The following is a 288,249-nucleotide window of genomic DNA, read 5'->3' as shown; positions in this document are numbered from 1 at the left end:
ATGCTACAAAAAATGTTTATTTACTATCATGTAGAATTTATATTAAAAAAGAGACATAAGAAGATACTTCTGTGCCGCTGTATTGGTGCTGCATCCAGTTGGCATCAGGTTATCAGTAGTGTCCCCCAGGAATCAGTGCTGGGCCCAGTTCTATTTAATATCTTTATTGATGATCTGAGGGGATTGAGTCTACCATTAGGAAATTTGTGGGTGACACCAAGTTAGGTCATTGTGTTGTTCTGCTGGAGGGTGAAGGGCTCTGTAGGGGGACCTGGACAAGCTGGATAGATGGGCTGAGACCAACAGCATGAGGTTCCACCAAATGTCTGTAGGAGGGGGTAGTCAGGTGTGGGTTGGGCTCTTCTCCCAGGTAACCTGTGACAGGATGAGATGATCTTAAGCTGTGCCTGGGGAGGCATAGGTTGGACATTTGAAAAAAATAATTCACAGAAAGGGTTTCTAGATGTTAGAATGGGCTGCCCAGGGAGGTGGTGGAGTGACCATCCCTGGAGCTGTTTAAGAAAGGCCTGGATGTGACACACAGTGCCATGGTCTGGTTGACAAGGTGGTGTTCATTCACAGGGAGGACTTGAAGATATCAGAGGTCTTTTCCATCCTAACTGATTCTGTAATTCTGTGAATTAAGACAGTTCTCTTGGTAAGATTTTTACCAGTGTATATATACTGTGCCTTGAGTACCTCTCCAGGTCTCCAAGAATTCAGTGCACTTGCAGTTCAGCCTACAAAGGAGTTAATCAAGAGTCCTGGACATGATGAAATAGAAAAAGTGAAAAGAAGTGACAAAAAACGCCCTGACTTGCAAAGCAGATAATAGGATTAAAAACAGATGCATAATGTAACTGTTTTGGACCCTTTTAGGTTCAATGAATCTGCTGAAGCTGCCAGTGTTTCTGTGCTGACTACAGAGGAAGACCAGATGATGAGTTGAAGCAAAGTTACTAACATTTGAATGGCTAAAATTAGGGTGAGTTAAATGCCACCTACACACTTATGAAGGAAATGTGAGACAAGCTCATGAAGCCACAGTCACTCCAGAGATGGTAAGGTCTTGATGAAAGAAGGGAGAAGCAAGAAAGAACACTTGGGCGATTTATTCAACCACCCTGTCCCAGACAGCCCTGCTGTGAATGATGGGATGATTCATTCAGTCAGTCCCAATGCCAAGGAAAACAGCTCTATGCAATCTGAAATGAAAATGGGCTGTCATAAAGTTGAGGAACAGCACATTTCTCCAGGGTGGATAATATCCATGCAAAACTACAGAGGCAGAAAGGAGACTTTAAGATATTTTATAGATTATTCATCATTGTTTCTTTCAGAAGTGAGTTGGATGGCTGCCCTTCAAGTGCTGAAGCAAGAACAATCATGTAGTGTGAATATTTGAAAAAAAATATATCCCAGTAATGGACATACAGTCCCACTGGATTTTGCTGAGATCTGAGTGCAGACTATTTATTTAATCACACCAGCAGAGGAAAACACAAGTCTACCAAATAATGTAGCAAAAGAGCATTCTTGACACAATGAACAGGACTGGGCTGTCACTGAGGGAAGAAACCTGAGTGCACAGCTTAGGGGAGAACACACTGGGTAGTGACTGTATGAGATATAAAGAGATGAAGAGGAGAGGCACAGATTGCTGGGGAATGTTGCAACAGCACTGGGCTGCCAGTGGATTTTTATATCAGTATGCCTGTATTATACCACTATACCAAATTTTTTGGTTTATCAATATACCAAGACTCATATGAATACCAGAAGATATAGATATATAGATAGATTAGATATAAATAGATATAGATATATATCAGCAGTAGCACAGAGAATCCCACCTCAGTTCAAAAGTTAAGGTAATCAGCTTAATTGTCTTTGGCATATTATTGTTCCTTCTAAATATAGAAGCAGGAATTAAACTTTGTCAAAAGAAAAGGCTTCCCAGGGGAAGCAACCCTTCCAGAGTTCGAGGAGCATTTGGACAATGCTCTCTGACACGTGGTGTGATTCTTGGGTTTGTCCTGTGCAGGGTCAGGGGTTGGACTTGACAGTCCTGGTGGATCTCTCCCAGCTCAGCATATTCTGTGATTCTGTCATCTATGAAGAGCAGGTGCATTGAACATATGCTGCTCAAATGGACTTACTGCCAGGTCCATGTTTGTGTACAAAATAAACACATACTTGTGTGAGAGCCTGAATTTTACTGCAGAAACTGCTGCAATAAGATTAACTCAATTAGTGGCTATGCAGACTGTTACAATCTATGCTGAGTTAAAACACATGTGTCTAGGTGACCCTGGGTCCAAACACCTGCAAATCTCTTTCCATTTTATTCAGTGTATTTATTGTGGTTTTATCCTATTTATTTTGATTGGGTGTCATTTGTTTTTGCACAGAACCTCATGTATTTTAGAAACAGAAATAATATATACAGAAATGTTTCATTATTGTTATTACTATTACTACTACTACCAGCATCTGTAGGTTTAGGAATTGGTTTGGAAAATTTCCCTAGATGTTAAGCAGAGTTTTTATTGGTGAGCAATGAGCAGGAGAAATGGGACGGAACAAAACTGACGTGACAGGAGGAACTGCAGAGTGAAGGGAGAAATCCATCCAAGGAATAGATCTCACACCACCTGAATCTGCAACAGACCTCTCTAGAGGAGAGCACCATGATGAAGGACGGTGTGATTTAGCTCTGAGTACTACCTTAAATTTCTACTGTCACCAGCCAATCAAAGTCTCATTAACAATATTAAGGAGGAGGGTGAAATAAGGGCGTATATGTCAGATTTGGAGGCTGTTCCTGAAGCTTCCACACATGATTTCTGTTCTGCTGAAATATTATTTCCTCTCACCACATTTGAGATGGTTGTTTCACTTGGAGCCCAGGGCTGTCGGAGAGAAGGCCTTTTTCTAGCAGTGAGATCAGAAAGAGATTTAGCTTGAAAATATGATTGTCACTTAATAATACAGATAAAAACCTTCACATAAAACTCAGTTTATGGGATGAAAGCACTGTGAAATGAGAAAAGTGTGACTAAATATGAAGGAAATGGTGAGGATTATTTAGAGACATAGCTAACAAGGTGTCTTTCAACGAGCTTTTGAGACCTGCTCTGGAGATTAAAATTGGATATTCAGTATTCACTTTAGCCTAACCAGAAATTCAGACACTTTTCTCGATCCTGGGTGGGCAGTTTTCTGTAGTGGGGGTTTGTCAGATTGGTTATTTTTTTCTTAGTCAGCTGGTTTCCCTCTGCCCCTTGGCTTCTGAAATTTTATGATTACTGTGCAATCAAATCACAGGTGTGGGCCAGGAAGGGGCTCACGAATGTACCTCATTTTGCATATGTCATTAATTTGAATGTCATATGTGCATCACATTTAGACCCTTTGCTTAGTGATAGCTGCTGGTTGTTGATTTACTGAAGCTTTGAGCCTTCTGCTGTGGTGGTGTTGCACCATGTCCTTTTCTGACCAGATTACACAGTAATGCTTTTATTAGTTCTGACTTCAAAACCTATTTCTGCCTTTATGAAAACAATTTGTTCTTTTAAATGATTTTTCCTTTGAGATAAAGCAAATCTCTGTTAACATCCTCTCATTTAGTTTGCATGGAAATCCACTTAAAAACTCCCCAAATCTCTGTCAAGAAAGTATCTAAAACAGTACAAGTAATTATTTCCTTCTTACACCCTAATTCCTTCTCTTCTTACCAGAAATGCTCTAAAAAAATGTAATACATTCTAACAAAAACTGAAATTTGAGTGTTCTTTTCAAGTAGAGAAATGGATAATGCAAGAAACAGAGAAAAATAGGTTGAATTTAGTTGGATTTCTCCATATCTTTTTAATCAGCATTTATTTATACTTGGAAAACCACTTCCCTTTTGAATGCCTCCCTAACATTAAGTCCAGAAACTTTCATCAACATTTTACAAGCATGACTGAAGCTAAACAGCATATTTATATTGGATGGCATGAACCCAGTTGTAACTTCAAGGAGATAAGTATTGCAGCTGAATGTGTTGATGCAAAACTGTGGTGAAAGGAGAAATAATTTGATATTCTACACAGAGATATATCAAATATGTGACCAGGTTAGTGTTTTAATTCAGAGCTGGATGTTCCCAAAGAGTTTTGGGGACTGTTTGGTATTTTGAACATCTGCCATGAAATGTCTGGCTTCAATGTGGAGAGGAAGATTTTATACAAAGTTATTCCTCTGCAAACCTTGAGTGATTTGGGCTATGAGTTTCAAATAAGAGCAAATATGCAGGGTCAGGATTAAATGTTTATCTAGTCCCGTGTCCTGTGTCTGACGTGTCAGCCAGTGGCCATGCTGGGGGAGGACACGGTATGAACAGGCAAAGGATCTAGTGACACTTTGCAATTATGGTCCTCCAGCTTCCAGGGATATCTCCCAGCTCCAGGACTTTCTTTGCCAGAAATCGTAACCTTGTGGTTTTGGGAACATTACAGAAACAAGTCCAAAATTTATAATGATTGAATCCAGCTTTTTTTCTTTTTTTCTTTTTTTTTTTTTTTTTTCCATTTTTTTCTTTTTTTTTCTTTTTTTTTTATACATTTCACAATCCCTCAAACTATTGGAAATATGCACACAATTTTTTCATACTTGATCATGGAAAGCATAGATCTTTCTCTCCTGTGACTTATGATATGTCACAGGAATGCACTCCCTTGCAAATCTCTGTAATTTCAGGTTTTTAGCAGAAGCTGAAGTACTTCAAATTTATATATGTATATATATATAAAAAGAATGTGTTGTTTGGAACAGTGCCTACCTTACTGCAAGAAGGAATTATTAGAAATCTCACAGGAAAAATTTTTCTTGTGAAATTTTTTTCCTTCATTTTTAATAAGAGTCAGGTACTTTGTTGTACTTTTCTTAGGTAGATCATACTTAAAGGAAAATTCTAATAAGAATTTCAGATTAGATTAAATTAAGATAAGAAGAAATAATAAAGGGGTCAAGCTTTATACCTAAAGGTATTACTCTACTGTTATTTATGTAATAATAGATTATGTACATGTATATTTATTTATTTATAACGACTGTGGACATGAGGCCACTATGATGGAAGGATGTAGGTAGTATTCATGCATATATCAGACATAGTTGTGTTTTTTCCTCATGTTGACAAGCAAATTATTGCAGGACCTGGCTTTCCAAGCGGATGGGAGTCAAAATTCCTGCTATGGCCCTGACTTTTACAGTCTGGAAGCCAAATCCCCAGAGCCCCCTGACCTCCCTCCAGATGCAGAGCGTAACTCTCAGCCAGATAAACATGCATTACTAGAAGGTTTTTGCTTTTATATCTAGGTATAATTTTGCATTTTATATTAATAGATATACAGGAATGACCACAGAAAGAAATTTGCCATGGCTATTCCTCTGGATTTTAGAAGTGGTGGCACATCATATTGATAATATTGATAGAGATCACAGTTGGAAAGCTTTCCTGTATCATTTGTGGACTTTATTGTTGACTAGATTGCTACTGATAAGTGGAGACATTTCTCATTTCCAGTGGTCACAGAAATAAGTTTTGTTCTAATTTCATTTCACCTACCTATCTGCAGCCACCTTGCCAGAGCACTGCCCAAGTCCTAGATACTGTAGCTTACTTTTTTATTGTCATCATTCTGATTTTGTGACTTTTAAAGCTTTTTCTATGTGAAAACTTCTCATAAGCAGTTTACACTTTTAAAAAAATGAACTCTTCCTGTATTTTTCAAGGTGAAATGAAAAGTTTTAACAATCAAAATTCACGTGTCTGAATATCACAACATTATGAATGTTCTTATTGATCAATTCACTGTAATTTTATTCTCCCTTTTGTATCATGACAATACAACAGTTCAGTGTTTCTTCCCCAGTCAAAGAAATTGATGATGCATCATTCTATATCATTATCCTTTCTCTCGTGTGCTAATGATTACATATATTACCTTGATTATTTCTTATTTCTGCTCAGTGTGAATTTATTGCTTTACCACATGTATTGTTTTGTGTTGCCTTCATGTTCATCGTGAGAAACACACATGTTGTCAAAAAAACAAAGGGAGAATATGGCACCTCAAGAACATTGAGATAATGCAATATTTACACTAGAAATTTTGAAAGCAGATCATCAATTTTGATCCCTGGCAGAGCAGTACTGCTCTGAAGATTTGCGTGTGCAGAGCCAGTTTCTAAAAGTTTTATGTAAGGATCCACAATTGGGGGTGCAATGGCAAGGCCAGCTGATTTGCTGCCCTGGGGGAGAGGGCACACGTGTGATTTATCACCAACAGGTCTAAGGTGGCTGCCTGCTGGTCTGGACAAACATCAGTCACCTCTGGGAGGATGGGGCCCAGTGGGAGGAGAAATGACCTGATCCCCATCCAGCCCTCTGTGGCTGTGTCTGGAAGATGATGGAGGCAGCCTTCCAACAGAGGCCTTGAGTCCTACTGCACTCACCATCAGGGTACTGTGTTCCTACTGACCCTCTTCTGTTATTCCCTGTTCCATGCTTCCAGAAAGGCATTCAGCAATGTCAAAGTCAGTATTGCCAGATAATGGACTTCCTTCTGCCTAAAAAGCACCGCCCCTGAGCTCCAGCCACACAAACTCTGGAACAGTAGCCATTTATTTCCACTTCCTGGGGACATTGGACTTCATCTTTTTGTTCTCCTATGCTTGGGTCATTTTGTTAGTGTCTTTGATGGGTTTTTATTGACTGTGATCTGTATTCCATGTATCCAAGAAATGCCCAGTAATAGTCCTAATAAGATAATGGCCTTACAGGTGCAGAATGTTTTGGCATGACAGCACACAAACCTTTCACAAAAAAAACAAACAAAAGAAACAAAGAAACAAAACAAAGAAACAAAGAAAGGGGGACACTGACTCACATCCACATTCCCCTGAAGAAAAACGTCTTCTGGACACTGTCTAAGCATCTTCTAGTGAAGGCATGGATTAAAACCAAAACCTGGTCTAGCACACGGCAGAGAAGAGTAGGTACAACGCCCAGAGCCCTGATCATGCACCACTAAAGAATTTATGGGCTTTTCTGACAGGCAGTAGCAACTCAGACTCCTGTGGTTCCTGACAGTGTTATTAAAAAGAGCTGTAGGTGAAGATCAGAAATAATTTATTTATGTAATAACCAGCCCTACGGGAAGGCTTGGGTGTGCAAGGGCAGCAAGGCCATTATTTGAATTTGTGCTGTTTAAGAAAGTCATTTCACAGCTAACCTTGGAAAACAGCACAGACCTTGTCGCCACTTCGTTTTCTCTTAGCATAGAAGTGGGTGGCTGTATTTGTTGTGGAAAGCTTGTAAAAGTAAACAGTGCAATTATTTTAATCTCTTAATATGTTTGGAATTAGAGCTCATGGCTGTTCAAAACACTCTGGTCACTGGGGTTTGCATAACACATATGCCATAGAGTCAGCAAATGGCTACCATATGAGTAACAAATACAGAATGATAAAATAAATTCAAAAGAAGACCTTTCCAACCCTGGATACCCAGGAGATAAGGAAAGCAAAAGTGACAGCTGTCTTCAGCAAGAGAAAATCTATTCAAATATTGTTTTTCAAAGGATTCCTCTAAGTAAGGAAGATTTATTTTACCATGGGCATGCCAGAAATGCCATGATGTTAGCAAAAATATTAGAAGAGTTATCTGAGACCCAAAACTCCACCATACCACGAGTCAGTTATTAAAAAGCAAATAAATGGATACTTCAGTCCTCAGGCACACAAAGTAAAATAGTAGTTCCGCATTTTCTCCTTTTGTCTAGGATATATTAATTTTCTGTATTATTCAACAAAATAGATTGGATCCAGATCATGACAATGGTATGCACATTGCAGATCCCCTTGCAGATTACTGGGAGTACTTCTGGATTAAAAATCATTCCTGGGGAGTTAAGTATGGTAATTTTACTAGCTGTGATTAGAAAAGAGCAATACTTCATAAAGTAAAGTAACCCCCTGGTGCTTTTTATTAAAATTACATTTATCCTGACACATATTATTCAATTTGTTTATTAGATGGATATAGCAAAGATACTGGAGTAGGAGAGCCTTTCTCCTCAATGTCTTAGGTCAGAGCCAGGATTCATCCAGTTTAGTGGGAGGATTCAGTAAAACATTAGTGAGAAGAAAGGCACGTAGTAAGGTTAACATGATAAATACGGCATCTCCTTGTGTGCAGACATAAAGTGAAATTTACATTTTTTTAAGATAATGTTTCTCCATGTGAGTAAACTTCCTAAAACACAGTTCATGTGCCCTGTGTCTTTGACCACAGGCATGGGGTTGGACCCCATTTCTGGTCTCTGGATATGTTATCTAAAAGCTCTGATATTACTCCCTAGTCTGCTCTTGGTCCTTTGGTCAGTCATCTTGCACAGACACAAGTACTTCAGAGATGTTTTTCAGGATCAACATACTTACTTATTAAATTCCACTGAAACTTCCTCTTCTTTTCTAGAAACCAGATTTATATTTAATATAACAGCAATAAAAAATAAAAAAAATCCCAGACAGATTTCTCAGGTTCACCACAAAAAATTTTAACACCTAAAAATGGAAGAAAGTTAACACAAAAGATCCAGTCACAACTTTTGTGTAAAAAATAATTTCCCAGAAAGTACCCCAAGAATTTTCAAAAGCCATCAGGACTTTCCTCCTATTGATCATAATTATTGTGTTTAGAAAGCACAAAGTATAAACTGAACATCACATCAAGCACTGAGCAAGTAGCCTCCAAGGAAAGCTAAAGGCAGATCACCTTCTATAAATTCACAACACAGCATGAGAGTACAAATTCCAGAAAGAAGTTGTTGAAATACAGCATTAAACTCCTTTATAAATCATTTTTAGTACAGGTAATTAAGCAGAGGCAAAAGCCATAGCAATTTGGATTAGATTTGGAATGATATTTTACAATCTGTTGTGTAATTCCTTAGTCTACATGAAAAATTTCTGCTTGAAATTTATATTCCAAGTGAGAATATTATAGTCCATAAGTGAAAAATAGCATGAATAACTTGATGAATGGAAGCAAAAATATGATTGTTCTCCCTGAAGTTTAGGATGAAGTTTGACAGAGTAAATGTGAACAAAAATATCTTTTCTTTTTTTTTTTTAAATCTAACACAGCAAGAAGCATGAACTGCAAATGGCTGAAAAATATTATATTGCATATGATACTGGTTTAAAATGGTGCTTGATTAATTCAGCAGCACACAGCCTCGGTCTCTTTAAACAAGATAGACTTAGTAAATCATTCTGAAGGAGAGAGAAGCTGAGATTCAAAGAAAGCAGGAACTAAGCTAATGAAAATATTACTGCAAGAAAGCATTCTCAAAATAAGTGCTCATTTAATTTAAATTTAAGTAATCATACTATTAGAGATTATCAGACATCTGTGGTTTTTATACTCTGCTTCTGTGATATAAAGTTAGCTAGGCAAGTCTGTGGGATCTCGTTTGGGATGAGAAAACAGAAATATGAAGAGGAAAGATTTTTATAATAATTGTTTAGGACATGGCCATTGGCTGTTCTGAAGGATTTAAATATAATATGACAACGTCAAATTACAAAGGTAGAATTCATCACTATCAGACCTAGAGAGTATAAAAACCTGTGTTTTACCAATTAATTAAAATGGAAAGAATTATGAGATTAAGGAGAAAGCAATAAAACTGTTTGAAGACTATGAAGCCTGACAAACCTGAAGATTTGTCAAGTGTGTCTTGAATTTAATCTAACAAAGTTACTCTAATTTTAACTATTTTCAGCCTAATGTTTTTAAACTGAATCTAGAATACTGTTTTGCATTAATGACATTTATATTAATCTGGAAAAAACTCCAATGGCATTCCCATCTGGAATACCCCATGTGAGCGAGCCATGCTGTGCTGATCTGTTTGCATTCTGTCTGGGTAAGAGCTGTCTGTGAAAGGAGGACACTTCTGCATGTGAACAACTGCAGGCAGCAGGAGTTGGGATGCACCTAACAAGCACATTTGCAGCTGAAGCTAAAAATGGTGTAAGGCTTTAGAAATTCATCCACTAAAAAATATTAAAGAGTAGAGTTCAACCTTAGTAGCTGAACTCCAGTTTATGGTGTAGCTGCACTTCTGTCATGGGACCTGGGTTGGTGATGGTGTCTTTCTAAAGATGGGGTCATGTGGGGCCAATAGGGAAAGGAGGAGCCCAAACCTGCTGGGGACTTGATGCAAATTCTGAAACCAACAGACAAAGTCAACAGCAAATCTTCCTGTGGTTTCAGTGGCCCCCAGATGTATATTTGAACTTCTGCAGGCCTAGCAGGACCAAACCAAAGCTCTTGAGTTTCAGCTATGATTCATCTGGCAAAAGCTGCTGTTAAGTCTACTCAGTAACTAAAATGAGGCATTGCTAAAATCTCCTTGGCAAGTAACTACTACACTGGAGCTGCCTTTCAAAAACATCCACAACTGCAGTTTGTTAGGATGGGTTCTTACTGCTGGTCACTGGGAGACGAAAAGAGGGGAAGTCTGACTGGGGTTGAATACTGGAGAAAGCAATTTTAGTCTTAAGAAGACAAGGAGGTAAATTTAGAAGTTCAGTTGCTTCTGAAATGTACATGTATATGTGTACATACATTCAGTTATATATATAGCATGGGTATATAAATACATGTACATATAGATAGCATGTGTATATATGCACATATAAATCTACATCTACATATCTAAGATTAAAAAAACATTTTTCCAACTTGTGACAAATTCCTTTTCTCTGAACACAAACCATTAAGCACTCTTCAAGTGTGCCAAATGCTGCTTTGAATAAAAAGGGAACCACTGACATTGTTTCCAGCTCGCCAAAATAAACCCACTCCGGCTGCTGAGAGGGAGACCAATGGGACATATGTGTGTGATAACCTCATTCCAGAGGAAATACAACCATGCTACTAAGGTGTAATTTGAATAATAAAAAAGATTCATTAACTGTAAATCAAAACACATTTTATGCCTGGAAGGTGATTTTGAGCTTTCTTCGTCTTCTTCCTGCTCCCTTGGTCTACCCTTCTTTACACTATAATCAATTAGGAATGAGCTTGGATCAAAACTAGGGCACCAAGAAGCTCTGAACACTAAAGAAAATTTGAAATTGTGTATATCTGCATTGAGTGGATGATTACACACTTCTGGCAGAATTTTAGTAAACCCATGTAAGGTGTGCTTTCATCAAACTTTCTCATGAATGGAATGACTTTTGCCTGTAACTCGATTAGTAGTAGTTTTCTATGTGATTTCCTGCCCCCTCCTACTTGCAAAGCAATGTGCCATGTCCTTAATCTCCTGCATAATGGTTTATGCTACAACAGTTAATGCATATTTGCAGCTATCCAGAATGCCATGGTCAGCAATCATAACTGGGCTGGAAAGCAACAATGCATTAAGCTGTGATAAATTAATCACTTGGAAACTTGTGAACATGTCCTGAGGAACTTATGGTTGCCCCTTAGCAGAATATTTGTTCCACTCTATCATTTTAATGGCTTTAGCCTCTCAGCACTACTGTGACAAAAGCAAATTCTCTTTTCATTCTTTCTTTTTTTTTTCCTAAAAAAGAGATTTAAGGCTCAGAGAGGAATGGTCATATAGAATGCATATGTCTGAAAAGGAAATTAAGGCTTAATCTTTTCAATCTTATGTGGATTCATTAATTGCTGGACAATTCTTCCTCTTAGCTTTTTCAGCCACAAGTTTTTAGGCATTTGGTAGGATGAGGAGGGCGAGGAGTCATATTAACATTAGGAATAAAGAAGACCAGATTCAGATAAAATAAGAATTGGCTGAAATCCTTCCTCAAACCTCAAACCCCTTCTGAGGTTTCAAAAAGTTTAGTACACTCCTTTTATTTCCTTCATCTGCTTCAATGGCACTTCCTGATACTGGAGTGGGGAACAGAACAGTGAAAATACCATTGAAAAGTTGAGGTTTGAGTGCGTTTTGCCAAGTGTACACTCCCTCAGTGCTTTTGTTGAGGATGTTGTTCAAGATTATTTTTATTAGGCTTCTAAAAACAGAAAAAACAATACCAGCACAGTACACTCAGATATCACAGATATCTGAGCATCAGGCCTGAAGAATGCTGTGGTATGTGGCCGAGACACAGCTCCCTGGGCTCCAGATTAGCTATCAAGCCCTTTGGATGCACCCTGGCATTGCTTCAGGAAGGCTCTAGGGAGCCCATGAATGTGAGTGACATCACCTACTTAAAACCTTTCCTGGTGGCTGTCAAACATATGGAAAAACTGTGGGGTAGAAAGGAGGTACAGATTCATTACCAATGAAATCTTTTTATTTTACTGATGTTCTTTCAAACATAATTTGTGACAGTCACAGAAAGACCAGAACGACTTCTGAGATGTCTGAATTAATCACATTGGTTAATTTAATCAAATTGGTTAATCACATTGTGTTGGTAACACATTTGTCAAATTATTGGAAAAATATTTTTGAAGAGCCCATACAAGCATGCACATCTGCATTGTCATCATCAATCTCTCTGAAATCCAGAAATCAGAGAATCATAAACATCCCCTTGCAATGTCCAAGTGAAATTGCGTTTTATGGCCACAGCACCTGACACCCCAGAAACCTCCTAAACTGTCATGGCAATTTTTTTTCAGGCTTTTGCAATAAATTGTACTCCTTTTATTGCTTTGAGCTTTTAAAAACGTCATGCATGTGTTCAAGGTATTCCAGAGTCACCATGTTTTAGGGGTTTTAGTTGTGTTTTTTAACCTATCCAGTCCACCTCTTAGTATCCATCTATACATGATAATCACAAGTGAGAGTTTGTGATTGAAAGATCCTGGCAATTTTTGGTCTAGATAAAATGAGTTACTGCTATCAGATGACCATCTAGAAACCTCAGCAATTCAATTAGCACTAATTGAAATGGTAATTGATAATGTCAGCTCAATGGCCCCAAAACAAATGAGCCTTAAATCTGAACTGCTTCCTTATCTCCAGTACTTAGATTTATATCCTGGAAATGCTTATTGACACAGAAATGCATTTGTTGGCAAATTCATTGGAAAAATTACTGGAAGCGTATCAAATGAAACTGGAAGAAATGTAAAACTGGAAGAAGGACCTATGAATGTATGATAAGGTGTAACTGCCCTGATAGGAAGGAAAGTGAAATGTCCAAATACTGTTATTTAAAAATACGATTCATTTTTCCTAACTTTCAGTGTTTATAACACAAGTTTTGTAGCTAAGGTTTTAAATCCAGGATCTAGTAACTGGCACCTAGAGACATTTCTGTGGACTCATGAAATCCTGTCTGATGCCCAGCTGCTGCCCCAGAAGGTCACAGATTTTCTGGGAGTCCTTTGCCATTTTTCCCAGCTCCAAATGCATTTTTGGGATGCTAAAGAGCACTTCAAATGGCAGTGGATACCAAAGTTGAAGCAAATGAATCATGCCAGTGGTACCTACACTCTCTTTAGAGGAGATCTTTAATTCAAGGAACCAGTCTCAGTCTCTGGCTGTGATGGTGAGAGGCTGCCCACACTCAGATCACCAGAGTTGTTTGAGATACTTTAGGACTGGCCTAGCACAGGTCTCCCATAACTCACAACCCTCAGCAAATACCCCAGACAGCCCAGGGCTCCTCAAATGGCACAGGATACCAACGTGTGGACAGTTGAAATGAGCCTGTATATCTCTGAATCTGGAGCTATATCTCACATTTAATGTTAGGGGAAGCTAATCCTGTCAGTTATGTCCCTACATAGGAGCATCTTCTGGATGTATTCTGTGGTTCAATACCAGGAATCCATGCAAAAGAGAAGGCATCGGTTTTCTGTTCTGGGGACACAGCACTCCCACTCAGCTTTAAAACTGAGGGTGTGGAAAGGAGAGTGCAACTAATACATGGGGATCTCAGCAATTTAAGGTTTTAACCTTAACCTCTAACCTTGTTTTAGAGGGTTATTTAAGCAGTAACCTGGCTGGATTATTGACATAAATCTGTCTTTGAAATATCCATCCTGAGCTTTTATGGTAAGCTTATACACTCAGAACAAATAAGTAAGGAACAGAGAACAGAAGGTCAAATCTCTAACTGAAGGAAATTCAGCAAGAGAAATTCACCTGGCTATGCATAAGTCCTTGTAATGGAAAATTGTGTAGCAGAAAAACCATTTCCACTGTTACTGAAGGGATGTATGTCCACATGACACCTGGTGAGCTCCAGAGGGAACCCTGAGGACAAATGAGTTTCCTAAACTTGTAATTTATGGAGGCTGTGGTCCAGAAAGACACTTAAGACATTTACATCTGAGTATCTTTCATCATTGCTGTTAAAGGGAATAGGCCTGCAATCTTGCAAGAGTTTAAATATTCTAGTTTGTCAGAAAACTACTTTGTCTGGATGATCTATTAAACTGCTCTACCCAGCTGGAAAACACTCTGCACTTTCATGTCCTATATTATTCCACCACTCTGTTTATTTTGTCCATTAATGAAAATGCTTTCAGAGTGGATTAGATATAATCAAAATATTATGATCTCCGCACCTTCAAGGTTTGGCAGAACATAAAACACAGGCCAGTGCAGCTGACCAGCCAAGGAACAGATTATCTGTGAGAGATAGAGAGTGTCATGTTGCTGTTGCAAAACAATCCCCTGCATGTGTGAGTGGCTGGAGGGAATGCATTAGAGAAATAAACTTGTGAAGAAAATAGGATATATTTGTAAACACAGAATGCTCATATAAGAGTTGCATAACCTAACAACTGCCTATGAATACCACTTGAAAAACTACTAATATGCACAAAATAAACTTTAAAATGAGGGTTTAATGATAAGATGACAACACATTTCCTAAATTACTCAAACTTCAGAGAATATCAAAGGTTACCAAAGGTGACAATCTATGAATGAACAAGAATGTGTGTTAAAATTTTTGGAAATGGTAGTGACTTCAGAGATAAAATTTATTTTTACCCAATGCTCCCATGAGCAATGAGCAGTTCCATATTTCCCACATAACAACGGATAGGATTCTTCTAGTGGATGTAAAGCTTACAGAGTGTAATGTTTGTATTATGGATCATTATAATGATCAAATAATCATAACACACTGAAGGCATCTGAATACGAGCAATGCCATATAAAAATAAATGAGAACAGAGTGCATATTCATATAGTTACTTCTCCAGAGGCAAATAGGGGATCACATAACTTAATGAATGATGATGACAAGACAAAGCACTGCAGTAAACTCAGTCCTGCTGTAAATAGACACAAGCCCATTGACAACTCAATCAGTTCTTGTCCAAAGCCATATTTAGGATGGAAGGTTTCCATCCCCACAGTGCATTCATTACATCGCTCTCACACTAAAGCAGCTCCATTGCTTTCACTAAATGGAGCATGTCATTTTCTTAAATAAGGGCCTGGCCATAAAGGACCCCAAACATACATAGAATATTGTGCAAGAAAAGCAGCTTCCTATTCTGATCTGTGCCTTTGATTTTACAAGTCCTATTTCTATCAGCAAACACATTTACAGCACGTTCATTTTAATTCCCCAGAACACTGCATTTATATGACAGAACAGAGTCCTGATGTGCCTCCACAGTGAAGCTGATGTAAAACACTTGATCTTAGCTCTTGACCAAGTACAGCAGGTAGATTACAGGCTTAGACAGCAAAAGAGAAAATGTGAAGTTCTTGCTATCAATTCAAGTTCTTTGGGATTTAGCTTTACCTGGGATTTCTCTCCTGGAGCTGTGACACAGAGTCCAGTCTCTCTTCAAGTTTGTAGAAAAGCCAGGGCTCAGCTACCAGAGTTCCTACAACAGCTCAGGGTTGCAAGAAAAACTGACCACAGACTTCATTGACACACTGCTGGGTTCTCATTCCCCAGCTATCAACATCAGGTTTCTCTTTTGCATACTCAAGTTCCTGCCTGGAACATTTGCCTGGATTTCCTCCCTACAAAATGCCTGAGCACAAACAAAAATTTGCTACTACACCGAAGTTTCTGGGAGATTGGCACATTTTCTGTGCTCAGTATAAATTGAGAATATAACATTTTCTGATGGGTCAAAATAAGGTTAAGTGTTTTGTTTAGCTATAAAGACATTTTGCCATGACTACATAGTTTTCATTATAGATATGATTACCTCAGCATCATGGTTTATCACTAATTGTCAGATCATGATATGGTTGTTATTTCCTGCTGGTGATTAGGAATTTTGAAAGTATGTCTATCTCTTTTTTTGTGTCCAAAGAAGTTTCATCAACCTCAGAAGCACTTGTGTCAGATATATGGGGAAGAAATCCATTCAGTCTGGGTATCAGAAAGAGAGAATGTTGAGCAGATTTATAGAATTGATTGAATGTTTTCAGCAGATGTCACAAGCCACAGTGGGTTCCTCCAACAGATGTAAGTTTACTCCTGAGAAACAAGAGTTGCCTATTCCTATACAGGTGTGCATTAAATTGATGTGGAAGTAACTGAGATTTCTCCATGCATTGTAGAAAGGACTGGATTAGAAGTATGATCCATCTCTGCTCTGATCTCACAGCATCTAGAAATACCAATATGAGTAGTAATGAGTGCAAATTCAAATGACTTGCTAAAACCAGTCCAGATTGAATAAAACTTAACCTTACTTTTATGTGCATTTTTACCCAGTCTCTTCTGGGATGGAATTGCTGTGTTTGCTTCATGGGTGCATAAGAAAGGCATTCAGAGAAGTGGGCATACCTTGAATGATGGATTGCATGATGAAGTGTATGCAAAATAATCCAGTCTTTGTTACTGTTATTCCTGCATATTAACTAAAGCATGGAACCAGGGTTAGGAGATGAGTATATAGCAGAAAAAACAAAAAATAAAAAGACAATATTTATGCATTTAAATGAGGGAAAGGGTGGAAATTTATGGTTAATAAAGACTGTGTCATTCCTTGTTCTCCAATTCAGAGTAAATAAAACAACTCTATTTTCTTTCCAACAAATCAATCAAACCACTCCATCAGTACCATGACATCCTATTGTTTCTTATAGCTTCCAGAATGAATGTGAAGTTATGTGTGTTTTACTTGGCAGAATTGAATCTTCCCCTCAAATCCCACCAGCCAGAGACCTGAGACTAAGACTTATCTTTCTCTGTCAGAACCCCCTGTAAATCATTGTTTTTCATTTGAAGGATCTCTCTGGATCCTTTCCTGCACTTCTCACTCCAGGTATCCCCAGGGATGTTGTGTGTTTTTGGGACACAAGGAAGTGCTGTCTGTTTTCAGCTCCTTTGCTCTCCCCATCCAGAAGCCACTAGGATTTTTGAAGAAAAGTTGGAATACTTCCTGCAACATCCTTCTCCTTCTATCTTTTGACTACATGGGAATGTGAAGGCATTCACCAAGACCAAGGGCAGCTCCTGGGTAAGGAAGCAGCAGCTGAGGCTTCTCACTGTTTCCCCACACACTTTGCTGGGTTTACAAAGTCAGATCCATGGTTTTGTGGCTCCACCATATCTGACCTGACCTTGAATACAGGCTGTTAAAGCCCTGTGAGGAAGGAGAGGGGCTGCTGACCCTGTGGATGTACTTGAAGACTTGACACCTCCTCGACCATGATGCTGCCTACTTGTCTTTAAAAATGTCCCTCTCAGAATGCCCCAGAATGGACACTGGATGGCAACAGCTCAAATTTTCCCCAGAGGGGAGAAGTGAGCATCATTCCTGCATAGCTCAGTGGCTGTGGATCAGCACATTGAACTTTTCTGGATCTTTTAACGTATCTACACTGATGTTAAGGAGAAACTGAATTTTTTCTCTAAGTCATGCCCAGACAACTTAAAATGGCACTTAATAGACTCTGCCATCTATTGTGCTAACCATGCTCAAAAATCAAGGAATGCAGAATCCCCTTTACCCCTGATCTTACACAGTTAGAGCAGAAGTGCAGGATCTGTAACTGAACAGCTTATCAGAAGTGATCTGCTTAGTAATAACTTCTGACTGTGTTGAACTTCTGTGCCATTGGAAATTCTTACTTCCATTCTCATAGGTGATTTAAATATATCCTTGTGAAACAAAATAGTGTAATTCATTGCTGTAATTATTAATTTATAAATATTATCATTCAAAAAACAAATACAATTATCACATGAACAGGAAACAAAGACCAGCCTGGATCCATAAAGTCTTCAAATTTCTACATTTCTGTGCTTTAATCAACATTTATGCAAAAAAAAAAAAAAAATAGATCTACCTAATGGTTACACACTTAACAGTCTGTCCTTATTAAAACATTTATTTTCATCCAGTTCAGTAGCAAATAAATCTTAAACCCATCAACATTGCTCTTATGCACTGTGGTCATGCTCCTGACTTCTCTGCTCAGCTTCATCCATGTGTAGAAAGAAATAATAAAAAAAGGCACTTGTTAATGTAATTAGTCTGTCACTGATGAATGTTACAATAAAATAATAGGGGTTAAGGAAAAGAACTCTGCAGTAATGTTGGTTAAGAGTTTATGAGATGGCAGAAGAATTGGTGAGATAGTTCTGGCAGAGAAACACTTGGGGTGTTGTGGACTCTCTTTAAAATTTGGTTTAGCAGCAGCAGATGCAGTTGCTGCACTTGAATGGGTCTTCCAGTGACACAGAATATTTGGTGTCACAATACATTTATTTCAACTACATTTATTGCATCCAAACATTTCTCATTGGAAAAATGAGATTGCTGGAAGTTTTCTGTATGCTCATTTCTTCTTCCAATTTCTGATTTGCTTGAGGCAAATGATTTTCTGAGAACCTTGTATGTGATTAAAGATGCAATAATTCTTCCCAGAAAAAGCAGTAATACCATCCAGCAGTATCACATTCCCACTTCTTAATTAAGGTTCTATGCTTTTGTTATTGACAGTAACCAACATGCACATACTTCTGCATAATTGTACCACAGGTTCATTAGGATCCATGCACATATATGTGTTTGCCATTTGGAACTCACCTCCATCCAAGCCCGACAGATCACGTCAATGAAAATACAACTAGTCTTACAATATGTAATCTTGTAAGCTATGGGTAAAAGCAACCGAAAATTTTAGGGAAATTGGTCTGTTATGGAGATCATAATTTTTCCACACAATGGAACACAAATGTTCCTAATATAAGTTTGGGAAATGTAACAACTGAAGTACAAATTGTTATATTTGTATAGGTTGAAATCTTGCTCCTGGTATTTCTCAATATGAATTGCAGTTAGTTTGCACAATGTAACCTTGGATGTCACATTGGGATTTACCATGACTTTTCAACAGAAAAATTTTTGCAATCAACAACAAAACCCAAAAGTGTGAAGTTTAATGGCTATGGCCATAGAGTTCATCAGAGACTTTAAGAGATGCCTAATTTAAAATGTCCTCTGCAGCTGCAGCAGTCAGGGCACATCTTTAGCAAAAGGCTCTAGAGACTTAAGACTAGATAGATTTTGCCTCAATTTAAGCATTTCAATGAGACATTTAAGAAAGGGTCATCATTGACTCTTTGGCAGAGTAAATGAGGACAGATAAATACCTGCAGAAGGAGAATGGGTTGTTAAGTAGATTGAAAAAAAACCTGGCATGTACATGTAGCTTAAACACCCTCTGAGATGCACAACTTCCTCTTGTCTGCTGACTGGCACCTGAAGTGGAGAGGAAGGGTCTCCAGGGTACTATTACTTCCTAAGCATCCTCCCCAGTGTAAATATTTCAGTGACTGTGTTAATTCCAAGTTCTGGTTATGCTCTTTGGCAAGCAGCAGTTTGGATCCCGCTCCCTCTTTGGTCTGGAAAACTACAACTCATTTCTCTGAAAAGTGACCTAATCACCCATAACTGAGACTGCAGTCACTATTTACTCCTTCTGCTGAGAATATATCACGGTGCAGACACTAATGCAGAAAGAAGAAAAAGAAAAAAACCCAAACCCCACAAAGATGACTGGCTTTAGCTGAGGTACAGCAGCATTAACCTGCACTGGGCTGAGGCAACGCCTTGAAGATAAATCCAGAAGTTTCAAGAATCTCACTGCCAGCCAACTGCTGATGTTTCACACCCATTTCCTTCATGGGTCTGCCACTTAAATACCCAGTTAGGACTGGATATTCACACAGTGCAGGAATCATTGGGAAAAATAATCACCTAGGTCCTGATGTCCCAAAGACAATGATAAAAAAAAGAGATGTAAAATATTTTTGGACATAACTCTTAGGTGTATGATAGTTCAGTGTGATGGATTCATCTGAATTTAGCTGGTGAGTTGGGAAGATAAAATCCACAAATTAATCTTGTGCTCTTATATTATTCTCTTGTTCTAAGAAAAAAAATCTTAACAAGCTGAATTTTCTAGAGTTCTTTTATTATTCAAATTACAGCAACAATTATAAAAAGAAGGGAAAAACATGACAGATAAATTTCAGCACTACTACATGAGGTCCTATTTCCAAATTACAAAGAAATGTTCATTCAGAGTAGGATTACGAAATGTAACTTATTATAAACTTCCTGGAAAAAAATGGTACAGAAGAGAATTCCATTTAAGGACTTTCCAGGATATGCCAGCTGCAATTAGCTATCTGCACTGAACAGCTAAGGAATGCTAGAGTAAAGCCTTTAAGTATGATCCCAATGCAATTCAATTTTCTGATATTTATTAAATGTTGCCCTGTTACTGAAATCAGAATTTTTAAGTTAACATATCTTTTTAAATTTCAAAGCCTTTTTTGATGAAGCTGATTCTGAATAATGTTTCTGCTCCTAAGACATCTCTTGTTTAGGGCAGTGATTTTAAAGAGCAGGAAACTGAAACACTTTCAAAGCAATCAGAACACTTTCACAGATTCCCCAGGGTTTCTTAGAAATGTCTTGACTTGAATGTGCTACTCTGAGTGCTGGTAATTCATGGATCTAAAGAGAAGGCTGTAAGGTAGTAGCTAATATTAGCCAAGAAAGCTCTGTAGTATCCTTATGTTTGAACCATGAGAGTCCCAAGAGAGTTCAAAACATCTGCCTAGAACTCTAACAAGGTTAACTCTACTCAGTGCTCACTCAGCTTTTGTACAATAAATCATGACATAATGGTAAATTAAGTATTCCACTTCCCTAGCTTTATGTGCAAATCACCGAGTTCAGCTATAAAACTATCATCTATTTCCAGATACTTAACATTTATTTTTCCTTCCATAATCAAGAATTACAATCATAATAAATAAAGCTCAATTTACTCTGCTGTTAATCCATGGCATTCCAGTGATGTGAAACACAAGCAAGCAAGGTTTTATTGTTGGATACAAATGTCCAACATCCCTTTAAACATCTCTGTGTACATGCACTTCCTGTGGGTTGGATAAACCCATCTAGTAAAACTGCTGCTGTAATGAGACTGAAGTGTAAAACTCAACAGAAAACATATTTTATTGAAGTGAAATGGAATTCATGTCTGATTATGCTGTCTTTCTAAAAAATCATCACCATGATACGCTCTGGGGAATCCCTGGAAGGCTTTCCAGTCTATATGAAAATAAGCTATTGAAGGAAGAATAATAAACAGTTAATTAACTGGTCCTTTTGTACAGCAGCTACTGGATACTGAAATAATATAGAATTCTCACAAGCCATATTGTAGGCTTTACTGGTTTGGGAGGTTTTTTGTTGGGTTTTTTTTTGTGGGGGTTTTATTGTTATTGTTTGGGGTTCTGGTTTGGTTTTTTTTCTTTAAGGTGAACATTGTGAAATTTTTAAAAGCAAATTCAGTAAAAGTGAAGTACAGATGCTTTATAGGCAGCTCATTGCCCAAAGTGTTTTATTCATGCTTGGTTCACAGAATTACCCAGTAACTGTTTCCCATCAATATCTTTTAGATGAGTAGGAAATAATTAAGTGGATTTCAGAAGAGTATTCATAGTAGTTTTGGGGATTTTGTTAAGTTTTTTAAGCCACCATTCATGTGAAAATTTCTCTAGGACAGTTTTTGAAGACAAAAGGTAAAAAAGAAGGTTTTCATTTCTTATGAACAGTGCTAGAATCAGGGGTGTATTCTTTTCAAACCATGCTGAGATTCAGATTGGGCTTGTCAAGTTTCAGCACTAAAATTTATGTATGCAGCCTCAGTCAGCAGGGCAGGCTCATTCCACAGTGCAGGAAAATAAATTGAGATCTCCACTGGGACATTTGTCTTGTGCATTCTCAAAACCTGTCTTCAGACAGATCAAATAATCTCTTAGCAGTGCCTGTATCTTTGGACTGAAGCTTTAGTGGTTAATTTAGTCCAAAAATCTATTTTAAGCCTCAAAAGTACTGCCAAAATGAATCCCACCCTGAATGAGAAAAGTAAGATTTCTAGGCATCTTTGTGCATTTCTCTTTGGAAGTTTCAACATTTTATGTATCAATTACATATTCCTGAAGGCTTTTTGGACTTCAGACACAAAGACATTAATGTGATCACCTCTGGGTGTAACACTTGGATGTGTGCTCCCATCTTTTGGGACATAATTCTGAAAATCAAAACCCATGCACAGATATGAGATGCACTTACCTTAAACATCTCACTTAAGCCAAAATTAAATGTGGCTTCATGCTTAGACTCATAGAACAAAAGAATTTGAAATTTTGTAAAATTGGACCTCTGGAGACCTTCTTGCCTACCCCCCTGCTCAGATCAGGGATAAACAGAGCAGCTTGTGCAAGATTGTGTCCAGTCCAATTTTAAGAATTTCAATGGGTGAAGACCCTATAGCATCTCTGGGAAACATTAAATACCTGTAGTTTTGTTTTGCATGTTCTCTAATTTAATTATTTTAATGCAATTTGGTGGGAATAACTACTTCTTTGGTAATTATATTCAGAGAGATGGCTGCAGCTACTGCAGATGTACCAAAATTAATTTTAAACTCTCTGCTTTGGGTTTTGGTAGTAATGAACTAGCAACTTAAAGAATGGGATTGGAATGAAATAATTTTACTTTTTTTTGATTTTTTCAATCCTGAACTCTTTTCCTGTGATACAGAAGCAAGGTTTATCAATCTAGTAGGTAATAGAAAAGTATTAGAAATACTTTCACTCTTACAGAATTCAGTCACTAGAGGAAAAGCTGCAGAAATTGTGAGGGGTATTGTGTTTTGAGAACTAAATCTTGCATGGGTTGCTTTTTTGTAGTCATGGGGTTTTTTGAGAAAAGCACACTACATTGGTGAACTGACTGCTATTTAGAAGACAAGCTGTCCTAAGAAGAGTAAAAATGACATATGGAAAACAAAAAGCAAAAAAGAAAATATATTAAAAACAATATGAGAGAGAATAAACATTATTCATTTAACGGTGTGACAACAGGCATTCACTTGTGATGTAGCAAAGCTGAGATGCCTTTATAGTAAGAGGAGAGAATAAGATACTTCTAAAGATCAGTTCAATATAAAACAAATACCTGGAAGAGTTTAGCCAAATTACATTGCAATTTCTCCCCAGTGACTGCAAATAGAGCCCGGAGTGACCAGCTCAGCTATTGACACCTAGGAATATAAATGCTTAGAGCTAGGTGAGACAAATCCCACCCCAATAGTCTGCAAAAGGATGTCTTTTCCAATCCTCTTTTTCTGTCTCTCTTTCTGGGGTAAGATGGAATTTCTGGGAAATCTGGACTGTCATAAGAAAGGAAGTTACAACTAGAGCAGAAGCTTTTGAGTGTATAAAGAGCCTATGAATGTTTAGGCCTCAAAACACCCTTAACAGGATCAACAAAAATGGATTGCTTTTGTTTCCTAGGAGTAAAAGGATCCTAGTAAAAGGCTAATTATTTTCACGCATACCTGGAACCAAATTGTTGGTTGAATCTTCTCAAATATCCGTATTGTTTTTCAGAGGGAAATGACTAGCCAACCATGCTGCACTGCAGACTGTATCCTCTATGAGTAGCTCAATGGAACAGAGGGAAGCTGTTTGAGGAGGTAAAGTCCACACTGTGTTACCACTGTGCAGAGACAGCATGAGCAGAGGAAATGCCTAAGGAACCTCTATCCCAGCCTCACTGCACAGAGACAATAACAGGGCAACGAGCCCAGTGCTATCCTCAATTATACAGAGTAACTAAAACTAGCCTAGTTCAATAATGATAGGCTTCCCAGGTCTCCTTCAGGAGGGAAAGGCTTATCTAGAGAACAGAAGAGAGTTAAGTTTTACTTGACTGCTGGAGGATTCTGTTTTACCCTGTTAAGTCATTCTGAGAATAGAGTGCTTCCATAAATTTAGCCTTCCTGAAGAGATGTAGGGTCCTACACTGAGGACTGGAATGTATTTCCCTTTTTCCAGATCAATTAAGTGTTATGAATCAAGGAAAAAAAGTAAAGTTGCATTCAGAAAAGGGTACATATTGTGCTGCTACAACTTCCCAGCAAAGAGTTAGGTGAGTAATAAAGCTGTAATCCAGTGATGCTGAGACAGGGCAAAGCACTGGCTTCTTCTCTTTCAATGAGGTTATTTCATAAGGTAGATTGAGTTTATTAAGAATAGAAAGTAACTTTTTATTTTGCTCTTTAACTTTGTAAGTTCTCATGTTAGTCTTAAAAATTCTGTTCTTCCAAACCTGCTTGCTGAGAGCTGCACAATACCAATATACACTGTGTTAACAAGCCATCTGACCTCTTTAAGTATGTGCCTATGTAGGCTAATAATATTAAAGAAAGGGATTCAAATACAAATGATAGACTGTTTTATATCTATAGAGAGAGAGAATCCACTCATTAGGGATGTGGAATATGGGGAAAGACACACAGCTGTGTTGGTCTGGATTAGAAAACAGCTTCCAATTGCTTTTGTCTTTGATGCTGTGGAATTTATTTGCTTTGTTTCTTGTAAAGTCACAGGAGAGCTGGTAGGGAAGAAATATAAATCTGTTTGAACCCCCAGAAATACCAGGTGTACAGGATTAAAGTAAAACCTTTAAATAGTTCATATCAAGCACTCTATGAAGCATATAACTCTGATCTATTCTTCCCTGGGTAAAAATTCAGTGAAAGGAAAAAAAAAAAATGATGCAGTGTGTAAGTACAGAAGGTTTACAATTTTCCCTTCTGTATTCAACATTTAAATTGGATGGACATGGGCCAGTGGCTGGAAGAGTAGATGTTACATGGGACAAGTTAATATGCATTGGCACAGAACTTTGTATTCAGGCTTGCTTGCATAGCTCCTGCTGCTGTTATTGAAAGCTCTGGATATCCATTATAAGAGTCATGTACTTTAGCAATCCATACTGTGCAGAGTTTTACTGAAACAAAATTATTGCTTTCTTCTAGTAATGTTTTTTCTAAATGCCCTTTTCTTACCATAGCAAAGTTATTTGAAAAATGTGATTTGTTCTGCACCTTCAAATCAAAGAAACAGAGTGATATATAAACACACTTCTTTTTTCTTCTCCTCCATTTCATTAAAACTATTGTGTTTAAATGGCTTAAAATCATTGCCCCAACTGGCTGCTTAATGTGCCATTTCCATATTTTATATCAATTACTGAAATGGAAAGATTCTGTGCTTTTTCTGACCACAAGCTGAATACTAGCTTACCACCACGAAGGTTTGTTTGTTTATGCTTTGCTATTATGAAATTGAAAAGATTCTCCTTTTCATGAATTGGAATACCAATGGTTGGATCCATTCTCCTTTTTCCTTCTTTGCCATCTTCCTATGTAAGCATCCTCCTGCTCCAGTATCACCTTGTGGTTCTGCAGTTTGATTCTGATCATCTGGCTGAGTTTATCTGTGCATGGCAATCCTCCAGTCACAATGATAAAGTTACAGTGATCATGGTTAGATATGTATGCAGGAAACATGTAACCAAAAGAAACACTTTATCTCTCTTTCCTTCTTTGGAATAAAAATAGGAATGATTTCTGGTTTTGGAAAGTAAAAATTCTGATTTGAAGACTGCATTTGGGGTAGGAGTTGGCCACAAATTTGTTATGGCTCAACTTCTATATATGAGTGAGGGATCTAGCAGGGATCTAAAGTCCATGTAGTCAATACAGTCAAGAGGGCTGAAGAGGGAAGAATGTCACCTCTGTTTTTACTTTTGTTAACTGTCTTCACTGATATTTTTCATGCAACTTTTCTCCCTTTCTCTTTCATCTGCTACCCCTACATCTTGCCAAGTAGTGATGCACTGCAGAGAGAGTTTTGCAGCAGTCTGTATGTGCCCACACACGAAGATGGCAACACCCCCTTAGCTACTGCTGCCACTTCTCTCTCTCACTTGTTTTCCTGCTACATCGTCTCTCCGAGTGCCCCTCTGCAAACCTGAGGCAATGCTGCAGAGAGGAGCTGAACTGAGGGGCCAGAGCTGGGAGAAGATCAGGACCTCAAGGTGCTACAGTGCTGACCTGCAAGACCCACAAGTGCGACCTGGAGGGATGCAGCTCTGGACCACACTGCAGCAGCCGCTGTACAAACAGAAGTAGCTCACCCCCATTCAAAATAAATTTATTTTGCTCATGCTATCTGTCAGGAGCAGTCCTGACTCATGCCATATTTGAATCATGTCAAGGCATTTCTGAGAGAGGGAATTGACATAAATCAAATGTTTATCAAGGATGTGAAAAATGAAACACTATTTGTAGCTACAGAACAGAGCTTGAACTGGTTCAGTTTCCACCACAGACACTCCTTGACAGACCAAGGCAGCAATGCACACTTCAACACACAGCCAAATTGGTCTTAAAAATGGCAAATCCTTTTTCTATTTTTTTTTATTATTATTTTTTTGGGGTGGATGAAATCAATTGGTTCAATTAAAAATTCATTCAGCGAATGTAGGGGTTTTTTTCTTACTTCCTGTCTACTGTCAAGTTGGGAAAATGGGAGGAAAAGGATAAGCACACTGGTTTTTCAAAGAAGTCAAGCTTAAAAGAACTTTTGGGGAGAATAAAAGGGCAAAAGAAAATACAACCATAGCTTCAGAAAGAATCAGATGAAATATTTTTCATCCTTTCTTGTGACTGTAACTATTAGCTACAGCAGTATTCATTGATTTAATTGTTCCTATTTTACATTCATGGAAACTGTTGTATTGGTCTGAAAAAGCCAACAGAAACAATTTTATTAGTTAAAGGTTACCATTAATATGTCTTCTGGGAAATTATTTTCTTGAGTTCTCATGGTTGTCTGTGGTAATGTGGCAAAATGTCTGGTGCATGTGGGAAACCAGGTATTAAGACTCTAGTTGTGTCAAAATTCCAAACAAAATTAACTGCTTCACTTAATCCCATAGGCATTTCATTTACAAAATAGTTAATTTTTTCAATGGCTTTACCTTTTGTGTGCAAAATATATTCTTCAAATATGGATAGTAGCACCTACACCAAGCGCCAGTTTAACCTGATATTATTGGGAAATATGAAATTTCCTTCCCATCTGTTTCATTGGAAGCTCCTGCAAATTCTACTCCCTGAGAGAATTTTGTCTGGGAATTGTGGCTTGGTTTATGCTAATTTAGGTTCTTGTTAGTGCTCCATGGGGCCGAATCACTGTCGTTTCTGATAAGTCTCCCTGTTATTTGTGGTGGATATGTATATAATCTAGTTTCACCTGGGGTAAAGATTACATTATTTATTGCTGTTTCTAAAGTATTCTGGGTGCTCAGAGCTAAGTCATGCAAAAACAAAACATGAGAACTGAAATCTTGAAATCCTTCCAATGTGTGTCTGCCTCGCAGAGAGAGATGAGACAGAAAAAGGGAAAATCTCATTGTTCAACTTGCTGGGTTTTTTTCCCTACAATTCCATAATATTCTGTTTATTTTAGAATGATGCTTAACTCTGTAACCACAACACATAGTCAGTGCTACATGGATGTACTTGCATTGCTATAATTTTAATTTCAGAAAGCTTAGAGATGCATATTGACAGTTATATACTGATTAACAAAAATCGTGACAAGAAAAATTGAGGTAAACACTTTTCTATCCTTCCTTGATAATTTTAAATGTTTTTTTTTTTTTTACTAGCATGATCTGATCTCATACACAGAGTAAGGAACATCAAAGTCCAGAAATCATCTAATTTTCTTTCATTCAGCCTTACAACCTGATTTGGATGAGATAAAATTAACAATAGGTAAGCATCCAATACGTTGAACACTGCTCTCCTCTTCCTGGTGTTTGGCTTGTGTGACGTGGCAACTCTACTTTTCCTTCAGGGCTTGTTTGATTGTGTCTCCTCAGGTTTCCAGAAGCCTGCTTGCAAAAATCACAAGAACTTTTTGTACTTTCTGCATCCATTTTATTAATTATACAAGTCACAGACGTGAAATGGCATAAGTAGGAAGCATCAGTTTTGTGTACTTAACAGCAAATGAGGGGAATTTGCAGGAACAGAAGAAACCTAAGAGTGTCCCAGTCTATTCTCCACCATGCTGATGATACATCCAAGCATATTTTTCATACATATTTACTTGCACTATTTTCTTTACTTTGGTTAGGACTTGGGCAAAACAAATTAACAGTGGGAGTGAAAGGGAAAACTAGAGCCAAGTCTCAAAATCAGTTTTTGTTGTTCAGAAAAAACTTGAACTCAAACCCTTTTTATGGACTTGTTGAGCTTCCTGCTTTTCATGTGAGATCTTCATAATTCACATATCGTGGTTTTCCATTCCTAGGAAAATCTCATACATTTGTGCAAACCATACTAATGGCAATACTATTCTGCAAGTCCATATGTTATGTGTTGAGGGGGTTTTGTTTTCCCTTTTTCAAACTTCTACATGCTTGTTGTTCTGGATGGAAGAATTGGAGAGTGGTTGGAATATTCACCCACTGTAGCAGTCATTCTTCACTTTCACATATATTCCCTACAAACAAAAAGGTTATGACATAAATCTATGTGTGTAAAAAAAGAAGGAACTCTAATGGTCACTTTCTCTTGCCTATGTGCATGCTGACAGTCACACCAAACAGCTCCCTTGGCAGCTGCTGTCACCCAACTTGTGCACATCCATTCCCATGTCAGAGTCATTGGGGCACAGGGACTCCCACTGCCCTGCTTGTCAAAAGCCAAGCAATCTGCAGCCAGTCACAATAGTGCAAGAAACACCTGCTTTTCTTTTGCTAAAACTAAGAAAACCCTAACTCCTGACTGATCTGGGAGAGCACAAGGCAGTCCCTCACTACACTGGAGCACACTGGTGCAGGTGGAATACATGAATATGAGCCCTGGCATAGACCAATCATGTATATCTTGTCTAATTTTCTAAGAAAACCACATTTGCTCCAACAACATTTGCATACCCTTGTGGTGTGTGTGGGTGCTAACACAACAATGATTCAGAATTGAAGGCATGAATCAGTTTATCAGTACAGATACATCTTTAGTCTCCCCATTTGTAGCACCAGAATCATGAAGGAAACTCCCCAATGCATTGACGACACCTTCACAGAATGGCAGATCACAGAATCACAGGATGGTTGAGGTTGGAACGGACTTCTGGAATTCATCTTCTCCAGCCCCCCCTGTTCAAGCAGGGCCACCCAGTTGCCCAGGACAGTTTCTGGTAATATCTCCAAGGATGGATATTCTACAACATCCCTGGGCAACCTATTTCAGTGCTTGGTTATCCTTACAATAAATATAAATGTTTCCTGATGTTCAAATCCAGTGTTTCATTTTGTGCCCATAGTCTCTGGCCCTTTCACTGGGCATCACTGAAAACAGCCTGGATCTGTCCCCTTTGTATCCTCCCTTCAATTATTTACACACATCAGTAGGATCCCCCTGAGCCTTCTCTTCTCAAAGCTAAACAGTCCCAGCCCTCTCAGCCTTTCCTCATAAGCGAGGTGCTCCTTGCTCCATATAATTGAAATGAAAATCACAAAGAACTGGAATTCACTAAGCATATGTCATGAGATTTTTCTGGCTTAAGAACATTGCTACATTTGTAGAACAGCCAAACACCAAAGGATAGTAGTTTTTAATTAGTCCAATTCATTTTCTCAGTAGTTTGAGTGTATGAACAAGATGAAAATCATCTTTTAAAAGGTTCAGACAAGGACTCTGTCTCATTGTATGATGTCTGTCTCATTTCAACAGAAACCTCTCCTAGAACTTCCCCCTGGCTACATCTTGTTGCTCTAGTCATTATTTTTTATAATCTAGTATTTCAATACAGGAGGGAAACACAGTGATTTTTATCCTTTGTTATTAAAACACACATGGGATCTGTATTGGATGCAGACAGCCTGGTCTTTATTGCTCATTCTGGTTTGTGCCATTAGAAGAAACCCTTCGCTGGCTGGTGTTTCACTGCGTCAGTTTGGGCTTTGTTTATTTTTCCCTTCTCACAGTAATGACTACTGAATATTTAGAGTGGAAAACTATAAAGCAGTTGCAGACCTTCTTTACAAAAGGAGATCACTGCAGAAAAAAGGTCAGCAGTGGGACATGCTGAGACTGCTCTCCCACTCTCAGCATATAAAAGAATGGTCTTCTCTTAGATAGTCCCCATTCTGCTGCAACAGACATACTTCGTATCAGGGTTTTCTTATCAGAGAAATATCTTGTCTTGATAAATCTGTTTTGCTTAGGAGCTTTGGAAGGCTGAAGGAAAGGTGGGTGTGATCTTAGATTGCTTGTTGTAACATTTATGTGCCAAATCAAGATGCAGGTGTGTGTGTGGGAGTAGCTTGTTGCCACTGCTTGTGTAAGCTGTGGGAGGGAGAGGAGATCAATAAATCAATCTCCCTCATGTCTGTGGTCTTTTGTAGGGCTAGAAAATCTAGCCAGATGCAGCTGTAATGCATCCCAGGTACCTCCTGGTTTGAGCGCTGGAATTCGAGTCAGACGGCGGTTAAACGGTAAAATAAAGCTTTTCTCCACAAGCAGACATTTAATTTTGTCCCAGAGGGCAGCTTGGCAAAATGCTATTAATGAGGGAGTGTAGCAACATGGAGAGGTTCCTGGCACAGCTTCTGAATACTGGCTGGTGTTACACAGTTGTAACTGGAGCTGTTTGTAAATGTTGCGGTACAGCTCTGCTCTGCTCCTCAGCTAAATCTGAAATCTTCTGGTCACAACATTTGTTGAACATCTTCCACCAAACGCAGTGTGTTGACTTCTTGCCATCTGCTGCATCCAGCGGCTGACAGAGCTCCAGTCATGGACGCCTTTGCCAGGGAATCGATCCAGGACCTTGGGTTGCTGGAAGTGCTGTGCCCTGGGGTCTGCAGCAAGGGGCCAGGGGGAGCACCAGGAAAGAGGGACTCCAGGGACTCTGGGGATGTTCAGGGATAACTACAGACAGTGAGCAAAGGCATCAGGATAAGGGAGTAACAGCATCAGGATAAGAGAAAGCCCAGAGTTGACTACAAGGCTTGTGGATTTTTCCCTCTGGATTGCTGGGGGTGGTTGTAGGTAAAATAGCAGCTAGACAGGGGATTGCACCCTTTTCAAGTTGGGAGAGGAACTTGTGTTTTGTGTGCATGTAAATTTTTGCATTTTTTAGCAGGATTCCATTCAGAATTGAGGACTCTCCTGTCATTCAGTCACTACTAAACATCTTTCAACTGCCTTTGGTTCAAAGCTGTCAAATGTAGCACTAGTTTGCATTGCAGCTATCACTGCAGCCCAATTTCCCAACAGGATCAGACTTGCTGGGGGTTAGCAAAAGCAGAAAAGGGCAGAAAATTCACTGATTCCATTCAGCCTGTAACCTGAGTGAGCTTTTCTGTAACTGCTACAATAAATTAATTTTCTTGCAGTTAGAAAGAGGGCAAAATTGTGAAGAAAAAGACAGACAACAAAATATACAATGCCATAAATGCACAGCTTGATAGAAAAGACATACCAGGTACATCTCTACTCCAGGACATTTAGATTCCTAATTATTTGAATTCTCTGCGTGTTCCCACTCTGGCTGCCATCTCTGGGCACTGCACACTTCAGGAATCTTGTCAGATGGGTCTAGGAAGAAACACTGTTTTTTCAAATGTAATTCTCTGCATTGTATAAAGGAGTGAACCTCTCCCAGTCATATCCATGTTTTAATTCCTGTATTAGTTACAGCATAAATATTACTTGGATATTGTTCATATGTTGAAGATTTCACATGTTGGATAATTTGCCACATCTGTCATCAAACTTTTGCAATGATGAATTATTTATACAGTTGAAATGTGAATTTCTAGTCTTAATTTGCTTCTGGTGTTAGATCTCACAGATGTGATTTCTGCTCTGTGAAATTCATACTGTCTGAGGTGTCTCCCTCCACAGCACCTTGCGATACCAGATCTCAAAGCAGCAAAATACCAAAGGAAAAGGGCTCTTTTACTGTTTGTGGTACATGTACCTTGCAGGCTGATTTTTTCCTCCTATCTTCATTCAGCAGTCTGAAACCCTTCCAGCCACAGCTGTCCATGAACAACAGCTCTCATCAGCCTTGTACCTTCCCTGCCTTCCACTGCAAGACAGAGGCAAAAGAAGCAAGTGTGAAAATTAACCCTCTTTCTCCTCACCTTGTCTGCAGAGGGAGCCTGGTGAACTCAGGAGGCCAGGAAGCTTTCAGAAAGCTGATGTGATCCAAGTGTGATGGATCCCTTTTTACGTGACACAGGCTGTTCAGAGGACAACTAGTACTTAGATACCACAGGGATTGGCACTCTCAAATGAAAATATAGGGAATAAGTCCAGCATGCCTAAAACCCTTGCTTTCTGGTTGTCAGCTGTGACATTTTAAAGTGCCAGCATTGTAAGCGCACTAGGGAGGGTCGTGGGAACCCTGAAATTTCTGGCTGCAGCATAACTGAGTGATCCATCGATAATTTGCCATTATTAAGGTTAATTTAACTTTCCATCTCGGATCTGTCCAGGCCCATACAGCACTCGGAGGTCCTTGGTTCAGCTGAGCAGCAGCATCACAGGGTGAGCCCACAGCACTGTGAGGGCTGACCACAACCACTGAGGGATGTGTGCCCACTCGTGGTGGATAAATGAGAGGGAAGTGTTGGCAGTGGTGGGCTGAGGGGCCAGATGTGCGCCTACAGCCCTGAGGAACCCAAGACAAGGACGGAAGGAAGGGGACCCGCCGTGATCCACAAAACCAGGCGGTGACCTCATCGTGTTCATAGTGGAAAGCAAATGAGAAAGGAGAAAAACAAGGCAGCAGCCTTGTTATGAGTACAGTTTTTAGTGTCGTACATGGACAATAACAGAGGTGGCGAGGGACTCTCTGCTGGCATTTTGTGGAAGGGTTTGGTAGTGTCTCAGTGTCTCTTTTTGTATCTCTTAGAACATAAAAAAATGTTGACTCTGACTCTCTTCTGAAGAATCTCTGTAAGATCAGCCTTCAGTGAAGCACTGAGTACATGACAATGCCCAGGGATGGCCAGGGCTGGGTGGAGTTCAGAAAATAGTGGGCAGCTGAAAGAAAATGCCTGATTCCACAGCCTTGGAGAAGTAAGCCAAAAACTTGATGGAGCCAGACCATAGCTAGAGCAAATCTGCCTATTGTCACCACCTGCAACTAATTTAAATTCTGAGGGCCTGCTGTGGACTCAAGGCAACCCATCAGCAATAGCTATGTTTGACCAAGGCACAGAAAATATGTCCATTTGTTGTACATGCTTTTCACTTTTTTAAGCTAAAAGCAGCATCCAGAGAGGAATCAGTCTGAATCCATGGACTGCAAAGCAGACTGGACCAGAGATCTCACAGAGGTCTCTACAAATGCAGCTGGATTTCCTTATCACTGGACCAGAACCTGAAGAAACCTATAAGCAGATGAGTAAATATGTACACAGGAGCCAGACATCTGGGTTTTGTTCCAATCCAAGGTAAAATGTCCTACAATTTTAGGTGAGCATCCTGATTACTGCACTATTGCACTCACAAGGGGATAAAATCCCTCTCCCTTCCTCAAGTTCCTGAATTATTTTTTTTTTGTGTCTAGCACTTAACAAAGTACTTGCTTTCAGCATCTCCAAATTTATTACTATTTCTTGAATGAACAAAGTCCGATTTACAAACTGCATTAGTTCCCCAAACCCACATACTGAGTGAATAACTAATTTTTAGTGTGAGAGAGAGCAGAGCTGTTCTGCTTTCAAACAAATTGTGGTGACACAGGCAATTCTCCTTGGATCCACCTAATTCACTGGTTTGTGGATCATCTGTAGATCAGAAAAGCTTTTTCTACGTAGCCCAGAATTTTGGTTGGGGGAGTACTGTAGTTGCTGCTTTACTCTTTTCTAGTTGCTATTTTATTGATGCAATTTTCTTTTCAGTTCTCTGTTGTTATATTTAGTTAATACTCCTGAACTTTTAATCAGAGAGTACTTGGCATAATGGACTGTTATTTCAAATATACAGATAATTCCTATTACAATGAGATCCTCAGCATTTTCATATTAGTAGTAATCAAAAAAAGTCTAATTATGGTGAAAATAAAACAACCAAGGCTTTCCCAAGTGAAAAGACAGTAAGTTTGATTCTGTGCTTACAGATGCTTTCCCAGCTGCAGATGGGAGACTGGAATCATTGTCAAAGCCCAGTGGCAGAATTGCTCTGCAAATGCACTTTGCTGGACAGGAAAATCATGGAATTGTTTAGGCTGGAACAGAGCTCTAAGGTCATTGGGTCCAACTGTTAACCCAAAACTACTGAGTGTGCCTCTAAACCAGTCCCCAAGTGCCATGACTACACATCTTTTAAATAACTCCAGGGATGATGAGTCAACCACTTCTCTGGGAAGCCTGTTCCAGTGTTTGACAACCCTTTAGGTGAAGAAATTTTTCCTAATATCCAATCATATAAAATCGTACAAAGTACTCTATAAGTACTTTATGGCTGTGGTGGTGGCTACTATGGGAAAAAGAAAGATTTCTAGCTGAGAGATGAATAGCATGATCGATGTAAGCTGTTTTTCTTATGCATTCTCCATGCTCTGAGAAAGAGCAGTATAATATTAGGAGCCCTGCTTGGACTGGTACTGGGCTGCATTTTTTTGTTTATGGTCTGCTCTCTGAGATTTACAGCGTGCTCCAGGCCGGAGCTTGGCAGGCTGTAAACGCCCGAGTCAAGGCAGGGAATGAATTTTTACCTCTGAGTCACCAGGACAGGGAGGGTGACCACAAAGCCCTGTGTCCATCCAGCCACAATGCTGAGTCAGGAGTCAGCTCGTGGCACAGGCTTTACACACCCCCAGAGTGCTGAGTCTCAGCAAAAAGCTGAAAGAAGGGGACCCAAGTGAAACCACAGGAGGAGGCTCCTCCAGCCAGCACAAACCCTCTGAGTGACACAGACGAGGGCAGAAATCACTGGTAGGATTAGAGATGCATTACTTTACTTCAAGCACTTACTGTGGGGGAAAATGCATGCCAGGGGAGTAGTAAGCACAAACACATAAAACGTGCTCCAGTTTGCTTTGTAAAATTAATCTCTGAACACAAACATACCAGAGCTATTACAAATTGTAAACCCTGTAGTGTGCAGGGCTTTTCCAGCCTGTTTACAGACTTCCTTTTTTTGGCAAGTGCAGAGAGATGTGAAAACACAGAGTTTAAATCATGAAATGAGCCACACAAACTGTGTGAGAGACTGGCTGGTGTAGATTTCAGCTCCATGGAGAGCAGCCTGTGAGCATGACAGCAGTGCTTGAAGGGGTATTGAGCAAATACTGTTTCTTTCCTCCTTGTCAGCTCGTGATTTGCTCCCAGTCTTTTGCCATATCTTTACCTGTTGTCTCTGAATAATAAATAAATTAATAAATAAATATCCTACTTTTAACCTGGACCTGTTCCTTCCTCTCATTCATAATCCATTCACTCAAGTAGATGCATGATAAAATGAGTGGGTGAAGCATGGACAAAAGCAAGCAGTGCCAAGAAAAAGGGAGCAAGTACTGGGAGAAGTCATGGGGTTAGCAGAGGAAAACTGTAACAGAACACCAGTCTAGATGGTTCTGTCTTTCAGTCACTCCAAAGGCTGTTCATTGCATTGGTAAGAGGTACTGGGATTTCTGGTAGGAGGCCAGTATTCCTTTGTGTTCAGTTTGTGCTGCACAAACTTACTCTGAAAAGCTGGTTCGTTCCCTGATCTGTCAGAACTGCAGACTATAATCAGTCCTGCCTTTTTGGATGCTGCAACAGTAGTTTAGGATACCACTGCCTCTTTCTGTTTTTTATGAACTCTCTCATCAAGCTGGCTATCCTTCCCACATCAGTAAATGCCACACAAACATCGCTTACACTGCTTATTACAACCCTCAAAGCCACTCGGCCCGTTTTGCTCCTACCTGATCTTTTACCTTATCTCACTTAGAGAAATGATGAGCACTAGGTCATGGGCAGTCACAGGCAGCTCAAGGTATTTGCTAGACAGCTTCAGTGTATTTGCTAGATCTACCAAAGGACTTCTGAATATGCCTCAAAATCAGGACAAAATTGCAGGACCTTACCTGGCCTAGATGAAAAATATAGTCCAGACACCGGGGTTGAGAGATGTCCATATGCACAACATAAATCCAAGAGCTCATAAAATATTTTAGCCATCTCTTTAGAAGTGATGTTTTACACTTGGAAATCATGAACACTGCATAACTGGGGTAACACTGCATCATTAGCTTCATTCCTGTAGGATGTGTGGTGTCCATCTAATGTAGGTGTGGACTATGAAAAGAAGAAACTTCAGGAAACAGGACCCAGCCATAGACCAAGACACTCAATTTTGATGTCTGACTAGGTTTTGGACACTTCCCTCTCACCACTAGTGATGTAGTACACATTGACCAAGGAGCTGTGCAGCTCTCATAATGTGCATACCTTTTTGGTGAGCACTATTGCATCACTAAGCTTTTAGGATCTTCGATGGTCAGCTGGCTACTCACAGGAAGCTGATGTTATCTGTGGTGCTCCAGGGATCCTGCCTGTTCAGCTACTGTCCCTTCAGGAGGTTGCCAGGTGTCCCTTAGGGGCCCATGTCTTTTTGCTCCTGTCTTGAACAACATCTAGCACTTCATGTGATAAAACACACAGACTTAGGCAGATGGATCACGTCCCAAGTATCTGTTTCATTCTAAAAGGGGTTACAGAATGAGTGAAGCAAATCAGTAGGGTGAAATGGCCCCGTGTAAAACTCCAATGAAATCTAGGGGTTGCACATTAATGCTCATGGGCAGTCTGTTGTAGGTGTGGGGACCACAAACAGCACACAGTCCATGCCTTTAGGAGTTCACAACCCAGCACTGTCATGTGTAAATCAAATAAATGGTTCTGCCTGGATGTTGCAAGACCAGGAGGACCTGCTTGTGGTTAACAGAATTCTTACAGTAACACTGGGAAGCTTACATTGGAGCATACATTGGTGCCTAGCTGAATGTTTCCAAATAAGAGCTAAGAGGAGCTGCCTCTTTGCTGCCAACACCAGGATCAAGTCCACATTAATTTTTATGTATTTTGTGTGTACATTGGCTCAAGGCCATGGTTATACCTGAGGTGTAGATAAAATTCACTGGCTACATCTGTTCTGGAGGTGCAAGGGCCCTCAGAGTTAGCTGAATACTCTGCTAACATGATGTGGAATTAAGGATGACCCTGTAAAGCACATGGGGGCAGAATGTACTGTAAGACATGATGTATGGTGTAAACATGTGGTACAGCTGGTCCCTGTGTCAACAAATATACTTTTTTCCAGAAAAAGTTGGGAGATAACAGCTACATAAGCAATTCTATGGGAAAGACGACAGAGCAATGAAAACGAATTCAGTCATTCCTGTACATACTTGGAACCACAGCTCTCCTTACCTGAAAGTTTTGCATACATCTGCAGCGTTATTTTCACATATGTTTCATGGGAACCTGATTTTCTTGCAAAATGTGCAGTTGAATTCTTAGCTCTAATGAGACCTCTGGGTTCACTTTTCTGCTTGGTCTCCAGGGATTCACAGCAATACCTGTTACCTTGCTAGTGCATTTGCTACTGCAGATGACTTGGCAATGGCACCCTAAATCTTACCTGGGGAGTCTGTGACACTGTTCATAAAGAAGCTAAAATTCTTTGTGTTCAGAAAGGAACATCTGGTCATAGCTTGGTTAGGATATTTGGATGAGAAAAGGGGGTCCTATCTATGAATCCTGTCAGCATGATGTATTTTTACATCTTGAGTAATTAGGTATTAAAAAAATCCCATGGAATAATTTCAAACTAATGATTCAATTTTCACCCTTCAAGTTCTTAGAAGACCTTGGCTTACTCCAGCCCAAATCTTTTTCTCAGCCTTTCTGGACAGACACAATATATTCTGGAGGCAAGAAAGGGCTATAGACTATCATCCTTCCTTAGTCCATCTATGTGCAATATAATCAATTTGTATATGATAGGTCTTATTCCTAGCAAGCTGGGCTTGCTGCACGCTTTGCATGGCTACTGGAAATGGTTCATTTCTCTATCATTTTCAAAAGTACACTTACAGCACCAAAGCATTGAGGAGGATCTTCTCCAGATGTTTTATTTCTCATCAGCAGTTTTGGGACTCTCCAGTACTGCCCTACCAAGGCTGGAGCAGAATCATATGAGGGAAAATTTCGATTTGCAACCTGGTCCTTATGTCTCCCAAAACTTGAGGGAGAAGGAACATGTTTGCCACCTAACTACTCAATGAGGAAGAAAGCAGCCACCAGTATGTGTAAGGCATTCAGAAATAGCTTTCTAAACAGCTAAGTTTTCTGTGACAGCTGTATTGCCCATGATAACATGGACCAGCACACCATTATTCTAGGCCACCAAACATTTCCAAATCTTAACCAGAGATCAACATAGCCCAGGCAGAAGTCTTTAAAAATGTGAGCTGGAGACATGGTATGATGATTAGCCCAGCTAATTTTTATGACAAATACACAGTATGGACAAAGACACAGTTATGAAAGTAGAAAAAATTTGAGCTGCTCTCATTTACACACACATGTTCAACATGGACATCATTTAAAGTACATTTTCCATGGTCTCTGTGTTTTCCTGAAGAACAGGCATGTCATCTAGAAATTTTATGAGCCAAGCTCTTTACATGCAAACAATTTATGAAAAAGCTGTGAGATTGTATCAGAGCTTGTCTATAGCTAGTATTAAGCTGGATTAATAAACATCCTCAGGCAGCATTTTTAAAAGTATTTAGATTTGCATTAAGACCATTTAAGAACTCATTACTTGTAAACTAAATCCTTAATGTTACTAAACTGCAAGTCTTTGCAACCTTTTTCTGTACAGAGGCACAAAGAAGAACATTTAATTTGTATTCCTCTGCATATTGTAAAGAAACCCAGCCCAATGTTACTACAGCAATAATAAAAAGGTTTTATGCCACAACCCACATGATTGCATCTCCTTAATATCCCAGAACAGAATCACAGCTGAAATGCAGGGCAGTTTGAGTAACTCGGTTCTGTTGTTCCAGCTCATTTCAGTATTTTCGTACAATGGTCTCTAAAACAGTGGGGAAAATACGTGTTTCACAGTGCACCTGCTGGGACAATGTGTGACTCACTGGCTGAGTGGTCTGTGGAAGTCAGCTATCATATAGCTACAGTATTAGCAGCAGGCCCTATTACTGTCATCCCCCATCAAGAACATGAGTAATGTGGAAAGAGACACACAAAGAGAATAAATATACACTTTTCTCCACTTACTGTAAAAGTTGCCATTTTCAGCATCAGCAACAGCCAGAATATCTCCAAAGTAATTAATCCCTTTTGTGAGGCACCTTCTGTAACATCAATAACTAGAATTTATTTACCTTATAAAAATTACCTCAGTGCTATAGAAGCATCATTCATGCTGCTATGCTTATGACAGTGTTTCCAGTAAAAGCTTCACTTTTCAAACATACAGGATTCAGCTGTGCAAATCTGGGAGTTGAAATGAAAGTCCACGCATGGAACAGCCGCTACAGTGGGACCTCATATGGAGAAATGTACACAGAGTGTATATTGTGTGGAGCTGGTAGCCTTTACATTACAGAAATAATCAACATGGGCAAAAAGGCAGGAGGAGAGAGATTGCTTCCACCCTGCTGGCTCTGCCCAACGTGGGAGGCACATAGAGGGAATGGGAGCCAATGCTCTCCTCCTTCCCTCAGATCCCAAAAGCCTTCAGGGTATATCCCACCCTCTTATCTCCCAGCCTGGATGCATTCTAGTTCACATGTAAAAGCAAGCAGGAGAGAATATTTTTGCCTGTGGGTTGCCCAAGCCCCACCACCTTGCTCTGGAGCAGTGGTCACCCAGGCAGAGGAGCTGCTCATGACACAGCTGCTCAGAGATCACAATTTACAGAGCAGAAGATTAAGGCAAACCAAAACTGATTATTTTAAAATACTCCTCCACAAAGACTGTTGTCCTTTTTCCATCACAGCTGACTAGTGGGATCTTTGGTCGAAGAAACTGTTCTGTGTGGCCCCATGACCCCTCTAAGTACATCTTCATTAGTGTTTTAGTTCACATCAGAAGTGTGAATTTGAAGCTAGATGCCTATTGTCCCTAAATATTGTGCTTTTGGTTTGCTTAGAGAAGCAGTCCCAAGGCACACAAACTGTTTCTTTTCACTGAGTCACAACTGTTTTCCTAAAGCAGAAGATAAGGTCTGGGAATGCTCTAATGCCAAGGGACTTTCTAGCAGATTACAACTAGTTTGAAGTTTTATCCTACAGATCCCCCCATCTTGCGCTGGATTTCTGGTAAGGAAGACAGTGTTGATACTTGAAGGTTACAGCTCTGATTTCCTGGAGGATTTTGTTTTGCTGGATTTCTTTTCCTCTCTCTCTGTCTTTTCCTTTTATTTTTTTTTCCTGCTAAAGAAAATATATCACCATTCCATGAAAATCTAAACTTTTCAGCTGAAAAAAGACAAAAAGACACAAAAGAGATATATTTTGATTGACAGTGTTGAAAAACATCATGTTGAACTGTACTAAATACCTGTCAAACACCAGCTTTTTCAATGCTATTCTCCCAAAAGGAGCTGCTTTTGCTTGGTTTAGCAGATGATCAATGTTTTAGCTGCCTGGGAAAAAATTAATTTGGACTTTTTCTATACTTCACATATTCCTTCCCTAAATCAGGGAAAAATGTCTTCTCCCATGGCTTAAGTTACAATAGCAGGAGTGTTATTTCTTGATATGCATCTCTTAGCACATGTTCATGTAAAATTCAACTCATAATGATATCATTTTGCTTAGAGTCAGTAGCTGGTGAAAGGATAAACCTACTGGAGAGCACTGCAGGTGCCCAAAGAGGCAAATATGGTTCCCTTAGGGAACCAACCAGCAGTTTGAGAATTGCTGTGCCTGCTGGTGTAAATATGGAAACCATCAGAGAGTTAGGGATACATCAAAGGTCTGACAAAACTTTATTTGACTAAAGAGAAGTATAATCAAACGCTGACAATCTGCACTTATGTGGTTATTGTTGGCCATTTAATGACATGTTAACTAAGCACAGCTGACTAAAACATCACTAATTGGTCTAACATATATAGCCTGCCTCTCATACAGTATAATATAACATCTAAGGGTACATGTGTTTCATATCTATCTTCAGAAGCTGTGTGTAAAGGTTGCAGCACTGTAGAGGCCTAAAGTTTGTGAAGGTTGTCACATAAGTGAACAAAGCATGATACAGGACCTGCTATGTGAAATTTTCAAATAGAAATTACTTTTACTCAATTATTATACATACTCGAAATCAACTGAAAAAGTTTCAGGTTTGACCCCTGTGATTTACACTGCCACAATCTGGCCAGACAGGCTAGCTAGTTCCACAAGGGATTAGAAGCAGCAGCTAAAGTCTTCTGAAACTGGGAAAATTAAATAATAGTAATCTCCAGCCAACAGAGACAAAAATGACTGAAAGGATTGTGCTACCTAATGCAAGATACACTTGAGATTGCTCAAGCCTTTTCAAGACCAGAGTGGATTTCAGCCCGGTGGCTCAGGGAAGATCCTAGCCAAATGCAGATCCTTCCCTCCATGTACAGGAGACTCCAGACTGCACTATGTGATGAGACAAATAACAGCATTTTACAGGTGAAAAAATGAAGGCCAAAGTACTCCCTGTCTTTCTGCTGCTGAGTCTGTCACACAGGAAAGACACAGAGCAGTGCTCTCATCTCCAATTAGGTCTTTCTGTTTAAGCCCCCTAAGATATTGGAAATTACTCTCTTAATGAAACTCCACCACTAAGGAGAAAATCAACATGACTGTAGTAGTGTGAACTTGTGTTCATCTTAACATCTGCTGCCTTAGAATAAATAAATTTTATAATTAATAGTATTTACCCCATAGGACAGCAATGCCAAAGCTGATCAAACATAACAAACCCAGTAAGCCTCTGACATTGCATCATGCCAAATGTGTCAAATAATAGCCATTTCTCCTATGAAAGGAATAGCTTTTTATTTTTAAGTTTGTTTTTTTTTATCCTGAGGATGAAAAGCAATGGGGACGCTCCTAAAAAGACTGAGTTTCTTGTCTCACTTGTCATTGCCACATATTTGCTAGAACAAACCTTCCCACTTGGCTCCCTCCCTGCAAGGCTGGGCGGAGCACGTGGGAGTGAACCGTGTTCGACATTTAGTGTGGCCAAGCAGGGCCCGAGGAGCAGCCTTTCACTAGCTGGGGGAGAAAATGTGTTTTTTGGAGTTAGCTCACCCACTGTTACCATATGTAGAAGAGAAATGAAGGGGTGCTGACTAACACTGTGGGGAAGCTTGGAAAATCCTCTGAAAACTGAAACAGGAGACTATCTTAGGCATTTCCTTCACCTCTGTCTTTTAGGTGCTTTCTCTTCCCATCTGCTCAGCCTACAATTGCTTCTGTGTTCTTTCTGCCTTCTACATTGCTAATTTTGGGCTCCTGCTGGAAATTGCCTTGAAACTAGAAAGGTGTTTGTTTTGAACTAGACAAAACATTGGAAATATATGACTCTGGAGTAACAGGAAAAGACATAACTATTGCAATTCAGAGTTTTACTATTTCTAGCTTCTATTTTTTTCCATAAGTTAAAAATGCATTAAGAAACATTTAGAGACATCTTTAAAAGTGTACAATTTTATGCCTTTCTTCTCATAGAAAACAAAGAGAAATCACCACTGACGTTAATGGAACAAATATAGAAATACTATTATCTTATGCAAGGACGTTTTAAATTTCCACTTTTTGGCATAGAGAGAGAAAAAAAATAGAAATGGCCACAGACACAGTATTGTTACTATGATTATAGTTGTAAGTTATAAATTATAGTTGCTAGGCATTCTTCTTAATTTCTGTACTTCTGGTTGTCTTTTAGATAACCTGCCAGTGTTACCAGGGCAACTCCTGAGGGAACAGATCTGCAAAAGCAATGAAATGGAGAGATTATGCCTCGTAGAAAGGGAGGAATAACAAAAGACAGAAATCTTTCATAAAAAATCACAATAAAATGGATATTAGCATCCCCTTCGCCACTTCTATGTCTCTTATTTTTGTCCCTTAAAAACTTACTATTCCCCAACATGCTTTCTTCCCCCTCCTCCCATGGCTACTTTATAACAGCAGAACAACAACTCTTCTCTTCTTCAGGGTAAAAATGTCCTTTATACTGTGTGAAGGAAACTGCTACTCCTCACAGCTGAATTTTCAGTGACATTTTTAATCTGTAAAGTATTGGTACCTAATGTTTACAGTGAAGGTGTGCCATGGGCAATTTTACAACTTATTTACTATTCTTCTGAGCTAAATGTATAAGGCTTTTAGATATGTAGCAAAAAAACATACAAAATGCCAGTTTGTTTCAAAGAACTGCATTTATTCTAATTACATGCTGAATTACAAAGTAGAGTTTAGCTCCCCACACTGTTTGCCAGGAAGTCTGTGAGGACCCCAGCACTCATCTTCCACTAAAGCAACATCAGTCTCCTCACTCTGAGGCCCTTAGGTTGGATGGAGAGATTTGTTCATTTTGGAAAGAGCACGATGCCAAAGCCCCCAGAGCTGGGTCCAGAGGCACCTGGACCCAACCTGCTGGCCCCAGCCCTGCTGAGCATCAGAGCTGCTTGGAGAGGATGGTAAAGTACCAGTGCTGCTGTACCAGGCTGGTGTACACAGTGCCATACCATGGGCTGCAGGTGAACAGATTTTCCTGGGAGGATGGCTCAGCATGTGTCCCTTAATTCTTGGCAGATTTTACCAGTTTGGTCCAACCACAAACACCTAGGAATCATTGTTTAAAAGCCCATTGAGATCTCATGATTTATCTTTTGCTCTACTGTTTTGAACATGATGTTGGCATGTATTACTAATTAGCTGATCACGTGGAAATAAATACTTGGTTTATGCTCCTGGGATGTGCAGGGAAATTATCTTAACCGTTTGTCTAAGATTTTATTTCTCATTTGTTTGCACAGCTTCTAGCACAACACTGTAATCACAGCATTGATTGTAAAAGTAAATCTAACAGAAGACAAAAGCTGTGAATCCTTGGAAATACAGGGACATATTAAATAATATTCCATTTTATAGGTGAAAGTATTCACTTTAGAGAGGTGAATTCTTTTCTCCTTTATTTTTCACCTTTTGGAAAACTGCTTTGTCCATAATCACACTGTGTCTTTCTCAAACATCTGGCAAGTGTCTTTTAGGGATGGCCTAAAATTGTAGAACAGAGAAAATACAAATAGCATAATTATGGCTTTATTTTGGTCAGCTCATGAAATTGAAGGATTAACTGTATGGGCCAGCTGTTAGTCAGGGAGGTGGCTCAAGGTCAGAAGGTTATTCTCTTGACTCCAAAGAAGGTCTCTGTACTAGAAAGAAGAAAGCTTCAGACAGTAGCAAATTGATGTTTTAGCTTAATCTCTTAAGAAAAGAGTTTATGGGATCACTTATGTATACCTACACGTTTTGTCTTATCCCCTTCCTCACAATACCTCTTGAATCCATTTGTCAAATTCAGTGCATTTTGACAAAGATCTGAAGTTCTCCAAGATATTTTGTGCCTTCATGTGTTGAAGCAGTTGACTAAAGGGGGAGACAGTATTTGTTTTCCAGTGAGTGAAAGACTTTATTGGAGGCTTAGATTTGCCAGATAGGGCGAGACATAATGAAGATGCCCATTAAAGGGAGAATTTCTGTCAAAGTTCACCCTATTGACTCCAGCTGTGAAAGATCCATCAATAAGAAAACAGGTTTATTTAGTTATAAATTTTACTGTAGAGGAGATGCAGTAGTACAGATAAGAAGTTCATGTGAAATACACAGTAGTGTGTATACAGAGCTGGGTGTAGTTTGCTGTGATCTGGCTCATCCTGTCCTTTGAGCTGACAGAGGCAGCCTCAGAGCAAGAGTGTGCTAACCATCTTAATGAAGAGATCTGTTTGACCTGATGTCTGCCTTCCAGCAAGGTCTTTATTATCTCAAACACAGAATGATATTCTTGTGTTTGATCTACATGGGAAAAGAAGGTAAATGCTCAGAAAACAATTCCAATAAACACTGTGATCAAAGCTCTCTCCATTTCAGTTCAGTGGGGTGCTTTAACCACAGCTTGCTTAGTGGCTTACATTGAGCAGAGGCTTCATCCTGCAGTAGAAAAAAGGCTGATGCTTAAATCAAGAATTATGTGAAAATGGACATTTAGGGGTTTTTCCTCTGTTGAAAATTCTGGTGTCCAACAGGGGGAGAGTTTTAATTGAAAAACTGCTTGCTGTCCTTTTTTACTTCTCTCTCTTATGAAGTGTCTCCATAATAATCTCTTTTCTTGTTTGTTGCTTTGCTCACTCCCCTTTCCCTTCCCCTGCTTTCTCCAATGCTCTGATCTTCCTGGAACTAACTCTCCTTAGAGGCAACTGCAGTCAGCAGCTAACATAGCTTATCTCCTCTTTCCTGTTTCTTCTGGAGACATTCCCATTCTACCATCACATTCCACTTCTTGTGTCTGAAGCAGCCTTGTGGGTCATTCTCATCAGGCAAGCCCTGCACATCTATTCCACAGTGCGTTTGCAGGGATGCTCTGCTCCAGGACCTACAGGGACACAAGGACAGGGCAGGACTCAGACTAACCCCAGAACTGCATGGCCTCATGTACTGTGGTGAAATGTGTGCAGGGAGCAGGGAATGAGACCAGAGGACACAGGAAACTCCCCTTCTCTCTGGGAAGAGAGTTGAAGGAGCAGCAGGAGCCACTAGATTTGGCTCAAAACTAGAACTGAGAGTCCTGGATCACTTCCTGCCTCCCCAGCAGCCAAAGTTTTACTCTGATCAATTTTCTTTGTAAGAACATGTTTTTACCTGTCTCACCAACACAGCTTTGATATGTACTGCACATATATTTTGTAATAGCATAAAACAGTTTAGAAAAAAAGAATTTAACTAGAGCTGTCAAATTCAGAGACTTTGATCTTTGAACAAGACATTCAGAGTCAGATGCCATAAGTTAAGTATCTAAAATAAATATGTGGCTAGAAGTAGAGAGGAACTTAAAGTGCTGTTGAAATCTGAAAATTAAACACAAAACCCAATCAGAACCAATGCCTGTCACTCTGTCAGAAAAAGAAAAAATAGAAAAAAAACCAAAAAACCTGGCAAACCCAAACAACCAATAACCCACCACCTAATTTAAACAGATCAACAGACTACAACCTTAAAATATATATTTACATTTATCACTGCAATCAAATATAAGGAAGGCCATTAAAGTAGTAATAAATAGTATGTAGGTTCACAGAAAAATGGCATTCATTTACCCCTGCTGATCTTGCTATCTGTGATTGTGAAGAAGATAATAGATTTTAAGCTTTACCTTACTTACCAGGCATGCAGAAAAGTCCAGGTGTTAATGGAAGAAAATGTGGAAGTGAGTGAATTCTTTCATCTGCTCTCCACACCCTTGAGGCAGTTTTTACTTAAGTAAAACCCTTCCTAAATCCCCCTTTAGCTCAGGAAGGGGGATTGCTTGAGACTGTCCCTGAGGGGCTAGTTCCATGCTTATCTGAATGACAGATTCCTGGACAATGGGATACATGAATATCCACACTCCCTCTGTCCAAGAGAATAAAAAGGTAGGAGAGCTGGCAGAATACAGCAATATCTTTTTCATGGGATTATCTCAAAGTTTGCTATCAAAACTATCTTCTTTTCTTTTGAGGGTTTATTGAGGGTTTTGCTGTTGCTCCTTTTCATTATGGATGGGATTAAGAAGATTTTCTGTCAGTGTCGAAAAAGAATAGATTTGCAGAGACTCTGAAACCCACCAAACTTGAAGGTGCCACACATAAGGAGAGGCAGAGTTTCCTAAACCCAGGCTGGTATGCTTGGATCAGCATTCCTGCAAGACAAATGTCTATCCCTGTGTTTTCAAGGGGCACACAGAGAAAAATAAAAATTCTTGACATGGCTTTCAAAGGATTGAAAGAACAGAAGTAGAAAATCATGTTCTCTGTGTGGAGGTGAGATATCTCTCACTCATTTCAGCTATCTCAGGGCTAGGCATCAGGTTTAAGCCAGCCATGCCAGTACTCTGTAGTTTATGAAGAGGCAGGCACCTATAAAGAACAATTAATCTTCTCAAAGAACAGATGTATGAGGGATGAGGAGGAAGTCTGTCTTTCATCAGAGACTACTGGGGGAGCCCAGATGATGAGCTAAGGCCAGATGCCTAACCTTTAGACAGCTGATGATAAAGGAGATGAATCTGTGACTTTATCAGAAGATGAGAGGTGATTGTACTGCTGTGTGACCTGACAAACAAACTGGTTTCTGAAGAATATGTGCTATCAATTTTTTTTAAAATCAAGCTGTAGTCTCTCCTGATAAGAAAAACACATCAATATTTGATACTTAATTCACTGGACAGCCTTTGCATGAGTTTCTCCACTAGTTTTGGACAATTACTTTTCTGACAGCAGAACTGGAACATGTCTAGCCACAATTCCTTACAAAAGAGGAGAGAAGAGAGGATCATGAAAGAGACAAGCTTGCTATTAAAGTATATTACACTCAATAACTGCTCCTTTAAGGATGAGGGTGTTAAGCTGCTGCTCTGATGTGTCAGCTTTTTAAAGTATAGCAGGAATGGAAATAAAGAATCACAGGATATGCTGAGTTGGAAGGGACCCATCAGGATCACTGAGTCTAACTCCTTGCCCTGCATGGGACATCCCATGAATCCCACAAGGAGCCTGAGAGCATTGTCCAAACACATCTTGAGCTCTGTCAGGCTCAGTGCTGTGACCACTTCCCTGGGGAGCCTGTTCCAGTGCCCAGCCACCCTCTGGGTGAAAGAACCTTTACCTGATATCCAACCTAAACCTCCCCTGATTCAGCTTCAGACCACTCCCTCGGGTCCTGTCTCTGGTCATGGGAGTGGAGAAAATGGGGTTCACCAGCACTTCATGCAGTCATGGGAATGGATTATTGAGATCGAGGCTCTTGCTGACCTTAGAACAATACTAATGGCACAAAACAACATACCAAGCACTAGGGGGCTTTCTTCCATAACCCTCATACTGTTTCATAGCTAGATCTAAGAATCGTAAAATCACAGAATCAATGACTTGGATTGGAAGGGACCATAAAAATCTTATAATCCAACGCCTCTGCTGTGGGCAGGGACATATTTCACTAGACAATGTTGCTCAAAGCCCTACTTCCAGGGATGAGGCAACAACAGCTTCTTTGGACAACCTGTTCCAGTGCCTCATCACTCTCACAATAAAGAATTTCTTTCTAGTATTTTATATAAACTTACACTCTTTCAGTTTGGAGCAATTCCCCCTTGTTCTTTCACTACAGACTCTAAATAGTCTCTCCCCATCTTTCTTGCAGGCTTCCTTCAGGTGCTGGAAGGTTGCAATAGGCTCACCTTCTCTTTTCCAGACTGAACAATCCCAATTGTTTTAGCTTTTCCTCACAGGAGATGTTCTCCATCCCTCTACTCATCTTGGTGTCTCCCTCTGGGTTTGCTCCAACAGGTCAATGCTGTTCCTATGCTGAGCATTCTGGAGCTGGATGCTTAAGAAGAATGACACAGGCATCTTGAACTACCTAAAAACCCATTTTCTTGTTCATATAGTCTAAAGATTCTCATATGCAGGCCATTCACACACTAAACCACCCAATTTTCACACCTCAGTGCTTTTTCCCTATACAGAATATCATCTTGTAGAACCCTTGTTCTCAGGAGAAGGTTCTGAGCTTTGCACCAACAAGAAGTAGAAGATGAGTGCTTGAAGCCTTCAGTCAAGTATAACATTTCTCTGGATACAACCCTATGCTCCTGTTTCTATCAGGTAGTTGTAAATAACCTACCTGCCACACAATGACATTCAATGTACTTCCTTCTCCCCAAATTTTCTGTTGGAAAACTGCTTTCTGCTGTAGTAAGACACTTCTGTTTCCATTCCAAGGGATCAGGAAGTACTTTTGCATTTAACCTGCAGACAATGAAACTTTTCACTGGGCCAACCTCTTTCCCTATAAATCTTGTCAGTAAAAGAGAGGAACTCACTTGTCAGTATCTAAGCCTTCTACAGCTACTTATGGGTAAATCTGGGCAGGTGTGGTGCAGTTTTGGGTTTCCTCCTGTAGGCCTGCAGCCATATGATTCTTTGCAGAAGACAGACAGAAAATTTATAGCTATGCAATTATTGAATAAGCTGCAATGAGTCCTGGGGAAGCCTGTATGTAAAGGAATCCCTGCAGAAAAAGATTATTTCATCTTGTTTTTATGTTAGTCTTCTGCATTGATAATCAAAGCAATTATATCTACAAAAATATCCTGGCTATTCATTTACTTAGGAATGTTTTAATTTTCCTGCCATCAGTGGAGAATGTCAAAACTGTATTAAATCTGTTGATTTTCATTCATCTGCTTGACAAAGTAAATTCAGTTTTTACAGAATATTTCCCATCAAACTTAAATTAGCCCCCGTGTAAATAACTGAAACAGATACAATCAGCTGTCATAATGAATATATTTAACCCTATTCTTTCTCCACCTGGGGCAGCAAAAGCTGTTCAGTTCAAAAGACCAGGGATGTGACTATATAAGACAATAAATCTATTTCTAACACTTTGATACATGATCAAAAATTCTGCAATCATATGAAGTAAAGCACTGATATAGTTCATGGTTTTGTTTTAATCACTGTGCTGGTCACTTTGCTAATTTAAGCTTGTTCCAAAAAATGTGACTGGCTAATTTAATTCCAGGAGTTCAGCTAGTAGCCCTGCTCCTGCTGCTGGCATCCAAATGGAATTAGCTTCTATATGATTGTATGTGCCTACCTGACCTCAATCATCCTGAAACTCCTCGTGTCACCTACCTGGACTGGACTGGAAGAGCCAGCCAGACTGACATCACTGTGGCAGCTCTGCACAGAGGGGCAGTGAATTTAGTCAAAGAATTTTAATGGACCATTTTGGCTTTTTCTTATAGATGCAGAACATGCAAGGGAAAAAAAATGTTGGTTTGAGGTTTTTTTTCATGAATGTGTATTTCAGAATATGTCTCTCAGAAATTTTGCTTTTAACATTCTATAACTGGGGGGGGAAAAGGCTTTTACAATAAATAACTTCTAGACTAGTAAAACAGATGGGGAAAAATTAGCATTGTAATCACATTACACACTTCGGATATTTTCAGAACATTTCACTTTCACAATTTGCATTCGTTTACTGGTATTAAAAGTTGGAGATTTGCTCTTTTCATCCTTATCTGTGAAAGGGCCTCCTTCATTTGTTTGTTTATCTTTTTTGAAAAGTCTAAATCTTACAGTTTGAGAAAAACAGCTTCTCCCTCAGCATAACACTCCCTATCGACTTTAAAAGCCTGTCAAACATCTTTCTGTAGATCTGATTTATTGAAGCCATGCCAAAGGTGGACGGCACAACTCCGTGCTTACTTGACCAATTCAAAGGGGGTGTTTATGGGCAGACACTGTGGCCTAGAGGATGTTATCTCTTTCCCACCCCCTGCCAGGATGGAATCTGACACTTCTCACTTCGTTGATGTTTTCTTCTCCCTTGCCCCTGGCTGTGGCTAAGTGATTGTTTATGGCAGATACTTTAAATCATTATCACCTCCTGGGCCTTTGAGCACAGCTACATAATCTGCTGTTGCATCAAGGAAACTCTTCTTTCAGTACAAAACAAGGCCAAATGTTTATCTGGTGAGATGACAGTCAAAGTGTCTCCTCTAATATTTAAAAACAAACAGCAGTGCCCCTGCTCTGTCGCAATGAGCATCTGCTGGCTGAAGCTGAGCAGGATTCCTGACACTCTGCAGTATGTGACAAAGGAGTCCTTGGATGCTTGTTTTTAAAACATTAATAAATACTCAGGAAACTTGGAGGGTGGTAGAATGTATCAATAAGCTCCCCAAAATATGGTTTGCTTATGGCACTGCCTTAGCACTTAGAGCCCTGGTTTGCAGTGGTGGTGCCATCACACCAAGGAGAGATTTGCTGTACCCAGCAGTGACTGCAGCAGACAGCTGGCAGAGCAGAAGGAGGTGCTGGGAGCACCAGGAAGGCCATGACCTCTCTGCCCGACTTGGGAAACCAAAGCCTGTTGTTGCTCCCCGGGGGAAGACAGGAGAATGAGGGCTGTAATTAGTGATTACCAGACAACCATGTCCTGGGCTGCATCGAATGATGCTATTCACCCCCCTCTACTCTGTTCTTGTGAGATCTCACCTGGAACACTGTGTCCAGTGCTGAGACCCCCAGTACAAAACAGGCATGGAACTGCTGGAGTGAGTTCAAAGGAGGCCACAAAGATGCTCTGAGGGCTGGAACACGTCTCCTGGGAAAACAGGCTGAGAGAATTGCAGTGGTCCAGCCTGGAGAATGGAAAGAACTTATAGCATTTTGCAGTACCTAGAGGGGCTACAAGAGAGCTGGAGAAGGACTTTTTACAAGGTCATGTAGTGATAGGACAAGGGGTAATTATTTTAAACTGAAAGAGGGTAGGTTTAGATAGATATAACACAGAAATTCATCATTGTAAGCGTGTTAGGACACTGGCAAGGTTGCCCAAAGTGACTGCCTCATCCCTGGAAGTGTTCAAAGCCAGGCTGGATGGGGCTTTGAGCACCCTGGTCTAGTGGAAGGTGTTCCTGCCTATGGCAAAGGGATCAGAACAACATGGTCTGTTAGATCCCTTCCAACCCAAATGATTCTGTGAGTAATTTTATTAAAACAGCCTCTCCCTGAATTCCAGTGACTACAGTTATGACCTTACCAGCACCCTGGGAAAAAGTGCTCCTTCAGAGTGGTTTCCACAAACATACCCTGGCTCTTGCCTCCTTGATTGTGCCTCTCATCCTCTTAGTTCTCCTCCTCAAGGCAGCAACATTCAGCTTTTTAAGGGGTTAAAGACCTTTGACAGGCCCAGTTAACTGCCATAGCAAAGCTCACAGCTCTCTAAGGGTTTCTAGGAGTTTTCAAGTAGTTTCTTGGCAGAGGGGAGTTCAAAGGAAGCAATGGAAGGATCCCTGTCAGTCGGCTGGTAATAATTATATAGCTCCTCTTACACATTGAGGCCAGGGGTATTTTCTGGGAAGTTTCTATTTGAAAAGGACTTTGAAAACAAAAGTCTCACCTACTGGAAGGACTCAAGTGGGTGCTGAATATTTTCTGAATGGAAATTGGCCCAAATTTCCAAGTCTTAGGAATCTTAGGTCACTTGTTACTAAGTGAATGAGAAAAACACTGTCAAATATTACTGCATAAAACCCTAAAATGAGAGTTTGCTTTAGAATCCACATGGAATTTTGTATTGGAATTGAAGTTTAATGATTTACTTGATAAGGAGCTGGTATTACAGTAGAAGTTGATGGATAGGCGTAAATTCTGGTCAAAATTATGTTCCTCAAGGCTTTTGCACTGACCATAGCTTTTTGGAGCCTTTTTTTAAGGAAGTGGACGGAGAGAGAGGGGAGGAATAGGGGACAGTGATTAGGAAAGAAATAAGCAGTTTTCATGGATATTCCCATTCTTCAAAGGGGAGCTTGCTGTCCAAAAACATTAACATCAACAGAAGTGTAATGGGTTTACATTTCTGGTTAACCATACAACACAGCTGTTACCTCACTTCACTGTTCAATATATTGCAGGTTTAGTGCATGAAATCACTCTGACATGCAAACTAATCCAAAACATGGTAGCAGGAATAAATACAGCTAAATAAAGAAGTCCTGGTTGTGGCTTTGAAAGATTCCTACTGTTGCACTGCATTGAAAACGTCCAGAGTTGTCAGCACAGGCAAGGCTGACTCTCAGCATGGGTGCCTAGGAAATGTTTTAAACAGCTAAAGGATCTGCAGTTACAGTTTGAGCCAGAGACACAGTAGTTGTTTTGTCCTTTCTATTATATTACCCCTTTCACAGTAATTGCCTGACAAAGGCAGTGGTGGGGAACAGCATAGTAGCATTTTTGTTGACTTTGCCTCTGTGAGCATGAATTAAAGGAAAATCTCTCTGTGCATAGGAGCAGTTAAAAGGTAGCTTTTGTTTTCTAGCTTGGGATATCAAGGACCAGACATGGACTATAATGACCTAATGAGATTTACATTTTCAACACTGAAAGAGAGCTTGAGTCTGGCCTTTTCCTTATTCTTTTGGCTTTGCATTTAATAACCATATTGAATATATTACCTTTGCACTCATGTCTTTCAGTCAAAGTATTCCTGATGTTGTAGTTACATCTCCAAAACCTAACTCAGCAAGCTAAGCCTGAAAGTACATTCAATCACCCAGATCCAAAACTTTGTAAATTGGACCTGAGCAATCACATTTTTTCCTTTCAGCTGACCGATTTATTCCTGGATAGATTTCATTCTCCTTGCTGAGCCTGAACTTCCTAAGCATTACTCTCTGCATTTATTTCTCATGCTTTATAAATAAACTGTTCTTTACCTTATTGCAGTCTCTGATACAACCTCACATCAGTCTTCTTCTTGCCCTATTTTTACCTGTATTTTTTCTTTTTGTTTAATCTGATCATTATTTACCAAGCTTTGCCTTCTCCTTCTGCTGCCTCAAAATCTTACACAGTCCATTCCTTTTCGTCTTGCTTTACTTACCTCTCCCTTTCATGACCTTAGGATACAAATTACTTCCTTCAAAATGGATCACTCATACTTACTCTTTTACCTCAGCAATTCCAGACTGGATAGTCAGTTTGGAGTTATTTGTCTAATATCCCCCTTTTGAAGTTCTAATGCCAGTTTGAACTGCAATGTGTACTAATTTCTCCTAGTATCGCTTCTGCTCACTTTTCTCCAAAGTTGTTAGAAGCTTCGCTTCTCCATGTTCACATTCTTGAAGTCATTTCAGTTTGTCTTCTCCTTGCCTCCCACGCTTTCAGACTTCCAGGGGTTTTTTTTATCATCTTCTTGTCCAATATTGTCAAACTTCTCTCTCTTCAAACTTTTGTTCTGTGGTTAATCAGCCACACATTTCTGCTATACCTTGCTTCAATTAATGTAGGCTTTAGCTTATCAGATTTTTTATGAAGGTGTAAATACTGTATTTGTCCATAACTTGCTTACAATGTCTCCTGGGGAATCAAAATATTTTTTCACTATTAGTGTTTCAGTCACTGTCAGGTTCTTGTCCAATTAATTTTTTAATTCCAATGTCTGAACAAAAAGCTTTAGAGAATGGCTTGATAGTAATTTTTTAACGCTTTTCTTACCCCTATGATTTTTTCTCTGGGTATTAAAAGTATATGAAAAAGGCCAATTCCACACTGAGGAGAGGTGATGGTACTGTACTTTGATGTATGAGCCACTGTTATGTGGGACTTGAAACATCCTGAGTCAAATATTAAATCCTTGAAACAGAGCAAGATATTTAGAACATTATTTTTTACCACCAACTCCAGCTGGAGAACTTTCTTAAATAAACTCCTCAGTCTATGATTCTTTAATGTTGATATCGCCTATGAAACCTCGTCCACTCTTCAAAATACTGCAGTGCTCAAATGGCAAGCAATAAGGATCTGGAAATCCAAGCTATTAGATTAAAGAGTTATTTATTTTCCTCAGTTCAATATTCCTCAGTATGACAGAGAGAATTTTCACTGTAAATTATATTTCAGATTACCCTGACCAATGAATTATAGGGAACCACTTGCTCTAGGGATGTCAAAATTAATTTATGCAAAAGGATTATGATTTTCATAACTTTCTTTTCTAAATCTGGCCATATTTTTGAAGTGACCAGAACACACTGCATATAGTGATTGATTTTTGAAACTCACACAGCTAATTCCATCTACTGTGACCAAGAAACAACCTGACTTTGGTGGCATTTTTTTTTTTTGTACATACCCTGATCTATGTAAATCTAGAACCAGAGGAAGAATACTGAATGGCATTATTGGAATTTTTATTGTGCTCTTGGAGATCTAGAAGAGATTTATTTGTATGTTTGGTTTGGTTTATTTCCCTTCTTAAGTAACATTATTTAACTGTAATAAGGGGGAAAGGGGGCAGGGGGAGGACAAATAGAAGAAATAAATAAACTCACATTTGAAGATTATGAACACAAAGATATTATGAATATAAATTCTGTTTCCAGCATGAAATAATCTACACACAAACCATGAAACCCTATAATTAACAAGAAGGATTTACAGAAATGTATCCTCATTGGAATTTGGACTCTAATATGGCCAATAGTTGAGTGCTTTTATTTCATGAAGAAGGGAGTTCTGCTGTAGTCAAACTCTTATTTGAAATATGAACTCTTGTGAGTAGAAGGAAAGGGTTATCCTTTCAATTCTACCTTCTAGCTTGATGAGTATTTCTTTTCCGCTGACTGTAGTCACAGCTACTTGTTAAAAGACTTTAATACACAGTGCAACGGAACGGAACATCAGTGCTGCATCTCTGGGGAACACCATTCATACTGTCTTAGATCATAACCCAAAATGAGCTGTTGATCTCACCAGTTCTCATTTGTTTGCAGTATAAAACCACCACATGGTTTTGCACAAGAATTCCCTGTCCAGGGAAAGCTGTGGCTTTTGAAGGGTGTAGCAGGTTTAGTATATAACTGAACACAGGGAATACACAAATGGCAGTGTTGTTTAATCACTGAACTAATTTACACATGGAAGAAATATGTTACTTGTGTTTTCTACCACCAGATACCTTCCTGGCTTGATTATTTTTTCATTCTCTTTAAATTCTGTGATCCTTTCTAATGAAGGGTTTCTTATTTCCAATCAGCATTGTGGACACAGTCTAGTCAGAGTATCTATGAGTTCATTGTCTAGATGTTTGCATCATTTAGTAATAAACACAGCTGACACTGTTTTAGCTGATCAAGTCAAATTAAACCTTCCTTTCTCAGCAAACAAACCTGACCTGAAAGACAATAACACCTTGGTCTATTGCATGGCCTCTCATTATTTTCTGAAATCAATGTTAAATGAATAGGATGTTGAAAAAGGTTGCTTTGGCTTTTGTGCACGTGAAACTTGATTCTGCCCTGCACTGTTGCATGGTAATTAACTCTTCACTATTGGAAGTCAACACACAATTACATTTTCTATGTCAGTGTTCAAATTTTGAGGAGGAAGTATTCAATTAGCATTGTCAAATAAAAATGTAGACATTTTCTATAGAGAAGGAACTTTTTGTTGATTTAGAGTCAAGGGGTGTCAAAGGCACAGCAGGAAATTGCCATTAGCCAATCTGGACTTTCTCAACATGCAGCTCTACATCCCATAATCATCAGCTTCTGAAGGAGAGCAATTTAGGTAGCAAGTCAATCACATCTGTAACTTTGGCCAACCCATCTATGGCATGCATCCACAGATGGGATGAAGATTGCTTACACATTCCAGCTCCTGGACCTACTGCTTGACTCTTCTTTATCAGATGTGCCAAACACCATTGGGAGGCTGTTGTTATTTTGGAGGCAAGAGATTACTGGCTTATCTTTAAAGTTAAACCAGCTGCTTCATTTTGTACAGCCTATACTGAAAATATTCAAGGTTGCATTTGGTAATTCATATTTATTGCCATATTCAGGAGATGAAATTGTTGAAAATTTGGATTAATATTCAAATGGAAGACTGAGTCATATGGAATGTTTTTAAGCAAATTTAGAAAGATGTGCTGAGTATGAGCCCACAATTTATTTCCAAAAACAGTCGGTATTGGAGCCATGTGTCATATTTATCCCATTTTTTCCACCACACAACTGATGCTCTGTGCTATGCACGCAATGATTGTGAAGCCATAAACTCTGACTGACATTGTGCAGCAGCTGTACCATGGGGGAGGAATGGACTTCCAAATGTCCTGCTCACTCAGATGTATGGAAATTTAGCTCACAGATGTCTACCTCATAGAAAAACCTTACAGAACTTAATGGAATGAAAATTTTAGATTATGGTGATGAGGGTAGACTGTGCCCTTATTTATTAGAAACTGCAACTATTATAGTTTTCACTAAAAAATGGTTAGACTCAACATTAAAAGGTGCAATAAAGACTCGCTTGGTTTCTCTTGGAGATTCAGGTTAGTTGCAAACTCAAGGATTAGAATTAAACAAATTAATTAGTTAAACACAGGCTGATATAAAGTATCTTCCCATTCTCACTTTTTTCTTTCATTTTCCTCTGTATGTATGTGAAATGATTCAGCTCAGATATAATTTCTATAACTTTTAAATTGAATTGAATGATTGGAGTAAATAGTACAAATAGTAAATACTTTGGTTAAAAATGTACCTTACATGGAGGGGGAACTTTGCTGAAAGTGAGTAGGTAAGTATGGGTAACAAGAAATATCATGAGGTAAATGTTAACTTAAAACAGCAGCCTTTGTGTATTTATTGCCTAAAGAAGGCACATCAAGAGATAAAGCTAAACATTTCTCCAGGCTGTATGCTCCATGCAATCAAATGTCTTAGAGGGGCTCACAGCAAGACTTGCCAAATAAATGTGCTGATCTTAACCTGACTTGCTGTTTTTTTCACATGAATTTGCCTTTACATTGGTTAGAATAACTGCTGAATCCAGAGCCAGGCTAATTTTGGCAAGAAATTCCAGAAATGCTGAAAGGACTAATATATACAGTGATAGAATCATAACTCAGCTGACAGATGGAACCAATTCTGTTATGCTGGTCTGTACTTGTCCATTACCAAATCATCCCTGGCTCAAAAAAAGTAATTCAAATCAGGGAATACTTTTCAATTTGCACATAACAAAAGACCATGTGTTCTTACCTTGAATAGCCATGAAAATTGAGTTTAAATGTTTGGAAGTTGCTGTCGAGTTTTAAGTTAGGTTCAGCCTTCTCCTGGCGATGCAGTTGCAAATCCATGATGACAGAATAACTGATGGTATGTCACACCACTGATGAGATAATGTCATTACTGATCTACATTTTAATAACACAGCAAACACCATGATTACTTCTCTACTGGTGACCTAATCTCCCACTTCTGAAAGAATAATAAATATCTTGCCTTAGAGGAAAAAACACACACAAAAATAAACCATTTTAAAGAAAGTTGAAGCCATAGTCTCCCAAATTTTATGTTATGCAACCTTTTGTTATGGTATGGGCAGTCATCAGTTTTCCTAACTGATAGAAATATAGCTATGTTTGCAGTACAGCAGAAAACTGGTTATTTGATTTTTATAACCTTAAGAGAAGATTTTACTAAATATTAAGTGGGTGTAACCTCCTTTGCAGATGAGATCAGAATACTAATAGAGATGTATTAGTATACTTAAAAAGACCCAAAATTGAAAAGTCTGTACTGTGGGAAAATACAGTCGTTCAGGAGAAATCTTATTCTAAACTTGAAGAAAAACCAGAAAAGTCTGAAATTTCTCCTGGAAAACAAAATTCCTAAAAATTTTACCAATGATTCTGGCATTGGAGGTTTAGCTGCTACCCTGACTCTCAGGAAGACCCTGATAGTGCTGAAGGACATAAGATTTGGTAGCATGGGGAAGAAAGATTTCCCAGTGTCTGCATAAGAAACACAGAATATTAAGACAGCCAGAGGGCTCTCCCACAATCACAGATTTGTGACAGACCCGGAAAGTTCTCCATCTATCTGCACAGCAAGATAGTTACAGAGTATAAGGTCTTGTGAACCCAAGAAATGCCTGAGCAAGTAGTCTCAGGACCATGAAAATATTCTACTGGTAAATTATCAGGCAAGTGGGATACATTTGTGATCACATTTGAGGTCATCCATCCTTCTCATCCAAGTCCCCTATTTACCACAGGGAAAAATATATAGAGATAGTTAGATTAATATTACATAAACAAAGATTCATATAAATTTGTATGATCTTCTGGAAAGAAAAAGTCTCTGCAGGAATCCAGATGGAAAATTTCTACTTCAAGTTTTCTTTTTCAGACCTTTCCTCTTCTTTTCTTTCCTTGATTCTTCTCAGCTGAGAACAAACCTTTAGAACTGAAGATATGAATTGTTACTTTTTCTCTCTGTTGATAAAAAGAAGTAAAATTTGTTGACTGTAGTATCACGTGGAACGTATATGAAAGCAGACATGAGAAAAATAATTCAAAGGCTTCTTGCTTGCTCAGGTGCTATTAAGTAGGGCTTGAGAATTAGAATGTGGCAGTGCTTTTCATGCTGATTTTTACAGTGTGTGTGTAAAGGATGATAAATGTTTTTCTGGCTATTTGCAGTAATGAGTTGGAGATCTCTACACGTGATAAAGTTCACTTCTCTATCGTGTGAGTAAGTAGTGCCATAAATTTTTTAATTTTTTTTTTTTTTTAATTTATAAAAATTAGAATTTTCATCAGGGACAAGTAAGTATCCAGAGAGTGCAATTATCACTACAACTGACTGAATGCTTTATCTATATTGTTTGTGGATTAGGAAACTGAATTAACTACTGGCTTGCTCTGATCTAGTCTGGATTTTCTTCTCCTGGAGAAAAGGAAACATTTTTTTTTTCTGAAAACCACTGTACAAGCAAAAATATTTTTCAGGTCACTTTAGAGCTTTGTCCTATTATTAACAGAATTATGAAGAAAAGGTAATACATATAGGACAAGGAGCCAAAGTTAGAAGACCAGAGGTAAAGCTTTGGTGGAGATGGTAACAGATCTGTCATTCTTGGCTCTGCTGGGTGATTTCATTACTGAGAAATTAACACCTCCTGAAGTTTAGCCTGAAAATACATGTAAAAAAAACCCCTAAATATACTGCGGCCTCAGTGTGAGTTTTGGCATTATGAGTTCTGTTACTGAATAATTTTTTAAAATAATATATTTTATTTTTTATTAGATCTTCAGAATTTCAGACCATGAGACATTCCACTCAAACCAATGGAAAATATGTCACCAGCTGGCTCTTTGTATTTGTTATACCCCAGTTAAAAATGCTATTCTCTTCAATGACACAATGCCACAAAACATGAAAGAGTTTCCTTCCCCAGATTCTTGGTGCAAGCTGCAAGAATATAATTAGATCTTGTTCATGTAAGCTCGAAGATGAAAAATTTTGTGTTCAGAGCTTTGTTGTTTTTAAGAGAGGTACAAGTCATGAAGTGTGTCCTTCAGAACTTGAAAATTGTCTAGAAAATGGTTAAGAATACCAGTCAAACCTCCTAGTTGTTCAAATGTCTCCATTTGTCTCATCATTACCCTGTTTGTATGATTCTGCTTATAGGCTTGTTAAAACTGATTCAGGTGAAGACTACTTCCACAAGTAGTCGGAATTCCTGCCTGAATCTGATCACTCCAAAATTGCTTGAGAAGAATTAGCAGTCAGGAATAACACATCTAATTTTTTTGCTGGCATTATGCAAGATGAGTGGCAAGATATTTGCAAGATATCAAGAAGGGTGGAGTGACAGGGTGGGAATAAATAAAAAAGAATGAACCTTTCATGACGCTTCCCTGTAAGATTAAAATACAGAATATTTGTTGTACTAGGCTATTAGCAAAATTAATTGTATGATTTTACTGATCCCTTAGGAAGAGTTTATTACCATCACTCTTTAATAGAGATACCAGTGATGGATGAAAAAGTTAGTGATGGATAAAAAGATAAAATTACTCTTCTTTTATGTGAACTTAGTGTTTTGTCACATTGGTTGTTGGAAATGATGGTTTATATGTTAGTTATAGCAATAGTTCTGATTCAGATTTTCATAAGCAATTAAACCTGAGATATGGTGAATCAAAACCACTTCAGTTTAGATTCACAAAGGGCTAGATGTGACCTTATCATGAAGAAAAAATTCAATAGCATTCAGTTTCATATACCCTCTTTTCCCTCCAAGGCTGAGTCCTCCCATCCTTCCATAGAGTCAGTGTATTTGTAGGTGTGGTAAAATTCTTAAGAGTGGGACCATATTCAGTTTTATTTCAAATTAGGAAGTGTTAATTGTGAACCTGAAAAATAATCTTTGTATACCAGTAAGATTCCATGACATATTTCCATAATAAACCTGAAGACAGCAGCAGGTTGTCCTGCTGCTTTTCAGCTTATCCTCTCTGATAGCACCTGTACAGAACACAACAGTTTTAAATTCTAATTCAGTCCATGCTTTGCTGATGAAGGAAGCTGGAAGAAAGAGAAAGGATTTGGCAAATGTGAATTTTCTTGTGGATTTCAGGGTCCAACCCATAAGGGATTTTCTTCAGTAAATCCAAGGGACAGCTGCCTATAGAAACCCTGATCTGACTCAGGAGCTCTTCTGACATTACTGGTATGCGCTGACAGCTCTCTGGCTGTGATCCATTTTACTCAAACCTTCTTTCCCTGAATGTGCATCCAACACCAGGACTTGCTCCATTCAGCCTTTGCTAAATATATTAAAATTGTTAAATTCTGTTCACCAAAGGCACTCTGGGAAGGGCTCAGGTCGGGGAGAGCTCGTTGGGAGTCAGTTGAATGTCGGTTGAGTGCCCGTTGTCAGCGAGGCCGTGATTGGTTGGGGAGGTGTGAGAGCCATAGGAACAGAGAGCTGATTGGATGCAGGGACACGTGACCAACCACACTGCAGCTGCAGCAGCCAATGAGTGCTTTTCTTGGGGAGGTTTCAGTGAAGTTCTGTTAAGGTTCGGTTAAGTTCTGTTTGGTTTCAAGTATAGAAAAGACCTGGTTTGCTACAGTAAATCTTGGGATGTATGAGGAGGTCTGTGTGCCTTTGTTCCCCATTGCTATGCTTGCTCCATTCAGTCTGCAGCAGTTCCACAGTAAAGATGTTGTTAAATTGGTCACACCTCTTGACAACACTTCCACGTTAACGTTTTTATATGTTCAAATATATTTGTCAGCTTCCTAAGGAGTGCAATGTCCATAACAAAGGGGACAAGACATTCATGAAAAAAATGAGAGACCTTGAACTGCAGTGGCATGAACATCTCTGGTGCAATACCAGTGTCATGGCATGGGCCCAAAAAACACACTAGTATTGATACCAACAGGCTTAGGAAACACACAGAGCATGGTGAGGCATTCCCAAAGAAGGAAAACTGACAGTGCAAAGGAGAATTAATACCAACCAGGTGGACCTCCTTAGTTACTTCATTAGGGCTGCCTCCTGTTTTCAAGGCCTAAAAGAACAGCTTGGCAACAGAAAAACATCCAGATTGTTTACCTAAGCTTGCTCTTACTGATCATTGCTTTCAATTTCCATCTTAGTGTTACTGCATACTACCCAACAGTTAAAATCGGCACCTGAGTTACACAATAGTGTTTCAGTGGCAACACTGAATGTGTGTGTTCCAGCCTTCCCCTCCCTCAGCATGCCCCTCACACACACAGCATGTTTGCACTTGCATCAAAACTCACATCCAGACCCGCAGTTTAACCACCTGCAATAATTCTGGCCCTGGCAAATCTAGCCCTGGATGGATTGTACAGCAAGAAGCCATGGAGGCCGTGCTTCTCCCCAACTTGAAGCATTGCTCCAGAGGCCACACAGCTGTGTAGCCAGGCTGTAAGGCTCAGTGACACACTGATAGAGTGCCTGCCACCGAGAGCACATGTCCTTGTGGAGGGGCTGATGAGCACTGGAGCTGGGGCAAGGGAAAGGGAAGTCTCTGCACCTGGGGGCAGAGGAGAGGGAAAAACAGTGGGTGGGTGTGTTTGGGGGGAGGCGAGCATGGAGGGCCTTCTCCTCCGTCCACAAGCAAGGCCAAAGGGGCTGTGGTGGGGGCAGTGCCTGCCCAGCAAAGAAGGCAAAAGGCAGTGACCTCAGTGAACACCGTTCCCTTTCAGTGGAACAGCAAGTTCTGCTGTTGGCAGTGATCCTCCTTTGGGAGGTTCCCGCTTGTTCTCTCCACAGGGAACTACTTGTTCCTGTCCCCACAGCAGGCTTCTCTCTCTGACATAGGCCACAGCAGCTTTCTTTTCCATGCTCTGAATGAGGAGGACTTTCATAATCACAGTGGGAGGGCTGAGTAATTAATATTTTATCTATTTTGACCATCATAACTTCTGGTTGAATTCAAGAGGCAAAATATATAGTCCTGCTTTAAAGTGCTACAGAAGTGGAATACCAAGACCTGACTGCTGCACACAATCACTGTTTGAGTCACTTAATAATTTTTTCAGGTAGCTGCACTGGATGGACATTCTTTAAGAAATGGTGGGTTAAATAAAAAGGACACATTTCAGGCAATTTGAGAAACTTTTCTCCTTTTATTTTTTCTTCACACACATATATATGTATATATTACTGAAAGGCAACTGTTGCCCTGAAAACTCAGCTTCTGAGCTTGCTGGCATGGTTTTCTGAAGACTTTCCCAGGACAGTAACTGTAAACATAGAGATGTGTACATTCTTTCTGATACACATCTTTTAATGGACATCTTTCAAGGCCAGTGAGGTTGGGAAGGTGTTATCCTGACTATCCAGTCCCTGGCCATGGTCAGAAACCTTTAAGTCCTGGGAGAAGAAATAAACTCTCTCTTCCTTTCAGCACACCTCGAGCTGTGTTTGTGTGACCTATTCATCTCCAGCAGCAACAGGGCAACCATACCAGGGAGGTTCAATTGCCTAAACTAACTGTAACTGGAACATCATTTTATACTAACAATCCTAAAAGACCTCTTGAGGCAATGCTAATGAACACAATTCCTACTATGAAAACTTGGACTACCTGTTCTCCTATGGTAAAGTGAGGTAAAACTATTATCTACTCTGAGGTAAAAATATTATCTATTTCCATATACTGAGATAAACTACATTTTTACAAAAGCATTAAAAATACAGGTTACTAAATAAATACAATAATTCCCTAACAGGCTATGTTTTTCAGTCTTTGAGGTGTGCCAAGCGACCTCTGTCGGGTTCAGTGTCTTCCATGAGGACGTGTAGGTGGAGCCAGTTCCTGCCTTGTAGACATAAGCAACATCATAACAGCATCATTGTAACCGGAAAGTGAAGGGCAAGGCAACTCAGAGATGTGTGTCTGTACAAGGAATCCATGGGCTGCAGCATCTTCCTTCCGCAGGCGCAGGAAAGCAGCTTCAGGATTGCCAGTGACAAATGCAGCAACTGTGCAGTGTTCACGTGGCTGCCATTGGGTGTGAGCCTCCCCAGCACAGCTCTGTGCAATGAACTGCTCTCAGTGGCTGGAGAGCAGCATCCAGAGGCGAAATCGCAGCTGACCATAAGCTTGCATCGCCTCTCTGTGGGCAGCTGGATTTCGGGCCAGGAGATCAAAGAGGTTGAGTGGCTCAACCCCTTGCAGTGCTGGTGGCAAGCTGATCTCTGCAGGAAGCCTCTCATTGCCAAGCACAAAGTGCTCCAGGCGTTTCAACTGCAGGCAGCGGTGCAGGTATGCCATGATGTCCCACAGCCGCCGCGCAAATTCCCTCCTGCTCCACCGGGACAGCAGTACAGTGGTCAGCACGTGCATGACCACTGTCTTCCAGGTAGAGCTGGAAAAACCTGTGCCCCTCAGGATGCAGGTGAAGACCTGCAGGCATTTCAGGTGCAAATTCTCACATGGCACCTGCCTGGCAATGTGACGGAAGAATTTCGCCTCTGCCACAGCGTATGTCTCAGGCCACGCTGTGCTTGCGATGAAGTTGGCCTCAGCAGGCTGGCTGCTCACAGAGATGCTGGAGCTGCCTTTCTGGGCCTCTGTGGGCTGGCTGACCACAAAGATGTCAGAGTCCCCTTGGCGCACCCCAAAGAGCATCTCCACCTTCAGGCTCTTCTTGCCTTTGCTCAGCCGGAATTGGCAGGACCGGCTGCAGGGCTGAAACACCAAGTGCCAGGAGTATGACTGAGGCACATGCAGCCACGAGGACCTCACCAACTGGTGGAACCAGCGGGAGGTTTTCTCCACATCCAGGTAGGAGCCGGTGCAGAGTGTCTCTAGGAGGCTGCGCTTCCGCTTCCGGCACAGCTCCTCCTGCGAGTGGTGCACGAAGCACAACAGCTGCTTGCCCAGCTGCTCCCTCTTGCACGTGCACACCAGCTCCACACGGACGCTGAAGGTCCTTGCTGCCACCTGCCCTGCGCTGTTAAGCTCCGGGTGGAAGGCATGCCCTGGCGGGGGATTCAGCGGGATCAGAACCCGGTACACCCCATCCCACTCACGGGGACTCCAACCCTCAAAGGCACTGCCCACCCCAATGGCTTCTTGAGGCACTGGGTAGAAAGTATTGCTCACGCTGTCCACAAAGACACGCGTGAAGCTTTCCATCAGCTCAGCCGTCACTGAGCGACCTCTCTCCAGGTCCTCCACCGGCCACTCTATGTGATCCACTAAAAGGATGCCTTGCTTATTCCCAGCATCTTGGCCGTCTTCTCTTTCTTCAGTTCCACCCCTGCCACTTTCTTCTTTGCCACCATCACTGCCTTCTTTTTCACTGGCAGCCACACTACCTTGTTCATCTTCTTTTCTGTCCTTGTTCTTGTTCCCCTCCACATTTACACCACCCTGTTCTTCATCCTTGCTTCGATCATCGTCATCTTCTTTTTCAATTTCCTTATTTTCTTCCTCACTTGCAGGAAAACCACTTTTGTCAACTTCCTTCCCACAATCAATTCCACTGCTATCCTCCTGCCCAGTCCAATCACTACTTCTCTGTTCACTGGCATCACTGCTTTCCTGCACTTGCACATCCGTGTATTCTTCCTTTCCATCAACATTGTCTTCACCTTCATTTACATCTCTCTTGCCTGCCTTCATATTTCCACCATTGTTTTTTTCTTCATTTCCATCTCCTTCTTCTTCCTTTCCAGCATCCTTGTCTTGTTCCACCTGCACATCCTTGTTTGATCCTTCATTTGCTTCATCTAGGCCTTCTGTATTTCCAGCAACATTGCCAGGTTCTTCTTCATTTCCTTCAGCAGTATTGTCTCCTGGCACATTCTCATCACTCCATTCTTCATCTTTCTTTAAGTCACGGCCATTGTCACTCTTAACATCACTGTCTTCCTTCCCCTTCACCTCATCATTGCCTTCAATGGCATCATCGTCGTCTCCCTCATTGGAAGCCACAGGACTGCCTTCTCTGTCATTTCCACTGCCGCCGTCGTCTGCCTCCACAGTCACGTCAATGTTTTCCTCGCCTTCCCTTGAATCAACACTGTCTCCTTCCTGTTCTTTCCCTCTCTCATCTCTCAAGGTCTTGCAGGAGCTCTGGTCCTTGCCACTGCTGCTGGCTTCACGGCTCCTTCTCCTGCAGCTAAACCACAGGCCCAAGAGGAGCAGGACTCCAGCAAGCACCCAGAATGGCCACTGCTGCAGAGCACCAACGAGCACGGCTCCCCAGCCCTCGTCCTGCTGCTCCGGGAGCCCCTGCTCCAGCTCCTGCAGCAGCCGAGCCATCTCGCGGTCCAGCAGCTCCTGACGCTCCTGCATTCGCCGGTGCGTGGCCTCATCCAGCCCATCCCCAGCCGGCTGCGGGTACTGGATCAGGCTTTGCACGAGCACGAAGAGCAATGGTAATAAAGCCATGGTCTGCAGGAGGACACACAGAAGCTGTTCAGTGGGACCAGAATGGAGACAGACAGTGGGGAGCAGGAGCCGCAGGGATGTGGCGGCAGGAAGGAGAGGGCCCCGGCAGCTGGCAGGTGGCACGGCCTGCATCGCTGTCCCCACAAGCGCCGTGCCCCGAGCAAGGCGCTCCCGCCAGGGGCTGGGCCCTGGATGCAGGGACAGAACTCGTGCCCCGGGTGCCAGCGCTTCTGCCCCAGTCCAGCCCTCCTCCAGCCCTGTCCCCACTGCGTGTGCACTCACCGCTTGCCCAGGCTCTACTGGGGCAGCGGGGCTCGCTGGGGCCTTTTATAGCTGTCCCCATTGTGACACGGCCCCTGTGCTGTCACAGAACCCAGAGCGCATCACAGGCCAGCCCCACCCGCCGTCCCCAGCCCGGCTCAGGGAACTCATCATGGCCCTGGGCACCCAAAGCCCCAACAGACACCAAGTGCAGACCCATCCTCAGGAACTTTGTGTTGTAAATGAGGCTTGGACGTTTTGGTGAAAATAAAAGTCAACTCATTTATTAAACAAAAGAGAAACGGCAACGAAGGCAGGACCCCAGGATAAGCCCAAGCCCCACTCAGCAAATTGGACAAACAGCCATACAAGTACACCAGGTGCTCCCTCGGGCACTGAATTCTGCAGGAAGGCCCCAAGTGAAGTCTCATGGCCACCTTTGTAGACCCCCTCTGTCCAGGATTGGTCCGTTTATGATCCCCTCTCTGATTGGCCCATTTCCAGAACTCTCATTGGTCCTCAATGGGGTGCACTCCACACCAATCATTTCTCCAGGCTGTCGAATGATTGGTCACCTCTTCCACCAATGGTTATCTGCGATACAGATGTCACTCCTTGAGGTCCTTCTGGAATGTTCTCTTGGTTTGCTGAGTCCTCCATACTGCTGAACAATACCCTGTTCAGCCCTGGGCCGCCCTGAGTCACCCCTGGTTCCATATGACCGCACACACACCAACCACCGGACTTTACCCATTTCCCGTATAGAACCACAAAGACCTGAACTTCCTAACAACAAATACTAACCATTATTTAAAAACATATATTAAATAACAATTAACTTATAACCTAACAATGAATTAACAATTAACACTTAATCAATTTGTTACAACTGTTGATCTACTTATAACACTGGGAACCCCTGAGCTTCCCTTTACAAAGCAGGCACAAGTCCCCTCCTACACAACCCTTGTCAAATATAAATTTGGGTGGCATGACTCATGGACGTTCTCAGTATACAGGTATAAGCTTTTATTTATTATTCAAGGGGGAACTTTTTTACTATTAATATTGATATTTATTACTGTAGTGGTGCATCACCCCTCCCCTGCTTCTTTCCAGGCTGCAGTGTGATCTGAGAAATACCTGTTAGGCCTTGGCCTTGATACATCACCTGGGATCAGCTCTTTCTTTTTTTTGGGCAATCTCAAGCACACTCATTCGTGACAACTACTTTGGGGGCAGTATGTCATATTAGCTAACATTTATTTACTGATTTAGTGAGAAATAAAGAAATCCATATTGCTTGAATGATGCACAGGAAGTTGTGACATCATCCAGTCTTAAAGCTACACTTCTTTTACACCAGCACAGTCCTCCCTCTCAGATCTTTTGTGAAAACTAAGATGTCAGGGTTTCTCTCCTGAATTAGGAACATTTCTGACTGACATAAGATCACATATGACCAACTTATGGTTTGCACAGCAGCATAAAAACCTTCAGGCCCATACAAACTACTTCTTGCACTAGAGATGGCTGATCAATAGCCTGGCTGAAGAATGGGCTTCTGTAGTCATGAAATACAAATTTAAAATGGAAAAGGAAAAGTCCTTAAAACATAGAACTTCTGAAGCTTAGCCCATTCCACTCTAACGTGCCCTCCCCCAACACATAAAGATGTGTTCCTCCTGGCACTTGTTGCAACTGGCTACTCTCTAGCATGACAGCCATCCTGAGAGAAAATCTATTTTGTATGGGGTGTAGACATGTCTGCATTTAGATACCATCCTCAGTACAAACCTCCTCCCTTGCTTTTTTTCTGATTGGCCCTTGCTACTGGGCATGATGGAGCAGTTTATTGGGAAGAATTTTTCTGATGCTGATCACAGCACAGCGGAAGATTTTCGCTCCCTTCAGCTTCTCAAATTCTTCTTGAATGATTTCTTTATCAGTTTTGAGGGCTGATGGAGCACAGAATGTCTGAGTAATTGCCTTTCTCTTCTCCACTCATGACACGAGAGCTGGAGGCACTCAGAAAACATGATTTTCTGAACCATCTTATAAAATAACAATCAATGCCTTATAAATACTGCTGTCTAGATGAGGTCACTATTGAACAGCTTCACATCCCAAGTGGTACCTCGCAGGGAGGGAAGCAGAGGAAGACAGGATCACAACAGCCACAGATCAGTTATTCACAGGCATCACCAGGAGGAAACAGGAGAGAGCCATGAATTTCACATGCGACTGTGTTTCAGCAACCCATATTACCCTGCTCCTTTTAAGTCTCTTCTGATGACAAGCTTCCAGTCCCATCACAGTGCTCACCTGAGGCACCTGAGCAACTAGGATGAAGAATAGGAGGGAAGATTTCTTCTGACCTCCAGTCACTTGAGCATCAAGCAGACAAGAAAACTTCTGCCTTATTCTAAGGGAGGTGGCTTATAGACTCACCTGTAGCTGAAGCTATTCTGAAAGCCCACATTACTAGACCCAGAGTGATAAAGAGACTATGAATTCGTTGACCCTGGGGAAAAGGCAGCTTTAAATGTACTCTGCTACTCCCACACTCTCTCCTTAGAACTTCAGGCTGAAATGCCTAGGATCAACTAAAGAAAAAAGCAATTTCTTTCATGCCCTGGTCAACCATTTCCCAGTCTCTTGTCCCTCCCAATGCACCAGCCAGTGAAACACAGAAAAAGCATGGTAGACTTCCTGTAGAAATACTGGCAAAATCCTCCTAGACTACATTATTTGAAGGACCTGAGGTCACCTCACTGACTGTGAATCCCTTTGACTGCTCCACTTAGCCTACCACCTCAGCTCAGCTCAGCTCAGCTCAGCTCAGCTTAGGTCAGCTCAGCAACCACCCAGCTTCCTTCAGCTGCATAAGCCCATGACCTGCAAACAGAAAGGCATGAGTCTTATGAAAGGACAGACAAGGAAAATGAAGTGTGGGGATTAGTCCACACTCTGAGGAACAGGCAACACTAACCAAACACTCTGGCAATAACTTGTCTAGGAGCAGTGTACCTTCAAAACCCACCTCAGGGGTTTGGGACTTGTGCTGACTTGCACAAAGGAACCCGTTCCACCCTGCAGCAGTGGGTTTCTTCTTTCCAGCCTGGATGGAGACATGTTCAGCATTTTGCAAGCATGTCCAGGTGTTCAGAATAGAACATGATGATCATATTTAGCTCCTTAAGGCATGCAGCTCTTCCTTTCTCAAAGTATGCATTGTGAAATTATAGGCTATCCCTACCTTTCCAAACAAATTACCCTCATTATATTCCACTTGCATTCAAAATTTTGCCACTCCTACATTTCAGACTTTGCCTCCCTCAAAAGGATGCACAAATGGTTAGAGTAGTTGCAAGCACCTGCACCTGCAATTTTCAACTAACTGCACCTTCAGAAAGGTTTCTGACAACATTCTCTGAACATGAGCACAGCACACTGAGGCAAGACAGATGACTTTGCACTATCTTATAGCCCAGGTCTCTGTGGCTGGAGACACAGCCCTTGAGAAAAAAAATGAGAAAAAAAATAAATTCAGGGTATGTATTTTTACCAAATGAAAATGAGCTGTCTGTTGTAAGCTCTCATTCCATTTAAGAGCACAGTTGCATATACCTGAAAAACAGGTTTGTAAAGGAAAGACTTCCAGACACTACTTTATAAGAATTGATAAGAGGCACCACTGTGTTGAAGGCACACATAACAGCCCAATTAAGGATGGGTTTCTTTCATTGTAGTCACATGCAATTTAAAACCATCTCCTTACTTGCTTTCTTTGGTAAGATTCATTGTGAATTTTTCCTTCTAGTAAAATGTAAATCATTGTTTTATATTTATGTTTCTCATGAATTTGCAGTCACTTTGTAGCCATTGTTACTCTCAAATTAGATTCCTTAACCATTGAAAAGATGAAGGACAGCATGGTCTGGGCTGAAGACAGTGATGTCAAAAATCAAAAAGCATGGGTTGTTTTCACCATCCACATCTATTACTATTTTGGCAAATGAATTTTATTGTGTTTTGACTATTACCTATAGATTTTATTGGTTAGCATATTAATATTTTTTTTCTTTGATTCTGCCAAGAAACCCACTCATTCTAATTCTTAATGACAACACCTTTCCTCTTTATTTATGTCTTATAAGTTGTAAGCAGAAAACAAATTGTCGGTGAAAAATCTTACCTTACTATTCTCTATTTTCCCTCTTTCTCTCTTCCTCAGCATGACTGAAACAGTTTATTTAGTTCAGTAGTCCTGGAAACAAAGATAAAAATTGTCTTAACAATTCTGATAGCCATCAGTTGTTCAGCAGACAACATAAGACTGTTTTATCTCCTAATTACTCAGGAAAGTACAAGTTGCACTTCCAGGGCTTTCCTGAAGTGCAGTGAATTTCTATTTTAGTTGTACATGCATTTTTTTGCTTCTAGAGAAACAAGAAGATAGTAGAAAAGTCTTCCATGGGAACCACTATGCAGCTTCCTGACCAACAGGTTTTGAAGTCTGTGATCCTGAAATCTGACTTCATTAAGAGTAAATACAAACAGCTACAGAGCTGCAATGAAGACAGTGAAGGTCTCCTTGAGTCCGTGCATTGTAATATAGATGATGGTAATGGGAGAGCTAAAATAAAGTGCTTGTAAATCCACAATATAAAATCAACATATGAAAGGAAGACCTGAAAGATTTAAATCTGTAGGAACAAAACCTGATGGCAACTTTGTTTCATCACTCTTAAAACCTATAGTAAAATTTTAAAAATTGTTCTCATGAGGTAATATGAAGGTGAAGGTTTAAATGTGTGAAGAGAATGGAGGAGGTGTTAGGGATGGTATGAGTTTTCTGGATTAAGTGATTTGGCTCCTAAGAAGCTGTGCTGAGTGATGAGGAATGGAGAAGGAAAAATGGGGAATTCCATTCTAGCCAATAAAACATTAAGGAGAAGCATTACATGCACGGCTCGTTCTCTTGCAGCTTGATTCCTCCCTGCTGAATGCAAGGGCAATAAATACTTCAGGGTTTTCATGACAGAATGCACTGAAAATTTTTGTTTCAGAAACTGATCTATTCTTTTATCAGTGATGTTGTTTGCTGCATGTAAACAGTTGCCAGGAAGGGTAAGGTGATAAGAAAAGGTTTAATTTACTGATAAAAAATTGCATGGTTAAGGCTTAAAGAAATTCAAGTCTGAGACATTATTTTGAAATAATGGCAGCATGTTTCCTTCTTCATAGTCTGAGAAGAGCCACCTTGTTGCTGTGCTTACATATTTTCAGCTTTTGGGATAGAAACCTGCTCTTTTAGAATGGATCTAAAACAGCCTGTTTGTATGAGTAAAAGTTCTCTAAAAGGAGATCTAGGGAACTTCCAGGCCATACTGGAGATGGGAATGAAACAAAGCTGAAGTACAGTAGGGAAAAATAACGTATTAGCTGAATTCTTTGTGCTCAGATCTTTCTGAACAAATATCTGTGCATCCAGAAGCTGCCAAATCAACCATTTGGTGTTGACTTCTTCCTTCCTCCTTACATGGATAAAATGTTGAACAATGAGGATGAGGGAGGCTGGGAAATGGCAGATGTAATAGTGAGTTCCTGTCAAGCTTCCTATCCCTTTCAAAATTCTGGCATAATAGTGTCTGAAGGCCTCTGTGTCACCGTGGAGGACATGATCTCAAGAATGGACCAGCTGGAGACAAGGTGGTAAAATAATAGAAGGACAGGCTCATTTTGATAACCTGAAAATAAAGAGCTTCAATAGCAAAAACAACAAACATACAATCTGGACAGAGTAGAAGGTGCACCAAAAGGGTGAGGGGCAGGGTGGAACAACAACTTATATAGACTAGGGTTGGGATGGAGTCTGAGGGTAAAGGCCCAATGGGGGAAGATAGTTAGGAATATGTAAAATACTGCAGCAAATACAAGCCAATAACAGTAGGGGAAACAGAGAACTCTCCAGTAACATGTAAATACAATGGAACAGAGGACAGTGTGGGTACTGTCTTTCTCTCCATGATAAAGAAGAGTTTTCTCACAGCCTTCTGCCTGGGTTTTCAATGACCCCAACACCTCTGATTGTTGAGATCTTCCAAATGGCTTTCTTGCCTTTATGGCACTCAAAGTTATGAAGGATGAGTATCCACATTGTCACAATGTCCCTTTCTCAGTGACTCTTCCTGCCGAGCAGTGTGACTCAGCCAGCCTGAACTTTTTCTCTGCATTTACACCCAAGAAACACAATGACAGCAGAGCAGATGCAGCCTTTATCTGCCTCTGTCTTTTTGAGATTTGACCTGTGAGTCATAAGAGGTGATCTTCACTTTCCAGTCTCCCCCTCTTCCTGAAGGATTCCTGCTCAGATTTGATTGATCAATGAATGCATTTTCCAGATATGCTTTTTTGCTTTTATTTCCCCTCTCCCCTCTCCTTCCTCATTTCTGAAATGAAGCAAAGAGGGGGAAGAAATGAATTGTAAAAGAAGCACAAAAGCAGAGATTTGCTGAATGCTACAGCAAACTGAAGGAGCCTTCAGGTAAGAATGGAGCAATAGGGCAACAAAATATCGTATGGTTTGAGGACATGATGTGACAAGCATTCATATGACTTTGAATTATACATGTTCAAATACTTCTCTGTCTTCAACTACCATTCTTCTGTTCTTCTGGGACCTCTCTCTGTATCATTTAGCTCACAATGAAAGATGCCTTGTTCCTTTAGGCATACAGGGGCTTCTCAGATATCCTTCAGCCTGTGTTTAGAAGGAGGGGAGGACACACGTTTGCAGCCTGTCCTGGCAGGTCTGTGACTGCCCTCACAGCTGCTCAGTTTCCTCTTCCTCTCATGTGGTTTTTATACCTCTGTGACCAGTCCAGCTTTCCTCAGCTCACCAGTCTTCCTGAACACATGCCCATTGGCTCCTTGACTTCCAGTGCATTCCAGGAAATGGTTTGGTTTTAGAATATTTATTTTCTTGCAAAAGTTTTAGGCTACCATACTACTTCTCTGAAAATCCAGACAAGTGAGAGGATTGGGAATAGGGCCTAAAGAATACAAGACCAGTGTGGTGCCTGAGATCTTTCCTGTTTGTTAGATATTTCTTAACCAGGAGACATGGAACCTCTTCCTTTTCCTCTTTCCAAATCCTCTGTTGAGGCTGAAGGAAATCTCTCTGAAACACAGGGTTGCACACAGTGTGAGAGTCTCAAAATTCCATGACTAATGAAGATGCAGGGGATGGGAATTCCTTTCTAATCACAATGTGAAATCCTCAGCAGCTTTTAAAAAACATTCTTTGAGCTAGGCTGATTAGTACTTCTCTATTGTTCAGAAATGTCTGAGAAGCAGACTGTATCTAAATATTTTAAAATGTGTTACTCTTTCAAACTGTAGGGAGTATCCAAAATGTGTTTTGTATATGTGTAACTACAAATAACACCAAATATGAGATGCATCATGTGGGTGTCTCTACACTGGGTTAGTCACATAAAACATTAATTTATTAATGTTTCATTTTTGCTGAAGTTTTTCTTTTACATACCTTTATAGAGCCCGTAATTATCAGATACAATATTTATTATTTTAAAAATTAGATTTACAGAAATCTCCTGACATACATACATTATGCATAAATCAATTTTGAATACACATCTTAAGACAAGTTTTGTCCAGTTGTAGCTAATGTGGTGTAATTATGACAATTCTGTGTCTCGAGGAAGGAAAACCCCCATAATTTATTCGAAACGATGAAATTTTATTCCTTTTTCTGAGCAGTATATGTCATTAGCAAAATTAAAATATGCATTGGAAGTGCCTACCTCAGGGATATTTTGCTGTGTTCCTCTCCTGTCCCTGAATATTGAAAGTGAGCTGGAGTACTTTTAAGGTTTATACAGAAACAAAGCACAGCTGTAAAGACTTTTTAAATGGGTGAAATTTGCAGCCACTTGAGTAAGATGCATCTCTTCTTTCAGTGGAAGAGAAAAGAAAGCTGAACGTTGTCTTGATTAGAAGAACATGAATAGGGAAAATCTGTGGAAAGTCAATAATGATTGTTGTCTCCTCTCCTGTGACTTAAATACCTTTAAGAGAAGTTTATCTGTATCCAGTAAAACACGGAGTGTTACAGTACTGCATCAAAACAGAGAAGAAATCCTGAGAACAGCACGTATTTCTGCACCAACAGCCATGTATTGTTTGAACCTTTGGCACAGGGAGGTTCCTCTCCCATCCAGGGAATGTGGAAAAAGCATCACCTAGAATTTTTCATTCACACAGAAAGCAAGAAGGTCTCTTCTTCCTTTGGGTATCTCTCCAAAAGTCTTCTGTTGCATCACCTTTTCCTATTGCAGAATCCTCATAGTGGGGCTGTGTGCAGAATGGAATTCAGTCTGCCTCATATGTCAGCCATTGTACTAGCCTTTTTTTTTCTTTCTTTCATGCTCATCTTTCTGTGGTTTTGACTCTGACATAAATATTTTTAGGCTTTTGGATTTCTTTTCGCCGTAAGCGATTGTTTTTAATCAGTATAAGCTCCTGGGAAGTCATTGGTCCAGGAACCAAAATGTACTTTTCCCTATGCATGATAGCAGAAGAGGAACATGGGAATCTGTTCCCACTTCTCAACTAGGAGTCATTTCCTTTGCTCTCTGTACTAATGCTTCTCAGACCAAGGCCAAGAAAGCTGTGTAGATTTTATATCTGCACTGTTGACCCCCATAAGAGAAGTGAATATGGACAAAGATATTCTGTGTTTTATCCTAATGAAAAAGGAATTGAAACAAAACTGGTGACTATTTTCAGAGTAGCTACACTTTAAAATCACAGAATCGCAGAATAGTTGGGGCTGGAAGAGACGTTACAGATCACCTAGTTTCAATCCTCCTGACACAGACAGGGATACTTTCCACTGGGTCAGGTTGCTCAAAACCCCATGCAACCTGACCTTGAGCACTTCAGGGATAGGGCTTCCACAGCTTGTCTGGGCAACCTGTGCCAGTGCTAAGCTGTGCTCACAGGGAATACTTCTTCCTTATATCTGTCTAAATCTACCCTCTTTCAGTTTAAAGCCACCCCCACATTGTCCTATCTCTACCTGTCCTTGGAAAAAGTCCTTCTCCAGCTTTCTTGTAGGCCCCCTTTATGCTCTGGAAGGCTACAATAAGATCACTTTGAAGCCTTCTTTTCTCTGGGGTGACCAATCCTCTCAGCCTTTCCTCATCTTTGTGGCCTCTGGACTCTAAGAGAGGTTTTGTCCTTCCTGTGCAGAACCCCATCACTTTCATGCTGCTGGTTCACTGCTGAGCAGGAGAATGAAGCCTTCATATGTCAGCCAATATATTTTAAACCAAATGTTTCCAAGTCCCAGCTGCCATCCCCATGTTCCATACCCACACTGTTTATACCATACTGCCCCAGGCGTGGCTGTCCCATCACTGATCTGTTGGTAGCAGCATTTTGTAATTACTCTGTTCAGAGTACCAGCCACAGACATTTACAGACAGGTGTATAAATACTGGAATAGGGGAAAGTGGGAGGAGAGTATATTGTGGACAGTCCTTGCTTTGGGGGAAAGAGGTGATAGGATGGGAATGGAAAACCAGAGGTCATCCACGTGCTGCTGAGGCCTGTCACAGGGCCAATACTCTGGGCTTTTCTGAAAGGGTCTCATGGACAGTACTAGCACAGCAAATTAAAACTGGGATCCTTTCCCTAAAACTTTTCATCCCTCAAATACATCCTCTTCCAACACATTCTTCATTACCTCTGTAATATTCCAAGAGAGATAGGATTCATATTGATCACAGCTGTCTGTTTCTTCAAGCATCCAGAAGCCACACGTTCATCTCCAAAACAACCATCTTCCATGACATTATCATGGGAATTTTCAGTGTATTTATACTGATCTGACTAAAGATGATAAGCTCTTCGTCTTCCTGCATGAAGGCCCTAAGTTTCTAGTGATGTTCTTGCAGCTTGGGTACACAATAGCCACTGTGATGGCAGATCTTGAAAATCTCAGAGATCTGATCTGAAAGGCAGACCTGAATTTTGTCAAATTGACAAAATTGATTGAACCATTTAGGCATTTGGAGAAATATCCCTATGACAAAACTGCGCACCCTGTGTTGTCTAAAGCACTCCAGTGCACATGGGTAAGTAGATGTTTGAACCCATCCTTACTTGTATCTCTTGCTGCAGTTACCTCCAGAGGTCATTTCATCTGTTAATTTACAAAAGGAATAGATTTTAATGCTTCAAATACTGGTTTGTGGTGCTTTCTTCTCATCTCTCTGAGAAGTGTGATCATTTTGCTGTAGATAATGTGAATGGTACAGTACAGTACGTGTTAATGTGTAAAACTGTGTAGCTCCACCTGACCTAGATCCCAAGAATCCCTCCCCCTGCATGTGGCAAGTGCTCCTCATGCTAATGAGGAAAGCATGCTCTTTGGAGAGGAAATACATCATGCTTCACATCTTAAAGTACTCAAGATGGTTTTTTGACATGCCAGAGATAAGTAGCATGAGGCACAGATACATCCAATACTTGATGAGGTGCCATACTATTTGATGAGATACCATAATATACACAAATCCATTATCACACAGCTGTCTTCCTCTACACATGCTGAGACTATCAATAATCACACTTGTTTTGGATTTCTGGGTAATATCCCGAGTTGAATTCAAATACAAGTATAATTGGGCACTAAAACTTTTTTCCTGCATTACAAAGCAGAGCTAATTCAAAAATGTGTTGGATTCACTGAGAATTTTGAAGCATGTACTTGCTGCAACTGGATTTTTTTTTAAGTTTCATACCCTTTTTCTTCTCCATTTCTCCATCTTTGACTTAGGAAAGTACAGACTAAGAAGGTAATAATTTATTTTTCTTATATTTATGAGAAAATTGAAAAAAAAAAAAACCACATAAATTGAGTATTACTTTTTTTTTTTTTTTTAAGGAAGTCTGGCCTTGGTCAACTGCCTTTGAAAAACAAACCAACAGAAGCTTGATTAGACTCAAAGGTCATGCTAGATCAAGAATAACAGTTAAAGAATTTAAAAAAATGTAACCAGCCAAGAATATTATAACCATTCTAATGAAGTCATAGACTTCAAAAGAAAATAAATTATTGACTGGCAGATTGAGTACTTGGAGACTTGCAGCCGTCAAAGGAAAGAAGAAAATGTGTTCTTTGCAATATTTTTAATTCATAGATTACTCCAGTAGTTTAGAAATAGGGCCTGTAATAGGACCAGTAATCCTTAGCCAGTGTCTAGCTGGTTATGTTTTCCACATTGCCAATGAATCACAAAGCAAACACTTCAACAGCACTGCAAATTCCTATGGGGCTTTTACTCATGTTATTATTTTTGCAAGGTCTGACTCCTGATCTACCTGTGTGTAGAAAACCCTTATTCATGCCAATGAACAAAGGTGTAAGAAGAATGCTGTATTTCAGCTAATTTCTGTATTGAGTAAAACAGAACAAAATCTGTTATAAGTGGTATGAAATAATCACTGTAAGAAAATGTCTCCATCTGGATCTATATACTACATTCAAAGAACTACTCATAATTACCTGGAAATTGACATTATTTTCAAGACAAATGGATAATATTGCAAAACCTTTTCATGGGCTGAGAGCAAAAATAATAAACCAGCCTAAGTACTAAACTGCTCTGGGTTGTAGGCATGACCAGAGAGAGTAAAAGTATGAAATAACACAGTCCATCCCAAGTCCCTGCTTTGACATGTCGACAGGACTCAGAATCAGATCATTACATGCCCCCTTGCACAAGTGTATTGCAATCCTATTTTACTGTGTGAGCCTCTCTTTCCTGCAGTACAGCTGCATCCATCAGAGCACAGGATGGGCAGTATTCCATGAGTGAGACTGCTGAGATTCCGTTCCATTTGTTACCCCTCAGTATAAAACTATGCCTTATTTACTCCACACTATCTGAAGTTTCCAGAGGAGTCTTGTTTGTTGTTGTCCCTCTGACTCTTACTGCAACAGTATTTGTGCACATCTTCAACAAGAACAAACTCCTCCTTAGCTCCCAGTTTGGGGTAAAAAAGTGTTATACACATTTGGCAGAAAAATAAGAGATTTAGCCACTTTCTTTGTTTCATATAAGGAGCAAACTCCAAGAGCTCAAAATCCAGCTGTCTCAGATTGCACTCTAGTGCCCTAATTCAAGTAATCTCATCTGTTCTTGGTGGTTTAAACCCCTATTCCTTGTGGTCTCTGCAATGAATGTAAGAGTACCAAGACTAGCAAATATCATTGCAGGACAGTGCTAAGTTTGCCACTCCCTGCTCAGCAGGGAGCTGCCTGTGAGCACAGTGGAACTCAGTGGGTTCATGTAGCAAAACCCAACTGCAGGGCTAAAATCCCTGGGATTTAATGGCTCTTTCCCAGTGTCACTGTGAAAGACTCAGAGTGGCTATGCTGAATTGTGCAGTGGTAGAGGAAAGAAGAAATTCTGCTTTGTGGCTCTGTGTTCTGGGCAATTATTGAACAGTAGTCTGGAGAAAGGACAGCAGTGAAACGATAGAATGGATTCTGTGATTCAACACTGGGACAGTGACAAAATAGGTGAAAGTGTCACTGGGGTGCCAGGTACTGCCTTTCACAGCCAAAAGACTCTGCTTCCATTAGCCAGTCCTACATGAAAGGAAGCATATATATGGAGAAAGGGGTTTACCACTTCTGGTATTTGCTGATTCCTAGCACTGGGATACAGCAGCTGCCCAGCCTTTTCCCCTACTGCTGCTCCATCCTCACAGTGCTCTAATTGCTCCATTTCCACTACAACTTTCATTCACAGGGGAGAGTGGGGAGGCCTTTTCTTCTTGCAGGCAATGCAGATTTTCTACTGGGAAATATGATAACTTTCCTGCAGCGTTGTTATGAAGAACTCTGCAATGTCTGACATCCCCCAGTATTGCTATAATTTGGCCTTGACAGGCTTGAGAAGTGGGCTGATATGAAATATGTGAAGTTTGCATTTGTTTGCCAGTAAGTCTCTGACCTGCCTGTTACATTTCAAGTGTCTGCCATCCAAATCCTTCAGTCATGATGTGTTTGAAATTCAGTGGTAAGCCTTCCTAATAATGCAAAATGACATCTATTATTTTTGAAGACTGGATTTTCAAGGAAAAAAATAATTTTGGACTACTACTTGGACTGAGAAGAAACAAGTTATTCCAGGTGGAATAATTAAAGCAGAGAGGGAAATGGAATTGAAAGAGGTCTCAGAGAAATATTTGTGTAGCTTTAGGGATAGGAATTGCATTAAACTCTGACTAAAACATACATTTCATTGCAGCTTCAACTCCAGCTGGGAGTGCAGCTATGTATGTAACACAGGGTGAATGGATAGTTGTATGGTAAAAACAAAGTATCAGGATTGTTTTTCAATCATATTGATCACAGCTGTCTGTGAACAGAAATAAGGCACTGAAATAAGCTGTTTGATCTGTTTCTCTCTCCCTTTGAATAACTACTTGTAAAATTACTGTAGTACTTGCACACCTCTTGGAGGTGATGGATTTCATGGAGGACTATTTTAGGTGGCGTACAAGGTGTCGAAACATTATTTGAGACACTGAAAAGAGTCTTCCCTGTTTTCCTTTAGCATAATTCTCAATCATTTAGCTAAAAATGTTTCAGATGGTGAAAAGTTTTAGCCAGTATAATTGGTATAATCAAAATTGTTTAAATGTATTGTTTTGACCATGGGTAGGCTTTTGGGTTTGGTTTTTTTTAATGGTTATTAGTTAATTTGGTTGGTTTTATAGACATCCAAATTTTTAAAAAAAATCTAAATATAACTTACCAAAAGTCTTCCTGGGTTATCTGCAAAACCCATAGAAGACTGTCATCCTCCAGATGGTCATTCTGAATCTCTAAATTAGATTTTCCTTTGAAACTGGCTTTCAAAAGAGGATTTGCTAACTATTCAGTGACTAGAGGATAATTAAATATTGGATGCAGCTCACTAGGTTTCAGTGCCTAATAGGAACACCTTCACCTGAACTAGTCATTTAGGCTGGGTGGGGAGAAATATTACAGAGTATAAATTATGCATTTCTCACAAAAGACACACATTTGTCCATGCAGCCAGAAACAGAATTTATAGAGTGGCTATTAAGTAAGTCTTTCATTGAAGAAGTCTCAAGGTATATTCCTAATGTTTAAATACCTCTTTATTCCTTGTCCTCTACCAGTCCTGCTATGAAACAAATGACCTAATTATCCTTAGCATTTAAATGAAAATACCTTGATTTTCCACACATCTTGAAATAAAGATTATTATCCTCAAAACATAAGTATATGATTTGGTCTGTCTCTTACTCTGAAGTGACAAAACTTTTGTTGAACCAACTTCTCGTGTTCAGGATTTGATTTTTGGGTAGTCATGCCAAACCCAAAAAGGCCAGAACTTGGGGCAATCTGCCCAATTTAGAAGAGGAACACAAGGCTTGGCTCTTTTCATGCCAGATGCAAAGCTTATCCTCCACATTGTTGGCAGTTCTACTCTAGGCCTCTCTTTTTCCTCTATCTCTCACATTCCTTGTCTCCCTTTCCTCACCTCTGAAAAAGTTTTGCCAGGTTTGATTTCCCTTCCTTCGCCATCAGAAGAGAAACACTGTTTACAATCTGAAATCTGTTAAAAAACAGATTTTTTTTTTTCAGGTCAGTCTGCTTATAAGTATCCTTAGCATCAGCAGAGCAATGTAATAGTTTTGTTTAAGTGGCCAGAAGCCTCTGTTTAAAAAGGGAAAAATATGCATTGCAGCAAACATTAAATGAAAAAAAACCCAAGCCCCCAGAAATACTTAGGAAATGGAAATTAAGCTAGTCTTTCAAAACAACTAAAAAAAAAAGTTTCATTTCATTTTCTGGCTTCATTCAGTTTTCAGTTTCTATGTGTTCCAATTGTTTTTTTTAAAAGAAATGTATTATTGAATTCTTTTTGCTGTAGATACTGCTTTGTGGTAAACAGAATTTGACCCCTCTTTTTCCATTACTTTTGTCAGGCTAAAGAAACTTATTCCAATGCTTTCTGATTTTTGTTTAAGAAGTTCACTCACATCTTCCAATTTCCTTTCTTTCAAAACATCAAATAATGAAAAATGTCTCCTCTGAATGTTGTTTTCACCTTAATTTTTAATCCTTTTAAATATTACTCTCTCTGTTCTCATTAAAAGAGTAGCACTATCTTGGTTTATGAATAGGGAGACTGTCACAGGAAAAATGGTTCCTCCACAGATGATTTTCCTGACCAAGTGTTACAAAAGGTTTTTATGAGACTCTAGTTGATAACAGAAAAAGGACTCCAGTGCAGTCCTTTTGTGAATATCTTAAAGGAGAAAAGCCCTTTCTTCATTTATCATGAAGGTTTTCTCCTTGTGCTTGGCCATTCTTCATCTTTAGTCTTGCTGCTCACTGCCTGTTCCATGACCTTCTTATCACCTTTTCTCCTTCAGATTTCTTGATCTCCAGAAGCAAGGTGCTTCTAGAGCCTGTGTTAGGTAAATCAGTTGCTTGCTCACTCCAGGCCACTGCTATCTTTACAGGCACCTGAACATTAATAGTAGTACAGAGAGCAAAACTGATGCACTTAAAATCATAATCCTAGAATCATTAAGGTTGGAAAATATCTCTGTGACAGAGTAGAGCTCTCAACCCAGCACCACCCTGTTCACCACTAAACAGAGTCCCCAAGTGTCACATCCATGTACTTTTCTTTCACACATCCAGGGATGGCACTTCCACCACTGCCCTGGGCAGCTTATTCCAACACCTGACCACCCTCTCAGTGAATATTATTTTTCCTAATATGTAATGTAAACCTTCATGTGTACCAGGCTCTCAAACCAGAGGAAAGCCCAGGTGATTTTCAGACAAATGACCTCTGCTTTGTTTCTTGCACTAGAGCCTGTGATAGATAGGTTGTGTCATTGTCTGCACAACACAGAGCAGCTAGGTCAGGATGTTTCTGCTCTTTCTTATCTCTTCTGGGTGTTGATTATGTGCCCAGTCTTGTATAATGCTTAAGAACATATTGTTCTCTTGCAGAAGGTCATTGCATACATATTGGATATACAATGCAGTTCTAGACCTCAAAACAGCTCTTTCAAAGTGATTTCTTTCACTTGCTAGTAAAAAAGGTCAAAAAAACACTGCATTTTTCACTCTGAAGCAAATCAAAAGCAGAGTTGGATGCTCAGGAATTTGTTCTGCCAGAGATGATGTTATGCTTACAGCACAGGGGTTATTAAATATACCAGTATGCTCTTACAGAAATAAGGCACTAAGGCTTCAGCATCAGTGTCAGATACTAAGGGTGAGGCATACCTGAATCAGAGCCCTGTCATGACTTTTTAGACCCATCTAATAAATATCCAGGAACCTCAAGTTTTGTAATCAATTTCTCAATTCCTAACTATTGTCAACTACATTTTAGAAATTAATTAAATACCTCCTGTGTGAAAGACATTTTGTGAATAAGGGTAAGTGAAGATGGTGAAAGGCCTGGAAGGGAAGCCATACAAGGAGCAGCTGAGGTCACTTGGCTTGTTCTGGAGAAGAGGATGCTGAGGGGAGACTTCATGATGGTCTGTAACTTCCTCATGTGGGGAAGCAGAGAGGCACTCATCTCTTTTCTCTGGTGACCACTGACAGGACCTAAGGGAATGTATGGGAGTTGTGTCAGGGGAGGTTTAGGTGGGATGTCAGGAGCAAGTTCTTCACCCAGAGAGTGGTTGGGCACCAGAACAGGTTCCCCAGGGAAGTGTTCACAGCAGCAAGCCTGATAGAGTTCACTAAGTGTTTGGAAAATGCTCTCAGGCACAGGGTGTGATTGGTGTGCAGGGCCAGGAGTTGGACTTGATGATCCTTTTGGGTCCCTTCTAACTCCAGATATTCTGTGACTTTATGGTTCCTCAGGACTGTCTGTTTTCTCCATCACCTTTCAAGTGACTTGCGATGGCCTTCATATCCTGACACTGTCTTGATGAAGTCTTTCCTTGCTATCCAACTACACTTTCAAAATCAGCCTACATTTTCCAATTGCAATTGTACTTCCATTCCAGCATTTAAATCCAGCTCCAAGGCTTCCCTGACAAATAAATCCCAGAGTGGTTTAGCATCTGTACAAACGACATATTGCAGACACAGTACACTAAAATATGTTGTAAAAATTCAGATTTTATATGGTAGTCTAAGATATTTGAGTGAAAGCACAAACTGTGCTATCCAAGAGCAGATGTTAATTAGGAAGTCTTGTATTATATGTGCTCTTTGCTCTTTATTGGGTTGTTTCAGAAGTGTATTTCCAGACTAGCTCAGTCATCTCCAAGACAGTTTGAGTCTTCTATTGTCTCATCAGTCTAAGAAGACAGTTAAATTCTTACCTTTTGGAGAAGATATTTTGTCTGAGCAGTTCCATGTGTGCTAAAGCATATCCATCTGGCATCCGTGAAGGGAACTCAGTGTGATAAATATTACTACAAATTAGCATAGTTTGAAACCTTGGCTCCAAAAGGATTTAATTAACTATATTTACTGAATGGTCTTGGGATGTGTTTTAAGACTACTCCCTGCAGAGAGATGAAAGTAAACACAGACTTTGACACACTGCATGCTTGTGTTTGTGTGTGTGGATGTCTCCTCTGAAACTTTCTCTTGTCCAAAATACAGGTTTTGTTTTCTTGTTCCAAATGGAATATCCAACAACTTAGTCATTGGCAGTAAAACTTTTGGGTGCATGAACTCTTCAAAATAAAATGTCAATAGCTGAGGTTTTTTCCTAACATATGACTCAGAGTAAAAGTTCTACTGCCAAGGTTTGTCAGTCATTAAACCTTCACTCAGTGCAGATAAAATCTGTGTGCCTGGGAGTTGAAACAAGAAAAAACATGTATTCCAAGGCATAAACAAAGATCTCATATGTTTATAGTGCTCACCTATCTTTTTTGGTTAAAATACCTTCCAGAACAGCTGTAGATCACTAGGCACATACTTGTGCACAGGTATTTCAGTGGCAGATTGATGGAGGCTCTCCTTCTGGCAGCAGCAAGTATTAGGTGTAGGCTGAACAGCAGCAAAGCAGCCAGTTTTGTGAGGAAGCATAAAAGTAGCAGCAGAAGATTAGGAAGGGCAACTGGAACCACTTCTAGACGGAAAGACAGATGGAAATGACTTCAGACACTTTGGAAAGTAAATTAAATTTGAACTCAAGTATGTGCAAGAATTAGGAGACTGATAACAAAATATATTAGAAAAACTTAAGAAATAAATAAAAAATTTAATTTCATTTAATACCTTCTGTGCTGGAGAAATTCTCTCTTCTACATTTCCTCTGTATTTCTGATTTTTTTTCTATAAATTGCTCAACCTCTTTTTTCAGCCATTAAGGTCTTTTTCTGAATTAATTAAATTAGAACAAATATTTTCCAGGAAGACATAAGAGGAATGTATGACTTGGATTCATTTGCAAGACAGAGCAATCCTAGTCAAAATGATGTTTCAGTTATTCATTTTTGGAATCTAGAGTTTCATTGGTATTGTCTTTTATTTGTTGGAATCTGGAATTGAATTTCAACATAATTTTGGTTTTTTTATGAGACTCTTGACTCAGTACATGTGAGATTTGGTGTCAGTGTAATGTTCTTATGTATGTATGTATATGTGGTCAGTTTTCTTTTAGATTTATGTGTACAAAAGAAGTTATAAATAATTTTAATACATAGTATAACATAAGATACCTCATGAGATTAGGAATGATAGGGCAAATGCCAAAATATTGCCCAAAGTCTTATGAAACATGACATTAAATTTAGCCTGGTTTATGCTGATTACAGAACCATTACATATCTGTGTGAAGGCTCAAATGATGTGTCACCCTTAGGATCTATAAAATTGCCTGTTCCATGGACAACTCAAAAAAGTGATCTCTTATGCCTAGAGGGCTTCAGGGTTTTTTTAACTTTTTCAGTGCTTTGGTTTTTGGGCAGGCCATAAATTCAAGACCTGTGCCTGGGAGGCAGAAGCTCTCTGTTTGACCTGTGATTGCTCTGTTTATGCCAAAGAACATTGCAGGAGCAACATACAAATAAATTTGACTTCTGTCAGTAGGACACATTTGCTTGACCTCAACTTCCTTTACTATTTGCAGATCTTATAATTTAAATGTAATTGTTTATATATAATTTATATATAAGGTAAGATTACCTTTAGCAAACACCATAGCTGAACTGAATTTCCTACTCCACGGTGAAAATTAGACTCTTCTTTGAAGCTCTGTCACCCATGTTTTCCCCTTTGGTTTTCCCCTGCCTTCAGAGGTGATATATTTGGTCTCTGATACAGTTCTTCATGCAAGGCAATGGTCACTGACCATGTCCTAAAATTGGAAAGGAAGTCTTGTTAAGAATTTTGAAAATTCGAGTATAAAATACACTTTGTGAATAGTATAATGAATAATTTAGATTTATTTTCCTTATACCTTATGTCAAAATCCTTTGTGAATTGTTAGGTTTTATTAACTTTCCATGGAATCTCTTAGGTGTTTTCACTGGCCAAATTCAGAACAAATATCTGAAAAAAGCATGTTAAATTAAATATACTGCAATATTTTAGATTATAACCTCTCTTTACACACACAAACTACATTAACACAGCTGTGCAATGCCCTTTTGACTGAAACTGACAGCAGCTCCAGACAAGAAACCTGTGCATTAACTTTACTCTTGCATACAACTTCTACTTGGTTCTAACTCATTACTGACTAATCAGCTCTCTGGCAGGGTCTAGTATATAAAAAGCACCAAAGTAACTTAAAGCCACTTTTGTTCTCCCATCACTTATGTGAGGCGGTACAAAATACACAATTCAACTCATTGTGCTTTATACCACTTCATGACCAGCCCTCATCTAGTTTTCCTCTCACTAATGGCAGTAAAAGTGTTCTGACTAACTTGGGAAAATAATTATAGTTTCCTGAACATAGCTCAGATGGTAGATACACTCAACCTTTGTATTTCCTGGGATATTGGCCTAACCAACAAAAAAAAAAAAGCACAAAAACTTCATTCATATCTCTTTTTTTTAGTAGCAGAAAGGGATATTATGTAACTTTGGAAATTCGATAAAGATGCAGCTTCAGAGATGGGCGAGTTAATGGAAGCATTCTGGTTTCCTCAAAAGGACTATGTCTCTTTGCAACAATCATGGCTGAAGAGTCCCCCAGGGCTTGGAGTCCTCCTCTGTACTGCTGAAAGGATAATATTTAGAACAAAGACAATCACCTATTCATGCCCTGCTCTGATTTATGTTGTACACTTTGGATAACACTCATGCAGTAGCGGAAATTGTCAAAGTTTTGCCTATCTTTTAAGCCCTGGGCAAGGATGGAAGGGGAATAAAAAGCTTGAATGAAGCACTGAATATAGCTGTGCATATTCTATGCTGTGCATAGTAGCTATAGACACATTAATATGCTTTCCTGGAAATACTTTTGACCTCTAGGTGTTCAGAGCCTCAGTTGAGTCCTGCTTTTGCCATGAATGAGAGCTTTTTGACTACATAATCTGTTCTCTGAGGCACCATGGAGAGTGACTGCTAGAGCTTATTTACCGTGTGCCATGAGGTTTAAGGAAAGGCCCAGAAATACACAGCTGGAAAAGGAGAGATTGTCAGAAGACAAGGAAGACTGGATGTATCACAGGTGAATAAGGAAATACTCAGCTTAGAAGAAAGCCATGAAGTTAGGACTTGTATTTACTAAGACACATAACTGTAATGGTGACTAGGAGAGAATTTTTGTTTGGTGGCATAGTTCTTGCTATGATGACTGGTAGGTGAGGTAACTTACATAATGTTTAATAGTTTTGGCATAACTCAAAGAAAATATAGTCCTCTTCTCTAGGCTTTTAGCAATTTATTAGGCTCTGGGCCACCCAGTTTCACCACCAAACAAGTTCCCTGTAGGAAGCAGCGGGAAGGAGGGTGGTACTGGAGGAATTATTCTTTAGGCAGCAATAACACAAATTTTTTTCCAGATAAGTCAGTGACTCTCAAACTAATTTTCCTTTGCTTCTCAACAGGGGGGCCTTGGGATAAGACACAGTAATAATTATTTGGCTCTATGGCTCCCAGGAACTATAGTCCTTGTTTTCTGCTTCTGCGTGTGCGGTCCATCTGTGCCCCTAATCAAAATTACTTCTAGGACAGATAGAAACTTCTTGACTCTTGACTGCCACTGCTTCTTGTGGGAATCTGCCTGGCAATATGCCCACTCTTCCATTCTCTTTGTCTCTAGTTTGAGAACTTCAACCTTAAGGCAGATTTTGCTTATTTATACATATATCTATATGTATATTCTTTAAAAATTTAAACTTAATTTAAATGGTCTCCTGCAGTTTTCAACTTCCTTGAGGACTTTGGAGTTGATCTGGTGAATCATTTCAGCCCTTTAGGTTTGGTAGTGTCTTTATTTCTCCCCTCTCCTTTTGTCTTTTAAATTCTCCTCCCTCATCTTAATGATACTACATTGACAGCTTGGGAGGGTGGGGGAGGAAAGGAATAGCCTCTTTTTATTCTCTCATTTTCCCATGTTACCTCTACTACTCTTGTTTTAACACTAAGAGAAACCATTGCAATGTTGTCATACTTTTTCAGTGGCACAGATCCAGTGTTCTGAAAAGTAAGCTCATGTTCTGAATGGCATCTCTATTTGCCAGGAAATCACTTGTTTACTCATGGATGGCTACAGCCCTTGCCAAAACTGTCAGGTGTTCTGAACACACATGGAACTTTTCTGGGATATGGAGATTTTGGCTTATTTGGCATCTTAACTAAGAGGCAGTACATACCATCAAAGTGGAAAGGATCTTCTTGAATTAAATAGAAATTTCCACAAAACGGTTTAAAACAAGAGCTTAAAGAAAAAAGGGAAGATACTTAGCCTTGTATGTTATTACCCTTATAAATCCTCTTACCAAAGATAATTTCTTCTTTACTCTGTCTTGAAAAACAATTCTCTGTAAGTTAAACCAGACAGTCACAGGGAGCCCTGCCTATGACTGTTTTGGACTCAGAAAAGTTATTTTTCTTAAATGAATTCTCCACTTAATCAGGTGTTTCTTGCTCCACATAGTTAACAGTGTGGTGGGTTAATGCCATCCTACACAGATCCAGTACAGAGGGCAATTAAATAAGTCCATCACCAAATAATCACAAAATTTAAAGCATTTGTATTAAGTGATCAAGTATTGTCAAGAAGTAGAAGCAACTGAAAAATGTTTCAGGATAAATATAGTAAAAAGTTTAAGGAAATAAATATGATTCTGTATTTATGATCTATGCAAGTGCTTTCAGGAGCTTCCCTGACATTTTTCCTGACATAAGTAATGCCCTTATAGACATTGGCTTGCCTACAGCAGTGCCTGGCCAGAAAGCCTTCACATACAGAGAAGGATGATAAGCAGGAATTCTGGAGAAGGGGAAAATTCTCTGGGATTAATTACCTGACTGTCTGCAATAATTGGTATGGACCAAACAAGCTCATTCAGAGGGAAGCTGGTTTTCTCTTGTCTTTGCCCTGGCAGAGATTAGAACTAGCTGAAACAGAAGGTAACCTTTGAATGCTCCTGTCCATATTCTGAAATTAGGATAATATCACCTGGCTTCTTAAATTATTTCTTGATTCCAGATGATTTTTTTTTTTAAGGTGGAATTACCATTTGATGAAAAGGATATTCAATTAAAATTCATATGCTGAACAAACACATTCCCTGAAATTTAAGTACTAGCAACTGCAGTACAACTAAAGACCTGAGAAAATTATATAGTAGTGATAACAAAAAAGAACACTGATATTTTTAGATCTATTTAAACTCTTAAAATTGTGAAAAACAAATTAATCTTTCATCCATTTAATGTGAGCAGATGAAGAAAAAATGCTCTACTAGACAAATTCATACCTTTATCCACAAAAACTTATATCTTTAAATAACATAAAATTTATATTTTGACCTTTCAAGAAGAAACCACTGGAAGATATTGGAGATTATAAATTTCATTGTGAATGCTCTAATTCTGAGACACATTCATATGCTTCTTTATAAAAGTACTCTTTTTGGATGATAATTTTGACCAGCCATGAAAATCACCAAGCCCGAACTCCACCTTCTGTGTCTAATACTGTACAATTATGCTGTCAATCATTACACACAATACTGAGATTTTGACATTTTTAATGTGACTGAAAGTGCTTATATGACTAAATTAAGCTCATTAAAATACTGCCAACTTGAAATCTTCATGGACAAAAGGAGGAAATGTCTAATACAGATGCACTTAACCCAGTTTAACCCTCATTTTGCTTGTGAGAATAAATCTTTGGATTTTATCACTGTAAATAATAAATTTCTATGTGTGTCATTGCTTTGAATAGGTTGGATAAAAAGCCCACTCAAACCAATCCAGCACTCCCAACACTGGCCACACTTTAATCACACTCACAAGCACGGGCAAGAGAGGGCATTACATTTTCAGAGCATGTCCCAGTGGAAACATTAAAGATCCTGCTAGTGGAAATGGGCTACCTAGCACTACAATAAATATAAATCAGCCTGGAACAATCATGATTATCCTGGAATTCTAATGAATTGAGACTCTTGGTTTTGGTTAGGAGAAAGCTTTCAGGTTCCACAAGTGTTATCTGCTCAGCATTCATTTCATCTCATGGAACACTTCTAGATTTATGTTATACTGAGGTGAACAAGCCATTCTATTTTTGATTATTTTTTAGTTAAACAAAATGTTTTAGAGTTCCTGTGGCTGAGGGTGGATGAATTAAAATGCAAGCTTTGGTGGGATATGTAATTAGTAAAGCATGTTTGATCAAAAATAAAGAAATAAAAATAATAGTTAAACTGTTACAGTCCTTCAGTTTTATATTGCTGTTATCAGGTCTAGAAAAATGACAATGAACCAGGCTTAATATGTACTTCAAATTTGGTTAGTGTCTAATAGGATGTATTAGTTCAAATAAATATTTTGAGTGAATCGTATCTGCAAGAAGACATTTGTAAAAGTCTTATGTTCATATAAATATACATCTCAGACCTTATAATTCAACTTGTACACAAACAAATAAATAATTGTTTGAGAGTAGAATATTGGAATTTTTTATCCAAACCATTTATTTTTTCCTATTAGAGTAGACAATAAAGTTCTGAAATGATCTTCCATATGTCATATGAAAATGGACTTGTACTAAAGAAATTTTTTTTTTTTTTTTATGAAATAAAAGACTGTTTATTAGATGTCATTGGGGGATTTAAAACAATGAATATTCTGAAGAAATACTGTTCTGCTTGTAAAACAACCAAATTTCTAATATCTGGCTGATCATTCTGAGACTTTTTTTCAAACTCTGGATCTTACACTGGATTGATACCACCAGTTAAATTCATTAATATCATCAACACTGGTGTGTTCTTGGTAGCTTCTAATGATTTGATCTCTTCTGGATACAGCTTAAAATCATATTTTACTTTGTGTTGCCTTTATATGTGAGAAGGATTCAAGTTATTCATGCAGAGTGTAAGTGTATGCTATAACTGACAAATTCTCAACATCAAAACCTGTGGCTGGTCACCTGAGACTCTCTTTGCACACAGCAGAGCTAGTTATCAGAGATATATTTCATCACATCTTAAAGTAAATGTCAAAAATAGGTCAAGTGTATCACACCCTGAAAGTCCTTATTTCCATTTATTGACATTTGCAAAGTCAGCTCTTGATGTCTGCTGCAGAAATCTGACCACAAGTGTTTATATATTCATTGTCAGATCTGATTAGGAACTCGCAAATAGCACTGAAGTGAAGTGATTGGAGAACATTCCTGAGGCCTCTGCTCCAAATCTGCCCAGCTACTGAAGAGATGTATTTATTCCACAATGAGAATTAATGAAAAAAAAAAAAAAATCAGTTTGGAGCTATGATAATTTTATTTTCTCTGACTTTGGGATTCCAGTGACACACTCAGGGACACAGGTTTATGTGTGCTGATTGCAAAATCCATGAGAAGGCAATGCAGCCTGGCATGACAGCTAATGAGCACCAAGTTCACATTTTGTCAGTAGTACAGGCTGGACTCAACAATGGAAGGAATGTTACATTATAACAAGTATTCTGCCTGACATGAAAAGTCATGAAAGAAAGCAAACAAGCAATAGTAAGGCTCAAAAAGGATGGAACTCTTCAAAATACTAAAAAATCCTCCTGATATTTAAAGCAGTTAAGCTGAAGACAAAGAGTTTTGATCAGAGAGGGTAAAGAAACTAATTGTTGCAGCAGAGAACACAACAGGATGACAGAAGATAAAATCAAAAGCAAAAGAGGGCCAAGTGGTTCTTTCTGTGTCTTTTGGAATTGTTGATAACTGACTGTTCTTGGATTCAAACCAGGTCTTGCTATATTTGATATAAAGATAACTCCAATAGCTTGGAGGGAGTTTAATGAGTGTATCTTATCTCACTTCATGAAAACAGTATGTATTTTTAACTGGTAACAACTTCATTTCTGTAGAGTAGGAAAGAAAGGTGTGGAAAAATGATTGATTTCCAAATGTGATAACAAAATAGTGTTTGGTTTAGAAGGTGTGTCTGACAGCAAGCTTTAATTTATATGCCCAAAAGCCTTGGAAAATCTGGGGTGGGGGAAATAAACCTTAACAAAAATAGAACAACCATCATTCTGACGTATAATTTACCTGCATTAAGGAGGTAATATGTATTGTGCCTTGTTTTAAGCAAACTTTCTGGATGTATGGAGATTAGACCCAGCAGCAATTAAACCATTGCCTCTGGAACACTGCACATCTTCAGGTGTGTAACACAGGGTAAGGAAAAAATTGGATTTATTCAGTTACAGAAGAAAGAGAGAAAGAAAGAGAGAGCGAGAGAAAAAGGGAGGGAGGGAGGGAGGGAAGGAAGGAAGGAAGTGGCGGAAGGAAGGAAGGAAGTGGCGGAAGGAAGGAAGGAAGTGGCAGAAGGAAGTGGCGGAAGGAAGTGGCGGAAGGAAGGAAGTGGCGGAAGGAAGGAAGTGGCGGAAGGAAGTGGCGGAAGGAAGTGGCGGAAGGAAGTGGCGGAAGGAAGGAAGGAAGTGGCGGAAGGAAGGAAGGAAGTGGCGGAAGGAAGTGGCGGAAGGAAGTGGCGGAAGGAAGTGGCGGAAGGAAGTGGCGGAAGGAAGGAAGGAAGGAAGGAAGGAAGGAAGGAAGGAAGGAAGGAAGGAAGGAAGGAAGGAAGGAAGTGGCGGAAGGAAGGAAGGAAGGAAGGAAGGAAGGAAGGAAGGAAGGAAGGAAGGAAGGAAGGAAGGAAGGAAGGAAGGAAGGAAGGAAGGAAGTGGCGGAAGGAAGGAAGGAAGTGGCGGAAGGAAGGAAGGAAGTGGCGGAAGGAAGTGGCGGAAGGAAGTGGCGGAAGGAAGGAAGGAAGGAAGGAAGTGGCGGAAGGAAGTGGCGGAAGGAAGGAAGGAAGGAAGGAAGGAAGGAAGGAATAGAAATACATGTGTGTTGTTTATCCAGTATTCAAAATCATAGCATCAATATGTGTAATACAAGACTGAATTGTCATTGTTTAACTCATTACTGTCTGTCACTGTTTTCTGGAAATAATGGATATTTTTAGCCCACCACCAGTTGTGAGGTTATAAATTATTTGTGAGATTTTTAAACTGATTTGCATTGTCTCACATCTGAAAGAGGATGAGCTCAAATATGTAGACAAATGAACTCAAATATGATTGTGCAATAACTTGGCTAAATCCTAATTAGGTTGTGTACTCAAGTCACTGAGCCATTGGATCTAAACTCAGACACTTAGGAGCATGCAGTACTTCTTTCATGTCTATGGAAAAAATAACCTTGATTTCACCCAGAAACAAATTTGTAAAGGGTCTAGGACAATTTTCCCATTCCAAATCAACATGAGTTTTGAAGATGACAACACAGGAAATCTGCATTCATAAATGGCAGACAGGCCAGTTTCTGAGAAGTTATATTTTACTGCAAGAACAGATTTAATCAGGCCAAAATCATAGACTTTCAAAGTATCACATGGACATAAATTTGCAGTGTTAATTTCTGATTTTTTGGGGGTTTTTTTGGTTTTTTTTTTTTTTGTTGGTTTTGGGTTTTTTTCCTCCTTATTTACTAAATCTGATGTACAGGGAAACAGGTCTTGAAGTTTCATTAAAACTAATTCTGGTGCATGTCTCTTCAAGGAAGACTGTCCCTGAAGAGAACAAAACCATAAAAGATCATGACAAACTGATTAAATGCAGACTGTTCTGGAAAACTGAGGTTCAGGGTCACTGGACTCCTCACTGCAATTCTAAAAGTTTAGCCCAGCTAAAGCTCTGGGACGTCATTGAATCAGGAATTAGAGTCTACCAAATGAATCACTCTTCTAAGGGAAACCATGGAAGCTGTGACTTAACTGTTTTTCTTACAGGGAAGGAGAGCTTAGGGAAAAATCCACTTAACCCTTTCTTGGAGTTAGCAAAATGGTCCTTGAACTGGAAATGCTTCAAAACCATCTGAGTTCAATAAGCCACTCCTGAATTAATGCCGTTAATTAAATTTTCCAGCAAGTTTTAAAGAAAAACATGAAATATTTTAGTTTCTGGGTCTTTTAAATGATAGTAACTGAAAGGAAAACACATTTATAAATTTCTTTCCAGTGTATATTAACCAGATTTTGTGTACTCAAAAGGGTCCATTTAGAAAGAGAAATGAGAAGGAGTTTTCATTGCTCAACAGCCAACAGACTTATCTGCTCCCAGCAGAGTCTCCTTGGTGTTGAAAACATTTCTCTTATGTCTAAATGGGAAGCAAAAAGGGTTCTGTTTAAAGAAAATTCTGGTGTTGGTGTTGGGTTCTCATGAAAGGTGGAACTTTTTAAGGAAACATGCTAACTTCCTATATGAAATTACCAGCATGCTATATTTTTCCTTTAAATCTGCAGTTAAACCTAAGCCTGCTTGGCTGCCTGTAGAAGAATCATTAAAAGATGCAATCTGTTCCAGTTACAGTAACCTGCAGTGAATATTTCATAATTGAGAACTGTGGAGACGTTGAATCCATACCTGAAACATTAATATCCTTAAACCACATAAACAATTTCAGTGTCCAGGACTCTTTTCCCATGAATTCTCATTATGCTATTAAAATTCATACCTGAGGCTGCAGGGTAGGGTTGTTAACAGCTGACTTGGAATAAAATATACACTAGATAGGGTTTATTCTATTAAACTGACTTGTCAGGAGTAGTTTCATTTTGTATTCTTTCCATAGAGCCTGATGTATGAATGTCTTAACACAGTAAATGAAACTTGATTCTTTTTGTTTTAAATATAGATCTGCAGAAATAATTGATGGTATGGCTGTATTTTTCATGATGCAATGATAGTTTGCATAGTTACCAGACGCTAATGAGGTTTTAAAAACTGCGTTTTTAAAAGTCAGACAATTTGTGCTCATGGAATATATCTGGCAGCCTCAGAGAAAGCCTGTCACACTAAACAAGTTATTTTCTGTGAGTTATCTGATAAGTGGCCTGTATCCATGCAGAGCTCTATGTAAATCTTTTAAAAAATGTAGGAAAGCCTCAATATGATCACAATATGGTCCTGGGTGTTTTGTAAAGCCAACAACTCTTCCAGCCAACTTAATATTCCAGCCCTGGGAGGGACTCCTCCCTGTGTTTTGGGAGCTCTACAAGTTGTTTCTGAAATTCCAATATAATTACTAGCTTTATACCAGAAATCCCATGGAAGAGGCCTGATTGGAATGTATGCATTTTTGAAAACTGTATGATTTTTTAAAGGATTCTTTTTGTAGTTTAATGGAACTGACTCCAACCTCAGCTTTAGAAGAACAGAAATATTTTCCTTTCCAACATGTCAAAATATGGTCACTTGCTCTGCTTCAGAAAGACTACATTCATATTCCTGTCCATGCTGCTTCTCATGTCACATCCACAGGGCTATCCCTTTAACTTTCAAAGCATTCCTTAAAATTATTCCCTGGGCTGCTTACAAATAAGCATGCTAACATCAAGATAAGACCTTTGGCCACTATTAGTGATCACCAGATAGACTAATATTATTTAATTTCCTTAAAAGCTCTTGGCTGCCTCAGCATAACAGTTTCACTTCCACATTTATTTTTCAGCCTTTGGTGATATGGGTTCAAGGTCCAGTAGGTCTCCTCTCCTCATTCAATGTAGATACTGTGGCTTTTTATAAAAACAGACTCAGCAGGGCATTTAGATCAAGATTAATAGACTTACAAGAATGGCATTTTCATGTGCTGTATTTAATATCCTTTCTTATTTATGAACAATATAGTCAACATCATCAATAGGATTTGAGGCCATACAATTGACTTTTAAAGATACAAAATAAATTCAGCTCAGTATCTCAGATTTAGGCATCTAAAGTCATTTGAGATGCTTGAGAGTATCAAGTATGGGGACAGAACTGACAGATCTGACACACTACCCATGATCTTCTGAAGAAACACTTCAGGTAATTTCAAATTACACTGGAGGGCTAAATTGCATCCTTAGTCTGAATTCCACATTTTGCATGTAGAAGGTAATATAGATTATGTAAATTTATTCTGTCATTAAGAAGGAGAGCCAAAGTATCTGTGGCAAAAAAAAACCCTGTGAAATTTGTCTGAGTGCTGATCTACCTGGAGCCCATTAAAATTACCTCTATTCAGATGTATATCCAAAATTCTTCTTTTCTGTAGACACCTTCCTGGGGTTGTACATTTGTTCATTTGGTCTCCTCCAGTCTGGCAAACTCTCTATTTCTAAACCTGTGCAATTCCTGTGTTTAATGCCTGATACCAAGACCAAGGGAAAGACACTTCTCAGAATTATTTCCTCTAAAGCACTCAATCTATGGTGTAGATAGAAGGTACCAGCTGGACAAATTGCCTGTATCTTTCCTTCCAGAAGAGAACACATTCTAAATGTCTTGAAAAGAAGACATTCTGATCTAGCTAGTGGTTGAACTGGTTCTGATCTAGTAATTGCTCTTTTAAAAGATACTTTCTACAGGACTGTAGCCTAAATTTAGCATAGTGAATGTTTTTGTTCAAAGGCCATACTAGTCAACAATTTCCAGTGCTGGAAAATATTATAAAAATTACTGGGAACAGCAGGCTGTCTGTTTTTTCCAAAAGCATTAGAAATTACCAGCTCTGAAATGAGACCCAGGCTCGTGGCTAGCCTGGAAATGGAATAAGAACCACCTATTTCTCCAATACAGTTCTTGAATTAATTCTGGCTTCTGGTTGGAAACAGAATTCATTTTCCTTTCATTTTTACATTCTTGAAAGTTTTTTTGATTAAAACTGGGAGGTGACATGACAGGAGAATGCCAACTTTCTGCTGCTTGTTTCTTGAGAACAAGAAAACCAGTTCCCTGATGGAGACCTCATGGAAAAGTTCTGTAAGTCTGAGAGGAGAGATGGACTAACAAGAGAGGGAGATGGGAGGACAGGAAGAGAAAAAGGGAGATTATTGAAAGGGGAAGCTGAAAACAGAATGCTGTAAAGTGGAAACTGAAACATTTTTGGGTTGCTGCTTCCAGGTTTTTGTTCAGAAAAGGAGGACTTGCTCCTTTTTTTGAAAGGAGAAAGTTTGGGGAAGCGAGTAGAGGCAGAAAGGGTTTCTGGCCTAACCTTTCACAGCATCTTGGCTGAGCTGTGGATGATTTTACAGTGGAGATGAAACAATTTTGGAGACAGGCTTGGGCATGGAATAGGGGTGAACTCCAAAAGCCCCAGGTTTTTAAAGAAAACCAAGAGGTTGTGTAAGGCTTTAAAGAGCACCTGAATTAGAGACCTCGCTATGATATTGTGATTTGTAGATAGCTGTTTCACCGTCACTGGGTGATACTAATTGGAGTGCCTTTGCTGTGAGATGATAATCAAGGTTTTTCAGATATGAAGGTGAAAATATTTCAGTGAAAGATTATCAGATTAATCTCTGTACAAACAGCAACTGTTATCTATCTCAGAGGCTTTAAGAAAATGTTAATATTTGCTTAATTGCAAACACATTCAATGAATAGAAAACTTTGACATACTCTGAAAAAACTTGTTAAAAAAAACCCAGTCCCAAACTCAAAGCAAACAGCAGAAAAAAACAGCTAAAATCCTGTGTGGGAAGCATTTCATTTGAGTTTATTCCATCCCTGATTAGTTTAAAGGAAAAATATTTTATTATAAAAGCATGGTTTAAGAATAAATCTCTATTCAAGTCAGCAGTGGAGAAGTTACTTAATTTCCATTGGCGCCTGTGGGACCTAAGTACATGATTCATATTAGACAGATGCATAAGTGCTTCCCTGAATAGGACTGTGACACAGTGACCCAGCCCCAAAAGTGTATTAATGTATTATATGCAGTCTCTATAATATGCCAGTAAACCAGAAATAAAATGGCTGCTTGTGCCAAAAACATCTCATGATATGTAGCTTACAGAATGGTACATTGTAGGTTTACTACTGTAACTCATTTTTATCACTGCAGTTCAGCTGATTTCCTGACAGAAAAGGTAAACAGGACAGAAGAATCAGCACTCCATGATTCCTCTGTACCTAAAGAGATTTATTCTCAAATGAGCTTAGGAACATTCCTTCTGCATTCTGATAGACAGCAAGCAGATTCAAGAAAGGCCATGCTATTCCTGGGGCTCTCAAACAGCAGAGAAATAAAAGGATTCCTAAAACATAGATTGTAACTTTGTCAGCACTCAGCAGAAAATCCTCAAATGTAAGTGAAAAGCAGAAATGCAATGGAAGAACAAATTCATTCAACAACCCCTCAGTTCACTAGTTTAGAAATACCCTCCCATATGACAGATTGGATAAGATACATTTTTAAGATTCTTTCTCTTTTTTTATCAATTTAATTTGTAGGTACTTCCAGTTTTGTAATTAACTATCTTACTCTTTTGCCTAGCTGGAATACAATTCATCCTCTACTAAATCCAGAATTCAAAGTGATTAGATAAATCTGAGGGGAGTACATAACACATGTTCAAGCAAAAAACCCAAATATATCAGTGTTGCAATCAAGTTCATTGCAGGGTCTATATTTTGAGAGGAATTAGGGAATTGAAAGCAGTGGTGTGCTCTTGCTAAATTCCATTGCTTGGGTCAAGGTCTGAAGGAAACAGGAATTGCTCCTAGATGGTAATAGGCAATTCATGACTTAGAACTACTCTGTCCCAGGGAAATAAATCCTGAACTGCAACATTGAAAAGTGCTGCAGCTGCAAGACTAGGATGTGAAAAACCCAGACAAATGGAGCTGGAGAAGTGACAAAGTGTAGGTGAAGATGTGCAGGAGATGGATTCAACAAAATGAAGTCTGTCCTGTGATGCAAGGGCTCTTGATGCCTGATTCCCAAGAATGGCAACATGTGCACTGAAGAACAAAAATGCCCCAACTGTGAATTTCAAACGTTTAGAGTTGAAGAGGATTTAAACAACAAGATTTAAATTACTGTGTTTAAATTGACTACCAGTTTCTGGATTGAACCTGTATTTTGGTACAATGACTGAATTGTAATGTAACTGATGAAAAATAAACATTAATGTTTCCCATGCTGCTGCCAAATAGTCACTGTTCACATAGCATTAATACTTGCTACTTTTTCTAAATGAACTACAATATGTATTTAGTCTGACCTGACTGATTTTTTATTTTTTTTTTATAGAAAATTATACTATTTTATATATTGCTAAGATGGGCCTGCAGGTAAACTTTCTAAATCCTCTTTTCTTCGTTGAAATTGTCCCAAAGAAATGGGGGAAGTGAGCTTGTATTCAACCCAGCCCTGGAAACTTGGGTGGTGATTACCTTCCCTCAGAAAACTTACACAGAAGACAACAGCTATGAATTCCTGAGCTGATACAGATCTGAAATCATCACCCACCTCTCCCTTTTTTGTCTTCAAAAGGATAAACAGAATTGCACACAACCATTTAAATGCACTTAAAGTGCAATGTGTTAAAATATTTCCCACTAAAGGCCTGAGGAAAACCTGTTCTGCCATTCAAGCTTGTCCAAACCCACAATAAGCATACATGTTCTGTTTTCATACAAAAGTCCTGGTAGGAAATATTAAAATAGAATACAAGAATTGTCTGAAAAAACTTACAAATGCTCTAGTTTGATTGCAGTTGTATTTGAGTGCCTAAAGCATCACTACTGTGTTGCTTTGTGAATCAAAAGATATTTTTTTTTTTTGGATATTCTTTCAGCCACTGATGGAATTTTTAATCAACAGGAACAATTTCATCCTTTGTTATCTTCTATAAATTGTTTAAAAGTTATGTATGTACATAATATATGTACATATGTATGTGGCCCCTCAATGTATATATTATGTACATTGAGGGGGCACAGAGCAAAATTTCACATATTGCAGGAGAAGTAGGTTGTGACTATCCACGATGTCTAATGTTAAATGTAATTTTAAATTGTCTGGTATAATGTGGGATTGCAGATTCTTTGCATAAAGAAAAAGTCAAATCACACCTATTGTCTCAGTGCATTAACTTGCAAATGCAGATCTGCTCAGCAAGGGAGTGTCCCAGACACGTTGCCTGTGTCTGAAGGTAGGAGAAAATGAGGGAATTTTTCTCCTTTCTTGCTTCATTTGGTGTTGCTTTGTCTTTCTTCATAAACCAGACTAAATATCAAGTGTATAAAAACCACTTGGAAGTGGAAAAAAAACAACAAAATACCACAATGCATTTCTTGCCTAGGTTGCTTGTCCCAAAGCAGAACTCTTTTGGAATATGGTGCTGGCACTCCAAGCCTGTATTCAGGGAGGGGCTGTGATAAGGCACTTCCTCCAACCCAGACTTTTTCTCTTCCAATCTGTCAGACATTATTTGTCCATTTCCCTGCATTATTGTGAGTCTTAATCACTTAGGACAATGCTCATATAATCATCAGTGGAGGAAGGTTAAGGGTCTTAATGTGCCCCAAGCACTATAAAAGCCTCAGAAAAGAGGTTCAGTGACTGAACAATATTATCTTAAAGGCTAAAGATGCTTTTTTTCCTCCTAATGTATACAACTAGATGGGCTTTTACTGTAATGAGCAGAAGTGACTATAAAGGTCACTGATAATACTCTGTATTTATAGAACAATTTAGAAATATTCCTATCTCTTCCCATCATTGTGGAGGAGTTTTACAATCCTTTCTTTTCATCAGGTTGGCCAATGACACAATTGTGGCTAATGACACAATTTCTTCTGTGAAGTTTTAGGAACATGGTAGAACTTGGAACAGTAGTCAGGAACTTGGGTGTACATGTTTAGGCAGTTACATATTCTTCAGAATTATTAAAACCTTTTTCTACTCAGGGGCTTTAGTGAGACTTTCACAGTTCCATATATAGAAATTAACTGATTTAGATGAAAGATCTCTGAGACTGAGCAGCTTCAAGAACTTCACTGTCTTCTAATTATCAATCATCACCTACCTAGCTGATATTTCAGGTTCTAGGTTTAGCAGCATTGACATCTCACACTCTCTTTGTGTCCTTATTTTAAAACAATGAAAATCAGATGACCTACTAGTGTTTCAGCAGACATTTTAATGTGTCATGGAACTTTTTTCTCCGAAGTGCCAATTTCAATACAACAATGCACACCCTAAATTAAATAGTTCCAATGAAAGGATTAGTGCAGCCAACTTGGCTTCAAGTTGACATATGCTGGCCTAGAACACTGAGTAAGTCCTCAGGAGGATGGTGTTAAGATACCAGAGATACTCTTCCATTGACATCCAAAGTACTTCCAGAAAGTATTTGTACATTTCTGTTTCACCATAGGCACATCTGAGGTAGAGAAGGGCTCAAGTCTGAGTCATGTGGTTGTGGAGGCCTGTGAAGCTTTTGTATACATTGTGTATAAAAGGGATATTTCAGGCTCTGGGATGTCCATTTGGCACTTCTTCAAAAATGTGAAAAGCAGGCTTAAATGAAAAATTCAATGTTCTGAAATAGCAGATTTTTCCAAATAATAAGAGACAGAAAACTTCTTTACTGAAAGCAAAACTTTTGTCCAACAAAATAATTCTAAAAGAAACAAAATCTCTTTTTTTATTTTTCCCACATGATGTGATCAAGTACATTTGTCATGGGTAATTTGTAAAGTGCATGCCTTTAACACTGTGTTGGTCACAAGATTTGTACATTGCAAAGGCCCAGTAAAACCTCAGAAAGAGCTTGGAAAACAGATCCTTGCTCATTGTAACTAGAGCATGGAACAGACTGATATCTGAGCAGTGAGCTAACAAATGACCCATTACAGAGCTTATTTAAATGTTTAGTATAAAAATGGTAATGACTCTTTAGGTACTTCCAATGGCAGCTCAGGAGTTTGAATTCTCTGTTGTAACAACAAAATGCTACACAATTTAATGAGAAGAGCTGGAACTATTAAACCCTACAAAGGTCACATTAATTGAAATCTATGTGTAAGCCATTTAACTGGAACTTGTGTTTTTTAATCTGGAAGTTGATTTTTCCTCTTCTGCGGTTAGAGCCTATCATTATCTAAATGTTTACACAATAGCATCGATACAGTTTCTCATTTATGAGTGAATGTATAACCTAATTTTTGCATATTGTGATGGCTATCACAGTTCTGTATTTTTGTTTAGCTTAGTACGTTTAAAAATTAAGCACAGGTAACATAGTCACTAGCAGTAGACATTGCCTCCATACACAATCCTCAGGGTATGGATCTGCACCACAAATCCACTTACAGTAAAATCAGTACTTTTATATTCTGTGCCTTATTCTTTTTTTTTTAAAATAATGGTTTTAGGGAGTATCAAGTGTGCAGGACTTTCTTTAGAGCTGAGAGACCCTGAATTCCAGGCTGGAGGTGAGAAAGTTTTCCTTTTTCACCTCACATACATAATGGGATTTTATAGATACTGTAGTCTAGACTCCCTCTGTGCAGTGAGAAGATGATTCAAGTATTACCCATTGAGCACAGTCTGTTACAAATAAAGGGAATTTAGGCTGACTATTCCTAATACAGGTGTCAGACTACAGTTAGAAGTGTGTATGTTTATAGGGCTGCTCATAAACATTCCTGTAAACTGAATAGTGCTGCAAGTGTCTTTATAAAGGAAGACATTTTTTAATGATCTGAGTTCTCTGAGTGTGGAGGCTCTGGAAAACTTCAGTTAATTTTTACTTTGTTATGAAGTATTTTCTATTCACAGAGAAAGGTGTAGGGTTAATGAATACAGACACCTGAAAGTCTTGAAGATCTAAGCACTGGAAACACATCATCTTACTGTACATGTCTAGAGTCAACCAATGCCCCTTATTAGTCACTGGATAAGCAGTTCCACTGTCATGGGCTTGTTTTCCTTAAATTAAGATTGTTTCACTTGGTCCTCAGAAATCTAGCACATCAAGCCAAGCTAGCTTTGTGCTTCATTTGCCTGAAACAATTATTCTGGTCTTTTCACTTGGAGAATTTTTTTCACTCAGTGGTGCTGACTAGAGTTTGGCTGACTTTTTTCTGTCTGGTCACTCTAAAGTTTTGTTATCTGGTACATGGATAAAAATCCATTCGAACCAATCTAAGGTAAACAAAACAAAATGAAACTTTAGAAAAATGGAAACAAACAAATGGGAATTTGAGAAGTGTTGCATGGGATGTACAGCATCTGCAGGCTGGCTATGCTGAACATTTCAGATAAAGAGCTGAGGACTTTAGCCAATTTCTTTTCCTCTCACCTATAATTTCATTCTCATTTTTTTATCATGGACATAAACACATCTGCTGCAAAAAAAACCCATAGAAAATTATTTCTATAAAGCTGGAATTATTGTGGTAAACAACACTTTTAGTTTGTGCAAGTAGAAAAACTGAGCAGCTTTACAGCACCGTAACTAGAGAGAGTTCTTTAGCAGAAAACTTTGCTTTGTAACTTTGTAGAATGTACAAGAGAAAAAGAGATGGAGCTTCAGCAAAACAATGAATATTCATAGCAAACATCTGGCTGTACAGTAGGTTTACAGCTAATATTAGAAAAATTTAAACTTAAGTCACATTCTCTCTTGTAATTAGATAAAGTGATTTCAGACCATTCTGGCATGTAGCCATTAAGACTACTAAATCCTGAGCAAAGGTTCATATTTTTAGATCTCTCTTTCCACTGGTGATGACCTGTTCAGGGAAACTATTAAACCAACATACTTCATCACATTAGAGACAAGCAGCACAATATTCTCTTTCATTCAGTTCCAGATCTCATTCTTCTCTTAGGCTTAATTCATCGTCCTGTGTATGAGGTCCACCACCTATCAATGATCACAACTTTTTTTTATGGGCAATCTGTCAGCTGTCACCTGCCATATTTTACCATCATTCATTTTTAATTAGAATGTTGAATTTTTATCTTGATATTATCCTTTTACTTTAGCACCTTAAAAATCATTGTATTATTTATATCAAGATGAAAAGCTAGAGAAGAAAATACATACCAGAACAATAAGAAATTATTTTAAAAAGGACTAATAGATAGATTTTCTGAACAGAAATCATGGAAGTTTCCTTACTGTTATTCCCATGACCTAAACCAGGATAGTGTTGTGCCATACAACCTTGAATAAAAAAAAATATTTTTTTTTCTTTGAATTTAAAAACTGTGAGGAAAAAAAACCTGTTAACAACCAGGCAGTTAGCAATTCGTAGGGCTCAGGTCTAAATCTGAACCCCTAAATTTAAGAGACTGTGATGTAAATATCTTCAGGGAAGTGAGAGACACTGTTGTCTCTCTCATAGAAGTCAGTGGAGACCTAACACAGGATTTAGTCTGGTTTGGTGTCTGGTGGCATTTCAGGTTCCTTGTGGCAGCTGCTTGGCCTCCCCCTGCCAATTGAGAAGGATGTGGTTCCCCTGTAAATCTTTTGTTGTATCTCCCAGTCCTGTGGGTCTCAGACTCCCTACAGCATTTCAACTAGTGTCAGATGCCTACATTTAGATAAATTAATTGAATACAGTAAAAACTAGAGATCATAGCTGGCCAAAAGACAGGTTGCCTAATCAATCTAATCTAATCTAATCTAATCTAATCTAATCTAATCTAATCTAATCTAATCTAATCTAATCCAATCCAATCCAATCCCATCCGAAATGTTTCACAGAATCTCAGCCAGGCTCCAGTTGTCACTGTCACACATCTCCCCATTGTTCTGTCTTGTGTGGCACGAGATGCATAAACATCACGGAAATGAGCTGTGCCATAGATGTCTGCTCTCAGAAGTTGAATGGCTTTTCCATGTGCTGTCAATGGTGTTATATCAAAATCTCTGTTGATGATCATGAGATCTTAGACACCTACTGAATATATAAAAGTCTGCATCTATATTCCTAAATTTAGACACATTTTATACAAGCAAAATCTGCACTACATTTTATTTTATTTATGCCAGTCTTTTGGTAGTTCTAAATAGCCCTGCAGAGGGACAGACTTTCCACCTACCCTTGTTCCAACAGAGAGATCCAGGAGGACAGCTGGGAGTGTATCCATGTAAGTCAGCAGCGGACAGCAGTAGCTGGGAGCACTCCACACCCCCACCCTCGAGAGCAGCTGACCTGTGGTTTTGGCTTTGTGCTCCACAGTCAAAAAACATCCCTGAAGGTGCTCAGTCCAAAAGTGCTGTATTTTGCTGCCTAAAGACTTGGTTAGACAGCAGTTCCAAGTGAATGCTGTCCAGGCCACGATGGGAGGCTGGTCTTAGTCTGATGGAGGTAATAGCAGGTGTGGAGAGATCCCTTTGGAAACAAAATGGGCCAGCACAATTTTTGTGTTGATACAACATGTGTTCTTAGTTTAATTTGCATGAAACCTTTTCTGTTCATGTGCATTTATGCAATTGAATAGAAAAACTATATAAAAGAACACAATGCAACTTTTGGAAAGCAAAGTGTGTATTTGGGAGACAACTGTTCACATCAAGGCCCAGTTGGATTTTTTTTTATACCAAGGCAACTCAGTAAAACCAATGAACACTCTTGTTGTTGTAAGTGAACAAGATTTATCCCTTGCATTTTTACAGCTGAATGGGGTGCTTATAAGGGTCAGGATTTTGTCCTTTTTTTTTACCCCATTCCCCAAAATCTCACCTTTCAATCAGCAAGGTCACTGAATCCTTGGGGGGAAAAATACAGAAATCGGCCAAGAATTTGTTCCTCTGTTTTTTTTGTATTTAGGAGCCACAAGCTTTTCTTTGAGCAGCATAAGCACAGTGTGTTTACTTTCTAACACTGAGGGGTGTTTGGAAATGCTTGATGTGATTTGAGTTTACTCTGTGCCTCTTTCTGTCTGCCTTGAAATAGTGATTGATATTTCCAATGTATGCACCTCTGGTGTTTGAAAACTGAATGGTAATAAAAACAAACAAAAACAAAAAAAAACCCACAAGAGTAGAACACATTCAGAGAGAAGGAAAACAAAGCATGGAGGATCTCTCTGTTGGAATCTAATGGTGAAGATGAGGAGAAACCTTGAATCATGTTTAATTTGGACTTTTCTCGGGAATGTTCGGGAATGTTTCAGTTTAAGTTAGCTTGTTGCAACCTGGAAGAAGTTACAGCTTTAATAATATTCATCTGTGAAAATCTGAGCAAGCTAATTATGTTTAGGCATGCCTAGGCTGAGGTGTTGCCCTAATTTAAGGCAACATTTTGTGGCTTAGCGGTGCAATAGTCACAAACCATAAGGAAACATAGAAGAGACTATTAAGTCTCCTCCTAGCAGGAAGAACTGTGTGTGGTCCTTCATCCTACATGTGCTCTCAGTAAAATGCAGAAATCACTGGAAAATAAAGATGATTAGTGGAGCAAGAGAACTCAGCACAGTGAATGGCAGCTCACATTTCTGGGTCAGCTGGAACTAAGAAGTGTCCTTACTAAATTTCATGACTTGTCAAAGCCTTGGAAATTGTAAATTGTGAATGGAGCATTAATATGGAGTGTCTGGGAAGCAGCCAGTTGCCCAAGCAGTTGCTTCCCAAGAAATTAAAGAAGACTTAAAATGTTTTCGGAAGTACTTTGGGCAAAGAATAACTTCTGATTTTATGTAATGCTATTTTTATTGCTGTACATTTCTAAGTCCACATTCAAAAAATGGTGTATTTGTCTCCTTGATTGCAGGAGCACCTAGACAGTTCACCATCATTTTACAAAGATACTCATTGGGAGATATAAGTTGTTTTTATTAGTGATCCTAGAAACCCTACCCGGCCTATAAAACTGTCTAGTTGAAGGATTACACATATATAACTTTATTTACTCTTTTCAACTCTACCTGGCAAACATTTCACAACTGCACACCGTGTTTCAGTGGAAAGTAATCATTGTACTGCCAATGGCTTAGGAAAGGGTCTCCATTCTCAGTTGTAAATTTACCAATCTTCAATAAGCAACACTGATTAATCCCAGATGAGTATGTGATTCTCAAAAGCTGTGGTCATAGCGTTGCAGATCTGGGATGGAAAACTAGGGGTCACATTTCTGTTTAGAGTGGCACATTCACATCTCTGCTTGTCTTCTGTTTTGCATACCTTAAAATCAACAACTGACTTACCTAACCTGGAAGGAATAAAGCAAAACAAAACAATACCCCCACAAAACACTCTTGTGAAACGAGGAAGATTAGAAACACGCCAGTAGGGCCTTTATATCTGTCATATCATACTGACTATTTTGCATTCCTATGTTATTGCAGCAATTTCTAAGTATGAAACTTCCTTTTCAGTGGTGTGTGTGGTGGGAAGTTATAAATTAGACCTATAGACAAATACAAATCTGAGACAGAATGTTAGTGTGCATTATTCAAAGAAAAAGAAGGAGTTGTCTTTACCAGATCTGTCAGTGACTCTGCTATCCCACCCAAAATGCTAGATAATGATCTGTAGGAAAGAAATCTGTACTGACAACCAGCAGAAGTAGCATTAATGGGTCTTTTTTACTTCCATATTTTAAAAAAATCTTTCAACACAAGTATGGTTTAGTGGGTATCTGGGGACTTAACTGAAATATGGCCATTTCACTCACATTGTGATAAAAACATGTACATCTGAGCATTATCTTTTTCCAACTTGTAGAAGGAAAGTGGCTTAAGAAGCAAAATTATGCTTTAAGGAGTTAAACCTCTGATCACATACTTTGTTCCCACTCTGTGAGACACTTTAAGCTGCCTTTTCAGTTTTCCTCTCATTTGAAAATTCTCTCGCTAGTGGGGAGATGGTGCTCTCGTGATTAAACACAGATTTTAGTGTCTTGCTTTATTAACAATGTCTCTGTTTCTGCCAAATGTTGTTGCTGCTTCAGGATTCTTTGTTGTGTACCAAGAGCTGGCACATCTTCCTGCATTTGTTCTGGCACTTTTCTGTCCCCACGGTGCAGCAGCACAGGCACTAGAGGAGTAATCCAGCAAAACGCCCCAGGGACAGAAATGCCAACCAACCAAAGCCTGCCTTGAGTAATGCAGCCAGAACACTTGAACTGTCCTGGAAAATAGGAACTGGAGTAATGGAATTGAATTTTACAAAAGATACTATTAAAGGAAAAAAAAAAATAATAAGAAAAAGGTTTGAATTGAGCTCAGTTTTAAAGCCAACGTGAGCCTGAGCAGGGAGCAGTGCATAGCTGCTCCCAGGGCAGGGCAGGAATCAAACTGGTCCACATTTTCCCTGGGCATGAAAATGATTGATGCCTTTTTTCTTACAGGCATTGACTGCTTAGTTCTGGCTAGTAGAGATGAGAGCTGCCTGCCATCCATTCCCACCCACCTGGTGATGAGGGAGGCAAATTTTGACCTTTTCCTCATCACAAGGCCTGAACATCTTCCAGAAATGCAATTGTCCCCATGAGGAACAGGGGAGCAGGAGTGCAGGAGAGCAGGAGTGGTCTGTGCCCATCAAATGTGAGGCAGGAGCACACAGAGGCTTGGGGATACAAACTCAAGTGTGAAGCTGAAAATGTAACAGCTTCATGACCAAGAACCCAAATTGGCACAAAAACTCCCAGAGCAGCAGTGTGGGAAGACAGCAGGCTGCGATTTGAAGCTGTAGTTTTCCATGTGGAACCTGCAGTCTATGCTGGGATCTGCAGGGTGATGGGAGATCTCCAGCCTGCAAGGTACCTCAGCCCACAGAGATGTCCCTGTCACAGGAAACAGGCACCCCTGTGTACTGAAAGCAGCTTGGCCTCGTCCTCCTGGAGAGACCAAACATGTTCCAGCTCTGCTCCCACCTGCAGAGAAGTCACAATGAGGTCAATTTACCCTACCTGCAATATGGGAATTATGGTTCTGGTTTAAAGTGTTCTGCAATCTACAGCTAATTGTGAATTATTGATTTCTTTGTTCCCTGCTCAAAAGAGCTTTTGCTTCCATTTACAAAGCATTTACTTCTTTTCTCAGATCAGTAAGTAATTTTTTAGCTCTACCCCAAATAAAATTAATTTTTAAATATTATTATATTAATTTTCATTTATTTGAACATGTGAACCATCTTATTAAATGTTTTGCAATGCTTTTCCAAAGCTTTTAAAAGAAATATAATTTATCTGAAGAATCACTTTTTAACACAGTATTTCTAAAAAACGTAATTTATTTCTTTAGATGGGACAGGTAATATTTTCTTTCTGGCATCCCACTGACATTTTGACACTCTTCTGATTCCCTCTGTTCTTGGATAACAGAAAACAACACTTAAGAAATTACAGGGGATTTATTTACAGTAAGACATTCATCAGTGAGGTGGCAATAGCCACTTTGGTACACATTGCAATCACATGAGCTTAAATAAATTTCCAAGCAGCTGTGATGTCTACTCTCTCCAGCTGCACTGCCCATGACTATTTTAAAGATCATTAACAATACTCATGTAACAGCAGACTGTTACAATCTCCATGCAATGTAAAGGTTCCTGACTAAACTAGCAATTTTCCATTACAACTCAAAATTATTATTAATGGCGGGGATTTGCATATTTTAAAATATCATTTTATGCTTAGTTTGCTTTCCAATGACTCGAAACATGCAGTAATGACCCTTTGGATTGTGTTCTGCTTTCTTTCTGAATTAATCCTGACAGCTTTCTCACTGTAAGAAATCATTGATTTCATAGTAGTATTGCACAGATTTCAATCATAGTCTTGAATCTGCATTTAGTTGTCATGACTGCAGCTGAACACTCTTCAAATATTTAAGCCCTTCTGCTATCTCAACACCTTTTTAGAAAAGCCACCTCCCAGTGCCCACCAGGAATTAGCCATCAAAGCACAGGCAGTTACCATGGTCTGGGGAATCACTGAAGCATCAATCAGGGAGCCTTTTTTCTCCTTTATTTGCCTGTTACCTAGGAAGAAACCCCTCTGTTTTTATGTTATTGACTCTTCCCTGATTGTTATCTCGATAAGTAGATGAAACATTAGCGCTCTGTAGGGTCAGGCCACTCCTGCTGCTCATAATTTCCAGTTCTATTACAAAGATACTGTCAGTTTGCCTCAAACTCACTAACACATGTGTTTCACTTTAAAACTGAATTCATCTCATACAGATGCAAATCGCCTTGTTGCCTCCCCAGGGATTGTGTGAATTGGCATCCCCCATCATAACCTCTCCAGCTTGTGTGTTCCCTTGGAGCAGCCACTTAAATTCCACCTTACACCTGCAATATTGTTCCCTTTAGGAAGAACTGCTTTCACTCTATGGGGATATGTCAGAATATAGCTGGTGGAAGCCAAAGGAGTCTTCGAAAAAAAGACTTATTATATTTGGATTTGAATAATAAGGGCTTCTCTGCAAGACTGCAGATTACCAAAAGTCCACTTAAACCAAAATCTCTTTAGCATTCAAATAATCATTTAGACAGGAACTCAGTCACCTAAAGAAACTCCTTTCCACTTCATCATCATTCTGGGAATCAAGCCCTGAGACTTTTCCAGAAGTCTACTGGTATAAGACTGGTGCAAGAGGAAAATCAGACTCAGAATTTTCATTTTTTTCCAGCTATTAAGTGCCTTTCAGTTAATTTCCTTTTTTTGCTATTAATACTGAAAAATGTCACTTCCTCAGCCTTTTTCATTCCCCCCTTTTCCATTTGGGTAATGCAAATAGAAGTGTAAGACTCATGGCAGCATTACAGCAATGAAATCATATTATCACTGCCTTCAGTTTCCCCTTCCTGAGCACCCTGCTTCCCTACTAAGTTTGTACATATCTATTTTTTCTGAACATGGAACTGCTTTTTTTATTATTATTATTTTTAAACAGAGCAATATTAAATCAAGTCTTTGCTTTCAAAGTTACTCACTGGATAGATCTCTTATTTATTAAAGGTCTTTAGCAGTTTAACTGACTGCCGGTAAAATTAAGGAAGGATGATTCAGGATTGGGTCATATCTAAACTTAGTCAGTTTAGTTGACTTACAGCATATTATTTTAAAGATTTTTTTTTAACTTGCATTTTTACAACATATCTTTGCTGTTGATGATTTGCTGTTGGAGCAGCTCAGGTGTTTGACTTCTGCTTCATTGACACACAAGAACCATTTGCCACCTCCTCAGGCCAATTATCTCATGCACTTTCCATTTCAAAACCTACCAACCGAATTCATTTGCAAGGAAATAATCCTACATTAAAGGATGTCCCATGAGTAAAGGCTACTTACTCTGTGTAAAGCAATGAAAAATCACAGTCCTTAAATTAAAATGTTGGCATTTAAGCTCTTCAGTTTCAGACTCCCAAGAGCTGCTTCCACCTTTTTGAGGTGGAAATAGTAATTTCTATTAAGATGTGACAGCATCTTTCCATAGACACAGTATCTCAGGGAATTTTTGAGAAATTTGTGCCAAACCTTATTTGGTGCAGTTGGTATTGGGAGACTCTCTGATGGTCAGTTCTCATGATTGCTCTGATAGAGAGTTATATTATTTTTTTTTCCTTTTTTCTTATTGCAAACCCATCCTGATGGGTTTTGCAGTGTATACTACCCAGAATTCTTGTGCCAATTTAAAATTCTCTGCTGCCATGTGAACAGAATAAACTGTAGCAATGGTATGCAGACAAATGTGGCCCTTTGTTTATTGCAATCACATAAATCTGTGTGAATTGATACTGGTGCAAAGGTCTCTGATGATCCTGAAAGAGAGAATTTGGGCAGGATATCAATCTCTTATGATCCCAAAATAATGCCATGAGATCTTTAACTTCCACTTGAACAAGCACTAAAGGCAGAGAGATGGAAACTTGGATTAACTTCTTAGCCAAGTGACACCTCTCGCAATGTTTTTGACCCTTACTTTAAAGCTGTCACCGGTTGCCTTGATTTATGGAAACACTATCCTTTTAAATCCTCCTCCCTCTTATCTCTGCAGGCAGTTTCCTGATTTGCTTTTCTTTCTCTTAGATCATCCATATTATTTCTTGACAGAGGCTGTGTGGACAGCCACACTTTCGATAGTACTCAGAAAGAAAAATGATTCTCTGTTTTCCAGCTGAACAGAAAATATTACAGATGATTTTAGTAGTTTCACTCAGAAGACTTCAAGACTTCTTGTTTCAGGTTACAGAAGGAAAAATAGTAATTTTTAAAAATGCAGAAAAATATCACTACAAAGTCATTTTCATCCTACTCTAATTTCACAAGCTAAGTTTCCCAGGAAAATCTGAAGTGTACTATAGTAACAGGATACCTTTTCCATCATTCCAAAGAGCTTTTGTCAGTAATAAAGAACCTGTTGGGCTAACACCGATTCACCAACAAAAATAAAAGCTGGCCCCAGCCCCAGAGATTTTGTCTATACACTGGCACTGTACAAAACCATGACCATGAACAGGTCAGAGCATGGGTACACCAATATCTCTGTTATTTATCAGATGCCATGATCCCTGCCACTGTTCTGCCTAGTGCGATTTTGTGTTATCCAGACAGCACCTGGGTGCAGTTCAAGGGACTGCACATGCCTCTTTGCCATGGGCAGTTTGGGTATTTTCATCCTGGTGTTCTTTGGAGAGAAGCAAGACCCAGAGTGTGAAGTTAGGCCATTCCATAGCATGGGGGGTCGGGGATCTTTGTCCTTTTTTACAACTCAGACACAGTCAGAGAGTCTGCAGCTGAAGCACAAGGAAAGTGGCAACAGGGGAAGACAGTGGAGAATCAGCCCAGGGGAAGGAAATTTTGTGAGGCATCACCTGCAGAAACATTGTCTATACTGGCATAGCCTCAACTATATTTAAAAGGAACTTTTCTAGAATCTGTTGGGCAAGATGAAAGAAATAATGAAGCCTGGCTTAAATGTTGAGAATAGATAATAGGGTAAAATTGTTAAGGTTTGATTTTTAGGCAGAAATACAGCATAGTTTTAAAAATGATGAAGAAGCTACCACTGGCCACACTGTTATTATCCCCTGCCCATACCGGTGGCTTTCACAATTTCCTTTGGAGAAAGGACACTCAAGCTAATTCTGCTCTCATCCAAAAAAAAATGATGAGGTGGGACACGAATGAAGCAGAGCACATTTCTCCTACTCCAGTGGTGGCTGATCTGCCTTGTGGCAGCCTGACCTTTCCCAGACTCATTCAAAATCATTCAAACACACCCCATAAAATGTTCAATACTCTCTATTATGTTAATTTTTCTGCCATGGGTTAGGAAAATCTAAAAAAAAATTGCCTGAAAGGTAATTTTGCAGAGAAGATTACTGTTAAGTCAGTTACCATGCCTTACACTTGAGATTGACATCTTCTTTTTGACATTCCTTTGGTATGTGAGAAACCATATGTAGAAATAGACTTATAAGAGTTTGAAAATACGGACAAGCAAGTTGTACTTGATGTCCTTCTGAAAAGGCACAAACAAAGGGAATAAAACCAGAAAAAAAGAGCACCAAATACTAAGTCAAATCTGTCACTTGAATTTAAACCAGTGGTCTCGACAGAGTAATAACTTGAATGACAAAACCATTAAGGAGAAGGATCAGATTTTCTCAATGCGAAAATAAATGTGAAATAAATCTACCTCCAGCAAAGTCACTTTCCTTGTGATATTAATATTGCAACATTCTTCTGCAAAGAGATTGAAACTGTCCCACCTTTATTTTACATGCAAAACAAAATGGGGACTTGAGACCCTAAATCTCTAAGTGAATTCATAAAGTTTTTTGTCTTTTTCTTTTCTTTTTTTTTTTTTATCATGGACTTAGAGTAAGTTTCCTTACTTTTTTTTAAGTTACTGTGGTGAAGAAGCGAACTGTAACATGAATGCCAGGACTGTCTGCAGCACCATCTCTTGCTGCTCCAACCAGCAATGTGGGTAAGATCACAAACAAACAGCACAGTCCCAGTAGGCTCCAAATAGCCTGAACTTCCACTCATTAAAGCTGGGCCTTAAAACAATACAATATGGCTTCCCCCAGAGATTTTTTTTCTGAGAAAAAAGAATAATACACTGAGTCTTTAACAATTTTTGCCGTGTCTTGAGACTTTTGTAATGAAGCAGGGAAAGTGCAGCATGATTTCATTATGTCTTGTCTATATACATTGTGAATATTGACTTTTTTGTCAATTAACATGTAAACATAGCTTGAAAAGTCCACACAGCTTTAATACATGATCAGCACAGTTGTTCAGACTGTGGGTATTTTAAGAACATTCCCAGATTGCAGATATCAGAAGCAGATAATTTTACTCAATATAATTATTGCAGCTTTCTTATATGACTTAAAATGTGCAAAGTTGAAGTTCTCTTTTTCCCAAAGTCAATTACCACAAAGCTATGGGAGAAAAACATTTTTTTCCACATGAAACCCAAGTTCTTAAGCTCTGTTCACACAGCTGGGCATGCAGAATCAGCAAAGCTCTTAAAAATTCCCCAGGGAATTAATGTGACTTAATGGCAGTGCAACAATGGGATAGGGCTTGTCACAGTCTTCCCAGTGACTTCCAAATAAAATAAAATGTAAAAAATAAATAAAATGAAAAAAATAACCATTCAGTGTTCTCTGACAGAAATGGTTGCAATGGTATTAACCAGCAAATTTGTTCAGACCAAGACCATGACCCTTGCTGTGTTTATTGCGATGAGACCAGTGCCACAGTCATTGAAAGTGTAGTATGTGAAAATCCTTCATTGTTTCCGCACTAGTTTGTTCTGCTACAGTAGCTGGGGCAATTTAAAGGCCAACTCGTGGGAATTACTGCAGCATATACATTAAAAGTGAACATTATGTTAATATCATAACCCAGTCTGATTTAGCAGCTCTTTAAGGCATAGTACAAGATGGTCCCTTGTCTCCTTTGAACTGAAGATACGTCTTTTCTTACTGTGGAGACGATTTTAAACTGATCACCAAGAGACATTTTGGCTGAGCATTTTACATCATTTTACGGTTCTTATAATCTTGATTCTTTTTTAATAGAGAAAAACTGGCTGGCCTTCTATGTGAATCATTCTGGTGCTGGGAAAGCGAAAACAGCCAGTAAATGTTACATAAAAACAGGAGGGGAATTGAGCTACAGATGTACTCCAAAGCATCCAATCCAGTAAAATATATCACATATTATCCTTGAACACTTCAGCCTCTTCAGAGGTACTGGATTGCTTCTCCAAAGTCCTGTTTAACACATGATTGACATGAAAATGTCACCCCTGCCTGGTAGTGGATGTGAGTGGCATCAGTGGAGGGGTCTCCTGTGCCTGTTATCTCTTTTCTGCTGTCAAAGCATCAGCCCTACCCCTGCTCACTTTGGGTTTCTGCTGCCTGTCACTCCAATCCTGAGTGACACAGCCCAGGGTTTTCTCTGTGCCACCCTTGTGTGCTGATGGACACAGCCAGTATTTGTCTTCTCCTTCTTCCAGACTTTCCTGCAGTTGTCTCAAGTGTGAGGACCACAAAAGACTTGATAGCAATTACTAAACTGGCATAGATTGTGAGGGGGCTGTGAAAAGAGGAGACCTATAAATTGTTTATTTTAGTTCCACAACTGAATAAACAGGAGAGAGGGAGAAAAAGAAGGCAGTGTTTGACAGTGTGCAAGAGGTGAATCAGTTCAGGTCTGGAAAGGTCAAATATTGAAAACCTGTTCCTTTGTCCAGCAAGCCAACCTAAAAGACAGTCCTGAAAAAGGTGCTGCTGGAAAACAGCCTCATGCCATTCTGATTCAACATCCTGTCAGAATAAGCTATCAAACCCCAGGCAGGATTCAAGGCTTTTAGGACTTGACAGGATTTTAGAGTAGGTTCAATGCATCACTCTGCTGAGGACATTTCAACCTACTTCATCCCACCTAGAAGAATGCCATAAGTGCAGCATTATGGTTCAGCTCTTTCATTTTATGTAGATAAAGATCAAAAAAAATTGGAGCATAACTACCATTTCCCAAGTGAACACCCCCAAAAAATGTGAGGGATAACTAGTGCTGATATTTTTATGTGGAATGATATATATTTAGATCAAAGTTCTCAAAGGAGAGACTGGAGGAACCTCCAACATTTCTGACATAAGATTGCCATACTCACTTGAAATCATACTTTGTTTTATTGAACAGTGACTGAGAGTGATGAGAGGATTGCTGTGGGAGGAGAAAGTTTTAAACTACCTTTTTGTTGTTAGAAACAAAATTTGATCCTGTGTTTTCCAAAATCTGCATTAATTCTATTTTTATTAAGTAAAAATGAAGACATTGTTTCTGTTTCTCTTTAAGGCAGATTTAAGAAACTAGCATTTTTCCTTCCAAACTCATAAAATTTCCTGGAAACAGAACTCAAGAGTGCTACTATTTCTCAAAAAAAAAAAAAAAGAAGGAAAAAAAATATTCCAAATTACCCAGCTTTCTGAGTAAATCTTATTCTTAGATCTAATCTAAGCTAACCTAATCCAAGCTTCTCAGTTTTCTCAGATGCACCACACAGTTCAGGGTCTCATTATTGTGTTCACAAATGCGTATTTTGCCACTTATTTATTCTGAAAATTCTCTTCATCTTCTAATTATTATTGTAGCTATTGATGTATGGGCTTCCTGATACAATGAGACAATAATCCTTGATGGAAGGCACATGAGGATTTTTTGGGAATGCAGGAAGGGAGAAATCTGAAGAAGCCCTATCAGTGAGTGACAAAGTATATTTTGGGTAGAGGATATTGTTTTTACTGCCTGGTGACATCACAGTCAGACTGTGTTCTGCACTGCATCTGCTATGATATACTTTGTTTGAAGAAATACAATTCCTATGGTACAGTGTTTCCTAAAGCCAAAATTGAATATACATGTAGAATTCACTTGGAGAGAAGCTGAAAAAAACCAAACCCTGCAATAAATATGTGTTCCTAGATTAAATACCTGAACTGCTTATTTTGGAGATCACTTCTCAAACTAACATAGATGCAGGTCATGTTTTCCAAAGAGTAACAGTCTTGACCTCTGTTGGCTGGGTCATAAAATTGTGGGAGGCTATTGTGGAGCACGTTCTTTAGGTGAATGTGTTTCAGTTTAGATCATTGGACTCTGAGATAAAACCTCTCCTCTGGCAGTTTCTAAAGGATTGGGCTCTTCAGAAAGTCCATGCAAGCCCAGGATAAAAATAAAAAAAAAAAATGCCTGTAGAAAGGCATTGGTCATGAATTAAGAATCTCTTTTCCAATCAATTCTTTTATGAGGGGTAGGAAGGGGAGGCTGGAGGCAGAGACAGAGGGAAGCTTACTTGGGAGGAAGGGAGGCAACAGAGCTACATGATGACTTATGAATAATAATTTCTTTTGTTGTCATGACATTTTATTGCATTTGGCACCAAATGGCTATGTCGTTATAGGAATTTATGTTCAGGCCTCATTCAAATGGGATAAAAAGAAATTAACAATTTGTTTCTAAAATAAAAAGCAAATTCAGGAACATATGCATGGAAAATTACCTCTTTCATTTAGTCCAGCTTTAATAATGTGTAAAAGTAGGAACTTACTGTCCACCTGGTTTGGTCAAATTCTGTTTGGTTGCCCTTGGGCTTTATAGTTAATCAAGCAGAGGAAGAAATCTGCTAGCTGTGTTCAAAACTGAAAAAACATGGATAAGATTTTAAAAGATTGGTGTGATTCCAGAGACCATGTCACTCAAGTCTTTGGTTATGGTTTTCAAATTAATTACAACAATTATCCATCCCAATCAGAAATCATCTAAAGACTCCCTGAGACTTGAGCACTGGGCAGGCTGTGTTAGATTAGATACACAGACTTGAAGAGCTCATCAAGTGACACCAGTGTCTGCGGAGCCTGGGGTGAGAGAACAGGACATCCCACCTCTGTCTAAACTGCACATTGTATTTGCCTCTTTCCTGCCTCGTCTCAGAGGTGGGTCTGTCCAGTGCCTCCACATAATTCCTCTGAAGCTCCTAAGTTGCTTTCAAAGCTGAATGACACCAACACTTGCCCTAAAGAGAGCTGGAGTTTGGGTTTGCTGAACCAAAGTTCAGCCTCTGTGGGTGTTCTCGCAGTTAGACACTTGTGTGCCCATGGCAACTGACTTCTCGTGATGTCCACTTTGTGGTGTTGTTCTTGGATGGCTGGAATAGAGAATGCTTTTACAGCTATTTGCTTCACTTGACTGAGGATGGAATGGTTCCAGTTGTGTAAATAACTGCTGGTGCTCTTCCAGCTTTTCTCCTCACTACCCCACGGAGATGCATTTGCTTAAGCAGGGCATAGTAGGAGAAGAAGCTCTGCTGGATTCCTCCTCACAAACCTTGCAGCACATCTCAGGCCTGACCTTCAGCCTCTCTCTCAGTATAGCCCATAACCTCTCCTGGAACAGTTCTGCCACATTAAGTCATGGTTTTGCCTAATAGCAAATTAAGGGGCATAACTTAACCCATGTGACTCTTGGTAGGACTTGGGCCTCCAGAGACAATCGGTGAATTTCCCAATCAGCTACACATTTGTCTATCCTTATATGAATCCCATGAGATAACAGTTGCACGGAAAGGAATATTATCTAATTAACACATGCAGTTGGAATCTGATCTTCCCTTTTCCTCTGGACTATCCCAGCTGAAACTGCACTCACATCACTACAGGATTTATGAGGATTACACAAAGTGCTTTTTCCCATACACATGGTGAGTATGAGTTTCATCCATCAATGCAAGCTTGCATAAGCCCTGTGAATGAAGGGTTAGATGTGACTTTGAAATCCTATCTTAAGTGGCAGAAAAAATGGAAAGTGCAGAGAATATAACATACAATGTGTGGATATGATTTTTTTTCCCATCTATAGCAGTAATCTGTAGTTTATGAATGTTAAATTCAGGCTGGCCTTTGTTTGCTTGACAAGTAAACAGCATGGGAATTAAAAATCATCTTTTGATATTCTGTGTCAGAGTTGTAACATCTGAAAGTTACTGCTGATTTTTGAGGCTTGCTCGCCTCCAAATACCCACAGTTACAGAGGAAAAGAGTGAAAATTAGTACTTATAATCCCCTGACTCCTAATTTTATGGCCACATGCCTAGATGCTTCTGGGAAAAATGATGAAGAAGGGAAGATGCCTAAGTTCTGATCTGATATAAATTCCTGAAGTTACATTTGTTCTTGGAGTCGTGTTGTCAATGTCTGCTGAAGATATGACACGCTGTTAAAAATGTATTTACCAAAAAAACAAAAGCATTCACTGCTGACATGCAACAATTACTCTCCTTCTCCACAGGTACTAGAGTTGGTACAGAGTATTGAACCTGAAAAATCCAACCAGACAAAAAGTCCATCAGCCTTTCCTATCCAGGGACTATCGTCTGAAACACATTAAAAAAACCCCAAAAAAAACCCAAACACACAGAGAAACAGTACAAAAATGAAGTGGCTTTTGTCACTTCATAGCCTTTTAGCTTTGCCAAGGTCTCATTCAAACCATTGAAAGAAGAGGAAAATACTCAAAGCTTTAGAGTAGAGACCATATTTCCTTTTTCTTTCTTTCTCAGCATTAACTTTCTTCTCAAGCCCTTCAGTATCCTTAAACCTTCTTCCTCCAGGAAGTAGCATTAGGGAGAAAGTCCAGACAGAAAAAAGTGTATTCCAGGGGCCATGGAGACAGGATAGGCAATAGAATAACCAAAGAAGACTATTCATGAAGAGCTGATCTTTGGCATCCTCTGGCATATCCATAGAGGTGGAAATCATGCCAGTTCTTGGGTTCTGTTCAAAACAGTGCAAAAGAAAGGCCAGCAACATCCTCACTATCTTTAGAAGAGCTATCCTAGTGCAGAGAAAGCTGCTAAAACCAAGATCACAAGAGAAGGAGGTTTCCAGTTTACACAATTACAAATTACAGCTTGTGTAATTTTAATGGAGACATAATTTGAAGGAGTTATAATCACTGGAAAATCAGTTTTTGACTGAGATATCTAAGAGGTAGAATCAAAAATCTCAAGTTAGTTTTATCAGCTGAGCCTACAAAATGCAAACTGAATTGCTGAGAGAATTCCTAATGGTTAAAAATCAGCTAGATACTGATCAGGATGCTTTACTTGAATAATTTTTGAAAAATAAGACCCTATAAAACATAATATATTTGCTGGTAAAGAGATGTTAATTGCATTTGTACCTCATTCTGTCCAGCTGGATTAAATTCTTGCTGAGCACATCAGACAGCTTTTATTTGCTTCTTGTCATACTAAGTAAAAAGGCATTTAATGCTAGAAAATAGCTTTTAAACTATATAAATCTTTGCAGCCACAAAAGGACCCACTCAGACTGAAAATCCTTGCTTTTTAAAACAAACTCTCTTTGTTAACATATTTTCAATCCAAATATTCAAAGTAATTTTTAACCCTTGTTGTCTTTTCTCCCCTCTTACATGATACACTTGTTCACTTACTGCAGTATACTTGATTTAGATTCTTCATTTTTTGCTCAACACACCAACTTTAAGCATGGTAAAGTCTCATTAAAGCAAATCAATGTAAACTTCAGGTCACCCTCTTGGTAACTTTGTATGGCAAAAGAACTGATGCATGTCTTTTACTGTAGAGTGAGGTATAATAATAAAAATCCTGGGAAAGTTAAGTGGACAAGCCTGGATCAGATATTCCCTCAAAAATGTCATCATTCCATGAACCTGAGAAGCTCAATAAAATTAATGCCAAAAAATTAATCATTTAAAAGTGGGAGCACAGCCTAGATTTAGCCAAGTCCAGGCTTTAGAATTTAGCACCATTACATGGCTCATAACAAGATATCTGACAGATATGGATTTTTATCTGTTCATTTTTGCCATATGCATGTAAACTTTATGTTTTATTTTCATGATTAAGTTTTCATAATGAAAATGCTTCTAGATCATATGAGTCACCTAGTTCAAATATCCTGTTAAAGAAATTTAACTCCTCAATTTAGAAAATGTGGCATATTTTCATGTCTAAAAAGCTCATTAGTGCTAGTAATTTTTCTAGACTGTCCACAAATTGAATTACAGACTATATTTTGAAGAAAAAAAAAAGAATTGTGATGGAAAAGGATTGACTTAGCAGTTCACTCATAAATACTAAATGAAAAAAGAGAGTGCTGCACCTGGAAACCACGTGTGTTAGAAAAGGATGATCATTCCAGCACTGGCCTCTGGCTTAAGGCTCTCTGTTCACTTCTGTTCACCCTTGAGGTGGAACAGGTATAAGCTTCATTGCTAACTCTAAATTCAGACATAACCAGGATTTATACCATCTGTGGGAAACTCTATTACCAAATGAGTTGGTTGCTCTGTTCCTATAAAAGATTTGATTACCTGAGTCCTTGCATGCAGTGATTTCCCATTCTCTGTGTTAGCAGAGGCCCATGACAGCAGATTTCAAGTGGATTATCAGCCATCAACCAGTTTTAATCTCTGAAGTCACAAGTTAGTTTTTCTAGCTGATATTAATCTGGGACATACCTTTTAAGTAGGAGCCAGAATAATACAAACAAGTTCATTTTTGAATGTGAATTTAAGGAACTAAAAGAATCTCAGTAAAATAAATTGGTAGGGTACCAATGGTACTACCCTGGATTGGCCTAAATATTCCTGTATGACCAATTGCTTTTAATATGAATATTTGGATTTCATTTGAGTGGTGTTGCAATGCCATCTGCATAAATCTTTTTTCACACAGTATTCATTTAATATGTGCTTTGCTTGGTCAAGGCCTAGAAACAAAGAATTCTTTAAAAATAAACAGGAACAAATTCCAAGGATGAGAAGATATCCCTCAGGAGTTCCAAAGGAACATATATTGAGTAATATTATCAGGAATTCTGTAGGCAACATTAATTGTTACCATTCCCAAACACTTGAAAAATCAGTCATTGGCTTACATGAAACTCAAAATCTATAATATCTTCCAGGCATAGTTTTCAGATATCTTCTATTTGCTTTTTATTGCTGAAGTTGCTATGGTTTGAATTTCCAGTCTTTTGTCTGCCATAGCCTGTAAGGTGATGTTCTATCTATGTTTAATGGAAACTGATCTGATATGAACACACAGCTTGGAGCAGAATTTTCAAAAATCTGCCAGCTATTTCAAGTCTTAAAATAATATGATGAGACTAGGAGTTACAGAGGCAGGTCAGAAACCACTGTATGGCATTTTGCTTCCGTGATTTGGAGATCCCTGCAAAGCTGAAGACCTGTTCCATAAAAATCTTGGTCCAAAGAGAAGACCATACCAGTTTGTCAAGACCCAAGAATTCATCCCTTGGGATCTTTTTTGTGCAGTTCATTGTGTGGTACAGTGACAGCTCCACTTGCTGCCTCTCTCTAAGAGAAGAAATAAACCCCAGAATGTGTGAGGGACCAGAGCACAGCACTGCAAGAGTGATGCTTAAAAAGCTCATTATCTATGAAATGCATTGCATGTCCTTCATTAGACTGTAAGAACTGTGACTCTAAAGCAATCGTATGATATCTTCCTTACAACAGTTTTTTTGTTTTTATCTTCTCAACAATTTCCAGGGAATTGGTATTAGACTTTCCTATAAACTGGGAGATAGGACACAGAGATAGATTACCTTGGACAAGTCTTCAAAAGAGTTGAACCTGTGCCATCACCAGACCACACACTTGTTCCTAACCCAAACAGGTGGATTTCACTCTTTGCTTCCCTTTCACAAAACTAGATCTCCTTATGATTACACTTGAAGTTTCAGCTGCACTGTTACTTCCTCCTAAAGAAGACAGCAGGGTTGTAGCAGATTAATCTGCCTTTTATTTCCATCAGGCAAGTAGCTTGACTTTTTAACTGACCTGCTGTGATTTCTGAGTTGAGGAAAAACACAAAAGGTTTTTATTAAAACCAAAATACTTAGCTTTTTTGAAACACCCTGCTTGGTATTTGCTTTCTACACACAAAACCTGTTTTTCTTTCATCCCTCCAAAACATTTTGATGAAAAAGATCCTCAAGCCTTACTTATTCAGCAACTGGGCCTTTAAAAACAAATTTTGGATAATATGAGTTTTTATAGCACATTTATATATTTATTTCTTGGATTAGTGTATTTAAGGGGCTGTGAGGAGCTGAGGGGATTGACTGCTTTTTCTAAACCACATGGGGTTCTTTTGGCATTAGTGATGAAGCTGCTCTATGCCAGACAACTAAGGCTTATGAACAAAGCTACTTGATTTAAAAGTTCATGCACAGGTTACAGAAACACCGGTGGTGTGAGCAGGTTTTCTCTCCTCCCTCTTTTAAACCCTTAAACACCTCTTTTCCCAGAAACAGCTAACTCCAGCTAAGGGGCTTACACATGCCTGAAGAAAGCAAAATGTCTGTGTTTCTGCTTCTCCAGCAAACCTGGACACAGCTCCTGTGGCAGGCCCTCATTTACTGCTTAATTCTTTTTACAGGCAGCAGGTATTAAACAAGCTCCTTGCAGCAGCTGCTCTGGGAAACATTGGCATGGCTGTAATCCCCTGGCTGAAATGCTCCGAGGTATTTACTGATTCTGCTCAGCTGAAGAGCCTCCAAGTCACTGCAGCCAGACTAACTCTGGGCTCCTGGTGTTAGTAGCCAAATGTTAAAACAAATCAAAATATATGTCCAGGATCTGAATTTTAGGCTAAGTAGGAAAAGTGCCCAGATCAAAAAACCTCTACAGTGGGACATCCAGGAAGGTTCTGTTTAGCTCTTGAGTCCTTTTCAAAACATGCTTGTTTTCTTTAAATTTAATTCAACTTTTGAGATGTAGAATATAATTTCAAACTGGAATTAGAAACATATTTGCTTATGACTCAAATAGATAAATTGATGGGCTTTTACCCCTCCCAGATTTTTGTTTAATACTTTTCAGATTATTTTTCCTAATTTGGTAACTCTAAAGTTTGTGATTTTTAAAATTTTATTTATTTTTAAGCAATAATTTTAAGAAATAAAGTATTTACTGAAAAGCATCAACCAGCACTGGAAAATCACTTTTGAACAAAACAAAATGAAAAATGTTCTCAAAGAAAACACTGAAAAGGACCCAGTAAACATCCTACTGCAAGATGAACAGGAATATGAAAAAAATACGGACTTCATTAGACAGATCAATTTCTCATAATTGCCTAATCTAATAATCAGGCTGACTAAGGGCTCTGTGTCCTTTAGTGAAAAGGATGTAAGAAATGCTGAAGTCCTGGTTTAGTGTCTTCTGTCAGACACTTCAGTTTAATATTACAGCCTTTGCTGTATTACTATTATTATCATTTATCATTATCATTAGTATTTTTGATACCAGGCTGCTTTAGATTCTTTTTCCAGGGACAAGAGTCTTATGGATTGAGCAGACAGTGTACCAGCAGCAGAAAATTTTTCACTTCTTATATTATAGAAAAAACAGGTCATTTGGAATGGAAAGCTTTTATAGTCTTTGTAACTAAGTTGGGCAAGGTGGTTCTCAACATTTTCCATCCACAGCATTACTCAGATACTTGAATTTGTCTGTCTGGCTTGGGAATGAGCTAGAAGCAGTTCTAATAGGAGCACAGAGATGGCTGAGCTTTCAGGCAATACTGGAATGTACTGCTACCACATTAATTTCCTCAATTTTATGAAGTCAGATCATAACAGAGCATGATGCTGTATATAGAAAACACACAGACACAATGAGGTTGTGAAGTTGCTTGTGCAGAAAATCTCCCAGTGAAAGTTATTCAAACACTAACATTATTTTTTTTCATAATATTTATTATTTTATTTTTTTATCTCTCCTGCTTATTTTTCATCACAATGTGGTATCTTTGAAGAAATGTTAATGGTCAGGTTTCTGTGCTATTGGAAGTGGTCTCACCTGGCCATGGCTCTGCAGAGGCAGCAAGGCTGAACTACAGGACTTAGCTCTGCCACAGGCAGTCACAATAAAGAACAAACCATAATTGTCCCTCTCCATGTCAGGAGGTTGGAGCTAGAAGAATCTTTATGAAAAACCTTCCAACCCAAACATTTCTAAGATTATATTATTCTATAACTAGTACTTAGAAGTATTGAAATTACTTCCATATTATGGTGCTGCCTGGCATTTTCCCCATTTTAATCCCTCTTTCTGAGTGTCAGAACATGTGCACTGCACTAGATGAAGTCTAGCCATGACCTTGCACCCAGGCTTTTTTTTCCCTCATTCTCTCTGGCTCCCATATGCCTTCACACAGCTCTGCAACACCAGCAGCTCACAGTCATGCTGTGAGTTTCTACTCCTCTTCCTTGTTGATTTCAAACCCTCAGCATCCAACCCCTCCAGCAGAAAGTTTTATTACTGCCTAAATGAGTCTTCTCACTTTTCATGGCATGGAATTTTCTCCCATTTCTATCTTTCTAACAAAAGCCTTTCCAGTTCTTTCTTTATGGCATCCCCATCTTCCACTGTGGTGACAATGGCTTCAAATGCTGTGTTGTCATGTTTTATTAGCTCACTTCTGGGTTTCTGTGCCAAAGCCATAATGAAAACATTACATTAAGTTAGTCCAGGTTTGATCCCACTGCTGTCCAGGAGAAATCCCACTGCAATGTCCATGTGATCCAAGGCTTCTCATTTAGGTACAGCTTGTCATCTTCCATCTAAACAATTCTTTAGCCAAGTTCCAGTTCTTGTATTAGTTGTCTCCAGCCCAAGAAATTTCCTGTGACCTAGTCCCAAATACTTTACTGAAGTCCAGATATTTACTGCATTTTTCCTCATGAGAAATTGAAGTGTTTTATCAAAGGGAGATTGAGTATCTTTAATAGAAACAACTGGAACAATCTGTGGTTTTGTAATGTTTTCATTTTACTTTTTTTCCTTAATTAATTTTGTGTTTATTACTCCTTCAAAATTTTTTTCAAGCCTTAAGTAATGCCATTAAAAGTATAATGGCCTTTTCTTCTCTTTTTTTTTTTTTTTTTCTTAACAGCAAAGAATGACAGGATTCCCAGATAACTAGTTTGTTTTAAGAAGGAATCAATACAACAAATCTTTATGTGAAACCTTGACGGAAAACAAACTCTTTTTGTGACTCAGATTCCATTAGCCTTGGTGCATGTCTGTTATAGGGCATTCCTGAATTTCCAATCCACATCTGGCATAAGCAAGACCAAAATGATATTATAAATTGACAAAAACCAAAAGACTACAGGCAGTGAATTTTAAGATGAAGGATACTTGTCACACAAAACTGGGAACTGTGTAGTCAGCTATATCACAAAGAAGGTCTTTAGGACACTGTGATGCAAAATATGGCATAAATAAGATGTGGACTTTGGTGAAAATGCAAGATGAGCACGTTACATTCAGAAGAAGACCATAGATATTTTCTTTTTACAAAACACAGTATAAAGCCCACTTGTGATATTTTTACTTTTGTTTACACAGATGGACTTCTGATGATTTAACTATGGAATTACATTTGTCCATCATCTCTGATGGATGCCCTAACCATGACAGGCTACATTCTTCTGATCAGATACTTCACCCTCCTTACAAATACATTAATGAAAATGATACATGTTCACAAGTATTTGGTACCTATGTAGAGGCACAATTTATTTTCCTCAAAATATCCTAAATTATTTTCTTAGAAAATTTCTGATTCAGGTCTTTGAGCCCACTCAAAACCTTGAGGACAAATACAGACAAAACAACAGACCAGGAAGGCACTTTCCAAGACATCACAACAGTAACTTTGATTTATTCAGTTTTTCTTTTCTCCTGATGATGACTGATCTCCTGATCTGCTCTAGGGAGCAGAACATGTCTTCTTGCACTGGGGAATCAGGAGCTGCAGCAAACTCTTGGCCATTTTAACTCCTGCTAAGCTGTTTGGATCCTGGAGCCAGATTAGATGAATATTGTCCTTCGTTCCTGATTCTAAACATTACTGTTCATATGGAATAAGACTTGTTATAGAAGTCTATTTTAGTAAAAGACAGAAAGGATTTAAGGACATCACCCACCTTCACTGCCCTTGAAATGTGTGTGATGTCAGATATGAAGTCACCTGGGTGGAATATATAGATACTTGGCTGCACAGGAGCCATATAAAAGAATTAAAAACAACAAAAGAAGTTCTGCAGTGAAAATGGAATATTTATATTAATCTGCTTTAGGGGAACTGGTGTTAGATTAGAGCTAATCAATTAGCCATGCAGAACACATAATAGCCACTATAATAGGACATCATACTGAGGCAGCAGATGGATTTTTGAAGAGTAACAAAGAGACTTAGACACCAGATATATTGACTTTCATTATCTCTTCACACTTTTTAAAACCACAGAGCAACTTCCTTGGCTGGCATACACTGACTTGGGTCAGTTGAGCTGAGTGGAACTAAACAGATTTACAAGAGCTTACAGTCAATTCCTTACACCTCTTTTCCCCCTTGTTCTGCTTGCACAACTTAGCTTTACTTGCAATTTCAATCTTTTTGGGTGACCTCTACAACTTATGAGAAGAAATTCTATGCAGAAGTAATTTACTAAAAATAAATCATTCCACAATAAAAGTTTTCTTGGTTGAACATCTTGCACCTACACTTGGTGATCTATGAATTTCTTCATATCTGACTATGGGGAGAGGGAATTATATTTTTTCCATTTTCCTTCACATCAAAATATGTCATTTTTTAAAACATTTTCTCTGAATGCCTGCACATATGAGTGGTTCCACTGACTCTGTTATTATGTGGAAGCAAAAAACATTGCAGAGAACCAATTCTCTGGTGAATAGTCAAAAATGCTTAAAAGTACATTATAGCCCCTTGACATTAGACTCAAATTTCTGAACGAGACAGCTTGAAATCTAATGTAAGCTCCCATATTTCTGCATCTAACTTTGATAATTTTAGCTGATGTTCCTACAATGACAGCTTGCACATTCAAATACTTTTTATAGCCCATGTAATTATTTTGTTTTTTCATGCTTTTTATTAAATCAAGTAGAAAGAAAGAAAAAGAATTGGAAATTATTGATTTATTTAATGTTTCCCAGAAGTCCTTTGCTATTTCTTTATATTGCAATTCATCACTAGGAATAGAGACAAAAGGTTAAAACAATTGAAGGGGATGAAAGTCTTCATGGTAATGTAGATATCAGTTTCTATGAAGCTGTCCAAAAAGCACTGACATGCAAAATTTCAGAATTAATATAATAGCTTAAATAATTTTGTTATTTTTATTTTAACTCAAACACATTCTGGATTTACATATCTACCAAAAGAAAGGGAATATCTAATATGCATTATGAGCAACAATATATACTTGTATACATTTTTAAAAGAGGCAGGCATCTCATCCTCCAGTGTTTGAAGCTAGTAAGTCAGCTATTGGACAGTGAAGGATTAATTCTGATGAGGACTGAATTCTTTGAACATTAAAGCTGCCACTGGTTTGTACAAAGTGGTTTGTTTTAATTGTTCTTAGCAAGTATGTCCTGGATTTCTCAACATGATTTTCATTTATAATGGTATTAACACAGCAGTTTGTTGCATTGTCACTTTTGGGAAGCATGAAATGAGACATGAGAGTTACCGGATTTGTTTGTAGGCACATGGGAAAGTTTCATCACAAAAATTATTCTCTTGGGACTGAACAGTTCATACTTCGATTTTTTTTTAATAAAACAGGACGGACACTAAATATTTCAGTAAAATTCTTTTTTGCATTGGAGCTTCTGTTGGAAGAAGAGCCTAAAGAGGGTGAATTTGAATTTAGGTTTTATGTTTGTTGTTTGTGTTGCTACAGAAAATCCCAAGTGTGAACTGGGATCCCATTGACAAACCTACATCCTCATAGCAATAATTCTGTCTGCACAGTACTTTTCCTTATTTCTTTATTTGTGAGTAATTAAAAACTTGTGTGGTAATAAAAAAATCAGGGAATTGCTCTAACTACATCATGAGTGTTCTGTGCAACTCCAAATCTGTCTGAAGCATCTCCTGCAGTGGAGGGATGCACATCCCAGGTGGGTCTGACCCCGTGTTCTCCTTGCACAGCTCCTGTGGGGATGATGGCAGTGTCCTCACACTCGTGCTGCTGGTGTGGAAGGTGGGTGTGGAACTGCTCCTGGACAGACTTTTTCAGCATCTTTGATGAATCTCATGTCATCAGTGGCTGTGGAAAGGGAGAAAAGCTTGAGGAGAGGCTGAGGGAGCTGGGCTTGTTCAGGCTGGAGAAGAGATGACTGAGACATGATGTCTGTATCTGAAGGGATGAAGAGGATGGAGTCACGCTCTCCTTAGTGGTTCCAAGCAATAGGACAAGAGGCAACAGGCAGAAACTGGAACACAGAAAGTTCCACCTGAACATGACAAAGAACTTCTTTACTGTGATATCACTTTCCTGTGATAGAGACTTCCTATTAATATAAACCTGATTTTTATGATTTCTTTTCCATCTGTTTAATCTTTAATTCCTGTAGGCTTTTGACATCCACCACAGCATGCCACAGTCTACACCACAGTTTAACTCAGCACTGTGTGAGCAGATGTTTTCCTGGGACCTGACACTGGGTAATTTTATTGACACTTAACTGTTTCTTGCATCACAGGAAAAAACAAACAGCCATTTCCAATATGATGTGATCAGGAGTAGCAGAGATAAACTGTATGGAATACAGATAAAGACCCTAAAGGACAACTACTATCACAAAAGTAACTAACAAAGAACATAGGCTACCTCAAAGCTTTCCTTTATATCAGCAACCTCTCCCACAAATACTGTTTGTTCAAACTATTTGGGATCCTACGACTTTATTCATGACCTCCACTTCCAATTGCTCTGTGAGTACTTTTACTTGTCAGGAAAAGTCTGTTCTTTAGCATCATCACTGTGAAATTGCATCACAGTGGCCAAAAGAGCTGGAATCTTGGATCTTCTGCACACTGAGAAGGAATGTTCTGTAAACCACATGGAAGGATATTGAAGTGTGTGGCAGAGAAAAGGCAGGTGGATGTTTTGGCAGTACCACCTGGATGGTGTCAGGGGTAGGGTTTGGGTTTTCCACTCACAAAACCCCATGACAGCTGGGCCAGCATAGCAGTCAAGGCACTCATTCCTGTGGATGTACATTCAGAATTGTTTCCAGATTGTCCAGCCTGGCAAAGTGATGCTGAGTAGCATTCAGCCATAGCAAACATGTCCTGCCATTTTCCTTCCTGAGAGTTTTGTGTGCCTGCCAACAGCCCTGCTGTTCCTCAGGTGAACATGTCTCACAGGTTTCCTGTGACAAATCTGCACATGTGCTGCAATATGTAAATAGCAGCATTGGCTTTCCCTGGAAATGTTCAATATGTATCTGTTGATAGGATCAAATTTTCTTCACACGTTTTCCAATCTGTAAATACACTGCTTAGGCTAGCAAAACACCCTATCATTGTGAATTTTGTAGAGATGCCAGTTTGCCATGAGAATGGTTACAAAATGTTTTAGTTTGGCATTCTAGCCTAGAGCTAAACTATTATCTAAACTTCTTGTTTCCCATTCCATGTTCTTATTGAGCACTCAGATAACACTAAATTTCTACATTTAAGCTACTGCTTCGAGTTCAGAGTACTCAAAAAAAAAAAAAATTCCTTGAAGAGAGGCCTATATTTAATTTTACAAAACTAATGAGCATGAAACTTGTCAGTTCAAATGAGAAAGATTAGTAAGGTTAGCAGGAAGCATGAAAAGCCCCCAATTACAGTTTGTTTACAGGATGGCAACAGAGTTGAAAAGAACATTCTAGGAAATAAGCATTGTTTCCCATTATTTTGATATTTCCTTTAGCATCTGAAAATGCCAGTATGCACAGTGGTGCACTGGGACATAGTAACACTTGGAGCATTTTAAGAACATTAAATTAAAAAACACTAGGTTGAATAAGCAAAAACATGCCCTCCAATCTGTCTCAACAGTTTATTTTATAGCACTGCCAGACAATACTATTTATAGACTTCAAACTTTTTAAGTGGAACAAGTTAACAAAGGTATGTTCCTTTCATAAAATGGTCCAGTTCCCTTTGCACATCAGAGCATGTTCTCAGTCCATGTGTGCCTCTGGAAAAGCAGAGGGTTTGGATACATATAATCCTTTCCAAGAAGACTTTCAGGCTGTAGCAATCATCCTCACTGAATTAGATAACCCTCCCATGCTGCAGCATGACTTCTGCATTTCACAGCTTTATCTGCATTCTCCCTTTATCTGATGGAAGCAGACATTTTTTACATAACAAAGCTGTTAATTAGTTCTTGAAAAGATTGATAGGGACTTGTTTTGTAATAATTAGAGCTAATGCCATTCCTCCTGAGGCTAAGGCTGTGCTGGAACAGAGATTGACAAGCTTTGTAGTTAAACAGAGATTCAAAGGCACTGCATAAACAAACCTGTTTTATGAAGGTATAATAGACATATGCATGCAATAGTTGTGTATATCAAGTGTGTTTTGCAAGAACACATTATGTGAAGGAAAAACAAATTTTCAGATGATGTAATGGAATTTAATATAGTAGTTGTATTTCTTACAGGCATCAGAATTTTTAGACTAAATTCTCTTTATACTTTTGCATATCCAGTGCTAGAAATAAAACAACTTAGCTTTTCTGTGGAACTCCTAAAATAAACACTTTTCTAAGGCTAAAACTCTACCTTCAAACCCCCAGGTAAAACTGTCATTTGCTTCACTGGTATCAATAGGTAAATCAGAAAGAGGAGTAACTATCCATACCCTTTAAACCACAAAAATAGTAGTTTAAACTTCCAATTACTTTTGTCAAAAATAAATGCAAGACAGGCTTTTATTTAGTACTTCTCTGAACCATTGCCTCCTCCCTGGAGAAAACAGGACCTCAGAATCACAGAATGGTTTGGGTTGGAAGTGACCTTAAAGATCATCTCGTTCCACCTCCCCTCACCTTTCACTAGACCAGGTTGCTCAAACCCTCACCCAGCCTGGCTTCAAACACTCACAGGATGGTGCACCCACAACTTCTCTGGGCAGCCTGTCACCACCCTCCCAGGAGATAATTTCTTCTTAATATCTGGTCTATATCTACTCTCTTTCATCTTAAAGCCATTGACCTTTATCCTGTCACCACAGACCTGCACTAAGGTCTTTCTTGATCCTCTTCTTCTCCAGGCTGAGCAGCCTCAGCCTCTCTTCACAGGAGGGGTGCTCCATCCCTCTGACCAATTTCATGGCTCTCCTCTGGACCCATTCCAACAGGACCATCTCTTTCTGGTACTGAGAGCCCCAGAGCTGGATGCAGCACTCCAGGTGAGGTCTCACAAGAGAATTGTGAATTAAATACAGAGAAATCATTACCTCAGTACACACTTTCTAGATTAAATTTATATGACTTAAAAATAGATATGGAGAGTAACAACCACTGTCTGAGTTTTAATCTGATAAAAATGTGTTTTTAAAATTCTATACCAGAAGAATATATAATTAGGAATCTGGCCCAAACTTCCCTGGCTTAAGAGAAATAAGCATCACTGATAGGTTTTTCTGATATGAAAATTTAATGTATTTCGTTACTATGAAGGAAAGATTGTTTTTTTTATTATTTAAAAATATCTCTGTCTTAAATCCACCTGCAAAGTGCACATTCTGCACATTCTAGATCCATTTGTAAACCTTCCTTATCTGAAAAAAAAAAATCTAATTTTTTTTTAGTTCCTTTTCCATGACCTCTGCTTACTTGCTCATAGTCTCTGATATATCATCTAGTTGAAAATAGCTGCATGAATGCTTTATATCTGTAAGGTGTAATAAATACCATAAAGCAAATTTTTTTGGTGATAAGTACCTGCTACTCATACAGTTACTTAAACACTGCAGAAAACCCCCAGAATATAAGTAGTATGAGAAAAGGAGAGCAGGGAGTGACTGCTGGCAAGTTGTCATGATACATGAGCTTCATGGTACATGGGCATCAAACACTATGCAAGATGAGTGCTCCAGCAACCAAAGGGAGGTATCTATTCACATATAATTAAACACTGGAACTCATGAAATGCTGTAGACAATCAGATCAAAAGGCAAAACTGACCAGTTAATGAAAGGAAGGGACAGTGGGAGGTTTTCTTACATGAAGACACCACCCCAAACTTGAGAAGGCCATTTTAGCTTCAAATGAAATCTTTGGCTGGGTTTGTTCAAGTGTGTTCTTGCACAAAAATAGCACTTGCCTGCCTTTATTTTGCTGTGATCACCACTGTTGGAGACCAGATACTGATACAGATGGGCCCTTGGGCTGTTCCAGGACTGTTTGTTCTGAGGTCCTGTGAAGCTGTTTTTTTTTTGTTTGGACATGGTATTTGATGTCTTAAATCAGAAGGTGCCTTCCTGTTCAGATAAGGCATGAAGGATGGAACTTCAACAGGGAAAAATTCTAAAGCATACTTCAAATCCTGACTCCCTGGTAGTTTGTATGGAGTTTAACCCAGCCTGTAAATTAGGGTGAACAAAGCCTGGCTGTGGGCCCTTTGGGCAGACGTGTCCTTGGGAGCCTGACTGGACAGATGGCCACTGTGCATTGATGCCAGTGGAGGAAGCTGGTCATTTAGAAAAGTCTCCTCCTCTCCTTCCCAAACTCGCTAGCATGTGTCAAAGGGAGTAGGCCTTCTGAAGTCCCATTTTTGTATCTCTGGAATAAATGGCTTGCTCTGACCACTGGACTATAATAGCTTATGGGTCCAGTGCTCCAGTGTGAGCCACCTCATCTGGTGTTTGAATCTTGGTGCTGTAACAGTGCTTTCAGCTTTGAAGGCAAGAACAAAAGAAAGTGTCTTGAGAGTGTGGAGCCATGAAGTAACCACATGTAACATTTCTGAAGTTAAGCACATTTGCAAAGCTACAAACTGATCTCTTGCTAAAAACAGATTGCATTCTTGTACAAGCAGTATTCCCTTCTCCTTAAACTTGAGTACAGCTGCCCCAGTCTTGACCTATTCCAGCTGTATAGAAAGTTTTCTGTGTGACAAATATGACTTAACTTCAGATGTTAATAATTTCTCCTACATTTTTCCAAGTTTTATTTCCAACCACACATATGAACTATTTAAGCTTCAAAACTATACCAAAATTCTAAAAACAGGTCATTTTGTCATTAAATTAATATAAGGAAGCACACAGATTGAAAAACTGTGCCATGAAAGTGCCTATGCTACTTGAAACAGAAAGAGTTTGCCCTAAATTAGTATTCACAGCTACAAAGAGATGGCAGGGATCTGCATTAGGGATCCCAAGCCATCTTTTAGGTGCCACTGACATTCATCAAAATGCCACCAAACCCTGTAGGTAATTTAAGTGCCTAGATTAACAGATTAAGGTGTCAGTGACAAAACTACAGTTTCACAATGCTTGTTCTGTTATTAATGGAGAGAAAATAACTCCTACAGGCTGAGTCCAAGTGGCCGTATGAGGGTTTTGCTCTGAAATGCCCTTCAGACCTGATCCTTTTTCTCAGCAGGGAATAAAAAGATGGACATTAGTCTCCCACATGTTATGCTTTGTGATTATTCCACATAACTCCCCATGTGACATCTAAACTGAGAAACTCCAGAGAAGAAGGTTCCTGAACTGAATGTAAATCTTAGCCTGTCCTAACTCCACGTGAGAGTGGGATTTAAGCACCCCCCAGACATCTCCCAAATCTTGTTTACTGGGGAAAGATAACTGGGGCCCAGGCTGACTGTCATCTATGGTGAACTGTTCAGGGGTCTTTGTTTTGAAACACTGCAGTGTCTTCTGTGGTGCAGAGCTACAGGTCAGCTAGGAGCAGTCCAAGAATTTGCAATTCTGTGTCAGGAAATGTCTGTTTTGAGGATGTCCAGGAGCAAGGTGCTGAACTCATGTCTTCACCCTCCAGCATGACTTCATCCTCTTGCTTTGCCTACCTCACCTGCATGGTCTGACCCAACAGACCTGCTTACAGCTTGTCCAGCTCCATAACAGATCAGTAACTGCAATACTGGTGCCTTCCCACACACTCCACATTTTCTAGGCTGCAAATTCCCTTTTTCTGAGATTAAAACTGGTTTTGTATGACATACAACACTATTCATTCAAGCAGCAAGCTCAAGGTAATTTTCTGTACAACCTGTTCATGTTTTTCTTATAATTATCTATAAGGTTAATTAAATCATGGGGAGATGAATGTTCAAGGCTTTTCTTAAAGAAGATCTGTCATCTTTCTAAATCAAACAGAAAGATTTCTTTTCAAAACTTCCTGCCAATTTGAAACATGGAGAAAGATTTTTTCTAAAATTATTTTTAACAAAACCTAGAGTCTTTTTAATATATTTTTTTTTCAAAACAGAGAAAGTTCCCTGAGATCATGAAACTACACTAAGAAATTAGAAGGGGCAAAACTAGCATCCAACTTTCTCCTTTCCCTCACACTCTCTGGATGCCAGAGCTATTCCCACTACCCTGAAACATCTCCCAAACACTTTCTCACAGAAATGCTCCAATCTTAACCTGTTAGTCCATCCAGAGACAACTCAGCTCCTGCTGTTACCAAGGGCAAACCAGATGAGAGAAAAACTGAGCAACACCACCACCATTGCTTGTTCTGAAAATGAAAACATTTTGCTTACCTATTCAACAAACAGAACAAGCAAAATCAATCCAAGACATCGCTTTGCAAAACATTGCACAGGACAATTCATTCTTCTTCTTGACAGAAGAAAATGATGGAGATGATTTGCATATGAGAGCTGTTCATCATGTGTAGAAATGGTTATAAAGAATTTTGTCAGCATCTTTTCATCTGAAAAGGGCTGTTTTATCAATAGTGATATATTTTAACGCAATGTTACACTGCTTCCAGCAGGAGATTCTTTGATCTAAAGAAATGAACATTTAATTTATCAATGCATTAAAAAAATGTGCTCTGTAAGCTGCTATGATTTTTCATTTTGCATGTTAGTTTTGGCATAGCATTTCATAGAATTTTGTAACTAGCACATATGTAATCACATAAAAAGTAATAATAAAAATGCAAAGAATCTGGAAACTGAATTCAGGGCTGCTCAAAATTTTGTACAGGTCCAGCAACACCCTTTAACACTTTCAGTGCATATTTACTCTCATTGCTATATCTATATGCAGGTAGATCTATAGCTACTTTTATAATGGTAGCCAAGTCTTCCACTATGATTTCTTCACCTTTCAGTTATTGCTTGAACCTTAAAAACTTCTAGTGAATTCATTTTTATCAGGTTTAAGTCATAAAACAAACTTCCTGAAGAAGTTTATTCCACAGGGCATCAACTCCTGTAATTATAGTGATTTAAACTATATCTTCTATAGTTTTGTATATACAAAACTTCCTGCCTGATTTGCTCAGTTTCCCAAAGTTTGAAGAGCTTGCTTTGTCTTTTATGCCATATTTTTCCTATGGTTTATTTTAATTTAGTTGATATACTCAGCAACTCATGCCCTAGAGCAAAATCCCTTCACAGATTCCTTTTAATATGGAGGAATGACATGGTTTTTATGTACATACATTTAGGATATTAAAAAATCATCTTTCTTACAGGCTTACATTGAGAAATAGTAGTCTTCTTTTTTTCCCTTTCAAGGTAAAAAATAAACTTATCTTTTATTAGCAGTGAGCCAAGAACTTGTCCTGTTCTCGTTGTGCTCACACATAATGAATATTTAAAGTTTTCAATAATAATCTTAATGAACAAGTCAGGGAATTAGTTGGCTGCATAAGTGACTACAATCAGGTCACTTAAAGGGTAAGACAATCTTAAAATTAGTGAGGCACTGGGGAGGGCTATTTAGAACATTTCAAAATGTATATGTTGAGATATTCAAGAAACCTTTTTAACTCCATCTTTTACTATAAAGAAAAGATCTCCCACTGGCTGAAAAATGACAAACCATCCATATATAATTTAATTTGTTTTGTATAATTTTACACATTATTTTATTTGGAATGAAAGACACAAGTTTGCAAGGCTTCTCAGCAAGTCTCTACTTGAATTTCTGCGTTTTGGTAGTGCACAGCAGGATAAATATATGCAGCATTTCTTTCACCCTTTAAGAAATGGAGTCAGACAGTGGAATGGAAACACGTATATCTATGAAAAGTTCTTGGTGCAATTCATTTAGTCAGGCAGGTCAGCAGCTGATAACACCTGGTTGTGATGACCATAATGTGCAGGGTGTTTTGTCCGTGTCTTTCCCCCTCACAGCTACTGAGTCCAATCAGGATTATCAATCAGGACAGTGGTTTAGTGTCATAAAATATTTCAGAAAACCTTTGCATTTTACATAGAATTTTATTCCCATTAATGATATCTTTTTATGTGACAATGTACAGCAGAAATACTGAGTCTTACACACAGGTGAGTGTTTGAGAGTAGAAAAATAAAATGACAAAAGGCAAAACTGAGATGATGGTGTGGGTTTGTCTGACAGAAGAAAAGCTAAGATAGGATCAAACTGGTATGGAACAAAAAACCCATTGTGTCTGTGAACACTTTAGAAGTGCTTTTATATGAAAAAGTAATATGTTGTAAACACTGCTGATATTTCACAATTGATTGTTCATAGCTTCATGAGGGTCTGTGTAGAATTTCAAGTCAATAATGAGGATGAAAAGCTGAAGGCAAAAAAATCATCCTGGGGAAATTAATGTTTGTCAAGGTAAAAATGCTTTTGAAGTTCATGTTTTAATTTATTCTGAAAACAGACCCCAAAGGAACCCCAGCCAAAACCCCTCTCACTGCAAAATGTTGACACTTTTAAAAGACTTTACTGCTTTCACTTGACATGTCAAGTGGGGTCTGCCCACACCAAGCACAAATTAGCCATTCTGTACTGAAACCAAGTTTCTGAAGCTATGGCTGCTATACATAGAAGACCAACATGTTTAATACACTTCAGCTCTAACCCACTCCTCCAATGGAAAATGAGTAATTTATAATTTTATTTTAATAAATTATTTCACCGCTTGTTCTTTTTTGAGAAAACAGACTGTATTACTAGGCGTAAGTGGTAGGATATTCTGCAATTCACAACAGAGTTCATATTTTCTGTCCATTGCAAAGTTTCAGCACAGCTTCACTGAGGCCAGTGCTGCTGCATCAGCCAAGGATCTGCTATTGAACTGAGCTGAAAATTTAGTGTGTAACACACAGAGATAGGAAAAAAAAAAAAAACCTATCATAAAGAAAAAGCAGGAACAAAGGCTTGAGTCCTTAGTCAAAAAACCTCCTGTAACCAAAAAATTTTACAGTTATTGTTAATTTAAATGGCTCACAATTCACTCTTCACTAAGCCATACTAGTATTTGTTTTGGAGTATTTTGCCATACCAGATACAGAAAATAACACAGCTTAAAAGTCACGGACAGGGCAAAGTGACATAATGAAACACAGACATAAAGAAATCAGCAGAACTACCTGGGATACTAAAAATACAGCAAAAAAACCCTCTCTGAGAAGTCTATTGTTTATGTCAGCAGAAAGACTTGACATGAAAAAAGACTGACAAATTACAAATATTTGCCCTTTTTTTAAATGAAAAAGTATATTTAATCAAATGCTTTCATCAGATCTGAAAATCTAAAGCACCTACTTAAAATCCCTCTTACTGGTTCCAGAAATGAAAAAAAGAGCATAACCATTCAAAGCAGAAACAAATCTTTAACTTTACTCATCCTTGCTCCAGCAAATGCCACTTTCTTTGAAGTATCGGAGGAAGGTGTGAAGATTCCTCTAAAGGACACATGCAAAATAATCTGCTAGAAGGGAATATAAAAATATATGCCATTTTTGAATGGTGCTCTCCATGAAAAATGGTAGAACTGAACCTTAAGACTACTTTCACATATTATCCTTCAATAAATTTATATAATGTTTTAACATATATATATATGTATACCTCATATATATCATGTTATAAAAATGTTAGTGCCATTGTGGGGTATCAGTTAAGAAAGAGATGGGAGATTTTTGCACTACAGTTTCCTTCACAAATGGGTGAGTTTATGTCTGCCAGAAGATTATCTGTTCTTTGGAGAACATATGTAATATGACAGTTGTAAATTCTATCACATTTTTCTTCTTGAGTGTTCATGGACAGGATGCTGCACTTTAAAGGAATTCTGTGAGACTAAAAGTTTGAGGTCAGTGGGTCTGGATGACTGTCACTGAGTAGATATTCTATATTTAATTAAGTGGCTGATCCTGAGAAAAGAATCTGCTGTTTCTCCTAACCTGAAGATGTGACTACTCAAAACTTTAAGAGTTATTCCCCAAAGTCGAGATTAGCAGTTGAAGAATCCATCCTGTGACTCATGGGATCTGAGATTCACAAGTCTTAAACCTCCCTTGTTTTGCAGGGGAGTAGTGAAATTTGGCTGGCTCTGGGAATTTTCTCTGGTGGTTTCTATCTTGCCTTAATTGCTTTGCAGACTTCTAACCTGCCCGTGTCCCCCTCTGGACTGCACAGGAATAACTGTGGCATTATGGGGCTGTGGCGTTTCCTGCTTAAATAAAAAATAAAATCTTGAGGTCCTTTGGTGAGTGAGTGCCATGTAGTCTTGACACTGACACACTTCTGCAGCAGCCTTAAGAGGGGCTCATGGTGACTGAAGGCAGAAATTCCCACCTTCATCTCTGCCCAGCTGCTCCTTCCCACAGCTGGGCTCTTCAGCTAGTCCTTCTAAATTTGGCTGTTCGTGCATCCCCAGGTTTCCTCCTTTTCACACGGTTTGCTCTCCCACACGTCCTCCTTCCTCACCTTCACTATTTGTCACTTTCCCATTGCAGCCCCTGCTGCAGCATAGATCTTTCAGAAATGGAGTTTAGAAAAAACAAATCATGTCCTAGATTGAAAAACTATAGAGTGCTAAAGATTGCATCTCTGTAATTGTCCTGTTTTTCTGGTGTATTTTTCTGTGGAACAGGATGAAAATTTGGATCTCCTGATTGTCTCCAGATGAAAGTAAAACATAAAATTCTGTTCCCAGAGGGACCTTCCTTTGTTATTTTTGTGCATGTTTGGTTTTGCATTGAAATATTATTATAATAACTTCTGCTACTACTTTTTTTTTTTTTTCTGTGTGTGTGTAGGGTTTGCTAAACCTCTCATTGTTCTATCCCAGAAATAAGTCTGACGTACATGAGCTGCTTCTCTTGATGCACAGCACTTGATTCTGATGGCCACATATGAAAGGAGCAGAACTAATGGGCATTGTCCATTACAAAAATACCATTTTGATTCATGGTTTGTATTTTGCCTCGTCAGTGGTGTGGTATCACAATACAAGGCTTAGATATTTTTCAGTGAATTCTTAGCTAACAGTTTTGGGATATGAAGAATGTGTGCCTGCATAGGCATCCAAAGATATGCCATAAAGCCATGAGCACAGAACTCATTTCTGCCACAAGCACCACAAAAACTGGGAGTGAGTTGCTTCAGATCACTCCAAAAACCACCTAGATCCTTGCCAAGTCTGTTTGCCTTTATAGTTTAATTCTAGAGTCAATAAACACAAAGAAAAGGCCATCAGATGTAACAGTATGCATGTAATTTACAATTAGAGCATGCAACTGGTATATCATAAAAATATGGATACAGTTATGTCTCTGGGCTGAATGGAAAGAACCACAAGTTTTGACAACTTGCACCTGCAATATAAATTTGTTGGACTTTTAGAAAAGTAAAATACTGCATTACATGTACACAAAGTACATATTCCTTAGCTATGGTCCTCTTTTGAAACCGAGATCCTTAACAATGTTGCCAAAAGAAACAGCTTTTGTGCTTTCAGACAGCCAACATCTTATAAAACCAGGCAGATGAATGATGTTATGTGTAAGGGATGAATAAAAATATCAAAGACTGAAGTTCCAAACAGGCTTTGCAGGCCAAGAAAACTGTATTAAAATTCATTCCACAGAAAATAAAAGCAAATAACATTGGGACCAACCTGGGCATTTAGTTCTGCTCCAGAAGCTAAAGGCTTGTGAATATTCCCAAGGCAGATTGATCCCTCCTTTTGCAATGAAACTTCCTAAGGTTTTAGACGCGTTATTACTCTGGGTTTGTTCATTGATAATAAAAGTGTGAGCCTATGGTTTATGAAAGTTTTTTGGTAAATGGGTATCCTTATTGCTCCTTGATGTTGATAATATTCAGAGTCATGCTCTTGTATTCTGGCTTTTGAATTTGGGATGAACATTTTGCCATCAATGCCAGAAGACTGGATTTCATTCTGACTAAAACCAGAAAGATTTTGATAAATCAGACTGACAGCCTTCACATTTTAAATTATAGAATTGCATTAAACTCCTCCCCCAACTTATTCTTGAGTTAGCACCTAATAATGAGCATGAGACAGCATGGATGTAATTCCTCAGTGATCTCCAAAGTTATATATCAGTGTACAATTTAAATAAAAAAAAATTCCCTAATTTATGTTAATGAAAGAATTGAACCCAACGTTAATCAACAAAGACACACACTGCTTTTAAACTTTCTCATGCCAGTAAAATATGCAGATGAAAATTTCCTCTCTGTTCTTCAAAGCAATTTCCAGTTCAATCTGCTTTCAGTTATTTATATGTAAAACTTGAATATTGGTACAATAACTAAAGACTTCAGAAAGAGATAGATCTATTTATCAGATGTTATACAAATGCACAGAAAAATCCATTCTTTTCCTAGGCTACACCAGATTTTAATCAGAAACCAGCAACTGACCATCAAAGATGATAAGAAGAATGGCACTATACAGACAAATATCCCCTGTGGGTTAGTTATGGGTGAGAGTCACCTCACCTGACTTGACATATCTGCAGATTAAAGTTCAGACAATGAACTAGTCACCATGCTCTGCCTTTGGGGGGCTTCTCCAAAGGAGAAGTCATCTGACCTTTCTAGAGCAGGGTCATGTATTCTTTGGAGGTGCCTGTTTCCCTTCTTGGACTAATTGGGAGTCTCAGGTGACTGGATCATAATTAATGTCTTACTTTTGGCTTGTACTTGCATGGTTGATCTTTCTGCATGACCAAGGCATATCCCAAAGAGAGGAACAGAGAGGTCACAAGCTGAAAAACAGGAAGTAAGGAAATAAAAGTGTACTTTCACCCGTATTTTTTAAAATGCCTTATTTAATGATAATATTCCTTCTTTATCTTATTTTTGGTCTTCTCTAGAAGAGGGATGCTGTAATACAGAAGGATTCTGGCAGCAATCCTCAGTGTTACAAGATACATTTTGGAAGAATGTAGGAAGCTGGATCAGCCTCTGTCCCTTGGTCACATAAGTTACAGCCCAGTTATATATTTGAGCTTTTTATGGCCTTGCAGATGCTTCTATTGTGGCCAGTCACTTCATTTGCCTCCCTCATTCTATTTTATTTGTGTTTAATTATTTTCTTCTATTGAAATACATTTTTAATCATGTTTTTTTTAAAATTTCTCAAGCAAGAGCTTCACAAATAGAAGTGTGATTCTTTGAGCCCTTACGACATCCAAATATAGAATATGTAAGTATATAGATATACTAAATATAGAATATGTAAGATGTAAGTACTCTCATGTAATTACTCCCAGGTAAACTCTAAAGTTATCAGGTATTTTTAGCCAGTTTAGACATAACCCAGAAATCCCTAACCTACATCTGGATCTGCTCTGCTTTTCAGTTTGCAGGACTATATATTTATGTCTGGTAAATAGCCTATTGGGTCTCATGCATTCAGAGACCTTCATGTGCCAAAATAATCTGCTATTGTACCTTTTCTTTCCAAAAACCAGGATGATGAAACATTCTGCTACAATGGGATTTGATCTAACACTACCTAAAAGTCAGTTATATTGATAATGATCATGGTTGTTAGCTATGGGAACAATTTCTCCAGAGATTTATCTCTCTAGTTACGTGGCTATTTCTCCTCCTCCCAGATACTTAGCTCAGAACTGGCACTTTTTCTTATGCATCTGTTCCAGTTCAGCCTGAGGCTGAAGGTTGAATTCGGGGATCATCCAATGAAATTCCCCAGTCAAGTCAGACATAAGTGATCAAATCACAGTTTTGGCCTTTAAGTACTTCTCTACATAAATAAAGTCTTCTCATCTAACTGATGTTAACGGGTAGCTGCCAAGTAGCTGAGACTGAAGTAATTAATAAATAATAATATATTATGGAAATATAGCTACTGATATCAGTGAAAGAATATTTAAGTTATCAATTTCCTTTTTTTCTGTTTCCAATATAATTATTTAACTAGGAAAAAATTAAGCTGATAATATTTTTCTGTGCTGAACAAAACTGTTGAAAAGTACCCAATTTGTAGAAATTGCAGTCTTCCTTTTTAATATAAAGCTCTGGTTTATTTAAGTTTGTCAGTGACCTGAAAGCACCTGGAGCTTTGCATTGACTTGGAAGATGCAGCATCTTTTCACATAAATACCCTTGGTGTAAATGTCTGTTTTCAAGAGCATTTTGTGAATGCAGCAACTGCAGTGCTGTTCTTTTCTATGGCCTCAGGTTCTGCTCTCATTGCAATCAATGTCCAAAGTCTTCATTTACTGAAAGAAGAATATTTGAAAGAGATAACGTCAAAATCCAGCAAACCAAACCAATCTATATTCCACGCTGTAGTTCATGTCTGCAGTTTGCTAAGACAAAAGTTATCTCTCCAAACCTAAGTATCAAATGCTGGCTCTTGAATGCACTGGGATCCTTCCCATTTTGGGTCGAGTTACAGTCTTCTTAGATGATAGAGCCACTGAATATAACAGCATTTTATACAGATACACATGGTTTCAATGATGCTAAACTTTTTAGATTTTGTTGTTATTGTTGTTGTTATTTTTTTGTATTTTTTAAACCCTGAAGACTGAATGGCAGCCAGGCATAGCCACATCTAGGAATGTTGCTGATGTAAACTGAATAAAATTTAGTATAAAGCTGAATAAATGATTTATACTGAAAGTAGAAATATACAAAATCAATTAACAATCTGTTAGTTTAGTTTGAATAAAATAACTTTCCATTAGTCTCTGACGGTAATTTTGTTCAACAAGGAACACCAACATGTGGCAGCTCCGTTTCCAGGTTGTAATGCTGAGATGAATAGCACCTTTCATAACAGAGTCCTCAATAACCTCTGGACTTGATCCTGAAAACACTTTGTATGTAATTATGTTGGCTTCAGCTGTACTACTTCAGGGTGGGTCTCACTCATTTAACATTAGACATTTAGAAGCAGACATGGAGGCTCCCTCTGCAGTCAAGGGAGAAATATGGAAAACACTAAGGAGTAAGTTGTGTTCCGTGTCTGAAGTATTTCTAATTATTTTTAAAAATATTATTATATTATTATAAATATTAATATATTATTATTTTTTTAAATGATGGGGTACATCACAGAGGGAGATTGGCACCAATCTCTGTTAACTGCATATAGAACAGCTACAATTTGAAACCTTGGCTTTATGAAATAAGCTTATTTGAAAATCTGAGTGAATTCTTTTTTTTTTTGAACAAAGTCTGGGGTCCTCATAGCAGTCAGCTGAGCTACTTGTGCAGACACCCAATCAGTGCAACATTCACCACTTTATTTAGTGCAGAGCATGCATTGGTAATGACTGATGTCTCCTGTGGCAGGAATGTGGCACTCTAAAGGCCTCAGATGCTGCGGGACAATCAGACCTGGATGCAGTTGTGATGCAAATGGGAGTAGTGTGCAAGAAGGAAACAGATCATCAAATGGACCAGGACCACGGTGATGGGGTAATGGGCTCATCTACTATAAATCTACATCTGGTCATGTGGGAAGAATTAAGTTGTACTCCTGTAAGAAGTTCTATTGAATTGTAAATAAATTAAAAATAAAAGAGAAAAAAAAAATAGTACTGGTGTTTTCCCAACAGCTCACCACAAAATACTTTTCTAATTCAAAATGTAGCTTGCTGTGGATGGTTGAGATACTCAAAATACGATGATGCAGGGATTTTGCTAAACTTTTGGGATTTGGCTTCTGTTCACTGGGATTTAGATGCTTCACTAACCTCTTTTGGCTAGGCTAGGTTTCTTGTACAGAGAAACTCAAACTTAAACCTTTGAAGTTCTCTTCTAGAGCTCTCAAAATCCACAACTTCTATAAATATAGGCCTACATACATTAGAAGGGGTGATCTTCAAGCTAAGACTCCTTTCCTTCAAGATATTTCATGAAAGGAGTTAAACAGAATACAAACACAGAACAGAGGGAGCACGTAAACAAACCTGCTATACCAACTTACTGTTTCCATCCTTCTGACAGTGCTGAAAATTCCCATCTTCCAGATAAATTTCATATTGACTTGGCCAGTAACGTACTGTCTTAAGCTACTGTCAACAATCTGTTCTCACTGAGGAGGCCATAACAAATTTAAGAGTTTAAGGGAGGTGATCTTATAATACAATGAAAATAGTTATTTATTGAGGACAGTGAACATGAGCCCACATAATGTATGCTGTAAATCACTAAGGCATGTGGTTCCATTTAACACTATTTTGCTTGAAAAGTGATCACTTAGAGGTAAGGTTTGCCCCAAGTTTGGTAGGAAACAAAAATATGCAAGAATAAGTAATAAACAGGGTGTGTTTTGGACAAAGCTATCTTTTAGAGCCATTTAGAGGAAAGAACAGTTCTATCTATAGAACCACTGCTTGGATGTTTGTCTTCTGTTAACCACAAGTACATATTTTCACTGGAAAAATGTGACATTCAGGCATTCATAAAGATTTGTTCATGCTAAGGATAAACAGAACTAGATATCCTGTGTTCTGAGATAAGAAAATACATGGTACCATTTCATGTAATAGCACTCATGTTTTATTAAAATGAGGGTTTTTTTATTCTTATTTCTACAGCTACCGCTGAGAGGAAGTGAAGTTCTCAGGACACAGCTCAGAGCTGATTTTATTCTTATTCTCCCCTGCTTGGTGCTGAAGCCCATAAATCAATACAGCAGTCATTGCCATTTAGGGAGACCAGGAAAATGCCTTAAACCAATTAGTTCAACAGTTGATTTCATTGGAAGTAGAAATATAGAAGTTTAATTTATACAAAGCAAGAAAATGAGTTGCAGTTAATTTTTCATGGAAATTAATTTCTAGTCTGACTCATAAAATATACAGAACTCTGGGGTCTCAGAAACTGATTTTCTTTTCTATTCTGGACATAAGTGGAAATGCAACAAACTTTTTTCTTAACATACTACTTATTTTAAAGACACTGAATTAATACCCCAGATCTGGTGACAAAATTTTTATTCTTCTCACCACATTTGGGCCAGATCCCACCTGCACTATGTGCCTGTCTAGGTCCTGGTCAGGACAGGGTTAATTTCTGCAGCAGTCAGGAGAGACGTGGGCAGGACCCTGGAATTACTGATACCATCTCACAGCCTTGCTGGAGGACAGGGTGTTCTCCAGTTTTTTTCTCCAGAGACATGAAATCAGTGTGCATTACTGTGCAGGTGTTCCATTATGATTACCAACACCGGAGTAAAGCAGATTCTCCTCTTCCCAAATCGGTGGGAGATGGAGAGAGCAGAATCCTTTGTCTTTCTTTGGAGACCCCCAAGGGTCAGCCTAGCTGCATCAGCACAGGGCAATGGACAAACTTTGGCCATTCCTGTGCAGAAAGAGTGCAGAAAAAGAGCCTTTATCTCCTGATGGACTGCAAGGTGGAAATTCTAGTACTAGTACTACTAGCACTACCTTACTAGTACTACCCTTTTTCTTACTCATCCTCTTTTAAACACCTGCCTTCTAGAAACTCTCTGGTATGTGTAGGTGCCTTTATTGGAAGTGGAAATATGACTTACGTCCTCAGAGAATATTGATCCGGACTTTTGGACAGTGTTTGATTTGAATTTGACTTTATTGCAAGTGTGGAACTCAATCTACCAATGTGCTTGCACAGTAACTGTAGGAATTTAGTGACCCAAGCCTCCCCAGGGAAGCAAATTTGGTGGCTGAGTCACAAACACAGGCACTTGAGGCTGACTGGATGAAGTGATTTCTGTGCCCAGCTGATTGCTCCCTCCTCATCCTTCATCCACAGGCTTCCCCACTTTGGGATCCTTCACTGCTTGTCTAGCTATCCAGTGGATGAAGGTAAATCAGTTCTGCTCCTTAGTGTCTTTATTTATTATGTTTAACATTTTCTTCTTTTGCTGGAAGCAAATGCAGGCATGGATGGCTGGGAACAAGCAGTTTAAATTTCTTGGGCTTGTAAAGAGTGGGAGGTTCCTTTGAAAATTCTTAGAGTTGGACACAAATTATGGGACCTTCTCATGAAGGACCCTCAGAGTCACCAAATGCACAGTAGTTCAACTTGAAGAGATTCACTAGGCACAACTTAGCCCAACATTTGGAAAACAATCCCTCTCCTTAAGAGATTTAAGCAACACCATTGCATTGCATCATGCTGCAGGCATTTCTGTCACTGCTTACAGAAGGAATAATAGTGCTCAGCATAAAGATAAACACTTACAGTGTGGCAGCAGGCTGCTGTCTCGTGTTTCTCCTGCAGTCTTTACTAAAGGACCGTCTATTTTACCATGACAATTAATTTCACAAGAAAATAGTTTCGCCTGAAATATGCCAGTTTGGCATTACAGTGTCTGGACACTGTTCAGATTAATGACCAAGCACAAAATTAAGCAAATGGCAAGTAACAAAAATTGCTGACCTCTCTTCCTCATTTTAGTTAGTAATGAAAGATCTGCTTAATCATTTAATTCATGCTTGTATTATTGCCCAATGAGAAAACAAAAATGCAGGTATCTGATGTTCAGCTTCTGCTCTTTCATGAGCCACTTAACTTCACAGGAAATTTGAACAGTTGTTCTGGGCACTGGGTGTGGAATTTGGCCTTAGGGAAGCCCCAAATTAGCTACTAAAGAAAAAAAAAAAAAAAACAACAAAATAAGAGAGAAAACACCCTCACCTTTGAAATTCGTGTTTAAAAGGACCTGTTGAATACTTCTTCCATACAATAATCAGTGTCCTTTCTGCACTAAAAATAATGGCATCATCTTCATCATCATAATCATTACATCTTCAAAACATGGGAAGGAACCTTACTCTTCTTATGGAAACTTTAGACCATTCCTGTAAATTTGGCAGAAATTCTTTTTTCGGTGGGTATTTCCAACACCTTGTTAAGCAGAAATTCAGTCCTGACAAAAAAGGTCACTCAAAGAGGTGGCATGATGCTGAGAAAGGTAAAATTCCTTCTGAGTCTCCCCGTAAATCTGTACTTATCTGCTCTGGGAATTTCTGAACAGTGGTTTAAAACACAATGCCAGGGAATGCATGGAGTGATCATTCACAATGATACTGTGCAGATGGCGAATCTGCTCAGCCTGTGTCCATGGCATGACCTCGTGTAACCTTCTCTGAGCGCCTTCCTAGCGAGGCACACAAAAGCGCGTTGGTTCCCTGCTGTCTGCGGAGAAATGTTACTTGATCAGCTTTCCTTTAGCCAGCAGCCACAAGAGGGCGGATTTTTTCCTGCTTTCCCCCACTCCATGAAGATCTCACAAATTCGTTTTTATAACTCTTGAAAGATAAATCTTCTGCTATTTATTCCCCCCACCACCAAGCTGCTAAAATAAAACCATTTCCAAAACATTTATTTCCCCCTCCCCCACATTTCACAGAGTCTGAAGACCTGTTCCACAGATGAGAAAAAGGAGACATTCATGCTGATTGCTTTTTCACAGGAGTCTGAAGCATCTTCAGAACATGAAACAAACAGAACTTTGCAGCACATTTTCTTTTTATCAGGATTCATGATCTCAGAGTACCTCAAACCCTTATTCCGTAGTTCTGATAAATGCTTGAATAAAAACAAAAGACTCACAAAGATTTTTCTTCCACCACCCTGCTCCTCATTTTCTATTTCTTGAGCTTCTTCAGTTGCAGAAGGGGGTTATCAGCAAAGAGCCTGTGATCTTCAGTGAGTGGGAATGAGGTAAAGTGCACGAATTATTCTGCAGAAATTCAAAACACAAACTGGGCTAAATCTACATCATACCCATCACAATTATATTTGTATTAAGCAGTGCCATGTGGGGATTAAAGCAATGGAAAGTTTTACCAGTGATAATGATACAAATGTGGAAATTAAGTATAAGATTTCCTTTCTTTTTTTTGAAGGCCTTAAACAGGAGAAGTCAACAGTCAACCTACCTCCAGATTCTTCCCTTTGTCTTTTGAGAATATAAAACACATGTAGATAAGTACAGTCTGTATTTGAATGTGTAGAATTTATAAAAACAATGTCAGTTTGGTACTGTAGTAACAAACTGTTTAAAAAACGTAGGTAAAAAATGTGTAAAGTTGGCTTTTGGTGAACCTAAAAACTCCTCTTGTTTAGCTCCTGTCCTGTACACCCAGACCACCCGTCTGAGTTCCGTGTGAATGGTAGGTGAGGATGAAGTTCTGCTGAGGTGAGTTACATGGTGGAAACTCCAATATATTTCTCTGGACTTCTTTGGTTCTGCTGTTATTTCACGGGAGCAACAATCGGGGTCTGTTCCAGTACTGAGCTGCCAGCTGAAGACTTTCAATCTGAGCCCTTCACTGAGGGAAACACAGCTCTTGAAAGAGCCCCAGTGTGTCTCTGGAAGTGTCTGATACTGTCTGTGCCATGTGTGTGCAATGGCTCTCAGCCTGTGGGCAGGAAGGCTCTTCCTCGGGCAGCCACAGACGGAAATATGTTGGAGAGAATGGTTTGGTGTGGGAGTGGGCTGGTCCAGGAGAGAAATTCTCTCTTAGGAAGCGGTCTGCATCATGTAAAAGCCGGAGAACCACCAATGTAGCACATTCCGGGGGCAAAACAAATAAATGCTAAGGCAGCTGCGTCCCTGGCAGCTACAGTTCTGCACACAGGCGAACTCTTAAACGCGCACCAGCCCTGAGCTCCGGGCCACTTATCGGTGAGTGTGGCGAGCTGGCTTTCTTTACTCAGTCAGTCTGCAAGCCAGCGTCCCGCAGTTCCGTCCCAGAGGAACAGCGAGAGCGGACCTGAGGCTGCTTTAGCCATGCGGGCGAGGAGCAGCAGCCGCGCACGGCGATCCCACACAGGTCGGGATGCTCCGGTGCGAGCTCGCAGGTGTGTGATCCGGCAGCGCCCGTAGCCCAGGGAAGGCACACGGGCTCAGGGTCCCCGGGTGGGCACACGGCCGCCGCGCTCGGTGTCCCGACCCTTGCCGGGCCGGGCCGGGAGCGGCGGCGGAGCAGGGGGTGTGTGCTGGCCGGCTGACAGACACCCGGACACACAGGCGCACTCTCCGGCGGCAGCCCATTTGCTGGAGGGGTGTGCATGTGCGTGCGAGGGAGTGGAAAGGGGTGGCGGGATGGAGGGAGGGCGGCCGAGGGAAAGTCTGACACTCGGCGCAGAAGGAGCGAGACCCTCTGCCGCCGCCGGGGAGGAGCCGCCGCTCTCGCAACGCCTCCGACAGCCCGGGCCCGGGCCCGGCCCCGCTGCGCTCCGGCCGCTCTCCGGCCCCGGCAGGTACCGGCCGGCCCCGCGGCTCCGCGGCAGCCGGGGCACTTTCCGCCGCGGATGAGGGGTGGAGGGCGGGGTGGGAAGGAGGGCGGGGTCCCCTCTGCCTGACCCGGAGCCTCCGCTCGCCCCTGCCCCGGGCGCCGGCAGGAGCGGAGCGGTGCCGGCACCTGGCGGCCCTCGGGCCACCTGCCTCGCTGTCAGCGGGGAGATGGGGCTGGCTTAGGAAACGGCTAGGCTCTGCCACGGGTGGGCTTAGGGCTGAAGGGAGAGAAGGAGTTAGTTTTGGGGAGCGGGGCGTAGAGGCTGTGATATGGAAGAGGAGTTCGTGCCCTCAGCCCCGCACCCCTGCTCCTGCTCCGCAGAGGTGGCTCCGGGCTCTGGGAAGGCAGCAGGGCACGATCAGCCCGTGCTCCTCAGCAGAACTGTTCCTTGCTGAAGCGGTGGCAGAATTCCTTCCTTTCTACACGGTCCTCCAGCATCGTCGTGAGCGCGGCTGCTGAGCGCGTCCATCCCTTGGGAGCGCAGAGCACCTGGCTGGCCGGGGTGCTCGCTGAAAGGAGATCATTCGCCTGCTCGCAGGGACCACTAACACTTCACTCTGGGAAGGAACTCCCAGGGTGGAAAGCTCCTTGTTTTGCAGCGAATATTGCAAAATGGAAGTTGTTGCTTGTAGAAGGGAAACATTCCTGAGTGCGTTAGGTAATCGGTGACTGTGCTGCAGGAGCACAAAGCAGCCACCTATGTTTCCTCAAACAGAGCTTCACTTTGATTTGAATTGGGGCAACTTGTCCAAAAATAATAGAAATAAATGGGACCAGAAACTGAGAAAGCAGCAGTTCACACTGTCTGTATCTCTGACAGAGGCCAGAAAGTGCAGGCAAGAACTTGAAGAATTGTAGCATGTCACTTTCTCTCTTTTACTTGCAAATCTGGGGGACAAGAAAAGAGACTTGATTTCCCTGTTTACCATTTGGAGATGTTTAATGCTAATTGGCACGCCACCTCTATACTGCTTTTCAAGTCTTCATTAGTATAATTGATGTGATTTTTCATCTTTGCCTTTTAATTAGTTTATTTAGGTTATTATGGTCTTGGTCCAGAAAAACCACATCATCTCCTGCAAAGTGCAAGAGCCAAAGTCTTCTGTGAAAGTTGGATGTCTAAATAATTTTCTAAAGAGGAATTGGAGTATTTTAATCCATAATTGTAAACCTGCTGTCAAACAGAGATATCCAAATTCAGCAGGTGCCACACCTCTTTTTCTTAAAATTTCCAAGACAAGTCCTGCTCTGAGATGTCTCATAAATTGAACCATTTTCGCCTTGATCAGGCTGAGCAGCTTGGCTTCACTTTTAGCTGAACTTTATTTTGGCTTGGACATCCAGACTAGCCTGAGATCCAGGAACTAAATTTGCTTTCCCTCTTACGAATGGATCGATCCAGCAGGGATTCTCAGGGTGTGGGCAGCAGAGCAGGCTCCCAGTAAGTGCAGTGCTGAAGCACTGAGAGTTGTGCTCTAGACCAGGCAGAAGTGTTGTGAAACCCAGTCTCCTACAGTCAGTGTGTGGGCTCTGCCCATTGAGTGCTTTAACCAGAAATGGAAATAGCAGCTTCACCAGTCTCTGCTGTGTCTGAAAATACAAAAGCTGGTAGGTGCTTTCAGGACAGTAATCCCAAGAAGGGAGAAGTGCCTTTCATTGGTACTGAGTAAGGTGACTAATATGAGAAAGATACCATTTCAAGTTGTATTCCTGCCCTTAGCTTTATCTTGGGGAGTAGCTATGGTCAGATCCCCAGAAGACTGATAGCTCTTTTTGACCCCACTCCTAAGTACTGGACTCTTCCTGCTTCTTTCCCAACTGCAGGTTGTGCCACAACCAACCTTTCAAAGCACTGTAATTTCTCTGGTCTTCCTCCTGCTTCCCAATGTTTTTTTTGTTGTTGTTGTTGTTGTTTTTTGTTTTCTGAGAGGTGATGTTTTCACTGCAGATACCACTGTGTTCATTATGCAAATTGTGCTGCAGCCTGGACATTCTACTGGGATTTGCAATTGAATTAAATGAAACAAGGCTGGAGGGGGGTGGGGCAGTTTTAATTAAGCTAGAGTGTTAAATGGAAATAGATGTGTTGTTCATTGGGAAAGAGCCCCTTAAAGTGTTTGAGGATACTGCATCTTTATTACTCAGAGATTAAGTAATGATAATTAAGAAGCTAACCATGTAAAGAGCAAGGTATTTAAAAGCAAAGGGAAAGGAGGAAGCACTCCCAACAGCACCTATCCTTGCTTTGATCCTAGCAGAAGGGATGTAAGTGCTCAGCCTCTCTTCCATGTCACAAAACAAGCAGAGGAGCCAATGTCCCCACACAGTCAGGATCTTTACAGTTTACCTGGCAGAAAGCCATAATCATTGGAGTCACCCTGTGAGCCTGCTGTTAGCTCAAGGTGGCCAAAATAATGATGTCTTTCTGGATTATTTTTTAATCCCTGTTTTGTTTTTCCTCTCATTCTTTTTGCTGTTAAAAATCCAGCAGCTGTAATCTCAGGTGCCGCTTCATTGTGTGTCACTGCAATACAGACGTGCCGGTCACCTGTGGATCCAGAGGCTGATTCATCAGCTGGGAATCAGCTGAATTCCCAGCACATGCCAGGATTTCTTTGGCTAAAACCCCTGGTGCTGGAATTGGCCACTGAGCCACCTCTGTATGCTTTGAGGTTTCCTCCGTGAGGGAATCCTTTGGGGCTGGTTAAGCAGGCTTTCCCACCGCGCTCTCCTGGCAAGGCAGCCTGCGGGACTGCCGGAGCTGTATTTGGCCCTTTGTCTTTTTAACCCCTGGAAAGAGCCAAAGGTGTGTGCTAAATGTCATTAAACCAGATACACGCAGGGAACATGCTGTGTGTTTGTTTTCCTTGCTTTCTGGATTTTCTCCAGCTGCAAACAAGCAACAGAGAAGCTCACAGTAAAGCCATGTGCATGAGACGTGAAGCCTAGTGGCTGTATTTATGTGTGAAGGAAATTTTGCTCCATGGGTGTGCTATTTTTAGCTTTTTTATAGTGCTGCACCTCTGTCACACTTCTCAACACAGTTTCCCCCTGCCCCAACACATCTGTCTGGGTTTTATATATTTTACAAACTCAGCAATGGCAGTGAGTCATTATTTAAATAATCCCTGTATAAATCTTTAGTCCTTTTATCTTCTCCTTTCTATCCTTGTGTACTCAGAAAGGCCCCTCTCTGATATTGTTGAGTTTTTTCCATGTTCTAGAGCCATGCTGTGAGAACATGCAAGTGTTATCTGACAGTGGGTGATAGAAAAAAAGAGAAAAAGTAAAAAGAAAAAAAAGCACAGCCCTTCTATTCTGCTCTCCCCAGCTTAGATGGATCCAACGTCACATGGAGGGGATCCAGGATGAGTCAGGAAACAGCGCTGTGATCCAAAATTCCACTTTGCATTACAGCTGGGAGGCAGCATTTAGCATCATGTGGATTTATATTTTTTTAACGGGAACTGCAAAATAATTTATGGAAGTCACATAACCTAATGGGCAGAAGAGATAACAGTAAGCCAAGAAGAACCTGGATTCCCATCTGGGTTGAATCATTGACTCAACTGACTATCAGTCTGATGGGTGTGGTAGTTTAAGCCTGGGACATTACACTGGTCTTAACTAAGTCATTGCACCTCCCCACATCGTAACTGGAAAATGTGATTAATGTTCAGAGCTCTGTTGGTACCTGAGAGTTTCCCTAATAGCTTCTCTGGTCAGATCCAGCACAGGACATTAGAGACATTTATTTCAAGCTTAATTTTCAGGACAAATCCTAAACGGCTCAGAACATATGTGGCTGAAGACAAATTCATGCTTTAGAGCCTATATGTGCATGGACACCTGTAACTCGTGAGGATTTTGTGCACAGCATGAATTTCACACTGTGTGTATTACTCAGCTTTCAGTAACACTTGTCCTTTTTTGTACATCTTTGCATGTTTTTCTTCCTGTGCTGATATATATATATGTCTTCTATATATATAGAAGAGTTGTGTGAGCTTTTTCTTATAATGTGGTCAGTTTAAAAGCAAAATAAATAACCGTAATTAAACTGATTCCAATTTAGTTGGTCAGAGAAGCAGGAGACTTGAAGGAAGCAGATGTCATGCAGCAGAAGAGAGGCTAAAAGCTCTGTAACATCTAAACATACTCCAGTGACGTGCTGGGTTGTTGTTGCTTTCTTATTTTTTTTTTCTCCGAGGGGATGGGCAGAAGAGAAGTTATCCATTTTCCTGGAACATCCTCTTCCAAAATTCCTGAAGACACTGCAGCACCAAGTCTGATCTCATCTTGTGTCAGCATAACTCATGCCTAAATGCATGAACAGAATGGAGCAGAAAGCCTAGGATTAACTAAAATTATACAAAACTAAGGCTGTCATAAAGTGAAAGGCTTGGACCTGTTCTCAGTCTATCTGTACTCAGAGACTTCAAGAGACTTAAGCACATGTTTAAAGATAGGTTGCTGTGTAAAATGCTGTCTTGAAAGAGTTACTTTCATAAAGTCTTAAGCCTAGACTGGGATTGAACCTTTTAAAAGTTGAGTGCAGTCTTGAAGGCTGGTGTGGTCAAATACTCCAGCTTAATCTTGGCTAGAATTTTAGGATTTTGAATAGCTAGATCTAGTGGTATGTGCCTACCTAGCTTGTTGTATTCCCCTGGAATTTATCAATGACACACTCCATATAATTGTGGTTACTTTTTGTCTGTCTAAAATCCTTTTTTGGTTTTGCAAGGGAGAGACTGCAAAGTGGGAGTATGTAAAAAATTCTTTCTTAACCAGAAGCAAAAAGTTGATTTTTTTCCCCTTCCACAATGAAGAATTAAAACAATGTCTGTTGCTCTCATGCTTAATGTCAGAATCTCTGCTAAAAAATAGTAAGAGGAAATATGATGAATTTTTCATATGGAACTTATTCCCTGTAATTGTATAATGCGTATGTGTGAGGTTTTATGAAGGCTTATGCTAAAAGGCTTTAGAACAGTGTAATAAAGGAAAAATGCTCATAACATCTTTGGGTATCCAGAGAGCTCCACTTTGAGAGAGGGAAATAAAATAAAGGGCAATGACAAGTAGTAACAGGCTGTTGGAAGTGTAGTTCCTTTTCTCCAAGATTTACAGTAAGAACCAGCTCTAACTGTAAAGCTCCCTGCACTGTCATAATCTGTAGCTTTGGAGAATGTAGCATTCTCATATCCATTCTCTTACCTTGTGAAAAAAAGGTTCCACCTGCATATAAATTACCTTTAAATAAATTCTTTACTTAATTTCATGTGTTATTTCCTTTTTTTAAGTGTGTACCTGAAAACCTTTATTAAGAACATAAATAGATCTTCAAAACTCCTACTATATTATGTTCTACTAGTAGAGCAATCATATATCTCTGAAGATCCATTTTTGTTCAAAAGAAATCAGAGAAGACACAGGAACAGATTTGTCACTTGTGTTCATATAGTCATTAGTTATAAGGAGTGGGCCTTTTCTCATTCAGACAAGCTTTTATTAATTTATTAGCTGTGTTTCAGTAGCATTGGGAGGGCTCTGTCAGACATCGTATAGTCATAAAATGGCTTGGGTTGGAAGGGACCTTGAAGATCATCAAGTTCCAAGCCCCTGCCACGGGACTCATTTGGGATCCTCAGTGATGAGCTCTCACAGCAGACAGATATGAGTAGGGTCAAGTCTTCTACTTCTGCCAATATTTAAAATAAAAACTGAATTGCAGCAGAAGTCTCTAGCACATCTGTCAGGGGCTCAGGTGCTGAGGTGACCTGGAAGGGGGGTTCCCCAAGTGTGGGTCAGAGCAGTGGTGTTGCTGGTGTTCAGGAGCGTGGCTTTCTCAGCCACCTCAGTTCCACAGCTTTGTGAGTGCTCTGTTGTCAGGCCCAACAGAAAGAGATTGGCTTTGTATGGCTGCTGTGCCATCTTCTAGGGATGAGACTTCTTTTACTGATCTGCCCCAATTAATGTTTTGGTATCAGTGTTGATATTTCCTATTTGGTACTGAGTCACACCACTGAATTAATCATAAGGACACCAATCCCACTTGTTCCCGAAGGAGCGTGCTATCCCTGGAGCTGCTGGATGAAAGGTGCTGGGAGAGGAGGATCTTCTTCTTTCAGTCTGTGGGAGATCTGGGCACACCTGGAGATGTGCCCAGCTCTGCAGGTGAGGTGGGCAGAGCAGTGCCTGTTTCTGAGCACCACAGGCACTGAGCAGCCACGGCTCTGTTGTGTGTGCACCTTGTGGCACAGGTGCTGTGGGCAGGGCTGGCTACATGTAAGGCCTGGAAACAGCAAAAGACAGTTTTATCCTGGTCTTTAAGGCTGAACTTGGCTGACTGAAGAGTCAGTTAATATCATAAATCTCTGTTATTAATCTGATTTTTTTCCTAAAACTATGTTAGTAGGCAAGGATGCTTTACATAACTACAGCCTGAATCATTGTGGGCAGTTGATCTGATGCCTTATACAATCTGTAATCTTGTCAGAAGTGAGGTTTTTCTCAGACCTTATGAAATCCAAGGTGTTTATTTTAAGACTCAATTTATTATTTTGCAAATTGAACCCAAAGCTTTAAGGAAAAGCTGACTTGATGTAATTTTTGAAATGTCACCCCCACCTAACTGAGGAAAAAGTGAGAGAATTTGCACTAAAAGGAAGCTACTAACATTGTTCAGGCCCAAGGGTCTTTTAGGTGCTCTTTCCAGAAAAAAAAAAAAAGGTGCATTTAGCTGTGCTCTTCTGTGCAACCTATCTTTTTAAGATTAATGTCCTGGGTAATACTGTTTGTAGTATACAGGTTTGTTTTGGAGTTATGATTCGGTGTTTAGAGTCCTTCAGTGACATCTACAAAAAACAGATATATTTCATCTCATAAAGCTGCCTCAGCTTGAAAAAAAAAAAAAAAAAAAGGATTACATGTCTGTGATTTGGTTTTTAGGGTTTTATTGTTGGTGGGGGGTTTTTTGTTTGTTGTTTTTTTTGTTTGTTTGTTTTATTTCTCTAAAGAGTTTTACACTTCTAAGTAGAGATAAATTGCTATGTTGTCCTCAGGAGACTGAAGCTCCTGTGTCCTTTGCTTCCTGTGACTTTGCTACAGCTCATTACTTTCCTAAATGGCAACACAAGCACCATTATGAAACTCATAACACAGACGATTATCTCCTCAATGGTACTTAAAATCAAATCCTTCCTACTTTTTGAAGGATGAGTTACTGTGCTTTGGCTCCCTAAGTGATGGAATGATGGAAGGTTTGTTTTTTTCCTCTATTTGTTGCTGTTGTACATTGATGTGTAAGGATGAAGAATGAGTACTGAGGCACAATACACTACTGAAAGCTCCAGTGCCAATTTCTCTGGTTTTTCACAACCTGACAGAAATGCAGAAGGTGTGTGCAGCAAACAGTGCAGGGAGTTTGTCTCAATCCCAAACATCTGCTTTCAAAGCAAGAGAAAAAAGAAAAAAAGCAGAATACAATTGTTGTCTTCCATTTAAAAGCCAAGGTGTGATATATCCTTTTTTTTCCCCATTGTGCTGGGTCTGTGCTATTGCCAGCATGTCCTGTGGCACAAAGGCTTGGTCTTTCTTAACAGGAGCTGACCATCCTTACCTTTTAGCAGCAGCAGTTCTCCAGGTGGTTTCAAGTCACAGGACAATCTGTGCCTGCTTCCAGACTCCCCTCTGAAATTTCATCTCATTCCTACAGTTAAACTCTCTCTCATGCTTGTGTCAAAGCTTTAGACATAGTTTTCCTGTATCCTCTCAATTCCCAGAAATGCCCCTGACATGATGAAAATCTCTCACCTCCCCAGGGGTACTCCACTCTAGCAGTCTGACATGTAGGGTGTTAAACTGTTAAAGGGAGAGAATTCAGACAGATTTCGGGTCTTGTGCCAGGTTTTCAGGACAATGGCAGAAATTCCTTTGTGATAACATTGATATCACAGGCACAGCTGTTCTGCAGTTGGTCAGTGATGAAATACGGATAGTCATTTTCTTAGTGAAGACAGGCTTTATTTCTATTTCTATCCTAGGTTACTACCATTATTTATGGGTAATAAAATCTGTTCTAGTTAATGGTGTTAATAAAAAAAAAGTACTTTCCATCCTTACTGTGCTTTCCTTCCTTCTTTCCCCTACAAACAAGGTAAATGCCACTGAAATGACGTGAGAAAAGCATTTTGGAATGTGTGTGGATTTGTTGTGTTTTATTTTCCGTCCAGGAATTCAACGTGACACAATGGAAAGTGGGATTTGACGTGTCCAAGATAAAGTATTAGACAATCTATGAAGTGCTGCACTCATCTTTATAAGAGAGGTAGTGTGTAAGGCCAGAATAACTGGGACACAGTGGCTTTGATAACAAGCAGCGTTGTTATCTTCAGTGCAAGCATCAGCAGAGATTACAGTGGCCTGTTGTGGTGGCCCTGGGGGAATCTCACAAGGCCTTGCAGTAGGCTGTGTACAATTTGTTTTCATTCTTTTCTCAGCAAAATACTGGTTTGATGCTTGGAAAGCATGACCCTGTTTAAATTGTGCTGACTCTCTTCATTCTGGTTTGAGCCACATGGGAGACGTGAGCACAAGCAATTAGAAAAGTTGAAAAGGTGCTGATGGAGGATGGAGAAATTAGTGATTGACAATGAGCAGTTTGCTCTGAAGAGCCACCAAGACTCTGTGGGCCTTGTGCTCAGGATTCAGGATCCTCAGTCGGTGTCTCTGGTATTCTCTCCTGGAAGATCAGGGGCTTTTTTCTAACTTGTTGTACTAAATCTCACCGATGGGATCTAGTCTCAGCTGCCCTTATATTATATTATGGACATCTTCCCAGGCTTAGCCTGTGTGTCCGGTCAGGAGAACCCAGCTATGCTGTGGAGGCTGCAGCAATTGCTCAGAGCTCTTTTTGGACATCTCAAGTCGAAGGTGTGACCTCAGTCCCATGAGTGTCTTTTCTTGTGTAGCAGTCATTTCCGCCTCCTGCTTTTTTTGTTAGGCTGGGAGAAAGTCCCAAAATAGGCATTTGAGTTTTTGGCAGTGTTTGCTGCCCAAGCACTTACTCTTCATTCTCCTACAGAGATACGGTTCTGTGTGGGATTCTCTGGTGTGTGTAAAACTCTGGAGTAATTTGTTCCTCTGGTGGTTTGCAAGACAGGTTGGAAACCCTGATACAGAACATGTTTCCTTGTTCTGAAGCTGGGTGATTGGGCAGAACTTTCTCATATTGGTGCAGGAGATTTAACTTCTTCTGTTTCAGAAGATGGACAAGGCATCCATGCAAAGGATGTTGCAGAATCTTGATTTCTTGATATCCCCAGACACTGAATCTTATTTGGGCAATAAGAGCTAGTCCACAAACAAGTTACTGGATTCAATATAAGGGTAACTGTGTATGGTTTTGGGGATCTAGTTAATACAGGTTAATATCAAATAGTCCTCTAATAATCAGAAGTCTGAAAAATCTTTTATAATTATTTCAATATCTTTCTTGAAAGATGCATGGTACTTTACCTGTGTGTTTCCCACAAGCAGTCCATACTGTCTGCTTATGGTTTCTGAAAAGAGAACATGGTTAGACTTTGATAATTCAAGGTTGATAGAGGATTGTTTTGATTAACTGGGAATCAAGGCAGCTATCCTAGAAGGGGAGAACTGCACTTGTTTAGTACCAGAAATACTGTTTATATCTTGTAATTTGCTTGAGTAATATGGGGCTGACACTCTACAGAAACTGGCTTTTCTGTTTCACTTTATTGAGATAATTGCAAAAAAAAAAATCTTTCTGAATGAAACAAACAGAGTCTGGTTTATAAAGTGACCCATATTGCAGCCCAGGTGCAAGTTCCAGGCAAGTCAGAGTACATGCTTAGCATTCAGCAGCTCTCCCCAAGATTATTCTAAAAAGCACGTATCACCCAGTGCTGAGGCCTGCTCTGGACTGATAAAGTTTGTCTACATGTGGGAGTCAGCTACTGTTCAACTGGAATAACAGTGTGCAGAGTGGTATCTTCCTCACAGTGACTCTGCAGGGCCTGTCACAGGGTGTCTGCCATAAGGCTGTTGTTCACATTAAGCAAGTTGCTTCCAAATTAAGTAAGTTGTGTCCTTCTAATACACACTTCCATGTGATGTGATTGCAGAGCAGCCAGTGTGCTGCTAATTCACATTTTACTGTATCTGGACTCTCATGTTGACATGCCCCAAGTATTTAAATTTTAAGGTTTTGGTCAATTACTTCTCTAAGTGCAAGAGACATGGTGTCAGTGCACTGTGCTGTGATGCAGAGTACTCAGAAGCTGCATACCAGAGGAGAACTCTGAAGTGAATGTGGTGTTTTCACTGATTATAGTTCAAGATCCAACTCTGGGCTGCTGTTCCTGTGTTTAGTTGTGTCACAGTAACATCTAAAAAATCCTGGAATTTTTGCCTCACTGTGCTCTTACTGCTAAGTTAAGATCTAAGGATAGTTTAGAGAAGAGCAGTAAAAGTGAGAAGGGAGGCTTGGAGTCAGGTTTGATTTATGAGGTAGAATAAAAGGCTTTGAGTGTGCATAGCTTGTTAGAGTTTGACAAAGAAGACAAAATGACTGTAAATACTTCAAAAGTTTTATTCAAAAAACAGCAGAGGATTTGCTTGATGTTAAGGACATTCCAAAGGTTAGGACAGCAGCTCAGGAGACCTGGGGTTAATTCCATGACATATGTCCTTAAGGCAAGTCAATTCTGCTTAGATCCCAGCAAATTCCTCAGGGCACCCAACTGCCACTGCTTTGTCTACATCACTGAATATTTGTCAGCTGACTGAAAAACACCTAATTTAGACAATTCAATTGCTAAATACCTTTGCAGGTCTAGAACTTGGCCTCTACCTGCTTCAGCTGTGTATGTCTGTTAATGAGTAAAAATTACCATTTATCGTAAAAAGAGCGTGAGGATTACTTGTTTGGAAAGTATGAACGTTCAGATACTGTAACAATGCAAGTACAGTGAGTGGAAAACCTAATTAAGATGGGATTTATTACACTTGTCTGAAGTGTTAGATGGTCACCTAATCTTCCTCTGTTTTCTGTACAGGATGAGGTGCTCCTGGGGCAATGCAGTATCTGAGCCAGGGGATGAATCAACTCAGCAGTGCCTGCCTCCACCCTCTCTGGAGGGAGCCAAGACAGTGCCTGAATTTTAGATGGTTGAAATTAGGCAAGAGGAATGTTAAGAATATAAGTATCAAATAAAATCAACTCAGCTTGATTTTAAGGGGGAAAAAATGTCTTTATTGATTGCGTTTGATGAAATGTTCTTTTAAAACAATTACAGAAACCACCTCAAAGAATTTTTCTCTTCTTTTTATATCTTGTAAAACATTCAGGAAGTCTTTTATTAATATCTAAGTACATGATAGAGTTCCCATTTTTCCTGTTTACTTGAAGCAGTCCTTACACAGACTAGCAATATCCCAAGAAGTGCTTCTGTGCTGTGTATTACTAAAAATGTTGTACAGCCTACATGTCCCATGTTACCTAACACTGCACTTGAAAATCCAGATGTTAATAACTAAATGGGACCTAAACTCTTTCGGCAATCTGTTTCTGATGGCTCTTGCTTTCATACAACAGCCTAAGTAGTTGGAAATGCCGTTTTAGCCCTAGGTGGTTGCTGTCTCCTTGAAAAGGACTGATCCTCAGAGGAAATGCAGTTATGGACATTGTGAATTTGAAGAAAAAAAATTGTGGGAAAATTAAAGTTACTCAGAGAAGAGTTACAAAAATTTTGAGAGCTTCTATGGGCACCACTGGAGGTGCTTGCGTAAAGCAGTTGTAGGATGCTGGGGATCTGAGGGAAGGACAGGCAATACAGATTCGTGAGGAATGTCAGGATGACCTGAGGTCTCTGCTGAGCCATGCAGTAGCACAAATTCTCACTTCAAAGAAAGAGGAGCTTAATTAGTTTATCCTGTTGTTGGTGTTACTTGGTGTTAGTCCTTTCCCTCCTTGGACTATCATGTTCATTACCCTGCAGTGACTTTGTGAGTAATTTCCTCTTTTTGATTTGCACTCTTGAAAGAAGAGGGCTGATTTCAGGCTTTGTCTCTCTTGTTTTGATAGCTCCCACCTCCAGCCTCTCCAGAGCTCATCTTCACACAGCTGGAATCTGACTTCCCTCACAACTGCTTGTCGCTTCCCTACTTGCCTGGCTCTGCAGGGAATGGGAGAATCCCTTTGCTATTCAGCCCTTGTCCTTTGGCTCATCTGGTGATGAAGAGACAGGGCTGTGTGAGCAATCAGTCACTTCAGGGCCAGGGCCCTGGTGTCAGGGAGTCTGTGGATTTCCAGTGTGATACTGGACTAGACTTACGCTTGGGAATGTTTAAAATATGCTCAATTCGGAAGTGTTTGCAAGAATTTATGTTTATTGTTTTTATTTGACCTTGCTGACCCAACTCCATTGCTTTGGAAATCAGAGCTGAACAGTCCTAAAAACTTAGAGGGAGATATAGGGTTTGCACAGAGGACCTAAACACAGTGGGGATTTTGTCTGTGTGTAAAGCAGTCGTGACTCTGATGAGGACATGGAATAAGTACTCCCTAATTTAAGAAATGCATTTGGGTCACAAGGCCATGAGCTTAAAAGCCCATGTTCAACCAAAGTGAGACTTAGTGAGTTAGGTGGGAGGTGCACCCAGTGCTGGTTCCCTGGACAGCCTGGCCTTGAATTAAGACATGTTTCTCGACACCAGAAGGACTCTTGGCTGTTCCCGCTGCAGGCAATGTGTTAGGGAATAAAGACTGAGATTATGTGAATGGCACTGAGATCAGCTGCCTTCTGGGCTCTCTTGACACCCCAAAGTCACAATCCTGCTGTGGGTCACTCCAAACCTGTGATTTCACATCACCCACTTTGTGCCCTAATTCAGCAGGCAGTTGAAGATGTTTACAAGTGCCCAGAGCCTTGGACATGAGGAGTCTGTGTGTGAGAGTGTCCATAGGTCACTGCAGGTTGCAAAAAGCCACAATACTGTGGACAGAGAGAAAACAGACAGCAGTGACAGGAACTGTGCACTGCTTATATATTTCCAAGTAGCTGTTGTTCTCTGCCTGTCACTCCTGCTAACAACTGTCTCACTTTTTCCTCTGACTGTTCTCTCCATCTGGTCTCATTCAGTATGGATTTAGACTACAGGCAAGGAGGAGAGGCCCTTGCATCCTACTTGATAGTATGTGCAGCACTATGGGGTCCTGCCCTGGCTGGAGCCTCTAGACACTGTCCCAGTGTAAATAATACATAAAAATAGATCAGCAGTGTAACATCGATCAAGAAAACCATACAGAGACCTACCAGTGTTTTAGTATTGAATTGCTCTACTGTCTACCATAGGGTTCCTGCCGTAACTTGCTGTAATTTTCTGAATTAAATGACAGATCATACAAAGCCTTGTATCTATGGGCAGTGTGCAGGGAGCTTGGAGGAACGCTGTAATTGCTAAAATCAGGAAGCGAGCCAAAGATGATCTACAAGTATGTGGAAGAACACATCTTTTGTGGTGTTCAGGATTTTATCATTTTTTATTTTGGAGGCTTTCCAAGATTTAACAGCAAAAAAGTGAGCAAAAAATTTGGAAGTGAAGCAATCAGACCAAATTTCAACTGCAGCAACAGCTGCAATAGCCTGGGCACTTGCAGAAGTTTCTTCTCCTGTGGCACAGCACCAACTGCTTATGTTGCACCAGGTAGGATTACATCAAGCAGATCAACTAAGTAATGCAGCTTTTGAGGTATGCAAGTGCAGTACACAACAAAAGTAGGTATTATTATCACCGGCAGTGTTAAAATTCATCTGCACTCAGAGCCTCACTAGACTGTTTACTGTGTATAAAGAACACAAATTGAAACTGATGAAAGAAATTAGCAAGTATGTTAGAGACCAGAAGTACACCTCAGAAATGAGGTAGGACTATTTTCATTCAGCTTGGAGTTGTGAAGTTGCAGAGATTTGCTCTTGCATGGTTAGAGGTAATTAATAGTTCCTTGCAATCTGTTTGATGGGATTGCTGATGGCTGTTAGGAAGGTGGAAATGGACAAGCCCATGGCCATTGAGGATATGTTTCTTGAGAGAGCAAAGCATTCAACCTGTAGCACCAATTCTGAGATGCTTTTCCAGAGAAATTGAAAGCATTTTCAAACTGTTGATCCACTTAAATTTGAAAGATAATTTTGTATAAGTCCTTTTCTATTAAAGCATCCCTGGAGATGCAAGTGTCAAGAACTGTGCGAGTGAGACTCCTAATTCTGTATCAGACAAAGTGGTGGCTCCTGATTTCAGTTTCTTTATGCTAAACAAAGTCATTCTGTTCTGAAGAAGTCTTTATACATGTTGGAAGGCTGTGTCTTTGGTTTCCACAGGTCCAGATAAACCCTTGAAAAAGTTTCTACCATTGCTTTCAGGAAGAGTTAGGTATATAGCAAGCAGCAAGAGAAGAGGTAAGCAGTTGTGCAGTCTCCATTCATATCATTCACACTCACACATTGGGGAAAGAATTCCTGGCTCATGAAGTGGGCTCAAAATTAGAAGAGAAACATCCCCAAGGCTTCTGGAGTAGTAGAAAAAGAAAAGAAGCTGCAGAAGCTCAACTGTCAAAAATTGTTAAAAAAAACCCAACAGCTGGTTGGCAGAAGGGCTGTTCTTTGACATAAAATATTCCAAGATCCATGGTGATTATTTTTTTGTTTTAGTTTTTCTTTCACATGAATTAATTAAAAAAAAAAATTAGGCATCTCATCTGGATACGATGAGATGCTGGCAATAATTGTGCTAGTTTCTTAAATGATCAATTATTAATTAGTTCTTCTGAGCATGTGGTGGAAGAGAACAAGGGACTTATGACATATCTTTCTTTGTCTGCAACCTTGCTGTCTTATAAGGATATTTTGTATTTTCACTGTCGTTTAATCATAAGCCTTCTGTCCTCAGTCCGCAGATCCATTTCCAGCCATCACAGCAGCACTGAATGTCAGGTGTTTATAATAAATAATCCAGTGCTGACTGCAGCTGAGATGGACTCCATGAATGGGTCCTCTGGAAGAGGTGGTGACATGTGGCCTGAGGACTGTGACAAGCACTGGAGATCAGCAGTGTCCCCCTGTCACAGTCGTGTCTGCAGGGCTTTTATCCCCTCTCTTTTGAGGCTGGTGTCTCATAGGAGGAGAACTGATAACATCTGTGAAGAAGTCAGTGAACTTCTCTAAAACCAGCAGCACTTCTTAGGAGGGCACTTGTGTGCACTGTAGTGGCTATCTGCTCTCTGCTGTTTCTTTCCCGTTTTGTCAAAGCTTTTCTGAAAATGGCTTCAGTGATCATAAAAAAACATCTGATATTTTAGCCTAGCACTGCCCTTTTTTTAAAAAAAAAACAACCAAACAACAGAGTTAAATTTCTAGAGAGGTCACCTATAATTTATCTGTCCACATGCTGATAAAACCTAGAACTGCCTTCCTTTTTTGATTTCTACCTGATGGCTGTGTTAGCCTGATTCCAATGTGTATTCATGCTGTTGGAATATTTTGCAAGATTTTGCCACGTCCTGTATTTTCCACAGGAATTACAGTGTGAAAGGCAGTATTTTTTAAGTGCCAAAAGTTGATGGGATGTTTTTCTGATTCTGTCACTGGCTGATGGCTCTAGTGGCACATTTCCCTTGTGGGTGCAGGGACTCTGAGGCCGATCACAGGGGAGACAGATGAGTCACATCTGTATTTGCAAGTTAAACAAGGCCAGAAGACCGTGTTGGCCTGCACTGGCCTGTGGTGTTTGTCAGTGTGTTCACTGGACTGGTTTTTGCTCTTGTCAATGAGCACATTTCCAAGCTGCCTAATTGTGAGCTGGGGGGGATGCGAGGGCTCCCAGGAGACAATACAGATGAGACCACTTGGTTTTGAAGGGAATGAGTGCTTAGCTGTATAGACAGAAGCTGTGTCAGGCTGCTTTGTCTCAGAGTCTGCAAATAGTGTCTGGCACATTTTATTTATTGCTCCAAACTTAGACTTGGGGTCTGGAAGCTCAAGTCTGAGTAGCTCTAGGGGTGACTGTACCATATTCCTGTAATTACACAGACTTTTCCTCCACCCATCTTCTGCTTGTTTTATCTTCCTAGGTGTAAGCTCATCAGGGAAGGTATTGATACTTGCTCTTTATTTGTAGAATATTTAGTACCATGTGGTCCTGACCCGCATAGATTTCAGTTCAAATAAAAGTAGTCGAATCTGCTCTTGCCTGTTTGCTTTCAGCTTGGAAAGTTTTCTCTGGCTATAATGTACTGTTAAGGAAGGAACAAAGGATAGACTCTTAAGAACTGTAAAACCTGTCTCACTTTAGTCCTGGCTATTTAATTTTGTAGGCTTATGTCAGACCCTTAAGGTTAAAAATGTTTCTTTTCTTGTCTTGGCTTGAACAGCAAATGGAATGTTTCAAAGGGGAAAAAAGAAAAAAAAAGAAGTCCATAGGAGGCAGGCCAGAGTGATGCAGCCTTGCCTGTTTTTCTTGATCTGAAACACTGTATTAGCTGGAGCACAAAATGGTCTGGCCACCTCAGTTTCCATCCCATTTTTGGATGGAAAGTTGCTCACCAAACAAGAGCAGAAGCAGTCATTTACTTCTGAAAGGGAAGATTTTTGCTCATTTTCTTTGCAGCATAACATTTTCTTGGTTAGACTTTTCTTCTTCTCTTCCTTCTCCATGAATGCCCCCTAAGCAGCAGAGTAAATAATTTTGTCTTACAGTGAAGAAGTCTCTGAGATGATAATGAGAAGTGGTGAATAAACTTTCCCTGTCTTACATGAGGCAGACTTGAACTCTGCTGAAGGGGCCACATGCAGCAAGGTCAGGAGTGTGTTGAAGTATAAGTTTGGAAGGGGAATCTGCTGGAAAGATAGAATAACCCACTGAGTGATAAGTGCTGACAGACTGGCACCCTGGTGTTTGAAGTGCTTTTCCTTGCGGGACAAGTATGTCTCTGATCCTGTTGTGTTACAGCCAGGCTCAGTCTGTTTTGAAAGCCTATACTTTCTTCACATGGAGACTCACAAAGATTCAGGCCGAATGTGTTTAACAGAACCCTGAATTTTGGACCATGGTTAAAGCCGAATTTTATAAATTTGATTCGGCTTTCCCAAAAGGTATTTATAACAATAATCATAAGCACAAGTCAGTACATTTACATTATTATTATTATATGTTTACAATAATGTTTTTCTAATAGTTCACCATTAAGTAACTGTGTTTAGTATACTAGTTCACAGAGAATAAAAGTATTAAGTTATGATTTCAAAGGAATGATGAAACAATAACATTGGGGAAGTTCAGACATCTTAACAAATTTGGAGCATTATTCAATCTGTCCAGGCAGGCTCTTGCATGGTTCCTGTTCTTCCTTGTTTCTTTCCTGTGGGTTTAGCTTGAGAATGCTCCCAGTATGGCCACACAGGGAGACAAACTGAAATATGTCAGTGAGACCCAGGGAGGGAGGCAGAAGATTAAATTAAATGTCCTGGGCCCTTCCAGGAGAAAGTTTCTCTGCTCTTTTCACAAACCTATGTAGTATCACAAGCTAGTCAGATGGTTTGACTAATATGAGCTTTTAAAAAGACAGTAGTGATATGTTTTCAGTTCCTTTAATAAGTTTATTTCAGTTACATTTGCAAATACATGTATATAAAAAGAGCAGAATTACAAATTTTGTAAATGAAAAAGGTTGGGAGAAAGAAAATGTGATATTTTTCTTTTTTTACCTTCAGTTTCTAATCTACTACTGGTGCATGTTGTCCATTCCATTTCCTGTATATTCAGGACAGCAATATTCTGCCACTTTTTCAGAAGACTTCTGATACCTGACATGGCAATTCTACTGTCTAGTCTGATTCTTTGACAACCTCTGCTCAGAACACTTCTGATACTTCAGAAGACAAGAATAGGCAGAGGAGGAACCCTCAACAGTATACAGGACTAATCAAGCCTTTTTCAACTACTTGAACACAGAGGATATATTTATATAGATAACTGAATAAAACTGTTATTATTTTCAATAGTAATAATAAATCAGTAGACATATAGATCTATCAGGTTTCAATGATTTGCAGCCATGCCCCCCTTCATTGGAAACCAGATGTAACTTACAAGTGCTTTCATCATCAGCATCCCAAAAGATCACTGTCTGCTCTCCCATCCCTTCACTCTCTCTAATGTGTATGCACTAGGCTGCACTTTTGGGTCCTTCAGTCATGCAGATCAGAAAGTGTGTGTTCCTCAGGACTCCTGAGTCATTCCTGCAGAGGGTGGACACTGATAAGGACACCAAGGAAGAAGAAACATTGTCTTGTTATTTTTAAATGAGCTGAGTTAAACATTGCCTTGATTTTTTCTCTGATTCACAGTTTTACTGTAGGAGGCAGGATCACATTGTTTTCCATCACATTCATTCCAGCTGTAATTTTTGCAGCTTTTCAGTTCTTGGCCATGTAGTCTTCTCAATTTGTGATGAAATCCCTGTTGTGCAAACTGACATTTTTGTTCATTTCCTCTCAAGTGAGAATACCACTACAGGAAGGACATGTACACTTTACATCACTGACGTACTTTTCTGACTTACTAGCAGGAGGATAAGAACCTATTACACAATTATTGGAGGGATTCTTTACCTCCTTCAGCAGAGGACCATGCTCAGATGTGTCAGGGGTGTTTGTGATTGTTTAGCAAAGGGCATTATGTAGCAGTGGAGTAGTTACATGTATATTTGGAACTGGAGAAGCAAAAGAAATTGTTCTAACAATGTTTTTGTTGATTTTGGAAGCATTTATCCTGCTGTGTAGAAGCTGAACCTTAAGTAGAGTGATGAGAAGACACTGTGCAGCTCAGGTTGGTAGTTTCACTCTCCAGTGGTTATTGTTCCTCTCTGTTGGTTATGTGTGTAGCTTCAAGTCACCAGACTGCCACCTTCTATTTTTCAGGTACCCAAATTGGATGGAGGTGAACCTGAGCCTTTGTGGTATTATCAAATATTTTTGCACTAAAGTATCCAAAGATAAACTCTATTTTGATTCAATTTGTCTGAATGAATGTGCTTGCTAATTGATGATCTGTCAAAAGAATTTGCAGTGGGAACTAAGACAGAAATTGACTATTTGTGTACTAGTGACCACAGATGTCACTGATATTAAAGTGTCATGATGGTCCTTTCCTACCTCATTTAGTGCAACTTCAGTGCAATCAGTGGACACGCACCAACATGCGCCTTATTAATTCCTCTCGGCATTACTCTGATACAGCTCCATAGCGGAGACTTTGTTATGGATATTTACTATAAATCACGTCTGCTTTCATGAAAAATGTGGAGATATTCACAGAGTTAATTGCTGGGAAAAGAAGAAGGAAAATGAGTATTTAGAGATTTGCTGTTCGCAACTGTTTTTCTAAAGTACTGAACATGGTTATTAAGGCAAAATAATTGCATTTTCATTTTATCATGTTTAGAAGTTGCATGATCTCAAGAGACCTGGAAACCTTCAAAGATACTGAACATGTGCAATATTATTACCATGGGTAATAGTATTCATACCTGTTTATATATATGATCTAAGTAGACATCTCTCTTGGAGCAGATAAATTAATCTTAATTTTTAATATCATGTGTGGGTCTTCAGAATTTATTTATCTAAATTAGATTCAGTACAAAGCTTTCATGTTTACTTCTGCAACTCATTTGCTCAGGAGAATCAATTTACCTGGTGGGCAGCTCATGTGTGATGCCACAGCTCTGTGCCTTTGTAGAGATCCAGTTCATCTTTGTGAAAACAGAGTGAGGCTGCCAGTGTGCAGTTGTTTAAAATAAGCTCCACGCTTCGCCGATGTGGTGGGTAAGATCATAGTTTACAGATCTACACGGGATTTCAGAAGGAATTCACAGGGGTTCCTATGGGGCTTGACCTTGGTGACAGTGTTATTGACATAACTCATTTTCTTCTCTGTTACAAGAGAAATCTAAAATGCAGCCTTATTAAATCGTCTTAAATAAGGCTAAATAGTCATTGTTGAGTTGTACAACAGTTACTACTACTGTCAAACTTTTTTAAAATTTAAATGCCATTTATTAACAAAATTCCTATTCGGGTAATTTTCTGTGCAAAGAAATGAAACAACTATCATCACGTGCAATTGAAAAACATTTCTAACAGGAGATTATGGAATAAATTCCCTACTTTTGCTTGATGAGGAATGTGAAAAGGGAAAAAGTAATGTGGGGGTAATTCTGTTTTTCATTCAGACACTTCTGCTTTCACAATTGATACAAAAATTATAAAAAGCTCTGTAGAAACTGAAAAGTACAATGTGGTTTTGCATTGTGACTCTATACATTTTCTCAGTATTACACAGCACAAATTTAGGCACCATCTAAATAACAAATAGACTGCTAGTTAGTGACACCACTTTTGTTTTTCTATTCTTGTGATTCTGAAGAATCACTGACTGTACTATGAACAGTATTTTGCAACAAACTTTGCAGATCTCCAATTGATCACTCTTTTGCTGACTTCTTCCTTTTACATCAAAAAAAGAACCATCATCTTTCATTGCAAAAAAGAAAAAAGAAAAAGAATTTGTATTTCAGATTATTTTGGCTTAGTGTATTGAATGTGTTCCCAGAGATATGTCTGAGAATCTATCTTGTTGTACAGTGATAGTTCATAATTAAACTTCTTGCTCCCTGGAGGGCCCTAGTTTTGGCTTCTGAAGAGTGAAAATGCAACGTGATAGATGTGTTGCTTTTTTTCACTTCAGATGAATGGAACAAATGTCCAGATTTGCCTAAATTACTGCCCACATGTAATCTCTAAAAATGAAAAAAAATCCAAAACAAAAAACATAGTAGTTTGTTTATTTGAAGGAATCCTGCCAGTGTTTGGAAGCAACATAAATGCAAGAACAAATGGTTATTTAATTATTTTAAAGCACTAGTATTGTATTTATTGGTCTGTTGTTTGTGTTAAATTCAGCTGTTTTCATGATGTTTAGTCTTCTTAATAGAAAACATAAATACACAGTTAATATCCTGAGGATTTTTAAAATAGATGTTGCATTGTCACATGTCTTTCAGAACTGACTTTGTTGTGACAGTTGTGTCAGACTGTCTTTTGTTTGAGTATTGTTCCTTAGTTAGTTCACACAGGGTAATCACCTCAGCTATTTCCAACTCTATTAAATCTATTTTACCAAGCCCAAAGTGTTCCTCCCTCCCCCTCCTTTTGCAGGTGCTTCTCACAGGGATCTCTGCAAAGTCCAGCCCAGGAGGGCTGAGCAGGGCTGTCAGGTGGGTAAATCAAGATCCACAGCTTGGCTGGTGGGGTCACTGTTCCTTGGGACTCGCTGGCTCAGTACCTCAGTCACGCATGAGTTCCCAGCCCTGCCTGTGGCTGATGGCACGTCTCTGCCAGAAAGGCACCACTGCCTTTTGGTCCCCCTCAGAAAGCTCTGCTTTTATTTTGAATGCTCTAATTAGTGGAATTAGTGCAAAAGCATTTTACAAGCAATATCCTGCCTGGAACCATATGTTGGACAACGCTGAGCTCGAAGACGCACTCTGGGTTGGGGTTAGTCTGACACACAGGAAAGAAGAGAAGGGTTGTTGCAGAGTTTCGAAATTCTCTGTCCTCCAGCTTGGAGATGAGGCTGGGCCAGATCCCAGTGAATGTAAGCATCGGTTCCTTACTTGCTTCTAGAATAGGCTCATTGAGAGATCAGTTGATTTTTTGGTTGTTCTTTTGCTTACTGTGTTTTTTTTTCCCTCTGTCTTTGGTTATACCAGGGAGTCACACCTAGCTACCTACCTTTCTAAATTCAACATCACTTTAGAATTAAGTGCTTAACATGAGCACAGAGGTTTTGGGTCTCCTGTGACTGAGTTTGATAGTGTCCTTGGATAAGGCAGTGTGCCAGCTGCAGTTATGCCTATTCTCATTCAACTTTAGCTGTTTAGATAACTGAGTAATTTCAGTGTAGTCTAAGTGTAATTTCAGTGTAGTCTAAGTGTTCCTCCAGTTTTGAAGAAGACCCATCCCAACCTCTGTGATGTCCCATTTTATTCCATTATTATTTATGCCCAGCTGGACACACCTGAATGCAGATGCAGTGATGGTTTGGGGCATCTATTGCAGGAGCAGGTGCTGGCCTGGTTTGCTCAGAAGCCATCATCCTTCCTTGGTGCCACCTACCCTTCATCTCCCTGCTCTCAGCCCCAGCCATGCCCCAGACCAGGGCTCAGCCTTGCAATGGCTCATTGCAGCTTCCAGAGCAGCCTCACCCAGTCCCTGGCCTTGCTGCCTTCCTCTCCCCGTCGGGGTTGCTCATGACAGATGACAGCATTGTTTCCTAGCCTGCTTTCTGGGATTTCTGGCCATGCCTCCTTCCCCAGAGTGTGGCAATTGCCCTTACACGGCGTGCTGAACTCTCCATGACCAGCTCGAGGGGTTTCTCAGCTGCGGCGTCCTGTGGCACGGCACAAGAATCTGCCTCCAATTAGCTCGGGAGCGCAGCTCCAGACACATGGGTTTGGTTCAGCAAATGCTGTTTGTTTGCTGGGTGATGATACTTTTCTAAGCTTATGCTTTATTCATAGCATGAGTGACATTTCTGCAAGAGGTGGTGATGTGTCTCTGGGTTTTAGCTCTTTTCTGGTTTTGGAAATACGCTTCAAACAGCTATAGCAGTGCGCATTAGATAACCTGCCTATGAGTAAAATTACAGTGATAACCAGGGGCTTATGAATTAAATTAAATTAAATAAATCTAGACACCAGGTTTTAAGAACAAGAGGACTTTACTGTGATGAATAATTTTGATTCAAGGATGGACTAGAACTTGTTTTTAAATTTAATTATATGTTACAATTTTGCTATTATTATTGGATTACTCATGGGAGTCAATTTTTTTAAAACAAAAGGTAGAAATACAGCTATTTAAACATTTCATTTCAAGATCATTAAGTACATTATTACCTCAGCTACAAGACAATTTCATATTTGCTCTGATCCTCTTTGATCTCTAACAGATAGGAAACACCCTTCAGTAGTCGCTCTTCATAATGTTTCTTTTTAAATATTCCCATGTTTTGGACTAAATCGCTTCTATTGAAGATCTGCAAAGGCCCAAATGACCATATTTGAGCTCTGAATTTCTTGTATCTCTCTTCCTGTTTTTTCTTTTGGCCTATTTTCAGATTAATAATGTGAGACTAGATAAGCTTCAGGGGAAGAAAAAAAAAAGAGTCTATTTCATCATGTTAACCCAATAATACTATTAGGCAGCATCAAACAAAAATGCTGTGTGTTTCTCCAGAGCCCTGAAACAAATACTTTTTTTGAAACCTGGAGATTTATATTCCTGTGGGAATGTAAGTGATATCAAGGGCAGCAGATTTTGAGTGCAGCTGTAGTTATCATTAACAGAGATAAGTATTTGAAAGAATTTTGATATTTCAGACATGGTTTATTATCAAGGGTCTCTTGTGTGAAATATGCCAACCAGAACATAGATGACCATTGATGGCTACTTTTGGCTTTATTTAAAAAAAAGGAAAAAAAAAAGAAGAAAAGTTCTTAAATGCATTATGTTTTTAATATTTAGGAATAAGTTCATAGTAACCTGGAAACTCATACTTGGGTGCTGTGAATCACAAGAGTTTCTGTGGAACAAAGCACAGCTATCTATATGTGTATGTCTGTATCTGAGTGTGCATTGGCTACTTTTCTGTGAATCATACATCTTTTTTATCTTTAGATTGCTTTGAATAGATGAATATTAGAAGCACTTTAAAATTCCTTTTACATTGACAGCCAGAATTTTGGATCAAATACATGGAAAGAAATATAGAAGTGTGGGCATTTCTGAGATTCTAGAGTTCCCATATTACCAAGCAGTAGAGTTTATATCTCTGCATTTTAACTTTCCTTGTAATATGGAATAGAAAAATAAGATTTTCATACAGTGTCTAAAAGCCTAGAAAATTATTAGTTTGAAGTACTGTCCTCAGCTTTCACGAATTTTGTGAAGACTCAAGATATTAAAGGTGTTCAACAGCTGTGTGTGATTGACCAAAGCAGTTCCATTAGATTTTCTTTTTCCTCCTTTTTTTTTTTTTTTTTTAAATAATTTAAGCTGTGCTTTTGCCAAATACCAATCTCAGAACTTTGCACCCTACACTCTGACAAGAGGCAGCAGTATAAAAGTGGTGGGAAGAGAGGCTTTAGCAATATATTTTCTCCTTTTGCCATTCTCCCAAGGCAAAACTTGGAGCCCTTCTGAAGCCATTTGCCAGCATTTACTATTAATCTCCAGCCTATATCTACATATTAAATTTTTTTTTGAATTGTATTCAGTAGGTCATGTAAATAAGTCTGCTGTCCAGCCATTATTCATGTAAGACACAGTGCAACCAAGTTGTGTTTTGATTTTCCTATTTCAAAATCTTGTCTGCTTTTTTTTTTTTAAATTTACTAATATTTTATTTTTCTGAAGGCAGAATGGGTGTAGACAATGTACCTGCCATACTCAGAGAAACTGCAGACAGAAGTTCCAGTTTTCTAAGTTACCAGGGCTTTGTGTATTCAGGCATTCTAACTTTGAACATGCATGCATCTCATAGCCATTTAATCTTCCAAAGACAAAAGTCATATTGTCATGGAAGAAAATACAGAAATGCACTCTGTAAGGCCATGAAAGAGTGTCACTGCATTACAGCAACTTAACATCATGATCAAGTTATCATACATCAGCTGAAGCACTGTAATTGTCTGTCTATGCACTTGAGCTTGCCCAGGGTGAGGTAAACACCCATATGCTCCAGGGATTACTCATTAAATGAAGAATTATGTTCTAGTACTGAGAAATCTCTGCTGTCCTTCCATTATTTTCTACTTAAATGACAAATTTCTTCTACATAAGAGTAGTTTTAATTATGCAATTTGCTGTGTGTATATGTTGGATGTTTTTCAATTGCTTATGCAGACCGTAGACAAACACATACATGTGTGCACACACAATATTTTCCTTTCTATAATTTGGTATTTCTGGCACTTGGCAAGAGTAGGGTCAAAGCCAAACTGTAGCTACCTCTGGAAAATCTTAAAAGTAGCTGTAATTGAAAAAGGTGGTATAACTTTTCTGTTTTAAAACCTAATGAAGTTTTTTTTCCCAGGAAGTCTAATGCTTTTCCTCATTGTTTCAATGTTAGTTTCTGATAAACTCATGAAACTTCCGAATGTGTGTATTTTTTGAAACAATTCTGAAACTCATCAGGCAGTAGCAGAAATGCCTTTATATTATCATGATCCACTGCAGATACTAACTTAACTTGAAATTTGACTTTTGATAGATATAATAAAAAGAATGGAATTATTCTGAATTCTAAGTAAGTAAATATAACTAATTTGATCCTCTGGAATAATTACCTCTGGAATTCCTCTGGAATAATAAGTTTTTAATACTGAGTTGAAACATTTGTTGTTGTTGTTGTGAAATGAAAGAAACTTTTTTGATAGGGCTTACTGTTGTAGTTCTGTGAGATGTAGCCCTTTTGGATATTTCGTACCCCTCATGATTCACTCTGTTGCTAAAGAAGTTGTGTTCTGACAGGTCATTAAATTAATGACTGTGCCTGTATGAAGCACAAGTATGGAGTACATAAAGTACAATTGTTCTAAGTATTTATATTTGTCTACTGATGCACTAGAATCTAACAAACTCAGAGAAGGAATCCCTTTCATGAGCTATAAATTTCAATTTCTGACCTATTGACTTCACAAGAGTAAAAATTCTCCAGTGGGAGTAAGATGTTCATCATGTCTTAACATAAAGTCCAGGAGTCAGGGAAATGCCTGGCTGGAATAAACAAGCTGCTCATCCAGGCTGCCATTCTGGCACCAAGAGTGGGTAAGACCAGATGTTTCAATGGAAGGCATAAATCTTCACAATTTTACTGTTTTGTATTGCAAGATGGTATTTCTTACATCACTCACACCTTAAAGCATGAAGATTAATAGAGCTTATAACTCTATTTCCTCATAGTCAGTTTGTAGCATAAATCTTAAAGCGCATTTCTTATGCAGTAATTATGAAAGCAGAAGATATTAAAGATGCATTATCAACTGGTGCAAAAGTAAAACCCTTTACCCCCATGCCACCTTTATTAGAGTAAAAGTTGTGGATATGAGAAAACCTGGCCATTTCAGTAAACTAAAATTGAATTTTAATGCAGTGTGAGAGAGGCAAAGGGCCTTGTCAAGGAGAGATGTGACAGATCTCCCCAACTGCTGGGTGCTGGGATGCCTTTTCCATCCTACCATTCACCAGTTCATGTGTGGGAGCCCTTCTGCTGCCACTGCTGATGGCTGTGAAACCTGAAGGGTTTGTCTTTCTCTGATCTCAGCTCTGGTTTTGCCCTGCCCATGTATTTGCCAGCCTTAGCAAATACTTACTTTGTTAAATTGAACTTACTTTGTTCAAGGCTAGTCCTGGATTCTCACCAGAGATTTAGTTGTGAAATATTATATCTCATCTTGTGCAGTGACCGTAGCAAGAGATTTTTTCTTTGGCAGCAAATACTCATTAGAACTGATGACTACTATCACCTTCTTAACTTTCTCTTGGCCAATTTTCACTTAATTTCCCACTCACTCCATGAGACAATTATAGAAAATAAAATAATGAGGTAGCATGTGTAATGCAGCTTAATATTAAAACAGTTGGATGATCATCACAACTAAATCAGAATTTTCTTTTTTTTAATTGCCCAATGGGATATACTTTCTGGCTAATATTATGAAGGTGCTTCAGTGTGAGGGGAAATTAATACATTATCACATTGCACTGTTGGTATTGGAAGTGGTTCTTCACACATTGGGTAGCAGACATATAAACTTGTTTGCCAGATGGTGTTGCAGATGCAAGAATTTTACAAGGGCTCAGAGAGATGCTGGACAAGTACTTGAAAGTGATATCTACTAGGGGGTTGCAAAATAGACAGGCCACAATAGGCTTAGGAAATCTCCTGAGCTGAAAATAGATGGAGAAAAGGGGGAGCACTAAGGGTGAGGAAATGTCATATATAAATGTTCTATAATTATTCTTCTTACTGTTGAAGAGAGACTACTAGACTGGATGAGCCTTCAGTCTTGCCATTACTAACATTTTTATAGCCTTATTTAAGTAACGAGTTGTTGTGTGAGAGGATTTTTCTGGAACAGGATATGAATGTTGAAGGTGGAGAAAACCCAGAACTGCTTAAATTTAGAAAATTAGTAATATGTTTCGAGATTCATACTGCTAAGGAAAGAAAATTGAGAGACTAATGCTGAAAGAAGATTAAATGTGATTACTTTCTCAGTTACTGACTGCATAGGTTTGCAGCCTTGCCTTTTTAGCTTTTACATTTCACCTGACATTACTGTGAGGAATAGATCTTCATTGTTTTTGTAGTGATTTCTACTGGTAGTTCTCCAAGTACATATAGAAGGCATTTTCTGGTCTAGCTGTGTATCTTCTACATCCTTCTAGGTCTTTCTAAACCTGTAGCAAAATTTAAGTTCCATAACTTGCACTACAGTACACATACACTATTGATAAAGAAAAAAAACCAAGCTGTAGCACCATGTCTGCAAAAGATACACTTTTTCGGAAAGTGGATCCTTATATGGAACAATTAAAAGAGACATGGTCAAGTTAGAGTTCATGAGTCAGTTTAATGACTCATGATACTGAAATTTATTATGCACATAAGGCATTATTTTGAACTTGTTTTTTCATTTGTCTCATCCTTTGTTGAGGTTGGCCTTGCATGCTGGATTCTTATCTTTTTATTGTTTTGTGGTTTTGAATGTTTACACAAGCCCTTCTGAAAAAACAAGTGTGGCTGAGCTGCCTCTAAAGAAACAGATGCCAGGGTTTGAGTGGGCTTTTTGAATTCACTCACTCTGCATGTCCTGACTACCAGAGCTGGGTTCTGGACTTGTAAAAGTCCCTAGAAACAGCTGACTTGCTTATCATCCATAAAATTTAAATTTGCATCTGGCAGAATTTTTGTTGCCAAAAGAGTTTAGGAAAATAGTTACAGTTATCATAGGTATTATTGCTGTTCTTAATATTATTAGGATTTATGATGATGGTGAAAATTAAAATTGTCCTTACTTCCAAAATTGCTCTACTTGATATTAAGAAAACCAAAACTCTGCTGCAGTGTTTTTCCTTGCATATTTTAATGTTTTGACAGATAATACCAGCTACATACTTTTATCAGCAGTCTGAAGTTACTGCCTGCTGATCATTAGCATGACTACAACCCATGTGCTTATAGATACTCTGAAACCATTTAAGAATAAGTTCTGTGAGAAGACATTTTTCCAGAAAGTCCATCTGTAAGAAAAACTGCTTTTTTTATGTTCTTCCAGCTTATTAGTGGCATGAGACAACAGCAATTTAACAATCATTTTCTTTGTACAAGTTATTAGTAATCTTTGTTCTTTTGAGGTGACACTTTCAGTGGTTTTTTTTTTTTCTTTTTCTGGCATTAATGGCACTTCTGTCACCATCTGGCTTAGTCTCTTACAGATCTCCAGTATAACAAATCTCACAGTTTGCATGTATGTCTCTGTGTTTTTCTTGGGGTCCAGAGATGTGTGACTATTCTGTGTTTCCTAGAAATGGAGTTGTGAGACCTCAGCCCACATTGCACATTACACAGAAAGAATCTGTAATGAGCTCTTTCTGTGCCTCAGGAGGAGCACAAAGCAGCTGGAGTGGGGCTAAGGGTCTAGACAGCTGAGCTCATCGGGGATGGAGGATGGTCAGCACTACAGAGAAAATGTTCGATAGCTTGTCAATTCATGACCCTGAGGTCTGAGAGGCTTCCATTCCCTCAGACAAATGCTGATCCCCATTAATATGAATGGTTGAACTTCATTTGACATCAGTCAGTCCAGGGTCTGAGCGCAAATACATTATTCCCTGTGCCATTAATGCAAGTCACATACCCCAGCTGAGCAGACAAGGGAAAGAGAACTTGCAGTACTCATTGTTTTGTTTTGCAGTACTGTGTGAAGGTGGTCAATAGGTTTATTCCTCATGCTTGATTATCTTCAAGATATTTGTTGCAATTTATAGAGTTCATCTGCAATCCTGTGCTTGCTTCTTAAAACTGATACACTGTGTCATGTAGCCCATCTGATTGAGTAGAAACAAGCATGTCATGTTTAAGATCCTGACACTGATAATTAGCTGTTAGTATCTAATTCCACTCTTTTTTTCACTTCAGTTCCTCCTAGAATATCTACTGAGTAGATTTAGCATCAACTTCCCCACTTCCCCAGATGAAATAGTAGGGACACATTTCCCTTGCAATGACTCAATGTATGCAGTAGTTACTGTATTTCAAATTGAATGTATGAAAGGTATTACATAAGTTATTATATAAGGTTTTGAAACTATCGTAATAGTGTTTTATTATTCTCTAGGCATAAGAATTTTGATTTTTCATTGTGATTTAAATAGACAATTACTAAAAATCAAGGCTTAAGTTGCTTAATTGGTTGTCACACACCACATTTTAGGGGTGGTTACCATTTAGTTCGCTGAAGGACCCAAAGACTCAGATTCCTTTTGAATAGACAATGTCTAGTTTTTCTTATGATTTATTCATAGCAGTTTGGTTTTTGAAGTTCCTTGTGAGGAAGTTGCCCTTCATAGGATCTGTCTATGTAAGGTTGTTGTATAATGCATGTTCATTTGCTTAGTTATATTTGTAAGTTCCAGCTGTGCCCATCACTTGCTAAATCTGTCATTGAAGGATTTTGTTTTAAATTCTGCCTGGCTTTGTGTTCAGATGTCTCTGAATTCCTTCCTGTGTTGAGTCACAGCTGTGAAAAGAGAAATCTCCCTCTTTAATTCAAGGGGTCAGTGGTTTAAAAGCACTAAAGCCTGGTGGGGAATGGCTTAAGGAAGGTAGTTAATCATGGTGATCCCAAGGCTTCATAAACTTACACAAGGCTCATCTGACAGGAAGAGTCCTGGATATCTTCAAGCCCTGGTTTCTTTGAGGCGTAGCTGTTTCACCAGGGAGTGGAATCCTCTATGGGACAAGCACCTGTGGTGGGTCTTTGCCACCTGCTCAGCTGTGGATATAGAAACACAACTTAATCTTCTCCACCACATCTCTTTTTCTAGCTAAGCCTGCATGGAGCCCACATTCTTTCTAGTAATTTTTTTCCCACAACATAGAGAAATATTTAATGTGGTAACTGCAATGGCTTCCACTTCCTGGTGCCACTGGGAGATAATAGACTGACAGAAAAGGGTTGCTGATCTGCATGGAAAAGAGAGGTCAGCCTGGAACATGCAGATGGTCTTGTGTGCTGGGTGAGCAGAAGTCATTGGCATGGTTTGGGTGTCTGCAGTTCATCCAGTGACACTTCTCACGCAGCTTCTTCAAACTTCAAACAGTGGAGGAATCCTAGAATAAATCCCCTTCTTGCCTCATCAGCAACAAACCTTATTTCACATACTGTGTTAATAATTTTGATGTTCGGTTCTGTGCTTAGTTTTCATGGGATGGGCAAACCAACACCATGTGGGTGAAGTGTACCTGGAAGCTGTGAGAGGCTGAATTAAGTTATACAGCTAATGCAGAACCTGCATCTGTGTTGTGTGTACTCTACTTGTCCAATGCACACATTGCTATTCTTGATACAGGGGTTTATTATCTGTCTGTGAATCTGTTCTTGAATTGCTGCAGCTTTTGGACAGTTTCATAAAAGAAAAGTGATCCTGTTTTCAGTCAGATTTTAATAGTAAAGCAGTTAATTTGTAAACAGATCAGGTAGACATTGCTCTTATCAGAAGAGTGGGAAGATGACTAGAGTAGAAAAAGTCATTTGATGGCTGTCAGACATCTAAGTTTAAGTGGAAGGGTGTTGGATGTTGAACAAGACCTTCTGTGTGTGGTTCAGTTCAGTGATTCATTTGTCCATTAACTGCTAAAGGAAGTAGTAGAAAAATTAATGTTGAAGGAGATATGAGGAAGTCATATGGTTTTTTCTGTATTTCAAAGGATGGATAACTTCAGCTTTGGATCAGATTGCTTAGAGCTATGTCCAGTCAAGCTTCAAATGTCTGCATAGATAGAGAACCCACAACTTCTCTGAGCTTCTGTTCCAGTGTTGACAATTCTGGTAGGGAATGAAACCTCCGAACTCCCTCAAGACTGAGATTGCCTCATCATCTTAGGGGACAAATGACTACTGGGGAAAAGGAAATTAGAAGTGATGTTTTATATTCTACCTTTCTAATACTGGTTTTCTGGTTATGGAAACTGTCTGGTTAACCATCTAAAAATCTTTCCTTTTTTTCAGTGAAATACTGATTCAACCTTGCACACTGTGTCCTCTGTCCTCACGAGACAAAGGAAAGCTATTGTGGTTTTAAACTAAAGTGGCAGTGTTTCTGTGATGGAGGAGGTGATGCCTGAATTCTTGGTTTCTTTTTCAGTGTGGCTGTTTCAGATTCCAGGAAACTGTCATGATAGCACCCTTCACAAAGCAGCTTAAAAATAGACCAGCAAAACAACTATTGCACCAAATATGAATTGATTTCTGCTGTGACACAAACAGAAAGCTCTTGGAGGGTCTGATAGCAGTATGTTGTAACCCTTGAAAATGGTAAAATTCATTATCAGAGGACACAGGACTGTTAAAGCTTTGATAACCTGCTGTCTGAACTCACACTGGCAGCGTGTATTTCCTCTGTGAACTTCTTTATAGAAAATGAAACTGTGATTGCTTGCAATTTTCTGCAGTTTGCACAAGCACTTAAATCACAAATAAAACACTGGAAGAAGTGTTATGTGAGTCATGGATCTCACTGCAGGAGTTACAAGTCTGTTGTCCCTGTGGAGAAGGTTGGCTGTGTGACTAGAGGGATGTGGGTGCTGGTCCTGACTGCTAGTGTGATCTTATCCAAGGGATGTCATCTCCTATGGTAGCATTAAAATAAATCCAGTTAATTCATAATGACAAGGATAGAGGGTAGAGAATAGAGGCATTAAAGCTTTTAAACTGCTTAGATGCTGTGTTGATGAGTACCTGAGGGAAACCCATCAAGAGGAATAGGTCTGTGTTGAGTCAGTGATTTGTGTAAGCTCACAAGTGGGATTTGTTATAGAGGCTCTGCTGATTCCCTGTCACACATACTCCAAATTTAAATGAAATCAAATGTTAAAAAAAAAAACAGGAAGAAAGCAAATGTGTTCAGCCTAACAATAAAATATCTGGGTTAATGGGCCAACAGAGATCACTGCTCTGCAGTGTACACGTTCATGTGTATCACTTTACATTTTGGCTGCACAAAATGTTGATCCAAAATTAGTTGGACAATGGATTAAAAAAACCCTTCTCCAATAGACTTCAAGCATATAGTCATGAATTATTAAATCAATTTGTTGGAAGTGTAAATTAAAATCCTTCCGGCATGTCTTTCCCTATAGTGTAGTTTATACATTAAATCCTGCAGACTGTGCTGTACAGAGTTCACTGACAGTGCAGCAAATAATGAGGCCCTACATTGATGAAAGGAATTGTAGGAAAATATGCCATTGGATATACAGCAAACATACTTGATCAAAGCCCAGCTGCCATATGAAGTACACATTTTTTAACCATTGCTAAACTGTATTAGCCTGAATTATTTTGAAAACTGTGATTTGACTTTTACACAGCTGACGAAATAGTACTGGCAGTTAAGGAAACATCCCATCAGGATTTGTAAAATAAAAATAATAACGAAAAAAGGTTTAATTATATTAAGATGCCAACATGCAGTTGCCTCTACTTAACATTTACTTACGTTTGTAACATTCTGTTTTTATCTGAGTCTCATAGACTTTAGATACAGCTGGGGAATCTGTGAGTGCCTGCAAGCATTTAAAGAAAATTACAAACTGTTTTGCAATACATTAATGCTTACATCAGATAATCTAGCTACAAATTTTAGCACAATAAATATTGGCTGTGAAATGAAATTAACATTTTAAATATTTATGTATATGTAAATATTGGTTTATTTATTTCTTTCTGCTTGTTTTGGTTTAGTTTTTGATTTAGTAGGGTCTGCTGGGTTGTGATTGTGTGAATGATCTGCAGGTTGTGCCTGCACACAGAGTTGGCTGGCTGGTGGTGCCCCAGATGTATGTACGAAATGTGTAATACATTGCTGTATAGTGTGCAGTTAATGAAGCACTAGGAGCTGGATTGCTTGGATCAAGGATACAAGAACCCCACCTTCTCGCATCTTTAGAGCTATCCATGCAGACACTCGCTGGCTGTACCTTTCAGGGTATGTGCTCTTACCCACCTGGCTGCTGTATTGTGCAGTGCAGTAAGTCTGGATTTGATATATCACAGATTTCACCAGAGTGCTGCACTATCTTCCCATCAAGCTGGGTTTTTCACAAACGTACAAAAGTCATGGTAGGGCAAGTTCAAGTAACTAATCTGTAGAATACCCCACTGCCAGTAGTTACTGGTAACACCCAAAAGTATCAGCCAGTTCAGAATTCGGGTCCCTGCTAGTGGACTGATGCTTCACTCCTGCAGATGTTGGAAAGTCTCCTATGAAAGGAAATAACAGAGAACAGTTTTTCCATAGCAAAACACTGGCAAGAATTCCTGGAGATGAAAAAGAGACTGTAATCCTTCCTTTGTGTTGGCCAATGAAGGCTTATGTTTCTTCCAGCAGAAGAATGGTGGTTGCAGGGTCAGTGGTTTATGTGGCTTGACAGTGCTGCCTGGGGTTAATTCAGGCTGCAGCAGGGCAAATGCAATCTTCTAGAGTTTAAATGCTCAGGCAGGTCTCCCCAAAATGAGAAGTTATTTTCTCTGATGGCCATCATGACATTTTTCTGGCTTCTCAGTATTTTCTCAAGAGCAGGCCAAGGCTGTTCCACAGGCAAAGCTTCCTGCAAGTGTTGTCTCCCTGTCTCCTTCACTCAGAGCTGAGCCAAACCACCCCAAGTGCTGCAGGTGGTGACAGACATTTTAGAGGAAAATTCTCTGTTTCTCTTTAAAACCTTTCAGACGTCACAGTACTTGGCAGAGAGTGGTTTCCATCTAGTCTACCTTTTCATTAATGTCTCTAGGAATTTTCATGCTACTGCCTTTTTCTTTTCTTGGATACCAAAGTTACAAAACTCATCTTAGAATCACTTTTCATAGCGTTAGTGGTTTTTCTGGTCTGCCGGGGAAACATGCTGTACTTAAAATAATGTAACATTGAGGTTTGGCTTAGGGCTCCTTTTGATTCTTATGTGTTGCTAAATCGTGCCTTACATACTGCTTTCTTCTTTGGCTTGTGTTTGTTTGTGGGTTTTGTTTTGGGGTTTTTTTTTGGTTGTTTTGTTTTGGTTTTTTGTTTGTTTGTTTGTTTTTTATGATTAGACTTGTAGGGCATTCTCATGTCCTTCTAAATAAAGAGCCTATGGAAAACAGTTATTATGGACGTAATACCTGAAGTCATTATTCTTTCCCCAAAATAAAACAAGAAGGAACAAGAGGAAAAAGAATCCTTAAGAGATACATATGCATCTAACTTTAGAGTGAAAGGCATGTTGATATTTCTGTGCAAAGATCCCAGCTGCACATCTGACTGGGATATTTTATTTAGGTGCCTACCTCCTCTTGGCAATATCATTATCAGATGACAAGTTACTTTCCATCCCATCTTTTTTCTTGAACAATAGATACTGTGTTTGAGAAGCAGTCTATAGAATGTAAAAAACTGTGAGTCTGGGTTTTTTTTATTGCTTGTTTATTCTTTGTTTTTTTGAGGAAACACAATATACTATAAAATATATATAAAATATGCAAAAAATAATTAGGGTTAGAGATTAGCATTTGTTTTATCATCAGTCTTGGATTTATGTGTTACATGGCCAAAAGAGCATAGATAAAATTTCTCAGAATCACCGTTTCTAATGATACATGACATGTCTGTGTGCATGGCTCTCTCTCTGCCACTTTCTGAAAAGATTACTTCTGTCTCTGTGTGAGATCTCTGGGTGTAATCCTGACCTCACTGACATTGACCTGAAAAATACCCTGATATTTTTAAGGATGAAGTGCTCATTTCCTATGTGTATAATTTTAGGTGCCCAACAGTAAATTTCAGGGTCAGATAAGCTCTTCAGAGCAATGTGACACAGATCATTCTGCAAAGTTTCTACCGTTTCTACCAGTGTTTATCTCCAAACAGATTACATGCCTGTTAGAAATGCTTCCACCAGAAGATTCCCTTCAGAAAGATGCTGAAAAGTATGAAAAAGTGAACAAAATAAGGGAGTTCCTTCCTTCTTCTTCTCTCATGTTTCATTTCCTTAAGTAACCATTTTTACTTGAGCTTGACTTTATCTCATCAAAAAAACCAGTGTAATCCTCCAATGTATTTTCTCTCTCTATTGGACAGCTTTATTTATGATCAGATGGTTCTCTGCAATAAAACCAGATTTTTTGATGACTCTTTTTTCCTTCAATTGCATCCTCATTGTCTCTCAGACCCTTCATTTTTCTTTATTCTATTTGACTCTTCTCAAGTGGGAATCAAAGCAGTGATTTTTCCTGCCAAGTTATTGGTGTTGAATGGATAGTGTGTAAATCCTGTGAGGAGCTCAGTAAAAGTTAAAGTCTTTAAAGTTTTGTAAAACTCATTGTAAGCTGGGTTATGTTTCTTATGAGTCTTTGCTAATCATTTGGATATTTAACAATAGCAAAGACTGCTCTATGGCAAAACCTCATCTAAACCAGGTACACTAAACCCAGTGATTTAAACAAAACAAAATGAAAAAAAAAGTCACTTACTGTAGGCTCACATAATTTTTTTTGATTGTACTATTGTCCTTTTATTAATTAATGTCTCCTAGTGTTGGGAAGTGAAGTAATGCTGATCTGGGGTTTGTGTAAAAAGTAGTATTTTTCTGAATCCTGAAAGAGAACATTTTCTGGACTATAAATAACACAAAACCTACTTAAAAAGTTGGAGAATAGTGAGGAATAATACTGTTTACCAGTTCTTGGATGGAGTTAGCTTTAACTGAGATTTCACAATGAAGAGAAAAGCGTCTTCTGCCAAATAATAAACAGACCATCTATCTAAGGGGTACAAGAACATAGTTTCATTGTGCTCTGGATAAATGTCATCTTTGTTATTGCAGAAATAAGTAAGTCTAAAGATATAATTTTATTTTTAGTCCATTTGATTTTCTAATTTAATAATCTGAGTCATGTAAGCTTACAGTTTTCCCTCCTGTTAACAAAGACAAGTCAATATCCAGTTCATAATTACAATAGTTTTTGAACCACACAGTAGACAAGCACAGTAATTTTTCTTTTGGAATTTGTGTAATTTCAAGGTGAGACATCTACATAATGCATTGGACGCATATATCTGTATACTTAAAGTAACGTGCTTTGAATTTGTGTGCATATAGATAAAGTACATATTCTTAATAAAGAGATGATAATGAGATAATGTACCTTTCCAGAAATCTGAATTGTAGATGGGGAAATTTTTGCTTCTTCTTGTAGCTGAATAATTTTAAATCTTTTAAAGCAATATGTTTGTCTGACAGGCCACTCATTGCTATTTTGTTGATGTCTGGAAGGGACATCTTTTGCTCTTTTATGACTCCATAGACCAAAAAAAAAAAATAAAACCCCAAGATCTCAAACAAGGATAGATGAGAAGAAAGAAAAACTCTCACATCAGTGATAGAAAATTACATATTGAGGCTACATGGCCTAGGCAACTTACTCATTAGGTTTATAATAAATTTATAAGCTTATAGTGACTAGGTTGGTCTATATTTTCAGTTGTCACAATTTGCAGCATTGTTTAGATTCACTAAAACCAAACCATAACTCTTTATTGGAATATAAAATTCTGAATTTTAAAATGACCTTGGAAAACTAGTGCTGGAAACAGGTTTTGAATTCTCATAAAAGCTTTTTTAACAGAATTAACTGAGAGTTTCATGAACACAGTTTAAAAAGTGTGTGTTTGCAGATGGGTCACAGTAGTTTCAGCTCTGGACTTTGTGACGCCAGGAGGAGTCGGAAACTACTCAGTATTTGTGCATGCAAGATTTTGCATTTAGATAGGTTTGAGCTGAACGATGTGAAAAAGCTCCCATAAGCACAGAGCTCCTTACTGTCTGTGTGTTTGAGAAGGCTGAAGAGCTCTGTTTATTGCCACAAAGGGCCTGGAATAAATTATGTTTAGTAAATTGGCTCCAGGTTTTCTTGTTTCAGACAGTAGCTTTGGAGCAATCTTTTTTATGGGCTCCACTAAATGTGACCAATTGCAGGGAGGTGACACCTCGTTTCAGGGATGGGACATCACACATATGCCAGTCAGGATGGCAGGGCACCAGCAGTTCAACTTTCTGTCTTTTGGCAGTGTAACCCACAGCCCGTTCCGAATTTATGTGCCCTGCTGGGAGGTCCTAGCAGGATGGAGCCAGGCTGCTCAGCCCCTCCTCAGCCTTGTGCCTCCCGCCCCTACATGGGGCAAATAAAAGCTCCTTTATTCCACTGGAAATGCCCCTGTTTCAGCGAGGTGTATGCATGGCTTCCTTCCCTGGCTGGTCCTGCAGGTGACAATTAACACAGTGCAGTGCTATTTCCTAGATGAAGCCAAGGTGGGAAAGCAGCTTTAGCCTCAGCATTTTTCTTTTCAGATTCTTTTTCCTCATTTATTTTGGATCTGTTCATAGTGAGGAAGTTTTAGAATGTGTTGGTCCTTAGCTGAAGTATCAAAGGACTAAACAAACCAGTAATTTTTCTTTCTCTGACCAAATTCTTGTTACTTTTGAGTGGAAGAAAGAATGCAGGAGTCAAATTTGCTTTTGGGTTTTATGTTTTATTTCTGCTTATGGGACTGTTTGTTTCTGATCAGTGTGACTGTGGGTCTTTTCAGCACAGGACACTGATTGACATTGCATATGTTACAGAGAGGAAGGATATTCTCTGAAGATTAATGTCAAGTTAGTTGGCCTGAAGTTCATTAACCTGAGCTAGACTGTTGGAAGGACTCTGTGTGGAAGCTGGAATTGTATTAGAGGATCATCATAAACTAAAAATATATGTGACAATCTGGCCAGATTGCAATGAATCTAAAGACAGGACAGGGTTGGCTCGAGCTCACAGAGCAGCTGCCTCCAGTGTAAACTAACCGCCTTGTGAAAGCAAATGGTTTTTCACAGACATTATTCAAATAAAAGGGAAATGGGAAAAAAAAAACTCCAACAAAAAAGAAAAAATAAAAAAAGAGGAAGGTTCCCATTAGCAAAAAAAAACCTAAATGAAAAAGTGATGTTGTGAGCTATGGCCAAAGGCCCAAGTTCGGTGCTGATTCTCAATCAGTTCTGCAAATGACAGTGTATTGACACAACTGTTTTAGTCTTGATTCTTCACAGTAACTTGCCTCAAAAAAATGAGCCCCAAATCCTTTGGTGAATTCCCTGTTGGCTGGGGCCCAGACCTTCAGGCCATGACTTCTCAACATACTTGCAGTGGGACTGGCTCTCTCTTAATTGCTTCTTTTTGAAGTAAGGTTTGTCACTATCATCCTGCTGAAGATGGACAGGGCTGATGGCTCATCTTGATATATTCTTCCCCCTCCTCCCCTCCCCTTCTTTTCCCCTTCTTCCCCCTAAATAAATTTCTTAAAGGCTATTTAACCCTGGGATAGTCTAATCCACATCTGTCCTTTGTGGTCCACCCTCAGACATGTTGGCACAGAAGTAAGGGTCTTCTCTTAGGATCTTATACTGTAATAAAGGGAAGGGAAAGATGAAACAGGCATTTAACATTTGTCTCTTTTCTCTCCATGTCATCTCATGAACATGTACTCACACTTGGCCAAGAATAGTGCATTCAGAAGCTGAATGTGGGTGTTGAAGAGGGGACTGAGGAGAAAGAAGCTCGGTGTTTGGCAATAGGAGCTACGCTTTGGGTATTTTACAAATTGTTCCCCTCTTTTCTCTTTCACCATTGTGCTCTTCTTGCACACTTCCCTGTCTTTTACTATTGACTGAAGGTCTGGAGGCTCAGAAAGCACAAGTTTCATCTGAGACAGATTTCCTCTTTCAGAGAGAACTGTTTCCATCCTTTCATGCCAGGAAAGATGAACTGCCTGCATCAGGAGGTGCTGAATTGGTTCTGGGTGCTGCTTTAGCTCACAGAGTTGCCTGAGCCAGTGGCCACAAGCTGCGCTGCATTTCTCATGGGCTCGTAAGGAACCTCTTCTTCGATGTCTGTGCAAATGCTGGCTGATGTGGGCACTAGGATTGCTCTTTTATCAGGCAGTTTCAGTACCTTTCAGAAAAGAATTTTCGTGGAAAGTCATGAGCCATTAATCTCTCGACTAACCATAACATTTTTTACTCCTTGGTTTTACAGCATTACTCAAACACTGATATTTGTCATTTCACCAGCCATCTCCCTTGACCTCTAGCATCATGCACTTGCAGGAGGAAGGATTTGATCTTACAAATATTTTCATACTCTGATCTCTGTGATTTATTTACCATCAAATTTTGCCTTCAGAATTCAAGATGCCATTTCAAATAATTTCATATGAAAAAGTGTAGTTATTGGGCAAAAGAGATCCTTGACAGTTGGGTACAAAGGACACCAAGATTGCTGTTGCTGTTTTCTTTTCAACTACTTTGCGAGCTGTGTGACCTTGAGGAAGTAGGTTCACTGGAGCTTTATGGTTCTGTTTTTGCATAGGGAAAATAAGGACAGTGATAATTGCTTTCATTTGTAAAACACTTCAAGATTTATGGAACATGAATGACACTTATTAAGTGAAAAGTGCTGCAAAGCTGGCTTAGTTGCGCACTGTGCTAACAAAATCTCGTATCAGCCTATTGACCCCAGCCTGAAACACTCATTAAAGTTTATAGGACATTTTGGTGGATGAGTTGAGGCAGTTATTCTGCTGGAAATATCATACTGAAAATGCTTTTAAATCCATCATCCTCATTGACTTTTTTTTCCTATTAAAACTAAACATAACTGCTTGTTCTATCCAATTTTCTTGGTTTATTTATGAAAGTTTTGATGGGTATGTGCTCATTGTTAACTCTGCTTGTACCCCCATGGCATCTGAGACAGTTCATTCTAGTCATAGCATAAACATGAAATAGCTGCTGTACTGAGATAAAAAGAGTTACAAAACATTAAGATATCCAGTGGACTGGTGTGAACTAACAACTTGAATGGTCATTTTTGAATGGCAAATGTTCTATTTGTGGATACTTCATTAATTTAATTTGTGCTTAAACTTTAGCTGTACTACACACTGGTGTTTGAAAAGTTTACATATTTTTCCAATGCCAAAATGTGTAACTTTAATATTAAAGAAACAAAACATTTTTACTTGTACGAGAGGAAAAAATACTTTTGTAGCAAGGAAATTAAATGAGCTGCTCTTTAAAGATAGGTTTGGCTTGCTTACAGAGTTATTATTTATGCAGTAATGCAGGTTCACAGATGTTTTCCTTTTTTTCTGTCAGATAAAACTTGGGTTGCTTGAAAAGTGAGGCGATATTTCACCATTGTGCAAAAGAAGATACAGAAGAAGAGAGCAGAATGAGAGCTTTGCAAGTGCCACATGCCTGCAGCCTGATGTCTTTAGTGATGCTGTTCCTTCCAGTCACTGGAACATCAAAACAAAATATCCCAAGACTGAAGCTTTCCTATAAAGGTAAACTTTTCAGTGTTTTTTCTGATTCTGTCACTTTTGTTTTGATGTGATGTTGCCAGCAGTTCATTTGTATTACTTACCAGGAAAGCAAAACACCCAGAAATGCATAATAGAAACCTTAAGGATGGATGAATTCTGCCTAGGGAAAGTATTAAATTGTGGTTTTTTTTTGTTGTGTTGGGTTTTTTTTTAATTATTATTTTATTTTGTTTATTTTTTTGTGGTTTATTTTATTTTTGTAATTCTTTTTCTATCACTGTGTTGGAATGTTAAATTCTTCATATGTGGTTTTCTTTCTCCTTGCCTCTTTGGATCACAAGAGTGTGTTTCTTTGTGGAATTTCTTAGTCTTGTGTGTAGTTCTTGCTGAGAATGGCACCATCTGAGGGATTTCAACACAGATATATTTATGTACTAATGGACAATTTTTTAAAGAAGGTAGATTTCTTGTTGCTTTGAATGTACAGTATGCCTCCACAGGCACAGAGATGTGTCACTGATGCTGTCTTCTTTAGCTAAAAGAAATGCTCTCCAGTTAGTTATGTTTCAACTGTCAGCACCCTTCCCTTATGGGAGCTATTTCTGCTCCATTTTTCAAACTTCATGTCTTCCTATGCTTTGCAGAATTGCACTCAGGATGGTGTGATGGGACAGGCTGTAAAGCCTTCATCGGTGCTTATGATATGTTTATCATGATTTTAACACCCAGAGGAATTTATTGAGTAAGCAGAATGACATACTATTTATTTACAAGCTTCTCTTTTGCTAGATTTGCATGCCACTGTGCATGCTATTCCAGTGTGTATAGATGTGCTTGGATGTGTTTGTGTAAGAGAGACGGAGGAAGCAAGATCAAGGGATCTTGACAACATTTTTATAAATTCAGGAAACAGTTGCACTCACTGTAGCCAATGAATACAGAAACTGAAAAGACCTGACATGAGTTATGAAAGTTAGCAGTAAAACCTTCCTAGCATACAGCCAGCCTTCTCACAGCTAGCCTTTTGAGATAATTCCCAAAAGCAGCATATACCATATGGCAATGGCATTTATTGTGGATTTGACACTCACGATTAGTGAATTTCTCTCAGCTTCAAAAGAGATAGCCTTTGGCAAAATCCTGATGGATGCATTTGGCAGGTAAAGAGGGGGAGAAAGAAAAATTATTGAGGTCAACACAGGGAAAAAAGAAATGGCTAAAATCTTAGTCTAAAATAGTGGCAGAGACCTGCTGGGAGTGGTTGGGAAAATGCCTGAGCTTGTTTAAAAAGACAATGAGTAGATGATTGATATTTAAACCCTGACCCAAACTTTTATTAGCAACTTTATAAACCTTTCAGTTTGGCTTGAGGGATACTGTTTCCTGTCCAAACTTATCCACCTATATCCCTGTAGGGGGGGAAAATCAACAACTGATACAGATGCAAAATAGCACATAAATCTTAATTTGGAGAGCTGTGATAGAACTGAAAAGCCAGAAGCAAGAGAATTATGAGAATTTATTGTGCCTTGTCTTACTTTTTTGTGGGGGATGGAAGGTGATGTGTATTTTTCCACATGGAACAAGAAAAAATTTACTGCTGTTTTTTCACACTTACGTAGTATAAATGACTCCAACATGGCTTATCATAATTAAACCATATTTTTGTTGTTGATAAGAGGATGTCAGATGTACTGAATATTTAATAAAGTTGTCAGAATTAAGTCTTCTTTCCTTCCCCCAAGTGTTTCAGACAAAATAATTCCAAGGTTTCTGCGAGTAAGATGTAGGAGACATGAACTATCTTGCCAATTCTCATAAAATTGTTAGTCATGTCACTGACAAGTCCTGGCATCTCTGTTCTTTGGAATTAAGACTTGAAATATCATGAGGAGGAGAATACATGGTTCTTGCCCTTCTTTATGGAAAACAGATGAAAACTGGCCACATCAGGCAGTTCCAAAAACCTGGTCACACACGTCTTTGGAAGGAAGGTTTCATTCCCTTCATGGGGCAATGTGTTTATGGCATAGGTCCATCTTTCCAGAAGAGCTAGGCATTTACTGGGGCAGGAGAGCTGAAAGTAAACAAGATTTTGCTCTGCAGTCACTGAATCTCCCATCTGCATCAGTCAGTGGTGGATGGGGGAAGGAGGGAGAGGGTGGGGTAGTTAAAGATGTGTCTGTAACTGCGGGAGTGCCTCAATAAACCACAGCATGTCACAGCTCTTTCTTGTGTTCAGACAGCAATTAAAATTTTAGACCTTCTCTTGATGGCAGTTATAGGTTTTCGTCTTCTTTGGGTTTTCATCTTAAGGAGTGGGAATCTGTGCTGGAAATGCTGAGATATTCAAGTGGGTGATATGGGGATCAATGCAATGTTATACAATGGATTTCCTTTATTGTTTGCCCCAGTCTAAAAATATAAAATATTATAAATTCTAAAAAAATTGTACAAATTCTAAAAAATGTTCTAAAAAATCGTGCATGTATAAAACTAAAACTACACACAATTCAGTTGAAATATGTTGTAATGCAGAATCAAAGTTATATATTATCCACCTGTGTTAATATAATACACTATGAGCTTTAATCATATATGCCATCCTTTATTCCCACAGTTTCCCAGATCCATTAGTTGAAAAATTCTCTTCTTCACTTTTAGATATTGGTTCATGTCATTATTATCAAGAAATTGTCACTGTTCTTGTGATGCTTTTAGGGTGCTCTCACTGCATAGATCTTACTTAATCTGTGTATCTGAGATACTCCTACAAGTTTGAGTTGCTTTTATGATTATGTTATAGCTTTAGTATATGGAGGAGGTGACAAACTGTCTTCTAATAGAAGTTTTCCATCTTTAGAAAACCAAGGGATGATTTTTGAGTAATATTCCATATTTTAATACTCTTTGTCTAGCACTGCTTTCAATCTAAGAGAAACTGTGTATTTATCACTCATTTTCATGCAGCTGGAGATAACCTGTGACCTTTATACAAACTCTAGAACTCCTCAAGCTCAGAAGTGACATTCAGCTTTGCTAAGCAGCACATCTTTGTTGTCTGCTGCCTCATTTAACATCCTTATTCCAAGCTCTAAGAGCAAATGCAGAAAGTTTTCATATCCTAGTCTCATTCATTAATGATTTTCAGGACAGCATCAGTTTTGTTACTAAAGAATGGAAGGGTCTGTGTCCTAATTCATATATGTTTAATTCATACAGTGTAGACAGTCTCGTTTCTATCTTCTGAGTAATAATCTTTTTTATTGAGTGGTTCTTCTGAACATATTTTCTACATGTTTCTCTAGGTTCTACTTTATAGGGTAGAGAATAGTCAAACCAGAAGGTTGTTTGCCTTCTAAGGAAAAGAAAAAAAAACACAAACTTTTTTCAATTTGTGTGTATCCTAAAATTTCCCTGCAGAATTGCAGATTCATTATTGCAAATTTAACCCTACTGATTTGATTTACTTTGCTGCTTTTCATGGACATCTTAGTAAGTGTAGTCTTTGTTTTCAGTGAATGCATTCATTTTACAAAAGTGTGCAACCTGGTTTATTGGCTCAGGAGTATGCCCCAGCCCAGACCCAGATTTTGATGCTGTCATCAGTGACATCCACAAACATATATCATTCCCATGTGGGAATGTGGCCATGGCCCAGAGCAAGCCATGCTTGCTGTGAACAGCAGTGACTTGGTCAGAGGACCAGGAATCCTGCATTGTGACACAGTACATGGGAAAAAGCACGACTGAAGGCAACCTTTGTCTTTTAAAACAGGATTTACTTAGCACTGTTAAAAACAACTGTAGTAGTAATTTAAATCTAATAAACAAGAGCATTATTCTCAGCTGATTTGTTTTTCTCCACATTGAATGAATTTAGATGCAGTCTCACTCCCACTGGAGTCATGGCAAGAGTCTGGCCACTGAAGTAAATTGAAGCAAGATCAAATTCACACTCTTCACTTTTTTCATCTTACATAAGTAAACTAAAGACAGGCAGTTCTTTCTCCTCTGCTGAAGGATGACAGTGCTAAATCATCAGCTCCACATGGAAATTAGCCACATTTTAAGGATTGTTTAGTTTCATGCAGCGCTTTGCACACAGGATTTTCTTCCCCCTAAGAGTGATCCATTCTGTAAACATGGTGAAAAAGCAAACAGATAATATTTTGGTGCCAGGAATTCTTTTGAGATTCTGACTGGATGAGTACACTTGTTTAATGTTCAAAAATGGTCCTTTGAACATGCTGCTTTACAATGTCAGGCATTCTGTTCCCTATATTGTTTTTGCTTTAAGCCTGTTTAATTTTATAACTGATGAGATGTTTAACTGTTGCATCAGACCAGTTAGTTTGTTGAGTTTCAATACAGCTGGCTTATTTCCATGTCATGCATCATTTAATTATACATATAAAACATAGTTAAAATTGTACAGCTCCTTGAGCCTCTCTTAAACTGTCTGTGACACTGCAGTAATCCCAGTACCCTGATGGGGTGTTGCACAACTATGACTGGTTGGAATGTGGTAAACTGGTGATGTATAAGAGAGCCTAGAAATGAGTTTGCATTTTGCAGCTGTGCTGTGTGAAGAGAAAGTAAAACCAGAAAAAAACCTGCTCTTGTGGTAGTGTCAGTAGCTGTAAACCTGAATGCTTACGAAAATCAAGGAAAATGTCCTGAGTGAGGAAGTGGTGTTTTCCCCTTGTTTGTTATTTAATTTTTGATAATTTGTTATTTCTCAGAAAAATCTATCTCAGATTCCTTTGCAGAAAAGCATGAGGTGTTTATGTGAGAGTCAAGATCCTAGTACTGGATGACTGTATAGTTATACAAAAGATTTTGCCTGTTTTGTCTCAAAAATGCTTTCTGAAGGCAGTGATCATCGAGACTTAAAATATACCCTAGCTTGACGATGGATGGGCACTGGTGACCATGCAAAGAAAGTCTCTTGCATACACAGTAAACTAAATAGAAATGTGAAGGCATTTAATAATGGGAAAACCAGCAAATTTCTTACAGACTTTTTTTTTTCCATTTTTAAGCCAGTGAACTTGAAGGTCAGATCCAACTATATGTTGCATTTTCTGTCATATAATTATCATATATATAAAGTCCTGGAGAGCAGCCTCCAGTCACTGACATCAACAGTTTACATAGCAGTTGAACTAAGAATAACCTTGGAGAACTGACCCATATCAACCTCTTAAGTGTAAACTGTAGCTCACAACAGTTTTTGTTTTTTCATGGTCACAGAAGGGCCTCAGTTGGATAAAAGAATTATGTTCAGAAGATACAAAACTACTCTGCTGAATGTTCACTTCATTAAATCTTGGAAGATGAGAGGAAACAAAACTGAAAGGGTGATACTTGGCAAAGAATTTTTGCTCCCTTGTAAAAAGAAGGATGGGACAACATCAAAAACAGGTTCCCTAGAAGAATGCTGGGAAGATACATGATAAGTGGCATCAGGTCAGAAGAGAGTTTAAAACTCTTTCTTTAACTACTTTTACTAATAACATCTGGTAAGCAAATGCAATTCAGAACAGTTTCAGAAATCCCAACATTATTCTCCTGCACACTAATGGGAGGGCATGATCTGCCTGACATCGGTGTCTGTCTAGCAGTGGACGTCTGTGATCACTATGCAGGTACTCAAGTCACATCCTTTTTCACTTTCCTCCCTCGCCATTTCTGCAGTTCCATTTATAGATGAGTACCCCAAAGAAGGGCTGAGGAGTATAATCTCTCCTGTACTCACAGTCCTTTGGAGACAAATACACAAAGAGCAGAAAGAGACAGAAGTTCCTCTATCAGTCAGAGAGATTGGCTAACTCTGTTTAAGGGAGACAATTTTGAAGATGGAGGGAATGACAGAGGTACATCTGTGCACAAATTTGAAAAAAAACAGACATTCTACTTTCTGAACAAAATCTTGGCTAAACCAGAATTTTTCATGGTGTTGAACCATAAAATTTGAGGGCTAAGAGGCTATTGAACACACTGAAATTTTGTAATTAACTTATTTGGCCTTTTTATTAAATTTGGCCTTTTTATTAAACTTTCCTGTGTATCATCCAAGCAACCTGGATTTTTTTCAGAAAAATTTCTCACTAAATCTGTAACAAAACATTAGCCTATTGACATCCTACCCCTAAAGTAATAAGTATAAATACTGATAATAAAAAATGTCCCCCTCCAGTATTAAATAAAAGCCTACGCCTGAATGCTGAGAACATCCATGGGTCTTGTCACTCAAATTTATATTTGACAACAGTTGTCTGGGAGGGCACTTGTACCTGCTTTGTAAAGAGAAGCTGTGGAGTTGCCAGGTTCCCAAGTGATGGGTCTGCACTTGGTGTCTGTTGGGGCTTTGGGTGCCCAGGGCCATGATGAGTTCCCTGAGCCGGGCTGGGGACGGCGGGTGGGGCTGGCCTGTGATGCGCTCTGGGTTCTGTGACAGCACAGGGGCCGTGTCACAATGGGGACAGCTATAAAAGGCCCCAGCGAGCCCCGCTGCCCCAGTAGAGCCTGGGCAAGCGGTGAGTGCACACGCAGTGGGGACAGGGCTGGAGGAGGGCTGGACTGGGGCAGAAGCGCTGGCACCCGGGGCACGAGTTCTGTCCCTGCATCCAGGGCCCAGCCCCTGGCGGGAGCGCCTTGCTCGGGGCACGGCGCTTGTGGGGACAGCGATGCAGGCCGTGCCACCTGCCAGCTGCCGGGGCCCTCTCCTTCCTGCCGCCACATCCCTGCGGCTCCTGCTCCCCACTGTCTGTCTCCATTCTGGTCCCACTGAACAGCTTCTGTGTGTCCTCCTGCAGACCATGGCTTTATTACCATTGCTCTTCGTGCTCGTGCAAAGCCTGATCCAGTACCCGCAGCCGGCTGGGGATGGGCTGGATGAGGCCACGCACCGGCGAATGCAGGAGCGTCAGGAGCTGCTGGACCGCGAGATGGCTCGGCTGCTGCAGGAGCTGGAGCAGGGGCTCCCGGAGCAGCAGGACGAGGGCTGGGGAGCCGTGCTCGTTGGTGCTCTGCAGCAGTGGCCATTCTGGGTGCTTGCTGGAGTCCTGCTCCTCTTGGGCCTGTGGTTTAGCTGCAGGAGAAGGAGCCGTGAAGCCAGCAGCAGCGGCAAGGACCAGAGCTCCTGCAAGACCTTGAGAAATGAGAGAGGGAAAGAACAGGAAGGAGACAGTGTTGATTCAAGGGAAGGCGAGGAAAACATTGACGTGACTGTGGAGGCAGACGACGGCGGCAGTGGAAATGACAGAGAAGGCAGTCCTGTGGCTTCCAATGAGGGAGACGACGATGATGCCATTGAAGGCAATGATGAGGTGAAGGGGAAGGAAGACAGTGATGTTAAGAGTGACAATGGCCGTGACTTAAAGAAAGATGAAGAATGGAGTGATGAGAATGTGCCAGGAGACAATACTGCTGAAGGAAATGAAGAAGAACCTGGCAATGTTGCTGGAAATACAGAAGGCCTAGATGAAGCAAATGAAGGATCAAACAAGGATGTGCAGGTGGAGCAAGACAAGGATGCTGGAAAGGAAGAAGGAGATGGAAATGAAGAAAAAAACAATGGTGGAAATATGAAGGCAGGCAAGAGAGATGTAAATGAAGGTGAAGACAATGTTGATGGAAAGGAAGAATACACGGATGTGCAAGTGCAGGAAAGCAGTGATGCCAGTGAACAGAGAAGTAGTGATTGGACTGGGCAGGAGGATAGCAGTGGAATTGATTGTGGGAAGGAAGTTGACAAAAGTGGTTTTCCTGCAAGTGAGGAAGAAAATAAGGAAATTGAAAAAGAAGATGACGATGATCGAAGCAAGGATGAAGAACAGGGTGGTGTAAATGTGGAGGGGAACAAGAACAAGGACAGAAAAGAAGATGAACAAGATAGTGTGGCTGCCAGTGAGAAAGAAGGCAGTGATGGTGGCAAAGAAGAAAGTGGCAGGGGTGGAACTGAAGAAAGAGAAGACGGCCGAGATGCTGGGAATAAGCAAGGCATCCTTTTAGTGGATCACATAGAGTGGCCGGTGGAGGACCTGGAGAGAGGTCGCTCAGTGACCGCTGAGCTGATGGAAAGCTTCACGCGTGTCTTTGTGGACAGCGTGAGCAATACTTTCTACCCAGTGCCTCAAGAAGCCATTGGGGTGGGCAGTGCCTTTGAGGGTTGGAGTCCCCGTGAGTGGGATGGGGTGTACCGGGTTCTGATCCCGCTGAATCCCCCGCCAGGGCATGCCTTCCACCCAGAGCTTAACAGCGCAGGGCAGGTGGCAGCAAGGACCTTCAGCGTCCGTGTGGAGCTGGTGTGCACGTGCAAGAGGGAGCAGCTGGGCAAGCAGCTGTTGTGCTTCGTGCACCACTCGCAGGAGGAGCTGTGCCGGAAGCGGAAGCGCAGCCTCCTAGAGACACTCTGCACCGGCTCCTACCTGGATGTGGAGAAAACCTCCCGCTGGTTCCACCAGTTGGTGAGGTCCTCGTGGCTGCATGTGCCTCAGTCATACTCCTGGCACTTGGTGTTTCAGCCCTGCAGCCGGTCCTGCCAATTCCGGCTGAGCAAAGGCAAGAAGAGCCTGAAGGTGGAGATGCTCTTTGGGGTGCGCCAAGGGGACTCTGACATCTTTGTGGTCAGCCAGCCCACAGAGGCCCAGAAAGGCAGCTCCAGCATCTCTGTGAGCAGCCAGCCTGCTGAGGCCAACTTCATCGCAAGCACAGCGTGGCCTGAGACATACGCTGTGGCAGAGGCGAAATTCTTCCGTCACATTGCCAGGCAGGTGCCATGTGAGAATTTGCACCTGAAATGCCTGCAGGTCTTCACCTGCATCCTGAGGGGCACAGGTTTTTCCAGCTCTACCTGGAAGACAGTGGTCATGCACGTGCTGACCACTGTACCGCTGTCCCGGTGGAGCAGGAGGGAATTTGCGCGGCGGCTGTGGGACATCATGGCATACCTGCACCGCTGCCTGCAGTTGAAACGCCTGGAGCACTTTGTGCTTGGCAATGAGAGGCTTCCTGCAGAGATCAGCTTGCCACCAGCACTGCAAGGGGTTGAGCCACTCAACCTCTTTGAGCTCCTGGCCCGAAATCCAGCTGCCCACAGAGAGGCTATGCAAGCTTATGGTCAGCTGCGATTTCGCCTCTGGATGCTGCTCTCCAGCCACTGAGAGCAGTTCATTGCACAGAGCTGTGCTGGGGGGGCTCACACCCAATGGCAGCCACGTGAACACTGCACAGTTGTTGCATTTGTCACTGGCAATCCTGAAGCTGCTTTCCTGCTCCTGCGGAAGGAAGATGCTGCAGCCCATGGATTCCTTGTGCAGACACACATCTCTGAGTTGCCTTGCCCTTCACCTTCCAGCTACAATGATGCTGTTCCCTCAGTATACAAAGCAGAAACTGGCTCCGCCTACACATCCCCACAGAAGACAGTGAAGCTGATAGAGGTTGCTTGAAATACCTCAAAGACAGAAACCTAGCCTGTTAGGGACTTGATGTAGTTATTCAGTGAGCTGTAGCTTCAATGGTTTTGTAAAGACGTAGTTCCTAGTATATGAAGGTACAACAGATAGATTTAACTCAGTTTACCATAGGAGAATAGGTAGTCCAAGTTTTCATAATGAGACTTGTTCATTAGCATTCCTTCCAGAGGCCCTTTAGTGTTGTCAGTGTATAACTATTTTGCGAAGTTTCTCTTAGTTTAGGAAATTGAGCTATCCTGTTGTATCTGTTTGTCTGGTTTTCAGTAATATTTAGATATCTATGTTGGAAGGATTAATAAAAGGAGACAAGTTTCTCAAATTGCCTGAAATGTGTCATTCTTTGTATTTAACCCTCTGTATCTTAGAGAACATCCTTCCTATACTGTTGCAGTCAGCAACCTCAGGATCTCGTCCAGGGAAGCAGCAGGATTCTGGGGACCAGCATGAAACACCAACGAGACGGGCTCCCGTTCATGAAACCATTTATTCAGCATGGGAACAAACTTAGGTCCAGAACAGAGAGCTCTGAATAGAGGCACAGCAGGGGTTTTTGAGGGACAGAACTCTTAAGGGTTTCCACCTTTGAGGGTGGAGTTCAGGGTCAGGGACCAGTAGAAACACACCAAGGGAGAACCCCCCAGGGACTCAAACCCAATCAGAACTCCTGGGCCACCCTTCACAAGGGGTTTGGGGTGGGACGATGTAACCCTTTGTCATCCCTGAGGCACACTGCCACACTATACTGCTTCCTGAAATCATCAGTTTTTGCAAACAGAGATGTTGGATATACTAAGTATGCTGTCTTTTGAGCATTTCCATAGAAAAGCTTGAAGCTTGATATGAAAATGCCCTGAAGTGCCTGAAATTTTGCAGCTGACTGTTGCTGCTGGTGATGAATAGATCACACGGACACAGCTCGAGGTGTGGTGAAAAGAAGAGAAAGTTTATTTTTCCTCCCAGGATTTATAGGTTTCTGACCATGGCCAGGGATTGGATGGTCAGGATAACACTTTCCCACTGCACTGGCCATGAGAGATGTCCATCAAAAGATGTGTAACAGAAAGAATGTACACATATCTATGTTTACAGTTACTGTCCTGGGAAAGTCTTTAGAAAACTATGTCAGTAAGCTCAGAAGCTGAGTTTTCAGGGCGACAGCTGACTATTCCTGAATCTTTTAGAAATCTCTGGAAAAGTTCTCTTTACAGTCAACTATACAGGCTCCTGGGGAACACTTCAGTCCTAAAAGATGAACAGAGAAGTCCCTAACTGCAAAACATGTGGTTTAATACATAGTGGTTTTTTTTGGCTTCTTATAACCAGGGTTTTGACACAAAATTGTGACAACAGAAGGACATGTTTTCTCTGTTCCTGGTTATCTGTATCCTGGTTATCCTGAGAGGCTCTACTGTTCTGTGAATATTGCCTTTTCCACCAGGCCTCATAATATTGTATAGCAATGAGAGCCACTTTGCATGCACAGCTTTCTCCATGGTGAAATGCAGCTAAACAAAATACAATTTACTTCTTGCTGTGCATAGTAGAGATTAATAGTAGTTTGGAATTATTTATTCTCTTTGCCTTCATACCAATGCATCTGGGGTCAACTCGTCAATTTTAAACTCAGAATACCTTAGGAATTGGATAAATTGCTGTAATCATACTATAAATACTTTTATTATCTCAGAAGTTTGGTTGAGAATTTCTACAATGCCCACATAAATCTTCATGTGTATTCTCCAGCATGAGAAAGGACTTGCTTCTACCTAAAGCAAAAGGATGCAATCTTCGTTCTTTGCTGTATATGAAAATTATAAAGCCTTTAATTTCAGAGTCCTTCAACGGTGTCATTAGGTGTAACTGTTTTGAAAGATGTTGAGATGTCTGCTAATTTAGGTGTGTCTTGTCTTTAAAATAAGTCTGTGTAATGAGTTTATCACTGGCTAAAATTGACAGTGCACGTACTAGAATTATTTACTAATTTCCTACTGTGAGATATGAATTAGGAGGAGGGTAGAGCAGGCTTAAAGCTTAAAAAGTATAAAGAAAACTTTATTAACAGAACTAAAAGAATAACAAGAATCCAAATAAAACCTTCAGAAACACTTCTCCCCTCTACACAACCTCTTTTCTTTCCCAGCTGACAATGTAGACAGAAAACCTGGGATTTTCCATCAGTTACCACATCTACAATAGTCTTTCATCAGTTCTTGTAGGGAGAGGAATTTCTCTCACCATGCCATGGAGAGTTCTTCACAAGAAACAGTTCTCTTTTAGCTTTTAAATTTCCATGAATAGCAGCTGCCCAGAAAATCTGAAATCGTGAAGTTCCTCCTAGTTTCACAGCCTTCCCACAGCTGAGTTCATGGGCCATGTCAACTTAAGGGGTATTATTTTCAGGATGAGCTGTTCAAAAGCAAAGGTTCTCTTCATCTATCTCTGAGATCTTCTTCATTTCTGGGAACAGAGGTCTTTTTCTCTCCCTGGGGGCAAAGGGTCTTAATTAATCTCATCTCTCTGTCTGTTTAAGCTTCTCATGGGATCACAGCTACTTCAACATCTGCTTTGCTTCATTGTGGATGCCTCTGCTCGTGTCTACAGTTTGAACACTCTATCCCCCCATACCTTCTCATGAATTAAGGGGGATATTCTAGTGTGTCATAGTCCATCTCCATGGCCTTACCAAAAGAACTTTTAGCCCAATATTAAGGCATCTCCTCATTCTCCTTCCATCTGGGATTTGATTCCTTCTTTACTGACCTTGGTGTCTTCTTATTGTCTTCTACATGTCTTCACTCTGTCCTTCTGTCTTACTTGAGAGAGGATCAATGTTTTGCAAGTCTCCTCTGTGCAGTGAAAGAGTTAATACCTTGCCCAGGGCCGGCCTGCGGATTGTCAAGATGGTTTCTGCCAGGCAGTGGTCGAAGCAGTCACAGTGACGGATTTCAGGCTGTGCTTGGGGCTGTACCAAGATCTCAGGGGGCCCAGCCAGAATGGTGGTGGCCACTGTGGCCACATAGCTGGTCTCCGGACCCTGCTTCGTTCAGTTTCAGCTGCAGGCTGATGGCTTCCCCTCGCTGTGCCCAGCAGCCACTGGGGCCATGCAGGCCATGGAGAAGTGGGTCTGTCCCAGCCCGGAGCTGCTGCTGCTGCGGGCCGTACCCCGGTTGAGCATGGGCTGGCAGTGGGGAAGGGCATAGCGTGTGTGAGAAATGAACTTGTAAAAATTCGTAGAAATCTAAATAAATGTATATGATATAAAATATAAAGTACAGTATGGCACACAAGCCCTTCCCAGATCTAGCCACGAATTCCCACTCAAAGGATAACGATCCTAGCCGGCGCCCATCAACGAAAAAGAATAGACAGGACAAGGCTCATCAAGCTGACAGGGACAGGCTCGGTGCCCATCAACGGGAAAGAATAGACAGGACACGAATCATCAAGCCAACAAGGAGGGGCTCCGACGAGATACTCATCACCGGACCTGAACACCCCGCCTTGCAGGCCACCGTTGGGGGAAGCCATCAGGTAGACAAAAGGAAAAATCCAGCCGAGATATCCATCAGCTCCAACCCGGATCCAACCATCCCATCCAGATGGCCTGAACCACAATGAAATCAAGAACCACCCAGAACTTCTTTACATATGAGGAGACTCGGTCCGGACGTCCATTTGACTCTATTCTCCAACGCCAGGAAATCAATTCATACAACAATCAAGGACCGTTGATGAATGGTGCCTGCCTGGAATTTGGCCTCAAGGCTAAAAATCCCTATAAAAACCCCAGACAGTCTACCCTCCTTCGTGGATTTGGGAACACCTATACCTTTGGGTATAGACCCCTGTCCACCCAGCGCTGCGCTGTTTGTTTTATTGTGGTTTTTCCTCATTGTTTATTTTTTTATAGAAATTGTTTTATAATAAATTGTTTTTATTTAACCCAAATCTGCCTTTGCATTTATAACAGCGTGGACAAGATGTTAACAGCTGCTGCCTGGCCCAGCCTCGGCTGGGGCCTGCGGCCTCCTGGCCCCCACCCGGGAGCCACTGGGGCCCAGCCCGGCCCCAGCAGACCGCAGGGGCCGTGGCAGAGCGGGGCCAGCTCCACCGGTGCCCAGTTACCTCTTCAAGGTGGGAAGCAAGAGAGAGATTTCCTGGGCTTGCCTGTCTTTAAAATGTGAATCTCACAGAGGTGCACCTACCTTCTAAATGGTTTAATAGGTTGTCAGTTTTCAGAGCTAGCCAGCTATTGTTTTTTTCCAGGTACAGAGGAAGCTCTTAGCAGATTCTCTCAGAGAAATCATTTCCATGGGTGGCTTTTTCCCTCCTCACCAAATATCACTTAAAACCAGCACAGTTGGTAATTGGTCGCAAAGGGAATTCTGAGTCTCAGCCAAGTTGGTTTCACATTGCTGCATTCTTACACCATGCTGGAATTGAGGAAGGGTAGCGTGGTCACCACACATGACTTGATGCTAAGAAGTCTAAACATGTTTTATAAATGCAAATACATATTATCAGAACAGAATAAAATTTTTACTTGTGAAGACTTTTTGCTGTGGCTCTGCTGCTGAAGATTTTTTAAGTAAGCAATGATCATGGTGTTGTAAGCCAAGTCAACTGAGATACTGTAGTGAATGAATAAATCCCAGTCACTATTCCAGCTTCTACCACTCAGCAGTGAAATACTAACCCTGAAGGGGAGTTAGCTGGATGCTTATTTAATCACCAGGCTGGAAAAAACTCTTAAATTTTGAGAAAAACAGCAAATAGAGACTATAAAACTGAGTGCTGAACATGAACTCATGAAAACCATCCCTGTAACTAACTTTGTTACTGTGCCTTGTGAGAATGTTGGTTCTGTGTTAGCCAGGCTTCAGAGATACAGTGATTCAAATCAACAGCTTGCTCTAAGCTTGAAAATCATTGGGAAATGTGCTTTTCACAGTAAATTTTTCCAGTGTAATATCCTTGGTGATAGTAAATATGTCTCACTGTGAAGCAAAATTTCAACGCATAAGATAGGATTGTGTTGTTTTATGGAGTGAGAACTATGATTAATTTGGCTGCAATTTAATCAACCCTCTGTTAATGTTTACTTGTGAGGTTTTATTAGGTCATGTTACAGTTATAATCTTATCAGTGGTCATGCTCAGGGTCTTATTTCCAAGCTGTTTTCAATAGTAAATAACTGACCAAACCTGATTCTTCACCACTTTGCAACTTGTGTTGTCATCTGTGTCAGTAAAAAAGGAGTGTGCAGTGTTGTCATTTCAATCTGGAATATTCTCCAGATTTTTTCCTTATGATGTAGTGACATAAATGGTTGTGCAAGGCATCAGACAGGGCTCATTCCCATTTGGGTATTTCAGTCATGAGGCAGCATTTTCCTGCACTGTTGTAACTGTTCTAGGTGGGGTTTTTTACTGAGAAGTACTGGAACTGTGAAACAACAGAGGACAAATGTCCATTTGGAATGGTCTCTTCAGAGATCATTCCTCTCAAATAAGGAAATAGGGAAGTAGAGAGCAGTCTCAGTCCTTCACGTATGTGGAGAATCAAATCCACATATTTTTGCAATTGACACTCTTGCAAAGGCCCATGCTTTTCATGGCTTTAAGCAGGGAAAATGTTTTCGAGTATTTGCACAAGCATATAATTTATCCTTCCTTAGATCAAATTCCTGTGGCTGTAGATGGGGAGGAATTTTTCCTCATATTCTGTATGTTAGTTACTTGTGTCCTGCAGGTGAGGACTGAGGTTTTTATAGCACTGTGTTAACCATAAGCTGCTCCTAAGGGATCTTGCTGGCAATTAATAAACAGATCTTTTAAAGTGTTACTAGTTTAGAAAACAAACCCTGACATCTTTGTCTTCACAAAAAATTTGTATGAAATGACAGTACTTGTGTATAGCAGTGTAGTGCCCAGCGCTGAATATAATTTTTCAATGTGAAGCAGGATTTTTTTTCCAAAGTACTGCCAAATAAATGTCACCTAGGGGAATAGGAGTGGCAATGCATGACAATTTGTGTTCAGATTGTACCTTAACAACAACCTGCACTGAGCCAGACAAATGCACACAAACTTAAGTAGACTTTTGACTGAGCCAAAAAATAATTTTCATAATTATATTCCAGTTAGTCAGATTAGTAATGATAAAATATTTTTCCTTCCAGAGTGCTGTTTATTAGCCAGCACCAGAACTTAATCTTTTCTTGCCTCTCACATGGTTTGTGAGATACCTTGGAGAAAAATGTTTGGGTGGGGTTTTTTTTTCCCTTTATTTCATTCAGGACTTTTTCTCCAAAACACTGACTCTAATTTTCATCATGGTGAGGGTGTGCAAATAACTTTTGCAGTAAGTCTGGCTTTTCAAGCAGGAATGCTACATTGTCCATCCAGTGCCTGGAAGGTGGAAATACCCTTAATTTTATGTTCAGTTAAATACAGGATTTGCTTTCTGTCTGATGATTTCCAAGTAGTTAAGCTTGGAGAGTTTGCTTGTGGAAGAACTGATTCACATGTTTATTTTCTTTTCCCCAAAGTAATGACTACCCAACGAGTCTTAACTATCCTTGTGCTCTTTTCTATATGTTGTTTGTGTCCTCATCCAGGATTGCATCCAGAGAGTATTCATTAGGCAGAATGTTACAGAATTTTTATTTTACAGCCCTTTAGCTTTTTTGCAGCATTATAGATTCTTTCATTAGTTTCACAGAGCATAGGTTTTTTCTTAATTACCTTTTAAAAGAGAGTTGAAGCTACTGTTAATTCACAGTAAAATTTTAGTGTCAAATTTTTTATTTTAATAGGGATCTTAGAAGTGTTACTATTGGATGTTCCCCTTACTATACCATCCTCATTGAATTGGAATAAATTATCTTTGATGATCCCTTCATTGGCTTTAGAAGGAGGTCCATGTAAACCATGTGAAGTTCATAGAGCACTTTGGGCTGTGCAAGATCCTATACATGGGTCAGGGCAATCCTTGATATCAACACAGACTGGATCATGAATGGATTGTGTGATCAATAGGTTGGGCACAGCCCTTCAGATAAGGACTTGGGAATACTGGTGAATGAAAAAATGGGTATGAGCCAGAAATGGGTGCTCACAGCCTTCAAAGCCAGATGTACCCTGGGCTGTCCCACGAGAAGTGTGTTCAGCAGGTAGAGGGAGGTGATTCTGCCTCTTCAGTCTGCTCTGGTGAGACCCTGCAGTCCAACATTAAATTCTGGGGCACCTTAGTTTCTAGTTCAAGAAAGACACAAACCTTGAAATGAATCTTGAGAAGAGCCCTGATAATGGTCAGAGAGCTGTAACACTTTCCATATGAGGACAGGCTGAGAGGTTTGGGGTTGTTCTACCAGGAGAAAAGAAGGGTGTGAGGAGACCTTATTGCAGCTTTTAAATATATAAAGGCAGCTTGTAAAAAAAGATGAGCTTGGACTTTTTACCAAAAGTCTTTAGTGACAGGACAAGGGGCAATAGTTTTAAACTGGAAGAGAGTAGATAGAAACTGGATATAAGAAAGACATTTTCTATTATGAGAGTGGTGAGAAACTGGCACATGTTGCCCAGAGAAATTGTGGATGCCCCATCTCTGGAAGTGTTCAAGGCCATGTTAGGTGGGGCTTTGACCAAGCTGATTTAGTGAAAAATGTTCCTTCTCAAACTGAGGGAGTTGAACTGGATAATCTTCAAATGTCCCTACCCTCTATTTCCTGCTCCTAATTATTCTTGGCTGGCAGTGACCTTCTTTGCTGCATTACATTCAGAGCATCAAATATGATGAGGTATTGATCCTTGAGCATGTGTATCCGTGAGTATGATAATATAAACACAATTAGTTTTCTTAGAATGAAGGAAAGATATAGCACACATTTTGCAGAGATCTGTCTTTCATGGTTTCTAATTTATGTTGAATTTCTGATTATTTTATGCCACACTGATAATTTATTAAGAAAATTTTACATAGAAAAATATTTAGTGAAAGTAAATATTACCCAATTTGGAAGTAAAAAAAAAATTTACTAGAGAACCCCAGAGGTAACAGGAACTATATTATGAATCTGGAAAGACAAGCTCCAAGACTGCACTTATCTCACTGGTATACTCCATGCTGGTTGCATATATTTATAAAAGACACTGATGAGTCATATATAAACATTTTGATTATAAAGATTTTCTTCATTTTCCCACAGACTTGCTGCTTTCAAACAGCTGTATCCCATTCCTGGGCTCAACAGAGGGGCTTGATTTTCGAACCCTGCTGCTAGATGAGGAGAGGGGCCGGCTGCTTGTTGGGGCAAAGGACCACATCTTCCTGCTCAACTTGGTTGATATAAACAAAAATGTAAAAAAGGTCAGTGCATTTTCCATGGAGTTTATCTCCAAAATTAAATTCTGTTAAATTCTTTTTTGTTTGTTTGTTTTGTTTTGTGTTTTTATTTATTCATTTCTTCACTGGGTAACTGCAGATTTTGTTGTGCAGTGCAATTTTCCAAGATTTGATAATCTTACCTCCCATAGTTATATGTATTACATTTAATCAATTGAATTTCTCATGCTATATGTTGTCCTGTGTGGCTGATGACCTGCAAGAGATCAGCTATGTGGAAGAGCCCTGCAGTGCATGAAAATAGCATAAAAATATCAGCAAATAGGAAAAATGTAGCTAAGAGTGCTCAAGTCCTCTGGTCATGGTTACCCTCCTCATTTAAAAGCATTTGGAAGGAAATAACTGAAGACAGCTCTTTCATTGCTTCCTGGCATCACTGGGATTGCTTTACTATAATACTGAACAGAGCAGAGGCAATTTGGATGGTTTAAATTATATTAAAATGTAAGTGGCAATTTTAGCATTTCTGTTAATATCTAGAATTACTAGTGATAGGAAAAGCTTCCACTGGGATCTGCAGTAGTCCCTTGCCTGTGCCCGGTGACAATGTGCTAACTTGAGATAATAAGATGACAATTTAGCCTTTCTAGCAGACATGGTGAACTGCAGCTTTTGTAAGCACAGTTGACTGCTATGAGTGAGAACCAGATGCTTGCACAGGAACACATGAAAACTGGTTTCCTGCTTCTTCCAGATACGAAGAAAATTTGAATTCTCAGCTGTGTTTGGTATTTTCTTTAGGCACCAGAGGGGGGTTTTAAATTACTGCATTCTGCTGCCAGCTCTGAAGAGGTAACTGACCCTGAATTAATGCGATCGCAGGCAGGGGCTGAACAGGTGGAACGAGAGACTATTTTGCCCACATGTTTGAGAGCAACACTTGCTGTCATTGTATAGAAGAGATACAGTACCAGGCGGAATATCTTGTTCCTCATCCTGACTTCAGCAATGCTTCACATGCCAGTTTTTGTAAAAATCAGATTCTGAGTATTTCAGGCAATTTTTTCCTGGTATGCTTTATCAAGCACTTACCTTGTTTCTGTCATCTCAGTAATTGACTCAAAATCCACCACCCCCTCAGGATATTGCATTAATAACAGCACCGCTAATTATAATTGCGAATTTTCAGACTGCAAATTGATTTTTGGTGTAGGCTTTCTGAAGAAAGCTTTGTTTGTGTGAAAAGCAGACTTCTGTTTCTGTGGGATGCTGCTTGCCTCCTGAGGGATGCTGAGTGCTGTCACCTCCCATTATGTTCAGTGGGGCTTTATGAGCCCAGACCTCGCTGGAGGTGGCGGCACCCTGCATGAGCTGCCCCTCAGTCCAAGCTGGTGACATTTTCCCTTTGGCCAAACCACCACTGATCATTATGGACCTTGTGCTTTCCAAGAAGAGCAGAACACAGACAGAGCCAGGAGAACTTAACCTGCAATCAGACAGTGGTATAGATGTTACAGAGAAAAGACTCACTTTGTATTGGAAGGATAATTTGCATTGCCTAAGATGAATAGAGAATGTATGCTTACATATCTATGATAACCTGAAAGGAGGAAATAAAATTCCTAACCACTTGCATATATAAACTAAATATGTTTGCAGGTTCAAATACTTCTACTTCATTTAGTAGTAAACTAATAGGTTAACTATTCAGATAATAAACTTTCCAGAAAAAAACAAAACACTTGAGGTGAGATATATTTAACTGGGAAGAACTGACTGAGAAGCCTTGCAGCACATCCTGGTGTGATGATTTCCAAGGCCTCCATGGTCATTCAACAACTTTATAAACATATTTTCTTGCATAAATGCCCAGGTAACACCAGGCAACCTCACACAAGTGTTTCTCTAATTCCACTGTGCTTGGCTGCTTGAATCTTGTGAGTGGAGGGAAGGGATGACATGAAGGAAGTTGTGTGAAGAACTGTGTATAAATCTCAGTCCTTGAGGAGGATGCTAGAGGATACTCTACAGTAGCAGTGAAGTGTCAGAAAGTAGCATTTGCCGGTGCTGTGTTTAGACTGACTGGGGTTTGGGTTGGCACCAGGCCAGGCGGCTCACTTCCAGGCTTTCCCAGTGTGAGGAAACCACACATGTTGGGACTACAAGAGTCTGAAGTGTGTCCTTTGTACACCTCTGGAGTACGAGTCGTCTGGAAAAAATAATCTGCTTACACACAGCCACTAAAATGAGTAGAAATTGATTAGAATATTAAGTTTCTGCCTATAAATGATGTGTTTATTAATGACTTTGAGGAAGAAGTTAAAAGCAAGCTGAAGGGGTGAGAGTGGTATAACAACTTTGAGACTAGAATGCAAGATTGTGCATAGTTTAGGGTTTCCTTTCTTTAAAACAAAGCTGAACATGAACTTTAGAATGCTCTGTGCTGGGTATATTAATCTTATTTTAATAAAGCTCTCAATTTCAGATATTTATTTTGTTAGGAGCTACTGACACCTCCAAAAGCCAAGTCAGAATCCTCAATAGTTTATTCTCATATGTGGGTATAATTACTTGGCAAGATTACATTTTACAGTCTAAAGCTCTATATTAAGATATTTCTGGAATAGTATTTGAAGAAGCATCCAAAGCATTGTATCTTGCTCCCTTGTCTAATGTATACATAGATATAATTTAATAATTTCTTTCTTTAAAACCTATTTATTTACTTAAATTAGTTAATTTGACTTACATATATTAAGTTATGATTTTATTTCCTGGTGTACTTTTCCGTATGAAATAAATCAATAGTTCTGCTGGAGACCCAATTTCTTAAATCATTGTAGTTTTTATTCAATTTATTGTGTAATAGGTTGAAAATAACTTCCTTAGCTGGCAGTTTGAAAAAAAGTCTGTCCGGTTTCCAGTGCTTGTAAACCTCATTATAAAACAACAATAAGTACCACAGTGTAATAAGCAAGACTTCCAGAATGACAGGCAAATGCAGGAAGCTAGTCATTATAGTCAATAAATATATAAAGTTTAGCAATGAATAATCATTTTTCTTTAGCAGGGATATATTTTCTCTGAAGTTTTACTGTACAGAAGCCTTTAGTTCCTTTTCCTGGAGTGGCATTATCAAATGTCATAGTCTTTTTTTGAAAGATCCTCAAATACCTGACAAATTATACAAATTATTTGCAAACTAGAAGAATTGTGATTTCTTCCTATGAGTAAAATAAGGATGGTCAGCAAAAGAAAGCAGTTCTACTGACAGCCTCTGTGCCATAACCAGAAGTGCAGTGTAAAACAAAAAGATGTTTAATAGTATGAGAGGCTGGAAAGCTGGAGAAGAAATTCTGAAGGAACACCAGGCTCTGGCATCCTGCTGGAAACATTACTTCAATTCATCGAATTTTCTTGTGAGTTTGCTTAAAGCCTTTTCTATTTTACTCCTTAAACTAAATAAATAGAAAATACAAAATGCTGTCAGCTGGGTAAACAGTGGATAAATAGCTGCAAAGCAATGGTGCCCCTTTCTGTGGCTGTGCTAACAGTGCACGCAGGGTTACATGTCAGCGCGATTATCACGGTGTGATCGCAATGCACCCGCCCAGCTCCGCAGGAATAGGAATGCTATCAAGGCCTGACAAGCTTTTGAAAAGCTGCCAACCTGCAGGAGCTGTCAGTGCTAGAAGACACAGCCCCATGTGGGCCAAATAGATAAACATGTCAGATCCCCAATAGCAGCTTTGAAACAAGTTGTTTTCATCTGTCCCAGTGTGCACTGGCTCTGGGTCACAAATTATCATTGCTTGGAGCATCCTCAGTTTGTAGTTGCTACTGCTTTTCTGGCATGTGAGCTGTCTTGTGACATCCTTGAATGCCCTCTTGTATGGACTAGTATCTGTATTTCAGAGGGAAAAATATACATATGCATAAATATATATTTATCTGCTGGGTAAATGCTTATGGAATAGCTGCACATAATTTTTTCTGTAACTCCAGTGCTTGCCAACAGTTCATGTGGGCTTGTATTTCAGCACTATTTGCAATGTGACCTGCCCATCTCTGCAGGAAGGGGAACATATATGCAAATGCATATGCATATTTATGTAAAATAGCACCCTTGAGATACAGAAGCAGAATTTTACATTCATTGCTCTGAGAAACTTTCTGTCAGTCTATATAAGCGTGGTCTCAATTAGGAATGAACCCAGTGGGAATTTAGCCTGTACTGAAAGGAGGCTTTGGTTCTTGCCATCAGGCTGAACCTCAGGAATACATAGAGAGTCTGAGGTGTTTACTGCACCCTTGAAGCACAGTTATACCAAGATTGATCCTACATAAAAATATGTGCTGCTTGTTCTATAGCTCAAAGGAAGTTTGCTTCCTGCCTGTCAGCAAAACTGCAGACAGTCTGAGAGTGAAGCTTTCTTGACCTGTCAGAAGAAAGTTTGCCAGGAAACATAATTAAAGGCCAAAGAGTCCTGTGGAAACCACTGGAGATATTTAAACTTATGAAAGTGGGGCATCAGAACTGAGCTAATCTGGGATAAACCCTGTGAAATTTCAGGTTAGGGGCTTCCAGAGGCAGAGATGATATCTTTGTGCTTGCTGGCCCTTGGAGGGGTCTGACCTCTGAGCTATTTACTCTATAAAGCTGTTGGACAGACTTAAATTTAGGTACCCGTGCAGACAAAGTGAAAGCTTTTGAAAAGTATTTACAAACACAAAACAACAGATGGAGCAAGACGTGAAGAAAGCAGTATGAATCCAGAATGACAGCAGTCCTAGGTGGAAGAGGGTGTCTCTCTTATTTCCTTTTGCGTTGTTGCCATAAATTATGTTTCCATAAACATCCGCTGTCATTTTTGTATTTTACCCTTGTGTTTAGCTATAAAGAATGGCTAATATCCTGTCCTCTGAAAACATTTGCTTATATTGGTCATTGGCTTTTTCAAAGGTAGGATTTGTTTTTAGTCTGGAGTGATAAACATGTCAGGAGTAATGCCATTTACCCTAAAAATCCTGGTGTATGGTTTTCTTTTAGGAGAGACGGTAGTCAGAAGTCTGCTGTGGTTACACTGTGGAAAATGAAGTGTAGAAGCAATGAAGCCTTTCAAGATTTAATCCAGTGTAAATGAAATTAGCATCTGGTCTATTTTCTTAAAGCTTTCACATGTGCTTATAACATGCACATGAAAATACACTTTTCAGAAAACTCTTGAGACTGGAAGTATTGGCTTCTGCTTAAGTTGTGTTGGAGATCACAGTTTAAGAGGACAACTGGGGCATGTGGAGATGTTGCTTTGTCCCAGACAGATGGGATAATTAAATTAATAATTAAAGCCCGTTTGGTTCTAATATGAGGTTTCACTCCAACAGCCATCTGCCAAATTTAAGATACCAAAATCTTGTGAATGTGTCTTCCAAATACACAACTTTTATTTTCCTCTGATTTCCAGTGCATTTTACTCAGTTTGAAACCTGAAAATAAAAAATGCCATATACTGACACTGGCATTCCTGCTGTGTTGTAAATCACTTTGAAACAAGTCTCATATTCTCCCTATCCCCCTTCCTGTTACATCAGATTATATCTATCAGAGATCCAATTTTCTGTTACTATGAAATAATTGGAGGTGGAAATTCTGGTCAATTTATTTCCTGGATGTGCTTTGCAGGTATGGAAAATAGTACCGCAGGTGAAGGTCTGTGGCAGATGTAAACAAGATTAAGGGTACATTCTTGGCTTTTGAGCATCCCTTAAATATTTCTGTGAGTTAGCTAAACCTTGATGAAACTGATATAAAGAAAACTAGATGAAAAAACTCTAAGGACAGCCTGATTAGTTTTCAAATACAGGGAGAATTTAGTTGAGGAACTTATGTATCAGCTTCCTTTGTTTGCTGATGACTTTAAAATATTGAATTCCAGAGTACAGCAATTATAGTGGGAGTCATTACAAGACCTGCTTGGGGTAACTTTCCTGTTAGGATTTGTATGTGAGAACAATCTGTCCAGTTCCCCAAGCTGTGGACTTCCATACTGTCCACATTAATGCAGCAGATGTGATGTATTTAGAGAACAACTGGTACATGAATATGGTGTGCTAAAATCAGATTTTCTCATTAATTAGTTCACTTGGTTAGAGCATGGTGCTAATAATGTCAAGGTCATGGGTTCAGTCCCTGTACAGGCCATTAATTTAAGAGTTGAACTCGATGATCCTTGTGGATCTCTTCAAACTCAGAATATTCTGTGATTCTGTGATAATTGTAACACTCTTTGTTTTCCACTAAATAATACAGAGAATGCATTTAATTCTTTCCAGTGTTTTCCGGGAAATTCAGTAAATTTTTAGTGCTTGCAGTAATTTTCAGTGAAGTGACCTGGGGTCAGTATACAGCAGTGACAAATGTCCTAGTTCTCAGGATGCAATCCATGAACACCCACTCCTATTGCATTGGGGCATGACATTTGTTATGCTGTCTTATGCGGCAGGGTGACATTCCTATTGGATCACTGTCGTATGTTTTCGCAGTGCTCCTTGATCTTACTGTTTTCCTTTGCTTTTGATTTTTGAGCTATGAATTACAAAGTTCTTCAAAAAATCAAGAAAGTTAAAAAAAAGAAAGTCACATTATTGTCATTTTACTGGTGGGAAAATTGAGACCTGACTGTCACATATAGTAAGGCAATAACAAAACTAGGATTAGACTGTCTCCTGGTTTACTTCAGTCTGTTTGGCTCATGTTGCCCTCTTCACTGTACTTATTTTATGGTCCCATTGAGCTAAGTCATGAATATTTTTTATTTTTTTCTCCACACAGGGGTGTGGTTTTTCATGGAGAAGTTTCTTGGGGGGAGTATATTGCATATGCCAGCATGACAAAGGGTTTACAACTCAATCTGGTTTTGTTCTTTGAAAACTGCAGTTGTGACTGTCATATGGGAAATTTACCCATACCAATAAGCCTAAGCTTCTGAGTTATAGTTCACATGCTTCACAAAGCCTTAAGAAGACATTTTGATGCCCAGAAAGTAATTTTATTGTGTACCTTCCCTCAAGCATCAGTATGATGAATATCTAGGACATAGAATGAAACAAGGGAAGAAAGCTGGCCTTCTTTCTGCATCAAGTAGCTATTAAAAAATCTGCATTTTCATCTAAAAGATTTATCACTTCTTACTCCTTTAAAATAGGAAGGAAGCAATCCCCTTCTTCACAGGCCCCAGATTCAGTGTGTGAGTGTTTAGAGACATGCAGATCAGCTGATATCCTTCACTCCTGGTAGGAACACACCCTGCTGGTGCTCCATGCACCACTAATAGAGCACTTTGGGCTGTCTGGTACCAGAGGCTGCTCTGATAGAGAAGTGCTGAAGCGTGTGCGCAGCATCAGGCACGGGAGAGGCTCCAGTGAAAGCCCCAGGGCTGCTGAAAGCCAGCAGCCTCAATGGGACACTCAAGTGCTTGCTGCTGGCATGAGCATGGCTATCTTGGGGACCTGAAACGGGAAGGAGTCACGTTGGTCAATTGGTCTCACTCCCTGCTATCAGTACCACCTACCTCATGGAGCAGTTATTCCTTTCATAACCCAGTCCAAAGCTGATGTAAGCAGCCCTTTGGGATACTTCATGCAACTTCTTTAGGAATGTTGTTGCTGTGGAACAGGTCCTTATTACTCCGATGTTTCAGATTTAACTTTTGCTAAAATCTGCCATCTATGATCTATATTTATTTACGAGCAGTTTATACACTTTTCCTCTGGCTGTTCATAATTCTAGTCTTCAGAGCCCTTTGACTCTTCCTGCATAACTTGACTCCATTTGTATTAGTAATGCTTCCCAACTTTCTGTCACCTGCATGGGTTGTGGCAATTCTGGGTTTTTACCAAGGCTTCTGAGGGGTACATAAAATAGGATGAGTTCTGACACTGTTTCTTGAGGAACTTAATGAGTAACTTTCTACCTCAAGTTCTTTACTTATCAGACAATTTTTTTTCTTGTAGTGCCTGTTTTTTGCAGCTGAGCTAATCATCAATAATTTTTGTATGACAATTTAGTAAATACTTAAATGGAGCCACGTGGAAGATCAGCTCTAGCACCTTCATGTCATTCAGCTGGGTTATTAAAATACAATATTAGACTGAACTAATGTCTGTTTACCAAGTTATATTGTCTTCTCTACCACACTCTATTTTCATTGGAAACTTGTGTTATTTCTTCCCTAACTAAAAACTTGTTTTGAAACCTTACAAACAGATGAAGACCAATGGGTTTTAAAATTGTTTAGGAAGCTTATGATCTTCCTCTTTTGTATTGTGACAATATATAGCATTTTCCACACGTTTTATGAAGTCCTGCACCATCCTAGAATTAGAAGCCTAATTAGAAGTGATTCTTGAAAAAGCTGTACTTTCACACAACATTTTTTTTGTAATCAGACTTCACTGTTTTGTTTTTGAGCATCCCTTCTCCTAAGGATTTATAATCAGAAGTGTTAGCTTAGGAACAAAATCTGATAGAGAAAGATAGATACTGAAAAATTAGTAAAATACCAGTATTATTAATTCATGACAGACGGCAGCTGAAATTAAGCTCTTAGAGGTGGATCCAGATATTATTTTAATATATATATATATATATGCACCCACACATGGGTATATACACACATGTATACATATATATATACATATATAATATATATGGCATCCATGTACTAATTTATAAATGTATATGTATTTTAAGTACACATTAAAAAAAAAAAAATTCCTTTTCATTCCTTTCTTCTAGAAAAAATGCATATTTAGAGGGCAGGAAAATGTTACTTTTAGAAATCTTTTTCTCCTGATCTGGAAAAGACCTCTGTGGTTTTAAATGTTTTGTTTTAATTACAAATCAATTTCCAGCTACCCTTTAAAGTGATACCTTATCTGTGCTATGCTTATGTACTACTTAATTTCGTACTCCTGGGAGGTTTTGTTTCTCTCTGATAGAAGAGATCTTATTAACTTTCATTTATTAGGAAAATTTAATTTGCTAAATTTAAGAAAATATTTGAAGAATGATTTAAAACTAATGGTAATTTCTTTTTTGTTTTTTCTTTTTTAATTGGGTAATAGAAGATAAAATCTGGAAATCATGACAGTAGCTAACCTTTGGAATTTTGATATGGTTATTTTAAAAGGAAAATAAACTGAAGATTAGGAAGATAAAAGAATCCTATTTAAGTATATAGTTCACATACTCCAACTATTTGCGTTCTTGCCTTAAATTCAGTAACTCCACTGAGCTGTTCTGAGATTTCTCCAGAGATTTCAGATACAGATGCAACTAGAAAATATATTAAATATATAATCTGTACTGTTTGCAACACAAAATGATTTTAACTTGATGATTAAGACAAAATGATTTTGACTTAAGTCAGTGTTGTTGTCACCCATAGTATATAGTGCCTGATTAGCTGTTTTTTGTTCCTATTCCTTGAAGTTTTTACTCACTGAGTAATTTGGGAAAAAAATAATTTGTTAATAAGCTGTTACCATTGTGAATAAGCCATGTAAATAGAAAAAAAAAAAAAAAGAAAAAAAGACCAATTTCAAAGCTCCAAACCATTTAAAAGCTCGATGATTTTAAATCTAAAAGAAAGTACAGTAGCATTCAGTCTTACTTTTTTGACATATTGTAAAACTAAGTAACTCATTGGAATAAAATATAATAGTAAAACTTAATTTCACCCCCTACAGAAAAGTCAATACAGATGTGTAACATTACTTGTGTCAGTGTTTGAGGGAACCAGACCTGTGGTACTGTTAAACAGCATGTCCTGTAATAAAAAATGAAATTTATGCTTTCTTGCTCAGCACTTTGACTCATTATTTATTACGCAATTTTCTTGATCTATTAAAATGTTGAACTGACAGTTTCTGGGAACCTCTCATTTCTCATATGGAAAGCAAATAAATATCACTTTTACTCTCCCATATATAATTGCAAATTGATTTTCATGTTGGATCACTTAGCTTCACTTTTCATTGTCTAATGTGGCCTTATATAATGCTAAATACTGAGGCTGTTGAGTAACTAGAGAGTAAAACAATTGATTTTTTAATATAATTGTCTGTGGTCAATTATCACAGAAGTGGGTATGTGTGTATTTCAGCCTTATAGGACAAGCACTGATTCCCATGAAGGAATCTGTAGAAGAATTGAGGGTAACTCAAGTCCATTAACACTTCTGATGCCTCAAAGCAGATGTCTCTGTTTTTAACTCCTCCAGTTCTTCCTTGTAGTTGGCAAGGAGAGCTGGGCATTTTCAAAAGCCTACAAAGAGACATCTTGTCTGCCTAATTGGATAACTAAACTTTGGCCAGAAATCTCCCAAACTCCTTGAAGACCTCTAGGCTTTCCTGTAAATGATTCAGGGATCTTGGGCAGAATTGGGCATAAAGTTTATGTACAAGAGAACTGACAGGTCAGACAAATCTCCTTGGGTAGATGTGGTTTTCTCCTTTCAGGTTTTCTTCACTGTTAGCTTTTCATCAGCATTTCTTCTTAAACTTAAGCTGTGTTGCAATCGAGACTCATCCCACTCTGCCCAGGCAGAGACCAGATTGGACCTACCTTCAGCCCTTCATGGTGTTCCCAGTACTTTCCTCTGTGCTTCCTGGCACTGTGTGCTATGCCACCCACACACCTTGGCACAGCTGATTTCAGATTGAATTTTCATACCTGGATGCTATGACCACATTATTCTGAGAAAATGCTCTGGGAAAGCAAATTTGTACTCCAGTGCTGCAATGCTGTTACACTGTCTTATCTCTGACTCCGTGTAAATACTGTTGTAGAGGGTTAAGGTTTAAGTAACTTAAACTACATTATCTCTGCTAAGAGGTTTTTATCAGAAAGGTAACTAAATTCACTAGAGAGGAAATTAATTTTCTTCCAGAAATCCAATACATCCATTTTCACTGGGAAGGAGAGAGGAAGAGGTAATGCCAAAACTGTTTCCAGATTGAGAGAAACAGTGACTGTAGGTTTTGGGAAGAGATAAAGGTAGTTGACACAGGACATTGGCTTTTTTCCTTACCCATGTGGGACTGAGTTTTTGTATGTCAAACCACATTCTACAAGATGCCAACAGTTGGGTCAAAGGGAATATGACAGCAGTCAACTCCTCTTGTGTGCCATTGAGTTGTGCATCCTTCCTTGGTGATGTTTTAATTTCTAACATATATTATAATAATTCTTTATTCTTATGTATTTGGTGTTTAAGATTTTGTAAAGTGTGGTTGAAGACTACTCTAAAGCATTTGTGTGATTTGTGGTGTTTTTGGTATTAGTTATGAGAAGTAGTAGTTTTGTCTAGTCAAAATTAGAAGTACAAAATATCCATTTTTATCTGGGTGGGTTTAGAAGAATTTGTATTTAGCTTCTATTTTAAATTTAAATCAAACTGTAGTCAATCATACCCAGTTTTGACTGCTTAACTGAAATCAATGAGGCAGAACCTGAACTGTTGTTCCTCATTATTTCTTCACTAACATAATTCGGATTACAGTAACTGATAGTATTTTGTCATCTGAATTCATCTACATCAAAACTTATTTTGTAGAATTCTTCAGGGCAGATTAAAAAAGAAAGATAAACAGTATCAATATTTAATGCCAATTATCTAAAGTCCACGATTCTACTCTAAACTTCTGTTTCATTTTCTGAGTAAACTCAGTTAATGTTAATGTTGACATTTTTAAACCATGCTCTGTTGATTTCTGTCAGATGTACTCTTTGTTCTACAAATTTCCCTTGAGATATCCTTAGTTTTTTGAACCTAATTATTTTCATTTGAAAATTGTCAGAAAGAGCTAAGTATTTTTTTAAAAGTTATGCAAGTCCACTGGCTCAAATTCTTCACAAATGTAATTTGCCTGACTTTACAATCACTTTAGTTTCCAGATGATTTGGCTCATCATAACTTTGAGGGGAACACATAATGGTGACAAGGTGCCCTGGCCAGATTAACTGAATGATTTTTAAAAGTACATGTAGCCAGTGAAGAAATAAACAAAGATTGGAGGGGTTGATTTAAAACCTTTTAAATTTTGAAATGGAATTTTCTGTTTGAAGTCATGTTCATTTCAGTTTACAGGCAAGGTCCTTCAACATGCATAAATCTGTTTTAACTGTTGATTCATGGAATAATTGATCTACAGTCACAGGACAGTTTATAATCTTCATAATCTTTGGTTTCTTTTAACTATGTTACAGATTTACTGGCCTGCAACAAAAGAAAAGGTAGAATTATGCAAATTAGCGGGGAAAGATGCTTATGTAAGTATGATGTATAATTTTTATTATTGCTGAGAATTATGAATATCTGTGTATTTCTTACTAAATGCACAGAATACATTATTAAGCTCTGGTTACACTTCTGAGCTAATGTCCTAAGTGTTTTTTCTTAATTAAAAAAACCCTACATTTCTATTGTTTTTTGAATATTAATACTTAAAAAAACTCAACATTGCAGACAGCAATCATGCTAGGTTGTTCCTTAATGTAATAAATGCAGCTGAGAGATGAATGAACTTTCCTCAGAAATGTATACCAGGCAGTACTTCCATTATAATATAATACTTCCACTTTTTTTGCATTAAAATGCTTCTTTTTCCTTAGGAGTCTCCTGAATGTAACTTCATTATAATTCATTAAAGAAAGAGAGTAGTAGAACAGCGTACAAATCAATTTAACTTGCAGACAGCTTCAGTTAGGGTTAAAAAAAAATCTGAGACTCAATGGCTTTTCCCTGGAACCACAAATTTTCTTTTGGAAGTATATTTAAGGTACATATGTGTATACAATCCAACTTTTATATGTTTTGCATACCCCAGACTACATTGTATGTCTAGAGCCCACTACAATTGTAAACGTTTCCTGGCTGTAAAGTAAAATAAAATAAAAACTTCTTTCTTTTCTCTCAAAAAAAATCTCCTAATGTCAGCTACCAAGGTAGATTGCAGCTCAAAACACTCTCAGCTCTCTGCATGAAGAATTTCAACTTTGCATTCTAACTTCTTGCTACCATTATCTTTACAGCAGTCAAAACCTAAGCAACACCTTTGCCGAGCACTGGCAATATTCTTTTACTGGTGTATATGTAAGATTTGTGCTGTTCTGTTTCTATAATAAGAGTAGAAGGAGAGAGTCCTGGGAGAGAAATACTTGTTTTGGACTCTCACTTAGGTGTAGGGTGGTGTCTTGCACATATGAACAGATCTTGTGTATTCCCTCTGAAGTACTTGTTTTGTGTTTCTGTATTAATTTCATTTTGGGGAAAGCTAGAGCAAGTCTTTTCCTCCAGCCCATGTATCATCTTTGGAGCACATAGCAGCTGCCTGTGCTTACCAGCAAGGACCAAGCCCAGCTAGACTCAGAAATGACCAAACAGAAGTCACCAGTAAGACGTGGCTGGTGCAGAGACAAAGCATATCCTTTGAAGTGTGTTGAAGCCTTTCAGCCCACCACAGTTAGTGTAATCATGTAATCTTTGGTGCTAAAGTGCGTGCAGCACCCCGAGCTGGGAAGCAGGAGGACTGGTAGCCAGGCACACCCAGTGGCTCTGTGACCTCTGCCCAGTTGTTGACAGGTGTTGTTTGCTACAGCACAGGCTGAACAGATACCCTCCAAACCATGCTGTGAGCACACAGCTTCTTGTGGCTGTAAGCATTACAGCAGAATTAGGTTTGCAAGTCTGATTGATGAACTGCCTGGTAGATAGCCACGGTCAAATTTTAGTTGTCACAGCTTTGAACTACTTTGTAAGCAGTCACGCTACAGTAGTTTTGAGTTAAAGGACACTAGTGCTATGGCTGTAACTTAGTAGAATGTTTGATGTGAAAAACAGAATGTTTAATGTGAAAAACAAGAATAAACATGAAAAGTAACCTTTATCTTTCTTTTCCCCACAGACAGAATGTTCCAATTTTATCCGTGTTCTTCAGCCATACAACCGGACCCATGTTTATGTCTGTGGCACAGGAGCATTTCATCCTCTTTGTGGATACATTGAACTTGGAACTCACAAAGAGGTAATTTAACTTTCTCACTGGTGTGACGTGCCAGGGAATAGCCCTCATCTTGTTTAGCATTCATCATAGATTGGAAAATACTCTGTGAGTGTGTAAAAAATGACCTGACAGCAGCTTGCATAAATAACAGGGTAAATGGTGGATTCTGCAGGTCAGACGGGAACTCTCGTTCTCACATTTGGTATGTGCATATCACTTTTGAGCAAAGCACTTTCCTCAGGCTTAACTTAATACACAAAGTTCTTCAGAATGACACTTCCATGTGATTAACTAAGTGAAGAGAACATCTAACCCAGATGTCTTCCTTTCTAGTAAGTCATTTCTGCACATACTTTCCTTATGCACATATATTCAGAGTTCAAGATGAAACTTGTAGTTCTATCTTTTAATGTACATATATCGTTGGTCCACAGTATGATTCCTATGCCTTGTGCATGAGAGTAATAAACACTTTGAAAAGGGTCTCTGAGCCTGAGTGCAGGGACAGCATCTCAGGACTTTGCAATGTGTTGCAGTTCGGTCACAAAAGAGGTGTTGGGAGTCCTCCATCGCTAGTGCCATATTTCTGAGCTGAAGTTAGCAGCTGATTGGTCTTCATTTGCTGGTGACAAAGAAATCTCTATCCTGAGTGGTAAATGTTTGAGACCTAACCTCTACAACAGAAGAATTTTGGTGTTATGTCAAGCAGCCACTTAGTACACAAGTCTCTTTTTAACTCCTGTATGTATCACACCTTGGCTATATTTATCCCACTGCCACTGTTCTCAGACAGTGTTGAGATGTGACCTGTCTGGCTGCTTGCCTGTGGTGCAGGCTTCCTATGCTGCTATAGAAATAGCTTTCTCTTTTCTTCAAGGCTGGATAAAATTCTAAAATATAAGAAATGACATCTGAAGTTACTAAATGGAATAATCTGAAACAGAATAAGGATCATAGAATGGTTTGGGTGGACAGGGCCTTAAAGATCATCCAGTTCTAACCCCCCTGCCATGGGACACCTTTCCACTAGACCAGGTTGCCCAAAGCCCCATCCAGCCTGGCCTTGAACACTTCCAGGGATGGAGTATCCACAGCTTCTTAGGGTAACCTGTGCTGGTGCCAGGGAATAATTTCTTCACAATATTTAGATATTGTAGGTCTAAGGGTAGGTCTAAACCTACCCTATTTCATTTAAAGTTATTCCACCATGTTATATCACTGATACATGAAATCAAGGGAAGATCCTCATGGAAGAAAAAAAGGGATTAATGCTTGCCCAGACTAAGCTCCATCATTATGTACCCTACAATCTATGGGCTGGATGACCAACCCAGAGGGGCTGCCTGTGCAACAGAAAACTGAAGCTGTAAGAAATCTACATGATGGTGTTCTTTGTCTAATAAACTATTAATGCTCCTGGTATTGTCCGGTATATGATGTATAATTTGGCTTACAATTAAATAATTTTGTAGACTTCTTTGCTTTGCTACTTTAAATATTCCCATTGAAGCAAGTGAAATTTTAGATCCCTTGTACCATGCTGATTTCTTAGCTGGATGATCAAATACACAGCTGAATGGAACAGAAAAGCTCCCAGCAAGAGTGTAAGTAAGGCTCTGGTTTACCTCTGGGTCATTAGCAAGATTCCTTATTCACTCTACCATTGCCCTACTTCATTTCATCTACTTGATTTGTGAAGGTTGTTTTCACCAGACCTTATGAAATTATGGATTTGGTCTGACTGTTCAGTCTGGCAGCCAGTCTAGACAAGGGGTCTGTCTCAGACATGACCAATTACCTTGTGAGAGGAAATGGAAGAAGAATCCTGGTATTGTATTTCCTAATCCCCCACTGTCCCCCAGTCCTGCCTCTCCCACATTCCTCCTAGTTGCTCAGCTGCAGTGGTAGGTTGGACAGTGTTCAGCTCCTGCCTCTTCTGACAGAGCACCTCTTCTACAGCCTCCTACTGACTTATCAGCCTTGAATGGCATCAGGCATATTTTCCCTTTCCTTCTTAGAGGCCCAAACACCCTTCAGCCACCATCCTTCCATCACCTCTTCAGATAAATATGACAAGGCAGAAGGGTGCTGAGGGTAGGCCCAGAGATGTGAATTTGTCTCCTTGTAGGAACTGAAGCCAGGAAATCCATTCTTTCAGAATTTTTTTTCCTCCCTCACTGTTGTAAATTTTTTTTTAAAATTTAAAACTCGGTGTTATAATAACAGATAATGAGTGTCTGGTAATTAGCAACCTCTCCAGGAAGATGTGGGATGCTTGGGAGAGCCAGGCCCTGAGATAGCCTCATGGAGGCTGTGAAGTCAGGCAGTGCTCTGCTGACCTTTGAAAGCTGCTGGTGGATCTGCACAGTGGTCTCCTGGCCAGTGCCAGTGCTGTGAAAACAGAGGAAAACAGTGTAGATCAGGTGACTCAAAACCACAGCAGACACTGCTTTTGAAGCAGTACAAATCCCCAACGGGATCACACAATTAAAGGGGATTAAAGTCCTCGTCTTGTTATTGCTCGAGTCGCTGCCAAAACTTCTCTTGGCTGGTGAAGAGGCTTGGCCTGGTTGGTGCTGTTAGCCACAGCTCTCCAAGGGCTGCTGTTTTCTTTGAAAGCTTTGCCCAAAGTGAAAGCAGGAGGTTAATTCTGTGTGAATGCCTGGTAGTGTCCATTAATTTGTCTGGGTGAAGTCTGAAATATTTGATGTTGATCTATAACTCCCTTGGTCCCCTGAGTACTGCTGGGCTTGCAGACAGCCTCTTCACATGTGATAAAGCAAGGGTTCTCTGAGCAGCTCGGGGTTCTACATCCTAGAACAAAGGACAATGGGACACCAGAAAAAGATTGTCAGAAAAAAAACAACTAATTTTTAGTTCAGTTTTGTCCTTGCTGTGCTCACTTCAGTAGCCTGAGAATTTGGTTTGCCTGATATTCCACAGGTTTGGGAAGGGAACAAGATTTTTGCTGATTAAATTCCGATTTGTATGAGCTAGGATTGCTGGAGGAAATTGAATTTATGTTCCTAGATTGGAATTGATTTTTCTTTTCTCTTAAAGAGCTTAATTATTCAATATCCTGGGCTTTTGTCTTCTGAGCCCAGAGAGTTTAGGAGACACTTCAATAACATAGAAAAGTTTGGTCATTTATAATCTGATGTGCTTTAAGCATGAATTGAATTAATGTGTTGTGAAGTCTAATCCTATGTGCCCATCTTTGGACATAACTTGCTTGTCATTCGTACTCTCCTGGCCTCTTGCAAGGCAGAGATATGGAATAATTAAAATAATTAAAATCACTTCACCCATTTTTAATCATTTAAATCCTGGAGATGTTTTGATATTTTTTTTTTAACTAGCTTCTAAATTTTTGTCTCTACCCTACATTGATTAGATTTCTGAGCACTAGTGGGATTTTAAATACCAGCGTAGGTAGGATAGCATGTTAAAGGAAAGTATGTTAAAAGCACTTCTGTAAGCAATCTTCCTTCTCTTAATGGCAGCACAATTCTGAAGTCTCTATACCTGCAGAGAGTTCTCTTTACTCCCCTGAGCTATCAGTTTGCCTTCACTATAGATTTCAGGTTAACTGTACTTTCTTTACTTAAGGGGCAAGTAAAAGATTGCTTCTTGACAATTCAAAACTATAATAAAGTTTCAAATGGATGCCTACAGGAATCGAGTTGTTGATTGCCCACTGAAAATATTGGCAATAATTTTTGAATAACTTACTTTCATTATCTTCCTCTATGCCCTTGTTCTGTGGCCCAGGAATTAATCATACTGTATTTGGAAATGACAAAGAAGAAACTATTCTGATAGCTCTTGTATCTTTAGCCTTGTTAAAAATAATAAGAGAGAGCATATGCTGCTTTCCTTTTAAAAGGGTCTGAACTGTGTCTGTTGTGAACATTATTCAGCAGTCCCTGGAGAAATTTCAAGAGTCAGCCAGAATCCCTTCAGGGTCTCCTGTTGCAAGACAGTCTATCAGCACTTTTCCAAATAGAAGTCAGTGCCTTTTAAGTACAATCCAGCTTTTAATTGGAGTAGAAACGAACAACGCATCTCTTTTTTTTCTGAAAATAATTGTATTTTTTAAAAAGATTTGTGTTTACAATAGAGTGACCAGGATACAGTAAAACACGGAGTGAAAAAATCCAGATATAAACCAGACACAGACTGTAAACATCAATGCTGAGATGACAGCTGCATGATCTAACACACCTTCACTTTGTACGTTAGCAGGGCAGGCTAACATCTAAGTGAGTTTTTCTCTGTAGCCACACCAGGGTAATGAATTTGTGTTTATTCTCAGGAAATGGTATTCCGTTTGGATACCCAGAACCTGGAGTCTGGCAGGTTGAAATGCCCGTTCGATCCCCAGCAGCCGTTTGCTTCAGTGATGGCAGGTAAGGAGCCACCAGAGCCAGGTGCTGCCCTCGGACCTGTGATGGCTCTGCTGCGAGCCCAGGGGCTCAGCAGATGTCACTGCTGAAGCTCCTCTGGCATTGGTCATGTTTCCAGAGCTGGTTTGTGCTCTCAGGGCTGGGGAAGCCTTCAGACTGCAGACACCAGAGAGCTGGAAGGGCAGAAATGGAAACAGAGGCATTAGAATGGCTGTGAAGCCTCTGTCAGCCACGCAGGAAGGCGGTTTCAACCTCACCCAGTCATTGCTCCTTTAAGAGGATAACAAAAAAACCCACATGGACAGAGAGCGTTTGAAGCCCTTGTGGGCCTCTTTCTGCAATTATCAATATGTTCTGCCCTTTGAAGTCTGCTGACATGCACTATTTCCATAAATACGTTTCTGAGGTTTCTATTTACTCGAGTAGCCACTTCTGAAGCTGGGAGCCGAGGAACAAGATAGTGCACTCCGCCTGCTGCGTGCATCACAGCACTGTGTGGTCTGACATTTGGGGCCGAGGAATGTCAGCTTGACCTCTGGATTTCAAATCACTATAAGAGCTACTTTTGTCATGGTTTGGTTCATAGCTTCGGACAATTTTCATTTAACTTGTCTGTCAAGCATATGAATACAAGATAAGAGTGAAGCACCATGACGTTTTCATTTACAGCCAAAGAGCAGTGGTGACAATGCTTTGAAGTATCGGTCACTCTGTTATAAAAAGAATATGACTAATGTTCAGTCTTTATTCTCAGATAATAAGATAGATGATTTGTGATTCTGACCCTACAGATGGGGCAGGACTTCCTTTATTAAAAACAATAGATTAAAGCCTGTGCTTATTCTTCTCAGAGACCCCTAGTACTCTTTAATGACTGTGAAGTCTATTTTTAAAATGGGGTTCCAGAAAACTTTAACTAATTTTTTCTTTATTTTTTTTCATGCAAGCAGTAGAACTCAGTGATTTATTATAGTATTGCCTAATTTCAGTAGCACTCTCGTGCTTTGCCTGTTCTGTTAAATCTTGTGAAATGAAGAAACTGCTGTCTTTTAGCTACCTAAAGCATGAACTTTGCTACATAAAAATTTTTGAGCTAGATAAAATTAATGGTTAGGTTATTCTAGTATCCCTTTTTTGACTGTGGCTGGTGTCAAGTGCTTCACAATAACATACAGAGAGCACTGTGAAGAGTTACAGGCCTGACCAGAGAGTATGTTTTTGGTCTGTCTTTGCATGTTTACCTTATTCCCAAGTGAACTAGCAGAGCAGTATAGTTCATGCATAAGATGCTGCCCTGGAGCTCAGGTGAGATCATTTCCCATCTCTGCCACTAATGAGCAGAGTAACTTTGGCATGTCACTCCTCTCTAGCTACTTTTGTTTATCTGCCAAATGGCAATAAAGATTACTTACATCCTTTGGACAACACTTCTTATTCAGTTCTACATTTATGAGCTAAGTAATATCTAACTATATTTTCATTCATATATGTAAGTTAATGCAACTGAGTAATTCTCATTCTTTGTAGAAATAAGTGATCTCAGTACTTATGACTTATGACTTCAAGTAAATCCCATGGATAAATTTGAAAAACTAGTTTTCTTGACTGAAAAATCACCTGCTCATCATCCATCCTCTATTACAAACTACCACTCACCAAAACTGTTCAGGACATAACAGGAACTTGGAATGAGAGATACCAAATGATGAGAGAAGTGCTGAAAATGCCTTGTCAGCAGAGCCTAAGCAAGGATGGAGCATTTCTGTTGGCCCTTCAGATGTATCGATCACAGAGTGCCTGTCAGTTAGCAAACACCAATTACCCTGCCCATTCCTCATTATGACAAATACCTTTCAGAATGCACTATTGTTTCTTTACAAAGGCAACATGCTGTCTGAAAGATGTGCTTTCCACAACTGTCATGGAAATAATACAGAAATAACAATAATAATGAGGTAAAAAGAAAGATGATAGATCTTTTTTGGCTAAATAAAGTGCTTGCGGATCATGGGTTGTGGGTTGGTTTGTTGATTTTTTTCCCCCTTGATCTTATTTTTTAAGTGCATTTACATCTTTCGCAAATGAAAGCACAAACATCAGTGTTGAATGGTATTTATTCTGCATTCACTCTCAACAAAGGCCTCTCTCTAAAAGATCTTGTGAAATGTTTCAACCCAGGAGTATCAGAAAACCTGGATAAGGAAGGGGATTTTTATGTATCATACAGCATTTTATGAGATTATAATTTATGAATATGAACTTTTTTGTTTTTATGAATTAAAAGGATTTATTTCTGCAAGTCATTAAACAAAAAAAACCCCTCTTCCAACCAATAAAGCTTGTTATTTTACAGAAAAAAAGGAATATTTCAAAATGCACTATATGGTAAAAAAGGTAAAAAAAGGCTTCAAAGTGATACTGTTTCTTTGCTTCTTTTTGAAAAGTACTGAGATCTGAAGGGAAACAGAAAATACTGTGCATTTCTTAGCATTTTCATTGCTCACAAAAGGGACAGAAGAGCAAATAGTGACTGCAATTGCAGCAAGCACTGCATTACAGATACAGTGTCCTTGTGAGGCAAATTCTGGCTGCCTTATTCAAGCAAGATGTGTCATTTATTTTAGAAAGTTTACTCTGTGTTAAAATGATGATGATTTGTGTCTGTAGCCATATTTCTGCTATTAACACAAATTCCCTGAGTTAGTGCCAGAATTCCTCTTTGTGAATTAAGTGTTGGATGGAGATCCTTGCTCCAGGAATGGGCCAAGCTGCAACATTCCAATGGGGAAGCATCCATCCTGTTTTTCTAGCTCAGGAGCAGCAAAGCCATCGGGGCTATGGCAGTCCTGGGACACAGGAGGTAGCTGGAATGGACAGGTAGCCATGCCCTCACCATGGCTCCCAGGTACATGGGACAGGGTGTTCAGATTAAATAGACCTTTATACCCTTAAGAACCCAGTATCCATTAAAGACCGGGAAATTTACTATTCTGAGTGCCTAAAAGATCTGAAAATTAGACTTTGACTGTGTTACTTCTCAGACATATAATTACAAATGTCACTCTCATTTAAATGTAAGTAAATTTACAGAACCAAAATAACCCGTTAAAATATGAACCAGTAATATTTTAAAGCATTAAATTTGTTTATTGACCAATTAAACACAGGATGTTGTTCACCCAACAAAATGTTAATAGTGGTGGCACAGCTGTAGGAGCCCTATTTCTTTTTAATTTTCAGATGAGTATCTTTATGCTGGAACAGCTTCTGATTTCCTTGGCAAAGACACTGCTCTGACACGTTCTCTGGGCCCTTCTCACGACCACCATTACATCAGAACTGACATTTCTGAACATTACTGGCTTACTGGTAAGATCCCAAACATATGCTGTTGTCATTTGCATTGTCCCTGCCTCTCTGAAGTTAATAGCTCTTTCCTTATATAAATATATGTCCAGTAACTATAAATATAGATATTGTATCATGGAGTCTTTGGATTACGTAGACTTTTTTAAAAAAGCTCAGTGGAACAGAAATGCACTTGAGAAAAGTCACAGAGGTGAAAATGCTAATTAAGGGAAGAGTGGGAGCATAAGACCTATTCATAGTTTCTGTCTTTAATCTGTATATCTGTGTATAATCCTACAGTTGAAGTAATATCATGACTTAAATGCTTCTGTATCCAGTCTTGTTGGAATAATTTTTTTTTAACTGTTTTTTTCAATCACTCATTAAAAGCTGTTCTGTATAGCATGTTGAAGCGACAGACTAGAATTTTTTGTTAGAAGGTCCTTTTTTTTTTAATTTTCCTTTTTTAGGGGAAAAATACCCTTTGTTGCTTTGAGAATCATTTTAAAACCACTAAGGGCACACTAAAATAGCTTCCCAAGCAAAACACAGCTTTTTCTTGCCCGTTAAAAAACATTGTGAGCTAGTAAACCCTCTAAAAAACTGGCTGCATTTGCACCCAGCCAGTCTCAAACCACACACAGAGTAACATGGAAAACTTCACTCACAAGCTAACCCTGCTCAATTAAAGCATCCCCCTTTTAGCTGTCAACTGGCTTTAAAGATGTGGCAACACTGGCCCTGGCTCAGGATGCCTGTGTAACTATTATGGGTGCAGTGTAAAGCCAGGGCCTGCTGACCACAGGGTTAAGTTGGCTTCCCAGCAGACAACTTCTAAAAGGGATAATTTTGCCTCTTAACTCTTTGAGACCTTGACAAGAGGAAATGTTTTTGGTTTTTCTTTTTCCCTACCCCTTCTTTTCCTTCTTCTCTATTGTTGCCTTAAATTTCTATCTTGACGTACCTCCATAACACCAAAATTTCTGCTGTGAGATAAGGAGAAAAAGAAAAAGCCACTTAAAAGCCATGTTTACCTTTCCAAATAGGAGATAGAAGAATCTCATGTCTGACTTTGCTGACCCAATTTCATTTCCTGTGCCGAAAATCTTTCTTGTCCCACTTCTCCTATCTCATCCCTCTCTCATTTCCACACAGCCCTTGTGCAGTGCAGAGAATGGTCTGTGGTACGGACCAGGATGGGTCCTTCCAGCATTCACTTCTCTAATTCTAATTAGCCGTGCAACTGCATATCCAGTTTTATCACTGATGGCCTGCAGATGCTCAGCATGGAAAGGTGGCTGGGTAGCTGCTTTCCTAAGGGATGCAATAATAAGCTGAAAACAAAGATTTATTGTGGTTTGGCCTTGAGGGGCATCTGGTGTTATCATTAGTGTAGATCCACCTTGATGAGCATTACAGGGTTCAGTTCCCAGTCCAAAAGAACTTGTAGATTAAAAATACAGTTCAAAATATTTTTTTCTCTTTTCATTGTTTCTTCATGAGAAGTTTGAGGCAAGGGAACAGTACAAGAAAACAGAATAAACTGTAGGTTTGAGAAATATTTGGATGTTTTAGTTGGGGGGGAGTCTGCCTTTCCTCTCTGATTTAGATTGATTCATGATTTATTCTGTTTTCACTTAAAGCATCTGTATTTGTGAAACTTTTCTAAGGAAAAAAGTATATTAATATGTCTGGGTCTGAAAAACAGCTTTAGTGTGCTAGACCGTGAGGTGAAAATTGCCCCACACTATATAAACACTGAAGACCCTATATATTCTTCAGGTTTACCTTGTTTCCAGCCATATAAAACCCTACAGCCACAATTCTGTCTAAGACTTCACAAACACAATCCATTCAGTGTTATCCTAAGAGGCATAGACATAAACTAGCTGCTTTCAATATTTTGAAACAGTCCTTTTAAGGCTGGAGAAAATTTTAAGTGCAACTTGAAATGACGGCATCATTTCTGCAAAGAGCCATAGGGTGGCCAATATATTTCTAGTTTATTGTGTAATGTTACCAATTACATACTTTTGTGCTTTCAGCCAATATTGGTATAAAGAAAATATTTACTTGATTTCAGGCTTAAAACTCCCATCTCATCTAAATCCCCTCTTCCCTTATTCTACTGCCCATTTACCAAGCAAGTGTTAGACCTCCAGGAAAAGCTGTACATACTTGAATAATTGTACCATTGGAAATAAATTATTACCATGCATGACTCATGTTTTACTTAGGATAAGCATAAAATGGACAGCTTGTTTTCTTCCAGAGGGCCAAGAAAGTTTTGCTATAATGCACCTTAATATTTTTAAAGTTTAGTCTTATTCTGTTTGTGGAAACAAAATTATCCTTCCCTGAGGGAAGGGAGGTAAAGACAAAGCTTGAGAGAAAAATGCGTGGGATACCTTCCAGTTCCTTGCAGGGCATCTCTATCTTGACTAATTAAGACATGTCCTAATCTCAGTGACTGAATAGCAGCTCCACAGAGGGGGACAGGAGGAAGGCAGCTAATCTTTCCCATGACTCAGGCTCACAGTGCTCACACTCCCGCAAGAGCGGCACTGTGCAGAGGGGAGCGGGGCTGGGGAATCGCGTTCCCACAGCTGCTCACCGGAGCTGCCTCGCCCAGGGACGGGCACGTGGGGCAGGGGCGCCTGTCCGGATGGCAAAGCCACCCACTGGAACCGAGTCTGTCCCATGCCAGCCCCGTGGGCACAGGAGAACACCCGCCAGCCCTGCACACAGACATCCACTGAACAGCTGCACGTTCCTCCCTCCTTCTTAGGAAGAGAAGGCCATAGCTGAAACGAGGGCTTCCTTGAATTGCATTCATCTCTTTTTTTTTTCCTTTTCACTTTTTTCATAGCAATTTAGTCGTCTTTTCCAGGGCAAAGTCTTGGAGGCAATGAGTTCTTTATATTCTGTGAACTTTGGACGTGATTCAGCTCCCTTGGCTCTAAAAGGCAAAAGCTAGCATCCTGTCTGAGCTCAGTCCTTTCGCTTGCCTCTGTAATTTACTGAAAGAAGTGACACTTCCAGAGGGTGATTCAACCCACCTATTGTAGGAATTTGTCTTAAAATAGGATTATTCATTGTCACTTTGTCTCTCCCTGAGAGAGGACCTGGCTGAGAATGGGTTAGGAGTTTGACTTCTAGGTGGTTATGGTAAATGAGGTAAGCAAGCACTGTCCTTTGTATTCTGTCATGCCACGAATTTCTGGCAGCCCAAATACACAGAGGTGCTGCTTCCCACTGTTTCGGGTTGCTTTTCATTTCTTTATATTCTGGGACAGCCTGAACCTTTGTGGTTCTCTTTTTCTGAGCCTAAGTTCTCCATAGGTTGCACTGCCAAAAATCACTGCTGGTTTCAGAAGGGGGTGATGGCCAGCAGGTAACCAAGAGCTAACCCAGCAGTGAAGAACCAGCTGTATCAGCTTTTCCCACCAGGTCACAAAAAAAGCAAAAGCAACATGTGTACCATCTATTGCCAGAGCTCATGATGCCTTTAATCTCTGGGTTAGTTACATGCAGTCTAGCCATGAACTTAATATGTGGGAAAATCTGCTGAAGCAAATAGCGGCGGGGGGATAGCTCTGTCTACGGGAGAACAAACATTAGTTTTAGATCATCATCATTAGTTTTTTCTCCCATACAAAGAATCCAAAAGCCTAATTCACTGTTAGTTTAAGTGCACATTTATGTGTTGGATAGATGGGTTAGAAAAGATGAGACAAAGAACTCAATTGCAGAACATTATGTGCTTTTGAGATCATCATCTCTTGCATTTAATTATTTTCACTTCTTCATATCCTTTACAATGCATTTCTGTTTGGATTTAACTTTCAACTTCAGTGTTTTCAATTGTGATTTAAAATTGTTAAATATTTGTGTTTCTTTAATTAGTTAGAGATTTTTCTAAATCTGTTCCAGGAATTGGTATTGAGACATTTATTTTTGTATTTGGCTTGCCAAGGAGAGCAATGAAGTTTAATTTTCAACCCCCCATATATACAGTGTTTTGTACTGTGAATGTAGACTAAGAAAAAAGAGGATGTGACTTTCAAAAACATGGTATAGAAGAGTTTCACAGTTATCCTCTTAAATGGCTATTTGCTGACCACATATTTGAGAAAGTACTGGAAGCATTCTTATGTATTTATTCATGCTTAGAGATCTGATCTTCAAAGTAGCCTTACAGGCCCTGAGGGGTAACTGAATATTTCCCTCAAGCTCATTTTGAAATCCTAACTTAAATTTATAGATCTTGATGGCTGCATCATTTCATTTTTTCTGCTGACACCATTCTCTAGAAATGGTTTGAATGAATGCCAGAAAGGTTTAAAATGGAAGCAGCAGTGTGGCTATTTTCACCCATAAATTTGTTCTTTTGTCACAAAGGTGACACTTAAACACTGAGCACTTAAACACATCCCGTTTTGTCTCAAGCCCTTTGTCTCAGACTGCAAACTTTTGAATCAAGCACTCTCTTTTTCAGCTATGTGTACTGTAGAGTTCATGGTGAAAATTCCTCAAGGCTAATATAAAGTAACAATCATTATGAAAAGAACAAAGGCATGAAGATATACTGAAAGCTGATAATAGTATTCCCCCATATAAACAGTGTGCTCTGTTTGCTCTGCCTTCTTACACCACCCTCCTTATTGCTTTCTACTGAAGCCTACCTGATACTGGGGGACAAAGACTGTGTATTTTATTGCTGAAAGAATGTATTTTAGAGTCAAGGGTCTCTTTGCACTGTATTTGTATAACCACTTCTGTTTAAAGAAAAACATCATTGATCCAAGTGCCCTCAGGAGAGCTCATCTATTATAGCATACTGGGGAATGTCTTAAAAATCACTGCCTCAAGTGGCTGGTTCACTTGTGCAAGGCAGGATTGTTGCATGCTCTGCTGCAGTCATGGACCTTTCAATTTCTGATTTTAGTGCAAAATTAAAAGGAAAACAAAAGCACTCAACTAGTGAGCAGATACAGCAGGATTGGAGACCATGGATGAGGGAGATTGGGAACAGTGAAGAACGTCTTGGCCCACTAAGCATGCCTGTAAGATGCAGGCAGACAGCTATGCTTGCCTTAAATAAGACCAGGGAAAATGTAATTGCCCAGCATGCCATGACAAGGCATTTTTTTGCAAAAAATCAGATTCAAATAACCCAGACAAACAATTACACTGATGTAGCCAATCTGTTTTCAAGCACAAGGAACTGCATCCTTAAGACTGACCAATCCCTTTTGAAGTTTGCTGTGCTAACTGGCTAACTGCTCCTAACTGCCCAGTGTGACACTGTGTTGGATTTAGTAGTTATAGTCAGTAAGATTGCTGTATCACAGATACATGGGAAACATTTCTTTGCAAGCTATCTCTAGTAAACAGTAGTATATTTCTGTATTTATAACTGCTGCAATAAGTATTTAAATTAATTTAAATTCTACTGGATGATTTCAGAAAATTTACTTAGCTTCATTTTGGTGGCAGGAGCAGTAAGGTAGATTTGTGTAGGCAGTACTTTGTACTGAGTTTCTCTGTTTCCAAACAGAGAATGATAACCAGTGCTGCATACTTTTGCAAGTGGTAATAAAATCTATACACAGAAACATCAGCCTAAGAGTAAATACTTGAGACTCCATGGGGGTTTTCACTTGAAGTTATTAAGAGACTTGCTGCCACATATCTATATAATGGTTTTATTTCACTGGAAGTTGTAACATAAATGCAGAGATTTAACAACAAGTACTAAGGCTTTTCTTCAGATTTTTAATCTCCCTTTTTTTTTTTTTTTCATTTCTAGGAGCAAAATTCATTGGAACTTTTCCTATCCCAGATACCTATAACCCAGATGATGATAAAATCTACTTCTTTTTTCGAGAAATATCACAAGATAGTAGCACATCTGACAAGACAATCCTTTCCAGAGTTGGGAGAGTTTGTAAGGTGAGGACTCCTATCTTTTTGATAAAAACTAAGCAAGTTTGGTTTATTTCTGTGAGAAGTGTGTTTTCTCCTTTGTTACTAAATGAGCCATTATAGTAATTTTTCTGAACATAGATTACTAATGACATTGAAATTTACTTTTCAAAAATTAGACTTGATGTTGACGGTGTACCTCTTGTAAAAAGTTAATATGTTTATAAATTATAATCCTGTGTCCAACCAGCAAACTATTGACTTTCAATGCAACAATGTTGTTTCATGAGCTTCCAGTGAGGATGGATGAGTCAAAGTGTACACACTGGCAAGGTATTTGGGGTTTTGTGGAAAGAGCCCGCTGATGCATGGACATACAAGCTTCATCTTGGCTCTGTACACCATTCCTGGGCCTTACTGAGAGCTGGGGTCAGTGATTTGTTTCTGCACATTCCTGATAACCTGCTGGAGTGAGGGGAGGCTAAGAAAGTATACAGTTTCTGAGCTACACCCACATCTGCCTGGGGGTTTCCTCCCTTGGAAAGAGGAGCAATCCTTGACCCATTGACCGGGAGGAACCAGACCCCGGGTCTCCTGCAATGTAAAAAGTTCATTTGGCTGGTGCCTGACCTCTTTTAAATGATTACTCCTTCACTTTCTCCTTCATTCTGCTTGGGTTTGCCCTTTATGAAAGATTTGTGCCCCAGTGGTATATACAGACTCAGGCTTTCATGAACTACACTCTTCTTGGATCTCTGTCAAGGGCTGAAGCCTCCTCAAAAGATGAGAAGAAAAAAAACAGTTCCTGCACATGAAGACAGCAGTCAGTGTAGTTTGTTCTTTAGCAGCCTGATGGTTTTACTGAGGCCTCTACCCACAATGGCAAAAGGGTCAGTAGACTTCTGTGTCAAACACACTCTATCCACTCCCTTATGCCCTAGGACATTCTGTTCCTCTATTCTGTAGTAACAGAAGCAGTCAGTGGAAGTGCTCCCATCCTGTCTTTGGGTCCTCAGGAATTACTGGTAAAAGTCAGGAAAATGGAACTTGAAAGCTGCCTTCATATTAGTAACATAGTAAACATAAGCTTTAAGCAAATGTTTATCTCGTGATGAATCAGATATCAGCAACACCACAGCAGTCACACAGGTAGGTACATTTCCATGATTTTGTTCAGAAGCTTTAAGTGACTTGCAGTTTCTGAGCAGTGTGACTCTGCTGGCAGTTTCTCAAGAAACTTGAAAATTAGTACATGAAAAAAAGCATTTGTGATTTGCAGTAAGATGTGTTTGGGAGAAGAGCACTCATTCAGCTATGGACACACACTGAAGAGTGGACAAGTGTATGGAGGTGTAAATCTACAGCTGCTCTGCAGTCCAGCAAACTCCCAGCTCCAGCTGAAATTTCAGTGGCCACAGCCATTTCACACTTCTGTCCTTGACCTAAAGTGTTAAGATAACAAAACATTCATTCATAAATCAGGTCTCTAGTAGGTTTTTAGTCAGATGAAAGAATGGATAATCTTCCGTGTGTATTTCACAGCAGAGTGATTAATGGCAGAATGGAAATGCAAACATTTATGATTTGCTGCTAGACATGGCATTTGCTGATTATGAGAAAGCACTTAATGCATTAGGAGAAATTGATAGACAACATTTTCAAGCCAAGACACATGAGAGAGTATAGTAAACTAAGATATATTGGCTAGAGAAAACCAGCATCCTTTACCTAGAGAAAAAGCGAGATAAGCTATCATAATAAAAGCAAATGTATTGTAAGGAAATCCTAATGACTGTGTATAATCATACCTCAAATGAGAATGAATTTGAGTAATCATGTTAACAGGAAAAATGTAATGAATTTTATTTTTAGTAGTCAAACCAAAACAATGAAAACTGATAAGCAAGGTGATTATTATTAATAGTTGTACACTATCTTCTTTATTTACACTTCCCACTAGTTGCAGAATTCTCTTGATAATCCAGACTTCTGGTTTTTATGATATTTGTTGTAATTACCAAAAAATTAAAAAAATACATTGATAATTATTATAGTAAAAATAGAATTATTATGGGTATTTAATATAAATTAAATATGCAAATAGACTTATCTGTTCATGGACTCAGATATTTTGGATCTGTGCTGTGGTATGGAACCATCTGCTGTGCTTAATTGTCTCTGACACGGGAACAATGCCTTTGATTACAACAACTGATAACAACTATTTCTACTTGCACTGTCTCATTAATGTGATCTGTACTTCACAAAGTTAAGCCTTTGCCTTCTTTCCCTGTTAATCAGAGAATAACAGTAAATGGGAGGAGCTCAGCAATTTCTGAAGTAGTTTGCTTGATGTAAACACAGTTTTTTTCTACTAGAACTTGATTGCTCTCTGCCTCACCATGCCTTAGGGCTCCTGTCCATTAATGCCAGAAACACATGCTGAAATTAGAATAGGCTTTGTTTTTAATAAGAAGCTTAGTCAATGCAGCCTATTCTTTGGCTGGTTTTCAAGGGTTCAACAATATGGTCTCTCAGTGATCCCCTCCCTTAGGGAAAATTTTTCTCTGGAAAGCATTCCCTTTTCCCAGCCACTTTCAGACTCAGAAGACTGCAGTGCTCTTGCTGGCAGCTCTTTGCCCAGGGTCCAACAGCTGTCACTTGTCCTGCTCACCAGACCATCCGCACGCAGTGCCCTGCAGCCTGAGCTGCAGGAGCGCAGCCCCTGCACTGCCCTCACTCGGGCTTACATCATCTGTTCTGTGTCACTGAGGGTATCACTGGCACTGGGGAGGAAGTGCTTTCAACAGGCACTTTCAGAACCAGTTGTGTCATTTATCATGGCAAATGGCATTTCCTGTTTTTGGTTTGAGCAAGGCAGAAAAAGTGTCCTTGCCCTATCTGCGATACCTGATACTGCTTATGGTGCGTTCATACTTACATAAATTGCATTGTTTGGGGTTTTTGGTTTTCTTTTCATGTAAGGCCATAACCAAAAATAAAAATTACTATTGAAGATTAGCCAGCAAAATTTATTTCTTTTTAAGAATGCATGCAGTTACACATATGTATATTAAATGATCACACAAACCTTAAGAGCATGGATCCCCTTACTCCTATTTCTAGAAACACAGGCATGAGCTGTTACAGCTATACTGTCTTCAAGTCCACAATGCTGAACCACTTTGCATCAGATAAAGACAGGACACAGTCATTACATATTGAGGAAGATTTTGGAAAAAAAATACAATTGCAGCATCCATACACTGTGCTCTAAGCAGTCCAGTAGCAAGTCAGCTACATTTTTGTACATATTCACCACTAAATGATGGCAGAATTGTAATTCTATTTATCGACAACCTCATATATGTACAAGTATAGCCCTAGAAAAGACCCAGTTTTCCCTCCTATTTTCCCCACTGAAATAAAGGGAGAAATAAAAATGTAACATAGCAGAGTCACAGAAAAGGTTTTGAAGAGGGAGGAAAGTTGTTGGAGCTTTTGTTTGTTTGTTATCTATATAGAAACACATCTTTTCATGGTTACAACCTCATCCTATTGGAATGAAGTGGAAATTAGCCAAAAGCAGTAGTCTCTCTGCTGCAGTATGAAAATCCTGTTTATTATTACAGCGGTTTGCATTTCTGTGTTACAAGCTTCTCTTCAATGGTTTTGGTGATGTATTGCAAAAGTTAAAGCGTGCAGTCAGACGCTGGTTTCCGAGACCTCAACTGCCAAGAAATCAAACTTCAGCCCCTGATGTTTTCCCATATTTCCCAAAGTGTTTGGTATCCAGAAGCAGCCTTTGTTCTAGTGGGAACAAGTGAGTTCTTTGTTTTTTGTTTGGGTTTTTTTTAATACCGTTCTACTCCTATATATACCAAGCTGTACCTGGGGAAAAGAATACTGCAATTAGGCACAGCCCTCTTGGTTAAACTGTACTTTCTAAGCACACTGGAATGTAATCATTTTAAGAGCTCTTTAGTCAAGAGCCGTGGACACACCCTGCATTCCACCTTTGGGTAATGTAATTTATTTCCAAAGCCATGAACATCAGCAGAGTTCAAGGCTGTGACCTTGCCTCCAGTCTGGTGCTTAAAGCAATTTGTATTCCCAGAATGGCAGAAGGGAGCTATTCCTCTGCAGCTTCAAGTCCAGAGTCCCCAGTGGGCTTTGCCACAGGGCTGCTTGTGTGTAGAAGAGGTGTTTTTCTTGTCCTGGATATAGTCTAGCCATGCCTTTACTGTGACTAGGGATAACTGGCCCATTATCATTATTGGTATTTCTGGATTGTGTAGATAATTGATCTCTCTGAAGCTCTTGGAGCTGTCCTGGCAGTGTCCTGCTTTCCCGTTCAGCCGGGTCCCAGAAGCCAAATAGCCATGTTCACATGTTCTCAGCAGGGCTAATTAGTCTGGGCTCAGAGCCATGCTTGTGCAGCTATCCTGCTTCCAGTTCTGGAGGCAACTCATTCCAGACGAGATTTAACTTCCTGTGTTACATGCTTACATACCTCCTTTGTCACCAGAATATTGCCTAGCCACAACTCCAGCCCTGGGAAATATTTTTTTTTCTTGATTACTCAATATTAATGATTAAGAAACCTCTGAAGAAGTCATCCCTAGAACAACTTTGGACCTCATTTGCCCACTGAGTGTCTTTGCATCTGTGAGTCTTTCGGCAGCCAGCTGTTCTTGGACTTCCAAATTTGATATTTGCACGTTATGTGCCATTTGAAAGTTTTCAAATTATATAGAAAAGCAGATGCTCATTATCATGATTTCATTTTTTAGGGCTGATGTGTTGGAGACAGGCCAGTTCCATAGAGTATCTGCTTCTAACTGTGATGGATTAAGAGCTATAACATCAGGCTTTGTCAGGTCTTTTGGTACAGCTTTCCTTATTGGCAAGGGTTATATAAGTGTAGGAAGTTTCATAAATTTCTGTCCCTCATGGGTGTGTTTCAATAATTGGTGTTTTGAGGGGGGGAAATCATGATTTACAGATGAGGCAAAAATATAGGATATAGCGTATATAGGATAATAATAATATAGGATATGCTTATATGTAAAGATGTGTGACTGAATTTTACTGAGCCTCAGGGAAAGTGAGAAAGAAGTTGCAGTGTCAAGATAGACCTTTAAAAACTGGACTATGAAAATGCAGCTGCACAACCTCTGAAGCAAACTTTGGAAGCCATCCTAGTTGCTAGAGAGACTTATTGCTTAAGACACTGTCAGTACGAAGTGAAAGCCTCTAGAGTTAATTGGAGTGAAGTTCCTGTGGCTAATCCAAAGTTTCTGACTTGTGAGTGCTTTGGCTCAGGTGCTCAAATATCTGTAAGGGTAGCAAATCATGACTTTCTGATTTTGAAGTTTCCTCATGTGATGGAATTATCTTCCTGGGATTTTTTTCCCTGTCAGTACATTTACTATTAAAAAAAGTGGTTTGCAGTTTTGCTATTGTTTATTGAGTACAGTGTTGTAAATTCAGATGTTTCGGGACTCCGGATTCTAAAGAACTCTCTTAGATGATGACCTAACTTTGTTCTTTGGTCTCATGCCCTTCCCAGCTCTCAGCCTGTGGTTATCAATACTGTGGTCACAATATCTCATGCAAGTGACTTCAGGCACTTATATATATCCAAGTGAGGAAACTAATTGTCAGGCATTCCCTTCCTTCAGTAAAGGCAGATACTAGTTTCTGGAGGAAGGCTCCTTCCATCTTCAACCCAAATCCCTCTCTGAAGGGCGTATTTTCCACTGTCTATAAAGGGAGCTCTGCCCTACTGAGTCCCTAGAATGTGAAATTCAAGACATTCTGATTTAAGAATGTGAAATTCTGAATGGCAAATTCAAGTTTATTTGTTCGTAAAGAAACCAGTTTATCCCAGTGCTAGGTCTCATACTCCTTCAGTTTCACGGTGCTGACAATCTGTTCAAATCACATAAATTCTGATCTCCTGTTTGACATTAATTGCATGATGCTTCTAATTACTTGACTTGCCTGTAGCTTCATTATCAAGAATGATGCCTTTTATAACCTGAAGGTTCTGTTCTCTTTTTATATCCTTCTTTGTATGTCTATCATTTAATTATGTATATATTAAAATTTAGATCAGAGACAGGTAAAAGCAAGTCAAATATACTGGAATAAACCATGGACAGTTTATACTCAAAATTTTAAGTAGATTTTCCTGAGAACCCCATTACATATTTTATTTCTTCAGCCATAAGATTTTGCTAACTTTAGATTCCCACTGAAATTAGAATGAATAGCCTAATGGTGGATATAGTAGAGTACATTTAATTTGTGGCAGCCTTTGGAGAGTTTAAGGGAATATTCTTAATACTAGCACATCTGCTGGAGATAATCTGAGCAGGATTGCTGCATGGCCTCTAGGTAAAGAAAATGGTGCTTAATTTTGTTCTTTTATTTGTCTCAAACCATCCTTGTCTTTACCTGAGCCTGTTAGTTTCTGGATTTGGGGGGTTTTTTCATGATGTGTTTATAACAGTCCAGAATTTTTCTTTGATGTGTAGTTAGATTTTCCAGTGTGGATCCCATCCAAAGATAATTTGGTAGAAACTTCTGGGTGTGAAGTTTAAATACTTTCCAAAATAAAAATCAACATTTTCCATAGTGAACCAAACAATTATGCATGCTTAGTGTGAGTACTTTTTGAATGAAATAAAAACAAGCCTGATTGAGGAGCAGGAACAGATGGGAACTGCAGACACAGAGGAGAAGTAGCGTCCCCAAGTTTACTTGATGTATCCATAGGAGAGCAGTCGAGGTTCTGAAGTCTCATGTGCCTTCTTTCTCTTGCTTGAATTGCAAGTGTGCTTTCATTCTCTCTCAAGTCACACTTCACATGTAGCTTGATGTTTTTGCACATAGAGTGAAATCAGGGGAAATCAGTTTCATCTACATGAGTATGATTTGGACAAGAAATTTTGCACCTGAATCCCTAAAGGAACAAATTTAACTTTCCTCTGTTAAGTTGGCACCTAACAGAGTTGAATGGGGGCAGAATACGTAAAGTAAAACAAAATAATTATAGAAAGAACTGTGAACCCAAAGACAGAAGTTGAAAGGACACTGTTGGCTGTTTCTCCATTTATAAAGTCAGCTACAGGGTTGGAGGTTTTTTCCTCCATAATATAAGTCTTTGCTTCAGGGGATGCCATTTGTTTCTGGTAGCTTTGCCGCATAGCTAAGCTTCAATAAGAGAAAGGCTCCAGGGCCTTTTGCAGTTTCAGCACTTCTTCTCTCTGTTCTCCAACATTTCCTTTTATTCAGGCCAGGAATTCTCTTTGGATAGTCCTTTTGCACATCTTGCCACTGGCTGTAATTAATAACCTGCTTCTAGAAATTCCACTCATTGTCTTTTTTCTTTTTTCTTCCTTTTTTTCCCCCCCCCTTTTAGAGGCTGTTCAGGATAATTACTGTCTTTAAAGTTTTATGAATCACAGTGTTTGACATCTTTGATGTAGACTGATTTTTCAGATAACTGCACTTTTTGTTCTAATGTTCAATTTGTCACTGTTACTTACAAGCAAATAAGTGATTTAAATCCCCAAAGATGCAGATGTTCTTTAGTTTCCTTGCCATCTGTTTTCCTGCCTACTGGATTCCAAGACTAACATTTGTTCATTTTAATGAAGCTACATTAATATAGTATATAAGATACAACAGAATAGAAAATAAATATGACAGAAGGTCTTTAATATAACTTGATTTTTAAATCTCTTGATCATAGAGTAGTATCTTTTCTGATGGCTCTTATTTTCATGTGAGCTTATCTTTAGCTAGATGGTTTGAAAATCCTTTTGTTTTGCTTAATTGCATATAAATTGCAGATCAGAAAACTGAAATTACCATGGAAGACTCCCAAGAGAGGTGCATGATACAACCTTAAATTACTTCACAAAATTTATACTCTGCCATTTAAACAGCAGTCTTCCTGAAATGACCTACGCTGATGGAAGTGCGCCATCTGATATTTGAATTCTCAATGTAATTTGGTAGAAACCTGAGTTCTCGCTCCAGCAAATTGTTTTTTGCAACCAGCTCATTGAAAAGGGATAAATTTAGGATTTCTGTAAATAAGAGTCTGCTTGATTTATTAAAGTCCTATTGGACTACTTCCCCATTTATCTAAGTAATTTGTAGTTAGAATTTTTTGTGGTATTTTGGGGTAATATTTCCTCAGCAGGTGACAGATTGAACAGCCCCCCTTCTACAATTATCTACATTTCTATCTCAGGCAAGCACAAATAACCAAGATTTTACAGGCACTTCTTTCTGTTAAAAAGAAGGTATTTCAGGCAGAAGTGTTGGTATTTGTTATAGCTTGTGAGATTACAAAGCAGTAAGTGCTAATTAAAGCTTTATTTATATTCAAAATGAAATATGCAGTCCTAAGTGCCTTCATCTGTCCAGTAACAGAGTTTATAGTAAACACAGCTAATCCAGTGTGCTTAGATGTGATATTTTGGGAGATAAGATTTCAGATCCTCGAGGCTGGTTGGCTGTTACAAGATTAGCCATATTTTTGGAATGAAAGGCTTGTTCATGCTGCCTTCTTCTCTCAGCACTTAAATTTATCCTGTCTTCTTGTCCAGTCTCCCTGAAATATTTAGAGTTCTTTGTATTCAGACCGTATCTCTTGTCAAAAATCATTTCAGTACATCTAGTTAATTACTTAAACAGGCTTGAGGCAAACCTTTGCTTGGTATAAATCAGCTGAATAGGCTTCTTAGTAGTCTATGGCTTTGTGTTTAATCCTTACTTCTGTCCACCTGTGCACTAACTGGACTTTGCTTTGGTGATTTTGACTCTTCCATGCATTTCTTCTAATCCACCAGCTACCCAGCCTGTACATCCTGCTGTATTTATATCCTGCTCCACAGCCAGCTCACAGCATTTGAGCACATCAGTGATTCATTACAGACTGCTACTATTAAATAATCTATTTGGCAAAAGAGACTGTCTTCTTTCTGTAGCAGCCCAGTCTCAAAAATAACTTGGGCCAGTATTTCCTTTGTGCAGCCTCTCAGAGGCCAGTAATCAGGAATGATGAGGGTCCAAGGAATCTCTGCCAGACTGGGCAGATGGTGATGCAAAGTGAGTGAGTGCACATCAACATGGTCTGAAGGAAAGGAGAACAACTGCACGTTCTCCAGCACCTGAAGCCTCAAGATGAGTCAAAGACTAAGCTAATATGCACCAAAAATAGTATGAGGAAGGAAGGGGTGCCCTTTCTTAAAAAAATAGAAATTTACAGAGCTTAGTAAGATAAATACTGCTTGAGACTTGAGGAGCAAAGACATACCTCTACTATTTATAGTTTCTGGACCTCCTTAGTCTGAACTAATTCTGTATGTAGATAAAATAATCATGGCCTTTGTCAGTTCCTGCACATTCTCAGTCCATCCAAATGAATCCTGGGCATGTTGTAGGAAAGGAAAGATACTGTATTAATCTGAGGTGATGCATAGAATTGAAGAGTACTATATGGCTACTAATCAAAAAAATCCCCTAAAATCCCCACAACCACAAATAAAAATATCTTCTAAGTAAAATATGCTTTTTTTTTCACTCAGCCATGGCAGTAGGAAGAAGCATGTTGAAGGATATGTTAGCATATTACATGAGCAGCTGTCTAAATCAGTGAAAGGTCTTTTCAGTCTCTCTGCACCATAAATTTGTCACTCTGGCTTCAGGAGGACTTGGTAGCTCTTGGAATGCTGACTGGTCAATGAATCCCCTTTGCTCCATTAAAAATTGTACAGTGTTACTTTGGCAGCTTTTGGATATGTAAAACACACCTAGTGAATGTCTGTTCTAATGTCTCTTAAATTCAAGTAACATGGTTAACATCATGTCCTGGCTTGAGAGCAAGGAAATATGGATGTGTCTTAATTCCATATATTTTATACTTTAATGCACACAGCACTTGCTAAGATTGCTTCCTTTGAGCACAGTGTTTTGTTCACGCTGCTCTCTAGCAACTCAGTGGAACTACTGATACATTTAAAATAAGAATTTGTGAAAATGCTGTGGTGGAACACAACTTAAGGTTGGTAAAAAAAAATGCATATCATCCCATCTCTTGCAAAAGCTGAATGCTGCAGTGACTGGAGTAGGAACTAGACAAGGGTCCTTCATTTGCTCCACGCTTTCTTCCTGTTTTCTGATTTTAGTCAGGTAATTAGAGACATCTCATCTCCTGTGATGCTGCACTGCATCCACCAGAAATCAAAGTGGAAGCCCTGCAATGTGAGATTTGCTTAGCTAATGTGAATTGCCAGAGGAAGGAAAAGCTTAACAGTCCTTGCTTTTTCAAGATTCTTTCTTGCATCTTTGTAGTTGTTTTCTTTCAACTGCACCACGAAATCTGTTTGCTCTGCCTTTGAACAGAACACACACATGCAGAGGTTTTTTTAGCTGTTGGCTTCAGGCTGCTAGTTTTGACACCTTTGTAATAAATCTGTTGGGTAGATGTAAAGCTTCAGGCTTGGCAGAACCTCAGGAAATCAAGAGAGGAGGCAGCAATTCTTGTAAGAGCAGGAGTTCCAAAGGCCATATATTAACAGGAATCATTTCCAACTGAGCTAATCTATTTGAAAGTAGCAGGTACATGAAAAGGGAGAGGATTTAGAGTGCATTACCAAAGAAGTGTTACTCCTTGTGAAGTGATCTCAGCACTTAAAGCCATCTTTCTGAATGCCTGTAGTATGTATGATACATCCCTGAAGGGCCAAATACAATCTGTGGTGATGACATCTAATTCCCACCACCGTGTTTCCTACTGTGGCTGGTTCTGTGCCTTCAGATTGCAAAGTGAATTAACAAAAAAGTTATTTCTCCTAATGAATCTGAAGGGGCTGACTATTTATGGCTAAATTTGTGATCCTTACACTTAGAACACAGATACCCTAAGCTTCAGAGTTTATAACTGAGAGAAGTAGGCACCCCCTGGGACCATGGGACCATTCAGAACCTACAGCTGGGAGGCTACTGCTGGTGATAAGATTTCTTCTAAGTGTTTCAATTCTTGGTTCCTGCTGGTATATTATTGCCCTTACCATTTGTAGGATGAAGAGTTCTGGGGCCCAAAGGGTTTTGCAGAACCTAAACAGTTCTGCTCTTTGGAACCAGCAAGGTCCTTCATGTAGTCCGTGGAAGAGGTACATAATTAGACTCCTGGTTTGTCTTTTTAAAATTTATATCTTCTACAATCCACCATCTCTGCTGATCCAAGTCAGTAGAAGGTCACTTACCCTTCAGAAAGGTAGTTCAAATTTCAAGTGACCCTTTATAGATTTTTTCTTTCTCCAGTGACTAAAGGAAATTTGGGCAAGTGTGCTTATGTTTTGGTAATGCTTAGTAAAATAAATGAGAAAAATACCTGTTGTCAGAGGACAGACTGATATTTCTGTAACAATTATTAGAACAATATGACTGGTTTTGCCTGGAATGCATTTTTCTCTGTACTGTGTACACAAAGAAAACAGTGCAGTATTTACATTGTAAGCTGCTGAGGAATATAGATTTCCTTGTTTTTGCAAAATCTATCCAAAATATTCTGTTCTATTATTTGGTTTGTAAAGAACTTTGAAGGACAACTGATTGTAAAAATTAGCCTCACAGGGAGCAAGAAATCATGTGATATAGACATTCCAGTTAAAAAGCTGGTGAAGGACCTTTGCAATCAGTTGTGGGTAAAATTAGGAAATTTTAATTTCCCACTCTCTGAGATGATAAGAAACTGCAGAAACTTCTTAGAAAAAGGCTCTCCTACACTCTTTTAGGAAAAAAAAAATTAAAAAAAAGAATTTTATGTTGCTGTGATTAGAGAAAACTGTGGAAGTAGACAAAAGATGCACAGTCCGTAGTGTGCTGTCATGTGTTAAAGCCATTACTTTTTAAGTATTCAAGAATTTAATTTTATTTTTGTTAGAATGATATGGGAGGCCAAAGAAGCTTAATAAACAAGTGGACAACTTTTCTGAAAGCCAGGCTTGTGTGTTCCATACCTGGTCCTGAAGGGGCAGACACACATTTCGATGAGCTGCGTAAGTTGATTTATCTTTAATGGCCTATTTTGACATTAGTAATAGAGCTTTTGTTGGATTTTTTACCTTTGGTTTATAGAAGCACTATGTCTTGTTTTGATTTTACTCCTCTTCCAAACAGGGCTAGGAATACCTCTGACTTTGATCAGGAGTCCCTGATTATAACTAATGTTGATCTGATCAGAATGACAGTGTTTTTTTTTCCCTTTCCCTCCAAAAGCTGGAAAGTAAAAATCCGATTCAGTATAAAATCCAGACTATCTGCAAATGAACACATTTCAGAGTATCATTACAAATTCACGTGGCAGAAATTAAAATTCCAACAAAAATAAAACCTTATATTATATTTTTACAAATTTCCACATCATAAATGGTAAATGCAGAAATTGTCAATGGATGTTTAACTTAAAAAAAATCCCCAAATATATTTTTCTCATTGCAGAAGATATATTTTTACTTTCTACAAGAGATGAGAGGAACCCGCTTGTGTATGGAGTCTTCACTACAACAAGGTATGTGCTGGGACCATGTTTGCCCCTGGAAACAAATGATGAAGATCTTACTCAGGACTTTTATACTTTTGTATATACTCAGGTCTTCTAGACTAGATCCTGATTCCTGAGTGCAATTAGGAACTGCTGGAATAAGGTGTCCAATGTCAGGGCTGTAGTCACTGAGGACAATATCTTTTAGAACTGGAAATAATAAATTATGTCCCTAAACCTTTGTGTGCCTAACTTTTGAGAGTGTAAAAAGTAATGTAACAATCAAAAGCAAACTAAATTATTTCAACCTCATCCAGTTGAATTTGTAAATTACTATCATATTTATTGAGCAACCAGTAGTTGATATTTTAGGCAAATTATTGTTGTGAAGCCTCATTTCTGTAAGCAGCACTTTGACATCTGCTATTTCTTAGTATCAAAATTACTCTCTAAACTGATAGTTAAGTGATTTTATAATCCAGAGTTGATGAAAGGATAACCCAACTTTATCTCAGGGGGATGCACTAATTAATTTATGATCTTTCATATCAATATTGAGGTGCTCTCTATAGAATTGTCAGAAGGAAAATTAATAATTCTGGTCTGCAAAACCTTTGAATTAAGTGTAAATAATGACTAGCCAAATGCTGACCAGTATGAGTACAATGAGGAATTGCCAAGACACTCCTTAATTCAGAAGCAGTTACCACAATAGCTCTCTAGAATATATAACCACAGAAAAGACTTAAATTTAAGTAAATATTGCACAATAAATTAAATGGTTTGTGAAGCAACTAAAGTACATGCTACTTAGCAACTTGGCATGGTGTTCTTTGGAAAACTGAAATGTTTTAGATTTTTTTAGACAAATACATTAAAAAAGGGAAAATGCATGAAAATTAAGTAAGTGTTTATTTTTATGTATTTTTTTTTTGTCTTTCCAATGCAACTTGTAATTCTCAGGGTCTTCACCTATATCACTAATATATGTGATGTGAACACAATGTAAATTAATGTGCTTCACTTTGATAAAATTCTAATCAAAAGAGTTACTAAATGATAGCTGGAAACTGTCAGCCAGTAGAAAAAATGACCCTCCATCAAGTAGTCCCAAAGGACAAACCAGGTTTCAACAGAGCAAAGTTTAAAGCTTTTAGTGACACTAAATATCTGTAATTACCAGACCTGTACACCCCGATGTTTAGCAGCACATCAGCCGCCAGGTGTGGGGGTGATCCCAAGCCCACCAGGCTCTGTAAGTGGTTATTTGGGGCAGCATGGGGCTGTTTGCAGCGTGCACATGGGTGATCTTCCCTTGCAGCTCCGTGTTCAAGGGCTCTGCAGTGTGTGTGTACAGCATGGCCGAGATCAGGGCTGTGTTCAACGGCCCCTACGCCCACAAGGAGAGCGCGGATCACCGCTGGGTGCAGTACGAGGGCCGCATCCCCTACCCCAGGCCCGGCACAGTAAGTGTCTCCTTAATTACTCACCTCTGTTCTTACTCAGAAGCAATCATGCTTCACACCCCTCCCCGGGCTGGTAATTTATATTTTCCACTCAGGATATTTCAAATTATCCCCTCGACTCTTCCCCTTCTGTTGACAGCTCAGACTTCTACCTACCCTGTAGGTATATAAATATACATTTTTCCATGTCTCTGAGATAACATTGTGTCCAGACTATTTCCTGATTGTCTCTCATATTGTGGTCTCCCACTGTACAGCTGTATTTCTGTCTGTTGGGATCACCTCTAACGCATCAATGCTTCATAAAAAGCCAAAGGCATTTCTTTATATAGTGTTGTCATAAGTTTTTTTTATTTGTATCTCTATTATCTTCATGTCTGTTAAAATCATTGAGATACTGTCATTGATTCTGTTGTATGTGTTGTGTTTTGAAGTAAAATAAGGAGGTAATTGATGGACATTTTATGTGATAAAGAGTAAGTAACACGAAGAAAAGAGAAATTTGGTACCTGGAAATACTTTTAACCCTAGTCTCTTAGACTTCAGCTGTAACAGGCCAAAACAAGGAAGAAAACTTTGAAAAACTCATGAAAGTTTTCTTCTCCCACTTCTGCCACAGTATTTAATTTGGAAAAGCACAGGCCAACATTACAGGTGAGGAAAAAATGGTAATTTCAAAAACCACATCACACATCATCACAACTTCAAGCAACTCTTTGTACATAAAATGTAAAAAAGTAACAATTTTATCTGGAGTAGTTCTTCATTCTCTTGGTCAGGTATTCAATGAACAAGTAATAGGCAGCCAGCCATGAGCTGTCAATGTTGGACGTGGCCTAGAAGCCATCTGGCCATTTCTGCACTACTTCTCTGACCTCAGCACTGGTGTAACCTTTGCCTCAAGCCACATTATCTAGGTAATTTAGTTCATCTTTTCACATATCTCCTTGTGTCTCTGTGATTTCTTCTTCATCCTTCCACTGGACTGAACTGCACAGTCCAGGCTGATTCTGTTTGTTGCATGTGGTGGTCCCAAGGCTCAGCAGGTGCTGATTCCCTTCTCTCATCTGAGGATGAGCCTCAGAGCAGCTCTCTCTCCAAAGACCAGGACAGCTCAGAGACTGATTTGGTCTGCCCAGGATCTGCCCTGATGGAGCAAATCTCAACTTATTTGGACAATTTAGGCATTGCCAGCTTACGCATCTCACTGTCATGCAAAATACATAACGCCCCCAAAAAGATTAATTTTTTTTGTGTGTGTGTGAAACTTCCACGGCTGGTTAAGAAGATCAGATGAATTTAATTTTAGCTACAAAAGTGGTGCCAGCAAGAACAATAGCTGGTCCCATGGCATCTAAAGAGATTAAAATAACTCTCTTGAAAAACTCAGAGTGCCCCATAAGGATGAACACTTTGCACAGATAGACGGGTCATAAGCTCATTGCATTTTTGAGTGTATTAGCCATCACATGGTTGAGCTAGGATTCACAAGGAAGGAAACATGCCATACTGAATGAAGCATGTCAGTGCTGATCTTTATCACTGATTTGAATATCCATGGTTGCTAATTTTGTAAAAGTTGGAAAGTTTAAAGGTAAATATTTTCTGTAAGCCAACCCTTAGCTCTCCAGTTGCTTTCTTTAAGCACCTGAAAACAGCTGTGAGAACAAAAATAGTATCTTAAAAGTCCTCCAAACCTTCATAGTCAGTGGATTTCTGTAGGAGTTTGTCTGACCAAGGACTGAGAAGGGAAGTGGATTTACTGAGGAAAGCTGTCAGAAGAAAGCTATCTATCACTTTTGCTATGTTGATCAGGTAAATGTATTGCTGCATTGCTTTTTATCTGTTCTCTTAGTGAGCTGGACTGCAAAATACTTCAGGCTCCATTGTTTGATGTAGGGTGTCCAAATAAGTAGATTTATGCCATGCTCTTGGCTTGCGATGCGCTATGCCAAACTTGGCTATGAACAGATTTAGGGTGGGATCTGGAAAAGCAGCAAGGTGCTAAAAGGCAAGGAAAAGAAGCAGCATGAACCTTGAAGAGCACTGCAATGTGAATGCTGAAATGCTCTTCCTTAAAGATTAATTTCATCATTTTTTGCCAGCTGTGAGGTGGTTCAGGAATGCTCAGAACAAAGCCAAAGAGGGTAATCTACCCATTTTTAAGTTACTACAATATTTTTGAAATTTAAGCTCCTCCTAAGTGTTGCCTACAGTTGGCATAGCTAACACTGCTCAGATTCTATATTTCCTGTATTTTAAGTTACTGGCAAATTCTAAAAATGTCTATTCTAGGAAATGCATTTATTTCTTTTGGTGGTTGGCTTTGAGAAATGCATTGACTTCCTTTCAGCATTTATACAGAAGCAGGAGTCTGCATACCCTAATTTAACTTTCTGCTCTGCTGCCTTTATCTCCTAAGTAAATAAAGCTGCTCACTATAGAGGCTGTGACTACTTTGATTTTGAAATTTTGACAAAATGCTTCCTGTGGCAATTTGTGTGTGAGATAAACTCCCAACATGACCATGATATCATGCATTCACAATGCTGAGTGGGGAACAGGCAACAGCTGCCCCTCTTTGCTCATGTCCCTCAGCTGTGGCTGCCCTCTGCCGTCATCAAAACACCCCTGGGACATGGTGACAGGGGAGCTCTGGCACACTCCACAGCACTGACACTGCAGAGCATACAGCTCTTTAACTTCCCTCCATGGTATTAAAGTGTAAGTGGAAATAACGGGAATTAGACAGAGGTAAGGATTCAAATCTATTTCCATTTTGAAGCTGAAAATGAAAAGAGACAGAAAGGAAAGCATGAAGCAGACATCCCCAACACAAAGGGCGAGTTGAAAACCAAGGGAGCTTTTGCTCTATCTGCTTTAGCTGTTAAAAAATTGGACTTGCGAATCTGCAGCTGTCCCCAGATAACAAATCCAGTTTTCTTCCAATCTCTTAGGGTTGCACTCAGGAAATTATCCATTAATAAAGAAACCATGGAGAACTTCCTTTATAGTGTGTTCTGCATTCTGAAGCAGAGTTTTCATAATACCCTCCCAGAAATCACAGACTGCATTTGAACAAGATTTTCAGTGAATTAGAAGAAAATTTTTCTAGTTTATTTACAATTGCAGTACCATAGCAACTCATAGTGCCTATTTGGAAATTCTGATGGGGTACATACATAGGAGTAATTTCATTGATGGTGAATAAATGTTGTTAAGGTCAGATTTTTAGAGGAATGTCAGTGTTTAAAGATGCAGATTAACACTCAGTCTGATCTACTGCAGAGTGCAGGACTATTAAATGCTAGCCAAGGCAACAGCAAATGTTTTTGATGGGCCTAGATATTATACTTATCTGATTTGTCAAAAGATCAAAATAAACATCTGAATGAGCAAAGTAAGAATCTGGCAGTCTGAGTCACTTAGCCACAAGAAGCAGCCCAGCACATCGCTCTTGTCCATGCAAAGAGTTTAATGTCTCACCTCTTTCTACTCTAGATCTGAATATGGTCCTGGACTCTTGAATTCTTTTTATTAAATGAGTTCCCTTACACAACCCCTCAGATTCTCCTGTAATCTTGGAATCTTAGCATCATAGAATCAACTGAGTTGGAAGAGACCCATCTGGATCACGGAGTCCAGCTCCTGGCCCTGTGCAGGACACCCAAGTATCACACCATGTACATAAGAACATTGTCCAAATACTTCTTTAGCTCTGTCACGCTGGTGCTGTGACCACTTCTTTGGGGAGCCTGTTCCAGTGCCCAATCCCGCTCTGGGCGAAGAAACTTTTTCCAATATCCAACCTAAACCTCCCCTGACTCAGCTTCATCCTTCTTCATCTTTTTCTCTCTCAGTTGCTTTCTCTCCCTTTCTTCGGTGAAGCCCCTTCCTTTATTTCTTCTGGTATTCCAGTGTGCAGGCTGATCATGATTGTGGTGTTGGTCCCATTGGGACTTGGCTGTGCCACAGGGAAGTACTGGCTGCCAAAAAGCCTCCCTTGTCCTCCCTTCTGGTTCGTTTTGCTGCTTTAATAAGTTTGTTCATAAAACATTTAGGGTGGCACAGGTTTCCCTTGTTATTTTTAGACTTATGTTCCCCTTTCACCTATCTTTTATGGGACAGACTGCATTCTTTGCTTCTCCAGTTCCTCTCTCCTTTGATCTCCCTACTGTAAAATGGGGCAGCTTAATTAAGTGAAATGTTTCACTTTATGGTTTTATTTTCTCAGAAAGCCTCCTACACCTCCTGTTACTAACCAACCTGTCTTCCCCAACATGAATCACTTTCCAGCTCATAACATCCTTTCGCAGTGCTGCCAACCTTGTCACCTTTCCTCATGGCAAAGGTCGGCAGAGAAGAGCAAAGTGCCACCTGCAGAGTCAAGTTCACTCATCCTTCTGATCTCAGCTCAGTTAGCCTCAGATTAATGCTCAATTTTCTCAGCTTTTGCCATCAACAGCACAGGTGTGTTAAATGGAAAAGCAATACAAAGTGCTCAAGAAAAACACAAGAACAAATATTTCACAAGCAATGGGATACAACCATTAGAAAAATAATAGGGGATTTAAAATTTTTGTTTGTCTCATTTGTGTTTTTTGTTGCAGGGGAGGAGTGAGTTTGATTCCATTTAAAATTGTCACCATTTGTTTTTCTCCTACAAACCTTATTTATTCCCCTCACCCCATCCCTCTTCCAGACTCAATGAGTAGCTTCAAGGTTACAATGAAAGTCTCCCCACTGAGAGTTCAACCCTCCTGGCACAACTCATTCATCTTGTAGAGAGCATTAAGGGTTTTTGTAGACATTGTAGACAAATACAAAGTGGATTGTGCAGCTTTGATTGGTCTACAGAAAAGAAGCCACATGGTATTTAGGCTTCTCAGGAACCCAAGTTTCACTGTCAGTGTGTTGGCTCTGTTGGAGGTCCCCATCTAACACAGAAGTGAGAGCATGAAGGTAGTTCCTCTATTTTATCTGCTTTTTGCTTGATAAATCAGTGATAAAACTCATTTAAGAGCCTGGAAGACTTTACACTCACTGTTTTTGGCTAAGATGAAAGGTAATTAGCCTATGAAAAGTAAAACACCTTCAACAGGAAGGAGCAAGGCATTCCCAGGACAAGGGACACCTCCTTAAGGAGGAAGACCAAGACATCTAATTCCCTGATATGGGAGGGGCTTAAGAAATACTTCACTCTTTCATGTTTCATACTGGATACTTCCATTACTCACAAGAGTTACTTACTGACATGGTTCTCAGTTGTCCTTGTGAAATCCAGAAAAATTCTCAGCCTGGACATTATGAAAGTGAGCAGATGCCTACTTCACTCAGTATGATCAATCTACCCCCTTCCCTGTAGGTGCTAGAGTCTCAGTGTTAAGTGGGTCTCAGAAAAAATGTGACAAGATACTTTCAAAATGGGATTTTCAACACACTTGTAATATAAACCCTTTTGAAGTTCCCAGTGAACAAAATTCTCTTTTTAGTTTGTCAGTAGACATCAGCACTGCTGAGCTACAGATGTATCATTAATGGAAAGGATATATGTTTACATACCTTATAGCTAGATTCCCAAATAATTGCCACAGTTTTAATAGGTGTTAGATCCAGCAGCTCTTACTGAGTTCACTGGCTGGTGTGAGGCACTATCCAGTTTGGCAAATTGGAGGTTTATTTAGCAGTCCAGCTTCTGGCACCAGCTTTTGAGAAACTTGGCCACGTTTCTCACATAATGTTAACACAGTCACACTGTATGTCTCAGCATTGTATGACATCCATAGATCCAGCACTCTGCTAAGCTGCAAATTTAATAAGACAAGTGAAAAAAAGGAGAAAAGCGTACATACGTGTGGTGGTGTTAATTTAGTGTGTATTTGCTTTTATTTGCAAAAGATTAGCCTTAACTCACCACTGTATGACCACATTTGGATACAAATAACAGGCAAGGGAATAGAAGGCATCTCTGCAGATCACCTGGGATCAGGACTTAATCCAGAGTGATTACTGTCAAACTGAGCTCACACAGAAGGCATTTCAATAAATTTAAATAACTATTGATTCTTCAAAAGATTTGTGCCACAGAGTTTGTACAGCAGTGGAATAGAGATGCCCTTAGCACTTCTAATTCTGTTTCTGTTGGGTTTGGGGTTTTTGTTGGTTGGGTTTTATGGGTTGCTATCTTGTTTTGTTTTATCCTTCATTTCTTGACACATATATTTTTATCAAGTTATCATTCATGGCAGCAAAGGCCTAAGCAACCTCTGAACCTCAAATTCTTGCAAAATTCTTATTTAGTGGTACTAATTTGACTAATTTAATGTTTGTTTGATATCAGCTATCCAGAAGAAAAACATCAAATCTGAGCTGCTTGTTTAGAGTTCTCCATCAGAAAGATAGGCTCCTCTTTTGTGCAGTTCACATGCAGCCAAGATAAGAATCTAGGTCAGGTGAGATGAATCCCTCCCTATAGCAAAAGCTGAAGGTGCTGAGAGAGCACAGTGATAGTGTTATGAGAACTTTTATGAAACCAGATTCTCTTGTAGTCCACTTGAAACAACTCTGCCAACCTACTCCTGTGACATTTGATATAAAAGCCAAGATGTCACATATCTGAGACAACATCTGGTGCTGATGATATGAATAAATGAACTATGAACTGGGCAGAGAACACCGGTATCACTATCATGAGACCTGCAGCAGGATGTGAGCTCACATTTTCAGACATGAAAGGTTGTTTCATTCACCCACTTGACCATCCTACATCCTACTGATTGCTAGGAAAGGAAGCACAAGCCTACAGGAATTGTTTTGCAGTGATGGGTGGACACAGCTTTAAAAAACTGCCTGAGAACTTTGCCAAAGGGTGGCCAAAATGACTTTCTCATTCCCCTGTTCCATCCATCATGCCACAGTGAGTGATGCCTCTGGAAATAACTCCCTTGGCCAAGCATAACAGTCACACCTGCCCAGCTGTTCTTGGTGGTCATGCTGTCTTAGGATAGGGTCCAAAGCCCACTGAAATAATTGGAAAAGGCCCTGTTGACTGTAGCAGATCTCTGGATCAAACCCTTAGTCCTTATTTCTACTAAATTAACTATGCAAGCTGGCAGAAGATTTCCCTGCATCATTCGTGGTAGGCCGTGGACCTTTGGGATTAATGTAGAAGATCTATAGTTCCATATTGTCAGAAATTTTATCCCAGTGGTTTTTAGTAAGTGATGTCACTGCTTTCATCTTCCTCTGATGATGGATTTCTGGCAAAAACCTAGATCTTTTAAGACTGAAGGGGCTAGTCCCATCCTTCACATAGAAATGGGCTTCTGGAATTGAGTTGTTAATAGGTGAGCAGTCAGCACATTTCCAATAGATGCAGATGGTCACTCTGAGTAATGAGTGAGAACATGAACTACAGAAAAGGGACATATGGGGAAAATCAACCTGTAGTCCACTGTGAAGGGGAAATTAATTACTGCATGGTTGGGAAGTTGGAGGCAAATTTGTTTCTCATCCTTTATAGAATAAATTAATGCAAAACTCTGATTCAAAGACAATTAAACGTTAACAATCACACATTTCTCTCTATTTACCCCAAAAAAACTTCTGTTCTCTAAAGGTAAACACCTCTAAAGGTAAACATCCTTTTTTAATCCCAAAGTCTATTTTTTGTCCCAAAGTCATATTCTCCTGATACTGTTATCTTCAAAAGCCAAGCTGAATACAGCCCACCTCAAGGATGTAACCTTGCAAAGACTTTGTAAAAGCACAGCAGAAAACAGAATGTGGGAGATGATACCCAGCAAGCCAGAAGGTGAAGTTCTTGCAGGACTGCTGGCACAAACCCCCTAGGGATAGCTCCCTGCAGTATGTGTTTCCAGTGGAACAGATATTTTCAACAGGACTTCCCTTTTTTTCATTCTTACTTGTATTCGACTATATCTTCAAGGAGAGTCATTTGAGTGGTTATCACAGGACAATACAACACTTTTATTTATTTTTCTTGTCTGTTTTTTCACAGGCATAAAGGGAATTGTAGAATGAAACAAAAATGACTGTGTGATGGAATTTATCTTAATTCACATTGGCACAGGTTTACTGTTCATGGGGAAATTGTCAAAAGCTATTAGATGATCTAGGAGATGTTTTTCAATAAACTATTTCAGATCCATTATGAAGATGGGAATGCAGAGGCTTAACTCTCATAGGCTGAAACAACACTAAGCAAGTGGACATTTGCACAAAGTCTGTTAGCTCTCTAGATAGCCATAAAATTCAGTTCAAGTAAGGAATGGAAATAGACTGCAGTCTCTTAAATCACTGGGGCTACAGCTCTGTTAACTAACCTGCCAGAGGTCAGGTTGAAGTGCAGACCCCTAGTCGCTCTTTTGTTTAATGTTAAGATGGGCTTTGCCATAGTTTAGGCATGCTTCAAGTGGCACCTTCCCCCTGGCAGTGCTGTGGTGGTGTTTGGGGTCTAAGGTAGACCAGGAATTGACTCCAACAGGCATTTCACATATGGCCATAGATGTGGATGTATAACATCAGCTGGTGTGTGCTTTGCTGGCATGTTTTGTTTCTGAATATTCAGGTAGTCTCAGATACTTTTGTGAAGCTTTTCCCTCAGTCAGAAATTTGTGTTTAGTTGCTATTCTGCCTTACATAGTGGAAGAAATCCTAACCACAAGCCCTTAACTGGCACCATAGATTCAACACTTGTCAAACTGGATAGCTGGGAATGTGAAGTAAAGTATTCTTTGTCAAAAACTGCTATGAATGAGGACTATAGAGCAATTTCACCACAAATCTTAACTTTCTCTTGATAGAATACAGAAGTGTTACTGGATCACATTTCTTTCTTCACAGTCTGTTTTAGAGCTCCACCTGGCAGTAAACACAGGGATTACTTCATTTAAAACTATTAAAAAAGAAGCAATGACTAGTTAATATGTGAAAGGTTGTCATCAACTGGAGGAATGTGTCTAGTTCATTATATCCAGAATTTTAGTTCCCCCGTAACACATCTAGATTCAAAACAGAAATTTTCTCAGGCTTGGATTTGAGACTAATTGTAAAAGAAGGGACAGAAAAGAGATGCAAACAGCTGTGGGAAGGAAAGCAGAGATAGGTGATGAGAGGATCATGAATCACCAAAATAAACCACCTTGCACATATTTATTTGGGCTTACCCCGAAAGGAAAAATGTGATGGAGGTTGAAGAGGTAAGTTTGAGGGTGGTTTTCAGGCAAGATGTGTTGGAACCAACTTTGTGTAAGCTTAAGAAACAAGTGGGGTGACCAGTTTGTCACTAGGGGTCTAGTAGAGGTGGGAGTGAACCCCAGCGTGGGGAGTTGCATGAAGGACCAGAAAATGATGAGATTGTGCTGTTAAAAGCTAGAGAAAAGGATGCTGCAGCAGCTGACAAGAGTGTCAGCTCAGAGAATGAGTAAGGAAGTCAATTTTGAGAAATAATGAGCCACAGGGATTGTCTGACATCAGAACAATAGGGTTTTTTTTAGAAAACAAATGCGTGTGATGTGTAGGAAGTACAGTTCAGGAAAAAGTTATGGCCTCTGATTTCAGACCAAAGGCAGAAACTCAGGCAAAAATTCAGCTTTGGAAAGAGGAACAGAAACACTAAAAGCAGAAAACCCTTGAGATGCTGAAGTTAAAGTACGTGTGCTCCTCGCGCAGCAGCCACGGGAGGGCAGCCCAGGCTTGCTCTTGGCAGCTCCTGCTCTGCTCAAGGCAAGCTTAACTGTGCTGCTAGCTGTGCCCAGAAGTGAATCCTACAGAGCATGACAGGTCTCCTTTCTTCTGGTCTCACTCTCCTTGTCTGGGTAAAATACCAAGCGTGGTATTTTGGCTGTGAGTGTGGCAGGGGACAAGGAGGTAGAATTCTCTGCACCCATACTGAGCCCATCATGAGAGTTTCTCTGGTTTTGAAACAATTCTGTTAAAAAATGGGGTATTGGTGACTAAGTGCTGCTTTGGGATGAGAAGAATAACTGAAAAATATGATTATTAATCTCTTTACAAATGTTACTGAGGAAAACTTGATTTCAAGTTGTACTTCTTTCTAAAATTCCTCTCATCTTCTTGTTCTCTCTCATTCAGTGTCCAAGCAAAACCTACGATCCGCTCATAAAGTCTACCAGAGACTTCCCTGATGAAGTCATTAGCTTCATTAGGCGGCACCCACTGATGTACAAATCAGTTTACCCAGTGACGGGAGCGCCGGTGTTCACGCGGATCAACGTGGACTATCGTCTCACTCAGATTGTGGTGGACCACGTCATGGCAGAGGACGGGCAATATGATGTCATTTTCCTAGGAACAGGTATGAGAGAGAACTTCCAGTGTCATTCTGCACAAACACCATCCTTTTAGAGCACCTTTAGTCAGTAGGTCCGTAATAAAACTCCAGATTAATATATTTTTCCTATGCATACAGCTTCAGGAAGCATATAGGTGCTCCTGGCTCTGGTCCAGGTCTCCATGCAAGTGCTTAAATTAAATTAATTTGTCAGTTCAAGATATCACTGCTGTTGGGATTTTAATGCCTTCTGCTGCCTAGGTGATAAAACATTTAGGGGTCAGAGTACCTGAACTTTCTTACCCTCCAAGTACTACTCAGTACCTGTCCTTACATTACATGGTAGTCTTGTTTCCTGCTGAAGGCACATCGATAAAACTATTAAAAGAAAAGAAATTACCTTTATAGCTTCAAGGAGGACTTCCTATTATCAGTGTGACACAGTGCTTCAGCATTTTATCTCATATGATGCTGAACAGTTAAGAAGAATTTCAAATTGAGCCCAAGGCAACAATTCAATTCCACTCAATTATTTTTAAAGATACAAATTAGCAACATGATAGCTCCAAACGTGACAAGCAGGATTGAACAGAGAGAGGTCAAGCTATTCTGTCAGGGAAAAAACTGCTTTGCTGTTTTTCTATGGATAATTATGCATCTATTTACATTTTTATAATAGATAAATGCCTTAAGGATAAGGTCTACTTTTCCCATAGTAATTAAATTTAGAATTACTGGATGAATTACCCTACAGCAAGGTATGCTAAGTAATATGAGTATACCTATTCATAACGTTTCTGAAGTAATGTTACTCCACTGGGGTTTTTTGGTCTTATTCCCTAATTCAACATTCTCTTACTCTCATTCTGTATAGGTCTTATAAAGCACTTTTCACTGAGTGCTTCAGTAAGGAGGTCATTGCCATTATCTCCATCTCAGGGAAGGTGAAACTGAGGTACATAGAGGTGGCAAGTTTTATCCAAGTACAGTAGATGAGCTACTGCCATGAGCTGCAAGGAAATTAAGATTCCAGTTCAAATCCTATCCCAGTGCTATTGGATTGCCCAGAATTTTATCTGGCCTATGAGCAAATTTTGTCATATGGCACAATTTGATATACGTGGATATTCTGGAGTAATTTGAGAAAAGGAGTGACTTGTCAGAGAGCATCATCTCTTGTAACATCTGGGTTGTCTCATCCTTGAAGAGTTTTCTATCTGTGTTACCACATACAGGAGTCTAGAGATAGCCTCTCTCTCAGAACTTTTATGTGTTTCAGCAAAATTGGTTCCACAACCTTTGTCTTCCAAAAAAAGACAATGTCACGGACTCTCTGTGATCCCAAGTTAGTACAGTGGTGTCAGAGAAAAAAGCACAGTTTCATTAAAAAAGACCATTGAAGTGCTGTTTTCTCCTCTGCTGGCTGAGAAGTCTGGGGATAAGCTTTAGGAATGATGATGGAAAATCCTTGTTGCTTTCTGAGAGCAATATTAATATAGTCAACAAAGTAAAAGGAATTTGTTCCCAAACTGTGATGCCTAGGATTTGAGAGTGCTCACTGAAACCTACTTATCTTCTCAGACAGCTAAATTACAAATTACTTTTTCTTACTCTTACCAGAAGAGTTCACTTGTAAAATTGTACAAAATAGTTTTTAGTGGCTGTAGAGGTTGCTTTCAGATGTTTGCTGTCCTCCATTTTTAAAGTTTTTCATAGAAATAAAATTGTATTGAAAGACCAGCAGTCGAGTACTCTGAGGTTAGCTGTTCCTACCTGGCACTAAGACAAACACTTCAAGTGTAAGGAGTCAGGTTTAGAGGTGTCAAGGCCGACAATTACCATGCAGTCACTAGATGGCACTCCATAATATGCAATCATTTATTTTTCTGCAATGCCTTCCTTAAACGTGAGTTTTCTTTTCTGTAAGTGCATGGTTTTATTCTATTTTATCCTCTAAACTCATTGTAAGGAAAGAAAAGAATGATAAAATTTCAATTATATAGAGAGACTGAATAAGAATATAACAAATAACCCAGGAGATGCTGAACATCAGAAGATCAGTAGCTTATTATGTGTTTGAATGTACACAACCAGCTTGTACATGTGCAGGCTTTTGCAGTTATGTCAAACAAACTCCAAAAAAAAAGCTCTAATTCATAAGGGAAACTGTAATAATTTGGCTTTGATTGGTAATATGAACTTCAGTAGTTTGGGAAAAGAAGAATGAAAATTTCATTCATTCCCTTATAGTGTATTATTTTTCATTATTTTGATACTATGCATAGAGTTTAGGACTAAGTTGCACTGCATCATTCCCACATCCGAGCACCCAACCCACTTCCCCTGAGCAATTTCTGAGTTCTTTTTAAGGCTGTTCAAGGTTCACTAATGTGTAATGATCTGACATGAAATGAGCAGCTGTTTTTTTCACCAAGCAAGAATTCAGGATAAAACTGATGAATAGATTTAACTTAAAAAAATTCTCTAGATTACTCCAAAGAATTAATGAGTAAATTAAGATTTTGATGCTGAATTATGGTTTGTTTTTATTTTTTAAAAATTCCTTAAATGAAAAAATAAATTTTAAAAGTGCATTGCTTAACTTCTTGCATCAGAATGAAGCTTACTTGTGATTAAGGAGCTATACAGGAAACAAATGAATTCTATAAAAGAGAGGAAATAATTTTTTTCCAATTTAGTTCCCTGAGCTGGATCTCTTTGGGGTCAGATGGGGCCCAGTTCTGGCTCAGGGAAATGTGTAGAAACTTGTAGCTGGCAGCATGGCCATGCTTGTGTGTGTTTGTGTAGCAGGAGAGTTGGACCATCCCTGCCAGGAGCAGCCTGTGACTGTGTTGGCTCAGCCATACAGTGAAACCATAAATGCAGTGTATGGAGAGAGCTCTGCAGGCAGCAGTGGATGCAGTGGGGATAGACGTGGTCGGAAAGACACATCCCTCGTGGAGTAGCTTTATCCACGGGGCTGGAAATGGAGTGGTCCATGCATATGGATGTAAAACCCACATACCTGTGGGTTTTACATGAGGCACATTTGTTTCAGACGTAGGCACAGTCCTGAAAGTTGTGAGTATCACTAAGGAGAAGTGGACCAAGGAGGAGGTGGTCCTGGAAGAGCTGCAGGTATTCAAGGTAAGCAATGATACAACATCAATTAAATATTATTCAGGGGACTTCGTGGCCCAAACTGGCTTTGTCTGTCTGGTTGTTTGTTTACTGGAACACATTCAAGTTTCCAGAGGGACACTATGTAAATTTTTAAATGCCTTGGTACTCTTTGGGCAAGTCAATTGAAAAATGTCCAAAACCAAATAGACCGTGATTTTTCAAACCCGTAGAAAGTCTCACTTAGCCTGCTTTGTTCTAGTTTAAAATCTTATATGAGCATTTTTTTTATTATTTATACGTGTTAAAATAGTAGTATTGTATTTTTAATGTAAAATTTTCTATGACCCAATTGGCATTTGGCAGTATTCTAGGTACAATAAAATTTTTTAAAGGACAAACATACAAAATTCCATGGGTGCAGAGAAATCTTTAAAATAGCAACATTGGGAGTTGAAAACATAAGGAAAATACGAAGTTAGTTTTGATTATCACTGTACTTTATCACCAATCCTTCCATTGGTAAAGGATGACTCAGTATTTTTGACCATTTCAATTTGGTTATTCTGTAACTGGAACCCTGCTAATACAAATTATTTCTTCATAAATACAGCTTGTAAAAAGCCCAAGATTCTTTTTGTTGCACAGGCACAATTTCTGACTAATTTCAGTGCTGGTAAAGGAGCTGACATCAACATACTTTTACATCAGAAAAATGGAAACCTTTGTCTTCCCTAATGATTTTGTTTTTCATTTATTAGTTTTTCCTTAGTTCTTTGCATTCTCACTTTGCTTTCTTCTCATGCTGCACAGCTCTTCAGTTTTCACTCTGCTTTTCCATCAAAGTTCATCTTTATCCATGACATTTTGATTACTTTCTCACACATCCTCTCTCCTATGTGCTGTACAGCCCAAATTTATTCCATACTGAATAAATTTTGGGAACTTTTCCAAGTGTAAGCACAGGATCATTAAAAATTATTTCAAAGAGTTCATTTCTTCATATGCCTTTTGATACGTCATGGTATGATGAAACTTTGATTTAAAGGATCTATATGTCTTCTTCCCACTGTCTTGGACACCAATTATAAATATCACTCAGAAAATACCAAGATTACTCCGTGGCCTGCCAAATAATGAGCAGTTCCTGTATGCACACCAATTTGTTGCATTCTTAGAACATAACGTCAAGGCAAAGTGTGCCATATCATATTTAAAACAAAAAAGAGGTAATTTTTTTTTTACTCAGCAGACATTCCTTCACATTTTTATTGGTAACATTTATAACTTCTACCTCTATGTTTTTGAATCCAGAAAATTGAAGGGCTGAAAAAACATGCTTTATTTCCTCAAACTGCATTAATATTAAACAATAGGCTTAGATTAATCTTCTGCTGGGTCATAGATAATACCCTGAGCTTTATGCTGTTCTTACATCAATCACAGGCAAAAATTTCACTGTCTCTCATAGCCATGAAATACATCCTGGTGTAGAGATCTGCCTATGTATCCCTTAAATGGCAGCTAAGCCTTTCAAAAGCAAATGCTTAATACGAACTAAAGTTGATGTGAAGGCTCATTGCCCAGGATGGGGTAGACAGAAAACTCTGAGAATTAAAGCTAATTCCCTCCTTCCAGCTGGGGAAATTTATGGGAGTTCTTTTTGGAAACATGAATTTCTTGATTTTCTGTTGTTTAGGGGTTTTATTAATATTTGTGTAAACCATGCAAATGAACCTATAATTTTTTTTGCTTATTGTATGTTGAGTTTTGCTCTCTTTTTCACTAAGAGCAGGGAATTTGTAAACTAATATACCTTGCTATTTTATTTTTCAGCATCCTTCAGTTATCTCAACCATGGAGATTTCTCAGAAACAGGTAATCATAATCTTGTTTAACTACTGGAGGATATGAGTTGCACTGGACACCTATTTTCATGTGACGCCTGTTGCTTAGTGGCCAAACTTTCAATGGATAGCTCGTAAAATGTAACTGGAAGGAAGGAGATATGTTTGAAATTGTTTGCCTGCCTAATTCCTATTTGCTTACAAACAGTAATTTGTGTACCCAGGCTGGTAATTATTCAGGGAAACAAACCTTTAGTCATATGGTAGTGGGATTTGTAAGTGAAGCCAGTGCACATTCTTTTTCCAGCCTCCAGAAATACTTGTCTCTTTACAATCTAGTAATAAATTATTATTACTATTTTTGTTTTTATTTTTATTAGTAGTCAGGAGAGATCAGGGCCTCACTGCGCTAAAATTTGTACGCACACAACCAGTCCCCCTCCTCTAAAACTGCAGCCTGAATCTGGGTGGTCCAACCCTGGCAGCACAGGAGCCATTCCCAGTGCGGTATCTCCTGATGGAAAACGGTTTTATGGCAGCTCCAAGCTCTGTCATGGCTCCGTGCATGTTCAGGAGGCAGCGTGACACCAGAGCCACCCCTCCCTGACCCACTGAAGTGGCCAGAGCAGCTCTGGCACAACACAGCTCACTCACACGGGAGGAGGTATTTTGCCTTTCAGGCACGCACAGCACAGCTGGGTCCCATCTCCCATGAAAAAAGGTGGCAGGCCAGATGGAAGTGTTGCATGAGCCAGCTCCAGCTTGGACCACCCTTGGCTCCACAGGCAATCCACTCACACACTGGGGACAGGGGAGTAACATTATCTCCATCCTACCTCAGGATCAGAAGCAGAACATGAAGTTTATTCACACAAGGTCACCCCTAGTTCCCAGATCGTTAACATCATGACTATGCAGCCCCTCGTTTTTAAACGTGTTATTAAGCCATTCTTTCCATGATTTGCGTCTGATCCTTTACTACAGCACACATCTAAAGGTGTGAGGGTGTTGAGTGCTGGTGTCTTTCCAGGACTGCAGTCCCCTTTCCTCTCTGCTGTATTGCTGGGATGGATGGTTCACACTGTGCCCTGAGAAACATTTTACACTAAAGGAAGAATTTTTCCCTTGTTTTACAAAATCTGGGGTAAAGTCTGCAACTGTGGCACTAAAGAAGGGAACTTTTTACACTGGCTACTTGGAGAACTTTCCTAATTAATTCGCTTTGCCTGATTTGCAGCAACAATTGTACATTGGTTCCAGGGATGGATTGGTTCAGCTCTCTCTGCACAGATGTCACACGTATGGGAAGGCTTGTGCAGACTGCTGCCTTGCCAGAGACCCATACTGTGCCTGGGATGGAAACTCTTGTTCCAGATATGCCCCTACTTCTAAAAGGTAAGAAAAAAACATGATGTGCTGTGAAAGATCTTGCTGCTTGCAAGAATTTTAGATGTTCCAATTCATAACTTGTTGCCTTTTTACTTAGCATATAATTTGCCTTAAAATGTGATCATACTCTGGCCATGTTTCACATTTCTGCTCAAAGAGCTGTGAAGACAACATAGCTTTGTTTAAGTGTGTGTGACAGTAACTTGGCTACTGCAGCTAACATCATAAATCCATCACTTTCCCTTTTTATGCTGAATGTTTTAAGGCACAAGATGCTCAGATGGAGGTCCAGGTTGTGGCTAACTCTGCCCAAGAGGCAAGAGCCTCTCTTAAGCTGCTGACTTTTTCATAGTAGTTAGAAAGCAGAGTTTAACATAGCATCCCAGAGTGGTCAATAATAAAATATATTTAATTCCCTGAACTAACCCAACAATTGTATTTGTGGTCTAGCCATGAGAGGGAGACAGAGATTTAAGTACCATGATTTGACCACATTGGCAGCAGTCTTTCCACAGTGAAAGAAGCTTCATCTGAATTTTCTGTACCCACTAGCTAGGACAGCACCTTTGATCTGGATGGAGGGAGAGCACACTGCAGGGTCTAGCAGCACAGTGCCTAAGCTGTTAGATGTGTCTCCTGAAGTTTATGGCTGATTTTGTTAGAACCAGAGTCCTTCACAGCCTCTTCATTCCTCTTTGGACAAGGTCCTCCTGACAGTAATTCTTGCAGTGGGGCTGCAGTTTGAGCTCAGGTTCTGGAAGGACACTTGCTACCTTAGGGGTCACAGGGCTAGGTCCTGAGCCATTGAAGTTAATGACTCATGAGTTATCATGTCATGGTGTCAAGAAACTTTATGTGTTCTCCCTCATAGCCAAAGCAAACTAAATTCAGAGAAGCATAAATGAAAGGAGAAAAGCAAGTGTTCAGGCTCACTGCAAAGTCAGTGACACATGAGGCTTGCTGAAGTCTGGGGTGGGCTGGGACATGGAGATCGATGGTCCGTGCTTTTACACAGATGTGCAGTTTGGAGAGAAAGCCAAAAGTCTGTGTCTCCAAAACAAAGGATGGGTGACTGGCCCTGGGAATCTTGCAGATCAGTTACTTGAATGTTTTCCTTTAGTGTTGAGGGCCGTGCTTCCAGCATGTCTACAGCTTTTGCTCAGTGGACAGATCAGCCCTGGCAACCTGCTCTCCTTCCAAGGCCTTGCTCTGCACACAGGAGAGCCCACTGCTGATCCAGTTCCTTCCTGGGTGTCCAATTCTTCTACTGAAAAATGGAAGAAGTTTCCATTTTTTTCATAGCTCTTATGACATAAATGCAATCATACACAGAGGAATAGTTTACTTTCTTTTTAGTGCTATTACACTGAAATGACAGTAAATCATGGTGAGTTCATGCAACACCCAGAGATTGGCAGGCAAGTTAGTAGATCATCTCAGACCATTGCCTTACATTTTTTTCAGTCCACAAAGATGAAAGATAAGCAGATTTGTCAATTGTTTGTTAACAAACTAAAATACATGCTCGTCTCTCTTTATTTTAAGAATTGGTTTATTAGTTAGTATTACCTTGGGCTAACACTGAGCTTTATTTTTAATATCACCTGTTGAACTTCAGATCTCTTTTATGATCTACAACATGAAATGTTTTTAGGTATTTGCAACACAGTCCACCCCACCAGGAGACCTCTGGTCCTAAAGCAAATTTAGACACTCTTTCTGTCACTGTATTACACACACTTTGTTTTAGGCAGATACTTTTCTCTCACTTGTTCTCTTTCCCCTCCCAAATCAAATTTGGTTTTCTCAAATCACAGGCTCTTCTCTTGATGTCAGTTGTACAAAACTCTCTAGGCCACATGCTGCTTTGAGGGTGAGACTGGTTTTAGTTAAGACTGTAATTGTCAGCAGTAGGATGAGAGCAATGCAAGTCCACATCTGCTGAGCTCCTCTGTATTTTGTTGTTGCATTCCAGCAATTATGTCTGAAGTGTTACAAGTTTGCATGCTCTTCCCATAGGCGAGCCAGAAGGCAGGATGTCAAGTATGGAGACCCAGTTGCACAGTGCTGGGATGTGGAAGACAGTGAGTATTTTTCACTTTTCTTGGTCTTTCGTCACTAAAGCAGCAGATTTTGCTGTGAGGGTCTCTGTCTACAAAAACTTGCTAAGCCAAACAGAACAGTTGCCTTTGGCACACTCCATATCCATTATCCCATAGTTAAATTTTCAGAGCTGGGGCTGCTAAGGGACAGCCAGCGTGGGATTTCACCCTTTCATCCCTTATAAGCAATCCTGCCCAGTACTCACACCAGGCAGGGAGATATGCCCCTGACACCAAAACATCACACATGTCCCTGAAAATGGCTCATGGGATACGCATGATGTTCCATCCAGAAACAGGGCAGCAAATCCCACAAGGAAGCTTGCAGAGCTGGGCAGGGAGCATGCCATCTCTTCTCTGCTACTCAGGCCCCAAGGCTGGGCTGCAGCTGCCAAACCATCCCCTTCCCCTTCCCACAACTACTTAAATACTCCTGTTATTAACAGGAACCTACCCCCTTCTCCCTGCCCGCTTCCCCTCCCTTTCCCACTCCCTCTTTTCAGATGCCAAAGGGTCTGGCTGCTCCTCTGGCATCTGCAGCCCTTCTCTCTCAGCGAGCACTGTCAGTATGAAACCCTGTGGTTACACAGCAATCTCTGTGGCAGCATAAAATAAATGAATAGCATTCAGACCCAAGCGTGGCTTTGTCTGGGGTTCTTCTAGCTGCTTATTAAAGTGAACAATCCAGACAAAACAGTATTGATTGTATCACCACATTGAACACTGGCTTTGGGACAAGCCATCCCTTCCCACTGATCTCCGGTTATTCTGTGCCGCTGCGGTGCTGGGTGCCTGCTGCAGACCTCAGTGGGAGGCAGTGCAGAAATCAGAGCTGCTTGCCACAGGATCAAAGCCTCAAGTCTGTTGTACAGTGTAGAGGGCTCTGATTGTACGTGTGTGCTTGCAGACATAGTTAAAAAGTCAGGGTAAAATCTCATTTCCATCAAAGTCAATGACAAAACTCTGTTCATCCCAAGGGCCAGAATTTCCTTGCTTGCTGCTTGCCATGACTCTCCAAACACTGATATCTGAGACTGTGCAAAGCTCAGGGTTATAGAAACGCCAGCAGAAAGGCTGAAAGTGTCACATTTTCCTGGAAGGATAGATACTGGAAGAGTTAGCTTTAGTAGACAAACCTACAGTCTCGTAGCACAGAAATCGGTATTAATTCTTTGCCCTGACATAGATAAAATAGCAATTTTATCCACCTGGGAGTGATTCCTGTGTGCTGTAAACCCATGAAGCTGACCTTTGTCACTCCAGGCTCTTGGCTTATTTAGGCCGTTTGCTATAATTAGTAATATTATGGTCCCCAAACTTATTTGCATTCAGTGCTCTGCTGTGTGTGGTTCTCTCCCACACTTTGTTGGCTGAAAGAAGTTGTTTGGCTCTATGGAAATCTTAGTGGCACAGGGAAATAATGCAGAGATCTCAAATTTCTGTAGATCTCATACAGGTACTTGTTAAATTGAAAACATGTTCCAAAATTGTTTTAATTTTGAAATGCAGCTAACTTTTGATTCAGGAGACACCATTTCTTTCACCTTCCATTCTGTTATCCACAGGGCATAAGAAACAGCTTTAGTCTATTGCTAAGGTAGATAAGACACAGATGAGACAGACTAGAAAGAAAAATGAAGATGCAGAGATTAAAAATTACTCAGTCAGAGTTTCAGAAGACCAAGGAAGGATTTCAGATCTCCTCATGGCTCCTTCAGTGCTTGCTCTGAAACATACACTGAAGGGAGGCAAACTTGAGTTTACTTTATCCCTGTGACTCCTTTGGGTGAACAAACCAGACCATACAATCTAATTTCAGCAGATTTAAATCAGGTTTAGTAGTTGTATTACTTAAAGGAAAAATACAGGTCAGATTTTAAATTCCTCATAGGTGAAAGCCCCAACTTTAAAATGGAGCAAGCTCATGATACAGATTTTATTGACCTCTTTAAAAACCAGTTGCACTGAAGGAAGGTTAGCAGCCACCTCTAAATCCTTATAGTTATAGTTTAAGCTAAAAGTGAAGTTTCCTTTTGTGTTTTTATAATTCACTCACTCTTTTAGCATCTGTTCCAAATCAGGCTGTTTTCCCATTGCTTTAAAAAGCAGGTCAGGGTTAATCTCCTGTACCATGTTTGCTTTCCAGGCATTAGTCATGAAACTGCTGATGAAAAGGTGATTTTTGGCATTGAATTTAATTCAACTTTTCTGGAATGTACTCCTAAGTCCCAGCAAGCCTCTATTAGGTGGTATGTTCAGCGCTCTGGAGAAGAACATCGAGAAGAGGTAAGTTATAATCATCAAGGCAGGTTTCCTCCATAGAGAATTCAGCTGAGCACTGAGAGGCAGGAATTACTGGGACTAGTTGATGTTTTACTTTTCCCTGCCTCACCTTAGGTATCATATAGCATTCTGCTATCACCATTTGGGGCTTGCAGTGGGGAAGAGAGCAGCCATTTGCACTGTATCATAAGCATATTTTGATATTTATTTTGACTTACCTGCTCATCCTATTAAAAAAAATTAAAAAGGGAGATAATATAGATCAGTGATGAAAAGTCAAAGCAGTTTCATCCCATAATTAACACATCTGCTTCTGTAGGTAAAAGTATGATCATAACCCTATCTGTCAATAAAATCTCAGCTCTATTTAGTGTCTGATTGTTTTCCCTTACCATGTTAGGCAGTGCAGCTAAGAATTAGATGTATGGTTTGCTGCTTCTCTCCATGTCTCCCCAGAGGAGGAATGGTCTGTGTGGTTAAAAGGCTTTTTATTTGCTTTTTTCTTGTTAGTGGAGTTTGAGATTTTTTGCTTAAATGGCACTCTTCACTGATGCAGAGAATTCAGGTTAAGGATTGCTTCTTGCATCTGGTGTAGAAAGCAGTGAGATTTGTGATGGCCCTTAATTCCTTTGGGATGCAGCTTTGGGGTCCTCACTGATGGAGAAGCTCTGGAGAAGCCTCCAGGTCGCTGCAAACCCTCTGCACAATTTCCTGATGATTTCTCTCTGATCTAGTGACAAAAGGGCTCTCCAACATGACTAAAAGGTCAGTGTCCTGGGACTGGTTTGGACTGGGTTTGTGAGTGAGTTTCAAACCTCAGGAGTTTTCATAGCCTTTCTCTTACATGAGTGATTTTGCGTCTGAGGCCAAGTCCTGCTGTGATGGCAACCATGGCAACAGGGAAGGAGAAGGGAAATGAGCTGCCCTTTCAAAGGATCCGGTCCCAGGTGCTAGATATGCTTTTCTGTTAAATGTTCATCCAAGTCAGAAATTAGTTTAAATGACAGGAATTATCAAACATACAACAGGTCTTCCACTTTCAGTGATAGTTCATCCTGTGAGATGTCCTGAGTGCAGAGAACATTCTGGTCCTTTCCAAAGGCTGGGGAGATTCAGGCCAGGGCAGGTGTCTTTGAGAGAATCACCTCTGGCTGGGATGTGACGCATGGTAGTCACCCCAGAGTTGCAACCCTTGTTGTGTCTTGGCTCAGAAAGCCAGAGTTAGGGGATACTTCTCATTCCCTACCAGATAAGACAAAAATCTACAAGGATGTATATTGACTACAAGACTTCAGCACTTTTAATTTATTCCACTTCTCTTACACATATTTTGGATTGACAAAACTTTTTTCCTCTGCTGGGGGAAAAAAAAGCTTAATTAATTTTTAGACAGGTGCATTAACACCAAAAGAAAGAGATTACTACTTTGAAATAATACCTGTAACCCCCATTATAGCCCATATGTGGGGAAAAAAAATGTCTTCTGATCAGATGGCCAAGCACCCTCCCAGCCACAGGAGGTTGAAATGCACACCCAGCTAAAAGTGTACTGGCGTTTAAAGACCTACAGTCGTTCATTTTACTGAAATGGAGTTACCTTTACTCTCCTATACAGCAGACTCTGCTCACCTTCCCTAAGGCAGCAGTTTGTAAATGGTCATTGATCAGGGAAACAAGTAAAGTACTTTCTTAATCCTTACTGTGTGTTTAAGACTAATTTTAAAGTAAATTTAAGCAGATAGTTAACAGGTTTCTGACTTGGGGGACAGGAGGAGGGCTGTTTGTTACTGTTTTTCTGTTCTTGTGTGTGTGGGTTTGTTTTTTTTTTTTTCTCTGAATGAGAAGTTATGTCAAGTTTTGAGAAGACTCAATCATTTTAAAAACAATGTATTGCAGCTATACCATGAACTACAAACTTTGTGTAAATGAGCCAGTTCTTTGTGTAGAACACAATATTTCTATATCATAATAGACCACACTTTCAAGACTTTAAAAGCCTCTTTTGAAGGGCTGCTTTTGAGTCTTTATCTGTGCCAATTTAAGCAAAAAGATATTATCAGTTGATTTTCTCATAAATCACAGGTTCAGCTAGGCCTCTGAAGGTCATGAAACCAAACTCAAGCTGTCTTTCATGTTTGATTGTAGAACAAACTGCAGGTCAAACCAACTTTTAAGCAGATTTGCGGCATGCTAAATGTGTATAGCATAGCCTAAATTTAGGCTGTGCTCTTTCTTGACACACTTTGAATTTCCAAGAGGTTTGTTGTGGAAGTGGCCTGGCCCCTCTTAGTTGTTCTGAGCCAAATGCCACTTACCCAGGCCTGGTGATGTTCGATACTGCCCAGCATGCCAAGGATGTTAAGGCTGGGAGGGAGTTAGGGAATGTGTGCACGTGTGTGGTGGCATCAGAAGCCCCAGCAAACACACAGAATTCATCTTAGCACATTAACAGCAATGTTTACTGGGCTTACTCTGTGTACACAGTCTGACATCTGTTTGCATGAGAAAAGTAAATCTTTTCTAAAAGGCTGGATTAACCTCTGAGGCAAATTTAGTAGAAAATTTTAAGGAGAAATGTGCACAGATTTTCTACAATATGAATGTTAAAAGTAGGCAAAGAGCTTTTGCCACACATAGTGCCTAAAGCCAGAGCAGTGTCTCTGTGATCTAGTTTTTGTAAAAATCAGCTCTTGGGTGGTTTGGGGGGGTTTTGGGGGGGGTTCAAGTTGTTGGTTTTTGGGGTTTTTTTTCCAGTCTGAAGGCAATAGCCTATAGAAATGCATATGCACACATTGATGATTAGATTACGTCACTTAATGTATAAGTTTTGTTTGAAGCTTGCCAGAAAATTCTAATAATAACAATTTCTAATATTTTGACCCAGCTTAGTTTCAGGATCCTAAGAAATTGAACTCCTGAACAAACTAGTTCTTGATATATTTTATTGCTACATATCATTTTTAAAGAAACAAAAAAAACCCTTTTTGTTTACTTTTTAAGATAACTATATTCATGTAGAAATTACATGTTTTCAAATGTGTAAAGTTAAATTCCATTTATGGATCCCTAAATGATTGACCAGGTCTGTAGAGATGCTGAACAATCATTCCTCCTATTTGATGGAATAAGTGTGAAGTGGTTAAAATGTTAATCCCTTGATAATTTGCAGATCCAAAAATTGAGGTTTCCAGGTTTTCTAACTTGACTTACCAGTGAAAATGAGTTCATCAATATGAAAGCCTGATTGGAGACCTTCCTAGAAAATCCAAAGAGCAGAGTAATTGACTTTCTTTTCAAAATACGTCAATTTGACAAAAATACCATATGTGACAGAAACAATGAGGTCATATTTAATGTATAGCTTGATCTTTGCTCAACCAATTCATTACCATAACTTTTCCCATTACAATTATATTTTCTGCTCTCTCTGTCTCCCTTCCTGCAGCAGATTTCTCAAATAACACTGTGCATTCTTTTAGTGCATGTCTTAGCAGTGTAACTTATTGTGATGACAATACCATGCTTTGCAAATGACTCCATGCACCTGGAACTTAGGTTACGGACTTTTAGTTCCAGGGCTGGAACTGTAATGTCTCAGCAAGTCTTTAAACTTGGCTTTACAAAGAGATGGCTTTGCACTGTCCCAGACATGCACTGCAGCTTCCTGAGGGAAGGGAAAGGGCAAAGTCCAGACTAAATGGGAAGCATTTGGCCCAGCAGGATGTCCCCGACATTTCACCCTTAAGGTCATGGTTCAGAATGTGACTTCCAGGCAGAGCAACCTGTGGGGAGGGACAGGATCTCCTGTGGTACAGAAGCTGTCACCAGGTCATTTTGCTGCCAGTGGGAGTACATTTCCCTGTAGTTCAGGGCTCTTTTAAGGTCAGGAGTCAAATATCTAGTGCTTTTGTGGTTAGTGTTGCTCACGCAATTGATCATGTTTGTTCCTGTGCGTGCGGCGTTAGTCACCAGGATGACGAAGAGTGTTTCAGTGCCTGGAGTTCATAAAAAACTCTGGGGACGTCATCTGTTCATAGTGTCTTAAACTGCTGAAGCTCTCTAAAGCTTTAAACAGATACTAGTTATTGCTCAAGAAAAAGTCCTGTGTTATTTTATGCATATAATAAGTGTCAGGACTGCAAAAAGTGAATGTGTGGCTCCCTACAAAGGCATTAGTTTTGGTGCCTTGTTGCTCTGAAAAGCATCAGCAGCTCTGCTTTAGGCTGCACTTCACTCCGAGTCTCCTGTGGCTCCCAATCTGCCAAGCTGCCACCCCAGCAGCAGGGGACAGAACAAACCATATGGTCTAAAGCGACAGAATAGGTGCAGACCACTTTTAAGTTTCTCCTTTCTGCTTTGCTCATACCTGGTGGTGAAAATAAATCCACCAAAATTCATGGTGACATTCCAGTTTCTCCTTCACCCTTTCCACGTTCCTGCCCCACAGCTCAGACTATGTTTCCCTGTTGGATGAAGCATAAGGACTATCTGATATTTTGAGCTGGACACACTTTTGGACAGGACATTTTACAAGGCACACAGCATTGTAACCCAGTTCCCTCATCAGAGCAGGGAGATGTTTTTTCATTCCATATTTTAGGCATTTTTTTCAGTTTATCCAAGACAAGTTTCCATATATTTTTGCATCTGGAGGTTTTTGCATCATTATCGTAACTTTCTTTGTTACAAACATCTGGCCTAGCAGAATCTTAAGAAAAAAGGCCACAGATTCAGTGCCAGCCCTGAAATCTAAGAGCTGGGTGATGGCTGAATAAGGCAGAAGATGCACAGCAAGGACTGAATTCCAGTAGTACCTTCTGTTGGGGGAGTGTAATTCAATGTTTGAATCTTTAGGTCAGTGAGAAAGAAAGTCAAGAGAGTTGGGAAAAAGAGATTGATTTTGCAGCCTAAGGACTCCTTACAGTTCTCATGCTTTCATTTTTTTATTTTATTATATAACTCACTGCATTTTTTTTACCTTGAGTGTCTTAAGTCAGACTAATACTTTCAGGAGTTTCATGGGGAAAGAAGAGAACTAACTCTGAACTGGGTGACATTTCTGATTTGATTTGGATATGTTGGAGGAGTGACGGGAATAGAGGAGTTTAAGGTTTAGTCTCAGAGTAAGTAGTAAACTTCACCTTGAAACTAATAGGAATCATGCATTTCCATAATGACATTGTATCAGCAACACATTCTTCATTTTTCCTGAGGCTGTTGGTAAATAAAAAAAGATGTTAAGGAAAAAGAAATTAACTGTACAGCTGTGTTGTAGTTAAATTATTATTTTCCCATACAAGAGAAACAGTCATGTGTAACAATAATGTCAGAAAAACCCTAGAGTGATCTTTATTTCCAGTCAAATTATGAGGATGTAAAAGAGAACAATAGAAAAACAAAGATGAATGTGAATTATCTGCAAATGTTCCTCATTTTCTTTTCCCCCTCTCTCAATTTGTTCAGGGGTTGCAGCTAACCCATGATTAGTCCAGCTTTACCTCTAACATTTTTTCACATCTTGATTAATGAGGAAAGGCAGGCTTTGAAGCCACTTTCTTCTCCCAGACAGGTGCAGTGTTTTAACTGTGAAAGAGTTGACATGTGAATTATTTGTAAAGAGGGAGCCATCTAAACACATCATTAACAAAGGACAAAAAGCATTGACCTAACCTGGTGCCACAGCACTTTCAGTTCCTTGGTGTTTTCCATCTTACTGATTGCTTAAAGATTTGCCCTTATTATTGATAATACTTATTTTTTTCTCCATTGTTAAATTCAGGTTGTGAAAATCAAGTGTTAGATTTGCATGGGGATCTTTTCCCTTTGCCATACATTGCCAGTGTCTGTGGCACGTGCCATAATTCAGGTAATGTAATTTTTGGAAAACTTACATGCTTCTCATAAAGGATGAAGGTACAATTGTTGATACAATCTCATCAAAAATCTGCCCCCACTTCAGTAAGAAAAGAAAGTTATTGGTAATCAATTACTTTAATTTCTGTGATTTTTAAATTGTTTCCTATGGAACAAAACTATGTCTCTCCTTTTAAAGTTTTATTGTACGCTCAAATTTAAGGACATGTCAGCAAGCTTCTATAAATTTAAGCATGTGTATTTCTGAATTGTTAAATCCTATTTAGAAATATTTTAGAAGAGTTAGTGATTTTGACATGGTGGGGGGTGAAACAGTGAATCCACAGTTGAACAAAATAAAATTTCTTTTATCTAAGTAGTCTTTTAACTTTCCTCATAATTTAATAAAGTACATTTTACATCTATAGGTCAGGAACCAAAGACCACATTAAACATTCAAGGGAAAGGTTAAAGATCTACTACCAAGTAATGAAATGCCAGGTGTTTATGAAACTCCAGAGCCCTGTGGGGAGGAAAGCATAGAGGAAAGACAGGAGGAGTTCTGAACCTATGGGTAAAACAACATAAACAGGATACTAAAAAGAGAAGTGAGGGGGGAAAGCAGTAATGAAGTGTTTCTCAATATGTGTGAAATCGGAGCCATAATTTTATCCTGCCAGAGGATAAGAAAGGAATGAACAATGAGGGCACAGAGAAGGAGGTGACAGTCACCCTAAATCAACGTCCAAGGTTAACACAGGACACTGTGTAGGAGCACTGCTTCATTAAAAATAGGAGTCATGATGGGCTGGGATTAAGGGACATAACCAATTTAGACTTCTACCTTTATATGCATTATCCCAAGGCAGAGAGGGGTACAGCTCCATCGGTTAACACGTTTATGACTAAAAAGTGATGACTGTCACAAAAATGGCAAGGAGTTAAGAGTAGCAGGGTGCTGGATTTGGGGGTCCAGCAATCTTTCCAAGTTTAGATCTGCCATTATTCTGCCTTTCTTTCACTGAAAAGAGGCAAAGCCCTAGGGAGGGCACTTTGGACTGGCACCCAGCCAGCCAGAAGAGCCAGCTGGAGCCCTTCCAAGTGTGGGAGGTGCACAGCTGTCAAGACGCTCTAGACTACAATACTGGCAGAGCCACCGGCAGGCAGATGCTACTGCTGCGATTGCATCAAGCCCCGAGCTCAAAGACATCACTCCTGTTTTCACTCAAACAATGTGGGAACTTGGTCTTTGCAGAGTGCTTATGAAACCCAAATGTCTGGAAGTTAGCTGCTTCTTCCCATGCTTTTCCCTCAATTTCGCAAACTTGGATCTTCATGTTGACATGAAGTCTGGGCAGAAGAAAGGGATTTCCTTGTCAAGTTGCAAAAGCCAGGCCTCGAAGCACTTCCACCTGGCCCCTGCTCCTGCTACTCTCTGTGGAGCACAGCACCACAAGGAAACACCTGCCCTAGACATACTTCTGCCTAGAGCTCCTTATTTGCAGATTCTTTTGTAAATTTTATGCTCCTGTTTTTACTGTAAAAAAGGAACATTTACTTGGACTGAAGTGTCCCTAGCTGATCCAGTTGAGGACTACTGCCCTGTTCTGTGGGTTCTGTGAAAGAAGAGCAGTCTAGTTTGTCTCCCTCTTACCTTCTGTGCAAGTGCTTGTGGCTTGACCATAATTTCTCTGGTTTAAACACAGTGTGGTAAATCAGAAGTAGCTTGTGCTCATTTGGCACCTGTTGTCAGGACAATCGATTTTCCAGGAATTTCCTGAAATTTGTATCATTTCACCCTCTGGGTACTGAGTAGACATGCTTATATGCAGTTTACAAACAATGAAACTAAAGCTCCCGACACCAACAACTGGGGTCAGGAGCCAAAAAATACTTGGCCAGAGAAACAGGCAACCAGAGCTGCAATCTGACCTTCTTTAGTAGCAGCTGATTTCTTGTGTCTGCTGCTCTCATATCTGTGGCAGTACACAGGCCTGTATCCATCCATGCAGATGACTTGCCTACATACCTGTCTAATCCATGTTACTGAAGATTGTTACAGCTGAAGCAGTAGGAAACAAAAGTCTCTGTCTCAGGTTGTATTATATTTATGTGTATTGTTTTTTCTGAAGATCTCAATATGGTCTCTCAAACTTTTTTCATGATTTCAAAGTCATTGTCATAGAAACTTAGAAAAGGGTAAAGCTAAAAGCCCTGGAAGGTCATCTCATCCATCTCTTTGCTCCAAGAGACTCTATTATGATAAAGTACTAGTGAGTTAGAATCATAACAGATGGAGAATCATATGTATGTATAAATTTTTTCCCATGGAGTAGCAGAGGGAATTGTGTGCAGATTTTTTACATAAAGAAACAGTGTGTAGCTTACCCACTGTGAATAAATCTAATTTAGTCATCTTTATGCCTCCCTGATCTTCATCCTCTGAAGTTTGCTGGAGGGTCAGATGTGCACTCGTGGAAATTTTGCAGATTCTGTGTTGGTTCTTTCTGCCCCCAGACCCCCTTCTCAAACCCACTACCCAGCCTTAAGCTCCAGTTTTCCCCCTTGGCAGTGATTCCACCAGCAGAGCCGAGGCTGTCTCCAGCAGCAGTGCAGGTCTGTGGGTGCCAGCTGTGCTGCAGCCTCTGTGTGGCAGCAGAACACAGCGTGCCTGGGAGGGAACAGCTTGGGACAATCCGGCATCATTTGCAAAGGAAATGCTGCTGTTGGACGTCAGGAGTAAAGGCTCTGCTTTCTACTTCCACCTCTGCTACTAATCTTTATATGGTCTTTGGCAAATCACTTACCTTCTATGTTTCCCAGATGCAAAAATACTTAGGTGCCTAGTACCCCATCCTGTTTTTTGGTTTGGTTTTGGTTTTGGTTTTTTTTTTGAGGGGGGGACACTATTTTTTGATTTAGGTTATTTTAGAAATAATTTTCAGATTGCCAGAAAGGTAATTTACCTGACAGTATTAGTCGTCTAAGGTGCACCTTACTTTTAACGTGTGGGTTTTTTTAACACATGTATTTTTAAAAATATTTCTATCCGTATATTAAATTACACCTCCATGCTGTCAGACTTCAGCTCCCACCTACAATCTTATTCTTTTGTTTAGGGTTTCTTAAATTCTTGTTTTTCTCGAAGTTATTCTCCACAGATCCTAGCAGTGAAAGAACTGTACTTTGTTGTATCCATCCAGTCTTATTGCCTGCTTTTAATCACATCTCAGTGAGTCAAAGCCAGGATCAACTTCCTTTTGTAAAACTTGGTTGAAGATCAGAAACACAGCATTTCACTGGAAAATCAGTAGTAGTACTCATATTCATTGTAACAGGGCCTCAGCACTGCAGATATATACAAGCACTCTGGTATTTTGGGTGTATTACAGATACCTCAAAAAGAGCAGTTAAAAAAATGAATGGGATTTGTGGCAGTACATAGCTCCCCTTCCTTGGAGAAGGCAGCCACACTCACTGCACTGTGGTGTGATGAGTGTTGCTGTCTGTCCTGTCAGCTGTACAGCACGTGTCTTTTGCTGCTGCCTACTGAGTGTCCATGATCCAGATGTTAGGAACAGGACTTGGGCCTTGAAGGAACTGCTGGTATCTGTCCCAGAGGCCCCTGGGGATGGGACACTCCATGTCCCAGCCAGGCCTTGTGTCCACCTCACCATAGCACTGACACACATCTCATTTTGACAATGAGACTCACCTCCTGTGTTCTTTTTTTTCCAACCCCACAGCTGAAGGCTGATGAAAGGATCATTAAAACGGAGCATGGGCTGCTGATCCGCAGCTTGCAGAGGAGGGATGCGGGAGCCTATTTTTGCAAAGCCCAGGAGCACACCTTTGTCCACACCATCGTGAAGCTGAATTTAAACGTCATTGAGAATGGACAGATGGAAAGCACTCAGAAAACTGAGGACGAGGAGGGCCGGGTGAGGGATTTGCTGACGGAGTCCCGGCTGAGGTACAAGGACTACATCCAGCTCGTCAGCAGCCCCAGCTTTAGCCTGGATGAGTACTGTGAACAGATGTGGCACCGGGAGAAGCGGCGGCAGCGGAACAAAGGTGGTGCCAAATGGAAGCATGTGCAGGAGATGAAAAAAAAGCGAAACCGAAGGCACCATGAGCCAGCCAGGCCACCATCGACGTAGTTTGTAAATGCTATTTAAAGAAAGGACATTTTCCATTAAAAAAAAAAAAGATACTGTGTTCTGGTTTTGTGCATCTTGCCTATGAATTAGTACTGCTTCTTCTTGAAATCAGAAAACTTACCATCACTATTAATCTGTGTGAGAATGTACAGTGGGATTCAATGACAAATGACATGTTCCTTATTGGAATGCCACAAACCAGGCAATAATTTCAAATGCATTCATTAAAAAAGAAAAAGTGTACACTTTTAGCTAATTTCTGGGTAGCCTTAGATGGTGTGAGCTGTGTTCTTTACTTCCTGCATAATTTTCACATAGGGTTTAGTGTTTGTGTTCCCATATTAACATTTGCTGCCACATTCCACCCCAGAGGTGGCTACATTTCAGGGGAAGGCAGATGTACTTCTAGTTCTCTGGCATCTTTCTGAATAAGAAGCATGGTAGAAATGTGTGACAGATCTGCAAAAATACCCACTAATTTACCCACTGGGCCTGTATACAGGCACACGGGTAGGGTTTGCTAGCACAGAGAGGCACAGCAAAAAATCAAATTAAGTTTTGGCTTAGGCACAGCATTCGTTCTCCCCATAAAAAAGAGAAAGTATAATCATGGTTTAAGAGGGGGGAATTACCAAGCATTTCTCGTTAGTGTTTGAGTAGCCACCAGTTTGCAGTCCATCTGCTGAAATGAAATGTTGACTCTAATTGAAATTGCCACCAAGATGCTTGGGAATAAATTTCCTAAGTGGTCCATGGGAGGTATGTGCACAAATTCTATTAACAAATAATGGGACTTCTGCCTGCACCTCTCTTATGTCTCTAAAGGTTTGACTCTGTTTCTCTGGCCCTTTGCTGGCTTGGTTTTATGCAGAGGAAAAGAAAATTAAAAGACAACAACAAGGCTAAAATGAAAGACGATGAGGGAAATATGTAGTGGCTGAGACCAGTGCTCTTGACACAGAGCTGACATTCCTCAGATGTGTGTATTCTTTGGGATTTTTTCTCAAAGGTCTTATGTATTTTTAAGTTGAAAATTTGCATTGTTGGAATTAATACTTTTATTATAATTAAATAAGAGATGTCCACATGTAAATAAACCTTGTAAGTTAGAAATTTGCTGTATACCATAATTTCATTTGTAAAATGTTCCTTGTTCCTTGGTTTATATTTTGGGTTTAATAATGTAAATTTTTACACCTAAGCAAGAAATTCTGGCCTCATCCTTGTCTGTTTTACATCAATATTATTCAATTAATTTTATTCCTGATATGCAGCAACAAACACGAGCTCAAAATCAGGCCTACTCTCTTCTCTCATGAGTCACAGCCCCCCTCTCTTCCATCTAACCTCCCTCCGTTTTGCCTTTCACGCCTTTTTGAGTGTGAAATGACAAATTAGCCACTTCCTCACATGGAAGACAACTTTGATGGATACCAAAATGACAGACTTTACTTGTTTCTCATGCATTCTACAGATCTTGAGAGCAAAGTCTGTGGGAAACCCGTGCAATTGATGTGCACCTCATTAAGGGACCAAAACTGTTGGCTCTGAAGCCCTTGCCCGTGCTGGTGTTTGCATGCTCATTCAGTCACAGATCTAAAATTGTGAAGGTCCAGTTTGCATCGTTGTTCATTTCCTCTGTGTTGAAAGTCGGATATGGCAAAGCGTTCGTCAGATTTCAGAAAGGAATCTCAGCTTACCCACATTTCTTGTAAAACCCAAAAGCTGCATTTGCATGTGCTGTACAAAAGCCAGCGATACCATATGTCATTAATTTTAGATGCTTTTTTAATAGGAGATGTATGAGTTAATTAGGAGATATTAGATAGCATGCGTACAATGCTTTGATAGTGTAAAGCACCGAGTGCTAAATATTATAAAATACATCTGTGGGGAGGAGGGAATTTCTCAGCACAGGACCTTTAATCAGCAGAAAGACTGATGCTGGAGATACTAACCAGTCATACAGTACTTTGAGAACATGCAGATAACTTTTTGGCATTTTTGCTGCAAAATAATGTAGACCAGGCATTTCACAAGAGGCTCATCAATTTGGGTACCTTGATTTTAGGGCCAATTAAGACTACTTAGGGAAGGTATGGGGGGTATTAAACTACTACGCAGGGATACTTAATATTCTTGGCTGGAAGATTATGCTGTCACCATACAGAACCTGCTTAGTTATTCTTTATTAGATTTTTATCACTCCACAAAGTCCATTTTACTGGCTTGGGCATAAGGGAAATGAGTGGAACCACACCAAGGCTATGGAATGGCTGCATTCACAGGCACTGGCAAAGGGTCCTCTCTTCTCATCAGTGGTGACATGTTACTTCAATTGACAGCTCCCATCACGTGTTTGCCTACTTCATAAAAAAGCAAAGCAGGGTCTTTTTTCATACTTTTTCTCCTCCATGAAAATGGAATAATCTGATTTTTTTTGGGGGGTATGATTTGCGGTTTGTATTCTACAAATGAACCCCCCTCCAACTGACTTTAGTAGAAATCCGGGATAAGGGTCTCAGTACTGGGAACATTCAAATTAAATGGTTGAATTAAAATGTTATTGCTCTTAAAATCTACTTTCATTTCTTTTATTTCAAATGCTCTTGCAATGAGATTCTTCTTAAAGAAATGACCTCATCAGTCTGGGGTACAGTGGTAGCATAAAAGCCCAAGTGAGATATAAGACCTCTTCCATCATGGGAAATAAATTCAATATTCTCCAAACCAGTGTGTTGCACTGGGTTCATGCCACCCTGGGGAACATATTTTAATAATCCCGCATAGATAAAAATCTGTGGTTTGATACACTGGGTAAAATGAATGCTGTGGCTGGCAGGGGTAGCACATCTCATAAGGTGCAGGTAATACACATGCAGGGAAGCCAGAGGACCTTGGAGACCAAGGAATGGGAGGGATAGATTGAGAGTCACTACTGGAGGTAAGGCAGGGTTTTGTTGGGCAGGACTCAGCAATGCAGACCCAGGAACAGGAGGAGCAGGGAGTCTTTTCCACAACCTGCAGTCTCAGAGGGAGTTCAGATGAGCTAGACCAGAAACTGTAACAGAGGACTATCCCCAACTTTTCAAAAATGTTTCATCTTTTGTGTAATTTAGAGGCTCAACTTGAAGTTTGCTTTAATTTCAATTTGATGATTTGGGGGTCAGTTGGGCTGCTGTGAGCTGTACTATGAGCCACAACAGGCCTGTAGTTAAAATGAAACTCAGCCCTGCCTCTTTCAAGAGCACTGTAAAAGTTTAAATTGAATGGATTTTTGGTACAGAGTGGAAAAAAAGTTGCGTTTACATTAATAACTGTAGCTTTTGAACAGATCTCTTAATGTATTGATCCAAATGTCATGAGGTTCAGCAAGGCCAAGTGCCAGGTCCTGCACTTTGGCCACAAAAAAACCCTGCAGTGCCGAGTCTGGGGTAGAGGAGTTGGAAAGCGGCCCAGTGGAAAAGGACCCGGGGATGCTGGTCCACTGTGGCTGAACGTGAGCCAGCATGTTCCCAGGGGGCCAAGGGGGCCGGTGGCACCGGGCCTGGATCAGGAATAGTGTGGTCAGCAGGAGCAGGGAAGAGAATCTTCCCCTGTTCCCGGCACTGGTGAGGCTGCACCTCGAGTGCTGTGTCCAGTTTTGGCCCCCCCAGTTTGCAGAGGACAGGGAGATACTGGAGTGTGTCCAGCAAAGGGCAGGGCTTGTGAAGCGACTGCAGAACATCTGAGGAATGACTGAGGGAGCTGGGAGTGTGTAGTCTTGAGGAGACTCATGTGGGACCTCTTCACTCTCCACAACTCCTGAAGTAAGGGTGTAGTGAGGTGTGGGCCAGCCTTTTCTGCTGTGCCTGCAAGTGAGAGGGTAAGAGGAAATGTCTTAAGCTGAGACAGGGGCAATTCAAATTAGATATTAGAAAAAATGTTTTTGCTGCCTGGGTGGTCAGGCATTGGAATGGGCTTCCAGAGAGGTGGTGGAGTCACCATCTCTGGAGGTGTTCAAGAGGCACCTGGATCTGGCACATCTGGTGATGTGGTTTAGTGGTTCAAGGGTTACAAGGGCAGTGCTGGCTGACAGCAGGACTAAATGGTCTAAAAGGTCTCTTCCCATTTCATGGTTCTATGATTCTAATCTTTGCTTCTATATGATACAGGATATTTATTTGAATATGCATTCAACAGGGATTACAGTTATTAATACATTATCTTTTTATTCAACAAAACCTTTCTGTTGACCATACTTCAGCAACAGGTCAGTGCTTGACTGAACCAAAGTGGTTTCAAGCAGATTCTTAGAATAACCAACACAATGTGAGCTGTAGTTATAAAAATGCTGAAAACTGATACAAGCTTTAAAGCCCAACAGGGCTCTAAACTTTGCAGCAATCTTGCAGTCAGTTAAAATAAAACAGAAAATGGGATTAGCAGAAAAAGGAATAAAGTATTAACACTTACTCTGATAAACTGGTTCTGTTACTGGAAACCATTCCAACAACAGGTGTGAATGTGTGCCATAAGTAAATACATTCCCCTCTAAGCAGTTAAGCTGCTTGAGGTATCTGAGAACCTGAGCACTTTCCAGTTCATATGTAGATTTTGTCCCCTGTTCTTATGTCATTCATAATGAAATAATTAGGTTAAATGCAACAGATATACACTGGTTCATGTGCTTTTGAGATCAGAAGATCCCTACAGTTCAAATGGTATGAACTGCTTTTCGAACCATTATAGATATTGATCTTCATTTAACATTTCAGATAACGAATAATTATTTGTTATCATTACTCATTGATTGTGTAATCAGCCTGTGTCCCATAAAAATGTCTCAATATTTAATAACACCTAATGGAAATTGAGTTTGCTGACATTTTTTCATACAAGTGTATGTGTACAGGAGTGCAAATACAAATGTCTTATTTTCTATTTATTTTGTAACATAGGTTAATTTGCAAAAGGCAAATGTGATTTCAAGAGTCAAGGTTCATCTCAGCCTCCACTGACAGCAGAGATTAAAATTTGTCTGGAACTGAAGCCTGAGTACGCTAGAATCTATTTAAAATCTGGTAGTCAAATCCCAAATCTATGTGTTGCTCTGTGGAATATATTGGCCTGGTTCTTTTTGTACACAGTTATAGATGAGACATGGAGGTCTAAGGAATTACAACTACCTGAATGGAAAATTAAGCCCACATGTCTCTCTAATATATTCTCTTGCATT

General features: G+C 39.5%; 4 protein-coding genes across 6 annotated transcripts; 2 read left to right on the top strand and 2 right to left on the bottom strand.

Moving 5' to 3' along the window:
* Positions 1 to 64,701: 64,701 nt before the first annotated feature.
* Positions 64,702 to 66,254, bottom strand: LOC102106249 (inositol 1,4,5-trisphosphate receptor-interacting protein-like 1). Its single transcript, XM_088055708.1, has 2 exons — positions 66,249 to 66,254; positions 64,702 to 66,150 (listed from the first exon to the last, which is right to left on the bottom strand). Exons 1-2 carry the CDS (start codon positions 66,252 to 66,254, stop codon positions 64,702 to 64,704), a joined length of 1,455 nt encoding a protein of 484 aa, XP_087911834.1.
* A 21-nt stretch (positions 66,255 to 66,275) lies between these two features.
* SPANXN2 (SPANX family member N2) lies at positions 66,276 to 67,050 on the bottom strand. Its single transcript, XM_088055630.1, is given in 2 exon segments — positions 66,276 to 66,371; positions 66,373 to 67,050. Coding segments are annotated over 2 exon segments (774 nt in total).
* Positions 67,051 to 150,993: 83,943 nt separating this feature from the next.
* Positions 150,994 to 285,609, top strand: SEMA3D (semaphorin 3D). 3 transcript variants are annotated; one of them, XM_088055042.1, is made up of 18 exons: positions 150,994 to 151,085; positions 192,179 to 192,369; positions 210,043 to 210,203; positions 222,451 to 222,513; positions 224,148 to 224,267; positions 228,562 to 228,655; positions 231,893 to 232,021; positions 237,813 to 237,955; positions 249,897 to 250,011; positions 250,454 to 250,523; positions 251,818 to 251,962; positions 262,079 to 262,301; positions 265,336 to 265,424; positions 267,234 to 267,275; positions 268,482 to 268,639; positions 270,653 to 270,717; positions 272,882 to 273,021; positions 282,618 to 285,609. In XM_088055042.1, the coding sequence occupies exons 2-18, from the start codon at positions 192,255 to 192,257 to the stop codon at positions 283,029 to 283,031; spliced, it is 2,286 nt and encodes a 761-aa protein (XP_087911168.1). In that variant the 5' UTR covers positions 150,994 to 151,085; positions 192,179 to 192,254; the 3' UTR covers positions 283,032 to 285,609. The 3 variants fall into 3 exon arrangements, with proteins under 3 accessions (XP_087911168.1, XP_005526089.1, XP_014110679.1); XM_005526032.3 differs by lacking the exon at positions 150,994 to 151,085 and adding an exon at positions 151,341 to 151,487; XM_014255204.2 differs by lacking the exon at positions 150,994 to 151,085 and adding an exon at positions 190,593 to 190,611.
* Positions 199,173 to 201,518, top strand: LOC148184364 (uncharacterized). The gene has a single exon (XM_088055046.1). It carries the CDS (start codon positions 199,173 to 199,175, stop codon positions 201,516 to 201,518), a length of 2,346 nt encoding a protein of 781 aa, XP_087911172.1.
* Positions 285,610 to 288,249: the final 2,640 nt, after the last annotated feature.

Source organism: Pseudopodoces humilis, chromosome 5 (assembly GCF_049639895.1).
Source record: "Pseudopodoces humilis isolate 2021_Gansu_Grassland_sample_001 chromosome 5, ASM4963989v1, whole genome shotgun sequence".
NCBI lineage: Eukaryota > Metazoa > Chordata > Aves > Passeriformes > Paridae > Pseudopodoces > Pseudopodoces humilis.
Note: the sequence above shows the minus strand (reverse complement) of the source record. Positions and strands in the feature narration are given on the sequence as shown.

What these genes read in the sequence shown, in the direction of transcription:
- LOC148184364 (XM_088055046.1), top strand. Translation starts at nt 199,173, where the DNA reads ATGGCTTTATTACCATTGCTCTTCGTGCTCGTGCAAAGCCTGATCCAG.
- SEMA3D (XM_088055042.1), top strand. Translation starts at nt 192,255, where the DNA reads ATGAGAGCTTTGCAAGTGCCACATGCCTGCAGCCTGATGTCTTTAGTG. An exon ending in TGAACATTACTGGCTTACTG is followed by an intron (nt 232,022 to 237,812) that starts GTAAGATCCCAA and finishes TTTCATTTCTAG; the next exon opens with GAGCAAAATTCATTGGAACT. An exon ending in AAGAGCTGCAGGTATTCAAG is followed by an intron (nt 265,425 to 267,233) that starts GTAAGCAATGAT and finishes TTTATTTTTCAG; the next exon opens with CATCCTTCAGTTATCTCAAC.